This window comes from Papio anubis, chromosome 9 (assembly GCF_008728515.1).
Source record: "Papio anubis isolate 15944 chromosome 9, Panubis1.0, whole genome shotgun sequence".
Classification (NCBI taxonomy): Eukaryota; Metazoa; Chordata; class Mammalia; order Primates; family Cercopithecidae; genus Papio; species Papio anubis.
The window spans coordinates 54,098,920-54,387,277 of record NC_044984.1 but is presented as its reverse complement, the minus strand read 5'-3'; the positions used below and the strand labels follow the sequence as shown (position 1 = coordinate 54,387,277).

At 36.4% G+C, this 288,358-nt stretch overlaps 2 protein-coding genes and 1 non-coding gene across 8 annotated transcripts; 1 reads left to right on the top strand and 2 right to left on the bottom strand.

The window, feature by feature from the left end:
• Positions 1 to 11,426: 11,426 nt before the first annotated feature.
• On the bottom strand, positions 11,427 to 14,339 carry LOC101019202 (polyadenylate-binding protein 4). The gene is made up of 2 exons (XM_003906700.5): positions 14,238 to 14,339; positions 11,427 to 13,330 (listed from the first exon to the last, which is right to left on the bottom strand). Exons 1-2 carry the CDS (start codon positions 14,337 to 14,339, stop codon positions 12,854 to 12,856), a joined length of 579 nt encoding a protein of 192 aa, XP_003906749.2. The 3' UTR covers positions 11,427 to 12,853.
• Positions 14,340 to 47,556: 33,217 nt separating this feature from the next.
• SLC16A7 (solute carrier family 16 member 7) lies at positions 47,557 to 214,381 on the bottom strand. 6 transcript variants are annotated; one of them, XM_009181108.3, is made up of 7 exons: positions 214,084 to 214,381; positions 153,039 to 153,137; positions 118,313 to 118,444; positions 109,844 to 110,090; positions 55,867 to 56,010; positions 51,438 to 52,256; positions 47,557 to 47,831 (listed from the first exon to the last, which is right to left on the bottom strand). In XM_009181108.3, the coding sequence occupies exons 4-7, from the start codon at positions 110,058 to 110,060 to the stop codon at positions 47,575 to 47,577; spliced, it is 1,437 nt and encodes a 478-aa protein (XP_009179372.1). In that variant the 5' UTR covers positions 110,061 to 110,090; positions 118,313 to 118,444; positions 153,039 to 153,137; positions 214,084 to 214,381; the 3' UTR covers positions 47,557 to 47,574. The 6 variants fall into 6 exon arrangements, with proteins under 6 accessions (XP_009179372.1, XP_021778236.1, XP_017801470.1 ...); XM_021922544.2 differs by lacking the exons at positions 153,039 to 153,137; positions 214,084 to 214,381 and adding exons at positions 142,245 to 142,338; positions 143,337 to 143,367; XM_017945981.3 differs by lacking the exons at positions 153,039 to 153,137; positions 214,084 to 214,381 and adding an exon at positions 145,721 to 145,744.
• An 8,479-nt stretch (positions 214,382 to 222,860) lies between these two features.
• LOC116269108 lies at positions 222,861 to 223,002 on the top strand. The gene has a single exon (XR_004176414.1). It is a non-coding gene; the product is annotated as a U4 spliceosomal RNA (small nuclear RNA).
• Positions 223,003 to 288,358: the final 65,356 nt, after the last annotated feature.

The window sequence follows — 288,358 nt, the reverse complement described above, 5'->3', positions numbered from 1 at the left end:
AAAATAAAATTATGTAATTTCCTTAATCATGACCTTTTCTATCCACAACTGCAGTTATACAATCACATATGATACTTTAATTTCATAGTCTTATTCACATTTCTTATTCACATAATCTTATTCACATTTATGTGTTATATCTTGTTCTCAACTATTCTAAGTTTATATTTCAGCTCTTATTTAAAAATTATCCATGTGCCTGAGTTAGGTTTACATGAAAAAACTATTTTAGGCACCTTAGCAATGTCAACAAGAAAGTACATTATTTAATATTTATTGGAATGTTTTTTGGTAAGTGATTCATTGTACTTATTATTATGAGTCATTTAATATTCATCAGCATTACCTAGAAAATGTATACAGAATTGAAATTAATAAATATTAATTTTTCATCTGCTTTTTGCAAAGTTCTCTGCTAAATGAAGTAAGGAATGTAAACAGTGTCCAAGCCATGTTTCCTGCCTCTTGGTAATTTGTAATCTGCAGAGGTGATATGCAAATTTAACTACTGCAATAAAAGACAGTATGTAAATTTGTGTACATAAGTGGTACAGAAAACAATTTTTTCAAGAATTCATGAGAGGCATAAATAACTTTAGAAAAGAAGTCAAGGAAGGCTTCATAGGAAAGGCGGCCCTTGAGTCAGGCTTTGAATAATTAAAAAAAATAATAAAAATAGAAGTAGATAAACCAAGACCAGAAATAGAAACAAAAGGGTGAAATGACTAGAAATAACATAACTGGACTTTGAGTGGACTTGCCTTGGGAGATGTGCAGGGATTGTGCTGAAGAATATGAGCAAGGTAAGCAAGGAATGGATGGTTTGAAGATATTTGAATGACGGGCCAAGGAAGTTAGACCTCAAATAGTAATTAATTGGATGATATCTGAGGCTTTTGGAGGAATTTTATTCTGATCATCATATGAAGTGTGATTTAGAGAAGTGAGAGATTAAAAGCAGAAAAGCCAATTAATAATCTCTAGCAATAAACTGTCGTAAATTAATAAAGGCCTTGACTAGAGGCGTCAGTAATGTTCATGGAAAAGAACATTATATTTTTTCTTGCATTTTCATAACTTTTTCTGGATGAACTTCATCAAAATATTCCTGGAACTTGAAATCTATGTTTATTCTCCTGTATCCAATTCCGCAAGTCTGAATAAGTGAAATGAGTTTCATAAAGTTGATATGAACTCATTAACTTCATCAGCGAAGGTGTGAAAGGCTGCAGTCTTACTTTTCCTAGCCAAGTGGATTGTCTATAATAAAACACCTATCACTTCAGGGACTTTAAATTAGCAAGCCATCTGGCAGAAAAAAAAAATAATGAGGACAGCATTACTCATGAGGGAGGGCTTGCGTTTGACTCAGAGGGCTAAACAGCACTGAGGATGATCTGATTATATATTTTTTCAAGCTAAAAGTTTCAGTTCTTATTAAAATATCGTGCCTCTAAGGGTCACATTTGAAAATAGATCTCTGTGTTGTAAAACCAAAAATATGCATGCAAAAATGGACAATTGTTAATTAGATGTAGACCCCATTATTTTGTTCAAGTGTATACAGTACCCTGTGAAGTTCTCACTGTTGTTCATATTCACTCTCTACCACATGCAGTACCTGTTCAGGCCCGCAATGCACTATTCAAATTACTTATCTGCAGGGTCCTCTTGACGTGGCTCACCTGATGATCCAGGCCTATCACTGTTTCAGAAAAACAAAACCTAGTATGGGAGAGGGTGAGAGGGTTTATTCACTGCCAGATGGTGAAAGAGTGATGGGTTCAGCCTTTCAGAAAAGCGATTTGGCAATATTGTTGAAAAACAAAAGGTCTTTCCAACTTTTAATCTATTAGTCCCATCATACATTTGTTCAAATAATAATAATAAACAAAATTTTTTTAAAAACCTGAATGTCTAAGAGTAGGTCAGTAAACTAGTATTTTTGCAGACTGAAGTATTATCATGCTTATGACAGCTGAGGGGGGGTTGGGGCTATCCTTGGACAGTGAGTAAGTGAAGAGCCAGAGGACCAGTTTATTTGAGCCTCACATTCACAGAGACTGAAATTTAGACTTCTCACTTTATATCCATACAGCATAAATATAGTCATACATTGATATTAACAGAATCAAAATACATATATATTTCAATTATACATACACATGTTCATTTATTTTACAACTTTATTATTTATTTATTTAATTTATTTTTTTGATACAGAGTCTCGTTCTGTCGCCCAGGCTGGAGTGCAGTGGCAGCATCTCAGCTCACTGCAAGCTCCACCTCCCAGGTTCACACCATTCTCCTGCCTCAGTCTACCGAGTAGCTGGGACTACAGGCATCCGCCACCACACCCGGCTAATTTTTTGTTAATTTTAGTAGAGACGGGGTTTTGCCGTATTAGCCAGGATGGTCTTGATCTCCTGGCCTCCTGATCCGTCTGCCTCGGCCTCCCAAAGTGCTGGGATTACAGGCGTGAGCTACCGCGCCCGGCCTATTTTACAGCTTTAAACTTGTGTCACACTACCTGATGAAAACTCTTGGATGGCAGGTCTATAAGCAATAGTTCTATAGATTTTTGTAATATCTGAATGTTCTGTTATGAATATATACTACTCTATATATAGAAAAACAAGCAATAAATGCTGTATTAAAGAAAACACTGAGGAGATGAGCGACTTTTAGGGTTGTTTTGCCCAATTCATTTTAATTTGGTACACGGAGCACAGCAATGTAGGATGTCTAATAATAAGCATCTTAACACAAATGACAGATGGACTTTTCCCCAACACTAACATTATTCCTGGCTGTCCGACTTATATAATGTAAAACTATTTTTATTGCTTCTGAATAACTGTACTTAGTTATTCTTTGCCCTGTTTGGCTTCCCAGACACATGAGTTAGTTGTTATATGCAATTCTCATGTATGCATATCCTTGTTTTCCAAAATACCATCATAATTATTTAGCTTGAATTATCCCATAAACAGAACCTGAGACACAAATTTAGGTACAGGTATTTTACTTGGGAGTTCATTCCAGAAAGCTGAAGAGAAGAAACACAGAAAATGTGACAGAAAGCAGGAACGCTAATGAAAGGTGAATTATTGAGGTCACAGTTGTAGGCAACAGGGTTTCAACTTAGCCATGTCTTCTGACAACTATGTAGAATGCCTCCAAACAGCATCCACGTGAAAGATGGCTGAGGTGTTTATCAGATCACAACCTCTCAAGCATTAACAGCCCTGAACTGCCAGCCAATGCCTGCCCCTGTGAGCTGACTGGATTTCTGCCTCTGCAGGGAAAATTGTGAGACAGAAATGCAGCAAGATTCTTGACTCACACTCAAGAAGGGGTACCGTCAGCATGCAGAGAAGTATCTACCATCACTACAACTAAAATTAGGAGTGAAGTAAGACGATGTGCTGCAGGCCAGTAAAAGCATCTTATCCAGCCCACCCATACATCACCCAGATCTACTTGTAACCCACATCAATTATATTATGTCAATTAACTCTTCATGAGTTAGCCGTGTTTCCTTAATAAGACTCAATAATTAAGGTTAATGAGAAAAACACAGTGCCCACTCCTGCAGCTTTTCCTGAGGTGATAAATAATGTTCCTTGTCTCCAATCCCTACCACCCATTTACCTTTGTCCTAAATCAGCATGGTAGCTGATTTAGGTGTTTGTCCAGTCAGATGATGGAGTTATTCCCTGAGAAGTCTGAGACTTTGGTTGCCTTTTTCTTTTCAATGACCGATTAATGAGAGATAACGCTACTAAACTTCCATATTCTAGGTGGTATGATTCAAGACTTTATTCCTGAGGAGTCTGAGCATTTGGTTGTTTTGCTTTTGTCAAGCTATGGAAAGTGCAATTTTCCATTCAGTGTTATCAGGCATGGGAGCTCCAAGAAATGCTTCAGTCAATCTCCAAGTTCCAGATGCACTCCTCCCCATTTTGGTTTTGTAGCTGTGAACCTAGATCCTCATAATAATCAGAATTCATTTTTCCCCACCAGCATAGTAAGCATTTTCTTTGCTGGTCTTCTCACATTTGATGCTCCCTATTACCATGCAGCTATCATAGTTTTAGTTTCAGTGAAAGTGTCACTCTGTTCATTGGTGGAAGTGTTCCTCTTCTAGAAAACAAGGACTTTTAAGTCAACAGAGTCTAAAGTTGTAGGGATAAGAAAGATACAGTATGTAGGTAGATCTCTGGACATAATAGTAAGAGGGTCTGATTCTACATATATCCCTTGATTGCAAGGCCCACATATTACGAGTACTTGGGACACAATAGTATTGAGTCAGTGCTTTACAACATTTTAGAGAATAGCACCCCAGCTCCACCAGCTTTTATCCCTAAGCTGGAACCTCGTGTGAGCTGTGTAAGGATCATTACAACATTATGGCTACTACCAGGTGATGCAACGCATTGTACTACAAATGGAGCCCTTGGTGATGCACTGGTTGTATATCCTTTGCCACAAAATGGGAAGATTACTGATAGCACTGCCAGGAGCTGGACACCAAATCCTTCCTAGAAGGAAAATTGAAGCAGCACATGTCCACAATCCCATTAGTAAGTCGTTCCAATATCTCTGGACACCACATAAACAATTTTTATAATCAATTCCGACTTAACTTTCCAAACTGAATTCCTTCTACTCTGATTTACCCACTGATTTATTTTTTTTTCCAGCCAAACCATAAAACTTTCTTTTGGAGATACACATCCAATTCTTTAAAGATTCTGGGGTCCTTTGCTCATGCTGTTTCTTCTATTTGGAATGACTTTGCCTTCAACTCCACATGATAAAATACATCTTTCAAGGACTGGTGCAACGCAGTCTCAATTACCAAGCTTTTGCTATTCCCCCTTTTCCACACCATCTCTCTTTGTTCCACTACAAAACTTTCTGCACCACCACAAAGTTGCAATATTTTTCTCCTTCTCGGAAAAATCCATAATCTCTCATCTATATCTCTGCCATACCACCTCCTATCATGTTATTTATGTGTCCAAGTTGAAACTGTGGCCCTGGGGTTCAGTCTTTGAGCATTGTTGAGCTTAAAAAGCATTCCTCTTATGCCTCCCCTTTCCCCCTGGTTTTGTACAGCAAACACCCAAAGAACAGCGAATATCACCTAACAGGAGAATATAGTTTCTGGAGGGACAAACGCTAACTGCTTAAATGTTATCCCATCATAATGTCCTGTTTCTATCTTCCCTAACAGGAGGTTAACTCCTTGAGGGCAGGAACTATGTCTGATAACACTATTCCCCTCAGAATAGTGACTGACACATATTAGGCACTCAATAAATAACTGAGTATGCAATATTTATCTCACAGTGGTGTTGAGAGAATAAGAGAGTAAAGAATTTTTAAATATGTACTATAAAGTATTATCCTTATTACTATTATTATTATTTACCATGACCAACTGGCTTATTTTATTGAAGAAGAGGGCTATGTACAGTAAACAATGTAAGCAAGATTTTTGAGACCGGGAGTTAGAAAGAACATCCCCCTTTATGCACATCTGTCTTCTGAAAAATTAAGCAAATATTTTTTAAAACCCCCATGGTTACAGAGGGTAAGAGGAAGAAGACATCAACGTAAGACCACAGTGGTAAAGAGTCCATGTGTGTGCTGGGTGTCCATGAGGCAATGGCTACACAAAGCACGCAAGCAGGTGTCTCTCTTTCATAAAGATGTATATAAATATAGATATTTGTTATTTTTTTTTACTCTTTCTAGCCTTTCTGCCCTATTCTGCTTGCTTCTATCATCAAATAATGAAGGCAAATGGATGAGATCTCAATAAGACACCTCCAAAATGCAACAGACTCACATAAACTGACTTCTGGATCTTCTGAACTATTAAAGGATTCAGATATGTGCTATATATCTGGGGTCCTTCTACATTTATTCCAGGTTGAGTTGTGTTGTTGGATTATTCATTATCTGCTTAGCCTCAGGGTCATGGTTTATCACTTCACGTCTTCAGGGTTGCTAGGTCACATGTAATGGGGCAGAATATAATGTGTGTAACCATCTATTTCTTCCTTTTGGTTGAATTATATTCTAGAGGCTGCAGGGTGGTCCTTTAGAACATTAGCAGACCTTCTCTCATAGTGTAATTGTGCAAAATTAGCTTCAGCTAGAAAGATTTTTTTTTTTTTTAGTACATGCTAGATTTGGTACTGTATATCATTTATCAATATACTCGTGTCCCATGCTATTCAGAGAAAGTATAATATTTTTATTTATTGTAAGACAGTGCTAAATCCTAGACTTACTTTGTTTATGAATTAAACTAGCACATATTTCTAAAATAACTAATATGGTATGTTCTAGACACAGTACTTAGGGCTTAGATACAATAATAATATAGCTATGGTCTTTTCCAATATGAAGCTTACATAGGGGAGAGAAAAAAAAAACAACAAGAAGACAAGCACATGAAATAATTATACATTGTGCTTGATGCTATAAATACTAGCTGAAATAGAAAATGACAGGAAGTGGGGTGACACTGGGGAGGGGTTTCACTTTAGATAGGGTAGTTGAGGAAGGCTTGTCTGATAAAGTGACATTTAAACTGAAACCAAAATATAGGAAAGGGATGAGACATTTGAAGAGTTTAAGGAAAATATTTTATGTTGAGCGTCTGAAGAAAGTGGAAAAGCAAAGGAGGAGATAAGAGAGGAAAACAAAAGCAGTGATGCAGGGCCTTGTACAACATAGGGGAGAGTTTTGGTTTGTTATGAGTGAAAGAAAAATGATGATAAAGTTTTAAACACTAGCATGAATCTATTTACATCTAAAGGAGTTGGCCCTTATTTTAGAGAGTATATTGAAGGTAGAGGCTAGGCATGAAGAGAAGAAACTACCTAGGAATCTGTTATCATGGTTGAAAAAAGAAATAGAAGTGCCCTGGATAAGGATGGTGGCAGTGGAAGCAGAAGTGGGAGAACTCTAGAACTTTTTTGTAAGGAGAAACAATAGACTATACTGTGTAGGAATTAAGAACAAAGAAATTTTGACTTGCTATAGGAAATTATGTTGTGTTTATGCAACAGATTGTATTATTGTTCAAAATGATATCCTTTAGAGGATTTAAAGTCCTCACTCCGTTAGCATCAGTATTGATCATATAACTTGCTTTGAATATTGAAATGTAAAGGGAAGTGATGTATGCTACTTCTGAGCAGAACTTAAAGGACCACACTATAGCTCCAATCATTGCTCTGCCAGAGGAAAAATGTATCCTCAAAAGGGGCTGTCTTCTTTTCTGGATTCTGAAATAAAGGATCAGAACCATAGCTGACCTACAACTGATATGTCATGTGAATGGGAAATAAGTCACCAAGATTTGAGATTTGTTTGTTACTGCAACATAATTAGTGACTAAAATGATGTGCAACTATTCAAAACTCAATACATTTTAAGCATTTTGTCACTTTAAATTATGTCTACAACTTGTTTTTCTGTTTCTGTTAGTTATTACATGGGTCCAAGAAAAATTTGGAAGATTAATAGATCTACCCCCTTCCAAATTCTTTCAGTTTCCAATGTATCAATATCTGACTATATAACTCATTGTAATTCCCATGGTTGTTTCTTCACTTGGCAACATTGGCACTGAAGACAAAACATTTCAATATTTTCTGACTTAGGCTAGCAGGAAAATAAATTGAATTCTATAGAAACGTAAACCACTTAGAAGAATTCACTGATGGTATGCACTTTCAGTGTCACATAATTTAGATAACAGTTTATTACCTCTCCACATGCACTACTCTCAGAAGATATAATTAGTCAGGTATGGTAGCATGTGTCTGTGTTTCCAGCTCCTGCAGAGGCTGGGTGGGAGGATCACTGTCTTTTCACTGTATATTCATATGGCAGTATGTGCAAATGAGCTCCCCTGTGCCTTCTTTCTAAAGTCACTAATCCCCCATTCATAAGGGCCCTACCCTTATGACCTAATAGCCTCCACAACAGCCATGCTTGCTAATACTATTGTCTTGAGAGTTAGGATTTCAACTTATAACTTTTGGGGACACACAGACATTTAGATCGTGGCATCTCCCATTATTTTCTCTCATATATTTATCTTCCCACAATTTGCTGCCCCTAGAAGCCCAAACCCCTTTTCTTTTGTCTTGCCACTTCTCCAGAAATTTGTCACTCTTTGTTAAGATGGTATATAAGCTCCCAAATCAAACTACTTCTTTGAGTTATTCACCACTGAGTTCTCTCGTGCATATGCGTGTTGTGTGCATAAATAAACTCTGTCTTCTGCCTTGTGCTAATCTGTCTTTTGTCAGTCTAATTTGTAGGCCCTATCTGTTGAATATAAGAGGATAGAGGAAAAAAGTTCTTTTGTCCTTCCCATACATGTATAAATATAATAATAGAACATTATTATTAATGATTATGTCTCAGACAATTTTTTTTTGTTTGTTTTTTGAGACAGAGTCTCACTCTGTTGCCAGGCTGGAGTGCAGTGGTGTGATCTCGGTTCACTGCAAGCTCTGCCTCCCGGGTTCATGCCATTCTCCTGCCTCAGCCTCCCGAGTAACTGGGACAGGTGCCTGCCAACGCACCTGGCTAATTTTTTGGTATTTTTAGTAGAGTCGGGGTTTCACCATGTTAGTGAGAATGGTCTCGATCTCCTGACCTCGTGATCCACCCACCTCAGCCTCCCAAAGTGCTGGGATTACAGGTGTGAGCCACTGTGCCTGGTCTCATGCAATTCTTATGTACTCATTAGATATAGTTTTTTTTTTTTTTTTTTCCCACAACTATTATATTTAACCAGAGCTTTTCACATATATTTAATTTGTAGCATATGGGAAGAAATTTGGAGGATAAAACACAGTTTTAATTGCCAATTTTATACTACAGAGGGAGTTTTTAAAATTGTAAAAGAAAATCACTTTAATGATGTTTTATTGTTTAAAGAAGTAGATGATTATTCTGAAAATGATTACCTGGATACTATCACAAGAAATTAATATTCAATATTAACTTATTAATGCTTCAGTCCTTAAACATATGTTAAAAACTAAAACTTACAGGTAAATTTCTTCTGATCTGTCTGCACAAATACCTCTTGTTGGATTGAAACACTTAATTAATGTAAAAATTTTCCTGTTGTGGATTCTTTCTCACAGTTTCCCAATATTTTTCTTCTTGATCATCCTGATTTCTTTCTACTATTTTTCTTTGTCACTAAAGAACATAAATATTTTCTTTTAGGCAGCAAATCAAACAGTGAATTTCTACCAACTATGGATTATTAATTAGGCTTAGATATTATATTGTTTCTCTGTTATTCTTTTCTAATATGCAAAAAAGTGGAGAAATTGAGGATATTTTGTGTACCAGAAGGAAGCTAGGTATTCAAAGTCTCCCTCTTCCATGATTTGCAAATTTAGGCATGCCATGTAACTTCTCTCTGTTGCATTTATTTCATTCAAAAGAAAATATTTTTATATATCTCAGCTAAGAATAAGGAGATATATGCCATTATATCTTTTTAACACTTACCAAAGACACAGGAGTAAAAGTCACAATTTTATTAAACAGACTACTGACCATTTGTAACTGATCACAGTAGCTCATGGACGTGGACTTGCTACCTATTTTGTACATGTGTAATTATATATTTAGTTTTCCCCTCCCATATTCAGCGTTAATAAAGCACAAATTTAAAATATTAATTGTAGGCTGGGTGTGGTGGCTCACACCTATAATCCCAGCACTTTTGGAGCCCAAGGCAGGCGGATCACCTGAGGTTAGGAGTTCAAGACCAGTCTGGCCAATATGGTAAAACACTGTCTCTACTAAAAATACAAAAATTAGCTGGGTGTCATGGTGCACACCTGTAATCCCAGTTACTCAGGTCGCTGAGGCAGGAGAATGGCTTGAGCCCGGCAGGTGTAGGTTGCATTCCAGCCTGGGCAACAGAGCCAACACTTTGTCTCAAAAAACAACAACAACAACAACAACAACAACAACAAAACATTCATTCATATAAGAAAATATTAATATAAAATACAAACATCATATTATAGGGTTACCTCAGTGGTTAGTTGTTCTCTCATTTTAATTTTAAATAAGATGATCTACCTTCATCTTCAAACTAAAATAAGGCTTAAACTTATGCCTCTTCATTTATCAGTTCTAAAATACAGTTCTTCAGATAATCTTTAAAAGACAGGATATTAAGAAGATTAAAGAGATGTTTAATAAAATTTATCCCTAACTTTGGGAATTTTAAATCTCTCATTTTAAATACTGACAATACCTCACTATCTATGCCCTGAGATTGTGTCTCTCCAGCATCCTATCTTATCTTTTCAGGGTGCATTTCAAAAATCATAATAATTTTCCCTAGCCAAGCTTAAAACCAGGCACCTCGAAAGTTGATAAGCAACCTCCCCCTACCCTACTTTATTCCTTCTTGGCTCCTTCCCCTTGACAGCTGTCACATATTCATTGGTTAAAGTATAATTATCAAACTAATTCCATGGATTCTTTTTCTGCCTGTGTTTCTTGTGTCTTAGGCTGGGACAGCCCTTGGGTCTGTGAGAGATTCAGATTTTATCTCTATTTCTATCATGGCCTGCAGTAGACTTTGGTGATTTAAGTTAGAATATTTCCAGTCAGACTTTTATAAATTTTTACTTATAACAAGCCAGACTGATGATTTTCATAAGACATGCTTCAGTGCCCAACCGTATGACTGCAAGGCACAGGACAGATTTCAGAGAAACTCCTTTAGCTTTCTAAATGATGTGACTTCATTTCTTTCTCAGGACACACCAAAAGTAATCTTCCATTTTGTTTTAGTTGCTTTCCAGCAACCCTACAGTTTAATTAATTTCTCACATAGCTTTAAAATGTGACAAAGTCTAATCATTCCCAATTGTCTGTGCTGCCTCAGGGGGTGCAGCAGGGATTAAAGGAAAATAGTCATGGGTGATGTCCTTCTCTACTGCTCTCTCTCACCTCAGCCACCCCCCACTTATATTCTGTTGATTTAGAGTAATAAAGATTTTCGCCCACAGTGTGTGGTCGTCTTCTTCTTCTTCCTCTTCTTCTTCTTCTTCTTCTGTTTTTTGGAAGGGGAGGAGATCCTCAGCAGGGAGAAATGTTTTATGGCTAATTCTACTAGGTAAAAAGATTCAATCCCTCCCTCTCCTCTGAGGACAAATGAAAAGGTGTAATCTAAATAACCACTTATTAATTTTATCATTGAGATAAGAAGATGAAAGATAAGACAATGATAATAATTTCTCCCTTTTCAAGATACATTTATATTTCCTTTGGATTAATCTGTAAATTCAATCATTTTGTTTTACAAAAGGAAGGAATGCTAATATTAGGTAGCACTCAGTATCCTAAAGTTCTTAATTGGTTACAATTGGAATAAATTGAACTTAACATTTCATATGTCATAGAAATAAAAGTAAAATACTATAATTGTGTCCCAAAACCTGCAGCATCTCTATAAATGAAGAAGATGTGGTTTAATAGAATCCTACATGAAGATGAGTTAGGTTTCCTTGATTGTAATTAACAATGTGATATGTACATCTAAGAGGCTAATGTGACCTTATGCTGCCATTAGTGGCAGTAGAGTGCCCAGAAGAAATGATGTGATAGTTTAACAGCTTCGGACTTCTAAGGAATTCTGCCTCATTCTGAAGACACGTTCTTTCCAACTTATTATAATGTTGAGATGACTTTTTTTCCTACTTTTATTTTGGGTTCAGAAGGTACATGTGCTGGTTTGTTACATGGCTCAATTGAGTGTTGTTGAGGTTTGGTGCATTAATGATTCCGTCACCAAGGTAGGTGAGCATAGTACCCAATAGGTAGCATTCCAACCCACACACCCATCTCACCTTCCCCTACTCAAGCAGCCTCCAGTGTCTCTTGTTCCCATTAAGATGACTTTAAATAAAATGATAATCAAATATTTTTTTAAAATTTAAAATATGAAAAACATATTTATGAGACTGGATGGGATACAAAGAATATTATAGTTTATTTACTTGAAGAACAGTTTAATGAGAGGTGATATGTTTATTCTTATCTTGCTATCATGCTTTCCTCATGCCGACATGTTAATTAAGTTCAATTCATGTTTATTGAGTGTCTACCATATTCCTGGCAACATGATGGGATTGAGAACTAGAAATAGATTACGGTTTTGGTTGTTTTCATTTGCTGTTATATGACCCTGGGAAAGTATTTTACTTTTTTGTATTTCATGCTTCTGAGCTGCCGTATTCTCAACTGTAATATGGGCATGATATTACCTTTTTCAAAAGGTGGTCAAGCATTAAATTAGGTAATGTATGGAATGTAACAGAGTTCAGCTCATACAAGCTCCAGATATGTATTTCTGAGTATTGTTCATTTCATATTAGTATTCAATGTATTTAGCAAGTCCCCAGTGGAATGAACTAAGACCAAAGGGTAAAAATTGCTGACATATTTCTTTTTTTTTATGGAGATTTTTTTTCTTTATTGAGAAATGTAAGACTTGGGTACATGAAATAAACCAATTTATTGGAGGACAAATCAAAACCCACAATAGAAAAAAAAGTTAACACTGGGCCACAGCAGAACCCTGAGACCATATTTGTATAATTGAAAAATTCTAGGCACTTCATAATTGACGTTTTGATACAAAATGACCTATTAAATTTGCAATTTGTAGTTCTTGGTGTTGAGGTCCACAGGACAAGCTAGGAAGTCTTCAAACCTTGAGCTGAACTCCATGAGGGGTTAATTGGGTTTTGAATCGATTTTTCCTTGTCTAACAAGTAGCAGCAGCAACAGCGCCCACCTTCTGGGCAGCTTCTTTCTTGGCATGATGAGCCTGTAGAACGGCTACCGCTTCATCCACCTTGGAGTGGAGAGACTGGGGGAACGCTAACATGTGCAGCAGCTCAGAGTTGTCGATCTCCAGCAGTATTCCCGTGATCTTCCCTGTCAGGTTTGAATGCATTGTTTGGATGAGTGGGAACAAGCGTTCTCTCAGCATCTGCTTCTGTTCCTGGGGGTGTGCTGCGGCCAGCGTGGAGGCAGTCAGTGGCTCCTGTCCCCGCACTTGGACCTCAGGCTGGGGTGCCTGCAGAGGCTGTATGGCAGGATGAGGGCTGCGAACACTGGAGGCGTATTTGTAGAGGGAAACAGCCCCAGCCTGGGGAGCAGCAGAGGCAACAGCCGCGCGCAGAGCTAAGTTCTGCACAGCTGTGGGAAGGCCTACAGACTGGCAGCTGCTGACATATTTCTATTCAAATAAGCAATAACTCTGTGTTTCCCCCATTTTAAATGGTTTTAAAGCATATTTTAGTTTACAGATGCCTTGGAAATTCTGATAAAAGCTATGAGTCCCCTCTCCATATATGTTCATGCATAAATAAACACAATCACAGGCACACCATTTTGTTAAATGTTTCTGGAGATAGACTGGGTCACTAACATTCTTTCCTTAGTTCATGTCTTCAATAGGTAAAACTTAAATCAAATTGGCAAAATTAGAAATTTTACAGGGAAGTGTGAGGAATGCTCTTCTGTTGGGAAAAAAATAGTATTCAAGAATCATCTGTCAGGAATGCTGCTAATATTGTGCTTTCTATCTCTCTAGGTGACAATGTGATAAGCATAATAGAGAAGAGATTGAATATGTTATCTCAAGTTGTTCAATTAGAAATTAGAGTTCATCAAGAAATATCCTAAAGACTTACTAAATATTCCCTAGATATGACATGGCACATATGTAGAAAGTTAATTATTACTTATTTGCTGACATTTAGCGTTTCGTTTCCAAGCATTACTTTGGGATCAATTTTAGGGTTTGGGTTTTGTCAATAGAACAAAGTCAGTTCTGTTACATTAATTTTCTAAATCTTTATAAACCCATGGTCACTTTTGTTAAGCATACAAATATTAAGCTCTCATTTAATGTAATTTGAAATTTCAACTAAATATTTGAATAGATTGACAATTTTGAAAACATTTTCCAATTAATTTTCTCCTGAGGATTCCAATATGCCTCTCTGCATGCTCATTCCCCCCATATATTGCCCTTGTTAACTCCAGAGTTTGCACGAACCTACCTAATGTTTTTATATCTCTGACCCGGAGGCAAGCAAAAATAAATAAAGAATTAGAGTAATCATTCAAATTATTCTAACCAAACTTTCTCTTTGGTTATTGTGGTACTTAACATCTTCACCCAGTAGATCTCCTCCTCCTCTCTGATAACCTAACCTGGCCCTTGACCCCAGGGGTGCCATGTGACCCAAGTTGAAAGATTCATAATCTATAAACAGGCTTCAAGGTATTGGTCCAGGGGTAGGCATAATAATCCAAGAAGGGACAATAAGAATCACTCCTCTGGCTTTTTAACTGGAACATGTGTATGTGTTGGAGTTGGAGCTATTATGTACACATGCATGTTTAGAGGATGGTGAATATCTCTTTCTTCTATGGATATAGAGTTTCAGGAATATAGGCCCAGAATATATTTACCTGTCACAAAGACAGAAAGAATAAGCCTGCCATACAGAGAAAAGCAGAGATGATAGACAGCAGAGTATCCTGAGAGTGCCAATTTCAATATGCCAGAGATGCCCTGAGGCTTACAATTCTTCCTTCAATTCTGTGAAGTACTCTAATATCTTGTGTGTGTGTATATATATGTGTGTGTATGTGTGTGGGGGTGTGTGTGTGTTTGTGTGTGTATTTGCTTAAGATGGATTGAACTGAGTCCCAACCATTTGCAATTGTTATGGCCAATACAATTGCTAAGAATCCCAGGTTATTATAATACAGTTATGTGTGACTTAGCAATGGAAATATGTTCTGAGAAATGTGTTATTAGGCAACTTCCTCACCGTATGAACATCAGAGAGTGTTCTTACACATACCTTGAGAGTATAGCCTACTACACATCTAGGCTATATGTATAGCCTACAACACATCTAGGCTATACGTATAGCCTATTGTTCCTAGGCTACAAAATTGTACAGAATGTTACTGTATTGAACACCGCAGGCAATTATAACACAATGGTAAGTATTTGTGTATCTAAATATAGAAAAGGTACGTAAAAATATGGCATGAAAGATTTAAAAAAGTGGTACTCCTATATAGGCCAGTTCCATTATAATCTTATGGGACCACCATCGTATATGCAATCCGTCATTAACCAAAATGTCATCATGTGGTGCATGACTGTGTGTGTGAGTGTGCGGATGACTGCATCTATTATGCTTTGCTTTATTAGTGACATATTTGGACTTCTTTTTTCTCATACTAGTTTTTAAAAAAGTATTATTTAGCTAATATGTTATAAAAAAACCTGTGAGATAATACTTAGAACTTTAGAGAAATATGTGTGATTATACTATTTCCTAATGTAAACATACAACTTGACATATATTTTTCTTAAAATAGTATTCAAGTGATTAGTATCATATAATCATGTTTACAATTTAATTTTCATTTGCTAGAACTTCAAGGTAATATTATATAAAATTAACAACACTAAGCTTAAGATTGGCTTTTTAATTTTAAAACAAAAATTATGTAAACAAAATTTATAAAGAAAATTATGTGAAGAGGAAAATGGGAAAAACTGCTTTAAATAGATTTTCTTATAATTAACTTGAAAAGTAAAATATAGTATGAAAGTTTGACTTGGTGATAGTGAATATAATTATGCTTTATATTTAGTTATTCTTTAAAATAGGAAATGATTACATTCATCTCAACTTAGGGTAATGAGCAAACATAATTTTAATATAGTGCCTTTCACATAGAAGTCAAGAAGCTTGATATGATGATAATGACAATTATATTTTTAATTTGAATCTATGAGGCATAAGTTATCTCAATTAAAGCAAATTGGAAATGAAGAACTATAATCAATAGAAACATAGTAACTTAATGTCATCATTTTTTTTTTTTTTTTTTTCAGCATATAGTAGCCATTTTGCCTTTCAACTTGGCAGCTCTTCCTCTCTGGCATAAAATCTCAAATTTCCTTCAGGAAAATATCCTCCATTTAAACTCAGACCACAAGGTTCAGGAAGGTCTCTGTCACAGGCTAAATCTCTGCATCTGAGATTTAGGCTGGCCAAGCAAAACCCGGAACTGCCTTAGAGACAGGGATTGGTTGAATGATGAGCATTTGGCCAACTATATTGAAGCAGAATTCTGGGGCTTGTGAGGAGCCACTAGGACGAAATGCTCTCTGTTTTGCTAGACTTGAAGTTATGGTCATGTATGTGAGCCAGGAACAACTGACAAACATTTTGAAACTATAAGAAGTCTTAGAATGTAACCTATATAGAGGAAATTGATACTGAGCAATGGAAAAAGACTCAGTCCTAAAGACTGAAGTTGAGATCGTTGAATCAAGGGGCACGTCAAGTGATTTCTGAGGAAGAAATTTCTTTTGCTTATCTAACCTGGGTGCATTTTTTTTTGTCAAAAATAGAAGACTGTGTACTTATAAACTATGCCTGGAGTTGATTTTTTTTGTTTGTTTTATAGATGTTTATCTAATTCATAGTACTGGTTAAGTGAAGCATAATCCTATATAATTTTACTGTCAATATTCCACACTGTAAACTAAGTTGAGACTTCAGTAAATTCTCAAAGATAATCAGTATGGATGCACAGTCATCTCGTGCATTCTCAGCACTTTATTGATATTCTTTTTTAAGGATGAAAGCATAATGCTTGCTGTTAAGAAAGTTATAGTATATTTTGGAAGAAAATAAAGATATATTAAGCAAGAGCAAGTAAAATGCTCTCTGTGTCTTACAATGCTCCCTATGTCTTATAATTAAGTGCTCTGAGTAAACACATTCCCTCTGGGTCTGTGCACCTTACCATATAAATTACATGTTTCATCCACTAGGGGGCTGAATAGCAGGCAACTCTTTGGTTAGAGTAGCATTGTAAATTTAGAATTTAGTGATTAGACAAAGGGCAAAACCTAGGGAGATTATTAGCAAGGAGAGGAAGATTATTTGCTAGCAGAGGATGAAAATACTTGAACTTGATTTCTCTGTTAATGGATGATAAGATAGGAGCTTGCAGGAGGATCAGGGGACATTTGATGAGGAGCAAATAGCAAATAGTCCCAAAGCATTTTGCACATAGCTATTCTACATTTTATAAAGATGAAATTTTGGTTTCTGGTGTGTTTACATAATTTTCCCTATTTCAAATACAAGTGTAGATTATCTTTCTGAGCCTATTATAATTTTGTTCAAAAATTAGAATGTATGGAATTCGGTGTGTTAGAAGAATTAAATGTCAAGGTTCCATCTTAAATCTTATTGCAAAAATCAATAGCTGAAAATCATTGACCAAACCTTGGTAAGTAGGAGTTCATCAGGTCAAGAAATGGGAAAGAGCATTATAGGCTTATGAAATAGCATGAGGCAAAAAAAAAAAGGGGGGGGGGCGGGGCAGACTTATGAAAATAAAGAGACACATGGGTCTATATTTTAGAAATTATAAAAGGACTTATTAAGAAATAAGTCTGGAAAGCTAAGTAGTGATAGCTAATGAGGCATTTTTATACCATGCTCTTGATATTGATCTTTTTATTTTACAAAACAAAAACGTCATTGAATATTTGGAAGGATGGTGGTAATTTGATAAGAATCTAGGTAGAACACAAAAGTTAAATAATCATGGGGAAAATTTGAGTGAAAGACTAGATATGGAATATTTATGGGATATAAAGAACTAGGGGATTAGATAAAGACCTATGTGAATTAGAACAGGGACCACAGGTGGAGTGTGGTAATGTCCATGGAGATGGTAGAGCCCTGTTGATTGATTTGTGACATTTTTATTGTTTTTATTTTCTATCTTTATGAAAAATAATTGTAACCAATGCTACTTTCTCTTAGTGTACAAGTCAAAGTCCTTTATCTGATCACCAGGTTTCTAAAATTGGTCCCTAATTCCCTCTAAGATCTCATCTGCTGCTTTCTCCCTTTTTTCTCTGTTTGAACCCTGCTGAACACCTTGGCCTTTCTTGAACATGCCAGATGTACTCCTGACTTAGAGCTTTTGCACTTACTGTTTTCTTTGCTCAGGATATTCCTTCTTCAGAAATCTTCATGGCTTGTTTCTTCACCTCCTTTATCTTTATATGCAAACATCACCTAATTTACATTTTTTGTTCTATCTAAAATTGCAACCTCTTTATCCCCCTTCCTTGCACTGTTATTTTCTTAGCACTTATTATCTAACATATGTAATGATTTACCTTTTTTGTTTGTTTTCTCCACTAGAAAATTATGTGTTCTAAACGTTTTACTATTTTGTTTACTGCCATAAACTTAGCATTTAGAACATCTCTACAATTATAAGTACTCAAATATATTTGTCAAATGCATGAAGTAATATGTTTTATGGTTTATATAGCTGTTTATGTGCTTTTAATATTTTTATTCATTTGTCATATATACCACCCTACCACTACCACTTGTGAATTTGTCCAAATTGGTGTGCAGAAAACCTCTGAACACAAGACACAACTCCCCCATGCCCACCAGGCCCTGTTCCTAAAAAACACACGCACAAACACACAAATGCACTTTCCTTCTCCCTTCCTGTCTAGGAGAAAATATATGAGAAAAATATTTTCTATTTTGACTTAATAACCTTGTGGATGAAAGCTATATTACATAATGTTTTTTACCTAATTTTATCTATTAGGTGAAATTCATTCATATATATTAAGCTAATCTATGTAGCTTATTATGTCAAGTTCCACACCGTGACAGGCACCTAATATTTATCTGAGCTTCTCTCTCTCTCTCTCTCTTTTTTTTTTTCTTTTTTGAGACAGAGTTTCACTCTTGTCATCCAGGCTGGAGTGCAATGACACAATCTCGGCTCACTGCAACCTCTGCCTCCTGAGTTCAAGTGATTCTCCTGCCTCAGTCTCCCAAGTGACTGGGATTACAGGCACCCACAACCACACCCAGCTAATTTTTGTATTTTTAGTAGGGACAGGGTTTCTGTCCTACTAAACCATGTTGGCCATGCTGGTCTCGAACTCCGGACCTCAGGTGATCTGCCCACCTTGGCCTACCAAAGTGCTGGGATTACAGGCATGAGCCATCGCACCCAGCCTGTCTGACCTTCTGTTATTGTTACTAACCTGTTAGAAATAGATGACAGGCCCTTGAGCTCAGGGGAGACAGAGTCTACGGAAACTTCAGGGAAGAATCACCACTGGACTGTTTAGGAGTGGTCACATTGTCACCCAGTCAGTTCTGGCTGGTGAGATGGCAGTGGGATGCTCCCCAAAATGGACTTCAGAGAAAGTCCCTTATTTAATGATTGAAGGGTCACATTCAACTGGCACAGCCCTTTTCCCTCTGCACTGCATCACTTGCACTTTCCCAATCATCCTACCTGGAATGATTGGTGGGAGTGATGGTGAAAGGTGCAGCAGTCATGAGGTGATAAATACAGTGAAAACCATTTGTCAGTACTAAGACTTACAAAGCAGAAAGTCAGAAAGACTCTCAGTCTCTGATGACATCACTCAGACTTGGAACAGCTCTTAGGCAGCCATTTCTGGATTTCTTGTTACATGAGGGGGATAAAACTTATTTGCATAGGCCACTGCAATTTGGTTTTGTATTTCTAAATGCATTCCCAATTACTACAGTAGTAAGTTAGTGGTTCAAATATGTTGATTAGTTTGTGTTAATTAAGAGTACTATAATACATAACTTACTTATCTGCAATACTACATTCCTTGTGAAATCCTTTATTTGATAGCGATGAGTTATATTAAAGTAAAAATGGAACTATTAGGGAACTTCATATGTAATTTTAATTTATTGACATGGGTTAATGGCTTCATGAGGTAAAATTATATTTGAGAGGTAGGATCTTATAATAGATAATAAGGGCTAATATATATTGCTTATTACAAGTGAAATAGAGTTTTAAGTGTTTCACATTTAATTTTCCATCCAATTTTTAAGATGACTCTATTAATTTGTATCAAATCAAATGTAAATCCATTACTAAATATGTCTCAAGCTCCCTTTGTTGTATATATATCATTTTTCCACAAAAGTTTCTCTAATTTCCACATTGTAAAATGTTCTGTATCTATTAACGGAATGTTACAAAATTAATATCACTCAAAATAGAACTGCATCAAGATAGTTTGGTTAATAGGTGAGACTGGTACAGATTAATTATCAATGCCCCATTAATATGTACTTTCAATGCAAGCACATAAGTCTTCCCATTATGATGACCAACAATTTTCAGGTTGATAAATTTCAGAACCATTTCCTTTTCTTATTATTCAAAAAATGTAGTTTTAATCACTATCTTGAAATAAACTGTGTGATAAAAGTTCAGGACAAAAACAAAAATATTGAACACTATACTTGCATTAAAAATAATGATTAGAAGATGAGATATAATTTAGCAGCAATTTTTAAAAAAGGATGGGGTGAGATTAGTTTCTAGCCCAGCATCTAAAAACTTGGAAGTCACTTCTCTGTTCTAACCACAAGTAAAAAACTGAACAAACCAAAAATCAGCAACTCTTCTTAGCTCTATAAGAGTGAAGATCAGGGCGCAAGCTGCTACCCTCTTGCTCAAATGGAGACACCAACAGGTAAATACAGATAATCACAATTTATGGAAGCAGAAACCATGAGTAATAACTTCTGCAGGAATCACTGTCAAAGGCATGTAAACCAGAGCAACTCCATCTTAAATAGGAGCTGGGGAAAATAAGGTTGAAACCTACTGGACTGCATTCCCAGACAGTTAAGGCATTCTAATTTACAGAATAAGATAGAAGGTCAGCACAAAATACAGGTCATAATGACCTTGCTAATAAAACAGTTTTCAGTGGAGAAGCCAGCCAAAACCCACCCAAAGCAAAATAGCCATAAGAGTCACCTCCGGTCGTCCTCACTGCTGCACTCCCCCCAGCTCCGTGACAGTTTACAAATGCCTTGGCCATGTCATGAAGTTACCCTATATGGTCGAGAAATGGGAGGCACAAGTAATCCACCTCTTGTTTAGTATATCATCAAGAAATAACCATAAACATGGGCAAGCAGCAGCCCTCGGGGCTGCTGTGTCTACGAAATAGCCATTCATTTATTCCTTTACTTTCTTTAAACTTGCTTTCACTTTGCACTGTGAACTCAACCTAAATTCTCGTGTGAGATTCAAAAACCCTTTCTTAAGGTCTGGATCAGAACCCCTGTCCTGTAACACCACTGCCCAGGTAGCAAACCTGAATTGTACTTGAATTGCTAGAGGCTCAATGAGGACAAATCTGAGAGATAAGTACTCTGGGGGACCCAGCCATCAGAGGCTACCACACGCTTTTATAAGACTTACCTCACAGAGCTCTGCCAGGTCTTCACAGTGAATATCAGAGAAACACCTCATGCTTCTGGCAGGGTGAGGGGAAAATGAACCATTTAGAAATACCTCAGAGCATTCAGTTCTTAACAAGAAGAAACTAGTTAATCAAAGCCTAACCTTCTGGAGTTGTATCCAAGTCTAAGTGACCCTAGCTAAGAGAAATAACCAGCTCCATCCAGCTCTAGCCATCCTGTCCCACAGAAGGGGAGGAAAGGAAATTGAGAAGCAGGTGAAGTTCACCGTCCAGACACAAAGGCTCACTAAAGACTGAAACATAAGAAGAAGACTATAGAATGCTCCCCTCCCCCACACCTTACCACCACATTACTAAAGGCCTATTTATATCCATTTATTTTACCCAGTTATTCATGTCTGGATATCAGGAAAAGATTATAACACATAATAAAAGGTAAGAAACAAAACAAAAGGCACATTTTAAAGAAACAGCAAGCATCAGAGTCAGACTCAAATAAGGCAAGGATGTTGGAATTATAGGACTACAAATTTAAAGCAATTGTGATTAATAGTAATGGGATTTAACAGATAAAGTAACAATCTGCAAGAACTTAGGGGGCAATGTAAGCAGGGTGATGAAAATTCTAAGAAAGAATAAAAAAGAAATGTTAGAGATCAAGAACACTGTAACAGAAATGAAGAATGCCTTTGGCAGGCTTCTTAGTAGGTGAGAAATGACTGAGAATATCTTGAGGATATCTCAATAGAAACTTTAAAAACTAAAAAGCAAAGCTCCCTGAGAGAGAGAGAGAGAGACAGAGACAGAGACTGAGAATACCCCAGAATATCAATGAACTGTGGGACAACTATAAAAAGGTATAACATATGCATAATGGGAATACCAGGAGGAGAAGGGAGAAAGGAACAGAAGTAATATTTGAAACAATAATCACTAAAAATTTACCCTATTTGATGTCAGACATCAAACCACAGATGGAGGAATTTCAAAGGACACCAAGCAGGATAAATATCAGAAAAGCTATATCTAGGCATATAATTTTCAAGGTACAGAAAATTAAAGACTTTTAAAAAAATTCTGAAAGAAGCCAGAGGGGGAAAACACCATACTTATTAGAAAAGCAAAGCTAATAATTGAATCTAATGTCTCAGAAACCATGTAACCAAGAAGACAACACAGTGAAATATTTAATGTGTTGAGAGAAAAAAACTGACTGATTTATGATTCTATATCCTATGAAATTAACTTTCAAAAGTGAAGAAGAAACATAGAGTTTCTCAGAAAAACAAAAATTGTGGGTAGTTGTTACCAGTAGAACTCCCTTGTAAGAAATATTAAAAGAAGTTCTTTAAAGAGAAGAAAAATTATGTAGATCAGACATTTGGATCTACAGGAAGGAAAGGGAGAACATCTGAGAAGAAATAGGTGAAGGTAAATGTAAAAACTTTTAGTTTTCTTATTCTTAATTTGCCTAAAAGGTAACAGTTTGTTCAAAATAATAATAGCAACAATGTATTTGATTATGTATGCATGTATATATAGAGAGATATATCTTTTTCTTTTAATTTTATTTTAAGTTCTGGAATACATGTGCAGGATGTGCAGGTTTGTTACATAGGTAAACGTGTGCCATGTGGTTTGCTACACCCATCAGTCCATCACCTAGGTATTAAGCCCCACATGCATTAGCTGCTTATCCTTCTGCTCTCCCTCCCACTACCCACCCAACAGCCCCCAGTGTGTGTTGCTCCCCTACCTGTGTTCATGTGTTCTCACTGTTTAGATCCCACATATGAATGAGAACACGCAGTGTTTGGTTTTTCTGTTCCTGTGGTAGCTTATTGAAGACAATGGCTTCTAGTTACAGCCATGCCCCTATAAAGAACATAATCTTGTTCCTTTTTATGTCTACAAAGTATTCCATGGTGTACCAAGTTTTCTTTATCCAGTCTATCATTGATGGGCATTTGGGTTGATTCCATGTCTTTGCTATTGTGAATAGTGCTGAAATAAACATACGTGTGCATGTATCTTTATGATAGAATAATTTCTATTCATTGACTATATACCCAGTAATGGGAGTATATACCCAGTAATCATCAAGCTGTCTTCCACAATGTTGAACTAATTTACATTCCCACCACCAGTGTAAAAGTATTTCTATTTTTCCACAGCCTTGTCAGCATTTGTTTTTTCTTGACCCTTTAATAATCATTGTTTTGAATGGTATGAGATGGTATCTCATTGAGGCTTGGATTTGCATTTCTCTAATGATCAGTGATGCTGAGGTTTAATATATGTTTGTTGGCCACATAAATCTCTTCTTTTGAGAAGTGTCTGTTAATGTCCTTTGCCCACGTTTTAATGGTTTTTTTTTCTTGTAAATTTGTTTAAGTTCCTTGTGGATTCTGGATTTTAGACTTTTGTCAGATGGATAGATTGCAAAATTTTTCCTCCCATTCCATAGGTTGCCCGTTCACTCTGATGACAGTTTATTTTGCTATACAGAAGCTCTTTAGTTTAATTAGATATCATTTGTCAATTTTTCCTTTTGTTACCATTGCTTTTGACATTTTTGTCATTAAACTTTTTCTGTACCTATGTCCTGAATGGTATTGCCTACATTTTTCTTCAAGGGTTTTTATAGATTTGGGTTTTACATTTAAGTCTTTAATCCATCTTGAGTTAATTTTTTAAAAGGTATAAGGAAGGGGTCCAGTTTCAATTTTCTGTATATGGCTAGCCAGTTTTCCCAGCACCATTTATTAAATAGGGAATCATTTTTCTATTTCTTGTTTTTTGTCAAGTTTGTTGAAGATCAGATAGTTGTAGATGTATGATCTTCTTTCTGAGATCTCTATTCTGTTCCATTTGTCTATGTGTCTGTTTTGGTACCAGTACCATTCTGGTTCGGTTACTGTAGTCTTGTAGTATAGTTTAAGTCAGATAGTGTGAGGCCTCCAGATTTTTTTTTTTTTTTTTGCTTAGGATTGTCTTGGATATACAGGCTCTTTTTTGACTCCTTAGAAAATGTAAAGCAGTTTTTTCTAGTTCTGTGAAGAATGCCAAGGGTAGTTTAATAGGAATTGCATTGAATCTATAAATTACTCTGGGCAATATGGCCATTTTTATGATGTTGATTTTTCCTAACCAGGAACATGGAATGTTTTTCCATTTGTTTGTGATTTCTATTATTTCCTTGAGCAGTGGTTTGTAGTTCTCCTTCAAGAGGTTACATTGTTAGCTGTATTCCTAGGTATTTTATTATCTTTGCAGAAATTGTGAATGACAGTTCATTCATGACTTGGCTCTCTACTCGTCTATTGTTGGTGTATAGGAATGCTTGTGATTTTTGCACATTGATTTTGTATCCTGAGACTTTGCTGAAGTTGCCCATCAGCTTAAGGAGTTGTGGGGCTGAGACTATGGGATTTTTTGGTATAGGTTCATTTCGTCTGCATACAGAGGCAATTTGACTTTTTATCTTTCTATTTGAATGCCCTTTATTTATTTATCTTGCCTAATTGCCTTGGCCAGAATTTCAATACTACGTTGAATAGGAGTGGGGAGAGAGGGCATCCTTGTCTTATGCTGGGTTTCAAAGGGAATGATTCCAGGTTTTGCCCATTCAGTATGATATTGACTGTGGGTCTGTCATAAATAGCTCTTATTATTTTGAAATATGTTCCATCAATACCTAGTTTATTGAGAGTTTTAACATGAAGGGATGTTGAATTTAATCAAAGGCTTTTTCCACATCTATTGAGATAATAATGTGGTTTTTGACTTTAGCTCTATATGATGAAATATGTTTATTAATTTGTGTATGTTGAGCCAGCCTTGCATCCCAAGGATGAAGCCAACTTTATTGTGGTGGGTAAGCTTTTTGATATGCTGCTAGATTTGGTTTGCCAGTATTTTTTGTTTGTTTGTTTTTGAGATGGAGTCTTGCTCTGTTGCCCAGGCTGGAGTGCAGTGGCGTGATCTCGGCTCACTGTAAGCTCCACCTTCCGGGTTCAAGCCATTCTCCTGCCTCGGCCTCCCTAGTAGCTGGGACTACATGCACCCGCCACCACGCCTGGCTAATTTTTTGTATTTTTAGTAGAGATGGGGTTTCACTGTGTTAGCCAGGATGGTCTTGATTTCCTGACCTCGTGATCTGCCTGCCTCGGCCTCCCAAAGTGTGGGGATTACAGGCATGAGCCACTGTACCCAGTCAGTTTCCCAGTATTTTATTAAGGATTTTTGCATCGATGTTCATCAGGGATATTGACCTGAAGTTTTTTGTTGTTGTATCTCTGCTAGGTTTTGGTATCATGATGATGCCGACCTCATAAGATTTAGTTAGAGATAAGTCCCTCCTTTTCAATTGTTTGGAATGGTTTCAGAAGAAATGGTACCAGCTCTTCTTTGTACCTCTGGTAGAATCCATCTGGTCTTGGACTTTTTTTGGTTGGTAGGCTATTTATTACTGCTTCAATTTCAGAACTTGTTATTGATCTATTCATGGATTCAACTTCTTGGTTTTATCATGGGAGGGTGTATGTGTCTAGGAATTTATCCATATCTTCTAGATTTTCTAGTTTACCTGCATAGAGATGTTTAAAGTATTTTCTGATGGTTGTTTGTATTTCTGTGGGGTCAGTTGTGGTATTCCCTTTATCATTTTTTATTGCGTCTATTTGATTCTTCTTTATTTTCTTCTCTATTAACCTAGCTAGCAGTCTGTCTTATTAATATTTGAAAAAAAAAACAGCTCCTAGATTCATTGATTTTTTTATTTTTATTTTTTTATGTGTGTCTCTATCTCCTTTAGTTCAGCTCTGATCATAATTATTGTCTTCTGCTAGCTTTTGGATTTCTTTGCTCTTGTTTCTCTAGTTCTTTTAGGTGTAATGTTAAGGTGTTGATTTGAGATCTTCTAGCTTTCTGATGTAGGAATTTAGTGCTATAAATTTCTCTGTTAACACTGCTTTAGCTGGAACCCAGAGATTCTGATATGTTGTCTCTTTTTTCTCCTTGGTTTCAAAGAACTTGTTGATTTCTGTCTTAATTTCAATATTTACCCAGGAGTCATTCCAGAGCAGGTTGTGCAATTTCCATGTAGTTTTGAGTGGGTTTCTTAATCTTGAGTTCCAGTTTTATTGCACTATGATCTGAGAGACTGATTGTTATGATTTAAGTGCTTTTGCATTTGCTGAGGAGTGTTTTGCCTCCACTCATGTGATCAATTTTAGAGTAAGTGCCATGTTGCACTGAGAAGAATGTATATGCTGTTGTTTTGAGGTGCAGAATTCTCTAAATATCTATCAGGTCCACTTGATCCAAAGCTGAGTTCAAGTCCTGAATATTCTTGTTAATTTTCTGTCACAATGATCTGTCTAATATTCACAGTGGGGTGTTAAAGTATTTCACTATTATTATGTGGGCATCTAAGTCTCTTTGTAGGTCCCTAAGAACTTGCTTTATGAATCTGAGTGCTCCTGTATTGGGTGCATATATATTTAGAATTGTTAGCTGTTCTTATTGAATTGATCCCTTTACCATTATATACTGCCTTTCTTTGTCTTTTTTGATGTTTGTTGGCTTAAAGTCTGTTTTGTCAGAAACTAGGATTGCAACCCCTGCTTTTACCTGCTTTCCATTTGCTTGGTAAATTTTCCTCCATCCCTTTATTTTGAGCCTATGTGTATCTTTGAACAGGAGATGGGTCTCTTGAATACAGCACACCAATGGGTTTTGACACTTTATCCAATTTGCCAGTCTGTGTCTTTTAATTGGGGCATTTAGCCTATTCACATTTAAGGTTAATATTGTTATGGGTGAATTTGATTCTGTCATCATAATGCTAGTGAGTTATTTTGCAGATTAGTTGATGCAGTTTTTTCATAATGCCATTGGTCTCTCTGTGTTTTTGCAATGGCTGGAACCAGTTTTTTTGTTTTTGTTTTTTTCCCCTATATTTAATGCTTCCTTCAGGAGCTCTTTCAAGGCAGGCCTGGTGGTGACGAAATCCCTCAGCTTTTGCTTGTCTGAAAAAGATTTTATTTCTCCTTCACTTACAAAGATTAGTTTGACCAGATATGAAATTTTGAGTTAGAAATTCTTCTCTTTAAAAATGTTGAATATTGGCCCCCACTTTCTTTTGGTTTGTAGAGTTTCTGCTGAGAGATTCAATGTTAGTCTGATGGGCTTCCCTTTGTAGGCGGCCGGGCCTTTTTCTCTGGCTGCCCTTAACATTTTTTCCTTCACTTTGACCTTGAAGAATCTGATGATTATATGTCTTGGGATTTATCTTCTTGTGGAGTATCTTACTGGGGTACTCTGGGTTTTCTGAATTTGATGTTGCCCTATATTGACAGGTTGGAGAAGTTCTCCAGGATGATATCCTGAAGTTGTTTTCCATCTTGGTTCCATTCTCCCATCTTTTTCAGGTACTCCAATTAGTCATAGCTTTGGTCTTTTCACATAGTCCCATAGTTCTTGGAGGTTTTGTTCATCTCTTTTTATTTCTTTTTTTTCTAATCTTGTCTGCTTGCCTTATTTCAGCAAGATAGTCTTCAAGCTCTGATATTCTGTCTTCAGCTTGATTTTTTGGCTATTGATACTTGTGTTTGCATCACAAAGCTCTTGTGCTATGTTTTTCAGCTCAGTCAGGTCATTTATGTTCCTCACGAAACTGGTTGTTGTAGTTAGCAGCTTCTGTAACCTTTTATCATGGTTTTTAGCTTCTTTTCATTGGGTTAGAACATCTTTACCTCAGTGAAGTTTGTTATTATCCACCTTTTGAAGCCTATTTCTATTAATTCATCCCTCTCAGCCTCTGCCCAGTTCTTTGTCCTTGCTGGAGAGGTGCTGCAATCATTTAGAGAAGAGACATTCTGGTCTTTTGAGTTTCCACCATTTTTTTGTTGCTTCTTATCTTCGTGAGTTTGTCTAGTTTTGATCTTTGAGATTGCTGACATTTGGATGGGGTTTTTGTTGGGACTTTTTTTGTTGATGCTATATTGTTGCTTTCTGTTTTTTTTTTGTTGTTGTTGTTGTTGGTTTGTTTTTCCAGTTAGGCCCCTCTTCTGTAGGGCTGTTGTAGTTTGCTGGGGGTTCACTTCAGGCCCTCTTCACCTGGGTTCCCCCTGCACCTAGAGATATCACCCAAGGAGGCTGGAGAACAGCAAAGTCGGGTGCTTGCTCCTTCCTCTGTGATCTCTGTCCTTGAGGGGCACTGACCTGATGCCAGTAGGAACACTCCTGTATAAGTTGTCTGGTGACCCCTGTTTGGTGGGGGGGGTGGGGACTCAACAACTCAGGGAGCAGGGGGCTGGGACCTGCTTAACGAAGCACTCTGGCTGTCCCTTGGTGGAAGGGGTGTACTGTGCTGAGGAGAAAACTAGTGTCTGGGCTGCTCGAATTCCTCAGAGCTAGCAACAGGAAAGACTAAGTCTGGGAGATCAACCCACCTTTTCCCCTAGGGGCTCAGGCCCTGGGAGATCAGAGTTCTGTTCCTAAGTCCCTGGTTGGTGTTGCTGAAGTTCCTGCAGGGAGGCCCTGCCCACTGAGGAGGGATGGATCAGGGTCTGGCCTAAAGAGGCAGTCTGGACACCAGCTGCCACAGTTGGTGGTGAATACCTCTTGGGTGCAAGCCGTCCCCTTTTCCCAGCACCAGCGGGGTACAATGATGACCTGGAGCTGTAGTAATGGATGCTGCCATTCCCCACCAGGAGTTCAGCATTTTAGGCAGCTGGCAGTGACAGTGATGGCTGCCATCTCTCCCCTGGGGAGCTCAGTTTTCTTAGGCAGCAGGTGGCAGCAGGTAGCTGCAGTGATGGCTGCCACCCCTCTCTCAGGAAGCTCAGATGACTCAGGCAGCAGGCAACCACAGTGATGATGGCTGCCCCTCCCCCCGGGAACTTGGTAGTCTTAGGCAGACTCTCAGCTGAGTGGCTGCTGAGAATCTGCACAGCTCTATGGTTGGGACCCAAGGTACTGGTAGTGTAGGCTCACAAGTGGGATCTCCTAATCCATGGGTTGCACAGATTTGTGGAAAAAGCATGGTTTCCAAGTCTGGGTAGCACAATCACTCACCACCTCCCTTGGTTAAGAGTGGGGCCTCCCCTTGCCCTGTGTGGCTCTCAGGTGGACTGACATACCACCCTGCTTTTCTTTTCCTTCTGTGGGTCACATCAACCACTTCGTCAGTCCTGATGATAGAACGTGGATACCTTGGTTACCAGTGCAGGATTTGCATGCTGTTTTCATTCTTTTCAGTGAGAGCCTTTGACTACAGCTGCTTCTAGTCAGCTATCTTGGCCCTGCTCTCCTGCATGTATATATTCTTATGCATGCTTATGTATAAGTGAAATGAACAACAGCCATGATACAAGGGATGGAATAATTGGGATGATTTTGTCATTATAAGGTACTCACACTACCCATGAAGTGGTACAGTATTTTTGAAAGTGTACTTGAATTAGTTGTCAGTATTGTAAGTTCTAAGTTAACCACTCAAAAAAGTAAACAACTGTTATACTTAGAAAGAGGAGAAAATAGAATAAAACGCTAAATTAAAACCACAAAAAGCAGAAAAAGAGTGAAAGACAAACATAGGAACAAAGAACAAGGGTAATAAATAGAAAATAGTAAGAAATTGGGTAGATATTAATCCACTAATATCAGTAATAAGTCAATGGTTTAAATGGACCAGTTAAAAGAGATTGTTACACTAGATCAAAAAACAAGACCCAACTATATATTGTCTACAAAAAAACCCACTTTAAATATACAGATGCATATAGATTAAAAGTAAATAGATGGAGAAAGATATAACATACTAACACTAATCAAGAGAACAGAGGTAGCTATACTAATTTCAGACAGAGCAAAATTCACAGAAAGGAAAGTTGTCAAGTGAAAAGAAGGGCATTGCATAATGATTAAAGAATCAATTTTCTAATAAGACCTAACAATCTTTAATGTATGCACCTAACAACAGGTTGTCAAAATATGTAAGGCACAAACTGATAGAATGATAAGGAGAAACAGATGAATCCACCATTATAGTTGGAGACATCAACCCACTTCTATTAAAAATGAACAGATCCAGCAGGCAGAAAATCAGTAAGGACATAGTTGAACAACATTATCAATCAACTGGACATAATCTGCATCTATAGACTGCTTCAATCAACAATAACAGAACATACATTCTTCTCGAAGTCACATGGAACCTTTACCAAGACAGACCACATTCTGGGTTATAAAACATATCTTAACAAATGTCAAAGAATAGAAATCATTGTCTGCTCTCAGGCCACAATGGAATTGAACTAGAAAGATAGCTGGAAAATCCCTAAATATTTTGGTATTAAACCACACACTTCTAAATAAAACACAGATGGAAGAAGAAACCTTAAGAAAAATTTTGAAATATTTTGAACTATACTAAAATAAAAAAAAAAAATCAAAATTTGTGGGATATAGCTAAAGCAGTGCTTAGAGGGAAATTCATACCCAAATTTATACATTAGAAAAGAAAAAAGATGTGAAATAAACCATTTAATATTCCATCCTTAGAAAACAGGAAAAAAAAGAGAAAATTAAATCCAGGTAAGTGAAAGAAAAAATAATAAAAGAGCAGAAATCAATGAATATGCAAACAGGAAATTAATGAAGAAAATTAATAAAACCAGAAGCTGGCTCATTAAAAAGATCAATAAAATTGTTAGGTCTCTGGTCAGGCCATGTAAGAAAAATAGAGAGAGAGAAAACAAATATTGCCAATGTTAGAATGAAAGGGAAGACATCACTATAGTTCCTATGGACATTGAATGGATAATAAAGCAACACTATGAACATCTCTACGCTCACAAATTTAATAACCTAGATGAAATGGGCCAATTCTCTGAAAGACATAATCTGCCAAAACTCACATGAGAACAAATAGACAATATGAATAGGCCTGTACCGATTAAATGAATACAATCAGTAATTAATAATATCCCCAAACAGAAAGTATAAGACCCAGTACTGTCTTTGTTCACACATGGCATAGTCATTTATGTAGAAAATCTGAACTAACTGACAAAAAACTCCTGGAACTAATAATCAATTACAGCAAGGTTGTAGAAAATAAGGGCAAAATAAAAAGTTCATCACTTTCCTATATGCCAGCAATGAACAAGTGACATTTGATATTAAACACACAGTACCATTTATATTAGAATCTCCCAAATTAAATACTTAGGCATAAATCTAACAAATCACATACAAGATCTATGTAAGGAAAACTACAAACATCTGATAAAAGCAACCAAAGAATAACTAAATAAATGGAGATATATTCCATGCTCATTGATAGGAAGACAATATTATCAAGATATCAGTTCTTTCCAAGTTGATCTACAGATTCAGTGTAATCCCACTCAAAATCCCAGCCAGGGGGGTGGATCCATGATGGCTGATTAGACACAACGATGGTCTGTGGCATGCATGGAGAGAAATGTAAAGGAGCGAATGAATTCAGCACCTTCAAATGAGATATCCAGGTTCTTGCATTGGGACTGACTGGAAGAACGTCTCAATCCACAGAGAACTAAGAAAAGTGGGCAGGACCAACGGAACCCCCACCCCCAGCCAAGGGAAGCGGTGAGTGATTGTGTGAGCCTGCTGGGAAACCAAGCTTCTCCCACAGATCTTTGCAACCCACAAAACAGGAGATCCCCTAGTGAGTCCACACCACCAGGGTCTTGGGTCTGATACACAGAGCTGTGTGGAGTCTCAGCAGAGCAGCTGCTCACACACTCACAGAGACCCAATAGTTTTACATAGTCCAGCCCCGCGATCCTTGGCAAAGTGGGAAATCCATCTGTACATATCCCCAGGAAGAGGGCTGAATCCAGGGAGCCAGGTAACTTTTTTCTGTGGGCCCCACTTCTATGGTACCTCACAAGTTAAGACCCACTGGCTTGGATTCCAGCCAGCCAATGGCAGTGGGTTGGAGTCTGCCTGAGACAGGTCCAAGTTCCCTGGAGGAGGAGTGGCCACCATCTCTGTGGTTTGGTAGACTCAGCCACTCCATTCTGCCAATCATGGAGAATACAGATGGTTCAGATGAAAACAGATCCCCCACAATGCAGCACAGCTGCCTTGCCAGATTGTGACCAGACTGTCTCTTTAAGTGAGACCCTGATTCATCCCTCCTCACTGGGTGAGACCTCCCTGTGTGGCTTTGGCCACTCCAGCAAGGGTTCTACTGACAAAGCGATCTCTCCCTGAGACGGAGCTCCTGGGGAGAGGGGTGGCTGTCATCTCTGCGGTTCAGTTGACTCAGTCACTCCAGCCTGCCAGGTTTGGAGAATAGAGGTGGCCTAGATGAGGAAGGGACCCTCCCACCCCTAACACAACACACCTGCTCTACCAAAAAACAGCCAGACTGCTTCTTTGGTTGGGTCCCTGGTTCCATTACTCCTGACGGTGTGAGACCACCTGGTGTGAGACCACTTCCTACAGGTAGGGCAGGCTGGCAATGGGTCACTACTTACCTGGGACCAAGTTTCCAGAGGAAGAAGCTGACTGCCATCTTTGCTGTCTCACATCCTTTGCTGGAGATACCTCCAGGTATGGGAGAAACCAAGTCGACTGAAGTCTGGAGCGAACCCCCACCAAATTGAAGTAGCTCTAAGGTAGAGTGGCCTGCCTGTTTTAAAAACAAAAACAAAAACAAAAACAAAAAACCGAACAAACAGAAAACAACAACAACAACATCAACAAAAAGATCCCACAAAAACTCCAAAGGTCAGTAATCACAAAGATACAACGTAGATAAGCCCACAAAGATGAGAAAGAATCGATGTAAAAACATTGAAAACTCAAAAAGCTAGAATGCCTTCTCTCCCTCAAATGACTGTAACACCTCTCCAGCAAAGGCACAAAACTGGGCTGAGGCTGAGATGGTTGACTTGATAGAAGTAGGCTTCAGAAGGTGGGTAATAATGAACTCCGTGGAACTAAAGGAGAAAGTTGTAACTCAACGCAAAATCCTAGACAGTCATTTTGTGGATATAAATAAACTTTCTAAAGTTTAAATGAAGAGGCAAAGCCCAGAATAGCCAACACAGTATTGGAGAAGAATAAAGTTGAAGGACTAACACTACCTGACATTAAGACTCACTATAAAGCCACTGTAAACCGAACAGTGTGGTATTGGCAAAAGGATGGACAAACAGATCAAGGAAACAGAATAGAGAGTACAGAAATAGACCTACATAAATACAGTCAACTGATCTTTGACAATGGGAGCAAGGGAGGCAATGGAATACTACGGAGAAAATTCTTTTCAACAAATGGTGCTGAAACAACTGAACACCCACATTGCAAAAACAAAACAACAATAACAAAATGAAACTAGACACAGACCTTAAATCTTTCACAAAATGTAACTGAAATTGGATCATAGATCTAAAAGTAAAAAACAAAAACATTTAAAACCCCTGGAAGATAAGAGAAAATCTAGATGATTAAGGGTTTGGCAATGCCTTTTTAGATGCCAACCCAAAGGCACGATCCAAGAAAGAAAGAAGTGACAAACTGGACTTCATTAGAATTAAAATATTCTGCCTCACAAAAAACACTGTCAGGAGAATAAGAAGAAAAGCCACACACTGGAAGAAAATATTTGCAAAGGACATACCTGATAAAAGATTGTTATCCAAAATATACAAAGAACTTTCAAAACAATAAGAAAACTAACAACCCAGTTTATAAATTGACCAAAACTCTAGACTAACACTTCACCCAAGAATATACACAGATGGAAAATTCTCATATGAAAAGATGTTCTATATCATATATCAGCAGGGAAGTAAATAGCAATGAGATACTACACACATATTAGAATGGCCAAAATCCAGAGCACTGATGGTACCAAATACTGGAGAGGATGTAACACAAAGCCTCATTTAAAGCTGGTGGGAATGCAAAATGGTACAGCCACTTCAAAAGACAGCTTGATGGCTTTCTATAAAACCAAACATACTCTCACCATACAATCCAACAATCATTCTCCTTGGTATTTACTCAAAGGAGTTAAAAACTTATGTCCACACAAAACCTGCACAAGGATGTTTATAAGCAGCCTTATTAGTAATTGCCAAAAGTTGGAAACAACCAAGATGTCCTTCAGTAGGTTAATAAATTGGAACATTTAGACAATGGAATATTACTCAGCTTTAGAAAAATTGAGCTTTGAAGTCATGAAAACACATGGGGGAGACTTAAGTGCATATTCCTAAGTGAAAGAAGCCAGCTGAAAGCATTACACTCAGTAGGATTCTAACTACATGACATTGAAAAGAGTCAAAACTATGGAGCTAGTAATCAGTGGTTGCCAGGGTTTAAGGAATATGGATGAATATTTGGAGTACACAATTTCAGTGCACTGAAACTACTGCACCATGCCAAAAGTGAACCCTAATGTAAAAACTATGAACTTTGAGTAATAATGATGTGTCAATACAGTTTCATCAACTGTGACAAATTTACTACTCAAGAGGCCGGGATGGGGAGTGATGTTGATAACTAGGGAGACTATGCATGTGTTGGTGTGTCCAGAATTGGTGGGTTCTTGGTCTCGCTGACTTCAATAATGAAGCCGTGGACCCTCCCAGTGAGTGTTACAGTTCTTAAAGATAGTGTGTCCGGAGTTTTTTCCTTCAAATGTTCAGATACGTCTGGAGCTTCTTCCTTCTGGTGGGTTCATGGTCTCGCTGCCAGGAGTGAAGCTGCAGACCTTCAGGGTGAGTGTTAACAGCTCATAAAGGCAGCATGGGTCCAAAGTGAGCAGCAACAACATCTACTGTAAACAACAAAAGAATCAAGCTTTCACAGCCTCCTAAGGGAACCAGAGCTCACTTTGCCGGCTAGCCCCTGCAGTCTGCTCTTACTCCCTTATCTGGCCCCACCCACATCCTGCTGATTGGTCCATTTTACAGAGAGAAGACTGGTCTATTTTACAGAAAGCTGATTGGTCTATTTTACAGAGAGATTATTGGTCCATTTTACAGAGAGCTGATTGGACTGTTTTGACAGAGTGCTGATTGGTGCGTTTACAATCCCTGAGCTAGGCACAGAGTGCTGATTGGTGCATTTACAATCCTCTAGCTAGACATAAAAGTTCTCCAAGTCCCCACTAGATTAGCTAGACACAGAGCACTGATTGATGCGATTACAAACCTTGAGCCAGACACAGAGTGCTGATTGGTGTATTTACAATCCCTTAGCTAGACATAAAAGTTCTCCAAGTCTCCACTAGACTCAGGCGCTTAGTTGACTTCACCTAGTGGATCCCATGCCAGGGCCCTGCAGAGCTGCCTGCCAGTCACCTGCCGTGCACCGCACTCCTCATCCCCTGGGCGGTTGATGGAACTGGGCACCAGTGGAGCGGGGCGGTGCTGGGGAAGCTCCCATCATGCGGAAGCCCCTGTTGATGGGGGAGGTTCAGGCTTGGCGGGCTGCAGGTCCTGAGCCCTGCCCTGCAGGGAGGCAGCTAATGCAGTGGAAGAACTGCAGTGCAGCACCCACCAGCCGCACTGCTGGGGAACCGGGCGCACCCTTTGCAGCTGCTGGCCCCGGTGCTAAGCCCCTCACTTCCTGGGGCCCAGTGACGCCAGCTGGCACTCGCAGCGCGGGCCATAGAGCCCATGCCCACTGTGATCTTGCACTGGCCAGCAAGAGCCAGGCACAGATCGGGTTCTGCCCACGCCTCTCCCCTCACACTTCCCGGCAAACAGAGGGAGCCAGCTCCCTCCTCGGCTAGCCCAGAGAGGGGCTCCCACAGTGCAGTGGCAGGCTGAAGGGCTCCTCAAGTGCCACCAAAGTGGACGCAGAGGCTGAGGAGGCACCAGAGTGAGGGCTGCTGGCACATTGTCACCTCTCATTGGGGCAAGGGGTATATGGAAAATCTCTGGACTTTCAATTTTGCTGTAAACATAAACTTGCTCTAAAAAAATGGTCTATTTTTACAAAAAGTCCAGAGAACAAGAATAGGCTGGGAAGGGGTTTGAGGGGAACTTCTGTGATGCCAGTAATGTTCTCCTTTTGAATTGTGTTTATTCTGTATAAATCTATTAAAATGTATACTCATGAAAAACAACAGTAAAAATTCATTTCAACCCTTAGGAATTCATTGTATTTTGGGCCGTGTCTGACTTCTGTTGACATTATCAATTATGTACATTCAGGCAAAATAAATGCCCTTAATTTGGTCTGGTGTGGGAAATTATGTGTTGATTGGCATTGAGTAACAGCATTTAATGGAACTTAAGAATATATAGTATATATTTCATTTCAAAAATTTAACATGAACGTTTTTAGTTTTAATTTTAATTTAATAAGCAATACAGGTTTTTTCTTACATATTATAGAAATATATATGCATGTACTTTCTAAGAAACAGCACAGACTTGCAATAAAAATTAGTGATAAGAAACAACTAAAATACAGAAGGAATAGAGTACAGAGGAACACGGACAGGGTTAAACTGCATAATTCAGACAAAAGAGATATTCTGATTTTATTGCATCCTTCCCACCAAACTTTCTGTCCAAAAAGAATAAATGAAGCTTAGCAGATAGAAGCACTTATGATCAAGGTAAATGTTGAAAAATAAGTAGCACCTTTGGTCGTTAGAATGATTGTCGACATTTCCAGGAAGCTAAAATACAGCATTTCTGATTTTGAAAAGAAAATAAAACTAATTAATTTGTACCATAAAGTTTAGCTGTTGCATATTTCAATATTTGCATAGAATGTTTGACTGACAATGTAAAAAGGATTCAAAACAGAGTTTCAATTTTAAATAAAGAAAATGCTACAGGTGTTTTGTTTTCTATGTCTTACTTTTAAAATTAGCCAGAGAATTACTTTAATATACATTCAGCCTGCATCATAGAATACTGTAGTAGCATTTTAATAATCGGTATCTATCAATTCATTTCAATAAAAGAATACTCTACGCCTGGCACTTTGCTAGATATTAAAGTTGTCATTATAACTAAAATAACATCCTTGTCCACAAGGATCTCACAGTCTAGTAAGAAAGAGATGAATTTGAAAATATATTTGAGGCCGGGCGCAGTGGCTCACGCCTGTAATCCCAGCACTTTGGGAGGCCGCGGCGGGAGGATCATGAGGTCAGGAGATCGAGACCATCCTGGCTAACATGGTGAAACCTTGTCTCTATTAATAATACAAAATAATTAGCTGGGCATGGTGGCGGGCACCTGTAGTCCCAGCTACTCAGGAGGCCGAGGCAGGAGAATGGCGTGAACCCGGGAGGCGGAGCTTGCAGTGAGCGGAGATCACACCACTGCACGCCAGCCTGGGCGACAGAGCAAGACTCAGTCTCAAAAAAAAAAAAAAAAAGAAAAAAAAAAAAGAAAATACATTTGAAACTGTAGGCAAAATATGTACCCCCACAGAGAAATTCAACATTTAGTTTCAAATTTGTTATGCAGTGAAAATTACAAACTACAACAGAGATTTTTCTAAAACATTATGTTCATGTAACACTGTAGTATACCTGAAAGGCAAGAACTTAAATAAGTGTGCCAAAAAACAAAGTAGGAATAATTGAACAAAATATGCTTTAAAAATGATCAACAACATAATATATTCCTGATTTAAATAAATCTAAGTTATTTTATTTAAACAAAATATGTATCCATATGAAAATGCCAGTTCTTTCATTTTTGGTTAATTCCTTTACACATATTATTTGCTAAGTTCAGAACTGCTATATATACAAAAATTTCAAAAATAAATAAGTATCCCAAGATCGCATAACAATCCCTTTAAGTACATTCATGTGTAAGAAGGCAAAAAAAGAAGGTTCTATCTTATATTTTAAAACTTTGACAGGTATTTAAATGTATTATTTATATTTCATTAATTTTCTTTAAAAATGAAATAATACAGCCATGATTTAGGTCATGTAAAAACAACTGTTTGGATCATCTTAGGTATCAAGCAAAACTATCCTCTTTAATTCACTATCATAGTAACTATAGTTGATAGACCATGTGGCAATATGATCATTTGTTCAGTGGTCATCAAGATATCTATAGAACAAACAAGACAATTACATTTTATTTTTTTCACTTAAAAATCACAAAAATACAGCCTAAAATATAATTTATACTTTAAAAATAATTCTAAAGATTAACCCCTAAATCTAATCCCTTAAAAAATTCTTGCAAAAGTTAGCTGGATATGTCTGTTGCCAAGGAATGTCTTACTTATTAGCAAGTTACTATGTATAACTTTTATTCCAACAATCTTATTTTAAATATTTGTTTCAATACTGAGATGAGAAAAACATATTTGTTCAAAGAACATAAGTAGTAAGTAAAATGATTTCAAAAATCTATCAAAAAAGTAGAATTATTCATTCTAGGAAATAATTAACATACTGGTTTAAAATATCTGGGAGAGCTTTTACATAAAAAGCTTCAAATTTAGTCAGTTTTAGCAAACACTTGAAAAGATGCTGCTCTTTCTTCTGCAATATAGGGAATTACTATATCTGACTTATATTTGATTATTGTTGTCATTTTTGACAATCTCATTTTTGTTGTCACTATAAAGAAGGATCCTTATATTAGTAAATGCACTCACTGTAACTACTGAGGCCTGCCTCCTGTCAGAATGACAATGCTATTTTAGCATATGGGTGTCAGTTTGGCTGAATCTAACCAAACACATCATTTACTACAGATGTTTTTAGGGCCCACCCAATTCATAAAAGATTTTACTGTGATACATGAGTTTACCCAAATTTTTATTAAAGTGTGTTTTTAGGGTAAATATCTTGATGAACTAGGCAAACAAATACTGAATGCAGATTATTCTTTTTACAGTTTTACCAGGAAAACTAATAGCAACCCCTTCACCATGGATCTTTAATTTAGGTGCGATTTTTGTTTGTTCTCTGCAAGGGAATAAAGAAGAAAATCTAGAAAGACTATATCTATCTAGATAAGATGTAGAGGTAGATGGAATCTCTAACATAAAAGAAGCTCTAGTTACACTATTGCCAGACAGCTGTTGTGGATTTTAGTGTTATTAGGTGAAAAAAAAAATTCACCAAAATAAGAAATTTGAGATAGACCTTATTCTAATAATTTCATTAACACATCTTCAGGTTCTTAGATCAAGAAATACTGTAGAAGTGTTCTCCTCAAGACTATGCTACAGCAATAATTTCTTGCATACAATTAAAGAATTTAACAAACTTGTACTGTGTGTTCTGCACTCTGGCGTTCTACTTTAGAAAACAAATGAGCACTGCTTCTAAAATAAAAATGAACAAGCTAAAAAAGGAATTAATGAGATATTGACATGTTTTCTATTAATACAATATTGGTATGTTTAAATGATTTTGATATTGCTATAACAACATATATTGTGCAAAATAATTAATCTCACTAAATATTATTTCTGATTTGCCAAGAATTATCTGCCATGGCAATCAGGAAATAGTCTTCAAAGTAAGTTTGCAAACATGATTTTGTAAACCATGATTGGAAAAATATATTCATTTGGGATATAAACTATCAGTTAGGGTTTTTATATGTATTTCTAGGAAAATATTTTATTCACTCTATAAAGGTCATCATTATGACCTTATGGCTTCTGTAGTTCAATAGAGAAAAAAGTGTGTTAGAAGTTAAAAGACCTGAATTGTATCCCCAACCCTGCATTTACTCAGAGTATTGGTATAGGTTTAGGCAAAATCCTTAATCCAGTCTAGTTTTATACGGTAAAAATGTGGATACCTAACAAAACTGAGGGTTGAGAGGATGAAATGAATTCATTAAATATATACTCTGAGACATAAATATATCAAAACAAATAAAAATACAATTAGATCTAATGCTTAGAAATAAATATTTTAATTCATATGTGCTATTTCACTAAATCTAGAAATATTAATGCTTTAGTTAGATGTAGAAAGTTGATGGTAGAAAAATAAAATCTATTGTACCACTGAAAAGCTTGTCAGAAATACGTACTCTTGAGATTCAGAGGATGAGAAAAAAAATGTGTACTCTAACAAGCAAGCTATATAAACTGAATCTAACTCAAAAAACTTATTTTAGATGCATATAAAAACTGAAAAAACAGAATTAAAGTCTTAGTCAAAAGAATGTTTTAAAATTTCCATCCTAAATTTATGTGAGATAAAACGCCATTCTTTTGTTTTTCTGAATAGAGGAGGTTTTTATCAACTTATTCTATTTTAATAAAATGTTTAGTATCAGTGTTTTCACACAGAGATTCTCTAGCTTATTTTGCCACATTTAAATTAAAAACAAAGAAACAAAATTCCTGTTTGATCATGTGAAAAATATTTGCTAAAATGTGAATACATTTATGATCATTAAGTAATTGCCTACTGATATATCCCTGAATATTGCTCACCTTATTAACAAGTATATACAAAGACTGAAAAACACGTAGATCATGCAAACAAGTGTAAGTGTAAATAAATACACCAAAGAAAAAAAATCCATACTAAACATGTCCATAGTTAAATAAAAATGTTAAAGAAGTTTTACCTAGATATTATAAAAACATAGAAAGTAAAACACTTAAAAAATAATTATATAAAGAAAAGGAGGGGGGATGATGAGGAAGCAGGAGATTGGGATGGGAGATGTAATTGATCTAAATTCCCACATGCTCCTGTAATATCAAAAATTCATTTTGCAATATTAATTTTGCTCTTAAGGTAGAGACTTTTAAAATGACCATTCTCAATACTACAGCAATTCTTTCATGATTTGGACATAAATGAATTAAAGTGAAGAAAAAGCAGTAGAGAAGACTAAAATAAACCAGATTGTAGCACCCTGTAAAGAGCTAAAATCTCCAGTGTACAAACAACTGATAGGAAAGAAGAGAAAATCAGAACCATAATAAAATGACATAAGCTCAGAAAATCACTCATTTTTAATTGTATCAACAAAGATAATTTATAATTTTGATTATGCAAGCATTATAATTACTGATAATTGGGTCTCTCAGCTTTTAAGTGCCTTCTCAAACATGAGCTCTGCATATGGTTGTGCAGAAATCAAAATTTTAAAGAGAGATGAGTCAAGTTTGTAATATTAGTCTTATATTCTCAATACTTTAGATGCTGATTGGTGCTCTGAATGGTTGTGGTTAGAAATCTTGTTGGTATGATGTATCAGTGATGTCCCTGCATTGATGGAGACTACAGAATAATACGTAATGGTGCAATGTGGTGATGGTAAGCTTTGTTACTCAATGTTGTCAGGCACTTTAAGAAAATTAAAAACATTCATGATAGTTCCAGTTTTTCAAGACTCTAAAATTGTGTTCAATTATATGTGTATGTAATTATAAACGTGCATCACGGTTGACTTTGAAAAGAATGCAGCGCCTTGCAAGTGCACTATCTGAATAGAGGTAAGGAGAACTACAGTCTAAGGACTGCAAAACTCTAGATGGAGAAGATAAAAGCAATGACACTTGTTTTCTCTATAGAACAAACAAAGAGACAAATGACAACAAAGATGTTCAGAGAAACTTGCAAAATAATCTAGAGTGTAGGGTAAGTTGTATTAAATGATGAAAATTAATATGTAACTGTATAGGTAAACCAAATCATTTGTATCTTACAGTCTTTTTTTTTGGTAGCTAGGGATATTATAAATGGGATAATCACTAACATTCTAAATATAATGTTTTCTAGTAAGTACATTTTCTCTTTTTCTTTTCTTTTTTTTTTTTTAATAGAGACAAGAGTCTCACTCTATTGCCTAGGCTGGAGTGCAAGTAGGACCATTATAGCTCACTGAAGCCTCAACCTCCTGGGCTCAATGACCCTTTCACCTCAGCCTCCCGAGTAGCTGGGACTAAAGGTGCACACCACCACATCCAGCTTATTATAGTACTTTTGGAATCATGATACGTAGCAACCAATCTGGGAATTATTTATTCATAAAAGATAACATTTTCCTGATAACTCCAACCTCAGAAAAAAATTATGCCTGACTCAAATATGTTATTATTTTTATGAAAAAAGAGTCATATTAAAGCAATTATGTCTATACATAATAATTATCATTATTTGAGATAATTTGCATTGGGGAGAAAAGCAGGCAATTAGAAATTACATATTCAAGGCTGGGTGTGGTGGCTCACACCTGTAATCCCAGCACTTTGAGAGGCAGAGGCAAGCGAATCACGTGAGGTCGGAGTTCGAGACCAGCCTGACCAACATGGAGAAACCCTGTCTCTACTATAAAAAAAAAAAAAAAAAAAAAAAAAAACCCACAAAATTAGCCAGGCATGGTGGCACACGCCTGTAATTCCAGCTACTCGGGAGGCTGAGGCAGGAGAATTGCTTGAACCCAGGAGGCAGAGGTTGCGGTAAGCTGAGATCGTGCCATTGCACTCCAGCCTGGGTGACAAGAACAAGACTCCATGTCAGAAAAAAAGAAAAAAAAAAAGAAAAAAGAAATTGCATATTCAGGTTCTAGCAAATGCAGTTCTCTAATAAACACTAAATAAATCATAATACAAGTTACAGTTAAACCTAATTGTATTACTATATAGGATTTTACTATATAGGATGTACCATTTTTGTACCTATATTTTATCTTCTTTTGCTTCTCTGGCCTCTATTGGTAGGCAGCATGGTAGTGAACACTCTAGGGGATCTTTCTGGTTTTAGGTAAACCTGAGTTTTAAATTTGGTTCATATCACCTTTTAACTTCGGGCAGTTTGCTGAGCTTCTTTGTTTTTGGTTTTCATTCATCTGTCATGTCAAGCTGGTAATAATTCTGCCATGATTTTGGTTTGAATATTGAAAGGCATTACATAAGCAAAATTCATCTCATAAATATTAGTTCCCTTTCCACTATGTATCCAATCTCCCTATTAAGCCTAAAAATAATAGTTTTTTATTTTGTTTTATTAAGTCTTCAACATTCTACTTATAAAAGGGATTTTTTAAAGGTGTTTTAGATAAAAAATAAGTTTTAACTAACTGATCAAGAATATCTCTTCATATTTATATCATCTACATAAAAACTTACATTTATATCAGATATCTTTTAGTCTTTTCTATATTCTTGATTGTCATGTTGTACAGCCAGAAAAAAATGAGTAAAAATTATCTAGATTTTTTAAAGTGCACATTCCAACATAACAAATCTAATTATTTTGTCTATTTCTTAGTATTAGGCTGAGGCCAATAAGTCCATGAGCTAAGGTGTTGAAATTTGGTACCAAAAAAGTGATGTTTATGAGTCATGCAGATTTATACTGAGAAAACACCATGTCTTCCAATGTGAAATACACTAAAACCTGATCTGTTGTCTCCTAAGGTATGCTAGGTGAACGCAAAAAATGATTAGGAAAGGAGGTGAGGATAGGTCAGGAAAAGTGCAAACCCAATGTTCTATTCATATATTAGTGATGGCCTATTTAAGTAGTGAAAAATATGGGGGGGGCTCCATTAACATGAATGAAAAAATTCTTAAAGTAGCCATGAATTATTTTGATACCTTAATTAATGACACCCTTCCTTCTGTACAATTTCATAATGGGGGAATACAGATTAGTGGGGATTGTAGTGGTATACACTGACTTTGCTTCATGATATCTCAAATGTTTAAAACCTATTGTTCCCCAGAGGAAGAAATATGTTCAGCATTAATTGTTGCAGAGGCGGAAGCCAAATATATCTCCTCCTCCATTTATGTGACTAATAATGAAAATCCTAGGTTGATACTCTTTTCTCAATCTTGAAAAGATTCTGCTAAAGTAGCAAATCTTCAAACAAGTTCAAGAGGGTGGGGAGCGTGAACAAGTAGAATAATTTATATTACCCTGGAACAATTCTGAATCCTGTAGGTATGTATGTCACTGTTTCATGTGTGTTCTGGTTTAACTGTCAATATTTATGCATGGCAGTTAACATGTGTGCATATTTGTAACTCTGCAGTGCTACTGCCAGGTGTGACTGTACAAATCATGTGCGTTGCATGTGCAAGTTTTACTTTCTTTTCTAAAAATTTAATACAATCAGCATTAGAAATAACGAATGAAGGCTGGGCGCGGTGGCTCAAGCCTGTAATCCCAGCACTTTGGGAGGCCAAGACGGGCGGATCACGAGGTCAGGAGATCGAGACCATCCTGGCAAACATGGTGAAACCCCGTCTCTACTAAAAAAATACAAAAAATTAGCCGGGCGAGGTGGCGGGCGCCTGTAGTCCCAGCTACTCGGGAGGCTGAGGCAAGAGAATGGTGTGAACCCGGGAGGCGGAGCTTGCAGTGAGCTGAGATCCGGCCACTGCACTTCAGCCTGGGAGACAGCGAGACTCTGTCTCAAAAAAAAAGAAATAACGAATGAAGATAACCAAAGAGCAGCCAGACAAATGTGAATTGGTTTTGACGTGATGAGAAACTGATCAGTAAGTAAATAAACCTCCCTGGAGAAGGCCACTGAAATGCACCCAGCAGAACGTCTCTACTAGAAGGTAATAAAAAATGTATAATATAGCCTTTGACCTAAAACCTCATGATTATTACTTTGCCATTTATTTCCCCCTGGAACATGATATTCATATTAGTTTAATGTACCTTTTCAGAGAATTCAAGACACTTTTTGGGAAATAGAATTTTTTTTTTTTTTTTTGTTTGGAAATTTATGATTGGAGAGGTACTACACAATTTAGGGGTTACACTTCTTGACAAATCCAAGTTGAATAAAAAAGAACTAAAAATATAAACATAGCTAATTCAAGAATCAAGATTGGGTGAAACTAAATTCAAAACAGCCGTAAAGTCCCACAATTTTTCCTAATTTATTTACCTATGATATTGGCACATCTTGTTTTACTTAACATTTGAAAAATACAAGTATCTCTTCATATGCAAAAGAGCAAATGTTAAATGAAAAACTGAATTGTATATAGCTTCCTAAATATGAGCCACATGCTTAAGCAGTGAATTAACTTTATGAATCAAATGTTTAATGTTAACTATTACAAAAGCCTGGTATCCGGTGCAATCTTACCAGAAAAAAAATAGCACCTGCCTTTATTACAATAAAAAAAATGAATGCCTAATTTGCTTTGACATCTTAGGAGTGACATGACACTGCTTTAATAGTCAAGCACTAAATACTTTTTAAATTAATCATAATGTTAAACTTCAGATTTATAGATGCAAATATATTTATAGCTTTAGTCATACTGTACAATTTCTTTCTTGTTTAAAAGTACTTTCTCACTCAAAATGGTATTTATAGTTTAAAAAGAATATGCCTCTGTATTCAGGAGTGATTCAGGTTCCCAGATGTTTTCACATAGTTATGAAAATGGGAAAGTGCTGAATTAACCTGGGCTGCAATATTTCAAGCTTTTGCTATCAGGTTATAAACTATACATACAATTGCAAGTCATACAATGCCTCTCTTTCTAGAAGGCTTTTTACGTTTCCTGGCTTAGTTATGTCCAAAGGCAGCAAGAAGTACTGCCATTCTTATCCTAGGAGACATTTCCAGTGGTTGAGCACAAGGCCTGTTTGTGGTTTGCTTTTACTCTTGCATTTTGTGGAAGGGAGGGAGCTGAGACAGCTTATAGAGTTCATTAAAACCACCTCTCACTCTTAGTTGTAGTCAGAAGAAGTATTCATAACACTAACCTCCAATTACTACTATGTGTTGGGAAAAATTAGAATTCGGTCTACTCACAATCCTGCAACTAGGATTTTACTTTGATATTTCAGTATAACAGCGAATCTGGATTGAGGCCTGTTTAAAATAAAATCCCTGATTATTACTTGCTGGATTACGAACTAAAATCCTTGTAAAATCAATGGATGTGGCTCATTGTTAAGAGTCGTGCAGACTTTTACATGTTAGGTAAGAATTCTAAAAATTATTTGAGGGTTTATTGTCTAGCACCAGGTACAAATGCCCCCTACTCAAAAAAAAAAAAAATCATGCTCATGGATTAATCAAGTCTAACAGTGCTCAGATTTAATGGTTTAACATTGATTTTCTTTTCTTTGTCAAATTTACATATGCAAATATTTTTATAGCAGTCAGATATATTTTTGAATAAGGATCACCCTCATTTTTACCCATGTGCTTATCTTTTTTTTTTTTTTTTGAGACGGAGTCTCGCTCTATCGCCCAGGCTGGAGTGCAGTGGCCGGATCTCAGCTCACTGCAAGCTCCGCCTCCCGGGTTGCGCCATTCTCCTGCCTCAGCCTCCCGAGTAGCTGGGACCACAGGCGCCCGCCACCTCGCCCGGCTAGTTTTTTGTATTTTTTAGTAGAGACGGGGTTTCACTGTGTTAGCCAGGATGGTCTCGATCTCCTGACCTCGTGATCCGCCCGTCTCGGCCTCCCAAAGTGCTGGGATTACAGGCTTGAGCCACCGCGCCCGGCCCCATGTGCTTATCTTTAAAACTAACATTGTAAAGTAGCACACAGACATATGTTTCTTTTGTCTTCATGGATTTTTTTTTGCCTTAAAAATAAATTATCACTTCTTTTTAATTTGTTTTTTATTCTCCAGACACTCTGTGTACATGTGGGTAAGCATATGGGAGTATGTCTTTTGTGTAAGAGGAGATAATTAATTGTCTCTCATCTCTATCTCATACATTAATATCAAGCAAAAAAATGAAATGTATTAAGGATCACTTTGTAGGATTAGGCATCCTCCTTCTACCTACTTAAACTAGGGGTTTGAAATTCAGAACTTTCCACATAACCAAGACCGAAAGTCACTGGGAGACTTTAAAATTAGTATTTTCACCACCACATCCAGAGTCAGGTATGGAAATAAACCTGTAGCATGGATTCTTTCTATGCATAATCTCAAAATTTACCCAAATAAGTTTTAAAACAAATTTAAAATTTGCCATTGAGGAAAATATCATCTCCATCCTTAATTGTGACTCCTCATTTCAGCTAAAAACTTTTCCAATACTTTAAGAAAAGAAAATGAAAAACAAACTGCTAGGGAAAGCAATAAACACTGAAATCAGAGATGTGATTCTTGTTAAATATTAGTTTCTCTTTCTGAGGTTACACTCGGTGGATTTGAAACTTTGACATTAACATCTTCCGAATGTTTAGATTTGCTCAAGCGTTCCGATTCTCTGGTCGTCTTTCTTGCACTTTGCTCCTTCCTTTCCTTTGCAAGCAATCTATAGTTGATAGCATTGCCAATGAGCAGCCACACGCTTGCTGCTACCACAATAGCCCCACAGGCCATGTACATGTATTTATAATCTCCAGTTATATCCACCAATTTACCTAGAAGACAAAGAGCATCTTTTTAAGTTGGCATCATAAAACAGTCATATAATGATAAAAATTTCAAATAAATTATTCTTCAAAGTATATTCCTCTTATTTAAATTAATATCGAATAAGACTGTAAAAATAAAAAAATCTAGATTATGACTTCTATATATGCTTAGTAAAGGTATGCAGAGACACTCACAGTATTATATTACCAGTACATTAAATTTACTAAACATGATTTCTCCCACTAAGATATACAAACAAGACAAGTTAGGTATATATTTTTTGTTAGGTATATATTAATACATACAAGAGTGAGGTATATTTTTATATCTATACATGTAAATACAGATATCTCTATTTACAGTACACATGTTAGGATTGCTTCACCTTTTCCATGCTTCCTTTTCTCTTCAATAGAGAAAAATTACTTTCTTTAGGAGAAACCTAAAGACTTTTACATGGTTCCTAACAGTGTCTAATATTTACCAAGTGCTTTCTCTATGCCCCATACTAGCCTAAGAATTTTATCTGTAATATCTCACTCGATCCTTACAAGGAGTACTGTGAAGTAATCTGGGCATGGTTACGTAGCTCGTTAGTGGTAGAATCTAGATTCTTAATTGAAGTCTGTCTGGACATTCTTAACTACTCTGCAGAATGGCTTCACCTAACCTGTTGGTTAAGTGTAACACTATTTGAGCTAATCCCAGTTTCTTACTTTATCTGAGTCTAAATTATTAAGGGCAAACTAATCAGTAAAAAACTACTTGTTCCATTTGATTATTGAGACCATTTAAAATCTAATCTGGTGCCATTTAATCTAGACGTTTACTGACTTTTAAAATTTTGTCAGCTTATATTTAGTTTTGTCTCTTGCTTATGCAGGCATCTAATTCTTAGTAATTATTAACAGCAAAATTTAGTGTATACAAATCTATATAAATTAGCATATGCATTCCAAGTGACTCTGATATACAACTTTCAAACCAGTTTGTTTAGTCAGAATCCATAACATTCTCCCTAGAATCTAGTCAGTGGCTCAACATTAAATTTGGCTACTTGCAATATAGTACCTATTTGAACAAAAATTTTCTGTTTTAATCAGGTAGATGGTAGAATGGCTTTAAGTAAGCATGATCTATTCATAAACATAACAAAAATTGCATAATTTTAATTTTCCTTCCTAACTTGAGTCAAATATTTCTATTTCTACAATGATTGTTATACTTCTAAATATAAAAGCATTAGATCCATGGCCCATCAGAGTGAATACCACTTTGGGCTGCCACATCAGCATACTTTCTAAATGTTTTAAGAATTTTTTAGCGTCATCAAGAAACCAGATATGCTTTCCAGAACTAAAGCTTCAATTCTTTCTGAGAGGAGCAGTGAAAGTACAGTCTGAAAAAAAACAAATACGAAATAGAAACCACACACTCCCTACTTTTCATTGCTATGCTGCAACTATGTCAGAAATAACAGCAATAATATTCAATCATTCAAAAATATTAACTCAGTGCCTACTATGGGCCAGGCAGTTCTAGCAATAATCAAATACTATAGAGGGGAAGTCAATCTAAAAGTCAAGAAATATTAAGGGTAGCAGATGGCAGATATGGAATGAAAAAATGGATATACAATGGCTACAGTCTGAGAATTTCAACAATAGGTCTAAAATCAATTACTGCCATTTGCTACCAGTGGCACATGGTTTGGCAATGTTAATGCAATAAGCATTCAAAAATATTGAAACTGTTTTTTCAAAATATTAATGCACATTATCTGCTCAGGTGGGAGTGGCCACATAAGATTCCTTTATTTTAATTCTTAGAGTCTATCCCCACAATGTATTTGGACTTGATTCTTTTTTCATCCCCTCATGCATGGTGACTTCTCTGTTAACACTAAGAATTGTGTGGATAATGAATAGGCTCTAAAACTTATTTGATCAAACTAATACTGTATGAAAAGAAGGACCAGTCGTGCTTATCTTATGTAACAAAATGAACTGCCTCATAAATAAGAAGACCTACTGGCTTTCACTCTTTATTGACAATTGTTTTGATGTCATGGTACATTTATATTGAGAGATATACCAACTACCATAACAAAGTCAATGATGTCATTAAAATTAACAAATTAAACATGAATTTTTACACTTTCAGAATGGTTCCTTGATGTCATGTAGAAAACAGTTTAAAAACTGACTAAATAATGGAAAAATTTACATTTAGCCTGGCAGTGACTCTGACCATGAGAGAGCAGGCCAAGAGTCTAAGTCAAGTATTAACCAAAACAATATACAGTGGTTGCTGGCAAAGGCTGGTGCACAAACAGAACGTAATATTTATAACATTTAAAGTCTAAGACGGAACGAAGTTTTAACTTCAAAATGCTCTTATACATGTCTTTAAACCAGAAGTTCAGAGGGCATAATTTACTCCTTAAAGCATTCACCACTGTAATTCAGAAGGAAACTGTAAAATAACCACAAGCAATTCTAACAAAACTCTAATGCTTCTGTGATGACTATTTTATCTATTTCTCTCTCTCTCTCTCTTAAATATCAGACCAGCTTCTCAATTTGTGAGGGTACTCTTTGGTCATGCCCTAAACATGTACTGCATCTTTTTACTGAATAATTTAGCATAGACACTTTTATTGGCATTTTGAAAATATTTCAGATTTTAAAATCTGAAGGTAATCTTTCCAATTTATAAACATGGAACATAAGTGGCACCCAAAAAACCTCTGAATAAATTTTCAGTCATCCCTGTCTTTCTCTATATGTAATATATACATGAATATATTCCTATCAGTGATATTATAAATGTACTTTCTCAGCATGTAACAAATTTCAAATTAATATATCTAATGTACTCTATTAAAAAATAGATTCTGACCTTTAGAGAGAATATTTTACATTTTTGGCTCATTTCAATATAAACAGTTGAGAAATCTGTTCACCAATGATAAAGATAAAATAGCATTCTTTTCTGATATATTTTTAAGAGACCAAAATAACTGAAGTAGATAAAAATCCTGAAGATTATGATACTAATTATCAGTCTAACATAAGTTCTTAAGTTCATAGATCCAGGTTCTGAAACAAATTTAGGTCTAAAATTAACTAATTATGAAATTTTTAAGTTTATAGTAAAACCTAAAATTAACCTGCCTATATTCCTTCAGGCTATTAGTATTATAAAACACATTTAAAAATCTGTATATAGCCAGGCCCGGTGGCTCAAGCCTGTAATCCCAGCACTTTGGGAGGCTGAGGTGGGCAGATCACAAGGTCAGGAGATCGAGACCATCCTGGCTAACATGGTGAAACCCCCTCTCTACTAAAAATACAAAAAAAAAAAAAAAAATTAACTGGGCGTGGTGGCGGGCGCCTGTAGTCCCAGCTACTTGGGAGGGTGAGGCAGGAGAATGGCGGGAACCTGGAAGGCGGAGCTTGCAGTGAGCCCAGATCGCGCCACTGCACTCCAGCCCGGGCAACAGAGCGAGACTCCGTCTCGAGAAAAAAAAAAAAAATCTGTATATAAAGTCTCAGTTAATGGTTATTAATTTTATGCTTTATATTTTTCTTGATGAAAAATGTTCTTACCAGCAAGAGGAGGGCCAAGAAGAACTGGGCCACACTCCACAACTGTGACAAGTCCGACGGCACTGGAAAATCTTGGTGCACCCACGAGGTCCATGAGAGTTTCAAAGAGAACACTGCTAACACTCCCAAATCCAAGGCCAAAAAATATAGCATATAATACCAGGCTTGTGTAGTCCTGTGCCAGCGGGCATAAGAGATGACACACTCCATTGAACATGATTGCAAAACTGAAGAAGTACTGAATTCGAGGTCGAATATGTTTGGAGTTTGCAATTAATCCTACAGAAGGCCTAGCAAACATATCAACGAAAGCCATAATAGATAGCAGAAAAGCTGCCGAGTACTCATCAATTCCCTGGTCTTTAGCATATGGAGCCAAGAATATAATGGGGGCAAAAAAACCTAGGAACATAATGACATTTCCAGACAGATATATCAGAAATCCTCTATGCTTAAAAAGGGAGAAATCTAAATACTTATTAACTTTTCCCCAAGTTGATTTCTTCGGTTTGATTTTCTTCTGGCCTGAATCGTCTTCTGTTGTGACAGTCTTATTTTTAGACTTAGAAGTGGTTTGACTGGGTCCAAGGGGTCTCATGAGGGACCCAGCCACACAGGCATTCAAAAGTAGACTTCCCAAAATCAGGAAACTTCCTTTCCAGCCAAAAGTATTAAAAAGGTACTGATTGAAAGGAGCCAATGAACTTAAGAAAACAGGACTTCCTGCCATGGCCAATCCATTTGCCATGGGTCGCTTCCTATAGAAGTATTTGCCAATTATTGTTAAGGCGGGTTGCAGGTTGAAGGCTAAACCTAAACCTAAAAAGAACAAAACAAAAGTGGGGGAAAACACAAACACATTATGGCACTCACAAAAGAAATTACTCCTCAAAATGTACATTCAAGTGGGAAAGGCAGAATTAAAAATGCAATATGAGATAGTACATTTTGATTATTATAAATGTAATTGCACAAAAATAAAAAGGTTTTCATAACCGAACACTTGAAATGACAGTTTCATATTCCTTTAATTTTAAAGCACAAAAATAAAACTAAGAATTTCTACTGATGTATCAACAGTCATACAATAGGTTGAAACTAGGACAAAATTATTAGTTCTCAATTAAAATCATTTAATTATACAGATCCTTTCCTCTTGACATATACTTATATACACATATATGGAATAGATTTCTTCCTTGTGAGCAAGAGGGCAATATAAAGGTGTGAATACTTTCCTTTTGGCATTGAAGAATTATAAACAAACTAAAAAGGTCATAATTTGTAACAATCTTATGTCTCCCCACAAACATTTGTTTCAACACCATGCAAATAACAAAAAGAGTAATGAATGTATGCCATTAATTTCATGCTCTACATCCCTCACATTCCACATTTAATGTATATAGATGCACATGTGTGCTAAGTAAAAAGGAAGTTTTTGCTTGAAACATAGTTTTAAATTCAGGGATTAATGCTGATTGTTTATATGAGAAAGTCCCCACTGTCTAGGGAGCTCCTTGGCAGTGTTGAGTGTCACCTTTGGAAAATTAATTACCTCTTGTAGTTCACTAAAGTACTACTGAGCGATTGTAATAAATAAGGTCCTTTAAAAAGTACCGGGCGCGGTGGCTCACGCCTGTAATCCCAGCACTTTGGAAGGCCAAGGCGGGTGGATCACAAGGTCAGGAGATCGAGACCATGGTGAAACCCCGTCTCTACTAAAAATAGAAAAAATTAGCCGGGCGCAGTGGCGGGCGCCTGTAGTCCCAGCTACTCGGGAGGCTGAGGCCGGAGAATGGCGTGAACCCGGGAGGCGGAGCTTGCAGTGAGCCGAGATTGCGCCACTGCACTCCAGCCTGGGCGACAGAGCAAGACTCCGTCTCAAAAAAAAAAAAAAAAAAAGTACATTGATTGAGGCCGGGCGCGGTGGCTCACACCTGTAATCCCAGCACTTTGGGAGGCTGGGGCAGATGGATCACGATGTCAGGAGATTGAGACCATCCTGGCCAACATGGTGAAACCTCGTCTCTACTAAAAATACAAAAATTAGCCAGACTTGGTGGCAGGTGCCTGTAATCCCAGCTACTCGGGAGGCTGAGGCAAGAGAATTGCTTGAACTGAGGAGGCAGAGATTGCAGTTAGCCAAGATCACACCACTGTACTTCAGTCTGGCAATAGAGCAAGACTGTCTCAAAAGAAAAAAAAAAAAGTATATTGATTTACATAAAATTGACTTATATAACTATCTGTTGTTTTTCCTTAAACTAGGCATTACTCTATATTTATTTTAGGGGTTAGAGAGGTAAGAGTTCTTCTATATTTACAAATTTACCTAAATTGAAACAGTTCTGTAAAGTGGTTAACTATTCCAGTTGTGAAATACACAGGTCTGTGTACAATACTCCAACCCTTTAATACAGACATTTTCTATAAGTAAGAGGACCCCTAAAAGCTGACAAGAAGGAACAAGAACATGCTTTGGCAAGTAACAGAATAGCATGTTCTCTAACACTATACCTCAGCCATACCTGTGAGAAATGCAGAATGAGTGTAATTAAATCCGATTTATAAATAACAAAACTGACCAGCCTGTGGTCAAGTAGCTTGTAAGTGGAAGAACCCAAACTAAAATCCAGGTATTATGGTTCAGAGCTTAAGTTTTTTTTATCTTATATCATTTTCCCCATTCTGTCGCCTGGAACTTTTGCCTTCAAATGTTAATCCATATTTTCATTTGGAAATAGTTGCCATCTCTTTCTCATTCTGGCATGGTAAAACGAACATAGACCTGAAATAAGTAGAACTGATCTGCTCCAAAAAAGTACCTATTTTATATTACTGGGCAAAACACTTAGACTTCCTGACCTCGACTTCACCTAACAACACAAAAAGATTTTGCCAAAATAAAGTAAGTTCTAGAACTGTAAGATGTTAAATAAATGGCATTGTGATTATTTGCAAACATTTATTTATGAACAGCAAAATTCTGGGTACGCTGTAAAGTACTATGTATTCATTTTTTGCATTAATCATTCTAATAACTCCTTTAAAAAGACCTATTATTTATCTAATTTTATAGATAAAGAAACTTAGGTATAAGGAGGTTAACGTACCCATGATCACACAGATAATATGTGTCAAGTCAAGTTTAAATGCTAGATCTGTCTACTTTTGGAAACTGAAGTCAAAGTATTTGCTGATAATGATTTAAAGTAAATCCCCCATAGATGGACTTAATAATTAACTTTGGGGGCATCAAAGTATTTGAGACGCAAAGAATACAATTGTAAGTTGGAACACCAATAATGCCATTTATATCTGCAGTGCAGGAAATAACAAAATCATCTTTTCCCTACTTGTAGGCCCATGCCGACTTCTACAGTCAAATGCAGTGGTCAATTTCTCTACACAAAAGAAAAAGCACTCTCTTCGCTATGACAATGCTTAGATATAAGATGATTTTCATTTATAATATTAAATGCATTTTGTTATACCAAAAAAAGAGAGAGATGTGGATAGATTGTAAAGAGAAAGATTTTAACATCACTATTACTGTAAGCCTCAATACATTTTTTTCATCAAATGATACATGAGTATAAGATTACACAAGTGTAAATATGTTTGCCTTTTTATCTCTGGGCAGAAAGGAAAGATTCCGTCTCTTTATATATTGAAGTCCAATTTTTCCTAATATGTTGAATATAAATTTGTAATGCAATTTTTTACTTAGACTAATAAAAAATAGTGATTTTTGAAGTGTACATATTGTTGTCAGTTTGAGTCAATAGATATGTGCATGAGAAACAACTATAATCAAGTGACAGTAGGTCATTTTTAATATTTGTGTTAGAAGAAAATGTGGCTCACCAAGCTTTTAAACAGGATCATTTCAGTAAGAAAAAGAAGGAACAGAGTCAATGAGCTCCACCACTAATCGGAACAAGCAACAATAATTTTATTGTTGAAGCTAAATCAGTGCATCCAGAAAATATCTCTCTGGCATCATTTTAACATATTACGAGTGGAAAGTCGGATAGATACTGCAAATGGAAATAACTCATGAAAATAAGTTTTATAATAATTAAGGTATTTATTTACATCAGAAAGTCTATGTCCAACAACACCATCTCCATTGGCTGAAAAGTAAAAAGCAAAAAAGAAAAACAAAAAAACTACAGCTGTTTTATTTTAAATTTATGTGATAATATGTAACTTGTCTGATAACTTTTTTTTTATTTTTTAAAAAACGAAATGTTTGGCCATTATATAGCTTGAATTTCAATGTACTAGATGGAAATACTTTAAAACTGCATTGTTTAAAAAAAGTAAATTCAAAGAAAATAAGAATTTTCTATTGTTCATTCTTCTCATAGAGTTTTGAAAACAACAGAAGAGTTAAGAATAAACTGAAGACTAAACGACTTACCTGTAATGAATCCCACAGTGAGGTACAGCTCGATCACGCTGCTACTGAAGGAGGCCAACACCATTCCAAGACAGCATAATAAGCCTCCTGCTATCACCACTGGCCGGCTGCCGTATTTATTCACCAAAACACTACTTATAGGACCTAGAGCAGAGAGGAGATAAAGAAATACTCAGTTGCTATTGTCATTTATTTGTTTATCTTTAACATCCAATCATTTGGAAAGGCAAGAAAGCACATTTTAATGGTCAGAGGAGAAATATTAGTTCACAAGAAATATAATGAGAACTTTCCAATACTTCACAAATGATCAGTTTGAGAGGTTATTTTCAGTCTTATGTATAAAAGCACATGAAATAATAAATTAGAAGTGTTGAACATATATTTTGTCATAATCATAATCATTCAAATCTTGATGGAAAAGTTTTTCAATAGAACATAGCTAAAATATCCAAAATATCTTAACAGATACAGGTAAATTTATGTAATAAAAAATCGAGGAATTACATAAATGACTTGTCTGTTAAAATGTTATTTTTGAGAATAATATGTGTATACACATACATATGCCATTAATTAGAGCTGAAATTGTTTTTTAAAATTATCTTCAACAATGATTTTTCTTTAATACCATAATTTGTTGATTCTAGGACACCTATTGTTTTCACATCCTATCATATTAGTAATAAGGATGTCTTACACCTAATGACTTCTTCCAATCTAGGTTCATCAAGAGGCAGTCATGGTAGTAATGTTGTTATCATGGACGATGTATGTTTGAATTTGCTTATTATTTCCTGTGGCTCGATTGGACAGTGCTTAATCACATTTCAATAGAACCTTTTAAGGAGCATTTGAAAAACGAATATAAACATGAATCCTGATTTTTGCCTGAAAGATCTTCTGTTGACACATTCTAGTAAGGTAGAATAAATAGCAACATCAAAACTTAAAGATTGGGTGCAGCTCTTTGGATGAAATTACTAGAAAAAATGGTGGATCTCGCTGTTAAAATATATTGCACACTGACAAAGAGAATAAGCTTAGGTGTGAGATGTGAATGTTGAAAACTCAGACTCCAAAGTAATTTAGAAGAGTCAGATAGTGAAAGGGAAGAAGGTTTAGGAATGTCCTACCAATTTTTTAATGTATATTTTCCATTGTATGTCTGTGTGTGCATATACATAAAATATTCACAAGTGATTAAAATTATTAAAATAATCTGCATTTAAGTCTAAAAAAGTTCTTTTGGTAGTTATAAAAATTCTAAATGTTGAGAAACTGTGTTTTACTTCAGTGACAGCATTATTTTCTTTCTTGGTATACTATAAAATAACAGTGCAACTTAACAATTGAGACCATCTTAGACTCAATGAAATTCCATAGTATTTTATGGGACTTGTTAATGTATAAATGGCTTGCTTTGACATTTCATTCTTAAAGTAAAATTGTGTTTCATCTGAAACTAGGGTCACTATTTGGAGGAAATAAATACTATGTTAGGACAGAATTTTCAATCAAATATTTGGCCTAAAAATTTTTTAGCTAATACTATGGTGTTAAGAATTTCCAAGTGTATTGTTTTTGAGAATTTTTACATGGATCATATATAAAACACATTGAGATTCATTTATCAATCCACCCATATCCTTTTATACAAATATAACTATGATTTTTATTCTGCAAAAAAAAAATGTAAAATTAAACTTCAATGCCTAATACTAATTTTTACTCCACAATATCTTTTGAAAGAATATTAGTAATAACACACAATTTCAGAAAGAGATAACTTAAACACAGAATACAAAAGTTTGCATTTATAATAGCAATCAACATAAAACTCTAAAAAGGCCACATGAAAGCTCTATAAAAACAACAGGGTTTGGAGGGAAGAAATCAATGTAAATTGTACCAGTTGTATAAAAAGAATATAATTATGTCCCTAACATGGTAAAGTTCACCTGAAGAGCTGAAGAAAATTAAAATTAATAATTATACATGTAGAGAATATATATAACACATATTATATAAGATATACCCCAGAGACATTGCAGGTGGCCCAGGTACATTGTCAGTAAGCAGTAATATTTTGAAAGGAACTTTTCTTCTTAGCAGCAGGTCTCAACAGTGGGCTTAAAATATTTAGCCAACTATGCTGTAAACAAATGTGCTGTTATACAGACTTTGCTATTCCATTTATAAAACACAGGCAGAACAGATTTGGCATAATTATTAAGGGCCCCCGAATTATCAGAATAGTAAATGAGCTTTGCTTCAACTTAAAGTCGCCAGTTTCATTGGTCCCTAACAAGAGAGTCAGCTTGTCCTTTGAAGCTTTGAAGACAAGCATTGACTTCTGCTCTCTACCTATAAAAGTCCTAGATAGCATCTCCTCCCAATAGAAGGCTATTTCATCAACACTGACAATCTGTTGTTCAGTGTAGTTACCTTCATCAATGATCTTAGCTAGATCTTCAGGATAATGCTGCAGTTTCTAATCAGCATTTGTTGCATCACCTTTCACTTTTATGTTAGCAAGATGGCTTCTTTCCTTAAACCTCATGAATCAACATTTACTAGCTTCAAACTATTCTTCTGCAGGTTCCTTACCTTCAATAGAATTGAAGACAGTTAGGGCCCTGCTCTGGGTTAGGCTCTGGCTTAGGGAATGTTGTGGGTGGTTTGATCTTGTATCCAAACTTCTAAAACTTTCTTCACTTTTCCTTTGGATTCACAACTTGGCTAACTTTAGTGCTAGAGACCTAGCTTTCAGCCTGTGCTTTCAGCACCTTTCTCGTAAAGGTGAATCATTTCTAGCTTTTGATTTAAAATGAGAGACTTGCGACTATTCCTTTCACTTGAACACTTAGAGGCCACTGTAGGTTTATTAAGTGGCCTAATTTCAATACTGTTATATCTCAGACAATAGAGAGGCCCTAGAAGAGGGGGAGAGATAGCAGAACAGCTGGTCTATGGAGCAGTGAGAACACACACAACATTAAACTTACCCTCTTATATGGGCACAGTTCATGGCACCCAAAAACAATTACAATAGCAACATCAAAGATAACCATAACAGATATAATAATAATAAGACTTTGAAATACTGTGAGAATTACCAAAATGTGACACAAGACACAAAGTCAGCACATGCTGTCAGGAAAAATAGTGCCAACAGAGTTTCTGAAGGCAAGGTTGCCACAAACCTTTAATTTGTAATTAATGCCATATTTGCTAAGTGCAATGAAGTGAAATGCAATAAGTAGAAGTATACCTGTATTCCAATTTTTCGATTTTTTGCCTCTAAATGATAAAAGGGCAGTATAGTTATTTTCATTTCTTAAGTTTTGGTAAATGTTTTTGATAGACTTCTCAGAAATGCTAAGTTTATTGACTAGAAATAATCTTTTTGTTAATCAGATGGTTTCCAATTTTCTGCTTTTCACAATATTGAGGACAATTCAAATGAATTGTCAGCCCACAGATCATTACAAATAACATTTGATAATAAATCATTATGTGATTTTTGGCAAGTTCAAATAATTGACTAACACTGAAAATAAAATACTTTCCACTGTCATCTACTTTATTATGTGAACAAGTTACTCAGCCTGTACCTCAATTAAAAACCAAGAAAGAAATACAATGGAGACAAAAACCTGTATCTGCTTAGCTAGCAATAAAAAATATTCATCTATAGATACACAGTATGGCTATTGATTTCATTAAAAGACACATTTCGAGTCAAATGTTTACATGTTATTTAGTAATTATCTTATTTTGGTTGGAATCTGCTATAACAGTATTATAATAGAATATTTTAACCATGTAGTGTCTTATGATCCCAGAAAAATTTTTAAAAATTAGATATATGTGCAATGGTTTTGCAAATAAAAATAAAATGAATTGAAATACTTAAACCCATGAAAATAATTTGCAGAGATGTAACAAAAATATAAGTTCAAATATAGACTAAATACAGAATTTATCATTTTTCTATCCCATGATCATTCATTTATTTTTAAATGATTGATATTGAGCATCAGATTTTTTTTTTTTTTTTTTGAGAAAGATGAAGTCTCATTATGATGCCCAGCTTGAAGTACAGTGGCTATTCCTAGGCACTATTATAGTGCACTGCAGTCTCAAACTCTGGACCTCAAGTGATCCTCCCAGCTCAGCCTCCCAAGCAGCTAGGCTGTACTTAGCCTGACTAATTTTGATATTGAGATTCCATTGTTGTTTTAGAAAGAAGTTACTGTTTCTGTTCTTATGTAAAAATTTGTAGTAGAAAGAAAATTCAAAAGAAATTTTTAGACCTTTTTTAGTTCTGGGAATGATTGTTTTACACTGAATATGTTCCTTATGGACAATTTGCAGTCAGTGGATAATTTTAGAGATATAAATTTTAGAGATAATTTTAGAGATATAAATAAAGCAACAGCACAGCTTTTCAGAATTTTATAAGACCTTTCATTCAATTCACAATGTGTCATAACTATATAAATAGTATAATAAAAGAAATGTAATTATGAATTTATCTTAACACATTCCATTTGGATATTCAAGCTAAAATGAAACAATTTAATAAGAAAACTTTTCATGAAGAGTTTCAAGAGAGTGTATAAAAAGAAAGGCTCCTTCCTCATCCCATTTTATTCTGGCTTATGATCTGAAAATTGTAAAAAATTTCTCAAATAGCAGGTGAAAAACAGAACAATTTTGACTCCAGAAACAGAGAAAATTCATATGACACAGGAGGATGACAAAGACCCACTCCATTTGTTCTCCTTGAGTCAGATTATATTAGAGAACAATTCAGCCAGAGCTTAAGTATGCCATTCATTCTATAGGGTGGTAGCCTGATACGGGCCCAAAGAAAGATGGAATCCCCTTAATACAATGGGCATAATGAGTAAAATCATATATAACATTGCATAAACACCATGTGCTACTTATTTCTCCCATAAAATGACCATGTTTAGGACTGCTCTTTTAGTAAATATGGGATGACGCCCAGATAACATGAAAATGCTCTGAATTTCTGTTTGGAAGCTTGAAACCAAGGGATCAAATAGATAAATATGTGAAAACAAATGAGTAGCCCTGCCAAGTGTTTCCTTGGGCATTTTGGCATTGTCATTTCCAAGGAATTATGCCTGGGCCTCAGGCATTCTTCTGTTTCTTGCCAAGATTGTGTGTGGTTCACATGAAATAGCTACTGTTTAAGTTGATGTTCATTGATTTACACATGTACTCATGGTACATATTTTCAGAGAGCAATCTATGCTACAAATAAGACTATATACTACAATTTGGTATCATTGTGATTAGTTAGAAAGAAAAATTAAATAAAATTTATATGAGCCATACAACACAACAGTAATAAAAGAGTTGAACAAATAGATTCAGGTGTAAAAGGGAGTCTATGGTAAATCACTATTTTCTATAGTCTTTGTATAACCAATTACTAGAGAGTTATATAAATGCATTGAGATTTTATATGTGCCATTACCAATAATAAAGCATTTATGTACCTTAAGTAGTACATTTACCAATCCAAATATTGGAAAAGTTAGAAACCTAACCATCAGACTTTGAGAGAACATAAATGCCTCTAAAACGGAAGACGAAAAAAGAAAGCTAAATCTTATCGACCAAGTATTTAACAACAAATAGTTCCATGTTCCTAGGAATGATTCTGATTGAGTAAAGCTTCACTGAATCCTAAAGGATGTGGAGATCAAAAAGTTCTCAAATATTCTACCTGTAAACACAAGTACATTTTGCAGTAACTTCTTCAATTAAATATCATATTGTCAAGACATATGTGAATTTTTTTAATATTTAAAGTATTTGAAGACTAGTTGTTTAAAAAATACACTTGGTTTAATATTTAACAGAAGAATCCATGCACAATGTTACAACATATTTCACTAACAACAATGAAACCATTCACCAATCTGCTCCTGGCTTCAGGTCTTTTTATTACAGTAGTCCCTCTTACCCAAGGTTTCACTTTCAGTGTTTCAGTTACCTGTGGTCAACAAAGGTCCGAAAATGTTAAATGGAAATTGCAGAAATAAATAATTCATAAGTTTTAAATTGTGCAGTAGCATGATAAAATCTCGTGTTGTCCTGCTTCAACCTGTTTGGAATATGATGTGAATCTTTCCTTTGCCCTGTGTATTCATGCTGTATAGATTACCTACCCATTAGTTACTTAGCAGCCCTCTTGGTTATCAGGTTAACAGATTGCAAGAAGAAAAAAGGCAAGTATACTACAGTTAGATATTTTGAGAATAGGAGACCACATTCACATATCTTTTATTTAAGTATATGATTGTTCTTTTATATGAATTGTTGTTAATCTCTTCTTGTGCCTATTTTAAGGGCATATAATGTTGAGTACTATCTGTGATTTCAGACCACCACTGAAGGTCTTGGAACATATCTCCCACAGATAAGAAGAGATTACTGTATATGCAATTGTGGGTTTACTATGAAATGCAGCTTAAGGGCCGGGCGCGGTGGCTCAAGCCTGTAATCCCAGCACTTTGGGAGGCCGAGACGGGCGGATCACGAGGTCAGGAGATCGAGACCATCCTGGCTAACACGGTGAAACCCCGTCTCTACTAAAAATACAAAAAACTAGCCGGGCGCGGTGGCGGGCGCCTGTAGTCCCAACTACTCGGGAGGCTGAGACAGGAGAATGGCGTGAACCCGGGAGGCGGAGCTTGCAGTGAGCTGAGATCCGGCCACTGCACTCCAGCCTGGGCAGCAGAGCGAGACTCCGTCTCAAAAAAAAAAAAAAAAAAAAAAAGAAATGCAGCTTAATCTCCAGAGCGCTGCACTTTCATAGGTCACTTCCAAGGACCTGGGAAGACCTAGAGATGTGTTCACATGGTCATAGGCTTAATAAAATTTGAAAGGTAAGACATATTCATATTTTCTTTTTCTCAAACAGTTTCTCCCAAATGGTATAATCTTTAGAGGCAACAAAATCTAGATTTACTCCTGGAAATGCCAATGCTTTTTGTCTGCACTCTACATAAAAGTCTCAAGTTTAGATTTACTTTAGTTTCACAGGGCCAAGTTTGAATTGTTTTGTTCTTGTAATAATGGGGTATAGTTTCTGTGTATTTCTCAGACACTAAGATCTATGACAGATTTTTAAATTAATGTGATCCACAAAACTGGGAAAATTCCAGGGTGTTCACAAGAAACACATTTATTTTCTCTATGGCCATGAAGATCAGAGGCCATCTATTTTTGATCCACACATAAATCTCATTAGAAAAACGTAATTGCTAGGTTTAAAATGTCATGCTAATATTAGTTACTAGTGCAATTTAAGGAAGAAAAAAGATTGTTTATATGAACTTACCAAAAATAATTTTACAGAAAAGATAGCCTTTAATATTGTATAAGTTATCCTAAACACACCATTGCATTGTTCTGTCTCTCAGAGGCACAGCATCAGAGCATTCTGAAATAAAATATTTTCCCCTGAATTTATCTCAAATATAGCCTACAAATATTTTATAAAATATTTACTATTGTGCCTTAATAACATAAATCACAAGAAAGATGTCTATTTACATTCATTAATAAAACTGTTACTTTTCTTGAAGTATAAATATTGTTTTTCATGGTTCACCAATCTGTAAAGAAACATTGGGACATAAATAAAAAACTGTATTCTAAAGGCAAATGATAAAATTAAAAGTATCTGGCAAATAACCGATAAAATAAGAATTTCAAGGATATAACTTATCATGTTTATTTGTATCCGTAACTATTGTCAAGAGGTTTTAAGAAAAATGCCCATAAAGATGAAGTAAATCTTATTCAGTGAACAAGAAAATGGGGTCCTATTTTAATGACCCTCAAATGTTTCCAATGATATATAAAGAACAGACTTCAACAGAGAGATAAATGTGCAGCTATGTAGATAGGCAGATAGAAAGATGGATTGATTTTAGCTTAACTACTATGCTAGATACCTCTTTACACTCTACCCTAAATTGTTTACTTTCATAATTCTGAAGGATAAAAGTTCCAAGTTACATGTTTATTATTAAAATATTCAGTAGCCATCAGATTAGATTAGTATATGTAGTAGTAGATTAATATATGTCCAGTTTCAGAATGTACATGTTTTTCCTTAAGTAGAAAAAAAAGTCCATACAGAAGATTCATGAAAAAAACTAATGATTGACCCAAAATATTTTCCATATCAAATTATATAATACAGCTCACAGCTCTTAAAAATGGCAATGAGACTTGGAGATGAAACAATACATACGTGCGTTAAAATAATGTTATCCTAAAGCTATCTGACAAATGAAAATAAATTTGTCATAAATTGATGCCCAAGAACCAGTTCACTGTGAATTACAGACTTATCTTAAAACAAAGTGGCACAGAGATGTACATGTGGTACTGTAGCAACAATGAATAATTATCATAGTTAAGAAATTTGTTAAATTTATAGAAATGCCAATCATATGAGACAGTGGTTTACATATTCTTCTCAAATACATATTAGGTACTTATATATAAACTGGTAATCATTAGTGACTCCATTCACATTCTACTGGGTCTATTTTCTTGTTTCTCCTTGCTTTATTTTTTATCAATATTATCATTTTATTCTATTTACATTATGAATTATTATGATTGAATTAATACCCTATAATAATTATGCTATCCGTAGTAGAGATTCTACTCCCCTTTTTTAGGATACCTCGTGCTAGTTTCATTCAAAATAAAGTTTTAACATTTAAATTTAAATTATTCCCATCTTCCCTTGTAGAGGAAGTAGCATATAAGACAGTACAGTATCTGCTGGAAAATATAGAATATCCTTTAATAAGTGAAAATCTAATAATTATTCATAAGTTTTCTAAAATATTTTTGAAAAATTTATTTTATTATGGTAAGAACACTTAACATGACATCTACTCTCAACAAATTTTTAAGTGTACGATAAAAGCATGGTATAGTTTTTCCTAATTTTTTTGTTAATTGACAAATAAAAATTACATACGTTTGACCCTTGAACAGCACACTCTGTGTATGCAGTTTGGAATGCATGGAGGATTGGTCCCCCTAACCCCTGTGTTGGACCCTGTGTTGTTCAGGAGTCAATTATATGTAATATTTATTTATCAATTAACAAAAAATAACTAATAGCTAAAATAGCTAAAAAACTAATAGCCTTCTTTTGACTCTGAAAGCCTTACTGATAACATAAATGATAGATAAACATACATTTTGTAAATGTATTATATACTGTATTCTTATAATAACTGAAGCTAGCCAAAAGAAAATGCTATTAAGAAAATCATAAGGAAGAGAAAGTATATTTACTATTAATTGAGTGGAAGTGGGTTATCATAAAGGTCTTAATCCTCATTGTCTTCATATTAAGTAGGCTGAGGAGGAGGAGGAAGAGAAGTTGGCCTGGCTGACTCAGGGGTGCCAGAGATGGAAGAGGTAGAGGGGGTGGAAGGGGAGGCAGGAAAGGCAGGCACACAGTGTAACTTTGTGAAACTACACAGAAATTTCTGTCTGACATTTTTGCACTTTCGTTTCTCTAAAAATGTTTCTATATAGTACTAATCTTCTTCCACTATTTGCTTTAGTTTCAGTGCTTGTATCACAGAAGAGCACAAGTCATTAAAAAAACATCAAAAGCAGTCTTGAATAATCAGAACCCTCTGTCAGATTATCTAATGTCAATTTGCTTTCTGGCATTGCTTTATCTTCTTTTTATTATTATTATTATTATTATTATACTTTAAGTTATGGGATACATGTGCAGAACGTACAGGTTTGTTACATAGGTAAACACGTGCCATGGTGGTTTGCTGCATCTATCAACCCGTCACCTACATTAGGTATTTCTCCTAATGCTGTCCCTCCCCTAGCCCCCCAACTCCCGACAGGCCCCAGTGTGTGATGTTTCCCTCCCTGTGTCCATGTGTTCTCATTGTTCAACTCCCACTTATGAGTGAGAACATGTGGTGTTTGGTTTTCTGTTCCTGTGTTAGTTTGCTGAGAATGATGGTTTCCAGCTTCATCCATGTTCCTGCAAAGGACATGAACTCATCCTTTTTTTACAGTTGCATAGTATTCCATGGTGTATATGTGCCACATTTTCTTTATCCAGTCTATCACTGATGGGCATTTGGGCTGGGTGCAAGTCTTTGCTATTGTGAATAGTGCTGCAGTAAACATACAAGTGCATGTGTCTTTAGAGTAGAATGATTTACAATCCTTTGGGTATATATCCAGTAATGGGATCGCTGGGTCAAATTGTATTTCCAGTTCTAGATCCTTGAGGAATCGCCACACCATCTTCCACAATAGTTGAACTAATTTACACTCCCATCAACAGTGTAAAAGCAGCCTATTTCTCCACATCCTCGCCAGCATCTGTTGTTTCCTGACTTTTTAATGATCGCCATTCTAACTGGTGTGAGATGGTATCTCATTGCGGTTTTGATTTGCATTTCTCAGATGACCAGTGATAATGAGCTTTTTTTAATGTTCGTTGGCTGCATAAACATCTTCTTTTGAGAAGTGTCTGTTCATATCCTTTGCCTACTTTTTGATGGAGTTTTCTTGTAAATTTGTTTACATTCTTTGTAGATTCTGGATATTAGTCCTTTGTCAGATGGATAGATTACAAAAATTTTCTCCATTCTGTAGGTGGCCTGGTCACTGATGATAGTTTCTTTTGCTGTGTGGAAGCTCCTTAGTTTAATTAGATCCCATTTGTCAATTTTAGCTTTTGTTTCCATTGCTCTTAGTATTTTAGTCATAAAGTCTTTGCCCATGCCTATGTCCTGAATGGTATTGTCCAGGTTTTCTTTTTTGTTTTTGTTTTTTTTTTTTTTTTTTTGAGACGGAGTCTCGCTCTGTCGCCCAGGCTGGATTGCAGTGGCCTGATCTCGGCTCACTGCAAGCTCCGCCTCCCGGGTTCACGCCATTCTCCTGCCTCAGCCTCCGGAGTAGCTGGGACTACAGGCGCCCGCCACCACGCCCGGCTAGTTTTTTGTATCTTTTAGTAGAGACGGGGTTTCATCGTGTTAGCCAGGATGGTCTCGATCGCCTGACCTCGTGATCCGCCCGTCTCGGCCTCCCAAAGTGCTGGGATTACAAGCTTGAGCCACCGCGCCCGGCCTGTCCAGGTTTTCTTCTAGAGTTTTTATGGTTTTAAGTCTTATATTTATAAGTCTTTAATACACCTTGAGTTAATTTTTGTATAAGGTGTAAAGAAGAGGTACAGTTTCAGTTTTCTGCATATGGCTAGTCAGTTTTCCCAACACCATTTGTTAAATAGGGAATCTTTTCCCAATTGTCCTGGTTCTTCTATGCCTTCTACCTCATTGTCTGGTGCTAGTTGGGAAACACTCATCTCCATCAAGTCATCTTCTACTAATTACTCTGGTGTGGTTTTTATTAGCTCTTGAATTTCTCCAAGATCTGTATCTTGAAGCCCTTTACCTTCCCACCTTTTCTGCCATATCCACAACCTCTTTCATGATTTCTCTGATTGGCTGTATCATAAATCTTGTGAAGTCTTGCAAAACATTTTTTCTCTAGCAGAAATGTATTGCTTCAAGCTTGGTGACTTTCATGGCTTTTCCTATAACAATAACGGCATCTTCAAGGGTGTAATTCTTCCAGACATCCATGATACTCTCTATACAAAGGTTCTCTTCCACAGCGTTGACAATTTTTTTCCATAGATTACCATGTGTAATGAGCCTTAAAAGTGCTATGACCTCCTTATCTAGAGGCTGAATGAGATACTCTGTGTTTGGGGGCAAGTAGACCACCTTGACACCTTTGGCATTGAGCTCATGGTGTTTGGGGTGGTCAAGGTCATTATCCAATATATAAAAAAAATGCCAGTATGGCAGCCCTTACTGGCAAGGTACTTCCTGAATTCAGGGACAAAGCATCAATGAAACCAATACAGAAAAAGGGTTCTCACTGTCCAGGACTTCTTGTTGTACAGCCAAAAGACTAGCAGCTGGTGTTGATCTTGCCCCTTCAAAACTCAGGGGTTATCAGCTTTATAGATAAGGACAGTCCTGATCATAAATTGCATTTTCTTAAAACAGTACAGTTAGCCTGTCCCTTACTACCTTAAATTCTCAATGCTAATTTCTCTTCCTCACTAATAAATGTCCTTTGTGGCATTTTTTTCCCCAGACTAGTACACTTTTGTCTGCATTAAAAACCTGTTAAGGCAGATATCCTTTCTTCTCAATGATTTTTTCAGTGGTCTCTTGGAAGTCATCTGCTGCTTCTTGGTCAGCAGAAGCTGTTTCTCCTGTTAGCTTGACATTTTTTAAAGACAAATCTCTTGTTAAAATTATTAAACTATAGTTTGCTGGTATTGAATACTCTGGATTTAGATATTTCATTTAGCTCGTACCTTAAGTTGTCATTTGCTTGTTTTCAAATCATATTAAAGTGCCGATTTACAGGTATGTCTTATAGCAATCCCAAACCTACATAAAAGCTGCATTTTCAATACAAGATAAAAAGTTTGCAAAAACTATGAAGTTTTCACACCTGTTGGCAGAGCCTGCCACAAAAGTTTCATAAATTTCCTTTTATTTTCTTACAGTAGTAGTTTTGCTGTATTCAATTATCTTGAAATGAGAGACAACTACAGTAGCCAACTTCAGTCTATGGTCCATATCAAGCAATTCAATTTCCTATGGGTCCCATGGTGTTATTCAAGGTTTATGGTATTACACTAAACTTGATACAAAATATGTAAGAACTCTGAGAGTCCATTTTTTTATTGTGATAATTTACTGGAGGAAAGAACTGCCCACATAGAGATAAGTGTCACACTTATAAGTGTTTTAAGCATCACACAACACTTTAGCCCAGCACAGTAGCAACAGGAGATGGCTACAAAATTATTACAGTAGCACAGTATGTATTACAGTTAATTTCAGACAGTTTGATTTTACACTGTGTCCTTATGTTTGTTTACATTTTTCTGCACTGTGAATGGTGCCCTGTAATGTGTTTCTGTGCATAAGTTTTGATAAAATTTAACTTCTAATAATAGATTTGTAGCTAAAATCCTATCCTTTCTAGCTAAAATTTGGTATCCTTTGACTGATGCCTCTCCACTTCTACCAATCCCTGGATTAACCCTTGTGATTCTCCTGTCTCAGCCTCCCGAGTAGCTGGGATTACAGGCGCCCACCACTATGCCCAGCTAATTTTTGTATTTTTAGTAGAGATGGGGTTTCACCATATTGGCCAGGCTGGTCTCAAACTCCTAACTTCAGGTGATCTGCCCGCCTTGGCCTCCTAAAGTGTTGGAATTACAGGTGTAAGCCACAGCGCCTGGCCTATGATTCTGTTTTTACAATTAATGGTATCTAGACTACTTCACAAATTGTTGTAGGATCCATGTTGGAGGATCAAGTGAAATAATATATGGGAAAGAGTTTTGCAATTATTAAACAGATAAGATCCACTTTTTCTTCCTACACCAAGGTTGCCTCTGTTTACACAGCTTCCGGTTATACAACCCTACCCTACCCATTACCTAGTCTAGGCCTAGAGAGAAAGAACTGCTCATATAATTGGTTAGGGTCTACAAATTGATTCAACCTGTTTGACAGTATTGACTGCTTTAAACAGTGTGAGCTAGACACTTTGCACCCTTTTACTTATGGTGTCTCCTATGTGCTCCTCTTCCTGGATTATTTCCCTCCATTTGGCCTGAAAGAAGAAGTTAAGATCACAATTTCTAGATATATGGTGGGGATCAGGAAGCAGAATGATACAATCAAATGTTCATTTATTAGAAAAGAGTTAAAAACAATTGATTAGAAAAATCGTTTATAATTTTTTAATTTGAAACAATACATTATACTATTTTCTGTACAACATATTTTGAATTTCATATTAAATAACAATTTCACTGTTGTTTAGAGTTATTTAATGATTTATTTATTGAAATGTACAACACAATAACTTTATTATAATAGTCTAATAATTGTAAAAATTTCTGCTTAAATAGTAACTTAATTTTAATGCCTTTCTTTCATATTACTATATCATTAGATGTATACACACATATGTATGCATGTGCAGTTCTTGGTAGTAAAATGTCATTTGTTCTAGAACACACTAGGCCAGGTGCACTGGCTTACACTTGTAATTCCAGCTCTTTGGGAGCCTGAGGCAGGAGGCTCTCTTGACCCCAGGATTTAGAGACTAGCCTAGGCAATACGGTGAGACACTATCATTACTAAAATTAAATAATTAGCCAGGCATAGGGGTACACATCTGTAGTTCCAGCTACCTGTTAGGCTGAGGCAAGAGGATTCCCTGAGCCCAAGAGTTTGAGCTATGCAGCAAGCTATGATCATCACTGCACTACAGCCTGAGTGACAGAGTGAGATCCTGTCACAAAAGCAAAAACAAACACATACACACAGACAACAACAACAAAACACACTAAATATTGCCTTTCTGATTTTGAGGGGGTAGGGATCATATTGCAAGGACATCCTCATCCATAAATTTCTCAATTATTTTGCTGTTACTCTGTCAATATTCTTTGAAGGAAAAGATAAAATAATTTTCTGCTAGGTTCAGATGCATGAGAAGACAACCTATTTGGAACGTTAACATGGCTTGAACCAAACTGGGGTACTATTAAAGATGTTCATGAGGGAGTTAACATTAACACAGAGTCTACTTTTGCTCAGCTTAACATTAAATGTGAAGCCATCTTCTCAACTCACTTTCTAAGTTTTCTTTAGACTTTAACTACCAGGCGGGTACCAAATAAAAAAATTGTACATTAAAACTCTTTTCTGATTGTATAACAAGACAAACAAGACCTTTCTAGCATTTTCAGGTGCTCATGTCACTGATGCCTCAAAATAAACTGAGTCATATACATTGTTTAATTCATGTCCCAAAATAAAATTTGCTTTGGCTCTTGTATTGCTGATTTCATTGATAGACATCACTATCAGAGGGTCAGTGTGATAGTCTTTAGCATCTGCACCCGAGCTCTTGTTTGGCATCCAGGAAAAATCAGGTCGCACAAATGAATTGAGGGTTGGTGAATATGGAGGATTTTATTGCCGACGAAAGTGGCTTTCAGCAGGAAGGGGAGCTGCAAAGGGAATGGAGCTGGAAGATAAGCTTCCCCCAGAATCCAGCCTTCCCCTCTGGACTCTTCTCTGAAGCAACACTGTCAAGTCGTCACTCTGAAGTCAAGCTGCTTCTCTCTGATGTCCAACCATAGTCTCCGATGTCCAGTTGCTTCTCCTCTTCTCCTCTTCTCTGCCAGTGGAGCCTATGGTTTTTATGCATACAGGATGGGGGTGCCGGTGGTGGGCGGGGGTTATGGGTGATTTTGGAAAAGGCAACATTCAGTGGGAAAAAAGGAATGTAGGTTTTCACTTGGGGTTGCTGTTCCAGGCTTGAGGGTGGGGCACTCGCCAGGGGACCTGCACTCTTCTGCTCAGAATTTCCCTGCCTCCAGTTCCTATCAATAATCTTACACAAGATAATATATGTGCATTTTGTTTAAACTGAATTTTTTTTCTGTTTCTCATATGGAAAACATTCTAACAAGAACTTTTAACAGTGATTGTTATTGAATTACAAGTACTCCACTAAGTGACTTTCATTCATTATTTCATTTTCTCTCAGTAAGACTCTAAGTTAAATAGTTGAACTCATATTCTACAGATTTGGAAATGGAAGCTTGGAAAAGTTAAGTTCTTGTGACTGAACAAATTACAGAGCCAGGCTTTGAATCTAAGTCTTTTTAATTGCAAATCCTATGTCCTTAAGATTATTGTAAGTTCAGCATAAAAATTCCTCATTTTCAAAATTAGAAATTGATATGTAATGAGAAAATTTCTGTAACAATTGTACACATTTAAATGTAATATTTCGATGTAGTAGCTTCTAAATATATTTAATTTGTTTAGTAAAAATTTGTTAAAGTCTTAATTTACTTGAAAATTGATTTAGGTAATTTTTACAACAATGCAAGTGAAAATATTTGTTCATTCCTTTACTCACCACATATTTACTGAACATCTTTCAGGTTATGTGTAGGGATTATGATAAACAAGAGAGTTATGATGCCTGCCTTTAAAGAGTTTATATTTTAAAGGATTTATATAAATGCTAAAAATGCAAAGCATGTCATGTAAGATTATGATGTTGTATCCTTTTCTCTAATTTAGAGATGGCAAATTATCAGAATGAATTTTAAATGCAAAGGCATTTAAATGATCTTTTGTAAATACAACTTTTACAAGTATTTTCTTAAGTCCAAAGATATTAATGTAGAAAAATGATGTTTTGATTTATAGGTAAATAATTTACAAAGTTTGCCTTTTGTTCTGACTCCTCAGTAATTATTTTAGCCTCTTTCTTTAATGCCAGCATCCTCAATTTCTCTTTTTACAGTATGGCTAATTATCAGTGAAACAGCATGATGAGTCCCTTGAGTAACTGGTATTCATATGCATTTTCCCTCTGGTACCTCAAGCATTGCTTCTTCTGCAGCCTAGCATTATACATATTAAGTTCTGAAAGAGTGGTTTCTTCTTTGTCAGAATAATTTCTGTGCACTGAATCATCTACTTTTTTTGACAATTTACAGACACATGCAGTTTCTTGTGGGTGGGAAGATCCTTTCTTAAACTTCCAATAATATAGCTCTAGTAACAAAACAAAACTAAACTATTATGAAGAAAAGTAACTGTGCATGGATTTATACAGAGAGGAAAAACATGCTGAAGGGAAGAGAATCTTCAAAAGATATTGACTGATAAAGATGTAGCCCAAGAGTATCATTAATTCCCCATCTTTACTTTCAGCTGAGCCCAAGAGATCTCTAGAGATATTCATTTTGCTAAAAGTGTTTCCCTTCTTTGGGTTTATCTTTTAGATCAGGACCATTATCTACAGATGCTTGATTGTTTCAAACCTCTCTATACATTTTCATCAACTTTCATTAGGATATTTTTCCTTGCCTTTAATTTCTCTTTAAACTGCAGAACACTCGAGTTTCCCACCTCCATTGTGATTTCTCACTTTCCTCCTAGGTTGACATTTAGGGACACTGTGAAGTGTTACAGGTTGTTAGGCATGAGGAGGGCAAGAGCAGGCTTTTCTCCCACATCCACTAGGAATATTAGGTGGTGGTTTGACAATTATCACACTGCCTCTTTAAAAATGATACTTCAGCAACCCCACCTAGGCCACCAGGGAGAGACAATCTCCTGATGATCCAGAACTGTTAACATTAAAGTGTTAATGGAATGCAACCAGGGAGAAGCAACTTCCTGGGCATGAGCTTTAAGAGACAAAATGTTGGAGTATGACTTTCCAGGGGCATTCCACCAGAAAAAGGAAGAAAGCCTCAGATGGGCACGTGTACAATTTCCTAAACACACTGCTCATGCTCACTTCCCAAGGGTAAGGAGGGCACTGTGCATGTGAGCAGCCCACCCGAAGGGAAGAATCATGGGAAAGGGCTGCAAGATGCCAGCCTATAAAGACGTAGAATCACAGTTAAACACCCCAAGTTACCCGCTAGGATCTCTTTTAAGTGTTCTTTCCTTTCTTTCCTACTCTAAAACTTTTTAATAAACATCCGCTCCTGCTCTGAAACTTGCCTCAGTCTCTTTTTCTGCTTTATGTCCCTCAGTCAAATTATTTCTTCTGGGGAGGCAAGAATTGAGGTTGCTGCAGACCCAGATGGATTCACCACCAGTAACTAAGATGACTTCTACCACAACAGGAGGACTGGCAGGCAACAAAGTGAGCACTGAAGACACACTCCTTTCCTCTCTGTCCTAAAATAAGCTGTAAATCAACTAACCGATAGCATAAAGTTATTGCTTTTAGCTACTGGCTGGCTTCAGAGACTCCCGTGAATTTTCTTCAGATTCAAATCGATGTTTTCTTGCTTCTTAAAAGAACTCTAAAACTGAATGAAAAGGATGGTGGTAACTGAAAATGGTGACTGTATTAGCATGCTATCCCTACGATAACTTTCTTTTCATTTCCTTCTGAACGAAAGAAGCAGAACGCTTCACTGTATCTCGGGATTTTTTGCCGTATTTTTAATAAGCATCTACAAGAAACCCTAGGAAGCCCATTATTCCTAAGACTAACCAGAACTAAGAGCAAAGAAGGTGAAAGTTCTGGCATCTGTCCAGTACAGCTGTGAAAAGTTTGTTCCTCCTGGTACCACATTTACAAACACACTGGGTAAGGTTTCTCAAAGTGCTCCAAGGTGTGAAGGGGACTTTGGTACCTCCTGCATTAAGAATCTTTGAGGATAGGAAACAAAAATCTACTCTTAATAACAGTCAATATCCTTAAGAGATTCCTTTGTACCTAAGTGTTAAATTTCCTGAGAGCTAAGCTCTGTGCTCATAGTCTTTCACCTATGAGCAGTCATTAGCATTTTCTTTCTCTGAGGCAAAGCTCATCTGCGGGTCAATACTATTCCTGGCCAACAACGCTCTAGTTAAGATCAAGAGTCAAAATTAGTGACAAGCAAAATGTTGAAATGCCAGCAAAGGGTAGGATGAATGCAAAAACACGGTTTATATTTTGGAAACAAGGACAGAGGCTTGGTCTATGTCAGGATTTGGAGCTGGTAAGTAAGATTTTTAAAAAATCCAACAGGGTAATTGTGAGAAATGTGTAGGTCACTCTACTTTTAATAAGCCACAGGGGCAAATAATAAATGCACGCTTACACATAGACATATAGCTTGGAAGGTATATAAGCTCTGGAAAACTCTGTAATTTTGACTTGGTCTGGGGATAATTTCCAGGCCTTGTCCTGTAACTGGTTGCAGAAAATAAAAACTTTTTTCCTCCCCAGTTCATCTGCATCTTGTTATTGTCCATGAGAAATAGCAGCCCAGCCCTCAGTTTGATATGGAAACAAGTTCAGATTTGTACTTGCATTTCACAATCATTCACACATAAGCTTCGAAAAATTACGTTTTTGTTAGGAGGTATTCTATCTTGGAAATCTTATAGTATAGTTGCATATTTTATGGATAAAATTATTCCTTGGCAGAAAGACTTCATTCTTGTTATGGTGTGACATAGACTGCTAAAGCAATTCTCCAAATCAAAACCAAAACCACCCAAATCCAATGTGGCAGACGTGCTGGGCGAAATAGTTTAGACCAGACATCTGCCGTGGAGTTGACGTGGACACATTTTTTATAAGTACAACATCTCTGTGATAAAGCACCATGAGAATTCATAGTCTAGAGATCTTTAAGGATATAATTTAATATAAATCTTATAAACAACCAAATAATGAAATAAAATAGGAGAATGGATCATTATCTCATACTGTAGAGGCAAAGCATTTATCAGTATCTGCAATCCAAAAGCTCTTTGTGTGGTGTACTCTAGTTTAGACCGGTGACCTACAGGCACAAGCTGACATGCTAAACCATTGGAGAAGTAAGGAACTATTCTATTTGTTGGGTTGGTATAACAGTTGACAGGATAAAAACAGGACCATACCCCAAGTATCAGTTAATGTAACTGTGCTTCTAGGGCCAGGAACACTGGTTCAGAGCTAGGGAAAATTTTGTAACAGGGATAAGCTAGAGTCAGTACAATCTAAAGATAGGGAGTCCCAGTCATCCCCCCCAAAAGTCCAGTCTTTTCAAATAAAAGCAATGGTATTAAACATTAGAAAATCTACAAAAAGTCCTATCAATTTACCTAGTTACTCACGAAGTCAGCTCCCTTTTTATCCCAGCCAAAGGAGTTAAGGAGTATAAACATTGTGTTAGCAATCAAATGCCTAAGAGGACACAGTTTAAAGTAAAATTATTTAATGATGTTTCAAGAGGAAAGAGGTTTTAGAGATTCGATTATTTTAAAAGGTCCATTACTAAGCAAAAATCACTTCTTAGAATTCTAATAAACTGCTCTGAAATTCCTCTTTCTCAACAATGCAATCAACCCAAACACGGGCATTTTTAACTTATTATAAATCTTCAATTTTAATTCATCAATGATTTCATAGGACAATGAGTAGCCTCTTTATTATTATTATCTAGGCTTTTAAGTGTGTGCCAAAATTCTCTCAAAGAAGATAACCTCATGGAGAGGATTAGTTGAGTGGTACATCCCGTTTGATGCTGACCCTAAATGTCCTTTGTGCCTCATATGCAGATCCCTTCCCCATCTGCAATTGTGCCTCACAGCAGAAGCACAGATGCTATCTGAGTCTTGAGAGCCGGTGTCTGTGACTCGCTGTTGAAAAGCTGTGGAACAATATGCAATCTCCAATATGCATATTGGAAGTAGAGTCAGAGAAGACCTCAGGACTTGCTTAGGACAAGCAGATAGAGGAATTGTTCAGTGAAAGGGGCTGAGTGTGTAGAGAACAGATGACCGGAAATGTCTTGGAAAAGCAGTTCCAGAGGGCTCAGTGGAAGGGTTTAGAAGGCATGCTAATGCAAGTCTAGAAATCATGAGAGAATCATTGGTCAGCATGTGGAGGAAGTTACATATGAGGAGGACAGATGATCAGGACTTGCTTGGTAACAAAGGCTAGAAAGAGATGAAGAACTAAATAATTAAGAAGAGGTCTTAATTTCCAGGCAGAATTAGGCAGTTGAGCTCTAATGAGGCTGGTCATCTGTGGTCAAGTTATTTTGATAGGGTTCTAAACTGACATCTGCCCAGTCTGTTGTTTAGAAGGAATGATTTAACTGCAGTGGTGGGAAATACAGCATCTGCAGCAGCTGATAGTGGAGAAAGTCACCAAGTGTAGCATCCTGAACCAAGCCAACCTTGGAGTGATGCCTGACCAAAGTGAAAATGAGTTCACAACAAGAACTCACCCTACAATGGACCTTAGTGGCTGCTGGAGTTAGTAATTTGGATATGGTATTTAAAATTAGTTTTAGAAAAACCTTGTTTTTGTTAGTTTTTGGTGTGCATTCCACTCAAGCCCCCCCTATTTTCTATTATTTCATATTTATGAAATCTCTTCTCCCAGATAAATCATTTGGTTTAACACCCACTCTCCAGCAATTCTTATTTTGCCTCCACTGTGCTTTGTGTGCATGCTGCTTCTGCTAATATTTTGCTCTTCCTTTAAGATCCAGCTCAAACTCAGCCATGTCCATGATTCTGTCCCTGGAGGCTTGCTCTCATATTTCCAACCACTGATACCTCTACTCTCAGATATGAGAATAAATCTCTCACAGTTTTATGGTGTCTCACCAGCTATAACCCTGAGTTCTTATTAAAACCATGCATTAAAATAATGTTTCTACCAAAATCTTGTTACCTCAAGTAGATGGTGATCTCTTTAAAGGGTGAATGATGCATTCTGCTTCTCCTTTTTTCTTATCATACCAAAGTCATAGAGAATTTATATCTGATAGGGGCCATTTGAAAGGTTAATTTTATTCTAATGTTGGTGTGTCTTTAAATACATGGCGATATTCATAACATAAAATTTATAATATATTACTTACTCCGCAAAATTTCATGATAAATATATATTAATAAAGTGTTCAAAAAACCCCAGTGGAAACTGCATATTAAATTTATGTTTTAATATAATGCAAAAGCAGTAAGGCTACAGTTTTTCATTTAAAAATACCCCCACAGTTACCTATGATAAGGCACAGTGAAGTGCATGATATATTGCTAGATAGAACTGGTAAACTTCTGACCTGATTCCACTTTAGGACGGGCTTTGTTTTCCTTTTGAAATAGTCATATTTTCTCATCTGACATCAAGAAATAAAACCTACCACAAACAGAACTCTTATTCGCCATGAACTGATGTAAAGCAGCTTACTACTAATGGCCGCAATGCATCATAAATTCAAAATAAATTAGTGGCCATTAAGCCACAGGCTCCCCATCATTTGTATTACAAATCATGCTGAGACATCAGGCATTACTGGAACCACCTTTCATCTGGAGAGTGATATTGATATTCTTCAGCCAGAGCACATTAAAATGATTCAATGAAATACACCAACTTTGGGAAAGATACAGCATGTTAAGCTTGTGATGAGAATAATACTGAAGTTTCCTAGAAGCAAAAAACATTTTCTTCCAATATAAAAACTGTGTCTTCGAGGTAGAAGTTAAATATATCTCAAATCAAAGTGACTTTTTAGAAACCCAGTAGTGGTGTACTATTTATACCTTAGCCGTTCACCACCTAAATCACAAAGCACAAAGGGAGTGTTCAAAATTTATTCATAAGCTATAAAAGACAATTTCAATTTCATTTTTGTATCATGTTTTAAACTCTTTTCAAGATGATTTAGTTATACAGAAAATGCATTGGGCTTTATTGGTGTCATAGAAAAGGAAATGTCAAGCTGAATGTTAAGAAACTAGAGAGTAATGCATAAATGCATGAATTTATAGCAATGGGTGAGATTTTAAAAAATATAGCTATAGACCCAATGAAACTACTCTTTTAATGTGTTATTTTTATATATATTTTGAATTTAACATCTGAATAATATCTAGTTACAAATAAAATAGAGAATGCCAATGATGTAAATCATCAAAGTCCTCAAATCCATTCAACTATAATCTCAAAGGAATTTTACTATTTTGGGTCCTAATGGCAGCAGAGACTGCCTGGAGTGGCCTCTACGAAGACAGGGGCTGCAGTGGGGGAGGTGTGGCCAGGGCCCCACGCTGTGTAAAGCTGGCAGGGACCAGGAACAGGTGGCAGCCCTGCCCCCCACCAAGTTAAAGGGATTGGAGCCCCACACTCCCCAGTGCAGGTGTAGCTGCTGCTGCCACTGCCCAATAACGCCTCCGGACCTGGACATCCCTGCACTCTCTGGGGCCCAGGAAGCTCCCCTGCCCCATAGGCTCAGAAGTGCCTGCTCCTGCTCCCTGGCCTATCCCTGCTCCTGGTGGCTGCCTAGATTTCAGGTCAAAGTTGAAGCCAAGCCTGGGTGCTGTTGCGACCTGGCCATGTGCACCTCTTGGGGTAGTGTTGACATGCCAATCCTTCCTGGACTCCCTCTGAAACTTTGGGCATCGATGAGCTCTGGGAGGGAGGCTGGGGCAGGGGAGCTGAGGGCAGCTTGGTGTGAGCCTGCAGGTGACCCTTGGCACAAATAACCTGAGTGCCATGGAGGGCATGTTGATGGTGGCAGGCAGACAGATTCCTGGGCAGAAAGGGGCTGGATCCTCAGTGAAACCCCACCTTTAATTCAGAGACAGCCTAAGGCCTGGGGCCAGACAGTCAGTTCTGGGTAGAATCTGCAGCCCAAAGTGAGAACTTATGGAGATTTTTCCTGGCCCACCCATGGCTGCCTACATGCCAATCAGCATGCACTTCCTTCTGAACCCTTAAAAACCCCAGACTCTGCCAGACTCACACAGACGTCAGGATTACTAGCTGCAGGAAGGAGCTACCCACTTTGGGTCTCCTCAACTAGTCAGGACAACCTGCCTGTGGAAAGAAGCTGTCATCCACTGTGGGTCTCCTAAGAGCTATTATGTTGCTCAATGAAGCTCCTCTCTGCCTTGCTTACTCTCCAGTTGTCCATGTACCTCACTCTTCCTGGAGGTGTGATGGGAACTTGGGACCTGCTGAATGGTGGGACTGAAACAGTTGTAACACAACCAGGGCTGAAACACCCCCGTCTCGCCATGTCGCAGGTGATGAGAAGGAGAGAGGAGCTGTGGCCCTTTGGGAAGCCCCTAGGTCTGGGCTCCCTGAGCCAGGGCTGTGACACCCTCTTTGGGGCTCTGTGGCTCTTGGCATTGACAAGCTTCCAGGTACCACTGCATTCCCCAGTGCCCACAGCAGAAGCTGCTTGTGGTATGCCCGGTCCAGCCAACAGCCTCACATAAAGCCAATACCTGTGCCAGCACCATGAACTGCCCACCTGCTGCAGCTGGCACGCCTGGCTGTGTGCTGTGGCTGGACCCCCATGCTCACTGTTCACTCACACACCCCTTGCCGCTTTGCACCTTGCTCACCCTTGGCAGGTATGGGATCTGGGCAGATCCCACAAGCTGAGCACAACCTGATGGGCCAAGTAGGCTGAACAAGCCCAGCAGGTTTGAACAAAACTTGGGCACAGAGGTTTTGGGCTAGTGAAGCGACACCCCTAAGGACCCCATGACCCTAACCCAAATCTTCCTGTTGATTCCCTCTACAGTCAGCAGATCCAGTGTGTACTAAGACAACTCACATTTGTTGAGTTGCACATTGAGAGTGTAAAGTTACCACTTGAATGTGTTTGCTCACCTCCCAAGAGCCCTTTTGGGTGTGTTGGCAACCTCAGGGATTTTTTTTACCCCCACATATCAATGAGAATGAATTACACACTCTTTCTACAAAGATATTTAAAAGTGATCTTGTCTGTCAACTCATAGCAATCAGCCCTTCATATAACACCTTCTCTTTTGCAAAATTAGTGTTGGCAGGGAGAGGATAAGGAGGCCTCTAGCTATATCTAGCTCAGAAAAGCTGTCAATTTAATAAATGAGTGGGGTGAAGAACTACGCATGAAAGGAGGAGTCCATATGGAATGTCAGTTCAACTCTTATGAAGTCCCTCAGAAAGTGGTAAAAAAAATTAAGAACACTGGGTGTTTGAGATATTTAAGTAATACAGGAAGAAAGGAGTTTGAAATTCCCTGAGAAAGACAAAAGTGTGAAAATGAGTGAGTTACAAGTCACAAATTAGGCTTCAATCACATATGATCTTCCTGGGCACAGCACCCTCTCATATACCTACTTTGGCATATTTCCTTTAGAAGCCAAAAAGATTCAGGAGCCATTATGTTTTCTGACATAGTACTAAAACTATAGCATTTTTTTTTTCCCTTGAGACGGAGTTTTGCTCTTGTCACCCAGGCTGGAGTGCAATGGCATGATCTCGGCTCACTGCAACCTCCACCTCCCAGGTTAAAGTGATTCTTCTGCCTCAGCTTTCCAAGTAGCTGGGATTTCACAGGCATGTGCCACCATGCTGGACTAATTTTGTGGGGTTTTTTTTAGTAGAGATGGGGTTTCCCCATGTTGGTCAGGTTGGTCTCGAACTCTGACTTCAGGTGATCCGCCCACTTCGGCCTCCCAAAGTGCTGGGATTACAGGCGTGAGCTACTGCGCCCAGCCAAAACTATAGCATTTTTAAGTATACTACATGCAAATAATGCTTTTCTCCATATATATGGAAATATATATATATTTGGATATATATATATATATATATGGATATATATATATATTTGCATAGATCCTTTTCATTGAACAAAGACCTTCACACTTTTGTTTATCCCATTCAACCACTCACAACAATTTGTCATTGATAAATATCACTATTTAAATGATTTAAATATCACTCAAAAATCCTTATTTTACAGTGAACAAAACAAATTCTCACATAGGTTCAAGGACTTGTCTGGAGTCACACAGCTTCTAGTGGTAGAGTTAAGGTTTGACCCTGTATCTTTTACCTCTGGGTTAAATCCTCATTACAAAATACCATGATGGCATGACACAATATTTATGTTTTCAAAAAGCATTCAGTCATTTTCAGAGCATTTTTCCTTGGTGTGGGCCACCTGAGCTCTATGTGGAAGAGCCAGAAGCTGCACTACAACCATGTTGCAGAGACAGAAGTCAGGCTCAGAGAGTTTACACCACTTGAATAAGAATCACATGGCTAGAAAATAACGAAGACTGGAATTTGTTTTTTTTTATTTTAAATTCAAAGTTCTTAGCCAGTGAACTCGATTAATTGAAGACATACAGGGAAAAGTTAATGGGAGGGCTATCTGGGATTCTTATTCTACTATCAAACACTTCAAAGCACTGAGCTTGGGGTTACCAAGCTTGCTTTCCTAGGAACTAGTCCTGTGATCTTTCACCATTTAACCTTTTTGTACTTCAGTTCTATAATTTGGAAAATGATGATCATATCCTTCACAAACTCATAAATGGATTAAAATTCAAATGAGGTAATACATGTTAAAGGATGCTATAAACTTTACACTGCCATACAAATGTAAATGTCACTACTTTCTACCACTTAACTCATGATTTTCTGAAAAGGTCTTATGGGCAGTTTCTTATTTGATTCACAAATTTGGAACATACATTTGAATAAAGTTAAAATATATATACATATTTAAGCTTGAATATCTTACATTCAATTTTATTAGCAGTATACAATATTAACTATATTTATTAGGTAAAAGGAATTATACCAGGCCAAAAAAAGATACTTGGCATAAACACCTTGAGGACCTGTCTTGGCAGAAATTTAATAAACATGTATGCTTTAGATTTTCATGATCATTTATTTTGTAGAGTGACAACCTCCCCCATTTTGTTTCCCATCGACTCAGTAGTGCAAAGATCTTGATGGGTCTTGGGATAAACACTGCTATATATAATCACAAGTGATGAAGAGACTTGAGAGTAAGTCTCTCAAAAAGCATGAAACTTTCTTAAATCTAATAACAAAGTAATATTTCAGTGGAGGAGAATAGTACTGAATCATTCCATTCTGAAAAGCAAGTATTTCAAGAAAGAGTTTCTGAGCATACAAATGCCATTTGGAATCTGAATGACTCTCAAAATAAACTAGGAAAATAAAAATAAAAATACATGAACTCTGCGTAGACACTCAGATAAAATGTCCTCTGTCATATGGTCATCTACCTTGTCCTCCTTAGCTAAGTCAATCCCAATGTCTTTTGGTGACTTCCTTTGTTCATTACATAGCATTATTATTATTATTATTATTAATTATTGCTTTACCAATATTTGTACTCAGCTGCAACTATACTATATAACAATAACCTTAATAATCATATGCTAACATATATCCCACAGTTATATTAATATAATAACATAAGAAATAGGTAGCATTTTGGAAATTCCAGTAGGTCATCATTTTAGGAGGTGTGTTGTCTATTTTTTGTTTGTTTGTTTGTTTTGTTTTTTAATTTTAGGAAGCCTACTCTTTTAGAGTGGACATAAGACTATCCATATGGATGGGAGTAGAAAATTAAGTTATTTTTAGTAGACAGTGCTAACAGAGAGGTGCCTAAATATGAGTCAGAGGTATTTTGTTTCTTTTTCCTTTTGTACTGGGGATCCTAAAGAACCCTGCAAACAGTGAGGAAATATGTTAGCAATAACTGATGTGGACACCAGCAAGCTAAGGCTCCAATAATTCCTGGTAGATCCTGAACTAATTTTTGGGAAGAACCTCAGTCCTGAAATTTCAAATCTAGATTTCCACAAGTGATATGGCCATAACTGACCTCTTTGTAGACACAGAACAATCTTTTTGAAAATGTGAAAGTTTGCAGACCACTCAATAGAAGAATAAGAGATGCTCATTAAGTTTTAATTATTTGAAAGAATGAATCCTTTCCTAAACTTTCTTATAACTTTTCCACAAAGGCACATGACTGGATAGCATTTTTTAGGTATAGGGTCAGCTAAATTGTCAGCAAGTCACACTGTGCTATTGAATACTGTGTTTAGATTTTCCTGAACTCGTCATTCCACATTCAGATGCCTACTTTTGATAGGTCAATTTTAAGTGACAAACAAAGACCTATTTTAAGCCAAAAATTAATGAAACTATCCTGTTTACATGATGAGGATCCATCCCGTTGCTATATAATCTTTTTAAGAACCACAAAAGCATCTATCTATGCAACTTATACCAGAATTAAGGGGTGGCGGCGGGGGGAAGTGTTGGGCTTCTTGTAGAGAAAGATGAACCATAAAAGGCTATATTGCACACAGGTGCAATGAAAGGATTAAAAGCTATAAAATTATAACCAAATGATAGGAATGAAAATGTCAAAAAATAATGATTTTGGAATTAGAAGAAGGCATTTAATAAAGAGAGAATAGAGAGAGGGGGGCAGGGAAACAGAAAGAGAGAGACATGCTACTTTTCACTTTTGTCCCAGAAGATTTACATGAAGTATGAAGTCAAAAAGAGATGATGGGAAAGGCAAAGACAATGCCCACCTGGGCAGCATGGTAATCCGCATAATGAGTTACAATACCAATAGATTCCTTTGACATTTATGGATTCTGTGAAATTGTGTAAATTGTGTAGGCTTTAACAGTAACCTTAATATGAAGAATAAATGACTAAAAGGAAAAATGCATAATTATTAATTCAATTATACAAACCATACATAAATATGGTTAATAAGAACACTGGCCATCAGAGAAATGCAAATCAAAACCACAATGAGATACCATCTCACACCAGTTAGAATGGTGATCATTAAAAAGTCAGGAAACAACAGGTGCTGGAGAGGATGTGGAGAAATAGGAACACTTTTACACTGTTGGTGGGATTCTAAACTAGTTCAACCATTATGGAAAATAGTATGGTGATTCCTCAAGGATCTAGAAGTAGATGTACCATATAACCCAGCCATCCCATTACTGGGTATATACCCAAAGGATTATAAATCATGCTGCTATAAAGACACATGCACACGTATGTTTATTGCGGCACTATTCACAATAGCAAAGACTTGGAATCAACCCAAATGTCCATCAGTGACAGACTGGATTAAGAAAATGTGGCACATATACACCATGGAATACTATGCAGCCATAAAAAAGGATGAGTCTGTGTCCTTTGTAGGGACATGGATGCAGCTGGAAACCATCATTCTTAGCAAACTATCACAAGAACAGAAAACCAAACACCGCATGTTCTCACTCATAGGTGGGAACTGAACAATGAGATCACTTGGACTCGGGAAGGGGAACATCACACACCGGGACCTATTATGGGGAGGGGGAAGCAGGGAGGGATTGCATTGGGAGTTATACCTGATGTAAATGACGAGTTGATGGGTGCTGACGAGTTGATGGGTGCAGCACAGCAACATGGCACAAGTATACATATGTAACAAACCTGCACGTTATGCACATGTACCCTAGAACTTAAAATATAATAATAATAAATTAAAAAAAAAAAAAGAATGTGTTGAGTATCCAGTGACAGCATATAGAGGGCATAACTTTCACCCAACTTAATGGCACCACTAATAATGCGAAGTGAAAAAGTATTTTGCAATTTTTCATTGACAAAAATGAATTATAACATGAAAGTTGAGACAAATTGGAAAAATAATCTCAGACAAGTATCTAGGTAAGACACCTATTTGATGTTTCCCCACTTAAGAAGTTAATAAACTTTCAGAATTTCTAGGTTCCTGTTTTCCTCTCCTAGGAAAAAAAGTACACCACAAAGTATAAAAGTATATGTCTTTTCATGGGGAAATACAGCTGATTGTCATCCCATAGGTGTCACATAATGGCACTCATTATCTAAGCATTGCTTGATGATAGTTTCTTATTTATGTTTTAAGAGAAAACATCTTGTTCTATCATCCAGGCTGGAGTGCAGTGGCACAATCATAGCTTACTGCACCCTCAAACTCCTGGGCTCAAGTGATCCTCCCACTTCAGCCTCCTGAGTAGCTAGGACTATAGCTGTGCTCCACCATGCTCAGATAATTGGCTTCCAAAGTGCTGGGATTACAAGCATAAGCCACCACACCTGGATGACGATAAGTTCTTGTGCTTGAAAGCTCCAATACCTTTTTTGTCAGTAATCTGAAAGCATATCCATCTCTCAGGGGCAAACTCATATTGATCATTTACCATCTTAGTTCAAGACACTATGACGTATCTGCAAACTGTTACATTGCTTAAAGAGCTGCTCACAGCCAATACGGCCTCACTCCAGTGTGTAGCTAAGAGAAGAATATGCAGTGGATGCCAGGATGTCACTAAAGGAAGTATTTGGACCCAGAGAATTAGCAGTGAGTGAATGCCCACGCTCTTCCACCTGGCCCAGACCCATTATGTCCCAAATCCTTGATCATCCTAATCACCCCTCGAAGAGATTTTTTTTTTTTTTTTAACATCCAGGTTGCTCTATTAAACCCACCATGCAATACCCTGCTTTATAATTTCTACATTTTTACTGTATGCTTTGAAGCTATTTCCATCAAGTCATAACACCTTCTCCAACCTCCTTGTTATTATCTATTGGAACCTGGGTCTCTACTCATCTTTTTCATGCTGGCTTATGGCTAAGACTCTATCTCTGTTCCATTTCCAATCATCTTTCATAGTGACATCAGTATACATGTGGCTTCTTAAGTTTCTCAACATTTTAAAATTTCCCTTGATCTTTTGTGTTTCTCTTTTTTTGGATATTCTACCTTATCATATACTGCATGGTCATAAACTAAAATTTGTCATTAACTAATATGACACTACCTCCCCCCCAACACAATTAAAATGTAAACATCGCCCTCACCAACTTAAACCACTGTCAGTTCATTTCACTTGCTCAAATACTCTTACTATTAACAGCTTTTTAGCCTCACCAAGATTTCCAATACACAAATGCTATTACTTCACTCAAATCCCCGATATTTACCAAATTCTCCTACTTTTTGTTCCATTGTTATAGAACTTAAATTAGATGGCTAATTCTTACAGCAACTCCTTTGAAAGCATTTCTGAATTATTTCCTCCTGTCTACATGATGTTTATCTGGAAAATACCTAACCCAGGATGAACTCAACTGCATCTCTACTAAAGACCCGAAAACTGCTGGATTCGATCACAAAACCATACTAACTGGTGCCTTTAAATTTCATGACATACAACTTCAAATGTAATCTCAACAGTGTCCCAATGCTGCAATACAATTTTCCAGTAATTTGGCTTTCACCACATCTGAGACTATGTACACCTCTTCCTCTATCCTCTGTTCAAAGTAGCCACTGCTCCATTGTCAGCCTACGATGAAACTGTTAATGTCATCACCAGAGACTAACTCATCTTTTCATGACTAAATACCCACTCTATCTGAATAAGTATTTTCACTCCTTCTAAATTTTATATATATAAATCCAATCTTATATATATATATATAAAGTATTTTTAATGATCTTGCTGACAAATTGTAACACTCAATATCAATTGGCTAAAGTTCCTCCACCACTGGTCAGTGTTTGGATAGATACTGACAAGTTTTGTCTCGCGACACCCCTTTTGATTGTCATCCTTCTTTAGATAAGTAAAGGAATTTAGTATAATTACTATTGCAATCTAGATGTTTTTTAAAATTTTCTGAGGTGACATTGCATATCTTTATTCTGATCTATTATGTATTGATCATAAAGTATAAATTTCTAGACAATCTGATTTTCAAGTATTGTTTCCCATACAATTCTTAATTTTTTTCAGATATGTATATAATGATTACTGGGTGGTGAGTTTCTGGAGGGGCTTAGTTGAGGTTGCAATGTCTCAGACAGGAAGGTAAGGAAAAGCGTGACCTGAAACACCACAACCAGCATCCCTGACAGCCCAAGATGGAGGATCCACGACTAGAAATCAGATCTCCTGGTCCTTAGTTCTGTACCCTCTTAATTTTTAATGTTATTTACTAACTTGCTCACAAGTAACACAATCATTATAATCTAGTGGATTAGAAATTGGTTAATAAGATTTTAGACCATATAATTCAATATCCAAGAGCAGTAAGCATAAGAAGATTGTATGAAACAAACAAAGCTGTCTGTCATACTACCTGAAATGAATCCAATCTTCCCCTTCTTTCCCTTTTCCCCTACCCTTCATTTTTTTCTATTTTTAGAGTGGAAAATCTCCTTGAAAGCCATACACTTAATATTTCTACTAATCTACAACTAAAAACTTTATTCTGTGCTTTCAGCAAATTTAAACATACTGATTCTTTAAAAACACACACTTTGGCTACCTAAAAATAGCCATTCTTTATATTCACAAGACCCTTCTCAAAACAGCCTCCTGTCACTTTTAATTTCAGCATGAACACCACTGGAATTCAAAGGAGCATTCTGATAATTTACAGGTCTAAGACAAATCAAATTAGATGTGCACTCATTGATCACTTTAGCTAAAATAGCTTTAAACATGGTCAGAGGAGAAATGAGATTGAGACTAAAAAATGCTTCTGAAGTCTAACCACTGACTGTGAATTTTGATTGTTTCTTCATATTCTGTACAAGATTAGAATGGCTTAGTCCAGTTAAAGTTCAGTCTGTGACTTCCGAGAACACATTAAACACAATGTGGCAATTTTAGTCATGTCTGAAAAAAAGATGTTGTGCTGTGAACAGTGCCAAGTAAACTGTCAACACTCAAAAACTAAATTACAGTAATAAGAACATGTAGGAGGCCGTTCAAGAAAAGACAAGTGAAATGTCTGAAAGCTTAAGGAACTAATTTATGAGGGATGATTAAGAGAAAAAAAATGAATACCATGGCCAAAGAATACTAAGGACAGTGATGGAATAACTTCATATTTTTTGAAAGGCTTAAACATATTGAAAAGTAAAAGCATTTATTATTCGCCAGGTAGGATAAAAATGATACAACTATATAACATTTTCTTTAGTATAGTTTTCAAAATACATCTCATATATCTTAGAATGTAATTAAGCTGTAAAGAAGTCATTTAAAATCTATAAAATATTATTTTTGTGATGAAATAATTTGGCAGAGGAAAGTTATTTCTAATGAAAGAACCCGATGAGCCATTTTAAATAGGGAAATGGAGACTGACCTAACAGGGATAAATAATTCTAAAACAATGATTGAAGGTACCACAAAATCGTGGAAGTTGCAAGCAGACACCCTCATCCTACCTCGCACTGACACTCTCTGTATGACGTTCAGAAAACTCCTAACTTTCTCAATCTGTAAAGTAAAGCAGTGGAGAAAAGTTTCTCTCGCTTTGTAAAGATCTATGAATTCATATAATAATGATTCAATGTGGTAGATATTTCTTTAGATAATATTAACTTACATGGAGTTGAAAGTGGAATCTAGCTAATGACAAACCATACCTATAGCATGGCATTAAGAACTCATCAATAGTATTCTATACTTTTAGTGATGAACATAGCAATGAATTATGCCCAGTATCTCTGTGATTAAATTTGGATGTGTTCCTGAGGAAAAGCATTCATGCAACAATATTTTTGGAATTATACTATTATTCCTTGGCACAAGAATATCAATAGGTATCATTCTTAAGCATGTATTACATGGCAGGAAATACACTACACTTTGAATAATTCATCTAATTTATTGGTATTATCACAAACCAAAAATTTTCCATTATTACCTTCATTCTACGGATAAAGAATTTATATTAGACTTGCTTTTAATGTTATCCTCTTAAATGCAGAAATTCCATATACATCTTAATTTTTAAAAAGTTGTTCTTAAAATACATAAAAACCCTCCACTTCTTTAAGTATAATTTTAATGATAATATTCTGACATCATAAACTAGTTAATCATGCTCTGTAAAATTAAATACAAAGTCACATTTATATTTTAAACTCTAGCTCTTTTCTTTTGTGCAGCTTGGCAAGCATCTCAGATATAAGCACCCAACTGGTTCTAGCAAGTCCTGTAGCAATAGTTACTTAGAATTCCAATTGAATTTGCTAATCTGAGGTATTACTTCCAAGTAAATACATGTTGCAAAGTGCAACATGTATTTACTTAGAAATATATGTTGCAACATGTTTTTACTTGGAAGTAATACAGCAGATTATCAACTTCAATTATAACTCTTTTTTGTTATCTATAATTGACACAAAAACCTACAGACTAATTTATTTTCTCCTTTCCTTAATATACACCTGAAAAGCTGTATTAAACTATGACAACAAGCTTAGCTTCCAGGGGAGATACCCAATATGTCCTTTGGCTGGTGCGAAAGGTGAAAAGTTGTCCTCCTTTATCACATTACCAGTACTTTTTATTCCACTGACACTTAATCCTCAGCAGTAGAATGAGAGACACACACAAAAGCTGTATTCTGCTGAGGATCTAACAGAAACTGTTCTGCTTTAAGGTTTCTTGGAAAGTGTATCTGACTACTTATGGAGCTGGTGAGGTATCTAAAATATTAAAATCATATATATATATATATATATAAAATCGGTAGGTCGACATTACATATATATATATATATATTTTAATCACCACAATTACATTTTTCATTTTGAGTTTTTATAACCTGCACGCCTGTTTAAGAATGAAAGAATTTTGGGGGGTGTTTTTTTTTTTTCCTTTTTTATTTTTTATTTATTTTTTATTTTTATTTTTTTATTTTTATTATTATCATTATTATTATTATTATTATACTTTAAGTTCTAGGGTACATGTGCATAACGTGCAGGTTTGTTACATATGTATACTTGTGCCATGTTGCTGTGCTGCACCCATCAACTCGTCAGCACCCATCAACTTGTCATTTACATCAGGTATAACTCCCAATGCAATCCCTCCCCCTCCCCCCTCCCCATGATAGGCCCCAGTGTGTGATGTTCCCCTCCAGTCTAAAAGTACCTAGGCAGTTATCCCAGAAAAGTTAATGTATATGTCCATACAAAAAATTGTACGTGAATTTTCATAGTAGCTTTATTTTTAGTGGTCCCAAACTGGAAATAATCCAGTTGTTCTTCAACAGGTAAATGGATAAGTAAATTGAGGTGTATTCATTTGATGGAATACTATTCAGTGGTAAAATGGAATAAATTGTCAATACATGCTACAATATTGATGAATTTCAAAATATGTATGGTGAGGGAATGAAGCAAGAGAAAAAGAGTATACACATTATTCTTCCATTTATATAATATTCTTGAAAATTAAAACAAATCTATAGTGAGAAAAAGATCAATGTTTGCCTGTGGATGATGGGAATGGAGAGGCATTACAAAAGGGACAGGAGGAAACTTTTGGGTGTGATAGATATGTCCGTTTGTGGTGATTTCAGGGTTTAATGGGATATATGTCAAAACCTACCAGATTTTGCACTTTATGTGCAGTTTCTTATTTGTTCTGTACCTTATTACAATTGTAAATCACACAAAAATTGAGGAAATATTATTTTAGTATTTGAATTCAGATTAATCAATGAATTCATTCATGTCACTGATGGATGAGTAAAATTTCAACATACATCATTGTTTTTTCACCTTAGTTTCACTCATTAACTTAAATAAAAATATCAACCAATGTTCATATCAAAAAAAATAAACAAATAAATAAATAAATAAATAAAAAGAATGAAAGAAAAAGAGAATTTGTAAAATATTCACTAACTGCAAGTGGGAATATACTTTTCACATGGAAGAAAAAAAGGCAATGGAAACAAAACAGCAATATAAACAGGGGAACAACAGTAGAAAACAAATACGTATTGTTTTAGAATTTTGTAGGAGAAAATAGCTGAAGGAGTTTCAGATCTTATAAGAGTATTTGTGCATATTTACACTGCGACCTCATAAGAGCACACAGAGTCATTGTGCAATGCCTTATGCCTAAATATCCCACATTTCCACATTTCATACTACAGGAGGGAGTTAATTTTGAATAAGTTATATGTTGCCTTTATACTAAAACGCTGATTTTTTCTAAACATTTCAAACCTTTTTTATCCTCAAAAAAGTCTTGCATTTTCCCTTTCATCAATTATTCCTTTGACCATTAAGGCTTTTATTTCTTCTGTCTTCTCTCATAGCAATTCACATCTTCGCCTTTAAGAGTATTATGAAGCTTTAATAAATTTTACTTCTCTTTATTCCTGACTAAATGGAACTCCTTGTCAGGCACCACATCTTTGTAATCTTTGTACATCAGTATCTACCATAATTCCTGGCACAGAGGAGGATCTTAATACACATTTATTAAATGAAAGAGAAAAATATGAATGAAGGAACTCGGGTTCCAAAAAAGCAAGTAACTTCTGAAAAATCACCACATTATTGAGTGGCAGGGCAAGGACTAGGATTGTGTTTCAATGTCTTATTTGATCATTATTATAATAATTTTTATAATGTTCAGGTTGTTCATTCCTTCAAAAATATTTTCTACTATATGCCAGGGTATGTTTAGGAATACAGCAATGAACTAAATAGAAGGAAAACAAAATCCCTGCTCTCATGACATTTATATTCCAGTGGGGCACTGAAAGTTTACATTCTAAACATGCATTGTCCATTATGGTAACCATTTGCCAAGGGAGTTTTTTAAAATTTAAACTAATTAAAGTAAAATACAATAAAAATTCAGTTCCTTTCTCAGACTAGCTTCAAGTGTTCAATAGCCACATGTGACTACTGGGTAATATATATTAGACAATCAGATTTATAGAACATTTCTATCACCACAGAAAGTTCTACAGGACAGTATCATTCAAATACAAAGTAAATAATAGATAGTGATAAGTGATATGGAGAAAAAAACATAACACAATGAAGATGGATAGAACCATGTGATGTGGTGTTGAAATTTTAGACAGAGTACACCTAGAAGACCTCTATGAGAGGTGAATTTTGAGTAAAGACCCAAAAGAAATGAAGGCATTTTTAAATCCAAGGGAAAATCATTCCAGGTAAAGGGAAGAATGGGTGCAATTCCCTAAGATGAGAACATGGCAGGTATATTATAGGAATAGCAGGTGGATAGCATAGCTAAAGCAGAGTTAGCAAAAGGGAGGATAACAGAAGACAAGTTCATGGAGATAACAGGGAGAGTAGATAATTAGAGTGAGTTGGGAAGTCTTAGGTAGGCTTGGACATGACTGAACTTAGGTTATGACAGGATTTCATTGGTAGGTATATTCAGAAACAGGAACACCAAATCATAGACTACAAAGATAATCTAGACTATAAATAATAGTACCTTGGGCCAGGTAACAGCAGCAAAGGTGATGAGAAGTGATTAAGTGTTGGATTTATTTAGAGGGCAGCACCAATAAATTTGCTAATAGAAAGTTAAGTGGGTGAAAGAAGAGAGAGGAAAAGTCAAAGCATAGCACCAATGTTTTTTACCTGATCAACAGATTTGGAGGAGAATTTCAGAAGATGAATTTTAGATATGTGAATTCAGAGATGCCTGTTAAGCATTTGAGTGGAAATACTGAAAAGAGGCTTTATATATAGGTCTAGAGTTCAGGAGAAGTTGAAACTGAAGATATAAATTTAGAAGGCATCAGCCTATAAATACGAGCTACAGTCATGAGAAGGTGCAAAGTCATCTATGGAGCAAGTATATATGGAAAAGAGATCCAAGAGCCAAACTTTTGAACATTGAGAGTTTAAGGGGAAAGGAAGAATCAAAAATAGATACTGAAAAGATGTGGCTAATGGCATCAAAAGAAAAAAACTTAAGTGTAATATTTTATAAGTAAAATCAAGAATGTGTTTTATGGAAGACCGAGAGTGATTAAATACTGTATCAAATGCTCCAGAAAGGTCAATTACAATGGGGACTAAGAAAAGACCACTACATTGGTAGCACTGAAGTCCTGAGAGACTTGAAAAGAACAATTTCAGATGAGGGGGTAAAAGAAAAATTCTGACTGGAGTTGGGGCAAAAAGAAGGGGGAAGAGAGAAACTGGAGCAACACTTTCAAGAAGTTTTGCTTAAAGGAAAGGACATAAGTATGGTTGTAGCTGACAGGTAACGTTGGTCTAAATAACATTTTCCATTAGTTTTGTTTTTTTCCCAAGTTGAAGGATGGAATACCATGGTTATAAGCTACAGGAATGACCCAGTTGTGAGAGGGAATATTGCTAATGGAGAGAGAAGAAAGAATTTTGTCCACAGTAATGCCCATTAATAGTTGAGGGGGTGAGAAAGGAAGTGTATAGTTGACCTTAGTTAGGACAGATACTGATACAGGAAAGAAAGTAAAGTATATCAGATCTGGATGTAAACAGGTGGGAGACTGTAGTAGTAGAAGTATGTGGAAGTTTTACTGATTATGTAAACTTTCAAATGAAGTAGGAATTGAAGTTACCTTCTGGATAACTTCAAGGAGGGAAGACAGTGGCTTGGGGGAATAACGATTAAATGACAATCATCTCACTGAGTGAGAGAGAGACTGGGCTAGAGTTACAGAATATAAAATATGGTTACCAGGCAGCACTTTGGGCCCACCTAAGATTATCGATCATCAATTAAAGAGATTAGTAAATCCTACAGTGTGGTTTACATTCTGCCATGGAGATAAAGGAACTAAGCTGATGGCTTTAGCCAGAGTTCTGGTTTCATCAAGAGATACAAAAAAAAAAAAAAAAAAAAAAAAATTAATGGTAGGTAGATAAGTTAAGAATGTATGCAAAGAACTTAAATTAATTGAATCTGAAGTTTAGCTAGGTAAGGGAGGTGAAGATGGTATGGAAAGCGGTTATAGATGAGGTAGTATATCAACACCTTAACAGTACTGATGGAGTTAAAGGATTATTACAGTTGCAGTACTAGAAAACAATGGGGTGGAAGATAGGACATGGTGACTGAGGAGTAAGTTATTTAAAAATTGAGATTATTTGAAAGTTATTGATAATGACAAGTTTAAGGGTATGAACATGGGAGTTGGGGATCTTCTGGAAGACAAGGAGTGGGGAGGAGATTGGATGATGATAATAGCTATTGAATAGCTATTCTCTTTTTTCAATTACATTCATTCCCTTTTTTCAATTACAACAAAGTGTTTGGACTGGATATATAATTTCCCCCTATATTGTAGAAAAATCACTAAAATTTAGAAGCGATGGATAACACGTTTAAGGGAGATACTGGAAACAGGACATTCCTTGGTCTGACATCAAATATATACTTTTGTTCACTATTTTATTTTAGTGATACAAGAAGGTTACACTACTATGACTGGTCCTTTTCAATAACAAAAATATATACATTTCTGTTGTAATGGGTACTAATTACGGTCTCACAAGATGAAAAATCGATTTCAAGAAAACATAGACCAAATTTATGAAAGGGTGCTTAAAAAAATAAAAAGATCTAATAAATTTTAGTCAACTATAAATATATAAGTAACAATTAACAATAACTTAAGAAAATTCCAAACTGGAACAAATGTATTATCTTTCCAATTCTGTGTTCTTTAGACAGTGATCCTATAATAACATGTCAATCAACTGATGGACTATATAGCTACTGCATATGACACCAACCTGAAGAATTAGAAAAGAAAGGTATAGTCATGAGGCATTCCTATTCCAGAAAAGTTAACAAAAACATGAGATTCAAAGTCAGATAGACCCAGGTATGCATCCTGTTTCCAATATTTACTTAGAAGATTAACATGTTTATTCTTAGTAAATTCAAAATACAGCAATCCTCAATGAGTGCAGATTGATATAAAATATACATTTAATACTTTTGTTTCCCTTTAAACCTACAGCTATCGCTAATGAATTTATCTAAAGTTTATTTGTTACAAACTGTTACAAAATTTGGTTTAACTCATTTTTTATTGGGATCATACATTTTGTATATTTTTCCCTTATGTTATAAAGTAGATCTTTTTCAGGCTTCTCTTGGGCCCCATTTTTCTGTCTTCTTTCCCACTGCAATTCCAATATTGTGGAATTTAATTAACACATCTCTTCATATAATCCATACTCTTCAGGATTTCATATTGTTTTATTATATCTCTTCTTAGACTTGATATTTTCACCTTGTAAAGATAAAATCTGATTTGTCTTTCTTACTAGAACAGGTATTCTTTATATCAAAAACAAACATGAATTCACAAATAAGTGCTTTCGATGATTTTAGCTTCTCTGTTTTTAATTTTCTCTGGATGCCATGTTATGAAGAATGGTGCTCATTTTGTGCACCTATTTTGTTAAAGTCTGTCTGAACACAATACACAGCTATTCACAGCAAAGGTAATGCACAATGACCTCTGTAATCACAATGGATTTTGCAATTTATGTATTCTCACATGTGACAAGTTTTCTTACTCTACTGCATTGAAAAAGATAAAAACAAAAAGTGAGGGAATGGGGTCCTAGATGATGGAACATAAAGCCTGGACTAAATGTTAAAACATCTAATTTAGATAGTGTCTAGAAGTACCATAGGCTAAAGATGGGCAGAGTAACAGAAAGATGGATCACTTTTTTTCTTCTTATGTCTACAACTATTTTAAGTTGAAATATAAGGCAAAGCAGGCTTTATCATATGATACTTATTTCCTTCTATATCCATTTTTCCTAGTTTCCATGCTGCAGAAGCTGTACATATCTTTGGACAATTTTGAATTTTCAAAACAGCTTAAATAAATTCAATGTTAGAACATAAACTTAACATAAACAGGTTGAGATGGTAGGACATCTTCTCCCAGATAGCCACAGTATTCTTTGTTACTGTATTTAATTATGAGATATGAACTAATCATAGAGTTCAGAAATATTAGTTCATACAAATAAACCACAGGCATTTTATATATAAGGAATTGAAGCAGAGAGGTGTTGAGTATCTTCCCAAAATTCCAATTAATAGGAAGCAGCACTGGAATCTGAACACAGGCAAATCCTCCATGCCCTACCACTATTCCACTATGTCAATGCCTCTTTAAAAAGGCAAAACATTTTTTGGGTATTTAGTAAAAAAGATGAGTTACTCATCTCTAAAAGCTTTTGGTATGCTTTGAAACAAGATTGTATGTAGGCTTTTTACTTAAAAATCAATGATTAAGCACTCTAAAGAAATAAACGAGACTGCCAGTGGAAAAAAGAATACCTCTTAGACAAAACCACCATAACAAATAAAGAGTTATATTTGGAATATTACATAAGTATCACTGAAGCTATAACTAGTACTTGTATATATAGCTAATTTAATTTGGACCTTATTAAATTTATTCTATAGCTAATAAATATGTATGACTTAGCTAAAGCAATAAAAAGAGAACTGTCTGAAACCAAACAGAAATTTAGATACTTTGTGAGATGCGTTTTTCTGACACTATTACTGATCCTCCTAAGGGAGCATGAATGTCTGCAGAAAATTTATCTTTTAAAAGGCATTTCTGTTTCCAATTTTGTTTCTTCACAAATAGGTAGAAAAAAAATCTAAATATAATTGTTCAACATTCACTGCTGTTTCATTTAATAAGCCAAAGAGAATAAAATCACTCAAATAAACAAGAGATTACAAATATAAAATTAAAATATGAGGTGAATAAAAACCTTTCTTTTTCTCCTACATTTGTATTTTGGAGTGTTTATAGGGCACAGAGGTGAGGCTATTTTGTTAGGGAAACAGTTTCAGAAGCATGCATGAATTGCCTCAGGTTTCTAGTTCAATTGTGTCTGATCTAATATGGGAGCCAACTCTAAGGGGCAGAGGTTATGTTGGCTTTGAAAAGTTTTATCTAGCTTCTAAAACATATCATGTTTGACTTAAGAAATACTATTAAGTAATATTTTTGCCACAACATAGAGGTACTTAATATTTCTCATGAGAAGGACTTATAGTTCATTTTATCGGAGTCATCTGACTAAACTTGTTTTTCTTTATCTGCAAGAGCCAAACTAACTCTGTGTAGATATTTCACCTACATTTTAAACGAATCATGAAATACTCCTGGTGCCCAAGAGGCATTTGGAAAGTTAATGACAGCCTCTGTATTCAAGGACACTGTAACTAAGGTTATTAAAATTCAACCCTTTGCATATTTCTGATGAAAGTGGGGAAAAGTTTGTCCCACACAAGAGACTAAGAATACAAAGGGAGGCTTTAAAAATTTTCTGTCTCTAGATCCATGTTCACTCTTTGGAAGATGATAGAAATCTGAAACATTGAGAAAGACCTATTTCAACAGCAGTTTCTATATTCCAGTTTTACCCAAAAGTCAAATAAGCAACCATCTGTTGTTTGCTATGTAGATTTTACAGCTGCCACTGCCAAAACACCCATCATTTCATCTTCGTACCAATATCACGGCCGTTTACACCAGCTGAGATAAAATCCTAAATATTCTGAACTTACTATATGATTTTTTCCTAATAGAACCAAAAAGATATTTTAAATGCCTTTGATTTACAGATGATTCTTTTATTTATTTATTTTTATTTATTGTGAGACAGTCTTGCTCTGTTGTCCAGGCTGGCAGCTCACTGCAACCTCCCCTTCTTGGGCTCAAGTTATCCTCCCACTTCAGCCTCCTGAGTAGCTGGTACACAGCACACACCACCATACTCCAGTAAATTTTTGTATTTTGGGTAGAGGCGGGGTTTCACCATATTGCCCAGGCTGGTCTTGAACTCCTGTACTCAAGTGATCCTGTCAAAGTTCTGGGATTACAGGCATGAGCCACTGCACCCAGCTGATTCTTGTATTTCTATATCAATGTAAGTCATATACATGAACTTAGGATTATCTGGTAGAAGATTGGAAAATTTAAAAGAAATTCCAAATTGCCTGCACACACATCATATTTCTCCTTTTGCTCCCCTTTGTTCACCATCCATATTTCTCTCATAGTCCTATTTACAAATGCTCTTTACTCATCACATAAGGGGAAGAGATGAATCTGAAGTAGATCAGAGTTCTATTTAACGGTTTTATTCCGTTTCAGCCTTCCAAGAATGCACACTCATTTCCTGGGGTGCTGAGAAAATATACAGTTGCTTCCACTGGCTGCTGCTAATCCAATCATCGATTGCATGAGACACAAGGCCAAAGTAGGAAACCACCAGCCAACAGAATGCTACAGTCATGCACAGCACATTCTAATCAGAATAATGCAAGGCTGTGGATCATCAGTTGTTCATCAGTTTTCAAAAATCCATCAAAGCTTCCACAGAAGCTTTCCAAATCTTTATACTTAACGCCCTTCTAGTGATTAGGACTATTCTAAGTGTAATTATTATTGCTTTTATAGCTTAAGAAAGTTGTGTTCCTTTAAAAAGAACTTCAGTAAACTCCAGGATGATAACCAATACCTATCTACAAAAACGCTAATGTAAATTAGCTTTGTGGTTGTGCAGGCTTATGCAATTCTTATAAACAACAGATAAACTATAATAAAAACATTAGGTAATTACAAACACCTTTATAAAGTACAAGAAATGCAGTAATTTCACCAGAGAAAGGGCATAGGTATATTATTTGCAGATTCTATATTTACAAATGTCTTCATTATTTGCAGATTCTATATTTACAAATTTGTCTACTTACTAAAATTGATTTGTAACCTTAAAATCAATACTCTCAGTTCTTTTGCAGTCACTGGTGGATATGTGCAGAGTGGCGAAAAATTTGGATCACCTGACATGCATTGTGTGACCTCATCTTCCCAGCTGAGGTCAAACAAGGTGATGATCTGCTTTCTTGTTCCAGCTCCCAGAGTATAAACAACTGTCCTTTTCAGGGCCTATATAATACCACATTTTCTGCATTTTCGTGCTTTTTGTTGGTAATTCTTCTGTTTAAAATGGCCTCAAAGCATAATGCTGAAGTGCTGGCTGGTGTTCCTAGGCACAAGAAGGCTGTGATATGCCTTATGGAGGAAAGGTATGTGTTTAATAAGCTTAATTCAGGAATAAATTATAGCACCTTCGGCCAAAATTCAATGTCAGTCAATGACATATATTGAATACAATGTCTTTAAATGGAAACCCATAGAAAACAAAGCCATGGATTGCTTGGTGAATGAAAATTTTATGATCAGAGGTTCAGGGAACTATAACCCTAAATCTCCCCTAGCAGCAGCAATTTGGTATTTTTTCATTCAGTGTTTGTGGCACTTTATAGAGCATAACTACCACAAAGAATGGCAACCACCTGTATTTTAACACATTCTGGATTATGCATCTGCTCTTAAAATTGATTAAAAAGGGGAGTACTCAGAGTTCTGATCCTAGTACCTGTTACGAACTAAATTGTGTCCCTCCAAAATTCATGTTGAAGCCCTAACACTTCGTGTATCTGTCTGTGAAGATAAGACCATTAAGGAGGTAATTAAGGTTAAATAACCTCATAAGAAATATTAAGTTGGGCCATAATCCACTATGACTAGTTTCCTTATGAGAAAAGAGAGAGGCCGGGCATGGTGGCTCATGCCTGTAATCCCAGCACTTTGGGAGGTCAAGGCAGGTGGATCACCTGAGGTCAGGAGTTCTAGACCAGCCTTGCCAATGTGGTGAAACCCCATCTCTATTAAAAATACAACAGAGCAAGACTCTACATCAAAAGGAAAAAATGAGAGAGAGAGAGAGAGAGAGAGAGAGAGAGAGAGATTGACACCAGGGATATATGCACACAAAGAAAAGACCACGTGAGGACACAACTAGGAGGTAGTCATCTAACAAGACGAAGAGAGAGGCCCCACCAGAAACCAGTCCTACTGGCACCTTGATTTTCAACTTCCTGCCACTAGAGCTGTGAGAAATAAATTTCCATTGTTTAATCTACTCAGTCTGTGATATTCTTTTATGGCAGCTAGAGCGGACTAACATGGTAGCATAGATATCTATCCTCTGATCCTCTTCTCTTTTGTTTATGTGGATATAATATGTGGCCCAGGATCATTTCTGGTAGGTTTTAGGCCATCAAATACAACTTTCTCCATCTTTTCACCGTAGATCAATCACATTTACTTCCTCTGGACTACGAGAACTCTCTGTGACTCTTCCTTCCACGGCTTTCACAAATACTGTTTCCTCTGCCTCAAACACTTCCTTTTGCTTGACTAGTGCTGCCTCCTTATCCTTCAAATTCAGCTCCAAGAAATATTGCCTGATCACTCAATTATGAGATCAATTTCCGTTTTCTGCTGTTGCATGGCACCCACTGTGCCTCTTTACTAACCTTTATCATAACTATAATGAAATAAGGAAAAGTGTAAATGGCTATTTCATATTCTGAAAGCATAGCCTGTGTCTGTTGGCTTGCTGTGGTTTTTCCAATGCCACACCAGTGTTTTCCACATTTAAGATGCTCAGTGTGTATCTGTGGAATAGATGAATGAGTGAAATTATATATAGTTTTCTTAATTGTGATGCTGGATTTCCTGGACATCCCTACCTCTGGTGATTGCAAATGAATCCTCAGACAACAATTGTGCAGGGATAGTTTATGCCATCACCAGGGCCTTCCCTTAGGGTCAAATATATGAACCACACTCCTGTAGCATATACTTCCATCCAGCTGAGCAAATTCTCACTCAAGGAGAGCCATCTAGATTAACCATTTAAAATTCCCTTTGGAACAATGCAATTATTCCGCCAAAGTCACTACTATTATAACAAAAAAGTATTCAACGTGTATTTACTTTGCATTCTGTGACATAAGCCATCAAACTTAAGTCACCCACAGCATATGAAAATATAAAATTTAATTTCATTTTTTACAGAGCTCTTTAAAATAGTTAATTAAAAAGAACTGCGGTAAATTCTTCAATCCTAATATGTTGTTGAGGAAGAGCTGGGAAACAGCAGGAATGTTCCTTCTTTTAAAGGAAACATTCAGCTGGGTGCAGTGGCTCACGCCTGTAATCTCAGCACTTTGGGAGGCCTAGATGGCTGGATCACCTGAGGTTGGGAGCTTGAGACCAGCCTGGCCAACATGGTGAAACCCTGTCTCTATTAAAAATACAAAAATTAGCTGGGCGTGGTCTTGGGTGCCTGTAATCCCAGCTACTCGGGAGGCTGAGGCGGGAGAATTACTTGAACTCCGGAGGCAGAGGTTGCAGTGAGCCGATATTGTGCCAGTGCACTCCAACCTGGGCAACAGAGTGAGACTATATCTGTTATGTATCCACATGAAGGGGAGGGGACGGGAGGGGAGGGGAGGGGAGGGGAGGGGAGGGGAAGGGAGAAAAGAAAAGATCCATAGAAAGTTTTCAAAATAACCAGTTAGTTCATGACACCATTTCATTCTAGAATTCACTAGGACCTTTGGGGAACTTAACTCCATATATATCTATCAAATATCCTAGTTAAGGAAGAAAGCATTCATTAAGGATATAAAAGTAAGTCAGAGAACATGAGGGGGGATTTAAAAACCCAAGCTAGGATGCTGACCAAATCACATGACAAAACTGATTGCTCCAATGGGGACATCGCAGCTGCCACCAATGACTACATAGTTTACAGTGAAAGTCCCATTGACCCTAAACACTGACACTAGTTTTGCGTGAATGGGTTATTAATTATCTACAACCACCTCATCTGAATGTTTTTCTTGAGGAATCTGCGTCTTCACATCAGTAGTTTCTGAATGAAAACTGGCCTTTCTACACTGGGTTGACGGAGCCTGGGTCACATGCCTGTGCCCTAAGTGTAATAAACTCTGAGAAAGTATATATCTGTCTTTTCCCTTGGGGAGGCAGAAAATGATGATGTTGGGAATCCCCTAAACATAGGAAGGATTTTTCAATATAGGATGGCCCAAAAAGAATGACCAATGTCTTGTCCACTATCCAAATCATAGGAGGCACAAGGGAAATGCCACAGAAAATATGAGTAAAGGGCATAGATTTCTTCTAGAAATGATTATTGACCTATTTATTTCTTGCATTCCCAGTTGTTTTCAAATGTTATTGGCACAGATTGCTCGAGTCAGACTTACTATCTTCTTTGTTCCTTATCTGCAGTTTCACTGAATAATGGAGAATAAAAAAAAAAAAAAAAAAAAAAAAAAAAGTAGCAACAAACTGCAATGAATCAAAAACTACAATTTCCTAAGTATCATATTTGGTGTTTATTATTAATAATGACTCTGAGCAGGAGAGTGTACACAATACATACACACACACATATGCACACACAAATGTATATATTCTAGTGTGATTTTTATAGATAAGGAAACTGAGTGTTGGAGGTAAAATGGCAAATAGGCTGAATGACCCAGTAGCAAAGTCTCAATTTCATACCTGTTATTAATACTTTGGAGCTCACTCTCCAATTACAATGCTCTTCTGTTTCTCATTGCACAATTACATCACTAATAATCCATTTTGAGATCCTGGGACTTTCCATATCTATGTTCCACTCTAGGCACCAACTCATATAAGATGCAATTAGGGCTGGGTGGGTGTGGTGGCTCACGCCTGTAAGTCCAGCCCTTTTGGAAGCCAAGGTGGGAGCATGGCTTGAGTCCAGGTGTTTGAGACTAGCTTGGGCAACACAGTGAAACCTCGTCTTTACAAAAAATCAGAAATTAGCTGGGCATGGTGGTGACCTCTCTAGTCCCAGAATATTCAGAAGGCTGAGGCAGGAGAATTGCTTGAGCCCAGGAAGTCAAGGCTGCAATGAGCCATGATCACACCACTACACTCAGCTTGGGCAACAGAGTGACCCTGTTTCAAATTTTTAAAAATTACAGTTGAGTCCTCTGGGTGGCTACTAACCATTATATCTCATTAGGCAATAGTTTCCAAATACAATATACGCATTTCGACATGTAACCTATCTATGCAGCTTGCTAGCTAGTTATAAAGTATCTACATGCAAAGTTCCCCGTGAGTGACTAGTAAAACCCAACACATTTTTACTCTTGAAACATAACATATTAATCTCTTTAAAAAGACTAAAGTAGTAAGTGCTTATTGTTAATACTTTGTCTCTTCAGAATCCTTCCTTCCTCTAGGAACAGTAGTGCCCTTCCGTTACGGAACTGCTCCTTTCCTATCTCAGATGCATAGTTCTGCTCAGGCTGCCAATGTTAGTCCCTCATACACCCACTGCCTGCAGGGCAAATGCAAAGTAGGCCATGTCCTAGCAATCTTCCTTAGAATTTGTCAAAGTATAACTTAGGGAATAGTGGCAGTCTTCCTAGTGTCAAATTTGAGCTGAAATACGAGGCTGAAATGTTGGTAAACATCTTCCTGGTGCCAGGGGAAGAATATCAATATAAATAAACAAAGCTGCCCTCTGGAAGAAGCAGAAGAGAAAAGAGAGAGTGCAACACGCTGGACAAATAGAATTACTGGTGCTAGTTGAGCTGGACGACATTGGTGTCTGTGCTTCTCCTCTGTATACATGATTTGCATACATGAACATTTCTCTTTAGGCTTTATGGTATCTGTATCAGGTTTCTGTCATTTGCAACAAAAACACGTCTGCATAAAGTAAGTAATGATATAATAACATATTTTTGAATTTTTTGAAGCCAAAAATCAGGAAAGGTAGTCTTATTCTCATCAGGTCATAAATTAATAAACAGGTTCTTTTTATATATCAGTAAGTGAAGGGTTCACTGTCTAAGGCACGTGTATCAGTCAGAAAAGATTTCAACAAAGGTTCTTAAAATTTCTGTTGAAAATAACATTTAGTAACTCTCTGATATTATTTGTACTAGATTATCCGCTCTCTGTAGGGAAAGTATGTCCTGGAATAATTTCAAAGGCTCTAAGCACACTTCCAATCTGTCGTTGACCTCTGTCCCCTTTCATCCCTGTTTTGGAAAAGACACACAGATTTCATCACAGAAAGCTCCAGGGCCATGACTCCATTCCTACTTTGTGTTTTGAAGTCCTTGCCTCTCACTTTTATCCCATGGAAACTGGCAATGATAATATCCACTCACAACTTTTTCATTTGAGATACCAAAGGATATGTCTTCTCTAACGGAGATATGACCAAGTAGCACTTGTACATTTCATGATATAATATAAGCTAAATTGACTAAGGATATCTCATAGTGCATTCTCATCCCACGTAATAATGTATATAACTTATATTGTGGTTACACAATAAATCAAGCCCTCATGTTTGTAATGATCAGTATAGTCTATATAACTGTAGAGAAAGGGAAGATGCATGCCAGATCAAATCACCTTGCCAGGAGGTGTCCAGAGGGACATACGTCCTTCCACTTATATTTAATTGGTCAGAAATAGCCACTTGGCCTCAGCCTAAGGGGAGGAAAGCTGGGAAATATAGAGGAGTGCATGGATACATGGTGAGCATAATAGTTTCTGCCACACTGTGCCATATTTCCTAGAAAGGTTTAGTGATATTTATACCTACGGATGAAAAAAAGAGCCTAACATGGCATAGATATAAAAAGTCCACAGCCTACTTGCACAGGGCTGTCAAAGTGTACCTCGTACTTTGTGCTTTTTATAAATCTAAGATGAAAGCCCTAGCTATCTCAAACACAGGAATGGAATGACTTTCTTTTTTTATTGTTGCTAAGACATTGCACAGTATGAATTATTTTAATAGCCTCCCTCATTCTGCAAAATATTAGGGCACAATGCAGAATAATATATTGAGCTTATTTAAAATTTTAAGAGAATAGAAAAATACATATTTGATGTTATGACCACCAACCTGCTATGTTAAAGCCTTTTGCTTCTTGGCCTCCAGTAAAATAAGCTCAGTGTTCTAATGTTCAATCCCTGTGTAAAGTAGTACATCACAAAACTATTACCCTTACTCTCACACAATTGGCCTTCAGTATTCACATAAAACAGAAAAATAAGTTACCATGGAGACAAAGCCAATTCTTCTCTCCAGAATGGCTGATTCTTCCAAGTCAGAACGGATTTTTATCAGAAAAGTCACATAAAGTACTCATAGAAACTGGCAGTCCAAAATCTGTAGTCAGTAACTGTATAGGTAACCATGTATAGATTATCATTCAATAGAATACAAAAACAAATATTGTACTAAAGACAATCCTATGTAATCGCTATTCACAAAATAAAACCCTATGTCCTTCTAAACAGTGTAGAAAGTTTAAATTCTGTTTTCTACCTCTACTTAGTGCTTTATTAATGGGGTGACCATACTGTTTGACCTATTAGCTAAAATTTGCTAGACCTCCAGGAGAACATATGGACATCCAGATGGGTTGCTGTAATTTAATGCCATTATTCTAAGGATGAAGTAAGGTATAAACATAATTTGCATTCTTTTCCATCCTTCCTGCAAACCTTTCATTAGTTTCATTTTTAATTCAGACATCAGAAGGGAAGATAATACCTTGCTACCAAAGCCCAGATGCCAACTAATTACTACAAGAGACTCCAGTCCTGACATCACAGGCCAGGCCTCTGAACACGCTCTGTCTTACTCAGTGACCCCACAGTAGTGATTAATAGGTTGAGTGCTAAGCCCTAATGAATGTGTCAGATCTTAGGTGTTCTCTAGGCTAACGCAATTAGCATTGCATTGAACAGAATATTTCAGCTACTTGCTAGAGAGACTCATTATACTTCATATTAAACTATGTCTTTTCACCTTATGCTCTTTAAATTTATTTTATAATCATCAACCTAAAAGACTCCTGTAAATATATTTCATATATTATATGAAAATTTAAGTATTTTAAAATCAAATATTGATTTTCTTCTACAACAGTGAACCCCTGTGTTGTGTATAAAGTGAAGTTGTTTTCAGAGATGCTTGTTAAAATGCAAGTTTCTGAACTCTATCAACAGAAATCCTGATAAAAGGGGATTTGGGATAAGGCCCAGGACTTCATTTTTAACAAGACTCATGACTCAGAAGCAAAGCATTTTGTAGACCACACTTGAAGAAAGACTGTAATGTGAGTAACAGGACTAATACCTGTGTCTTAGATTCACTGACTATATCAGACTTTTTGTTCTAAATAGTTACGTTTCTGAACAAAAAAATTATCGCATCCACATTAAGAAAATTGTTTCCACATTAGATTATAATTTTAAGTATGCCAATTATTTTTGGTTAAAAGATTAGAAACTAATTATCAGGATAAGATGTAGATGTTATTTCCAACAAATTATGTAAATGTATAAGATCTATATTCAACAGTGGACATGGCAGGTAAAAGCATTTTCATCCACTAGACAATGGGCATAGAATTGTGTTTACAGTTTTAAAAGAAGGACCAAAGGTGAGCAGAATTTCTTCAATTCCTGACTTTTCTCTATGGCCAGAGATGAAACATTTACATGTTTTAGCCCTGATAATGGAGGACGTTACGCAATATTCCAGGTATTTACTTGGATCTAACCTAGATAGTGCCATCATCAATTACTAAATACTAAGAATTTGTATGTATCCAGCATTGCTTTCACAAAACAAGCATATATAAAATCCCTATCACCCTAAAAATTTTAAGGCAGCTTTTTCCAAATTTATAACTATTTTAACAAACTACCATTTTCTTCCTGAATTTCAAAAGAATTCTTTTGTGCTTTTAAAAATTTATACCATACATAGTAAAATAGAAAAGTAAGTATGAATAAAATGAAAACATTTATTTGTAGTAAATATAGGATATTTACTTTTCATAATTTCATATTGAGATTTAGTAGTTGGAGAAAGTTAATTATGCCACTGTACATTCTAATGTTCCTTTTAGATCCAGCCAGAGGGTGGAGGGCTGTCATAGGCAAGTCTATAAACACATGTATATTTTGTTCAATGGAGAATGTTGAGAAACCAAGCTCTATCTAGGACTGGCTGGATGTTTTGTAGTTCTGTTTCTTCCTTTAGGAAGGCTGCATTTCCCAGCATCCATGGTCCCTGACTCTGGGTAGGGCAGTATAAGTGTTCTAATCAATGGAATATGTACAGAAATAATGTATATTCCTTCCAGGCCTACCCCCTAAAATAGTCCACATGATCTTCTGTGCTGTCTGCCTTTACTATTTGTCCAGCAGATGGAGCAGATTTAGGGAACAACATACAAAGCCTTGGGTGATGGAATAGCCACCTGTTGAAACATTGCTTCAGCAAGAAATAAACCATATTGTTTTAAGCCATTGAGACTCTGAGGTCTGAAAACTAATAGACAATGTAAATTAAGATTTGGTTAACTAAAACGGTGTATAAAATTGTGTCCTACTGATGAGTTAGTCAACTATCTGCTCAATAAAGAATTATGACTATATAAGACCTGAAGTTCAAATTCAATGGACTTACATTCATTCAGTAGAAGAGACTGTTTCAACTGTATTTAAGAGGCAAAAAAATAAAAAAAAAACACTCCTACATATCTTAATATTAGCACGTTTTGGAGTTTAAGTCAAGATGATTATGTGCTGCTCTATACAGGAATATCTATTCTACAATACCTACTGTTTCTATGGTCATAAGAAATAACATTCTTACAATCTATAAAGCAACTGCCCAAAGGAGATTCACAGAATGTGTGTTAGAAGTAGAATTTTGCATTGACATGCCCAAATAGTATTTAAAGGATACCTTTTGATACTGGAAGAAAAATGCATGTTTAACCTAACCAAATGGATAAGGGAAACATATGCTGTATTAATATAAAATCACTATACATAAAAAGTAGAAAACACATTCCAGCACCAACACACATAAACACACACACACACACACACACACACACACACACACACAGAATTATTTCAGGATCAACTGTTTACCTTCATAGTACAAGAAAAAGATAATGTCCTAAAGAATAATTATTATGTCACTGAACAAATGATGTTGGTGGAGGTGGTACATAAGCCACTGAGCTGAGAGGGAAAGAAATGAATCAGGTTTACAGAAGGCCTGGGCTAAATCTGGCTTTGTCACTCTCTAGATGTAAAGAGAAAGATGTCATTTTTTTTTTTTTTTTTTTTTTTTGAGGCGGAGTCTCGCTCTGTCGCCCAGGCTGGAGTGGCAGTGGCCGGATCTCGGCTCACTGCAAGCTCCGCCTCCCGGATTTACGCCATTCTCCTGCCTCAGCCTCCCGAGTAGCTGGGACTACAGGCGCCCGCCACCTCGCCCGGCTAGTTTTTTGTATTTTTTAGTAGAGACGGGGTTTCACTGTGTTAGCCAGGATGGTCTCGATCTCCTGACCTCGTGATCCGCCCGTCTCGGCCTCCCAAAGTGCTGGGATTACAGGCTTGAGCCACCGCGCCCGGCCGAAAGATGTCACTTTCTAGATGTAAAAGTCAGAGACCATAGGTGTCAAATGCTTGGAGTTGCAGTGTCTATTTGCCACTAACAAGCTGTTTGACTTGGGAGAGCTATCTTATCTATTTCCACAGCTATGGAATAAAGAGAAGATAATACTTATTTCACGGATCATTAAGAGGATTAAGTCATATCACACATATTGAGTACTTAGGCCTTGGGTGAAAGTAAATATTACTAAATACTGGATATTATACTAATGTCCTATCTCCATGACTAAGAGCCATATTATCCTTACTTGAAAAATAAGAAATCACAGAAGATAATTGATATAATTTCTTTAAATGACTATAGTCTGAGTCTATATCTATCCCTTAAAGTCAAATATCCACTTGAAAAATAAAAACTCTAAAAGACATATTTTAAGTAATGACTTTCAAAAAATTCTACAAGAGAGTCTGGTCTGCTACTGAGATTGATTTAAAGAAAATAGGTGACATAATAAGGCACCAATAATTCCAAATTTTTAACATTTAGAAGTGGGATGGTACTTTGATCTATTCATTATCCTTCATGACTCATACCCTCATTTGAACATAGAAGGTAATAAGATAATTTTCAGGCAACCATTTAAGTTAAAAAGATGTCATATTTAATGAGTCTTACAGAGATAAATAATCATTTCAGTCACACAAATTTGAATGGGTCTAGAATGTACATGTTAACACTTCATTTTTGCAGCTTAAAGTGATGTACTTTCTGGGCTTATAAACTGTCAGCAACTTAAATTTTCTTCTCATTCAGAAGAAAGCATTTCTACCAGAGGTTGCAATAGTGAAAAATGACATCAGCAATATGATGTGGACTTTATTTCAAACTAAATGAAGTAGCTTCACTTGGAAATTCCATAATTTAGTAAATCTTGCTTTGTGCTTACCAATTCTTATTCAAACAAATCCCCTATTAAGACTCGATTCAAAGCAAATAGCTTAAGATGCTGAATCACTAAAATCATTGAAAGTTCAGTTCTAATTATACTTTGGATTGGTTTTAAGTGACCATAACATAAAAACAGGTTTTAATATACCAAGACACTATATGTAAAACATTGTGACACGGAGGAATTATTTTCTTAATTCAGGATTCTATTTACTGCAAGAAGCTTACCTCCTGCGTACATAACAGCCAGCATAATGGATGATATCCATGCTATTTCACTGTAGGTAGTGTGGAATATTTGCTGAATTTCTTTGAAGAATACGGTGACGGCTTTAGGGAATGCATATGAAAATCCAATGGAGATAAAAGCTGCTCCAACCACAACCCAGCCCCATCCTCCATCTGGAGGTGGATGCGGAGGTGGGGTACTTGGCATTGGTGGCATTTCTGCTCCTCTAATGAAAATTCAAGTAATCTATATTTAAAAAAATGAAATAACAGTTTAAATTTTATTTCCCCTTTTGTTTACCACTCTTGATAGTCACTAAAATAGTACTTTATAGTTAAAACTACAATATGATTTTTCATGAATATTTTTCACACTCTTCTATTCAGAAAATTACCAGAAAATGTACAAAAAAAATCAATGCAAGTTATATACCTTTGATTATTGTGGGCTAAATATTTAAATAATTTAATGTGATTATTGAAACAAAAATTACTCAAAGTGAAGAATTTAGATCTGAACTGAAGTACAATTTTACATTATACATCAGACGTAGCTCTAAGATAGATCTCATACATATTCTACTTCAATCATCAGTTGTTTTAACCTCAATAATTGATAATTTTGGTCTCATTTTTCCTTCCTGCTTAAGGCTAAGCCAAGGAATGAAGTGATGGTTGCACAGCCTTTTGACATGATCTGTTGGTTTTATTTATTTATTTATTTTAGTGCTTTCTGTTGTCTAGCTTTTTGATGATTGTCGAGACAACTCTAATTCACTTTTTTTTTGAGGGGGGGGGGGCGGGATGGAGTCTCACTCTGTGGCCCAGGTTGGAGTGCAGTGTCATGATACTGGCTCACTGCAACCTCTACCTCCCAGGTTCAAGCGATCCTCGTGCCCCAGCCCCCTAGTAGCTGGAATTACAGGCAGGTGCCACCATGCCTGGCTAATTTTTGTATTTTTAGTAGAGATGGGGTTTCGTCACATTGGCCAAGTTGGTCTCAAACTCCTGACCTCAGATGATCCACCCACCTCAGCCTCCCAAAGTGCTGGGATTACAGGCATGAGCCACCACCTCCGGCCCCCACTATTTTTAAAAAATAAAAATTATATATTTAAGCTGTAAAATGTTTTGTTATACACATTCATAGCAAAAATGATTACTACAGTCAACCTAATTAACATACCCCTCGCCTCATAGAGTTACTGCTTTTCTTTTTTGTGCTCAGAACACCTGAAATCTACTCTGTTGGCAAATTACCAGTATACTATACAGTATTACTAACTATACTCACCCAGTAGTTCAAGGCTGCAGTGAGCTCTGATGGAGCCACTGCACTCCATCCTGTGTGACAGAGAGAGGCCCTATCCCTAAAATGTTTTTTAATTAAAATAAAATAGCTAAATAAGCTTTAATTGCCACAATGATTTGTACAGAAAATATCTCATTTTTAAAAATGTTTTTTATAAATATATTTTACATGTCTTATTTATATACTCATACATCAAAAAATTTAGTTTTTTATATATTTACTTGTATCTATTATATATTTATGGGGTACAATGTGATGTTTTGATATATGGTTATTTTTTAAAAAGCAGTCTCAAATTACTCTTTTATAGGAAGTAGAGGTATAATTGATAAATGTGCCTACCATTCTATTAGACACTACAGGTGAAAAAAATTTTTAAAATTGTTAAATGGTATGAAAAAGGTAAATCCTTCTGATTTTCCCAAGAAAATACAATAAAGTAAAATTTAAAGTTATTCCTGACTAAATATACAGATATAAAATATGGCTTTAGATACAGTGGCATTAATTTGATGGAATAGTCTCAAGAGTTCAAATTACTTATCTTATTGAATTAATGCATGATACTCAAAGTAATCTATAATGTAATCTATAAGTATACAAAAATGGATAAGGGGATCTCACTCAATAAATATTGTGTACTTATTATGCTAAATACATGCTTTTTATTTTCAGTAAGTGTTCAATTTAGTTTCAATAAAAGCCTTTTCCGGTATTTTTTTGTATTTTTAAAATGTGACAAATTTCAGAAATATTAAGAAGCCTTACCCAAGTAAAATAGTAATGGAAGGGACTCAATTTTACTAATCACTGCTGACTTTACAGATAATATAAATAGAATTAGAAATAAGACTACCGAGTAATGTAATTTAGGGGGACAAAAAGCAAGCAAAAAAATTGTTTGCATTTTTATTACAGCTTCTCTGCATATCTATAGTATTCTTATTGATAAAAATGGTCACAGGCATCTAATTTTCCAAAAATGAATAAAATAACTTGAAATATTTTATTTTATAGGTATACATTTGTATGTTAGAAGCCTACCAAAAAATGTCATGGAAACTATAGTGACAAGGTCAAATGAAAGGCTTTAACCACAAAGAAATAATGCACATAATGTAGAGCTTAGTCAATCACGGTAATCGGGGCAAAGCCACTTCTATAAGTTAATGTCGTGCAAATGCTAAAATTGCTAAAATCAACCCAAAATACCACACCTCTCAATAATTATTTTGAGATGGTTTGTAGTCTTCAGCATGTGTACAGCTTGCTTTTGCAATCATTTTTGCTTTCTTAGAAACATAAAAATTACCTGTCTTCTATCTATCAATTCATCTATTAATTGGGAGATAAGTTTATTTCTCCTTGGTCTTCAGTTAACCTAACATGATGACTTTACATCACATGTGAATTGGAAATAGTATCTTTGAAGATGTATAATAAAGGAAAAAAGAAAAGGAAATAAATATTGTAAGTGTTAGTGAAACCAGTTGAAAATAGCAAATGATCTCTGAAAGTTGTCTAAAGTATCTGAATCTATATATTACTAAATTTTATTACTATATTTTAAAGTACCTATTTTATTGCTTGAAAATTTAAAAAAGAAACCATAGAAGAATACTGAGGAAATACCAAAGGACATTTATGTGGTAAACTACTCTTTGTTGTATAATCAGCATGTAAAAACAGTTACGGGGCTTAAAATCCTCACTCTGCAGTTTTCCTGCTTGCATAAAGAAAACTAAACCATCTTTTATTACTAATTCATGAGTTTAAACTATTGTAGTTTTTATCACATCTGCTATAGTAAACATTCAGAAATACAACTGGATGATTTATTTTTTACTCACTTCAAAGATCATAAATAACATTTCTAAGTAATCTTAAACCCATATTTTAAAATAATAATATCAATACAAATATTATAATTCATTAATATTCAAATCACGTTATAAATATGGGATTTCCATTTTACAGACAGGAAACTATGCCCATAGGAAAGTAAAGAGGTGTGTGTAGACTCACACAATAAATAGGTGTCAACACTAGTATAAATTCTATGAATTAGAATTTTCTCAGCATTTAAATACGCTCCACCTTAAGAAATGGAACACTCTTATATTAAAATAATTTGAACTTATAGACCCTTTAAAACCATTCTACTTGGTTTGCTCCTATACAAAGAATAAAATAGAAAAGAGAATGTATATACACATGCACACACACATATATACAATTCTATTTTCTAAAATTCTAGTTTATTTTGAAATTGTACATTTAAGCTTATTTTCCTTTACATGGTTTCCTCTTGTGGCATGAAAATTAAGCATAAGAGCTTCAAATGCTACAAATACCGGCTCCATCATTTACTCTGTAACGCTTAGTAAAGTAATAAAACTGAGTCTGTGGTGTCATCTGGAAAAACAGGATAATACCTATATTTAGTTTATAAGGTAATTAAGAGCATTGACAGAAGACTACATGTAAATGGCATCACTAATATGTACTAGACAAATTTACCTATCATTATCCTAATTTTTATTAAAATTATATATAAAATGACAATGAGTGAAGATCTTAAAATTACATTTTTAGAGAGAAAAAATATATATGTGGCTTTCAAAATTCCATGTCTTTTATTACATTTAATGTAGAAGCTATAACTTTTAAAAGCCAAATCTTAAAGTGAAATTTGCATGACAATCTCATCTTGAGTGTCAAAAAAAATTGCATGAAGAGTACCTACCTCACAACAGTAGTGTGAGAATTAAATGAAATAGTGTGTGCTTGCCTCAGATTTGTGATCTGCACATAGTTCAGTGTTCAATAAATCATAGTTTAGGTTGAATGTGAAATCCTCCAGAATTTCTCTAAAAATATTAAATAATTTTAGGATCTTCAGAAAATAGCAATAGCCATTTTTAATTAAATCACCTCTGTGTGTCTCTCTCTGAACACATCGCTCTTTCTCTACCAAACGGCAACAACTATCCCAAATTGTATGATGGCTTTTAAGTTAATGTTGTTTATACTTTTACCATATATGTATGTGTGTGTATGTATATGTTATATGTTCCTAAATTTATATATAATACATAAACTAAATATATATTATACATAAAATTTATATTACCTAAAACATATATAGATCAGAGTCAACATTTAATTCTTAACAATTAATAACAATAATTTAATAAATTATTAATATTTCAAGTATATATTACATTTTATACATTATATGCATGTAATAATATGCATATGACATATATAATCTTGGAAACAGTTTTTTAATTTAATATTATAATTTTAGATTTAGACATGATGTACATAGACTTATAAATCTCATGTCACAGAGTACAGTTGATTCTCATTATTCATGGAAGCTGTGCTCTATAAAGTCACCATGAACACTGAATTACCAAATGCTGAACCGCTGCACATAGTAGAAAAACAAGGTTAGGTTTCTGTGAGACTCTGATCACATTTTTATCAACCAATCAATACAAAACCTTGTTTTACGTGTGTTTCTGTTTAAAGATACCTTACTTAATACATATTGCTGATTCATTGACACTAAACTTACAGGGAATAGTGCCGTAACTCACGTCTGGATGAAGCTTATCTAACACAAATATTTTTTCTAAAAGACACTTCATAGTTTCTCGTGCAGAGGAATGCTAGACAGCACTTCAGCATTACTCTCAGGGAATATTTTAAACAGCAAGATCACCAACAAAAAGCACAAAATGTGAAAAACATGGTATTAGACTATAAAAAGAATACTGGTTTACAGTATGAGAACTTAAACCAGAAGGCAGGGTCTTGCCTTGTTTGACCTCAGCTGGGAATGTAAGTGTTGCATAACAACTTTTTTTGCTGTTCTGTGCATGTCAGCAAATAATTGCAGAAGTGCTGTGAATCACAAATTTCTGTGGATATGCAAATTTACAAATATGGAATCACTCATAATAAGGATTGACCATATGTCATTTTTGAATATACATGTGTATGTATCTATATCTATATGTAACCCATACCTAAGTATATATAAAGATTTGAACTGTCTCCAGTTAGATGTCATTATGCTCCTATGAACATTCCTGTACTTTTCTCTCTTGGGGCATTTGTGTAAACAATTCTGCAGAGATACTGGATAGGAATTATAGAAGATTTATTGTAGAAATTTACATTGAAACAAGCAGTGCATAAGAGTTCTCCTTGCCACATATCCTGACCAATGCATAATTTTTAAATTTTTTCTAATGCAGTAGACATGAAAAAATTCATTGTGCTTTTAATTTGCATTCTGTGATCACTAATACTTTTGAGTATCTTTTCATGTAGTTAGAGCCATTCTGTTCTTTAAACACCAGTTCTTGTATTTTACTAGTTATGCTTACACCAATGGAAGAAAGCTTCCAACTTGTCCTTCTAAAATTTGGACACTTATGCATCATATTTCTACTTCAGTAATTATCCTACAAATTTAGAATACATTTTCACTTAAAGATTAAAATAAGTAACTATTTATCATTTGCCAATGATATAAATACTAATTAGTAATTTAAAAATTTAAAAAATAAAAAATACATAAAAAAATATAAATCACCCACAATCCTAACACTAGAGTAAACTATTATAGACATACTGGTGAATATATTCTGCTATATATACTCTGCTATAGCTTCAGTTATATATGTTTACATAATACATTTTATCCAATTGAAAATGACAGCAATTTTTTATATCAAAATTATATGTATAAATATGTACTAAAAGAAAACAACTTCCAACTCATTAATTATTGCTAAATATTTTCACAATCGGATTATGATTCTTCTGAATCGCTTTTTGAATCACAGTTTGCAATAGCTGTGTTTTTTTACACAATATCCTCCTCTGGCCTATAAAGAGCATCCACGGTTTGGCATTTCTACAGAGTATTCCATTACTGTCTCCAGGAATTTCTTTCAAGCTGCTTACACCACTTTAAATTTTGACACTGATGTTCTTCGTCTTACCAGAAAATATCAACAGAAGATACTCAGTGAACAACAGAACTTATATTCCTTCCTCTAATGGTCCACAAATGGTTTATTGACTGAAATATCAAAAGACTGAAACTGTCCAACCATGATCAGAAACAATCACTAAAATGTGCATAGGCATAGGCAACATTAGCAACAATGATCATAAAATGCCATCCAGTGTAAGACATCCTGACTTCAAAGATGTTAAAATGTGAAATACGTGCTTCTTAGAATTGAAGAAACAACAAATGCGTAAATATTTACCTGTATATATGTATATTCAATGTGTGTATATATTTATGTATATAAATTTAATTAAAATGTGCTGTATAGAAGTAGAGTTCTAAGATTTGAATTTCTCATTTATTTAGATTTCTTTAAAAATCACAAATAGCTGCATAATCAGTTTTAACAATATTTCACTGGTTAATATTCTCTAAATTATTTCATAAAAAATTCAGGACTGTTTAGATTCTTACCTTATCTCAATATTATAAGCTATTGTAATAAGTACTTTTCTTATAGTTCTGATTTCAATTTGAATCATAGGAAAACATAGATTTCTCCAAATTCCTCATTCTCCCAATGAATAATTTGGAAACAGCTACAATATTTTTGCCTTCAAATAACATTTCCACTGATTTATTCACTATCCATCTTTCCCATCAGATTCTAAGATAACAAGGCAGTTATTGTATTCCAAGTTCTCAGCATAGTTATTAGCATATAATAGGGTAAATAAAAGACAAATTGATCAATAAATAGCTATAAATATTTGAACTTGAAAAAAAAATTTCACCCATTATGCCATCCGCTGTCATTTTATCTCTGTAAGTATGAAGTTTCAGGTTTTGTTTTGTAATGAAGTTAAAGAGAAATAAATCAGAATAAAATGTTAGGCCCCTATATGTTTGTTTGAGGCAGACTTTTTTTTTTTTAACAGTCCTTTCTAGACAGGGGCAGCAATCTCAAGGCAAATGCTGGTAGCAATTATGGTATAAGTGCCTGAGAAGAGGTTGGCTTTAGATGATATCCTAAATGAAAAGGAAAGGAAAGGAATATTTGCTAAATGTATCTTGACTATGGTATATACAAGTAAATGATGAGGCCATCATCCAAATTCAGAAAAGGACTAAAAAAATGGAAGCATCGGAAAAACTGAAAGGAGTAAAAATGGATAGTAATAGCATACACTACCAGCCCTTCCTTTGACTCCTCCCATTTTTCTATCTCAAACACACATACACATGTGCATCCACATGCGTGTGCACATGCACACAACTACATATTCACCTCCTCTAAGTATCAATCATATCCCCAGACATATTTTAATGCACAAATGTTCTTTCTTTAACAATTCTGAATGACAATAGGTGACCTGCACATCAGCCTTCCATAGATAATCAGCTGTTTCACATTTCTCTAGATTCCGGTCTGAAGGAATATCACCGAGGAATTCTGATTTATATTCCCTATTAAATTCATGTTTTTCTAATGTACTGCATGTTCATTCTCTGAATTGTCAACTACTCAAATTGTTTCTGCTTTGTTATAAAAGTGAAGCTATTTTCTTAGATGCTACACAAATCGTTCCTTTCAAAAGTATACTTGCCTTTAAATAAAACACATATTAAGCATTTTTTCTCCTCAATCTTTTCTGTTTTTGCATTACATTTTTCCCACAGTTCATCAATTTATTTCTCATTTATATGATATTTTACTCTCTGTTTTCAGCACATTTCCTTGATTTGAATGATAACTGTGGGCTCCAGGGTGCAAGGCACCACTCATATACTTCTTCATTTTCTTATCTACTACTTCTTTTGTTTTTCTTCATATAAAATGACATCTTATGATCTCTTAACTGATCCATTAGAAAACAGACCCAGAACCAATCAGTTTCAAAAATTATAATTCCAACATTGTTACGTCTGCCTTATTAGTGACTCTTGAGTTGACCAGTTGTCAAGATCCAAGTCATACACACTCATTGGCTTCATGCCTTTTTTTCCTATGCTCAATTCTATAATATTTTAATACAATTTATATCAGTTGTGTCTTATTTCTTTTAACAAGCACAACTTGTAAGCATAGACAAGAAAAACAGAGTTAAAAGCATAGTTTTACCTGTTGATAGATGTCCACTTGAACAGATTTCTTTGGATTATATGTGAAATCTTTAGGCCTAGTCACTAAACCTTGAAGTGTGATATTTGAAGGTATTACAAATGAAGAGAGGTAGAGTAGATTTTGGATTATCTAAAGAAATAGAAAAACAAATCATTACATGCATATTTGAATTCAGTAAGCCAAATTAGAGCCACTGCCTTTAAATCACCTCAATAAAATTTGAACATCTTTTAATAATTAGTGAAATTGAATAGATCTTTGTCAATACAATAATAGAACTAAGATATGACTAAAATGACCAAACATGGCATGAGAAAAAAAAAAAAAGTATAAGATTAAAAAAATCAGGTTTTGTTAAAAAGAAAACAACAGTAAACTACAAGCCTATGATTATAAGAAAGAAAATTCTTATTGGCATTCACTATCTGTCACTTAAATAATTCCCTATACTCATTTAAATAATTTTCTCTAAAATTCAATTAAGTAAATTAAATATCCATTGACAATGAAAATAAAAAATTGAAATATAATTATTAGAAATACTGTCAGTAATATACATGGCTTATAATAAGACAGACTGGGTTTCAGGAAAGAAACAAATTATTTTAGAGATCTTGTGATTTAGAATTCAAACTTCCTAATCAAATCGGGGTGACAGAAAAATATGCTAAATCTCTAATCCATCAGATATATTTGTTTCAATTTAAATATGCTGCTGAATATATAGAATTTAGTACCTAAGAGTTTGTTTTGTTTGGACCAAGGCTTTCTTTCCCTAGATCAAAACTAAGAAAAATGTCAATACCTTCATTAAATACCCAGTGTCTGCCTTATATCCAGGGCCACCTATTCTAAACTGCTGAACAAAGGCAACACAGCCACCAGGTCAAATGAGGTTTGTATGAGAGTATGAGGAAAGTGTGATCTGCATGCCAAGTCCATGAGAAATGGCGGGTGGGTGGGGACTAGGAAGAAGATGAGTAAAGAGGCTTAAAAGTCATGAATAAACACTGAGAAATTCATAAGGATGGAACTAAAGGTCTAACTTGTGCTAGGAATGAAGAGTTCACACTAAATGGGTCTCCTGGGCCTGGGATTAGAGCAGTGAGAAGAGGCACATACATCAGCTCTGGTCCTACAGGGAGCCTTCGGACCCATCTGCTGCTTTTTAAAGCTGGGTAATTTGAGAATAGCAGCTCCATCCCACCCCAAGTAATCAGCTCATCCAAAGGTAGAAAACCTTTATATTTTGAAGAAATTATTTTATATCTATTTCCTCTGGCAGGGAGAACTTCCCTGGCTTCCAGGCAAAGCCTCAGAAGAGAACCTGAGGCATATCTAAAAATTAGGTTCTGATCTTCCAGTCTATGTGCTTAATTATACTCATAATTTATACAGGCTTCATGTGGCAACCCTCCAAGAAAATAAAAAAATATATATAATTTATGCAGGCCAGCTTAGGGACCAGATAAAAGAGACCTTGACAAGTCCAAATTCTACATGCTCACCAACATTTCTGTGAAATTTCACAGCACCTTAACTTAATTGGCCTATTTTCTTCCAGAAAGACTAGCTCACATCCAGAGTTCCTTTCAACAAATGAGTAAATAATCCAGGAAGACTCTGCTTGATAGTTATATCTATATCGATCTATGTTGCATCCTTTTCTTTACATATATTAAACTATCATCATATATTTCATATACATTTATGCAGATATATTTATACAATGCATTTACTAATCTTTAGTTTTAAAAATGAAAGGTAGTGTTTTAGTGGAAACATTAAAGATGAGGAAGCATAGAAGCAGAGAATAGTATAGTTGTTTCCAGGTACTAAAAGAGGAAAATGGGGAGGAATTAGTCAAAGAAACAAAGATAAAATTATGCAAGATGAATAGATCTTAGAGATCTACTGTACAGCATAGTACCTATAGTTAACAATACTCTACTGAACACTTAAACCATGTGGTATGAGGGTAGATCTTATGTTGTTTTCTGTTCAGAATGTAACAATAATAAATAAAGAAAGCAGGAGCAACCTTTTGGGGGTGGACATATTTAAGGCATAGATTGTAGTGATGGTTTCATGGGTGTACACTTATCTCCAAACTAACCAGGTTGTACACATTATAGACAGCTTTTTTTGTATGTAAATCATACCCCATTAAGGTGGTTTAAAAGTATTTTTAAAAGGTAGTGTTTTAGAGTTTGTGTGTCTGACTACAAAGCCTGTAGAAAACCAACAATCCTTAAGCCAATGAGAAAGCTTTCCTTCGATTTGGAAAAACCATTATTTAGAGGACTGCTTCTTGAAGTCCAAGTAGGCATAAGCTTATTCCCCCTACAAAAGTAGCTTTAATTATTATAGCCAGAAGTTGGGCTTCGCCATCTGCTAATTTTGTTCCTTAGTAATAACTCATACGCCGTATGTTTTATGATGGGCTTTACTTATAACAGGGTGCATAAAAAATAAAAAATGTTTTAGAGCTTTTTATTTTTCTAAAAATGCAAATAATTTACTTTCTTAATCCCATGAACTCCAGGGAACTGGTATTTTGAATCACGTTTTATAGACGAGGGCATAAATGATCAGAATTGCAAAGTGACTTTTCTAAGTAAAATGTCTAGTAGGTGACCAAACTGCTACCACAACTAGTATTTTTTTATTAGGGCCTTTGTTGCTGATTCTACTATAACACAACATGAAAGCTAACTCTTTCTGCATACAATTATACTCCTTCGGTTTTATTCCTCTGGAAATTTCCAAATTTCAGTTCTTGTACATGTCCATTCTGATGGTATTGTTCATCAGAATTCATATTCTTATCTTTGGAATTCAAAAACTACAACTATCCTTCAAAGTCTTTTGAAATTCATCATCTTTCCAGCTCATTTACACCTGTGCTTTCCACAATGTTTTTGAATATATAGGCTCCAATAGAATATCACCGTTTACAAGAGTGACCTGCAAGTGTTTTTCAACAATTTATGTGGTGGGATGAACTGAAGCCCAATAACTTCGCCTTTTCTTTTAGAATCAATACCAGTTGATTAAACTATGGAGAAAAATATGTAAGACATAGGAGTAATTAAACTATCAGTGATGATCCATGGCTAGACTATAATGTTATATTCAAGGCTCTTTCAGTCACATAAAGTATTAGAATGTTTCTTTATTTATTTTGTGAAAAATCTTTCTTCGACTTTCAAAGCCTAAACCAGCATGCCTCCATTCTATGAAGTCTTATCAATATCCCATGCTATCCAGAAGTTTATATTTCAAAATACAGTCTAGAAATAATGGACTCACCAAACTAGTCCCAAAATAATCAATAGTTCTTAGACTATTGTTTTCACTATAAATTTCTCTAGAAGCCCTATAGTTAAAGCATGAGTTTTTCTCTACATCCTACTTATAAAGTGTTTATAAGTAGTAATTTATATTATGTTTTCGCCTAAATGAATTAATTTGTTCTCAAAGAATGATTGTCTGTTTTCTTAGCTATTTCCTTTTTTTATACAAAAGGATATAGCAACATCAAATTAATGTACAATGTTTAACTTTAGGTGACAACTCACCCAATTTTACAACAGAAATTAAACTGAACCAAATCTTTTCTTTCCCAACATGTAATTAAATTAAAATTGGACTCTAATCCCAAGAGGCTATTTTATTCTTCAAAGTGGACCATCTCGTAAATCCTATTGACTAATTTACTTTGACATCTAGAGAAGAGAGATATCAATAGTGCATAGCTCACAAAATGTCAGTAACACAAAACCTGTTTTTAGACTAAACTATTGCAGTGGTTAAATGACTCTGAGAATGCTAATTGGCAATAAGGATCAAACTAACTAAAAATGTTTTATAATGGGGAAGTTAGAAAAAAATAATATAAACCAGTATGTAATTATCTATGAAGAACTGGAAGTGGACCTCCCATACCAAACAATTCCCCTGATTCCTAATACAGGTTGAACATCCCCAAATCCAAAAATCAAAAAAATTATGCTTCAAAATCCAAAACTTTTTGAGTGCCTATGTGACATCACAAGTGAAAAATTCCACAGCTGACCTGCTTACAAGCATTTCTGACGAGATATACTCAGACTGTAGAATTATGTGTAAAACAGTTATAATAGCTTTAATGCCAGCTATGTCCATGTTTGGATCCCCAGAACTTGTAATGTTACCTTATATGGCAAAAGATGTGTATAAATTAAGGCTGTCGAGAGAGAATCTTATCCTGGATTACCCAGGTGGGCTCTAAATGAAATCACATGTATCCTTATAACAAAAAGAGACAGAGGGAGTTCAGAGACAGACACACAGAAAAGAAGATGCAGAGAGGAGATGTGCTGTGAAGATGGAGGCCCAGCAGAAAGTGATGTGACCACAAGCCAAGGAATGCCAGCTGCCACGAGAAACTAGAAGAGGCATGGAACAGAGTCTCCCATAGAACCTTTTTAAGGAATGTGGTTCTTCATCTTGACGTCCAGAAATATTAAGAATACAGTTCTATTGTTTTAAGCCACCAAGTTTGTAGTAGTTTGTTACGACTGCACTAGGAAACTAGGATAGTAGTAGTGGTGACTCATTTATAAAAGCCATTAACCAAGCAACTGCACTACTAAGATGTTTTTCTTGTAGGCACAATTGCACAGGTATGCAAAGACACATGATGTCCAGGGCAACATCATTTATCACTGTGGCAAACTGAAAGTCATTAGAAAATGTATAAATTGTACACTCATAAAAAAGTATTAATATCATATAACTATAAAATGAATAGGCAGATTTACACACATTGATATGGCTGAAATGTTGCTAAAAGTGTAATAAATGAAAAAGTAAGACGTAGAACAGAATATAATTATTTTAAATTGTATACACAGAAAGACTACTTAGGTTGAGAAAAGAAAACTAGCTCAGAGCAATATAAGCTATATGAAGTATCGAAATTTATCAGGCCCAGAAAGACGAGTATGAGACTTCAGTCAGTCCAGACCCTGTTCCCCACCCATGCCTGGAGGCAATTGTTCAAAGTAATTTTGTTCTTGACTAGCTGCTTCATCCATTATCTTCACGTTCTGGAGTTTGTAATACAAAACAAACAAACAAAAACAATATATAGCCAATCAATAGCTGATGTTATTTTAATGTAATCTTTTTACAAACAACTCAAGAACCCCCTCTTCTTTTCCTTTAAAAATTCACTTGTAGACTGCCACTAATTGGAGTGTATATTCAAGGCAACTGAATCTATGTTCCAGAGCTGCAATCCACAAGCTTGGTCCAAATAAACTTTCTATGCATATTAATTTTGCCTCAGCTTCTTCCTTTAGTGAGATAATACACATACATTTACATATCTATACAAATTATGCCTTTGGAAAGTGACCATGTGGGATTTATATATTTTTGAAATGTTTAAATGTTATATAATGAGTAAATCTTATATTTCTATTAAAAACTTGAAAATACAAAAATGTTGAAATACAAAACTTTAGTATGCAAATATAAATGTATTTCCTTACGCGTTTACTTGGTTGTGAGTTGTACTTCTGTTCATATTAAATATAAAATTTTCTTATTTTTTTCTAATGTTTTTCTCCTTGTAGCTAAATTTCTGTCATATTTAAGAGAAATCGATCCTTGCTTATAGATATTATCTAGTTGTTACAGAAAACCAGAATATGCGACCCCAGAATACGACTCTTTAGCTTAAGGGTTACTTTGAGCTGATTATTTTGAGAACCATCAGACACAGGAGAAGCTCTGAAAGTCAAGCCACCCTTTTGTAAGGGAAATTTATATCTATAAAGGAAATTTCTATTTTTAATGGTGTCTCCCTCTCTGCACCAGTAAGAGAGGAACAACTAAATTGCTAGAGACTTATGAAAAGAGAAGGCATGGACTTAATCTGTGTAACAAACCTTATCATTGTTTATCTGGTTTTCCTAGGCATCTCCACATAACTGGCCCTTCCCACACCTTTCTTTCTTTTAATTAGTGGACAATGGTATTTAAGCCTGAATTCAAATCCGTCTCCTTGAGATTCACTCATTTTTCTGGGTATCTCACAAGTATAATGAGGTATATACTTTAATAAACTTCCTTTTGTTTTTCTCTTGTTAATCTGCATTTAGTTACTGGGGTCGCAGCTAAGAACTTAGAAAGTATAGAAAGAAATTATTTTTTTCTTCCCTTCCATGGGAAGCCGGAACAGTGCTGAATATCATGCCCCTTCCTCAAAAGGGAGTCAGCCCAAACTTTTAAATATGATTTTCATGTCCTTTAGGGAAAAATTTATCTGCGAGTTTTACATGTTAGCATGTGTGCAGTCTTTAATTCTCTCCCAGAGAGAAATTGTGTATATGGCTCTACAGTGAAAGAGGATGCCAACAATCATTGTGTGTATATTCTGTTTTGTTCGTGTTTTTCTCTTTCTAAAGTTTTTAAAGCCACAGAGTCCTTTCTAGGAACGAAATCTTACTCAGAATCCTACTACGCAAACCAGCTACTCTGCTTTATGGGGTTGGGAGTGTCATAGAGAGCCTGGAACTCCACTTATCGGCATCCCCTGACTCCTGAAATGGTCCCTGGTTCTTCCTAAAAAGCTTAGAATTCCTTAGAGCATAGCTAGGAAGCCACTTATAATACTTTTCTTACCTCTCAACTTAGGAAAAAAACAGAATTATATGTAAGAGATTTTTGATCCTCCATTTTGCATTAGTCTCCAAAGATTCTCTGGTGTTTTGGTTATTTTCTCAATTTGAAAGCATTGGATCATTAACTGGCACTACAAAAGAGGAGGTCAAGAAAAACCCCTGGATACTTCTGGGAAGATTACATGGCCAAAGACTCTTTCTGACTTTTATATTAAAATGTCCATTTAAAAAAAAATCAAATAAAAAAACCCACAGGATCTCCTGATATCAATGATGAGATTCAGAAAGATGTTAGAATCCCTAAAGTTTCTAAATAATACAGTATTACTGAGGCAGGATTAAGAAAAGTACCACAGCAAGGTGAACCAACCTGGCCACAGGCATTGAGAAACAGGGTCTTCCATTTCACCAAGACATAAGTTTCCCTGATGTATGGACTCCTCTGCCCACCTGAGGGCAGAAGCTTCCTTGTGAACCACTGCTCTTCAGAATCCTGAACATATTTAGTTCCATCTATGACATATCTCTTTGTCACTCAACACTTTGTCAGCTATAGTCTCATAATTCTATGACCCCTTCCCCTAGTTCCCGTGAGTAATCATACTTATAATATGGGAAAACTAACCTAAATGCCAACTCGGAGAAGTAGTTGCATATGTTACTGTCATTCATTTGATAAACTATTATATATACATTAAATAATTATGAAAGCTATATAATAAAAAGGGAAGTATTTGTTATATAATTTTTAGTTTAAAAATACTGATAGTAACCTGTATGATAGCATAATTCCAAAATGTTATAAAAGATACATGTAAAAAAACATAAACATAGGCTATAGAATTAGGGTAAGGATTGCAGAAAAAATTATAATTCCTTAATTATATTAAGTTGGTATAATACCACTATAACACGATAATATATAAAGTACTTAAATTAATATTACACATTTACTTATTTGCCCTAATTTTTATTTTTATGTCTGCTTTGAAAAATAGGTTTAACTAGTCCACAACTGATTCAAATACAGTTTTTGTAAGGCAATACAATGAAACTGGAAGCTGTATTTTATTTAGAGATCTTACCTTAGAGATCCTGTGGGTTTTTTTATTTGATTTTTTTTTTAAATGGACATTTTAATATAAAAGTCAGAAAGATATTCTTTGGCCATGTAATCTTCCCAGAAGTATCCAGGGATTTTTCTTGACCTCCTCTTTTGTAGTGCCAGTTAATGATCCAATGCTTTCAAATTGAGAAAATAACCAAAACACCAGAGAATCTTTGGAGACTAATGCAAAATGGAAGACCAAAAATATCTTACATATAATTCTGTTTTTTTCCTAAGTTGAGAGGTAAGAAAAGTATTATTTTTTAACTTTCACCTTTTTTTGTTTTATATTGATGTTTTTAGTCATACCTAAATGAAATTACAAGACTCCTGCATAATTGTAAAGAGGAAACCCACAGTCACCACACAAAAATTTAGATATAATTAACATTTGCTGATTACCAATTGCCTATATACATATATCATTGCTGCCACCTATTATGGTACAGGTAAGTATCAATAAGCAAGACACTTAACAGTTTAATACACATTTTCTCATAATACTATCTTTTGGCTACTGTCTTCATTTGGCAGGCAATGAAAATAAAGTTCAAACATGTCAAATATCTTGTTTAAAGTCTGAAAGTCTACCATAGTGTTTGTCTCACTCTAGAACTATGCTCTTAATGAATTAAAAGCCATATACTTCCTACCAACTTATTATCTTTCATTCATGAACTCCTTAAAGTGGTCATATTGCCACCCTCCTGTATTTTGCTTGTTCTAATACTTGCTTTCCTCGTGGTCACTTGCCAGGTCTTCTGCCTCCACCATTCCAGCTATGTGCTTCCCCAATGACTTCAGGAGACACTCAATTAGTTGGTAATTGCCAAAACAAGAGGAAATGAAAGCTGAAACTCATAGAATATTAACTATCCACTAGATTCAGAAAATAATACCAATAATCAGGATTATGAAAGAGCCATGTTGAAGGGAAGGACTGTAGAATTCATAGGAACATAATAAAGTTACCAGATCTTTCTTCTACCATACACTTACAAGTGAATTGAATTGGTAGATTTTATTTTTGTTAATACTTATTTGTCCCCTACTCATACTTGTCATATTTCTCTGTAGGCAAAGTATAGTTCCTATTCATTGACTTTAGGTTTGGACATGTGACTTCCTTTTGTCAATGGAATGTAAGTCAATGCAGTGTGGGTCATGTCCAAGAGTATGTTTAAAACATGTTTGCATATTTTGCCTTTATAGTAGTCCTTGCTTTCCAAAATAAGAACATGTCCCTTTAGCCTGGATCCCTCAAAATAAGAAAATGTTTGATGGTTAGCTGAGCCCTTCAGAACCAACGAGAGCCACAGCTGACCCATAGTGCCTAAGCAGCATAGCATGGGTAAGAAATAAATATCTGTTATTGTAAGCCCTAAGAGATTGCAGTTGTTTGACAGAATAACAAAATCTGAGCTAGGGTGCATAAAACAAAATCCCAAGAAACACGTTGGCTCCAAGGATGCGCAGCCAGTAGTGAGGAATCTGTTAGAAGAAGTTAGAAAAATGGCAAGATATGTTAAACAGTAACAAAATATTTGGTAAAACTTTTCCCTGATATCTTCAAATGCAGAAAATGTACACAATGTATTTGGGGCTCTGGGAAAAGAGGTTTGGAGATGATGCCGGTTGCATGAGTTGGTGGTAATTAGCTACATTTAGAAGGTTACTATGGAAGCTATAAAGCCATAATAGCAGGATAGCAGGGACAAAAATAGGAAAAGGGATAGGTATTGTAGGACTTGCAGGATGGAAAGATATGTTCCGCCCCCATCCCCCACTTAGCTTTAGCCTGGTAAAAGATTCTCAAGTTAAGACACTCAGGACAAGTAAAAACAAGGTCACTAAGCCAAAGAAAAGACCAAACCAAGAGTATGACTTTAGCTTTTTTTTTTTAGTTTATAGCATTTTATTAATATATTCCTTAAATTAATAACTAAAAATTGTATATATTTATGATGTAAAATGTTTTGCTATATGTATACATTCTGAAATGACTAAATCAAGGTATTTAACATACATAGAACCTCACATACTTATTTTCTGTGGTAAGAACACTTAAAATCTACTCTCAGCGATTTTCAAATATACAATATATTGTTATTAACTGCAGTCACCATGATGTATAAAAAATTTCTTGAACTGATTCCTCCTAACTGAAATTTTGCTTAGCATCTCTTAAAATCTTTTGCAGGAGTAAGTCAGACACCAGTAAGTCTTTTCAGTTTAAAAAACAGTCGGGAATGTAGCAGGGAGAAGAGATCAATGGTGTGGTCTCATGCAGGTCTGATAAATTTGAATTTTCTGCAATGAAGCACATAGAGAGAGGCATGTCTTTTATAAAGAATCGATGGTACTATTATTTGTATTAACTAGAACCAAATAATCTTTTCAATGTCTTTAAGAGTGTTATACTGTAAAATATGCTACTAAGCTGGATATGGAAAAGAACAGTGACTGTTGGAAATGTAAAATGACCAAGCGATTAAGATGACTCAATATCCAGTAACTTGCTTTATGTGATGTGCAAAAATATAATCCCATGTGGTATTTAAAAACATATATCACAGTAAATGTCACTAAAGTGTTGTAACATTTTGGCCAAGTGACAATAATACTGGATCTTAGTTTCTTTATTTGTAAAAAACACAGTGCAGAACTTAGTATTCTGAGTCCCTCTGAGCTCCCATACTTTGATTCAACGACACTAAAATAGTTCTCTTATTGGCTGTCTTAGCATGTAAAACACAAATTTCTTCCCTGCTCTAAGAAAATGCTACTGCCATTCAAAATAAGTAATAAACATATGGACAGTGTTTTAACAACTTTTCCAAGCTCCTAAAAACTACGGCAACAGAACAGGGACCCTCCCCCACAAAAAAAAAAAAAAAAAAAGAAAGAAAAGTTATTTTGAAAGAATCATTTGAAGAAATTACATTATATAAGCAGACAGGGCCTGTGCTTAACAATTAAATACTACAGGCTCCCAAAGGCCAAGTCTTAGTTCCTTAAGACTGCTTAGAATTTTATTCTATTCTCAAATCACAATTTAGTTTCCATAAAAGCTATAATATGAGATCCTCAGAGAATCTAGTAAATGTTTAGTTTTCCTTTTATGAAGATTAAATTAATAAATTTTTTTATACTACTTAACAAAATACGTTCCTACAAAACTGGTACAATTTAGCTCAATATTGCAAATAAATCACGTGAAGGCTTTTTTCAAAGACAGAATGAAAACAGAAGCTTGTATACTGTATATTCAAATATAAAAGAACTAATATTTCAATTCATAAACTATATATGTTATTTAGTTCCCCGTATTTGCCCAATTCATATACTCTTAAAACAAACATTTATACTATACGACTATCAAGTGGGAATCATGTCAACCATATGTTGTTGGATAAAAATATCATAATCAATAGCATTTAAAAAGCCATGAAATACATCATAAATAATGCATAATAGTTGACTATTTACAGACACTCCAAAAAGTATTTCCTTTTTTGAGCTTCTATATACATTTTATGACACTGACATCAGTGAGGTCGGTTCACCACCAGCATGTCTCTAAAGGATCAAAAAAACCCATTAAAGTAAGAGGCAAAGCTGAAATAGATCATTTCCATCACATTCTATAAACATCAAGATTCACTATGAAAATCCTCTCCAAGGAAATGTCATATTAAATCACAGAATTCACAACTTTAAGTCCTTATATTTAGAATTTGTTATTGTTACATAATAAACACTAAACATTGATAATGAAGTTGGTGCTGAATGGAATAAAAATGAACCCATAGTTAAATATAACCTAGATGAAAGCTATAGGAGCTGCTAAAATCAGTTTGTTGGATCCTGCTTGTCAATTCTGGAAGATGACCAGAAAGAACCATCATCTTAAATACAGAGAAAAGAAAAACTTAGCTTTTTCTTTTCCCCATACCTTCCTGTACTAGTCAAGATTCTGAGTCTCCCCTAAAACACATCAACAAGCACACACAGTCCTCTGGGAATTGATGGCATACTTGTACCACACTAAATTAGAAGTAACAAAATTATTAGGAACATTTTGTCTTTACTCATTGTGTCCATTTTTCTTCCCCCTTTGCCTCCCCCTAAAGACCTGTAGACGGACCTCTTCCAGGTTTGGTGACAACAGGGAATAAAATATATCAATAATGCCAGGCATCAACTTGATACTAATTTAATTTCTCAATTTTCAAATTATGTTATTGTTTAATTTTGTTTCCACCTTGACCTTTCCTCCTATATCTGGGTATCTGCTCATCATCCTAGACCAGAGATTTCCCTGCCTGACTGGGTTCCACTCTGCCCCAGTCTACACATTCATGTTTGCTCTGACTTTGCTGCAGTGTGGAGAAGCAGCTGTGTGTTCCTTGTCCTAACACTTCTTTGATACACCTTCACTCTCCACCAGAGACACCATGCTTTTCTGACCTTTGGTTTAGCAACCCCATTCACTCCAGCCTGAGAGACAGCCCACCAACAGCTGAGTGGGGAGCACCAGGTTGCTGTCCTTCCTACCCTGCTCACTAGAAGGACAACATTTCAAACCTGGGAGCAGCAGGAAGGAGGTTTCTATCTTCTATCAGACAACCTTTCCTTTCTTTTCTGTCCTACAGGAAAAGGAGTCCGTCTCAGGCTAACCCATTTACTTATGATTTTTAATGAAGTCTTTTGTCTTTCTAAAGGATTTGGTGTCAGTAACTTTCACACTTTATTTTTAATTTATCAGTCATTTCTAGTTCTTTCCTTAGCCTACAAAATGTGTATATTTCTCTGAGCCTAGAAAAAGTAGGAAAAATGTCCTCTTTTAGAGTTGCCTTTATCTTGAGCCACCACTAAATTTCTTTCATCTTCTTTACTTCAAAATTTCATGCAAGAGTCACGTTTCCTTGTAGACTCTACTATCTCACCACATTGGCATTGTGAATTTCTTGCACTGGACCTTTCTCTTATAAAGTCTGACTGAATAAATTTTCTCCTAAAGATGAGCTATAGCTTTCTAATCTCCAAAGCCACTGAACTTCATCTCATTAACATTTTTAATGGTATGTAATAATATTCAATTGTACTTTGTACTTGAGACTTTGTAGTCCTTGGCCTCTCTCTTATTATATCACTACTCTTTATTCAATGGCTACTTTTCCTCATTAGGTCCTACATATGTGGGTTCTCATAAGGGTTAAATTGTTGGCTCTTTTCTCTTTACATATCCCCCATAATATTATCTATCTCTATAGATTCAGTTACCACTTTTATTCATGGTGTGCTCCAATTCTCTACCTCTTGCAGTAATCCTTTTCCTAAATTTAAATTCTTCATTTATTGCTACTTCCTAGATATTTGCAAACGGGCACCCCACTGAAATGTTAAATTTTTGAGTTTGTACATTGCAGGAACCGTTCCTAAGCTGAAAAACCCCAAGTCCTTTCTTTAATAAGTAATTCCTCTTTAATAGCTCTTGAATGCATCTTTCTTTTCATTTCTCTCTTGATCATCATGGTTCATGTGCTTTTCACCTCACACATGGACAACTGTAATAGTCCCCTAAAGGACTGTCTTACTTTCAGTTTCCCAACCTTGCCTCCTATATCTCTCCACGCTTCTGGCCTCTCTCCAACGCATCCTAGCAGGATTTATCTCCCAATAGTAATTCTCAGATTGGGTCACTCCTCCATCTTCAACAGAAGGCATACCAAAGTTTGACTACCTTAAATTTTTCTTGCCTATTTTCCATAATTTCATACATTTTATTCAAATTGCATAACATTCTATCAGAAGACACCTGTCTCACAGGATGTTGACAGGTATTACACGGGTTGGTAGATTTGAGAAATTTTCTGTTAAATGTTATATTTCACAATTTCTCAACATCTTCATTATGTCAATATGCATTTTTTTTTTTTTTTTTTTTAGATGATGTTTCGCTCTGGTTGCCCAGAATAGAATGCAATAGCATGATCTCGGCTCACCGCAACCTCTGCCTCCCAGGTTCAAGCGATTCTCCTGCCTCAGCCTCCTGAGTAGCAGGGATTACAGGTGCCCACCACAATGTCTGACTAATTTTGTATTTTTAGTACAGACGGGGTTTCTCCATGTTTGTCATGCTGGTCTCGAACTCCCGACCTCAGGTGATCCACCCACCTTGGCCTCCCAAAGTGTGGGATTACAGGTGTGAGCTACTGTGTGAGGCCGCAATTTGTTTTAGTTAGACAATACAGAACTCCTAGACTGGCTTTCATGTACAAAGTTTTTTTCTTTTTTTTCTCAAGAAAATCTAAACTGTAAGCATCCTGAGACCATAAACAGTGAATAAATCATTTATATTCACTATAGTGTCTAATAAAGTGACCTTAGGCCAAGGAAATAACTTCATGTCAGGATATGCTGAACTTTATTTTTTTATAACTATTCATAAAATTATTTTTATAGTAGTCTTTTGTCCCCCAAGATGTTAAAATTTATGTACGTTTAATTATATAAACTAGCAGTTAAAAATAAAATAACCCTAACATGTAGTTTGTTATACATGTAATCCTAAAATACATATTGCTGCCAGAATCATTATCTGCAGATAATGATAAAGTTTAGATCTACTCAATGGATTTACCTTAAAAGCCGAATGTATTTCCATAAATGAGGTACAGGATTCACAAAGTACTAAGTACAGCTAGGTAAAGAAATTTTAGTCTCAGCAAAAGTTTTTTTAATGACCAGTAGAATTCTACTTGGAATTTCTAGGGTCAGTTTAACCCGGTTCCTTTGGGATCAGCATGTAACATGCATTTTCAAAGACCTTGGGGAATGAAGCTGTATTATGAGATTCTTGGGGTCGCAGGACTCTAATTGGCTCCAAGCTGGTCCCTATAGGTGATAGAAATAGACCTATTCTGAGAGGAGTTCAACTGAATTCAGCCATGCTCCTCAGGGGCCTAAGAAAAAATGACCCGAATGCTATTGGTTCCCTATATGCCCACAGCAGACCCTCTCAAAGAAACCAGTGACAGAGAGATCCCTATCCAAATATAAGAAATTAATAAACAGTATAAATTGAATCACTGTTCGAAATACTACATTCAGTAACATTTAAACTTGAAAGGTGCTGCAAGGTGAGAATTACTCTTCATTCCTTTTCATTCCATCCTCCTCCCCATGCTTAAATCTCTCTAACTTGTAGGAATTACCTGATGAAAAGGAAGATTATTACAGGAGATAATTTAGTTAGGAAAAATATTAACAATTTTTCTACAATTTTTGAAGCAGTTCTATAAAAACATATTTGCAATGAGCCACAGAAGTACCTAGATTAAAAAAACAAAACAAAACAAAACAAAAACAGCATTTGCTGGCACAGGTAAAGCTGGGACTCCCAACTGTATGCTTACAGAGCTACAGAACTGATGAACATTCTAGGAGTTTATTTGCATGAACTGACAATTTTGTTTGTTTTGCAATGTGGCTACAGACAGACAGGACAGTGCATCGATGCCCAGGAGGGAGTAAAACAATAAACAAGATGGATGACATGGTACATACACTTTTCTTGTCTGCAGGAAAATTTGAGGTTCCAGGGGATAGGTGATTTAAGAACTGATGCTACAGAAGCTGTTTTCACAAAATACTTTAAGACTCTAAACACAATGATGTTTTAAAATTCATATATGGTCAGGTATGGCATGGATTTGAACAGGGGTCATTTTTTCCATTGCTGCCTGCACCTCAGTTTTGGGTATTTGGGAATCAGTTACTTTGGAAGCACAAGAGGACAAGAACTTTCCATAGGCAGTGTTTTTGTTGCGCTGTTGCTTTTTCCACTGAGGGCATTAGCAATGATGAGAAAGCAGTAGGGCAAAAACTCATTTGACCTCTCTTTCAGCTCATGTGCTTCCCACAAATATTTGGTGCAGGAATTTACAGAGAATTCAGGGTCATAGAAAAGGCAAATGAAGGTGAACAGTCCAAAGAACTACAATTATTACTATCAATCTAACTTCATTTTTAGTCATCAGTTCATCTATTCATTTGTTCAACAAATATCAATTGAAAGCCTATTATTTGTCAAGCACTTTGGCTACAGGGCTAAACAAAATATGAATACATATTTTAGTAGAGGAGAGAGGCAATGAGAAAGTTAAAAATATAAATAAGATAATTATAGATTGCATTCTATATAAAGAAAATAAATACAGTATTATAATAGAGATTAATCATTCAGGGATAGAGGTAAAAAAAAAAAAAAAAGTTTGCAAGTAGAGAGTGGCCAAGAATATAAGAGGTGGAGAAATTTTCATTTTACTTATTCTGAAGAGTAGAGGCTAAAGAACCTCTTTCTCTCCTACCTGCCTCCTTCTCAATCCAAAACACAATAGCAATCAAGATAACTCATTTTCAGTCTAAAAGAAATAAGACTAGACATAATGCCTATAAATTCCAAGGCTATTTTTCAAATCTGGTTAAATAATATCTTGAAAACACTACATTGGAAAAAGTCCTCTATCTTCTGTGATGTTCGGCCCCAGACTCTTGGAAGCTCTCAGGACCACTTCAGTGATGCACTGTTTCATTCTTTCTTGGCTACAAATCCCACAGACTTGGACTGGTTTCTACTTTTCCTGTCTTTTGCCTCTCTATCCTTTGTAAAAGTTCTGTTCTTGGACGTTTTGACTGCGAAGTGGGATAGCCTTTCTAACTTGCTTTTCCTTGATGCCAGTAAAGTCAGGCAGAAAATGCCTTTATTTTTCAGGTTATTACTAATTACTGTGGAAAAACACATGAGCATTGTAAAATGATTAACATGAATAAGTTCCACAGCTTGGAGTTATGGAATAACTAACTGTGCTGGTCTTCAGTTACAGATCCTGCCTGTCTCTGAAATGATCATTTTAGTGGCAATAACTTTCTACCTTGGGTTTTTATACTTAGAGGTAACCCTTACCATGCTTCTTTCTTAATTCTAATTCTGCCCTTATGATGAAATCAAGGTAGAACATTGTATTTAATGTCTTGGTGTCTCCAGCATTCATTCATCCATTCATTCATTCATTCACTCACCAAATATTTATTTGGTATTTCATTTTATGCCAAAGACTGTGTCACACGTTGGAAATACAAAGATGACTAAGACGTAAGAGATAGTTTCCGATGTATAAAAGGACAAAATGTAGGAGGTAATTATAAAGTAGATAATTACATCATATGATAAACTTCCTGAGACAGGTAAGTTCAGATTTCTGTGGGGCAAAGAGAAGAATAACCTAACCTAGATAATGATAGTCAAGAAATTAGAACAAGAAGAGTTAAGGTTGCACTGAACTGTTTGAACTGTCTTGAAGAATGGGATTAACTCCTGGGATGAGTTCAGGTAGGGTGAAATTGGGAGTAGGGTGAAATAGGTAACAAAAAAAATACCAGTTGATGATGGCAGTGGTGGCCCTTCTATAGTGGCCACTGGCATGATGCCAGCTGCAGTGGGAGGGGTACATCTGGGGCTCCAAATAGCCGGGAATAGGTGGAAGCCCCACTCCCTTCCGACTTGGCAAGGCAGAAGTCTTGCACTCTCTGGGAGCAGCTGTGGCCACCGAGCCATGGCTGGGGACCCAGGCATCCCTGTGCTCTTGGGAGCTGGAGGCAGGCAGGAGCCCACCTTCCTAGGTGCAGCTGCAGCCACCCAAGTCACACTGCAGACACTGGCATCTGTGCACTCTTGGGGTGAAAGATGTGAAAGTCCCCTCTGTCCCTGCAGGCTCAGAAATGCCTGCTCCCACAGCTTGGCTTCCCTCTGTTCCTGGTGCCTGTTCTGATCTTGGAGCAAAGATGAGGCCAAGCCTGCGCACTGTTGGAACCTAGTTGGGTGTGTCTTTGCTCAGGGCAGCACTGACATGCCAGCCCCCTGCCACCTCAGCCTCCCTGGACTTTGGGCATCAACAAGCACAGGAGGGAGGCAAAGTGGGGGCTGAGGGTAGTTCAGCACTAGCTTGAAGCCACCCGTTAGCACAAGCAGCCTGGGCATCATGAACAGCTTCAGGAAACAGACAGACTCCTGGATAGAAAGGGATGGGTTCCAGGTGAAACTCCACCTTCAAGCTAGGGAAGGCCTAAAGCTTGGGTGCCAGGCTGTCAGACCCAAGGACCAGAAAGGGAAATTATGGTGCTTTTTCCGTGCCCACCTGTGGCTGCCCATGAACCAATCAGGAGGCACTTCCTCCCATCCAAAGCCCATAAAAATCCTGGACTCAGCTAGACTCAAAGAGATGATGGGACAACCTGCTTGTGTAGAAGAGTCTCCTCTCTGAAGAGGGCTGAGCAGACATCGGAACTACTAGCTGCAGAGAGCAGTTACCCACTTCAGAGTATCCTCTCTGCTAAGAGATGAACACTCATCAGGATACTCTGGCTGCAGAGAGGAGCTACCTACTGCGGGTCTCCTCTGAGCTGTTCTATTACTCAATAAAACTCCTCTTCCCCTTGCTCACCCTCCATTTGTCCACATACCTCATTCTTCCTGGACACAGGACAAAAACTCAGACCTGCTGAATGGTGGGGCTAAAAGAGCTGTAACACAAACAGGGCTAAAACACACCCCTTCCCCGCCATGTTGCAGGCAACAAGAAGGAGAGAAGGGAGAGGGAGGGAGGAGCTATGGCCTTTCAGGGATCCCAGACCTGGAAGTTCCCTGAGCCAGGGCTGTGACCTCAGCCAGCATGCCTGGCTGTGTGCAGTGGCTAAGCCCCATGCTTGCTCACTCATATGCCCCTCGCTGCTCCACACCTGGCTCACCCTTGGCAGGTATGAGATTCAGGCCAGCAGAGCAAGCCAAGTGCAGCCTGCCAGGCCAAGTGGATGGAATGAGCCCACCAGGCTCCAGTAAAAACTTGGGCAAAGGCACCACCAGCCACAGAGGTTTCTGGCTGGTGAAGTGACACCCAAGGATCCTATAATATTTGTATGTCCTGGAAGTAAGGGACACCATGGCACCATGACCTATGTAGTTGGAAACAAGTGAGGGTAGAAAAGCACAAAGCACATTTTTCTTAAAACTTTCAAAATTACTTACTGGTTTTTGAGTAAGGGAATGATTTGGCTAGTTTGCATTTAAGAGATAGGGTAAAGAATACAGTTGAAGACAGAGGTTATAGCAACAAACTATTAGATTCTACTGCAAGTAATCTAGAAAAGCCATGACAAAACAGTAGCCTTGTGGAAAGACAAGAGGGAAGATTTGAGAGCAATTAAGGAACTAGAACCTTACTGTACTTGGAAGATGGATGCTAAAACTAGTGGAAGAAAAGAGAGGGATTGAGAATGAGACAGATATTTGACCTGAAAGTCTCGCTGAAGCCATTTATTTATTGAGACAAGTTTTAGGTAAAAGAAGATAACATGTGTAGTTTGGAATAAGTTCCAATTTGGAGTAAGCTATAAATACCACTAGCTTTGTTAATAAACATTTGCATGCAAGGTTTAAGAGCTCCTTAAAAAAATCTCTTTAATATTTCAATGTTCGATTTTCAAATTTTTCCAGCTTAAGTGTCACCCCTTCCAATATGCCTCTGGCCTACCCAATAATGATGCATTGGACCAACCTCTTCACACACAAACCCTGATTTTGTCTTTTTACTAGAAAGGAAAATGCAGTTCACAAAAAGACTGCACTCAAAAGATCTCATCCTAGATTCCATTATAAATTCAAAGTATCAAAAATTCACAACTATTCATTAAATCTTTCTATTATAAGAAAAAACACTAAGCACTACATTAAAACACACACACACACACACACACAAGCAATGAGCTAAAACATAATAAAGTTTAAAATAAGCTGTCTCTGTATGAAACAGGGTGCAGATGAAACAGGAGAGGAATAAACTCATTTCAAGTGATATTCTAGTAAATTCTTCAGTTGAATGGTAGTCCTCTGGATATTAATTATGTTAATATGCTTTCTACCTTATGCAAATGTTACTTAAACTCTTTTGCATTTAGCGAAAGATTTTAAGTAACATTTGCATAAGGTAGAAAGTATAAATTATATAGGAAACATAAAATAAAAATATGTCCCTTTACCTACTTAGTAGATAAAAATACTCTAGGAAGGAATTATGTATTATCTACACACTCTATTTTTTGCATTTTGTTTCCTTCTTTAATGTGGCATACTTTAATTCTTAAAAAAAATTATAATAATTTAGAGTAATTGAGGAGTAAGAAAAAAGCGATTTATTAGTTCTCTATTTTCCAGAAATTATAAAGTTTGTTAGTGGGGGTTGTACCTAATTGTTTATAATTGTTCTTCACATCCATTTGACATGCTTGAATGAAAAAAATGGTAAAAAAAATCCAATTATTACTAAACAGATTTTATATGAGTAATAGTTTGCTGTTAGCTAGAATTAAAAAAAATCAGGAACTACTTCACATCAAAAAAGAAAAGGGCAGAAATCATGCCAGCATACTTAAAAAAATAAAAATTGTACTTTAAAAAATAAAAGTTCAATTTAAAATATTAGTTTACTCAAAATGCAAATATATTCAATATAAAAATTTATTTTTTATCCAATTAGTGAAAGAACACAGTAAAAATACTAAAAAATGAAGTAAATTGTTTTTACCTAGAAGCATGATAAATCAGAAGCAAATTCTGTCAAATGTTAGTCATTGAGAACATCAATCTGTACAATGACTCTGCTGTCAACTTCAGGTTTTGAGACTTAATCATTTCAGGAGCAAGAAAGCCATAAGTCATATTTTACCCAAGAGACACTTGGGTACACATATTCAAGCTGTTACCCTCATAAATTTCTTGACAGTTTGCCTGAAGGTCAATTGGTAATGAAATAATAAAAAATTTAATTTTTGAACAGATTATGTGAAGAAAGATTTAAAGAAATATTTAGTCATTTGGCTTTATATACAACTGGGGAATGTGCAATAGCTGCAAAACTAGTAAACACATAATAGTCCTGCAGTATACTTAATATGTAAGTGCATGATTTGGAAAGTGGAAGTGCTAAATAACATCAGAACATCTGACCCAGTTCATTTTTTTTCTAAAAGTGTTCATTTAAATTATTTTATATAAAAAGAAGCATAGCTCATTAATGTGTAATCCCTACACAGATTTTATTACATCATGCATTGTATTTTTTCAGACTGTGGTAAAATTATGGTTGATTACAAAACAGGCCACAAATGCTTCCCCTCTCTATCTTCCTCTTTTAACATTTTCCTTTTACCTTTACTTTGAGGCTTAAACATGTGATCTGCTGTGTATGCCAGTCTGCCCTGGCTGCCGTAACAAAATACAGTGGTGGCTTCAACAAGGGAAATTTGTTTTATCACACTTCCGGAGGCTGCAAGTCTGATATCTGAGTGCCACATGGTCAGGTGAGGTTGAGGGCTCTTTTGCTGTGTGCTCACTTAGCCTTCCTCTGTCCAAGAAAACAGTGGGAGAGATCAAGTTCTCTGTTGCCTCATAAGGACACTGATTTCATCAGAACAAGATGCTACCATCACAACTTAATTACTTCCCAAAGGCACCATCTCCAAATTCAATCACACTGGGTATTCTGGGGGTATACAAAGACTCAGCCTGGAACACTATGACCAGTGAATAAGACAATAAGAAATATGAAAATATGAAATAAGTAGATATTTGAAACCATTTGTGCATTTGAGCCTGTCCTCTCTTGCTAGTTCTTAAGGATGTCTTGGGACCCTTGTCATCACCATGCTATGAAGAAACAAACTAGTCTGCTGAATAATGACTGGCATACAGCCTTGTTCCATCATTGCCCTCATTGACCCAGACTTGCTTAGCTATGGGTAAGATGATCTGAGAGCTGAGGATCAGACCTACCACTTTATGAGACAACTGTAACTGAGTCTTAGCATTTTAGAAGTCCTAAACCCTCTAGCATGTTTGAATCTGATCTATCTTCTGTCCCATTGTATCCATTGTGATCTGGGATACCAGAATATCACATGAGTAACAGCATTCCCAAATGTACTCCTATCTCTATAGCATGACTTCTATCTTGACTGTTGGTTTTCACTCCAGTTCCCAAAGGACGGAAATTGTGGCCTAAATTTTAGCCCTTTTTATTGGAACATAGATCTCCTGCCTTATTTCTGCCAAGCTGCTCCTCTTTTCTGCACCTTCTTCCCAGCACCTCTTACTTTAGAGAGCTGGTAAGACTGTAGAGAATTTTGACTTAACGTAAACAGGCCTGCTATCTATACATATAACATTGGTGGGCTGACAAAAAAATATCAGCACAGTTCAGATTTCCTCTGCTTTCCCCACCTGACTGGCCCTTTCAAATATCAGCACTAGTTCATGTGTAATCTAAGCTCTTTGGACCCAGTGATATGGATTACCTGTCACCTTAAACAGTTCTATCAACAAAGTTTTGCGAGAAGAAGAAAGCCTCTTTCTATCATTTAATTCACAAATATTTATCAAACGACTCCTATGTGGCAGAAGTCCAGTGTGCTAGCACTACGGGTATAAAGAGGAAACAAGATATAGTCTATGCCTTCATGGAGTATATAATCTTTTTAGAGATAATAACAAGGAAAAAAGAATATAACACTCTATGGCAGCTTTTCAGCTAGAATTATCTGAATCCCTAAAAATGGAAAATTGTTTTAGTGGCTATTTTCTTAGTTCTTCTAATATTACATAAATATTATGCAACATAATGCAAAAGAGAAAAGTTAACACATAAAATGGATAAATCAGGTGTAAGGCTTAGGTCATTAGGGAATAATTTTCTCATCAAAATCTAGTTGGGAAAAACTGCTCTAAAGTAATAACTATTGTATAAGGCAGCATAACTAAACCAGACTGAGATCATAAAAATATTTTGGTTACTTGAGCCTTGAATGATGAGCATGATTTCATCAAGTGACAAGCAAAGAGTAAAAAAATCCAAAAGAATATTTGCAAAAATTCTTCTCAAGAGAGATGAGGATATCCTTGGAGAACTAACAGATAAATAAATGCCCTCTTCCAGTTAGATAACCAATGATGTTCCAACAAGTAGCACAGCAAAGATCAATAGAGACTTAAGACATTTGAAGAACTGATACACAGAATTAAACATGCAGTGTCATCTTTATAAACCTGCTTCAATATTAAGTTCAGTGTTATGGGTAAGAAATGAATATTGCAATATTTTATTCATCTTTGTTAATGTCCTTTGGGTTATATGAGACAGTTTTTCACTCCTTCTATGATGTTAGGCTGCACAAAAGAGAAGAAAGTGTATTAATTAAATGCTCAGGTAAATATTTTATTGCTAACAAAAATTACTAGAGATTACTTGTGGACAAAAAAAAACCCAGAAAAACAAAAAAACATATTCTCTGACAACTTGTCTAAACTATAAGTAACACAGTGTCCTACCTTACTGAGCTAGGGCTTAATTTTGTTCAACATCATGGGAGTCTCAATTTCAGCACTTATTCTTTGTTATGACATATTCTTACTAGTATATTTTAGAATCAACTTCAACAAATAACTGAATCTATTTGCCAATTATTGTCAAAAACAACAGCTCAATATTTATTATGCCAAAACCAATTCATCAATTTCAGCAAATGTTCTTCTACACTCAGATATAAAATGCTCAACGTTTTGTTCAAGAGGTTAGCTTTATTATACGTGGAAATATTAAGTGGCAAAATCATTCTGACATGTTTAGTATACTGCTCAAAATTATAAATTTCATAAGAACCTTGTAAGTTATTTTATCATAGAAGTGATGGAAATGAGACTTGAGCCTACAAAATATCCTGAGTCAAAGTCAACTCTTTTATGCTTTAGAGTGGAGAATTCTATGGCTTTGTTAAAGCTCGGGTCAAATAGCTGACTAGATCCAAAACTGCATTTGAATTAAAGTCCTTGGACTACTATAAAGTACACTTACAGAACTATCTTGATAGAGAGATGGCACAGCCTTCCATCCAGGTACGAACACAAATAAGCTCTTTGATTATTATATAAGAATGTCATGTTTGCAACCCACACAATTAGAATTCAATGCATATCTAATTGCAATAGGCAATACAGAACTGCGATGCACTTTATATTTGATAATTTGCTATCCACCTTTAGTCCAAAGTCAGCCAAAGAATCAACATGTTGCTGTAAATTCACATGTGAATGTAACCTCTCTGCTGCAAGCACATGATGATAAAAAAATCTGAAAAGCAAAAAACAAATTAAATATCTAACCTAAATGGTGATCATAATAACAATATCAACAAAAAGAAGCATCTCCACTGCCCAGAAACAGAGGGAAAACACAGCATGGTTTTCCAACACAACATTGGAAAACACAGCATTGAGCCTGCTGGAATGTGGGACTGGAAGTAGTCAATGAAGCAGAAGTTCATGCTCTGCGTGGTAGAGGGGGCTCTAAGTACTCCACACAAGATGGGAGATAAGAAAGTCTGTCTCCCTGATACAGGCCTGGTGCTGGTCCGGCCTGCTGTCCATACCTTTAAACCTCCTGAATGGAGGAATACAAAAATAAAATCATTGCTCATCAACACCTGAGAATATGTGAAATTATGAACCTGTCAGCATGGCTTTGGTGTGTATCTAAATGAGAAGTAGTAATACTATCCCAAATGTTTTGGAATGAAATTACCTAAGTCCTATAATAAAAATCAATTTATTTTTACTATTTTTTTTTCAACAAAGTACACACACACAGTTATAAAATACAATGATTCAGAATAGGAAAAATAGGTTACTTTTGGCATTATAATATGAAATACAAATAATTTTAGTGACTAAAGATTTAGTCTTATTTTCAGAATGTCAATGTTAAAAATTTTTTAAATTTTCCTTACTAGCCAAGACTTGGCACACTATATAATGTACCTTATTTTAAATAATTATGATTAATACATCTTTCAGCCAGTAGGATTAAGAACCACAATTGATAGTTTCATAAAAACATGTAAAAATTATCTTCCCATCTAATACAATACAGAATCTCTGCTTAGCCTTAACTTGGAATACTTCAAAAATAAAATATTTTTATTACATTAGCCAGCATATATAAAGTTTCTCACTGTTATTCCAATATACTTAGAGCATGAAATCACATGACACTAAAGGAAAAAAAAAAATCACCTCTATAATCTAAACTACAATGAACATGAATACGATTTGTATCATTTTTAAAGTTACCTGAATAGAGAGAGAACCCGCGTTTGACACTTTTCTCCCGGCTCAGGGCTAAGAACAGAGGCAACTGATCATTAACTTTTAGCCACAAGCAAACTTACACACATATCTCCAGAGACTCTGCTTTGCCCTTCCCTCTCTCTTCTCTCAAATAGGGGAAAGTTAGTTCTTTCTCTTTTTCAAGAACCTGCTTTGACATGCACAATTAGTTGATACTTTTCAAAGTCTAAAGTAAGCTTGGCTTAAATTATATCATGGGTCAAAGAAGGTGGCCAAGTCTGGCAATGTGAACTGCTAAATTTAACCTTCTCATGTGTTATGTTGATGTAGCCACATTTTCAAGCACATTTTCCATCATGTGATTTAATATGCATAAAGCATATTGCAAAAATGCTGTACTATATAAATTAATAGTTGAGTGACTTTTCACTGAGTCTGAGACTAGGTAACTTTGTAAGTTACGAACAATAATAAAGAGGCCAGGGTCAAAGTGTTGAATCTCTTGTAGGCCAGCCAGTTTAATCTGTTTCCTGATCACACATAACACTCCCTACATGGTCAGCCATTCTGTAAATGCCTGTTCTCTGCCCCAAAAAGTCCCCAGCCCTGTGTGAGGGTGAATCTGGTGATAGATCATTAGTACCATCTTTGTGTTTGAAGAAATTACAATAACCTTTGGAAAAATGCAGTGCTGTAATTTATTAAATGCTTCTCATATTCTAGGTAACCATTGTGCCAAATAATTTATACCTATTATCCTATTCTCTAAATGATACATGATAGACATTATGATAAATATTTTCCTATGGGGACACTGAAGCTCAGAGTTTTGATTACTTATTTCACATAGCTGTGAAATATTGGGTCCCGGATTCCGACTCTAGATTGTCCAGATTTGAGGCCTATGTTCCTCTCTATCAAACAGCATGCCAGACTCCCTCTATCAGTGGAAGAGAAATATCTGATTTTCTTTGTGAAAGATGCTGTTATTTACATCTAAGCACTAAGCAGTTGCCACTTGTAAAATACGCTTCCCAAAGATTTGGGAAGGCTGCATTTCTAAATGTGCATAATTATTAAATAATAATAAACAGGTAATAACACAAATAACTTCTAGAAATTTTATCTAATTTATTTAACCAAATAAATTAAATGCTTTTACAAAATATGTGGTATGTTTCTATCATTTCTACTGAAAACTTAAGCTTAAAAACTAAAATGAAATAAAAGCATAAAGAAATTTTACCCTAGTACAAAATTAGACATAAACTGAGATTTTAACACAGTGAACAAATTGTACCATGAATTTCACAATTATATAATATATCTGACAATCAAAAGCAGTCTATATATTTACTGAGAAATCTTCAAATGCTGCTTTGTCCCAATGAAACAAGGTGCTTAGTGGCTAGTGAGTGTTCAATACATTTATTTGGGGTAAAATTACTAAAATGTAATATAAGTGATTAACCAACGAATAACTTCATTTTGTACCCTGTACATATACCTCAAAGTAGTTTCTTTTTTAAAAAGGGTAAAAGAAAAAAATTTCAATAATATTGTTTGCTTTATCAACTACTTTTTTATATTGATAATATGACAAGACTCAATTTTATGTACAGAAATTATCATCAACATTATTCAGTTAATATGTTATTTATTACATCAAGAATAATAATTTTAAAAGGCTCCCATATGTATAAGTTAACTGTTTTAGCTAGTATTATTACAAAATATTCTAAAGTTAAATAAGAAGAGAAATACAAAGACATACATTTGATATGTAAACATTGTTATCAAGAAAATAGTTTGATAAGATCTATAAAGAACAAAATTGACAGGAGTTTGAAAAATGTATTTTGTACTTATTTTGTATTATTTTGCTTACTGTCGTTACAATATAAAATCCTCAAAAAATACTATCCACTGATAAAACCAGGGTCTGTTAAGTCTAGTGTGCATGTTCGAAAAGTTTAAAGAGTTCAAATTATAAATTACATATTTTCTTTCTAAATGTAGAATTCATCTTTCTTCACATAAGATATTTCTTCTATCATATTACTTTAACATGTTAAATAAACATTTTAAGCAAATATATCAAAAATTAAAATTCACCTAAAGCAGCAAATTATGGGTTAATGTTTGCTGGTGTAAAACAAATAGCAAATAGAATGAACTGAGTTTAACATTAACTTTAGTCACCTTTGTAATCACACTAACACCTTCAACAATTTGACTCACCTTTTTTTATAAGAATATAACTTAGAGTACAGAGAAATCACATTACTAAAGTTGGGCAACTAAATTCTGTGAGATGTGAGATAAACACAGACAGTGTGGTTTCTACATGCACCTTTGAGAAAAGAAAAGCCAAATGCAAAACAGACCTGTTCACCAGGAGCCCTGGGGAGAGAATGGCTGAAGGTGACTAACTTTTGCCAAGGTTATAAATTCTCAAAAGTAACTCCAAAAATAGGATCATGCGAGATTTTTTTTTAATTTCCGGTTTCCAAAATTCTTCAATAATATGAGGACAGGAGAGAAAGGAAATGCAGATAGTCTTAGGAGAAAACCTTGATAAATAGCCTGTGTGCCCTTGGAACAGGTTATTAATTCCGTGTTTAAAACATGACAATAAGTTCTTGGCAATAGATTTATTTATAATATTATTCCCAAGTTTCACGAAGCATTTTACACATTTCCCTTGTGAGATTATGATGTTTTTCGCACTGTAACTAAGGAGTAAAACTGAATTAATGTGCAAAATCCAAGTTTTTCATCTGAATAAAAAGTACAAGAAATTCTAAAGAACAGAAAGCTCACATATATCTTGTGAATGGAAAACAGCAGTAAATTAATCAGAAAACACAAAAACCAAAGGTCTCACAAACCTAATGGAAATAATATAACACATTTCTTTTCTCATCTGGATACAATATTTTTTTCTATTCTTTTCCTGGAAACAGTACCATAATCCTAACTTTCACTGAGTAGTACTAACAGTGATTCTATTTTCTAAATTCTAGAATTACAATGGAGCTAAAAGTTAGCTTACAGCAGAAGAAAACAATCCACATTAATTATCTCTCAGAGTTATAATGTAAAAAGAAGTCATTTTTAACCTTGACAAGCATAAGAGAAAGATGCCATCAGTCAAATTTGCTTTCACAGAATAATTCTTTTAAAGTTTTAATACATCCTAGAAAAATCTAATTGGGGGAGGGTGATCCTAAATATGCAAGTATTCTACCACCTTAATGGATTCCCCCTTCTTGCTGACAACAATGGAAAAGAATTATTGGAAAGGTGATTTGAGTACATGGTACATTTAAGACCCTTACTTTCTTAGCTATTATCCATTCAATAGAAGATACTACTGTATTTAGCCAATAGAGGAAACAAGTTCAGAGAGAGAGTGCTTTAAAAATATTCTTCTAGCTCAGGACCTTGGGTTCCACTTAGCTCCCCACCATCACTCTCAGCTTGCACTGTGGTCCCACAGCTTTCTATTAAATGCACTAACATTCTGCCACTCAGCTCAAAGTCTCAGAGTCAGCAAAAATGTCTCCTCTTCTCTAAAATGAAACCAAAGTTGCCAATCCTTGTAAATTTTACTTGGAGAAGAAGTTAAATCTATCTTCTTTCCCTAATTCCCACAGGCACCAACAAGTTTAGTAGCCTTCCAAGTGTTATCCCAGCCTTCAATCTCTCTACTCAAAACCCCAAATCTTTGCCTAAGTTGTACATCTAACATGAATGCAGACAACGACATGCTCCTACTCAAAACTGGTCAATATCCCCTCCCCTTCCCAACATCCACCCACCCAACCACCTAATCACTTCTCCTCCACATAGGAATGCCAGAGAATATGTTATAAAACATAATATGATAGGATGTGCAGTTTCCATCTGTTGCTATTGCCAATTATACTAGAATAGGTATCTTAATGTGCTTTGACTTTTTACTGCCATTTGTAAAATAAGAAGTCATTATTTCTCCTGATTTAAAAACACTACAAAGGCATTAGTCATTAACTAGATATAAATAAATTAAGTTTAAGGCAACATTAAATCTACTGTCTCAGTCACATCTCACAGGGCATGAGATCTTTCCACACCTCAAAACAAATTTACATCTTAAATAAGACTTAAGGTAACCTTTTGTTATTTTAGGATTTTTATCATAGTTTATTTTATTGTGTTTTTCAACTTTGTGACAGGGTCTCACTCTTTCACCCAGGATGGAGTGCAGTGGCAATCAAAGCTCACTGCAGCCTTGAACTCCTGGGCTCAAACTAGCCTGCTTCAGCCTCCTCAGTAGGTGGGACTACAGATACATGCCACTACCTCTGGATAATTTTAAAAATTTTTTTGTAGAGACAAGGTCTGGCTATGTTGTCCAGACTGGGATTTTAAGCTATTTTAAATAAAAGTAGAAAACCTGCATATGATGATGTCAGAATATAACAATTTAAAAAGCAATGTAAAATTACATGGCAAAGAGAGTTTATAGAAGCCATAACCATGCCCTAGAAGTTAAAGTCCCATGGCTTCAATGCTTTTATTACCCTCTGGGTTCCCCACGGGGACTAGGCTCTCTTGGTGTTCTCCTCAGCAGCAGATGGAAGACATGGACCTCTTTTGCCCTGGACTGGCACTGTGACAGACCTCAGCCTGTTCACTAAACGTCATTCCCCCGGGACCACCAGTTATTACTATTATGATGCAGCATAAAATTCTTTTAAAAAAAGATGTTTTTAAAAAAATCTAAAGGATTCTTTTTTAAAAAGGATTATTTAAAGGGCTCTTAAAAAAAAAAAAAAAAAAGCAGCAGCAGCAAAAGCAAAAACAAAAACCACAAAATAAAACGACAAGAAAACACCTTGATTTAGTATTAGAAGAGTTGGGTAAAACCTATACTCTACTTCTCATCTTGAACAAATTATCTAACCTCTCTAACCCCCAGGCTTCTCACCTACATACTGGCCTCATATTTCCTAATGCAGATACTACTGTTAAAATAACACTTCAATCCACTCCACATCTGATAGCTGAATTTTCAAATAAAAATTAAGCAAGCTTGATGCAGCAATATTCTGGGCTCTCCCTTTTCCAGATATGCCTTCCTACGGAGGAGATAGATTCTGATCTGGTCTACATTGTATGATAATTTTACTAGAGCAGGTTCTTCCCATACAAGGGAAAGCCTAAGTTTTGATAAGTTCAAATGAGAAACCCCATTTGACCATCTATCCAAGCAATATTCTCCAGTTCAGCATCAATTTTAAGAATTAAAGAGATGAATCAAAGGGACTAGCTGAATATATTTTTTCCTTGTGTTTAATTAAATAACTAATTTAACCAACATATAATGAGTAGCTAGCCACAAAACCAATTGTATTATGTACAGGAGGGATGCTGGGATAAATAAGGCAGCTTTACTTTTCTCAAACAGGCACTCGCTGTAATAATAGACATTGGAGGCTACAAAAGGTGGGAAGCTAGGAGGAGGATGAGGCTTGAGAAATTACCTATTGGATACAATATTCACCACTTGAGTTATGGGCACATTAAAAGCCCAGATTTTACCACTGCACAATATATGCATGTAAGAAATATGCACTCATACCTGCTAAATAAATTAAGAACATTTTTTAAATATTCACTTTCCTATGGTGGGAGGCTATATATGTGTGTGTGAGTGTGTGTGTGTGTGTGTGTGTGTGTGCGCGCGCATATTTTAAAACCAGAATTGTCAAAGCTAAAATAGAGTTATAAAGTAGTATTAGCAGAGTCATATATTACAAAATCTTGCATAATTTAATTGATCACCACATACATTCACATAAGCTAAAGGTACGAGCCAAAATAATAAAACTACCTACTCTAGGCATCTGCTGTCACATCATAAAGCTGTTAAGTAATGTTAGGATTTTAATTATCAAGACAGTATCACAGAAATGTTTCCCTGTATCTAAAACCATTTATACTCATTTTAACCATATTTTTATAGACACATTACCACATTTGACTGATTATTTCATATCAGAAACTCTCAATTCATTATTTCTGAACCATGTTATGAATGGAGAAGACTGAACATTTAAAAACTTTCCTAAGTTTAAGATACTGCCAAATATGTAAATCTAGCCAACTCAACATGAAAGAAAAAGCCTAATTATTTGATTGTTAGCATTTATACCAACCCACACAATCCATAGTCTATGTGAAAGAAATGAGGACACAGTGAGAGGCTTACTGGAATATTAGGGAGGATATATTAACAGCCGGGCATGCTCAGCTTACCTCTGTACTGATTTATTGATGCAGCTTCAAGGTAGAAAGGCACAGAAAGGCATAGAAGGCATGGGAAGGCATTTGGCACATAATTCACTTGAAACCTTCCACTAACTCATTGCAGTGATTTTTTTGGTCAAATAGTTCCTATTTTCCTCTGCTACCCTTCTGTTAACTGCTGGATTCAAGTGAAAACATAGGGAAGAAACAGTGATATCCTTTGTAGCTTCCGTGTTCAAACAGTTCTCCAAGGCAACCCAAAGAACCAACCATTTCCACATCGTTGAGTGCCTTGGGGAAAGCTCCTCCTAATTTTCTGTGATTTCTAGCTTTATCCAGGTAAATGAGATGCCAATTAGTTAAGTGTGGGAGAAGTAAGACTGTAAAATGAAAATCGAAGGAATTGATTGAAAAACACCACAAAGATACCACATGTATTTGAGGAAAAAGAGAAACCTCATTTTACTAAAACATACTATGTGATTATTGATATCTGTTTCTTAACCACAGACTCAATAGGCCTGTGATTATAGTTTTTAAGTATACAATTTAAAGGGATTCCTTGTATTTCAGGTGTCTATGTAAGGAATGTATTTTGTTTTGTTTTTCCTCATACTAGAGAAAACCTAGGGTGTCAAAAGACAGGCACAGACAAACTGTTTTGTAAGAGCAATGCACGTTTTAAAACTGCATAAGAAATCATGGCATGCTGCAACTGGCCTTTGTGTGTGGGTAGCTAGAAAGAGTAAACAGGTCTTACCACCCTGCCTAACTAGACTGCTAGAATCTATGCTACTTCAGGGATCATTGGTTCTTCCCCACTAAGCTGGAAACATCTTGAACAGACATTATTTGTTTATTGGCATTAGGAGGTATGTAACACATGTTGGTTGAATTAATTAATATATTGTCCCTTGGGATATAGCCACTGTGGTGAAGGCCTAAAAGACTGATCAAATATATGCTCCCACCAGGCCTAAAGCAGACCCACCACCGTCAAACACAGAGAATGGGGCACTGACCGAAGTAGTCATTTCTATGTATCCACTTAAGAGACTCCCCTCTCAACAATGTCTTTGAAAACTCTATTCAGATTAGGTTTTTCTCACTTGTGAAGTATTTTTAATCTAGGATCTCTTATTACAGGGTGCTGCATACTTTCCCTACTACCAAGATATTCGCATGCTGAAGTAGTAACATCAAAACTAACCTAAAGACTCACAATATAAAACAGTTAAGACAGTACAATAAGTCAATGAAATGAATTATTATAGAATATACAAATTTGCTTCATCTACATATTTATGATGATGAAAACAGACAAAGAAGAGGCATTTCAAAGCACGAAAGGTTTTAAAAAATTAAGTAAAATATCAAATTACAAAATTCACATAATTATACTAAAATGCCTCCACCACAAAGGCGCTCATCCCTTTGAGATAGTTTTGGATACTTTCCTATCTAGATCTGAATAAAGAAAATGAATCTAGAAAATACAGTATCTGAGGAATAATTTAGTAATAATTATAGCTACCACTTAATTAGTCCCTACAATATGCCAAGTATTAATAGTATTTTAAGCACTTAACACAAATTAATAGCTAATTCTCACAACAGCCCTATAAAGAACTTGTATTGTCCTCATTTTACAGATGAAAAAACTGATGCTCAAAAAGATTATAATTAGTAAGCATCAGAGGCAGCATTGGAACCCAAATGTTCCAAGATCTATATTCTGTACTCTTCATAAGAACAGGCAGGGGTAAGCTGGTTTCCTTAGCAAACTATGTATCCAAAAGGAACCATATGACATATTATAACCTAGCCCTATGATCATACTTAACATGGAACAAAAAATTCAATCAAAGCAGCAAATACCCCTATGACTAACCTAGTAACCTCTTGGCACAAACCACTGTTTCTACTCTGAGGCTCTCTCCATAATTTCACAGTGTTGAGCTGTATTCTTTTTCTGTTGCTGCTGTAACAAACAACCACAAATACAATGGCTTAAAGCAGCACAAATTTATTATCTTACAATTTCAGAGGTCAGAAGTCTGAAATGGGTCTCACTGGACTAAAATCAAGGTGTGAGTGGAAGGTTTAGGACAGAATCTGTTTCCTTGCTTTTCCATACTCTGAAAGCCACCACTGGCATTCCTTGGCTTCTGGCTGCATTCCTACATCAACAAACCGTCAAGGTTGGACTGAGTATCTTTCATGCTGCCTTCTCTCTTTCAATTATAAGGATCCTGGTATTTACACTGGGCCCATGCACATAATCAGGGATAATTTCAAAGTCACCTAATTAGCAACCTTAATTCCATCTGCAACCTTAATTCTCCTCTTACCATGTAACATAATATTCTGAAGTGGCAGAGTTTAAGACGTGGGGGTCCATTATTCTGTTTACTACATAGATATACCAAGATTTGTTCATGAACTTGAGATAGAAGACAGAGTACATGATACAACAGAGGTAGAAGATAGAGTACATGATACAACAGAGGTAGAAGACAGAATACAGCCATACAGTTGGTCTAGGAATTGTTCGCAACAAACAGGTAATATAACTTTGTAAATTTATCACACTACTCTTATAAACTAGTTAAAATATGTAGCAATCCAATGCAAAAATTGAAATTTGACCAGTTGAATACAGTTGCTTACATTTATTTGAAAGAGTATAGACTAGTTATAAGAACAGTCTAGAGAAGATAGTATAGACTGGTTATAAGAACATTGAATTTTAAGTCCCTTATAAGTTATGCAGCCTTCAGCACGACACAATGCTGAGCATCAGTTATCAGTTTTCTCATCTGCACAGTGAGGATTAAAATCCCTGACCTGCTTTAAACCAAGATTGTATGAAGGATTAAATCAGATTGAATCATGAGTGTGAAAACTTCGTGAGTGATAAGCCCTTTGCAAACAAAATATGAATGTAAAAAACCCCAATATGGTCATTTTTGTTCAAAATGTAGATTTTTAAAAAGTGTCAATGATAAAGGTAAATAACTAAAAGTATATATCTCTAGCTTTCTCGTTAATTTTAAAATCAGAATTCATGTTAGTAATAAAAATAGAATATAATTCTATTAATATTATTGAAACTTTATCATTTACTACTTTTTAATCATTTTAATGAAGGAAGTTTATATTTAGCTTCTTTTTATATACAGAGAAAGTGAGACTTAGTCTCTTGACCAAGATCACACAGTATATTGGATTATGAAAACACTAGAAGCTAAAAGTACCAAGTTCAAGGTATGTCCTATTTTAGAAAATGAACTAAAACAGTAGTCATGCCAATATTACCATTCACAGTAAGATTTACTAATTGCATAAACAGCATGACTTACAACAGCTAGATGGAAGAAAGCATCATTACACACCAAGGATACTCACAGAGTAGCTCTGTTGGCACCAAGAGTCCTAGAGTCTTTGGTTCCCCAGATCACCTTGTTTCAGGTTTCACATGAAAGCATCACATCTTAAGATTGACTCCTAGAAGAATCAAAGAATACGGTAACCATCTAAATATTTTTATGCATGTTTAGAAAAATGGAAAATATATCCAACTTCATATCTGAAAGACTTAATAACATATAGCTTTCTATTGCACTGGCTGAAAATGCTATTTACCTTCTTTTAAAGCTCCAAGGTTTTATTTAAAGGCCCCTTTAGATATAAACAGATTATTTAGTTAAATTTGTTCACATCACTACTAGCCCTATGTTATAATTATGGCACCTGCCTTTATTTGTGCCTGCCCTTATGTTTTCTGTCCGAAGTAAAATTTCTCAAGGTGTAGAGGATTTCCTGCCAAAACATCAGAGAGACTCATTTCAGTCCAGCATCTTTGGGATTTCAAACCAATAGCTTGTTTTTAACTTTTGAGTGATGTTTCCCTCCGTTTTTGGTACAAAAATATATGTGAGTGTGAGTGTGTGCGTGTGTGTGTGCATGCATATGTGTGTGTGTTTATAAAGTAATATCTTGAAATTTTTTACATAAATACACTAAAATTCTGTTTATATTAAATGTCTTAATTAAAAATTGAGCAAAATTTCAGTGAAGCATCTAAGGTTTAACAATACATCAGAAATATTATAAAAATATAACCAATGTTTAATAATCAGTTCTTGTATGTTCTTTGATATGAACCTTGAAACAAGTTTTTCACTTCTCTGTCCAACTTCTTTACTTGAAAACAAAGGATATACTAGTATTTACCCCAAAAACTTGACTATTGAATTAAGCTAGTTAACATTTGTAAAATACCAATACATACAGTGTTTGGCAATGAAATGATAACAACATGAATAATAATTGCTATTATTGTTATTAATAACAATTGTTGAATGAATAATTGTTATTGATTGTAATAATTGTTAATAGTTTATTAATTAATATTAATTAACTATTAACAATTAACTATTAACTCTTCTCTTAAAGCTACAAAGTTCTATTTAAAGACTCCTTTACATACAGATTATTTAGTTAAATTCATTTGCATCACCACTAACCCTATGTTATAATTATGTTACCCCATAATAGTTGATTAAAATATAATTATTAATAATGACACTAATTAATAATATTAATATTGCTACTTAATACAGTAAAAATTAGAATATATAGATGAATAAACATTAGATCCCTGCTGATTCTTTATTTTAAAAATACAATATTTAAGTTTACAAATTCTTATATTTATCTTATTATTAAATCAGTATAATCAACTTTGAGATGTAATCAAGAAAAATCAGATTGTTCTACAGTAGCATAGTGCAGTGCAAAGGTTTTTAAAGTATAAAAAATATCACATGAGTAAGGCCAAAGAAAACAGAACAGAAATAGTCTGAGGTCATTCTGATAGCACTTGTAATGTTACGTGATTTAACCAGAGAACCTTGACATTGTAGTTTAAAATGGAAGGAATTTTAGGTTGATAATCAATTGTTTACATTGTAAATTCCAAAACTATAATAAGTAGACCATCTATATACATTGTAATTTAATAAAAATTACACAAAAACTTGTGAATTTTACATGCAAAATATCTCCTTATAACAATAAATTCATTTGAATTTAGAATCAATATTAAGATATACTTCACAAAACTCCCAGTATCATTATGCCACAATAATTAAACTTTATATAGTAAATATTTTGAAAACATAACATGTTACTCTTTCTGATTCAGTAATTACCACTAAAATTATATAATTTTGAATTTATTTCATGTATAGATATGGTGACAAACTGGTATTATTTGCTATAATCCATTTTTGTCTGTGTAATTATATTTCTTACCTTGTACCTAACAAGTGAGATCTCCCACATTTTGATTCTCATGTGAAATAAAATCATATTACTAATATTTGAGAATCATTAGTTAAGGAAGTTTTCTTTCTCTTTTTTATTTCTCAACTAAAAATTTGTTTTAACAACGTGACTTTAGAAATTCCCTGGTTCTTCTCTACAACATTAGAATATTACAGTTAATTTTAGTTTACAGTATTTTGTTCTGCAAATACAGGGCAGTAAAAGTTTCATTTGTCTTAAAGAGTGACTTTATTCTTTTAAAACAGGAGCAAACTTTAAAAGTTATGTTTGAGGGCTGATATGTAAATCATGTCTACTAAATAAAGATTTTTTAAAAAGAAAGGTAGTTGAAATGAAATAAAATGTTTTCTATTTGTTTTAGCATGCCTTTCCATATTCCAAGTAACTTTTACCTTGTACAAAAGTTAGAATACCTGACCTTCTGAAGCATGCATGTGTAAATCACAGATAAGTTCTACAAAGACTTTTACTTCTATTAAAAGGCAACTTTTGCATAATTTCTTTAATATAAGACCAATAGCAAAAGTATAAGCTATATTTACTTTTCTAGAAAGTTTCATAAACTAAGAGAAATTCCTTGATCTGTTTTACTGAAAATAAAATTAACACAAATAAGAAGGAACAGGAAAGAAAAAAAAAATGGAATCTCTAGGCCTTTGGAAGGCTAGGTTAATGTCTAATTTCTCATCCAATTATCAGGTAGGAAATAACGTGATATTTTTAATTCTGTAATTTCAAAGATCATTATTTAGGTGATTTAAATGGCCATACTTTTTAGAAAGGGCCAGCAGCTATTTCAATACTGCTATTTTAATAGAATACCCTGGGTGTCATAAAGTTCCATGTCTGGCGTAACTCATAATTAATTGACTTAAGAATTTTAGTTACAACCAAAATGCATTACCCAGGGTTCATGATCTCTTCCAACTCATGAAACAAATTTTAATCAAGACAGAAATGAAATATATTTTTGCAAAGGTGCTTATTCAAAGGGCTAGGAATGTATGATGTAATAGAGGAAATATATTACTCATGTTTACACCTGGTTGATTATTATCTACAGAATAATAAAAGTGAAAAATTATGTCAGCTGACATATGTAATTTTATTAATTTATTTCACAAAATAAATAAATGTCCTCCTAAAACAAGAGACTGTTTTAGAAACCACAGTAAATCTAAAAGGAATATTTAAAACTATGTAAACCCACACTCAAATTTTCAGAAAATCACCAAACAATCTATTATCTTAGGAGAGAGAGTCTCTCCCTTTAACTTAACAGCACCATCCCATCCAATCACGTTTATAAATTCTCATAAGGGCTGAAAAAAAGTTCCTTGAATAAAATATTTATTAATACCTCAAGCTTAGTTCTTGCCTTATGATAGGAGTTGGCATTAGTAATAAAGCCAAAATAACTGTGAAACCATCTACTATCTTCTTTTAAATCTTTTTGCTTTTCCCTTCCTTAAGCCCAGAAAGCATGTTTGTTTTGGAAGCAACTGGCAAACACTACAAAAGGAGAACTTAAAGTGAATGATTAATGATCAAGGCAAAAATGTAAAATCACATCAGCTGATAAGTGGCTGACTAACTCAAGGTTGAAGAATGTGAGGGCATTGTGGCAAAGCTGAAGAGTAACATTTCTTTTGCTGGCAAATGACAGGCATGAGACACTGCATCATACTCTTAAATGTCCAAAAGCAAATCCATTGTTTTAAGTTTACATAACCAGCAAAGGTGATCTTTGAAAGTCACTGAAGACAGATTCTAAAAAGCCATGTTGCAAACAACTACATGTATATAACTGTAAACACTATTTACAGCTACGGTATATAGCTGTTTTCATGGTTGACATAAGAAATTCTATGGTACTCCTTAATAAGTAGTGTAACTTAAAATCTCTAAGCAAGGGTAATACAGTTCCATGAATCGAATCTAAGGAAATGGCCTACATCATCATATACTGAAAATGAGTAACAGAAACACTAGGACAATAAGCTTTGATCTCAGAACTTTAACAAAATTATTCAGTTCACTAATCTTGTTCTCACTTCTTTGTTATAGAGACATTAACAGCCTACCCTTTTCCTAATCGAGGAAGTCAAAGATGAAAGAAAAATCAATAAACATTGAAAAAACATAATTTGTTTAGTGGTGTACTGAAAATTAACCATGAGGAGGGGCAAAGCCAAGATACACTGCAAAGGCAAATCATACCAAGCTTGTCTTGGAATGTTGCCATGCTCAGTTTATCATCTTACTTTGAGGGAAGCATGGGTGGTTGTGAGGGGGGCTCTGCATGGGAGTAAGAGAGAAGCATAAATAGTAGCTTCTTTTAGCTACCATCTCCCCATAGCAAAATTTACATTTATCTTTCACTCTATAAAGCAAATACTACACTAGAGCTTTTAGCAATTTTATTTTTATATACAATTAAGGTGGACAAATATGATGTGGTGTTCTTAAGCATGTGCCTCAAAGGCCTACAACTAGAGGAAGTATAACTGGCCAAGGGCTCAAGCTGCTGACCTCTGAAATCCATTGTTGAATTTGCGTGAAGTCCACATTTCCCACAGGCACCTCCCAACCCACACCTGAGCACAGCAGGGATACCAAAGCAGACCCATTCCCGGGACATATGGGACTCCTCTGATGATCAAATTTGTCCAGGAGACTCCCAGATGCCCTTGCCTGGCAAATGTAGTTATTCAATCATTATCTTTGGGGAAAATAAGACATGGTTAATATCGAGTTGTTAAAGGCCAGGTTGCTGCATAAACACCAAAAATTATACAGTGGGAAACTCAGTTTTAAGATAATTTTCAACTTCCTAATGTGGTCCCAGGATGCTGAACTACAGCGAATTGATTAGAATTACAGAGAGATAGATTTTTGTTCAATATAAGTATGACCTCATAGTCAAAGATATCTAAAGGTAAAATGGGCACTCTAATCCTCTTAATCACTCTTTAATAATGGTAACATCCCCATTTTACAGAAGAGGAAATACTCGGCTTGGAGAAGCCAAGTTCTCAGGGGTATACAGATTTAAGGATAGAGACAATATTCCAACTTTGATCTTGCTCACCGTTTCCACGATATCAGTTAGAAGAAATATCTTTCATGAAAAGATACCAAATGCACATGCATCAGCCATAAACAGGTGGTTGGACTATGTGGTGTATAAAAACACTTCTAGTGCTAAACTTTGATGAATTGTATGCTTAGAATTCACTTCATAATACAGTATCTCCTTTATTTTGTATAAAACACACATTCTTTTTCATGTCTTGTGAAACAAGTAAATCTACAGACCCAATTTAAATTTTTGTTACAGTTATTCAAGTGCTCAGGTAAGACTATGCCCTTTTAAGATTTAACAATGGAAATTAATATCATCAAGTGGGTATCTGTCCTAATAAGCAAAGCATAAATGATGATACGCAAATCCTAAACAATAAATATTAAATTAATATAATATAATGCCTTGAAAAAGTGAAATATTAGACAAATATCTATAAAATTTGTACTAATATTTTTAGAATTTTTTTTCTGGTGGAGATGGGGGATGGAGTTCCACTCTTGTAGCCCAGGCTAGAGTGCAATGGCACAATCTTGGCTCACTGCAACCTCCGCCTCCCAGGTTCAAGTGATTCTCCAGTCCCAGCTTCCTGAGTTGCTGGGATTACAGGCACCTGCCATCACACCTGATTAATTTTTGTATTTGTAGTAGAGATGGGGTTTCACCATGTTGGACAGCCTGGTCTTGACCTCCTGACCTCAGGTGATCCGCCTGCCTCAGCATCCCCAAGTGCCGGTATTACAGGTGTGAGCCACCGTGCCTGGCTTAGAATTTTTAAAGTGAAATACTATTAAGCAAGGCCACAAAACCAGAGGTATAGATCCAGTTAATATCATCCAAATTTTCCATTGATCTGACCAACAAGACTCCTGTATCAGCCCCAACCACCACTGAACTTTGAACACTGTCATCCTCACTTAGCTCAAATAATAATGTGGTTGAAAGTCAGGTCATGGTAGTATTTGGAAATGAAATAGCAAAACACCTTTAAACCAAAGCTCTGTTTACAAATTTAAAGCCACTAAATTCCACTGATGCCTCTTGTCTCTCACTGTCAAGCCCCAAATAAACTGCTTCCTCTAATCACTAACCTTCTTTCGCAATCTCTCACTCACACAGCTATGCACTTTTTCCCATTTGGTTCATGCTCTCCACCCTACCACACTCCTTTTGATGTCCTTCTCAACCTTGTCCATTGTACACTCTATGACTACCATTTTTTAATAAACAAACTTCCTTATTCCTAACCGAGACATTATGTTGTCTCCAAATTGTTTTCTCCTTGAAAGCCTGATTTATATAAGTCATTGTCTTCATACACTCAGACCAAGATAGAGGCTCAGAATAATCTTACTTCCATTTTGTGGCTTTTGTATCATTACTTTTCCACCTTCATGCAAAAAATTATTTTTCACTTACATTCATCAATCTGTATCACTCTGAATACTAGGACTCATCAGCTTTTAGATCAGTCCTTCAAAATCCATTTCTCCTGATTCCAAAATCTCACCAAATCAATATTGATAATCAATACCTATGCACTACAATAAATAATCTATCCATAGAATTCATGATCTCTACTTCAACTCTCATTTCAGAAAACCATTTCCCACTTGGATCTCATGGCCACTCTGAATGCCTCTATCACTAGAGGCTTAAACATTGATGTTCTACTTACCAATTAGTTCCCTATATTTCATGCAATCTAAAATATTTTATTTCTATCAATCCTGTTCTGGAATCCTCTTGAGACTGGTTAGTCTCTTGACATATTTTCTCCCAAACTATGAACCCTTTTTTAGCCTCACTTTTTTTTCTCTATTCAGCTGCAATGTTAATCTTCACTCAAATCCCAGTTACATTACATCATGGTAAATCTATCTTGAGAAAATTACATACCTGGATCCTCAGCTGGTTTTTAGAAAGTGGGAACAATATTTTTTCCTCATAGAAAAAAAAGGTTTAAATGTGGCAACATATGTAATGTACTAAGCACAATTACTAACACATCATATGTACTCAATAAATATTAATATCATCTATAATCACTCACTAACAATCTCAAGTCCCCCATGCCTATGTCTTCTTTCAACAAGAATTCTCAAAATTCCAAACTTGGAATGGACTATACAATTATTGTACTAAATAGAGCAAAGGAAAACGGATTAATTGTATAGATTGATACCACTACATATTCATATATTTCAATTTCAGCAGGACCCCAAGGCCTGTTCTGTAAGCTCTTCACACATATCTTTGTATCTTCCTCTCCTCCATTAAAGTTCTAACATTATCCGTTATCCTTAAGTTCCCTAAATATCCTCAATCACCTCCTGCAGTTGACCTGGCTTCTTATTGTTGTTGTTCGCATTGTTGTTGAGACAAGGTCTCACTCTATCACCCAGGTTGGAGTGCAGTGGCACAATAATGGCTCACTGCAGCTTTTACCTCACCAAGTTCAGGTGATCCTCCCACCTCAAACTCCAAAATAGCGGGGACTACAAGCACATTCCACCACATCTGGCTAATTTTCTTTTTTTTTTTTTTTTTTTTTTTGTAGTGACCATGTTTTGCAGTCACCATGTTGCCCAAGCTGATCTCAAACTCCCGGCGTCAAGCAATCCTCCCGACTAGACCTCCCAAAGTGCTAGACTTACAGGAATAAGCCACACACCCAAGTGACCTGGCTTCTTATTTAAATAAAAAATTAATGCCATCAGATCAGGCATGAACTCCCACAACATCTTCGTTACCTGTGCACACTTCTGTATCTCTATTAGTCCTTCATTCATTCTCTTCTGCTTCTGGAGTGTAAGTGAACCGCTTTCTGGTCACCAAACATTTTACCCGATGTGATCATTTCTTCATGAACTTTACAGTGTATTATTAGTACATTCTCAAGTTGCTATAAGGACATACCCGAGACAGATAATTTATAAAGGAAAGAGGTTTAATTGACTCACAGTTCCACAGGGCTGGGATGGCCTCAGGAAACTTACAATCATGGTGGAAGGGGAAGCAAACACATCCTTCATGTGGCAGCAGAAAGGAGAAGAACGAGAGCTGAACGAACAGGGAAGTCCTTTATAAAATCATCAGATCTCATAAGAACTCACTCACTATCACAGGAACAGCACAGGGGTAAGAGCCCCCATGATTACATTACCTCCCATCAGGTCCCCTCCCATGATACATAGGGATTATGGGAACTACAGTTCAAGGTGAGATTTGGGTGGGACACAGCCAACCATATCATTCCACCCCCGGCCCCTCCCAAATCTTATGTCCTCACATTTCAAAGCACAATCATGCCCTTCCCAATAGTTCTCCAAAGTCTTAACTCATTTCAGCACTAACCCAAAAGTCCAAGTCCATAGTCTTATCTGAGACAAGTCAAGTCTCTTCTGCCTATGAGCCTATAAAATCAAAAGCACATTTGTTACTTTCTAGATACAATGGGAATACAGGCATTGGGTAAATACACCCATTCGAAATGGAAGAAATTGGCCAAAACAAAGGGGCTACAGGCCCATGCAAGTCTGAAATCCACTAGGACAGTCAATAAACTTTAAAGTTCCAAAATGATCTCCTTTGACTTACTCCATGTCTCACATCTAGGTCACAATGATGCAAAAGGTGAGCTCCCATGGCCTTAAGCAGCTCTGCCCCTGTGGCTTTGCATGGTACAGCCCTCCTCCTGGCTGCTTTCATGGGTTGGAGTCGAGTGCCCGTGGCTTTTCCAGGTGTACGATGCAAGCTGTTGGTGGATCTACCATTCTGGGGCCTGGGGGATGGTGGCCCTCTTCTTACAGCTTCACTAGGCAATGCCCCAATGGGGTCTCTGTGTGGGGCCTCCAACCCCACATTCATCTTCTGCACTCCCCAGCCCTAACAGAGATTCTCCGTGAGAGCTCCACCCCTGCAGTAGACTTGTGCCGGGACACCAAGGCATTTCCATACATCCTCTGAAATCTAGGTGGAGGTCTCCAAACCTGAAATCTTATCTTCTATGCACCTGCAGGACCAACACCATGTGGACACTTTCAAGCCTTGGGGCTTGCACCCTCTGAAGCAATGGCTTGAGCTGTACCTTGGCCCCTTTTAGCCATGGCTAGAGTGGCTGAGACACAGAGCATCAAGTCTTGAGGCTGCACACAGCAGGGCGGGTCCTGGGCCCAGCCCAAGAAATGATTTTTCCCTCCTAGGCCTCCAGACCTGTGATGGAAAGGACTGCTGTGAAGGTCTCTGACATGCCCTGGAGGCATTTTCCCCACAGTCTTGGTGATTAACATTTGGTTCCTCATTACCTATGCAAGTTTCTGTAGCAAGCTTGAGTTTCTTCTCAGAAAATGCATTTTTCTTTTCTATCACATTGTTAGGATGCAAATTTCCAAACTTTTATGCTCTACTTCCTTTTGAACATTTTGCCACTTAGAAATTACTACCACCAGACACCCTAAATCCTCTCCCTCAAGGTTAAATTCCACAGATCTCTACAGCAGGGGCAAAATGCTGCCGGTCTCTTTGTATAGCAAGAGTGACTTTTACTCCAGTTCCCAACAAGTTCCTCATTTCCATCTGAGACCACCTAAGCCCGGACTTCATTGTCCATATTACTATCAGCATTTTGGTCAAAGCCATTCAACAAGTCTCTATAAAGTTCCAAACTTTCCCACATTTTCCTGTCTTCTTCTGAGCCCTCCAAACTGTTCCAACCCCTGCCTGTTAGCCAGTTCCAAAGTTGCTTCCACATTTTTGGGTATCTTTATAGCAGCACCCCACTCTATGTGGTTCTAATTTACTATATTAATCTGTTCTCATGCTGGTATAAGGACATACCCAAGATACGGTAATATATAAAGGAAAAAGACTTAATTGACTCACCATTGCACAGGGCTGGGAAGGCCTCAGGAAGCTTACAATCATGACAGAAGGGGAAGCAAACATGTCCGTCTTCACTTGGCAGCAGGAAGAAGAAGAATGTGAGCCAAGCAAAGGGGGAAGTCCCTTATAAAACCATCAAATGTTGTGACAACTCATTTGCTATCATAAGAACAGCATGGAGGTAAAAGCCTCCATGATTAAATTACCCTCCCACTGGGTCTCCCCACAACATGTGGTAATTATGAGAACTACAATTCAAGATGAGATTTGGGTGGGGACATAGCCAAACCATATCAAATGGTTTTGCTATCTGATCTGACCCTATCCACTGCTTTATTCTCTTTTAACATCATGCCTTCCCTTGCACTACATCTAATAATAACATTGAACTAATTTAACTTTCTAGCCTGAATAGATGTCAGTGCCTATTAAGAAATCCTCTAACTCATCTTTCTGTTGAGCAAGCTCCTGCTTATTCTTCAAGACCTAATTTAAGGGTTTCTCCCCTGTGAGAGCGGTACACAAGAAAGACATAAGAGATAATGAAGAGTACTAACAGGATAAGGAAATTCCAGGAAAAACAATAATAGGGAAGACAATGTCTAGAGTTGATAAATGATAACAGGTTTCAATTATGATGTTGGATTTCATGCTTAACTTCTATCTTTCACATACATTTTTCCTTACTTCATGAAAATCATTTCAACCACTTTCTAATAGCATTAACAAATAGAATCTTAAGCCTCTCAGGTTTGCAGATAATTACAAAAATGCCTCCAACTGTCAGGAAGTTCTGTTTTCTATCTGTTATAAAGACATTTTGAAAGGGGAGGGAGGAACGAGAAGTAAAGTTACAACACACATTTGTTGGTGAGAAAATAAAAATCAAATAAACAGAACATTGACTCAGAAATTTTTTTGCAATCGGAAATTAGTTAAGTACCAGTTATTTATGTTATTACATTACAGGTCCAAGGTAACTTCTAAAACTAAAACGTAAGACTTTATAACTGTTTTCAGTTTTGTTTTTTGTTTCTGAGAAAGAGTGTCACTCTGTTGCCCAGTCTGGAGTGCATTTTCTTGGCTTACTATAGTTTCCACCTCCCAGGCTCAAGCGAGTCTCGTGCCTCAGCCTCCCATGTAGCTGAGATTACAGGCATGCACCAACATGTTTGGCTAATTTTTGTATGTTTAGTAGAAATGGGATTTCACTATGTTGACCAGGCTTGTCTCGAACTCCAGACATCAAGTAATCCACCCGCCTCAGTCTCTCAAAGTGCTGGGACTACAGTCATGAGCTACTGTGCCTGGCCAAGACTTTATAACTTTTGATGTGCACTAAAGTCAGGGTCTAGGTTGTTGTTAACATCGGCAAAGTTTCACACAGTTTTGCTTTACTTTGTTTGTGTTTTTTTTGTTTTTTATTTACTTTGACCACCCAGCTTTATTAAGTTCTGAATGAAATAAATTCTCCTGTTATATTACTATTTTGATTTTATGCCAAATGTTATCAATATCTTAAGCCTAATATTCAAACTTATCAAAAGCCGTATCCATATTTCCAATTGAAAATCTGCCATATGCTCAGAGTTGCAGCAGGACAGATACTGCTATTTAAAGGGCAACCTAAGAGTTATCTCCATGGATAATTATGCTCTTTTGTGAACTGATGTAGGTCATTGTTGAAATAGTTTCAAAGTCACCCCCCAAAACTGAAATACAGATGTGACATTTGGTAAATTTTCAGAACCTATTGAAGTGTAATACCATGATTTTCTTCAAGAATATCACACAGTTTGCCAAAATTCTCTCTGTGCTGTGAAAAGGCTGCTAGAAGACCAATGTTTTCAAACTGTTCAGCTTGATTACACTGGGGTGGTACCATTTATCTAAAGCTATTTTAAGCATCTTCTTGAATTACAGTAAGCTATATTGTAAATCTAATTACATTTGCCCACAGGGAAGTAAGTACATAAGAAGCCTGCTCTGTAATCTACTTAATAAAAGGCACTCCAGTTTTCTTCACAGCATTTATCAAAAATTGTCACTATACAGTTGTTTATATTTCTAATGCCAGTCTCTTCCACTGTAACTTCCATGAGGATATATGGATGTGTTGCATATGTAGTACCTAGCAGTGCCTAGAGGGCCAATAAATGTTAGATGACTGAATAAACAAATGAATAACCATGTAAGAGACAACTAGATTTATAGACATGTATACTTACCACTTTCAACTTGTGCAGAAAACTTTTATGTATATTAGAGACTCTTGGGGTCATATTGCAGAGTAGTGTAAGTACAGTTTTTCAATTCAAATGGAATGTATTTAATGTCAGAACTGTTATTTAATAGTTCTATGATCAAAGACAATTGGATTGAGCTTTCTTACCCTCTGTTTCCTCAACTGTAGAATGTGAATAATTACATTGGAGTAAGTATTAAAGTTAATGCAAATGAAAGTATGTATGCAACATAGTCCGTGGCAGAAAGTAAAGTCTAAATCAAGGAAGTAATATCATTTACTAATGTTTTATACAGAATCTAAGTGAATTATATTAATCTAAATTAATTATCCAACTGCTTTTAAAAATTGACAACATAAATGTCTTCTGAGGATATGCTGGCAGTGATAACTCATCAATAATTTATGGCTGTAAAATAAACTTTCCAACATCCTTTGTGCCTGTATTCCCAATTACTATAAGGTTTTTCAACAAGTTACTTTCAACTAAGTTTCAGAATTCTTTAATCTGTGCACAATTTCCAAATTCTTCACAACAATTATGGAATCTATCTCTACTGAACTCCATAAAGACAATCTTAATTGATGGTTACTCAATTCTCTAGTCTACATTGCATGTTCTTCCTCAAGCAATTTTTATTTCATTATTGCCCATTCATTCTATAACTCTGACTACTATCACAGTGGGAAAAGCCATCATCACTGAATCGTGCTCTCCCTTCTGGACTATACCTTCCTTGAGGCTCTATCCTCTGCATGAAGAATCAGATCCATCTTCATTCTTAACTTTTATTCATCCACTAATCCAATGTAAATTTACTGTGCACTGTCTATAAGACAGGTACTGTGTTATACTTCAGAGTTACAAAGAGTAACACATAAAATCCTGGGTATCAAAAAGGTCACATTCTAATAGGAAATGCAAATGAAGAAACATAATTATGAAAAATATGGTAAGCGAAATAAATATGTGCATGATTTTATGGGAACACTAAGAAAGGATATCTAATCACTCTGGAGTGAATGAAGGGCAGAAATAGGTTCCAGAAGAAAAGAATGGTTAGAATAATTCTTAAAGGATAAGGAGGAATCAATGGGCTCAAAGGACTATAGGTAAGGAATTCCAAGCCTGAAGGTCAAAACGAAGCACGGAAACAAAGGATAATGAATCTGTATAGGAAATGCTAACAGAGCAATTTATTTTGAAACACTTGCTAGATCATCTGTGCAGTTCACAAACTTTGTCTCCAGAATGTAAACGTATAAGAAAGGACTTTATTTAGATTGTGTTTAAATTAAAATGAATTAGCATTATAATGTTTTTAATTGATACTTTTTTGTAACACTATATAAAACAGTATTAGGAAACATATGGTTTGCTAGATGCTACTCAGTGTTTCAGGGCACATGGATACAGTTTTGATATTCCGAAATGGTGAAGTGTTACCACTATTATACATCTTCCCACCAAGGACAAACTCTACACTGCCTTATTAATGACATCTAGGAAAGGGCCACAAAGACATTCTATGAAAGGAAGTGACACACATTGAAAAGTACAATGAAGAATGGTTCTTTAAGCCCTAGACTGTAGAACAGCATCAGAATTGGCTCCCTTCGTTCACCGATGGAAAAAGTAAAAAACAGTGACATCCAATAATGTTAAGCAACTCTCCCCAAATTAGAAATATCCATGTAAAATGGCTCCCTTAAATGTAAATATTAGAAAAGTTACAACGCAATATTTTGTACAACATACTAATTTTGTTCCTATGCTGATATATGCTAAAAAAAATAGGCCTAGAAACTATTGCACAATTATCATATATATTTGGACCCATCAAAACAGTGTGGCTTATAAATTAACTATTTTTATATCCTATCAAAGTAGAAACTTCACTTTTCGTTCAGCACGGTAACCCCACCAAAAGTAGAGTAAGTTCTAAGAATTATTTTTGAATGAATGAGTAAATGAACACATACCATGTATAAGAATAACTCTGGAGAATTTGGCAGTAAATGAACACAAAATGTCTCTGCCCTAGTAGGGAATACAAACACATTAAAAAGATTGCTTTGTATCAATTAAATTTAAAAAGGATTATAAGAATAAGACATAGTGGAAACTGGTTCTTTAGCTTGTGTGACAAAGGAGGCCTCTGGGATGGAAGAGTTGGTGATAGGATAGAGATTTACCTAGGTAACTACTTTGTATGTGCTATTTCATCATTTCTCACTACACCATTTCCTGGCAGCTATTACATCTCCAATTTATAAAGCTTAAAGAGTTAAATAAGATTTTTAAACAATATGTATGTGTAGACATATAAATATATATATATTTTTTAATTTTCTATACAAATGTTGCCTTCAAGGTTTTGTTCAACTAGAAACTTTTTTAAGCGTTCAATTTGACCACATAAGTCATTTTTTATACATGCAGTTCCTCTGAAAAAAATCTACACAACGTAAGTTTTAAAATTCTTAAGGGAACTTTGGCAAAACACCAAAATATTTTCTTTTTTTAATGTTTTGGAAAATACATTTACAATATCAGACTCTTTATGAGGTTTCCAAGATGAAGGATGGGTATTTTCAGTTAATACATGGCAGCACTTGTTTTTGATAGGAGCTGTGAACAAGTTTCATTGCATCTGTCAATCAAATGGTAAAAAAGGAAAAAATCATTGAAAAAAAGTCCTACACAATTGCAAACACAGGGGATGATAAATGGTTTTAGTAGTAAACGGTGGCATGGATCCGCTTGTTATCTGGATAGATAGAATTCAAGACTATTTTAGGAAAAGCACTACTTTTTTTCAGAATGTCATGTATTTAATTTCTCGTAGCAAGCAAAAATAACAATCCTAATGTTTGGAAAAGTGGAATTCTAAATTATTTTTTCTCTGAGTAGGGCATAAAGTTCAAGTTAACCCAAGATTTAATTTTAAATGATAAAACAGGGACATTCGCCAAAATTTAAATAGGACACATAAGTTCTAATCACGAGATGTCCCCCAAAAGTCAAATATTAAAAACATAAGAGTAAATTGCAAATTCTCTTTTGTTCTGCTTACTAATTGTGTTGAGTCTAATGTCTTCTTTGTTTCTAGCAACATTCCTGAGTTTCCTTACAACCATTTAAATTTGTCATGTGGCTGAGAAAGTTACAACTGTTAATGCTGCTCCAGGTACTAGGAAGATGACATGCCTAGAGGGAACATGGAGGCTCTGTACCCCCACCCACACCATGTTCTGTGCATCTCTTCCATGTGACTATGTCTGAGTTATATCCTTTATAATAAACTAGTAACTATAAGGAAATGTTCCCTTGAGTTCTGTGAGCTGTTCTAACAAATTATTGAACCTGAGGAAGGACTTGGAATCCCCAATTTGTGGCCATGTTGGACAGAAGTTGTGGGAGATTTGGGGACATACTACATGTGATTGGTATCTGAAGTATAGAAATGTATTGTAAGACTGAGTCTTTAACCTGTGGAGTCTGCACTAACTCTGGGTCATTAGCATAAGAATTGAGTTAAATTGTAAGACACCCAGTCTTACTAAACAAAATTGGAGAATGGTAGGCAAAGGAAAAAGTATCACATATTTGGTGTCAGAAGAGTTGTGTGTGTGTGTGTAGACAAACAGTAGTTGGCCAGGTATGCTGGCTCATGCCTGTAATCCTGGTACTTTGGGAGGCCAAGATGGGAGAATTACTTGAGCCCAGGAGTTGAGACTAGCTTGGGCAATATTGGGACACCCCCGTCCCTACAAAAGATACAAAAAAAGTAGCCAGGTACGGTAGCTTGCATCTCTCCTCCCAGCTACTTGGGAGGCTGAGGTGGGAGGATAGCTTGAGCCCAGGAGTCAGAGGCTGCAGTGAGCTTTGATTGTACTGCTCTACTCTAACCTGGGCAACAGAGTGAGATCCAGTCTCAAAAACCAGAATGACAAAAAAGAAGCAGTAGTTTTCGTTTTCCTTTTAATCACTTTGATTATACAGCATGACTTCAACCCCCTCATTGTTACAAAGAGTTTTATATTGCAGTTTTAGGTTGCTTTTGTGTTTGTTTTATTGCTTATAAACAGTATTATCTGTAAAAACATTATAAGGGGAGAAATAAGAAAGGAGCAAAACAACGTACTGTTTTGTATCAAACAAAACTGATGGAGTAAACTACAAAATGATTTTCAAAATAGAGAAGGATAAAGCCAAAGAACGATGGTAACAATTACTAGACGGTTATGAAAAATTAGCTCTCAACTCCTAAAACAGGTGTTGAAATTGCTAAAAAAAAAAAAAAAAAAAAAAACTTTGAAAAAAAAAAAAAAATGAGAAAAAAAAAGAAAAAAAAACTCAAAAAACCAAAAAAAAAAATTAAAAAAAAAAAAAAAAAAAAAAAAAAAAAAAACTTTGAAAAAATATAATCAATGAGGTTTTAAAGGGTTATTCAAGTCAAAAGCCCATCACCCAAAAAGATTATATGGTTTGCTCATGCATGTATTACTCAGTTTATATTTCCCAATGAAAGATAAAAACTGAATAGGATTGCAGCTATTAAATTAAAACGTAATGTTTACGAACTAACTATTCTAGCTCAAATCAGATTCAACTATCAAGATACAATGCAGCTCACATGTTAATAGTAAAGGTGTAATAACCCATCAGGATACATAAAAATACATAAACTATTCTCATAATTTGATATCCATATAAGTACTTAGTATCATGTTTCCTGTGTTAATTGTAGGTCAAAATAGCTAACAGAGATTCTAGTCTCCTCTGATAGAAACCTATAAAAACCTTTTCCTAGAAAATTGTCATGAAAAACATTTTATTTTTATTTATTTATTTATTTATTTATTTATTTATTTATTATTAGACTTTAAGTTCTAGGGTACATGTGCATAACATGCAGGTTTGTTACATATGTATACTTGTGCCATGTTGGTGTGCTGCACCCATCAACTCGTCAGCACTCAACAACTCGTCATTTATATCAGGTATAACTCCCAATGCAATCCCCCCCTGCTTCCCCCTCCCCATAATAGGTCCCGGTGTGTGATGTTCCCCTTCCCGAGTCCAAGTGATCTCATTGTTCAGTTCCCACCTATGAGTGAGAATATGCGGTGTTTGGTTTTCTGTTCTTGCAATAGTTTGCTGAGAATGATGGTTTTCAGCTGCATCCATGTCCCTACAAAGGACACAAACTCATCCTTTTTTATGGCTGCATAGTATTCCGTGGTGTATATGTGCCACATTTTCTTAATCCAGTCTGTCACTGATGGACATTTGGGTTGATTCCAAGTCTTTGCTATTGTGAATAGTGCCACAATGAACATACGTGTGCATGTGTCTTTATAGTAGCATGATTTATAATCTTTTGGGTATATACCAGTAATGGGATGGCTGGGTCATATGGTACTTCTAGTTCTAGATCCTTGAGGAATCGCCATACTGTTTTCCATAATGGTTGAACTAGTTTACAATTCCACCAACAGTGTAAAAGTGTTCCTATTTCTCCACATCCTCTCCAGCACTTGTTGTTTCCTGACTTTTTAATGATTGCCATTCTAACTGGTGTGAGATGGTATCTCATTGTGATTTTGATTTGCATTTCTCTGATGGCCAGTGATGACGAGCATTTTTTCATGTGTCTGTTGGCTATATGCATGTCTTCTTTTGAGAAATGTCTGTTCATATCCTTTGCCCACTTTTTGACGGGGTTGTTTTTTTCTTGTAAATTTGTTTGAGTTCTTTGTAGGTTCTGGATATTAGCCCTTTGTCAGATGAGTAGACTGCAAAAATTTTCTCATGAAAGACATTTTAAAGATTACAGTAAATTACAGTAAAGATTAAAGTATTTTAAAGATTAAAGTATTTTGAAAATGTTTAAATTTTCAGAGATAAAAGAATTACTTGTAGAATATTTAAGATGTTAAAAGCCAGTTCTATCTTCTTCGGTCAACCAGTAATGAACTGAGTGAATTTGGAAAATTTAGTTAACTTCTAAAAATCAAATTTTCTTCATTTCTAAAATGGGAGTATCTCATAGATCAGTGAAAGAATGAAAATGATATACTACTTTCCCAAAGTGAATCATAGAAACTAGAACACCTCTCCTCCAACGCAAGCAATACAATCTAGAAAGTCACTCCCTCCTTTCTCCCTTATTTCTTGAAGATTCTCATTCCAGAAAGATCTTGCCCTTTCCTGGGAGAAAATAATGCTATACAAAGAGTCCAAGAAGAATCTGAACAGACAGGTTTTGCTGGGTTTTCCTCCTTCAGCCTATCACCATTACATTTTACCCATAATTTTATCCAGTTACATTTCAACACAGCTGTCTATTCTTTATCAAACAGGTCTTAGCTCATTTTGTACTGCTGTAACAGAAAACCACAGAGTAGGTAATTTCTAAGCAATAGAAGTTTATCTGGCTCACTGTTCTGGAAATGGGAAGCCCAAGAGCATGGGGCTGGCATCTGGACAAGGCCTTCCTGCTGCATCCTTTCATGGCAGAAGGCAGAAAAGCAAAAGAGCATGAAAGAGCAAGAGTGAACCAAATTTGCTTTTATAGCAAGCCAACTTTTGTAATAATTTATCAACTCGCATGATAAGGGCATTAATTCACTCATGAAGGCAGAGCCTTTATGACCTAATCACCTCATTAGGCCCCACCTCTTAACACTGTTGCATTGAGAACTAACTTTCCAACATATGAACTTTGGAGAACACAGTCAAATCACAGGAGAAACTAAACATAAACTAGACAGTTTCCCCTGGGTCTTTGGGTCTTCATTTCTGAAGGCTTCCATGTCACATAAAACTTTAATTAAATAAATTTGTCATGCTTTTCTCATTAACCTGTCTTTTGCTATAGGAGTGTCAACCTATTATGTAAGTCTAATGCCTCTGATTGATGTATGAGAAAAGGTCTCACACCTTTCTAACCCTACAAAGGTGAATGCTAAAACAGAAAGAAGAGAAAAAAAAAAAAAAACAGAAAGAAAATGATAAATGAGCAGGGAAGCCTCAAGGAGACAGAGGTGAAAATGACTAGTCACTATAAAATATCAGATTATTAGATTTAAAATATTTGGCAGAAAAAAATCCGTTTGTCCCAAAATGCATTTTCCTAGTTTCTTTTGAGCTCTGGGCATGTAGGCAGCACACGACAGATTTGAGAATAACACTTTGTGGTATCCTAAATTTATGTACTTTTTAAAAATTTAAATATGTGTGACATGTTTCTTTCTTTCTCTTTCAATGTGCACATGAAAGGAGCAGTGAAGGGACTGCTTCTTTTACTAAAAGCAGTCAGAGCTAAAGCAAAGATAATCTTTCTACTAAGCCAGAGCAGGAAGCTAGATTTACATTTGAATCATGTGACATGGTGACAGTTTCTTTTTTAATACTCAAAGGGTAGAAACTCATTATTCTTAACAATTTTCTGTTTAAAGAAATGAGCTAAAAGGTCAGAGGTACTTGACTTTTACAGATCCATAATGGAAATAAAAACAAAACTTTCTAAGTTATGGGAAATCAGGAATTATTTTCTCATAATCTACATACTACATGAAAAGGAACATATCAAGTTGATGTGCTTAAGGATTAGCATCTGGATTATCACAGTGTGCCCAGCACTGCATAAAACTGGTATAACACTGGAATTTCTAATCTTAAATTCATGTAATCAAATTCATCATATATCTCCAAAGTATGTGCTACTTATTGTCTCTCCAGCTGAATTTGTCCACCACCCTTATAATTCTGCAAATTGCAATATCTGATAATAAATTCCTATTTTAAAACATATTAGCTCGGTGTGGTGGTGCACACCTGTAGTCACAACTACTTGGGAGACTGAGGCAGAGGACTGCTTGAGCCTGAATAGTCAAGACTGCAGTGAGCTGTGATTGTGCCATTGCACTCCAACCTGGGCAACACAGTGAGAACCTGTCTCAAATAAATAAATAACTTCCTATTTTGTACATATGTTTTTGTCACCAAATGTAAAAAAAAGTATGTTGCCTGAACATTCTATAGAATAACTTAATCAGAAAAGGCCTAAAATACTTTTGTTCTATACATTAGAAAAAAAGAGGATAATAATTTAACTTCAATTTTCAATGATGAAAATTTTCTACATTAATGTTTTCCTCTTTTATTGTTTCTTGACATTAATGCTGGGAAAAATAAATTCATCTGAGGGAAACAGAAAGTGTTCTTATTTAACTTCTTCAAAATATCGTAAGTGTAAACAGGTAGTAATTTAGAATCTACATAGTTTTGATCATTTTATCTCACAAGTTCATGAAGCCTAAGTTTCCTTTATTTGAAGATTGGTTACTTAGTTTCTAATAGAAAAAAAATAAATAAAAATGTAAGGAAAACAAAATTCACATTCAGCATACCCTACACAGTTTTTTTTTTTTTACATAAGTACATTTAATAGAAATTGGTGAAATGGCTGTTTAAATATTTAAATATGTACTAAAACATTAATACTTCTAAGTGTGCACTTAAGATGAGTCTTTCTGAATACTACTGATTTCTAGCATGTCATTATTAACATACATAAAGAACCAAGAGCAGGGATTTTTGAGTGTTTCAGAGTTTTAAGTGCAGTGTATAGTCTACCTTCCTCTGAAGAAGAGGGAATATTTTTTTCTGATAGGCAGATAAATCAAGTCAGAAATATCCCCTCTGCCACCTTCGCGCTACATAGGAGTCTTGTCAAAATAGAATCTATCTGAAGTATAGATAGGTTTTAGGAAATTATAACATAATTCCTTATAAAAATCTTCATGGAAAATACTATTGTATAACTGATATTTGGATTTTCAAACAGATAAAAATGAGTTTCAAACTGCTGAAAAATTCATGAATTTGTTTCTAGATTATTAAGTGGAAAAAAATGGTGTTCAAGTAATTAATTAGTAAAGGATATTTTAATATTCTCTAATGGCAAAAGCATTAGATTGTGTTCTCATTTATTACATTGCATGATTTGTAATGTGTTCTATCATAAGCTCACTTTGTATACAAAACTGAGGAATTTGTTTCAGCCACCTTTCCAATGGAAAGAGAATTGAGGAAATAAGTCAACAAGGCAATCAATGTTAATAAGGGGCAGAAATTCAAGTTCTGATAGTACATTTTGTACCTGTACATAGCAGAGAACTTTCCAATTAGGGCCAACAAGTAGAAAGCTGATAACTCCAAGCTGAGATTTATAGGGAGAGGTCAGCAGCATGTAATGAGAATTTGGAGCACATACATCCAGCTGTAACACCTTTAGTATAAGTATAGTTTCTAATGGCAAAAGCTAATGGTTGCGTGACAATAATAAATAATGGGGAGAGAATATTCTAGCCGTAGGCCTCAAAAAAGGAACTGTGGTGGCATTACACAATTTTCACTAACACTAGATGAAAGAATAGTTCTAAAGGGGTAGTTGCATTCTCAAGTGCATCAGCTCAACTAGAATGTGGAAACCATAATAGGCAAGAAACAACATTTCCTTGAATTCTCCCCTTCTATCCTTTTTTTCAATATAATTTATATCTAAAAATATCCTTGCAGGGAAAACAAAAGAAATAAATCATTTCCCACTTTCCTATCACCCACTCTAGAGCATTCAAGATAAACTTGTTTTAATTTACAAAAATTCTCTACTTGGCCAAACTTTAGTCAGACTCTTAAGCCTTCTCCAAGGCCCATCTGTGCACTTTCTTGTAAAATCCAGTTTTAGCAAAGCACCCTGCTAAGTCGCTTTAGCAAGAACCTTACATCTTTGATATAGGATTGCCCTGGATATCTACTCAGGCTCTTCATCCTCCACCATCCCTCAGGTGATATCTGACCACCCTGGCCTATCCTCAGTAAGAATCTCATTAAGGTTCGTTTGGCCAGAATCCCCCTTATCCCAAAAGTCTCTTCTTAGTAATTTTCCACCTACTAACCCCTACCCTGCTCTTTGGCTATGAATTCTCACTTGCCCAATCTCTCTCACCAACTCTAACATACAGTTGCAATGGTTTCCCATACCTATGGTAATAATATTAAATAAAGTCTTTCTTACCAAGCTTTAACAAGTAATATTGAATATTTTTTTTCTTTAACACAATAAACAATACTTAAAAGCACTGGAATTTATCTGGCACTTATCGTGTACCTACCAGTATAATCTCAGTGTGCTGATAATGCACACAGTGTGCATAGTGCTACCACCTGGAGGTACTCTGCACCATCTACAAGGCCATCTACAGGTAGACTTGAAGTAGTATGTAAGAAAGGATTCCAGAGTTGGCAGATTTGGAATCAAGTGATCCTAACCATGTGACTATGGACAAGATAATGAACCAGGCTGTTTTAGTTTCCATATCCATAAAATAGGGATAATGTTAGTAATCATCACTAAGGATTACTAAGCATTAAATGCAAATAAAATATACAGTACAATGCCTGGAAGAAGTTAGTGAGTGATATGGTTTGGCTCTGTGTCCCCACCCAAATCTCATCTCCAATTGTAATCCTCATGTGTTGAAGGAGGGAGCTGGTGGGAGGTGATTGGATGGATCATGGGGCGGTTTGCCCCATACCGTTCTCGTGATAGTGAGTGAGTTTTCAGGAGATCTTATGGTTTTTAAAGTGTGGCACCTCCCCTGACTCTCTCTCTTGTTGACACGGAATATGTGCCTTGCTTCCCCTTCGCCTTCCACCATGGCTGTAAGTTTCCTGGGACCTCCACATCCATGAGAAACTGTGAGTCAATTAAATCTCTTTATTTTTTTCATAAATTACTCAGTCTCTGGTAGTATAGCAGTGTAAAAACGGACTAATACAGTGAGCTATTAAGCTGAATGGTTTAATTTGTTGTATTATTTATTAACTTTTGTAATAAGTGCGGCAAAAAAATGAAGCACCATACTTGGTGTCACATCTCTGAATGTGAAACACGTGGAACTGTAGGGATTGAACTCTATTGCTAAAAGTTAAGTAACAATATCTCTCTTATTTAAACTGTAGACTACATACAATATAATGTGGCTTTGTTATCTCATATGAACTGACATGATTAGTAGTCCATTAGTGTCTGATGTATCTCTGACTTTGGCAGCCATACTGCACAAATTGCAGTTTCCAAAGTATCATAGCTTCCCTCAAAACCCAAGAAAATAGAATAGAGTAGGCTGGGGTAGAATTGATATTAGCAAATACAAATAGTACAAAGGAACTTTAACCAAAAAGACTGCCTAACTTTGTATAATGTAAATAAAGTACAAGCACATGGCAGATTTTTGTAGAAGTTTTACAAGGATCAGAAAAATGTAATTCAAATGTAATTCAAACTCTTGTCAGATCCACCCCCAGATGAACATCAGAATTATTATTCTTCAGTGCAGCCAAGGCCTATTATTAAGAGCAGAATAGATACCTCACCATTTGGTAACTTTCACACAATCCCCAATTCTCTCTAACTCAACACTCATCAGCCCAATAATTCACAACAGTATCTTTCCACAGCTCTCTTCAATACCTTCTTCCCCAAGTGTGACTCAGCCACTCATGCACTGCCCAAAGTACACCTGTAATTAAAATTGCTACTTTGAATACAAAAAAAAGGCCACACTGCTGGCTGCTCCTTTTGGCATTTTACAAATAAAAAAATATGCTAAGTTATTCCAGTTGGATTGCCTTTCATCTTAACCGGGGGTGATACTGTCCCTCAGAGGATATTTGGCAATGCTTGGAAACATGTGGCTTTCACAATTGGGAGCATGCTACTGGCTTATAGAGGACAGAGGTAGTGCCAGGACTAGGGCAAGGCACAGAAGGTGCCTAGGGCTCAAGATTAAAGGAGGCATTCAGGGTTGTGCAAGTACAGGATTAAAATTTGCGAGCCCCAGAGAATGAATGCCTCCTTAAATATTGTGCCCTAGCTGCCTCCCTTACCCAACCCTAGTCCTAGAACTGGGTAGATGCCAGGGATGGGGCTAAACCTCACCCATAAAAGGAATTATCCCATCCAAAATATTAATAGTGCTGAGGTTGAGAAACACAGATAGATTTTAAAAATCTAAAGAAAATCAGGGTTAGAAACTTTCAATTCCCTTTATTTTCCACCACTTTAAGTAACAAATCTAAAATCGTACATTGTTGCAAGTGCATAAAAGTCAAAGCAGATGAAATTCTAGCATTTAAGTTTAATCTTCTTTATTCCTATTTACATTGTATACAATGAAGTTACGATGAGTTCTACCCTTTCCTTTCTGTTCCATCTTCCCTCTGCTAGCATGTCTTTTACTCATCCCATCTACTTTTAAGGTATAGATGTAAAGATGTCTTCTAATTGACATCTTCCCATAAAAATGTGACCTCTCACTTCTCAGGACAAACAAATTCTCATATTTGATTCTACTGTCTTAGGGTTTTATAGTCTTACAGTAATTTATGTGCTTATTTATTTCTCCCCACCCCACTTCCCACATACAAACAAACATGCACACAAATACACACACACTAATTTAAGCTACTTATGCGCATGAACCGTGCTTTTATATTTACTCTCCCAACCATCTCTACATGGAACGGTACTTTAAACAAGTAGGACACTCAAACCAACGCAGGAACAGAAAACCAAACACTGCATGTTCTCACTTACAAGTGGGAGCTGAACAAGGAGAACACACGGACACAAGGAGGGGAACAATACACACTGGGGCCAGGGTGGGAAAGAACATCAGGAAAAGTATCCAATATATGCTGGGCCTAATACCTAGGTAATGGGTTCATCTGTGCAGCAAATCACCATGGTACATGTTTACCTATGTAACAAATCTGCACATCCTGCACATGTACCCTGGAACTGAAAATAAAATAAAAATTTACAAAACCAAGTAGTATACTCAATTTGTTATAAATGGACTGATAAGGCAAGTATATATAATAATAGCTAATGGACAACAAGAACCATAATATTCCCTGTAGGCTATATAAACATAATAGTGCATTACTAGGCCTTGTTGAGTCCAGTACCAATGCTCTCTTCCTAGCAGATATCTTCATCTATTCCAAGTCTGATGTCCCAGAATGTTTGAGGTTTGTCTTCTGTAGATAACCAACTTGAATTCTGCTACAAGCAAAAGTACAGAAGGGAAACTATTTTCTTCCAAAAGGCCTATTCTAGCAGCAGAAGACCCAATGTCTTTGCCTGAGCTATGAGCTCCAATTCAAAAAGAAAATAAATCCAATTATTAGTAACAGTTGGAGAAAGAACCTTGTAGTATATGTAAAACTCTTCAGGATACCAAACTGATGCAGCTTGAAAGCACATTTCCATCAATCTCTACCTCACCCTTGACACTGTAACTATTCTAAAACACTTCTAATTTTGAATTTTAGCCAAAAATAAGCTGAGACTACCTAAGAGGTTAATATGTAGCTATAAATATCCCCTTTGAAAAAGAATACAATAGATATGCAGCAAATTTTTCAGTTATTTGTCCTTGAAACAAATCTAATATATTTTATGTTTCTAAATATGCAATTTGACATAAATCAAATCGAAAGTCTTCTCCTTGTGAATACCATGAAACCACTGATTTTAATCATTTAATCTTATCAAGGAATTAGCTTAGCTTTTAACTAGCACCTGGAAAGATTAAACTCTAACTTTACAAACTTATTATGAAATAGTTATTGTGAAAAAAAATAACTATTAGAAATTTGATGCATGTATATTCCATTGACATAATAATTTTCAAAACTTGGTCTCAGAGATAGGTTTTCTCATAGTGCAATTTGACTCTGTGCTAAATACGAATCATCTTGCTTAGTTCATAGCCATTAGGTGAAAGAAGAAAGCTGACTTGTTTTGAGCACTCAGTGAGGGTGAGCCAAGTAATTTCCGTATGTGTTTCATTCAATACTTGTAACAACCCTGATGAAAGAGATTTCACCAGACACATTTTACTGATGAGGAAACAGCCTCAAAGAGGTTTATTAAGTTGTCAATTTTCATACCACTGGTAAATAGCCAGTGCTTCTAAAGCATGATCTTCCAACTGTGTCTAACTACTACCATTTGCAAAATATACTGGATTACATTTTGTCCCATGAAAGACAGAAAATCTGTTCATATCTTCAGAATATTCCACAAGTGAACCAATATATGCAACTTAATGCTAAGCTGTAATAATGCTCAAGATCAGGACCATAAACTTCCCAAAGAGAAAATGTACCACACCAAGGAAAGTGACCACAACAGAGAGCCATCATCCTGCTGAATTTTCAGTGATGTATTCAAAGAGAAAGAAGGAGAGTCAGGGTATGTCACAATTACTACAATGCTAATCCAGTTCTCACTCCTTTGTTCTTCGTTTCAATAATTGTTGATTTGTGACTACTATGTATAGGACAATTTGTGCCTACTGCATAGAATAAAAAGATTTAAAAATGCTGTCTTTCTTCAAAAAGTTTACGTGCAATGAATACAAAATTTAAAGGGCAAGATAATACACAATGAGTTCCAGAAGCATGTTTCTATCAGTGAGAAAAATTTCAAAAGAGAAAACAGTTCTTCCAGCTGGAATAATCATGATAGCATCATTAAAATGGGTGGACTCTGAGTCGGACAGCTAAATATCAATAGGTACCCACAGTGAAAAAAATAAAAGTATACTAAATTGAGAAATCAAATGTTTAGACACAGAAAGTCATACAGCAAATTGTGGCAATGACAATAAAATCTGAAGGATAAGAATTCCTATTAGGCACATCCTCTTAAGTGCTTTATAGTGGAAGGCTTTTATAGCAATGGGTTATAATACAGTCTACCACTTCCATTTAAATGTTGCTTGTAAAAAGATTTTATTTTCTTTCATTTTATTACTTAGTAGTTTAATAGTTTATCATTGTAATAGTTTAATGTATAACATGTATATATGGATACTGGTTATAACATAATAGCTAAACAAATATGAGAAGATAATATTTTAATAGGCACATAGCTTCTGAATAGAAGATGTTATTATAATTATTTGAGAAAACATTGACTGATTCCTGGATTCTCCAAGTACTGTTCTACCACTGTATATGGCAGAAATTGAGACAGATAGAGTTGGATGAAAAATTTTATGGACTAAATGTGTATGTTCCCCCAAAATTCATATTTTTAAGGCCTAATTTCCAATGTGATTGTATTAGAAGGTGGAGCCTTTGAAAGGGGATTAGGTTTATATGAGGTTGTGATGAGAGGAGTCTTCATAATGAGATTAATATCCTTATAAGAAGAGACCAGAGAACTTGCTGGCTTCTCCCAAGCCTATCATTGAGGACAGCATGAAGATGGCCATCTCTAAGTCAGAACAAAAGGGCCCTCACCAGGAACTGAATTGGCCAGCACCTTGATCTTGAACTCTCCAATCTCCAGAATTGTGAGAAGTAACTGTCTCTTGTGTAAGCTCCCCAGCTTACAATATTTCATTATAGCAGCCCATGCCAACCAGATAAATGGACAAATTGACCTCAAAGCAACTGTAAATGTAGATTTTAAAAAGTCTTTTGAGAATCTAACGTAGTCTTACGTGATTATTTCTAGCTATATCCCAAAGATTGGAAAAATTCAATTCAGAGGTTAGGTGGGCCATTAATTAATTGATTCACTTATTTAGGCAGTAATTGAGAACCTTTCATATACCAGGCCCTGAACTAGGTACTGGACTAAAATACGTGTGCACGCACACACACACACGTGCACATGCACACATACACACGTGCAAAGAATATGATGGGTTTTTTCCCTCACCATATAACAGGGGAGACAGACATATAAGCACATAATTGTATTCAAATGTGCTAAAAGCTACTAGAGGGGTTGTTTATGGCTCTATGAAAGCAATGACTTATTCCTGTGGGAGTCTGGCATAATTCCCTACAGAAAGGGACAACTGAATTGAGTCATGAAGACAAGCACTTAGAGAAGAAGATTGGATAGGTCATTTCAGATATAAAGAGCAGAGTATTCAAAGACATAATTCTTGAGGGAGGCTAGTATATGATGGCCCTGAGGAAATGAATGAGTGTTCAGAAGGGGCAAAAATTTACACTAAAAATATGTGATGGCATAAGATGTAAGATAATTTAAGATTAAAAAAGAGAGCTAAGGATTAAAACAACAAACAGAGCTCAACATGGGCTTTTAAGCATGGCAGGAATAAGATTAAATTTGTTTTTTAGTAAAACTTCTTTGAGGGCAATGTGAAGAATTATAAAAAAGAAAAGAGGAGCTATGGAAGAGTTCAGGTGGACGATATTAAAGATCTCACCTAAAGTAGTGGCAACAACAATGGAAAGATGTTGGATTCAAGGAGATACCCAGAGTCTCAAGAGTTTAGTAAAAATTTACATGTGATAGTAAGAAATGTCAAGAATGACCCTAGTGTTTCCAACATGGAAGACTGGGTGGATATTAATTAATAGGTTTGTAAAACTGGCACACTGAATATAATATATATATATACATATAGTCTATATATAGTATAGTATAGATAATGGTCACACAAGACTGCTGGTGAAGAGATGAGTTAGGGCAACAAGTTTTAGGCCTAGAAATCATCAGCTTAGAAGGCCTGAGCTGAAACTGAAGAAATCTGTCACTGAAAAAAATCAGTAAGAAAGGGAGAAAGAAGGGGTTTCAATAATAGTGTCAGGTAATAGAAAAACACGAATCTGTGAAGGAGACAAAGGTAAGGAGAAAGGTAGTTAAATGTATAAAAAAGAATGAGAACTGAGTAAATATGATGGATTTATCCAGAGAAAATTTCCACATTTCATTTGACTTCCTCTGAAGCTTTGTGGGCAAAAGCATGTCATTATTTAAAGGTAAAAAAATCTTTCCTCAGCAGGCTAAACCTGTTTTCAGCAAAATTAATAACAAATAACAGACACAAAAAGACTAATAAATAAAAATCAAAAGACAAGTACATACACACACACACACACACATATATATATAGATAACTGTACTATAACCTCATTTTCATAAGAAATTGATATGTACTTTATACAGAACAAGAAATGTAAATACTGGTGTATCAAATTTTATGTACTTATGAAATAATTCATTTAATTTTTCTAAATAAGTGCAAACAAATTAATGGATTTTTTTCATCGTTGAGGATGTGACATAATGCCACAGGAAATTATTTCTGGACTAATTCACCAATTGTGCATAAACTCTCTTGGGTTCCAGGTCAATGTATAAAGCACAGCACATTGTAAGCGATATGAGTCCTGTGGGGAACTGCAAGATTGGCTTCATTTCTAATAAGGGAAAAGTTTTATTTACAAGACAACTCAACTGTGAAACTGAAGTAATAACATGAATTAATTTAAACACACTGCATTTAAAGGTTGAGTACTTTTAACAACCTCTCTCCATGTTCTGGAAACTAAGAAAAAATATATATCAAATAATATTTATAAATATTTACAAACGTTTCTTGTTGCTAAATATTGAACCCCCACATGCAATATATTCTGTTGAAAAGTTTACATCTATTTTACTCAGTGGCAAAGGAATTAAAACTGTCCTGGTCACAATCTATATTTCTTTTGTTTTTACCAGACTTGCTTTCCCTCTTTCACAATCTGATCAATTTGTCATCCACTGTGAGCCTGACAGTCCAAAGGCTAAATAATCGAAGGAAAAATGAGTAGAAATCTGCATCTTAGAGTTACTATGAGCTCAGCCTGTGTTTTAATATGATGACAGTCATATGTTCATTTCTGTGCCAGGATGGGTGGCTGGCAAATGTGGGAAGAATTTTGGGCTTAGATCAGCACTCCTGTGTTTGAGTCAGGATCTACTCTATTTGCTATGTGACTACAAGTGAGTCACTTAAAGTGCCTGAGACTCAGTTGTACTCATCTATAAAATGGAGATAATTATAGCATTAGTCCACCTCACTGGATTAATGAGATGAATCAATGAAAGCACTGGGTTCATTGTAAAGGACCATACAAATTTGTAAATAATTAGTAGTTTTATTTATACATTTTTGAGTTATCAAGGGCCTAGAAATAACCCAGAACATAATTAGATATACTCATTTGCTGAGAATTAAGGTGGGTCGAGATGATCGCTTTCAAGTCATATGTTCTTCTCTTTAAAAATCAAAAGCAAACAAAAAAACCTTAGGCACTTAAAAGGAGGACTAAAAAATTATTCCTTAAAATGCTTAACATTTTCTTAGAATTATTTACACAAATAATTAAGATTATTTTCTATAATATAGTGATGATTTTACTTTTATAATCTGTAATTGTAACTACTGATATGTTCTTTTTTCCTTTATGCTCTGCCCATATAATATGGCGTTTCATAGACAATGAATTTGCAATAACTATAGAATATATTGGAATAGCAAAAATTTTAGATGTTACACATAATATAACTCAGTCAATGTAATTTTTTCAAAGAAATCTGCTCCTTCAAGTAACAATTCTATCATTTAAGCATTTTTATATAAAGGGAATTACATGATAATTTTTTTCCAAAACTGACAAGTTGTTCTGTTTTTATTTCCTCAATGTGTATTAGGCATATTTGCTATTGTCTTCCTTTCCCTCAATTTGCTTCTCAATGGTGCTGAACGCACATACCTAGGTAGACGTGCTTATATCACACGATCCTTACCCAAGGTCACAGCTAAGTAGACCACAGGTCACATCAAGTGAAAGGGAAAAATAAGTAATATTTCTTGAGTTGCTACCATAACCAAATCGTTACTCTTATTTTGAACTTTTCACATGTAGTAACTCATTTATTCCTTACTACAACTATGAGGTAGGCAGTATTACCCCAGCATCCCCATTCATAGATGAAGAAATTGAGTCACTCAATCATTAAGGAAGCTTCCCAAGATTACAGATCTAGGAAGATTTGGATCTGAGATTCAAACCCAGCCAGTCTGGCTATAGACTTTGCGCTATAACCATTGTAATATATAGTATTCTTAAATAGTATCCCTTGTTACCATCTGTAAGTGAGGCTAAGTCAATTTTACTTTCTATCTTAAGAATGTGAAGTAATACACAGGGAGACTGCATCAGTTGAACTGTGCTGGGCACTAGAAGTGTGATGTCATTTTGCATTGCAACAGAATGGAAAATCGGTAGTCCATGAAGAAGACCAGCACGGCATTGTCATTCCGGTAAGGTCTCATAAAATCAGGCTTCAGAAAAATCCTCCATATTTCACATTTCTGAGTTCATTATTGGAGTTAACTTGTACAAGTCTCTATCCTTTGAAATATAAAAATTCTTCCATTGAAAGCAACTAAAAAGTATACATACAGTAGGAAAAACAAATAGCAAGAAAGTACAATATATCCAGAGAATAAAACTAACTGAAAGGGGAAACCAGATGGCTAAGACTAGTACTTGCTCCAGGTATCCTCTTGGGACAGTTGATGCACTGGTGGACTTGAACTTGGGGTTTTATAACACAAAAGGGTACGTGCAACAAGCCATAAAGCCCAAGGCCAGACAGAAGTAGAAAGTATAAGAGGTGATATGCCCTGCTGTCACTGAATAAAACTGCGTTGTCACTATACCAGAAATATGCTTGCAATAGTACACACACATATAGACACAAACACACACACACACACAACTAACAATGCAAAGAAACAAGTCTGCCTCTAAATTTGGTGCTAATAGTGGGGAACAAAAAATATCACCTGCAGATTAATGACCGATAGCTATTCCAATTTCATATTACCAATTTTATATTAAAAAGGTGATTTAAAACATGTTGACAATGTTTGAGAGTTTACAATATTGGATGATGTCCCAGACCCCAGCAGAGAGAAATGCAAACTTTCTCAACTAGGAATTCAGCTTAATCCAAGTTTCAAATAATTCCCACATGATAAAGATCAAAGTAATGCTCACTTATACAGCATTATGAACAAAATCAGGAGAAAATACAGATAGCAGAATCAGGCTCAAAACACCATTGAGTAGCAAGATTATCAAAAAGAAGACATAAATTAGAGAACATGAATAATTGTATGAGAACTATTTTAAAAACTGTTTGCTCATATCTAAGTTATTATTAAAAGAAAAAAACAAGGGAAAGCAAATGATGATAAATACAAAATTGACAATGGTGATTATCTCTAAAAAAGAGATATGAGTAGAAAAAATGAGACTATGGAGATGCATGTAGGTAACTTTAGAGTTTTGTTAATATTTTAATTATTGACTTGGCTGGTAGGTTCAATGACTTTCATTATATTAATAATTAATTAAGACAGAGATATCTATGATGGGAATATATCACAACCTAAAGATTATGATTAGTCTAATCCAGTTCTGAATACTTGAGGGTCAAAAAAATACATAAATATTTTTAAATCTATTATTGTAATTTACCACACTGATATAATACAGAAAAAAAAAACCTATACAATAATCTCAAACCCTACCAACCTAAAAATAGAAGAAAAATTCCTTAATCTGATGAATGAAATATATAATAAATCACAAATAAAACAAAAAAACAACCAAAATCTGTACCATCACACTTAGTGCTATCCCTTTAAGAGATCAAGACTATTACTTTCTTAAACATCCTATGCAAAATAGTAAGACAAAAAAATATAAATGGAATGTAAGAGGTTAGAAACAAAATTCTCTTTGCACACGTTACAGATAAACTATCAGAATAGGGTAGAAAATCTACAAATAAAACATAGAATTAATTAGATAGTCTAGCAAGTTTGATAGATAAAATATTATCACATGAAAATAAATTGCATTTAGTCACAAAATATAGAACATGTAATTTTTAAAAAACAACATATATGATATCTCAATATATAGTTTTTCCTTAAAAATATAACAAAATATATTAAATTTATATAGATAAAATAACTTTTAAAAACACAAGACATAAAAGACCAGAATAGGGAGACAGGCCATTCTCATTAATTGAAAGCTTCAATATCATAAAAATGCCAATTCTCCCCAAATTTGAAATTGATGTATTGATTTAAATGCAGAGAAAACTCCTATTATTATGATTTTCTATTTGAAAGCCCTAATCTAAAATTTCTATGAAAGATCAAATGGCCAAGAATGACAGAGTCATTTCTAAAGTAGAATAAAGGTAGGGATATGGGGGATTTGCACAATTATGAAGACTTATTAAAAAGCTTTGGTGATTTCGACCATGAGAGGTGCTAATGCCACAACAGATGAATTTAACAAGGTACAGAATAAAAGCCCCAAAATGTACACATACGCACATATAGACACACACACACACACACACACACACACACACACACAGAGCATTCTGTAGGGAAATGCCATTGCTCTAGGCTAACTGGTCACGCATAGGGGAAAATATGACACTACCCTTTCCCCTCCGACGATGCAGAAAAAACAAAAACAAAAAAAGAACACCAGATGGATCACCATAGGTGACAAAACAAAGCTGGAACTGAATTATCCAATGAAGTAGTCCATAGCCACACGATGCAAATTAAAACCTACATTAATTAAAATTAAATTTAAAAATTCAGCTACTCAGTCACACTATCCATAATTCCAGTGTTCAATGGCTACATGTAGCTAGTAGTTACTGTTCTGGATATTGTCAAATATAAAATATTTCCACCAGTGCAAAAAAATGTTTTGAACAGTGCTGAGAGATATTTAGGATAGAATCTTTATGACCTTGAAGTTGGGAAGCATGTACTAAACAAAAAAACCACAAAGTAAACAAACAAAAAAATCACAATCGGAATATAACTAATAAGTTTAGCTAATTCATAATCACATATCAAAAAAGACTGTGTAGAAAATGAAAATGAAGGCTTTAATCTGAAAGGTGTCTGAAATACATGAAGAATATACAGAATATATAACATATATAAAACAATTAGAAGATAAAACAATCATAGAAAAATAGACAAAAGATTCATAAGGTGCTTCATTCTCATTGATGAAATAAAAAGATAACTGAAGTCTAACATTTTATCAATATATGTAGGACTAAAATGTTTGATCAAGTTCTGTGTTCTATTTTAAATTATCAAGAGTACTGGGGGAACAACCACCTATGTTTTTTCAGCCTGGAAAAAAGACTACAGTGGCTTACACAGAAGCCCAGCAACATATAAGTAGGTTGAGAATAATGTTTGAACATGTTATTAAATCGATACTTCTAATGTTAGCTTATCCTTCATTAAAATATAGTTTTCTAGCTCACTTAATAATTTATCTTCATCTCATTTTGAGCACACAGCAAAATACTTGGGAGGCCCATAGTGCATTCATATCACGTTTCACTCTGAGTGTAGAAGTTGACAGTAACTAAGGCATTAATTTTATGTTTACTTCAGTTAGAAGAATCAGAGACCACAAAAGTGTGTATGATCGGAGGGTGGAATGGAAAAAGTAGACAGAGTTATAAACATATGAGGAAATACTGTAAATATAACTAAAATGCATAGTTTCCTCAAAACAAAGATAGATTTCAATCACTGAAATTCATGAATAAGTATTACTCAGCACCACCCCACATCCCCACCCCAACCTCCCCACCTAAATAAAACCATAGACATGACTTTTTAAAATCATACTTTCTTAGCATATAAAATTTGAAATCCTTGAAGTCTTTACACATATAAAGACTTCATGTTTTAATAATTGTTAAATGTTAAAAAATAATGTTTGTATACCTTAAAATTCAAAACAAAACTATGTTCATACTACATAATCTAAGTGTTTTGCCTCTGAAGGTCCTTGTAATCTAAGAATGAGCGGAAAACAATTACTAGCCTGGCAATTCTGGTACAAAGTGAAGAGCATTAAATGGTACACAGAGAAGGAAGACATTCAAGTCAGATTAAATATTAGGAAACATAGGACAATGACTACTAATAATTAGGAAGAATCCACACCATAAACAAGGATCCCCGCCCAATGGATGGAGAGTGAATGATGGGTGGTAGCCTATAGTCCAGGGAAACCAGAAATCATCACAGACATGATCATTTTACAGTAGTCAGACTTCAGCTTTCGGATGGGGTTCAAGGACTGCTCGATCCAGGAAACAAGACTATCAACAACATGGCAGTGCTACAACTCACAAGGATTGGGAGACAGATTTCTACAATCAATCAGTGTGAAGAGCAGCCATGAGTTAACCCTAATAACAGAGGAACATGAAATTCAAGGTCATGAATGCAGGCCTATAACTTACCAAAAAAAATAGTGGTCTAGACTTTAGAGAACAATAGTGGAGACCCATGGATAAACCATAGTGCACCAAGTCTTGCCTCAGACTTGTTATTTAAAAACACTGCTAAAAATGAAAACCTCCAGTGGTCACTAATAGGGCACTCCATTCCAGGTTAGCTTCACTAGTTCCTCAGATCTTAGGTTGAGGCTGTTTAATTATATATTCTGCATCAAAAAAGATTGTATTTGGGCTTGAAAATACAACAGACGTGCCAACTTTGCATAGTTAAGGAAAAAAGAAGACCATAATCTTGGACACTGGTGTGAAGGATAAGTTTTTAAAGTAATGCTGTGATTTAAAAAAAACTATAAATATTTCTCCCAGTTTGGAGGGGGTGAACTTTTGTGCCTAATTTTATTGGTTTCTGATTAATACTCCCATATGCTTCCCTTTTGAGCCATGTTCTTATCATACATTCCATTTCTCTTCCTCACAAATGCTTGCCTTCTACTTCCTCCTCTGCTACACAGGCTCTCAATCATTTCTGCTGCCAATTTCCTATTTTCTGTTCCTTCCAGTGTAGACACACAATGTCTATGCTATCCTGCTGTCACGAGGGTGAAAGCACAGACACTATTCTTTTCACAAAACCAAGAATAGGAGTGATTAGAAAGGCCTTAGTCATCAACTTGCCAGGCTGACAGAAATGCAAAAATAAATACTATGACTTCCACATACCACAGGGCAAAAGCATACCCTGAACACACAGGCAAGGTCAATTAGTTGATATCTACTTCCTTAAAATTAATTCTAATGTGGACCATTTTGTGCTGTCTTCCTCTTTTGTAAACATACCTCACTGTAATTTTTTTTTCCAGAGGAAAGTGTTTTTATATGAAGCAGTAGATAATTGCCAAGTCAATCAGTTTTGCTTTGTATCTAGAATCTCAACAATGAATCTATAATACTCAGAGTTCTTTATTATGGCAAAACAGAATAACATGAATATCCCAACCTTTTTCGTAGGCAGGGACCAATGGTTGCAAAAAGCAAAATCCATACAATGTAGTTTTTAAGAAAAAGAGGAGAAAACAAAAACAGTATCAACATAGAACTCAGCTGCAGAGTGTTGTCAGGCAGCTGCCCTCTCTGTCTCTGTAAGGAACAATTCAGTTGCTATTAGCATCACCTAAGTGCTAAAGTGTGGAATCTGGGGTTAGAGTGTCTAGTCTCAAACATCATCTCTATTATTTACTAATTTTGTGAATTTTAGTGAGTCACTTAAAGCCTTAGTGCTTGGATTGTTTTCTGTAAAAACTGAAGTAATAATGGTCCCTATCTCATGTGTATGGATTAAACAAGGTGACACATGTAAAGTGTTTAAGATAGTGCCTGGAACAGTAATCAATGTAAATCATTACAATAATTGCTTATTTGGAACATACGCTCCATTCTTCTCCTTGCTCAGCAATTTATTCCATTTGCACAGGTCAAAAGAGCTACCAGCTCAGAGTTAACAGTATCTCACAACTGTAGTGCCCATAACCTCTGGCATACTCAGTCCATGTCATGTGAGGTACACATGGCTATCTTCACCTGATCTGTGGGTAGGAACAGATTCTCTTAAAATCTGACAGCAGGAAGTCAAAGACCTGCCTTTCTGGTGTGAATGTTTCTAATTTGTAGATTTAAAAACATGTAAATAACACAAAGCACTCAAATTATATGTATTCTACCTCTCAAGATAATATTAAAATAACATTATGAACAAATGAAGCCGGCTGAGGAAAAATGTTCAGCTTGTAAGGTGGTGAGGTCACTGTATGCCTGCAAACCTTTTAATTGAAACTGGATAATCACATTTCATGGATTCAGTAAGATTAATTCACTGGGTAAAATAATGGGCTAAATAATCTCTAAGATTCTTTGATTGCACGATTCAATTTTACACAGAGATTGTGTAATACAATGCATGATATTAAATTGAAATGAAATCTTGAATGCAAATCAGGAATGTAAATTTCCCTTTGTCTGAATCCTACAAATCCAAAAAGGAATAGGGTATGTCTTGTAAATCAGATTAGGTAAAGGCTAAATGTTCATTCGAGTAAAAACTATTTGGTAAAATGTCCATGTTAAAGTGTGAAGTCACTCTAAAAGGTTAAATGTTCACATTAGATACATTTAACATTTAGGGCTATTAAAGTAGCTGAGAAATAAAACAGAGCCATGGAAATTTTCTTTATAATCAAGCGTTGCAAATGGGAAAATAGAGGAGCAGAAAAATCACAAAATTATATCGGTATTAAACTTTACATAGAAAACGCAGTCAATTGCCAAGTAAAACATAATTTCTAATATCAAATATATCATTTATTATGCCAAAATTTTACGGAAAATAGGTGATTTCCACAAAATTCAGGAAAAAAAAATGATTTGCAGTCAGGGAGGAGGAGATGATAGTGCTAGTGATACCACTTCTCTTTGAAAGTTCTTGATCATAGTATCTATGTACTTTATTACCAGAATAACTATTGGAAAGGGAAGATCACACACCTTAAGAGTATGATTAATGAACAATTAAGACTACAAATTATGATGTATTTTGGACTTGGAAGGGAGCATTCTATAAGAATTAGTTTACCATAATATGTATTTTAATTACAGTGGGGAGTGCAAAAACTGTGGAAGGAAAATTCCAGCTATTTCAGTAGATTGGCAAACATTAGCCAAAATTTAGGAAACTTACTCTTGTGCTTCTTGAATATAGGTGACTTTTACTCATCTTTTTTGCCCCATTATTGAATAAAACGTTATTTGTAATTTCACAGGTCTCTTATGGTAGAAAGAATGAAATGAGATTATATGGAAACATAGAAAAAGTATTACATTTATAATAGTATAGCAATTTATGCTAGTCATGTGGTTTAACAAATGTTTGAGTACATGGTATGTGGGATAACACTTTAGAATGAGGTGAGAAAAATGATTTAGGGATGCTGAGTTGTGTACCTGATAAGCACATAAATGGTACTGATAAGCAATGTAGCAATATAAGCTATAATACTATGGCTATAAAAAGAAAGATAATTTGGGATAAAGATATCAGGAAATGATTTCAATATTCACTATTCCTGCAATATAATCTAAATGTCTTTGCTCCAATGAGGGGAAAAAAACTCAAAGATACAAAAGACTGAGTCACAGTTAATTAACAATAGTAAAATATAGCTATATTTCAGTAATTAAAAGCTTGTACCAGTTAACGAGTCCAAAATTTTAAATTGCCTCTATGATATGGCAATGCACAGAAATAAGGAAAATCAAGATGTCAGTAAAATGCTTTTTTCTAATTATTAAAACTCCAAAGTTTGGGAAGATAGAGTGATTCTATCAATAATAAAGCAACAATAGTGATTTCACATTTACTGCCTAAGGATGTTCAATTTAAATTATTTGAGTCGATTAGGCCAGACTTTAGGTCTCAACAATTAATTCGGACCTCAATAATTTCAAGTTATTATTTTGCTATTATTACATACATATTAAAATTTGAATAAACCATATGATTCTGATATTTGTGATTTTTATTATGAAAACAAGCACAGAGCCTACTTTGATACGCACTGTAAATCACCTAAGATCAGGTCACATGTTTAGAACTGTGAAAATGAAATCCAAATTTACGTACTCTTCAGGTATGTACAAGGCATTATAAATAATATTTTCAAAATTCTAGTTTTTCTATAAAGACAAAGGTCTTTCCTTAAGGCAATGTTTCCTAAATAGCCTTCCATAAAATACCAATGTCCTAAAATCTTCTATAAAAACGGCATCAATAATCAAATAAGCTTGAAAATTTCTAAACCTATCAATTGTCTGAATATAGACTATAGATTACAGCCTAGTGCCTGTCCAATATCAAGTAGGATTTTATGAGTACATTAATCAAATGGATGAGAAGGGTGCATGTATTTAATAAGAAGAAATCATTTTGCCTTTATAATTTTTACAAATGTACTCTAATTTAGGTGATATATTCACATAACTAAAGGCTCACAGAATAGAGTAGGAATACAGGCAGATTAAATTTTTTATTCCCTATTTTGCAGAGAAATGAGGCTAACAATAATACTAAAATACAGAAGTGATTTTGTTCATACACCACAATATTAACTCAAAATAGTATTCACTGGAAAAATCTAGATTAATTATGTAATACTGTTAGCCAGCCACCTATCCAAATAATGCATTTACGCTATAACATATAACAAAACCTATAAAACTTCACTTAAGTAAATTGTCAGGCAGAATATGATTTTTAACTGGGTAATGATGCTAAAAAATATGCTATTAACTGCCATAGTAGAAATAAGTTCTAGTAACCTTTTAAATAATGAATGTTGGGAAAACATGAAAATAAATTACATGTATTATAGTTCTCCTCATACACTAGTCTCACTCTGGAAATAAAATTTGTTTAATTTCCATGCCCTATACTTTTTTCCAGAATAAAAGTTACCCAGTCTTCTTGTGTCATTCTGTTGAACATTCGTTATTTTTACCCTCACAAACACCTGACTTGAGACACTTGAATAACTAAGAAATTGAGTCAAGCAAAGTCCTAAGGTGATGGGCCTATTTTTGCACACGTGAAGGTAAATAACATAACTTACCTTAACTTAAAAACTTAAGTTAATAACATAACTTACCTTAACTTAAAAATCAACTGCACATATTTTTTTGTATTTAAAAAAATCTAATTTTTTTATTAAAAAAGCTAAAATATTTATCAAATTTAAAATAAATGCAGAAAAATGTAAGAACTTACAGAGAATAAATGCAAATTTAGGCATGTTTAATGGTCTACCCAAAATATTGCATGACAAATGATTTTTTAATTGTTATCATTGTTTAATTCTCTTTACTTTTGCTCAAAGTAAATGACAAAATGCTTGGGTAAGAAGTAAAAGAAAAAATTTCAACAAAATGATGTTATTTAAGTACTATCGGGGTGCTTTCCACCTTCAGTAAATACTTTAATAAATGCCTTCAATTTTTCTGTTATATGCCAAGCAAAATGCTGTACAATAATATCCCTACTCTATGTATTTATACCTAAAGGTTACAGGCCCAGGGTGGTAAAGCAAGCCAGTTACCTCAGGCATCATGCTGTTTGTGTGTCCTTTATGTTTTTCTTTGTCAGGCTGGCTTCTGGGAACTGTTAGGTTCCCATGACTATTATCTGTAGTTTCCCCTTCCAGTGAAATTGAAGGGCATTACAGGGAACAGTCACCTGGTCCTGGCCAGAGTTAATGCCAAGATCCCACAGAGTCAAGTCATGGAGCAGGAACTAGGCCAGGGTACAAGATAGGTAGCAAACAGGTTCCAGCAGACTCTCTTTTGGATTTCCTGGCACTTTGGAGTTTGCAAGGATAAATTTGCATCTCTCATGAGTAAAGTGATGTCCAGAAAACACTGTCAGCTACACAAGCATCTTTATGCTGTTTAGGACACTGTTCTCAGCAACAGTCCCAGAGCAGATTTCTGAGGCAACGGCAACAATATCCATAATACTCCAAGAGCATGAACAATCAGCAAAGGGAAGAACGCCTGGTAACTTTGCTGGTATTATTACTGATGCACGTGTGTTGCTATATAGTGTAATAGTTTCCCAGATGCAGGAAACACTCAGCATCTGAGTGTCTGCCAGTCTTGACACATAGGCCTCTCCATATGCCTCTTTTAAATCTTATCAGAAAATTCCTCTTACAAGAGAATGTAAAAAATCAAAAGGTAAAAGTCAACGTCAAATGAAGTAAGAGCAAGTTTTTAATAGTAATCACTGCCATAACTGAAACAAAATTATGCTGAAAAATTGGTGAATGATATGTGGTTTTATTTTATTTTATTTTATTTTCACTTTCAGATTTCTAGGAATTTGAGAGACTTCTCATGGATGTGAAAAGGAGACACCTGTTCTCTTAGTCTGTTTGTGCTGCTATAAAAACAATAACACAGAATGAGTAATTTATAAAGAATGCAAGTTTATTTCTTATATTTATGGAGGCTAGGAAGTCCAAGATCAAGGCACAGGCAAGTTTAGAATCTGGTGAGAGGCCCTGTCTCTCCTTCCAAGATGGTGCTTTGTTGCTGTGTCCTACAGAAAGGAAACACTGCATCCTCAAATGGCTGAAGACAGAAGCGCAAGAGGCCCAAACGCTGCATGAAACCTCTTTTATTGATTGATTGATTGATTGATTGATTTAATATGAAGTCTCACTATGTGGCCCAGGCTGGAGTGCAGTGGTGAGATCTCGGCTCACTGCAAGCTCCGCCTCATGGGCTCAAGTGATTCTCCTGCCTCAGCCTCCCAAGTAGCTGGGACTGCAGATGCCCACCACCACGCCTGGCTAATTTTTTTTTTTTTTTTAATTTTTAGTAGAGACGGGGTCTAATCATGTTACCCAGGATGGTCTCGATCTCCTCACCTCGTGATCCACCCTCCTAGGCCTCCCAAAGTGCTGGGATTACAGGCTTGAGCCACCGTGCCCTGCTGGGTCCTCTTTTATATAAGGGCCTGACTCCTATTCATAAGGCAGGAACCCTCACAAACTAATCACCTCTTACTGGCTCTGCCTCATAATGCTATCACAATGGCCATTAAGCGTCAACATGTAGATTTTGAAAAAGACACATTCGAATTACAGCAGCTGTACAGGCAAAGAATATATAATTTCTCAAAATAAAGTTGGATTATGTAATGAAATAAAGAATCATAGCACTTCAACCGTATTATATTATTCTGATGACTTTAATAGCATAAAGAACACATACAAAACACTTCATTTGAAATCATTAATGATTTGATTACAAGAGATGGTCGTTTTCCGGAGCCAATATCGTGCATGTAAAAATGTTTCTTGGCCAGGCACAGTGGCTCATGCCTGTAATCCCAGCAGTTTCGGTGGCTGAGGCAGGTGGATCATCTGAGGTCAAGAGTTAGAGACCAGCCTGGCCAACATGGCGAAACCCCATCTCTACTAAAAATACAAAAATTTGTAGCACGTATAGTTGCAGTTACTCAGGAGGCTGAGGCACATGAATAGCTTGAACCCAGGAGGCAGAGGCTGCAGTGAGTCAAGATCGCACCACTGCACTCCAGCTTGAATGATAGAGTGAGACTGTCAAAAAAAAAAAAAGGCTCTCACTCCAACAGACCATCTGGGAGCACATGCTGCATCAGGACCAGAATGGACCTGCCATTTGTAGATCATATTTGTTTCATTCCGTAAGGGTTTTAACAGTATTACTGTTCATAATCTTAGCATGTTCTTCATCATCTTGTATCTCTAGTTCTGCTTTTATGAAAGAAACCATATTCATACAGAAATACTTCATTTACAAAACTTCTTGTTTGAATTGTTGGTCATAGACTCTTAGCTTTGGTAAATTACAACTTAAATATTGATTGTCTAAAACACAGATGTTCCATGCTCTTGACCAAACCATAAAAGTTCTCAATTAACAATGAAGTATTTCCTTTTCTTCCCCATCATCTCTCTCCTATAAAATACCACTGAGTGGGTAGTATGTATCTTCTACCTGATAGTGTTCTCACACCTCCTTGATTGTGTAGCTTTTCAGAGTCAAGGAAGAGATATTTTAGTTCCCAATGCATGGATCAGATTCTCTTGTCAACTACAAAGTTCCACTCATACTGTAATACTATTAGACACTACAAAACTTTGCTGTACACTGAATATATAAGTCCCCAAAACTAATACGTTGTAACCTAACTCCTAACGTGATGGTATTTGGAGATGGAGCCCTTGGGAGGTGATATAATTTGGTTGTGTCCCCATTCAAATCTCATCTTGAATTGTAGTTACCATAATCCCCACATGTCATAGAAGGGACTTGGAGGGTGGAATTTAATCATGGGGGTGGTTTCCCTCATGCTGTTCTCATGATAGTGAGTTCTCATAAGACCTGATGGTTTTATAAGGGGCATTTCCCCCTTTTACTCAGCACTTCTTCCTGTCATCACGTGAAGAAGGATGTGTACGCTTCCCCTTCCACCATAATTGTAAGTTTCCTGCGGCCTCGAAGCTGTGAGGAACTGTTAGTCAATTAAACCTCTTTCCTTTATAAATTACCCAGTCTGGAAAATGTCCTTATAGCAGCACAAATTAATACAGTAAATTGGTACCAGGAGTGGGGTGCTGCTGTAAAGATATCTGAAAATGTGGAAGCGACTTTCAAACTGGGTAATGGGCAGAGGTTGGAACAGTTTGGAGGGCTCAAAAGAAGACAGGGAGATGTGGGAAAGTTTGGAACCTCCTAAGACTGTTGAATGGCTTGACCAAAATGCTGATAGTAATATGTACAATGAAGTCTGGGCTGAGGTGGTCTCAGACGGAGATGAGGAACTTGTTGTGAACTGGAGTAAAGGTCACTCTTGTTATGCCAAGAGACTGGTAGCATTTTGCCCCTGCCCTAAAGATCTGTGGAAGTTTGAACTTGAGAGATGATTTAGGGTTGTCTGGTGGAAGAAATGTCTAAGCAGCAAAGCATTCAAGAGGAAGCAGAGCATAAAACTTTGGAAAATTTGCAGCCTGATGATGTGATAGAAAAGAAAATCCCATTTTCTGGAGAGAAATTCAGGCAGGCTGTAGAAATTTGCCTAAGTAACAAGAAGCCAAACGTTAATCACCAAGACAACGGGGAAAATGTCTCCAGGGCATGTCACAGACTTTCATGGCAGCCCCTCCTATTACAGGCGTGGAGGTCCAGGAAGGAAAAATGGTCCTGTGGTCTGGGCCCAGGGGCTTCTGCTCTATGCAGCCTTGGAACATGTTACCCTGCGTGTCAGTTGCTTCAGCTCCAGCCATGGCTTAAAGGGGTCAAGTTAGAGACAAAGCCATTGCTTTAGATAGGGCAAGCCCCAGTCCTTGGCGTCTTACACGTGGTGTTGCACCTGTGACTGCACAGAAGTCAAGAATTGAAGTTTGAGAACCTCTGCCTAGATTTCAGAGGATGTATGGAAATGCCTAGATGTCGAGGCAGAAGTTTGCTTCAGAGGCAAGGCCCTCATGGAGAAACTCTGCTTAGGACAGTGAGGAAGGGAAATGTGGGGATGGAACCTCCACACAGAGTCCCCACTTGGCACTGTCTTCTGGAGCTGTGAGGAGAGGGCCACCGTCCTCCAGACCCTAGAATTGTAGATTCACTGACAACTTGCACCACGTGCCTGGAAAAACTGCAGTCACTTAATGCCAGCCGGTGAAAGCAGTTGTGACAGGAGCGGTATCCTGCAAAGCCACAGGTGTGGAGCTGCCCGAGGCTGTGTGTGCTCATGCTTTGCATCAGCATGACCTCTATGCAAGACATGGAATCAAAGGAGATCATTTTGGAACTTAAGGTTAAATGACTTCCCTATTGGATTTCAGACTTGCATGGGGCCCATAACCCTTCTGTTTTAGTCCATTTCTCCCATTTGGAATGGGTGTGTTTACCCCTATGGTATCTATTAATAGAAAGTAACCAACTTGCTTTTGATTTTACAGGTTCATAGGCAGAAAGGATTGCCTTGTCTCAGATGAAACTTTGGACTTGGACTTTTGAGTTAATGCGGGAATGACTTAACACTTTGGGGGACTGTTATAAGGGCATGATTGTGTTACAAAATGTGAGGACATAAGTTTTGAGATGGGCCAGAGGCAGAATGATATGGTTTGTCTGTGTCCCCACCCAAATCTTCTCTTGAACTGTAGTTCCCAGAATTCCCACATGTCATGTTAAGGACCTAGTGACAAATAATTAAATCATGAGGCAGTTACCCTCATGCTGTTCTCATGATAGTGAGCAAGTTCTCACAAGGTCTGATGGTTGTATAACAGGCTTCTCCCTTTGCTCAGCACTCATTTCTCTCTCCTGCTGCCATGTGAAGAAGGACATGTTTGCTTCCCCTTCCACCATGACTGTTAAGTTTCCTGAGTCCTCTCCAGTCATGCAGAACTGTGAGCCAATTAAACATCTTTCCTTTATAAATTATCCAGTCTCATATATGTCCTTATAGCAGCATGAGAACAGACTAATAGAGGAGATGATTGGGTCCTAAGGGTAGATCCCTCATGAATGGAATTAGTGACCTTATAAATGAGACCTAAGAGAGCTCTCTCACCACTTCTGCTATGTAGTACACAGGTATAACACTGCTATCTGTGAATCAGAAAGCAGGCCCTCACTAGACACGGCATCTGCCACCAGCTTGATCTTCGACTTGTCAGCCTCCACAGCTGTGAAAAAAAAATTCTGTTGTTTATAAGACACTCAGTCTCCGGTGTTTTATTATAGCAGCCCAACCTAAGACAAAACATAAACAAGACATACTGTCATTCAACTCAACTGCCTCACAGTTAGAAACATATATTATCTCAATTATGTATTTCAGGACGGTGTATTACTATTAAAGAAACACGTTTTTAAACATGTAAGCTGGAACAGCATTACAGCACTATCTTTATGTTTCCTATCAGAGGGCTACAGTTAAGAGCTAAACTGTTTATAATGAGGGACTTCCAAAATCTTCTGGAATAGGTTTAAGATGAACTCTTACATTGAATTTCAAATTATAATGAAGTTCTGGTATTCTAATGAACAAATTATTAAGGTATTTTTAGTAGTCATTCTCATTAAAGAATAATTGGAACTGAATACACCTGTTTAATAAAGCATAATAAAGTACTCAAAAAAGAAGAAAACAATATTCAAATCCAAATCAATAACATTATCTGTGTCTACTTGCTTTCTTGATACTAGCATCAATCCCAACATAAAATTTATAAGGTTAACACTTTTGAAAGAGGAATTGTATATGTGGAAGAGTCACAAAGTAAAGTATTGCCAACATTTCTCTCCTTTTTTTTTTTTTTTTTTTTTTTGACACGGAGTCTTGCTCTGTCGCCCAGGCTGGAGTGCAGTGGCCGGATCTCAGCTCACTGCAAGCTCCGCCCCCCGGGTTCACGCCATTCTCCTGCCTCAGCCTCCCGAGTAGCTGGGACTACAGGCACCCGCCACCTTGCCCAGCTAATTTTTTGTATTTTTAGTAGAGACGGGGTTTCACCGTGTTAGCCAGGATGGTCTCGATCTCCTGACCTCGTGATCCGCCCGTCTCGGCCTCCCAAAGCGCTGGGATTACAGTTACAGGCATGAGCCACCATGCCCAGCCTCTTGTTCTTTTAAGTTTGCCTTTTGTTTCTTGAAAAAGACTTCTAGGTGTAATTCTGACATTTAAAAATATGATGATTTTTATTTTTAGCTACCACATTTTAAAAGAACAGAATCCTAAATATTTCTCTTGCTGCCCTGTAATTTCCCTCTTCTATAAACTGTGTTTGCAAAGAGGGTGGATTCCACTCTACCTGGGAAGAAAACATGTAATATAAGGGAAAATACAGATTTTGGAAATAAACCTTTGTTTCCTAACCAGCCAGAGCCATCCTAAATTGGAGACAGCAATGCCCAGGTAATAGAGATGCTGAGGTTGTCAGGGAATGATTCAGGATTGCATGAGGTGATGCTGTAAAAACTGCATAACTATATGTTTGGCACACACTTAGCACCCAGTTTGTTACCTGCCTTCACTTTCTCCTTTCTCATTCCAAAAATCTGAGTGTATAAACCCTTTTGCAAATCCTCCAGACACCCAGAGAGTACAAAAAAATCATATATTTAAATTTAGGTTTTATAGACCACAAGTGGTTATCTGAATGCATAACTGAGCAAGCATTAAGTATTGCTGCTTCAAGACAAGAGCTAATAGAATAAAAGGACTAATAAAATGTAAAACAATTTAAAATAGCTCATAGATTTTTAAAAGTTGGATAGAAATGTTACAAAATTGGCTCAGAAACCAACACCCTAAATATGGCACTTTGACATTCAGAAGGAGCCACAAGGTCTCTCTCACCTTCTCCACCCTCCACCATCCTCAACCCTCCAACCCCCTATCTATCCATGCCCCCTCACCCACATCTCTCAATCTTCTATGTCTCCCAAAGCACAGAATGAAGTTGTTCTCTAAGTCGCTTACCTGCCTAAAGTCCAAATATGCCAAAGAATAAAACAATTACCACTGGTCCCTTCCCTGAGTTTTCATTAACTGAACTCATATCGCAGAAAGGAAGACTGAAGTCTGTCAATAAAGCAGGACAGATTTTTGTCAATGACAAAAATCTTGTTGGTTCTTTGGTACAAATGGCCTTTGTCCCAGGACACTGTATGTTCTTCAAGTCTATTGAATTCCCCTAAAAATCATTTAGTATCTCCCTAAAATCATCCATCCTTTGCCATCTTCCGTTCCCCTAGGAAGTAGGTTATATAAGCATCTGTACTACATTGGGATACTAGGCACTCACTCGGTGATTCTTCCCTGGGCATGATAATAAATTGCATGCCTTTTCTCCACTAATCTGTCTTTTGTGAATTGATATTTCAGCAAACCTTTGGAGGGTAAAGGGGAAATTTCCCTTGGCCCCTATATAATATTCACACTTAAAGTAACTGAGCAAATATACATAATAATTTTGATCATAAATGCTGAAGTATCCCAATGAACAGTCATAATTAGGTTTCTAGGCATTTAAATTATTTGTTGGTGAAACTGTTTTGGAAATGTTTCTTCCTCACCTTTATTTGGAACATTTGAAAATAAATGTAGAAAACGGATTCAGGTATCTTAATGAGGTAGAGTAACAAATTTGTGTTATTAACGAAAATAAAATGAAAACAAATAAAAATATACATTTCCTCATAGAAGTATTTTTTTCTTAAATTAACAGCATATATTACTTAGGAATTTAATGGTAAAAAGGAAATAATTGTATATGAGCCTTAGATCTGATGTCTATAAATCCTCCTGTACCAGGATATTACTGTGTTCAATTAATGCTCTCCCCATGGCACAAGAGGCCAGGTTACTTTCACACAAATGCTAGCTAACGTGGCCTACAGGGAACACAGACTTACATTTTCTTCGATTATCTGTGGCTTCCTCTGAATCATTCACCTTTTCCTATCTACTTATTAGTTTGTCATATCCATTAGTGATATTCAACAATTCTGCAGTTTCTGCCCCTTTTTCAGTTCAGAACAAGAAGCTGGTAGGAAGTTGCATTGATTCTTTCTTTTTCTTCTGGAAGCTGTCACTACTTTATGAAAATGCTTTCAAGCACTTTACTGCTACATCAAAGACACTGTGCAACAGGTAATGGATAATGAGGACCTATATGAATATTATGAACTGATACTACAGGAAAAGGAGAAAATTACAAATGACTGAATGTTAAGAGGCAAGGTAAAGAGAAAAAGAGTTGTGGACAGAAAGTGACAAAGAAACAGAGAGGATGCAGAACGTTATAGTTCCATAAAAAATCAGTATATTCAATAAAAATTTGCAGAGCCATTTGTACTAAGAGCTAACTCAACTTTTTAAAAAATGGCACAATGCTTTGAATAGAAAAGAATTAAGCCACATGATAGAACAAATTGGGATATTCATTTATATAAACTTCTAAAAGTACATTCCTATGTTCTAGCTCAAAAAGGTTTTCATTTTAAGAGTCCATTTCTGGATGCTGTTGGATAAAGAGGATCTACTTACTAGTTTTGTAGACTTATGTCAATTACTTGATACATCTGTTTCCTAGTATTCTCTGTTACAAAAATGGAAATAATAACATCTACCTCATTTGGCTACTGCAAGTTTTTAATGAGATAAGGCATGAAAAGCTCTGGGGACACTGTTGGTACTTAGTTGTATGCTCAGTATCTAGTATTTATTATAAATAGTGATTAGAAAAAAATATTAGTGTTATATCCAGCATTCCTTCATGTTACGAAAATAGAGACATAGATCAGTGACTTTCCACATGGATTATATTTTAGCCTTACAGATTATTGAGTAAAATATAACTTTTAAGTAGTTAATTAGTTGATTCAAATGTTTCATCAAGTTTAAGAATCAGTGTTCCAGATACTTACAAAAAAAATTCATAGACAAATGGTTATAGCATTATATAAATTATATACAATAATATGATCCTTATTCTTCAGCAGACTTATCTATCAGTGTACTTTTGATTTTGAGTTCTGTGGCACTTACTATGACAAGCTCCTCTCTTAACTAAAGACTACCCATCTCTCAGCTCCAAAATAAATTTCACTTGTTTCATTAACGCCTTCTTTGATTCCTCCATCAGAAAGCAAAGTATCTTCTGAAATTCTAGAGCAGGATTCAATAAATATTTTTTTTTTCTCTAAAGTGCCAGATAGTAAAAATGTTAGGTTTTGCAGGCTAAGTCACAACTAATCAACTTTTCCCGGCAGCAGGAAGGCAGCCACAAAAAACAGGAAAACAAACAGGTGTGTATATATTCCAAAAACACTTTGTTTACAAAATCAGGCAGTGGTCTGGATTTGGCCCAAGGGGCTATACTTTGTCAACCTCTGTCCTAGAAAATCATGTTCTCTATCATTAATTTTGACACTTATCCTACTCTGGGTTGTGGCTTTAATTAGTGTGTGTGTGTGTGTATGTGTGTGTGTATACATTTTTTAAATGGCACAATGCTTTGAATACAAAAGAATTAAGTCACATGATAGAACAAATTGGGATATTCATTTATATAAACTTCTGAAAGTACATTCCTAACTATGTTCTAGTTCAAAAAGTTTTTCATTGTAAGAGTCCATTTCTGGATGCTATTGGATAAAGAGGATATATACACACACACACACATATATATACATATATATATTTAGTATCGCCTTAAAATCATATATATACACACATACACACACACACACACACACACACACACAGATATAGTCACACACACACACACACAATCTCTCTAAAATTCCAGTCTCCTTTGGAGGATGACAGTCAGAAAAGATGTCTTATACTTATTTGTCCAGGTATTTTTGCAGAGTACTTCATATAGCAATGCTTAATTATTTACTGACTTGAATTTATGTAAGGTATGAGAGCCAAGATCTAGCTGTCATTAGCATCTTACCTGCACTGAAACACTGGCTGAGGCATTGACTCTTGGGGTGCTAGAATGGCCAGCCTCATCTTGCTGAGTCCTTATTCTCCCTACATGTAAATGAATATAATCTATCCTACATGACAATATGAGGATTCAAAATACTATATATAAAACAGAAAACACACCGAAGACACTTAAATGACATCAATAATTATGTTGGCGTATGTTTTAATTGGAACAAATATCTCTAAGTCATTATAACAGAATGATTATTGTCTTGCTCTTTGCGGTAGTTTTCAAATGTGCTTATGTGTGCTAACACGTCTAAATGGAATTTCCATCTTAAAATTCCCTTAGGTTGTATTCCCAACTGGTATTACTAACTTTATAGCTAAGTGAAAATTTCACCACTTAAACATTTTTGCAGCATCAATATCAGCACTTGAATCTCCTCATATATGTACCAGAAACTAGAATTTTATCCATCTTGAAAAGATCCACATTATTTTAATATTTGTTTATTTTCTGACCTTCCTACTTGGGTCATGCTGGGAGTACCAATATTATAACTCATAAATACTTCTGCACAGAACAGATGCCTCAGGAGTAAAGAAGTTCTGCCTCAATATATGCCAAAAATAAAGGTAGAGATAAAAATTACATTATTATGATTATCATTTATTGGCTACCTACATTATTTCTCCAACAACTCATAAAATAAATTTTATTATTTCCAAAATGAGAAAACTGGGCTCTAAAAGTTACATATCTTGATTTTGGTCAAACAGCTTAGAAATAGCTTAGCTGAAATTTCATTGAGGTATATCTATCTGTCTTCAAAGTCTCTGATCTGACATGTGACATTGAGATTGAAAAAAAAGGAGAAGAGAAAAAAGAGATAACTACAAAATAAGACTGACTACATAGAGAAGATGACATGAAAGGTCTACAAAAAAAATTGGCTCAAGGACATGAATTGCTTAACCTTGCTTTGAGATATGTTTGATATCTGGGTAACTCAAGACTAAAAATGACTTACCTGTTCTATTTACAGCCATTTCTCTAACATCCAAAATAGTGTCTAGAACACAGCAGGGGAATAAATAGTTGTTAAAGTATTGCATTCTATGGCTTAAAATATGTCAGAGGCTTTATTCAAAATCCCACTTCACTGTGAATTTGATATATACCCATCTATGAGAATTCTCCAGACCCTACTCTATTCATGCACTCACTGATACCCACAGCACAGGGCTTCCATGGGAGTCTTGCCACCTCTCACACATTCTATCCCTACAACCTTGCAAACTGAGTTACAGGAATGACATCCTGGATTTACTGTTCCTTTGGTCCCTACTGGTTCTCCAGCCTCCTTGAATCCATAAGAGGTTGTTACTTTCTCTAAGCTTCCTAGCTTGGTTCCAGGTAACTCCTTCAAATAGTAAGGAAGCCTTATCATTCCTGTTGACTTTGTGTTGTAACAGACCCAAACTCATTATACCTGACTAGCCTCCATTTTAAAAAATATTTATCAGACTTTGCCTGTAATCCCAGCACTTTGGGAGGCCAAGGCGGGAGGATCAAAAGGCAGGAGATCAATACCATCCTGGCTAACACAGTGAAACCCCGTTCTCTACTAAAAATACAGAAACAAAAATTAGCCAGTCGTGGTGGTGGGCGCCTGTAGTCCCAGCTACTCGGGAGGCTGAGGCAGGAGGATGGCATGAACCCAGGAGGCGGAGCTTGCAGTGAGCTGAGATCGGGCCACTGCATTCCAGCCTGCACGACAGAGCAAGACTCCATCTCAAAAAAGAAAAAAAAAAATTATCAGACTTTTCCCCCCAAGAATATCTTAAAATTTACTGCAGCATGAAATACTTTAAATTAATACTATTGAAAAGGTACATTGTGTTCAACAGATTAAAATCCAGACCCTTCCAATGACAAGATGTGTAACCTTGGGCAAAATACATCACCTTTGTTCTCTACTCTGCCCATCTGTAAAATAAGGATAACCATAATGCTTCCTCATAAGGTTTTGAGGATTAAATTAATTAAAACATGTAAGGTATTAAAATGATACCTGACATATAGAAATGTTCAACAAATGTAAGTTATTCTTACTTAAAGCTTATCTTCATAACTTTACTTAATAGCCACTTATTTGGTCCAATGTCTTTAAATTCACTTATTATACACAAAAGACATATTTGTTGTTTTACTACTTAGGGCATTAATCTATAAAACAGTATAATTTTACTGAGTGGCTAATTTCTAATTATAATCAAAAGTTAAAGTGAGCTTTCCTATCATCCTCCAGTGGTTTATTCATTTATTTATTTATTAAACTGTGGGCACAGACAGGAAAGTTCAGCCCTGAGATAACTATGGGATTCTCCCAGAGGTAGATCTCTGTGTATACCTTGATTTCCCACTCTGACTTCACCTGAAGAGATATTGACAAGTTACATCATGAACAATAGTTCCAATATTTACATTGAAAACCATTGTTATCCTTGAAGTATTCTATGCATTTGTGGACTTTCCTAAACTTGAAATAATCCATGATAGAGCAGCCTTAAATAAAGAACTTAACCAGGTCACATACAAAAAACAGGAAGAAAAACTGAATATGTTAAATTGATAGAGAAAACAAAAGACATGTGAACTGTCACCACATAGGTATAGTATGTCATTCAAACAGGAAAGGGATTCATTGCACATGGCCCCAGGAAGCTGAACAAAGACTCTAGGTAGAAGCAAGAAAATTTCAGTCACAAGTAGGACTGCCTTTAAAAGAACAGTCTTCCTCAGTGTGTACACTTAATAGATGGTGGTTTATTGAACATAATGAAAACAATACATAAAAGTGGAAACAGATGTCTTCCAAGTTTCTTGCAACTCTATAATCCATCAAAATGCTAAAGATGACGTAAATATGAATACATTATTATTCCCGACATCTACCACTTTATAGAATATTCAGAAACTGAATACTTATATAAAATCAACTATAATAGAATGTTAAGAACAAATAAGACATTGTAAACACAATGTTCCTGAAATTTTAGGAAAATTATTCTGCCTATCCAGAGGCATCAGAGGAAAATTTGAATGTGGTGTTTCAGTTCAGTTTAGAAGGTGAGGTTAGAGCTAGAAACGGAAATACTAGGAAGTTAGATTCATTTCAAGATAAAAGAACAGTATGACCAAAGATTTGGCAGTAGGAAGTAGAATGAGAATGGACAAGGCATGGGGACAGTTCAATTTGAGTTGAGTATGATGGTAGTGGGAGATGAACATGAAACAGCTGTTTGGAATTACATCATGCAGGGACTGAAATGTCAGTCCTTGGACCTAGGTGGTGGGAGTGTTAGTTAACTGAGGTGTGCTTCAGTGAGAGTATCTGATACCATGTACAGAATTAACTGGTAGGGTGAGAGACCAGAGGTGGGAATACCCACTAAGAGACTATTACATGACTGCAGGTAGTATGTCAAAAGCACCTGAAACCTCTGGCAACAACAGAATAAAAGGAAATAATTTAAAAAAATTATTTCAGATGTACACAAGTCCAGAGAAAGGGCGGTCTCAAAAGCTTCTAGGTTAGAATACTGCTGAGAGCAATATGAAGAATGAGGGCGACAGAAAGAAAGAAGACAAAAAGGAAGGAAGAGATCACAGGATACTGGAAGTATCAAAGGCACAGTAAAGAGAAGCTGTCCTGCAAACATCTAGAAATGTCTGGAAATGCCTAAAAGTTGAGGGCAGGTCAGGACTGCAGCAAATGGCTTGGGAGTTATTCCTACTGAGGTGAAAGCAGAGGTCAAGAGCAGATGAGCTTTGTCAATCAACAGAATGCAGGCTAAAGAAAAGCCCGGCCAGGCTCAGTGGCTCATGCCTATAATCCCAGCACTGTGGGGGGCCAAGGCAGGCAGATCAGTTGATGTTAGGAGTTTGAGACCAGCCTGGCCAAATGGTGAAACCCCATCTCTACTAAAAATACAAAAAATTAGCCAGGCGTGGTGGCGGGCGCCTGTAGTCCCAGCTACTCAGGAGGCTGGGGCAGGAGAATCACTTGAACTCAGGAAGTGGCAGCTGCAGTGAGCTGAGTTCACCTCATTGCATTCAATCTGGGTGTCGCTGCAAAACTCTGTCTCAGCAACAACAACAAAAAGTCCAAAACAGAAACTGGGGAACACATACTTATATTGAATAGGAGGTGAAAGGCGAGCTGGAGAAGCAGCAGTAAATGAGCAGTGAGAGAAGTAACAAAATAAACAACACAAGAAAGCCAAAACAGAAGTTCAAGAAGCATTAGGCATAACACTGCCAAAGTTTATTGACAGTCCAAAGCAAATAATTTGGAGTCTAGGAGGTCAATGATGCTCTGATTATTAAAGTTAACAGTTGTTATGCCTTACTAATAAAGAACTCATTGTTTCAAAACAAAATATTTTAATACAAGGGTATTATTTTCATCCTTTAATGAAAGGCAAAATAATTTTGAGAGTACTTTGAAAGTACTCTGATCCCACATAATTTTTTAAACAATCTCAATTTGATCTTATTGGCCAATAGTTTTCAACCATATCGATCACCATTCCACCACAGGTATCTTAAAATGTAGACAGGCATTTTTGACTGTTACAATGACTAAGGGAAAGCCACTGACCTACAGAAAACAGAGATAGATAATTGTTATGGACCTAATGTGTGCCTCCAAAATTCATGTTGAAATCCTAATCCCCAAAGGAGTGGTATTAAGATGTGGGGATTTGGGGAATTAAGTAGGTCATGAGGATGGAACTCTCATGAATGCGATTAGCACCCTTATAAAAGAGAGTTCTCACTCTCATCCCACCATGTGAAGATATAAGAAATCAGCAGTCTATAACCCACAAGAAGCCTTCACCAACACCTGCACCACGCCAGCACCCTGATCTCAGATTTCCAGCCTCTAGAACTGTGAGAAATAAATTTCCATTGTTCATAAGCTACCTAGTCTATAGTTTGTTATTGCAGCCCAAATTTACTACGAAAGGTCACAGACACCCAATGCTCTGCAATGAAAGAGACAGTCCTACACAATGAAGAAGTGTCCCACTCCAAATGCCAATAATCCCACCTGTTGAAAAATACTGTCAGCGACTGCTATTTATCACTGAATTTGCCTTTCATATATTTGAGAATTGATGGAACTTCAAATCCTAGAATTTTTGAAAATCATTTTTAAAATGAGATAAATAGTAACATCCCTTTGAAACTTATCAAATGCATGCTTTGTAGTTTTATCATGTATTCTTATCTAATCTAGTTACAAAAGACACAGCTCTTCAAGTTAATTACATACTAGGGCAGCTGCTTTGTATAAAGTACCATTCTTTTACATATTAGCTTCAATAAAATCTGATTAGAGATATTGACTAATTAATAATGATACATATTGTGCTAGGTGGAGAAACAGCAAATGCTTGTAATAAAATTCTTTCTACAAAATACCAACATTTTATATAGATCTTTATTTATCCAAACAAACATTTCATTTGTGTTCACCACTTACACAAAATATTTTCTATTGAAAGTTGCTATTTTAGTGCCAAATATTATATAAAACTAATCACCAGACTCTATAATTGAACCACATAGACATTTTTGTAGAACTATCATAACTGCACAAAACCTTTAATGGAAGTACCTTTAAGCCGGTATCTTGTAGCTGTCGTTCAATTGTCCCATAGGATTTTCATGAGGTCCTTTGAGACTTCAATGAATATTAATGTAAACATTTGCAGGAGTTTTAGTATTAGGTCCGAAAAATTATTTCTAAAAATATTTGCTTGATTTATCAACACTGATATTTGTGAATATGTTGAAATTGTCCATGATGCACCTAAGTCCCAGTTAGTCCAGCTCCAGCTGGACTAGTTTTATTATAGTCAACTCCAATTTGTTTAATTTTCTCCTACATTTTTAATGATTATAGTTGATATCTAAATGTGCAGACCCTCCACTTATTTACTAATTACCAAATACATGTGGTAAGTATTATTTATTCCTCTCAACAATGGTTCATTTTAAGTTAGTCTCTCAAATTATGATTTTAAACAGCTGGATCTCTCATAGAGGTAGACTTGGTCCCTGGATTCACCATTTAAAGGAGCAACTGAGAAAATGAAGCTTTTTCACAAGTTAAAAAAAAAAAAAATCCATTATTCACTGAGAACTAGTGTGCAGTTGTTTCCCAAAGTATTTCTTAATCACTTTCATCCAAACAGTTTTGAGAAAGCCTGGGACAAACCAGGATGACCCTCTCAAAGGGAGTCCACTTAATAGTTTATTATGCAATTCAACTTTGTTGTGCCATCTAATGGCAAGTTCGGCATTTCAGAGTTTCCAAAAATCTACTAAAAATAAGCCAGTGATGCTCGTGACAAACTAAAACGTGTAAAGTCAAATATTTAATATCTAACACTAGTTACTGAGTTATTTCTATGCATGTGCTCAGCACAGTGCTATTTCACAGATATTATCTCATTCAATGTTTACAACCAACATATAAAATTGGTTATTATTCTATTTTTACACATGAAGAAACTGAGACTTAAAGAGGTTTAGCAACTTGTCTTTGTTGGCAAGTGGCAAAGCTAAGATCAAAACCCAGACAGGTTGGACTTCAGAGCACCTCCTCTGCCCTATCCTGTCCCAAGTACCAGCTAAACAGGGGTTCCCAGATGAATCAGATATATCATCTACTCTCAAGGACCATGTAGCCCAGGAAGAGAGATAGGATGCCTTCCCAAATAATTGTAATTCAAGGTAATAATGTAAGAATCAGACTAAGAGAAGCCTAGATCAAGTTACGACGTAGTTCAGATGAACACAGATTGCTTCAAGATGTGGAAACCAGGAGGATACTTTTTATTTGAGATGGGCTGGAGGGAGGAGAGGAACAAAGAGCAATAAAAGAATGTAATTACTCTTTGCTGCATGCCACTCCATTTATCAGATACAGTAGGAAACAGCTTTGTTATGTTCTTTGGTGTTCAGAACAACCATACAAGTACGACCACAACATTGCATAAGACAAAGCCAGTCAGTGGCTTAACTAAAATTTAAATCCAGTGCCCCTGCATTACGGTCTGCCCTTTTAATTTCTTTCTTTCTTTAATCTTCTTTTTCTCTTTTTTCCTGACCACCTTGAGTAGGTGACTCTTTGATGTTTGCACTTCATGAGCACCTTTTGCTAATCTGTCAGACCAAAGAGAGTATTTTCCTATTTTGCACAAATGAGCATCATAAACTAGATGATTAGATGCAAGACAAGGAAAAGGAATCCTCAAAAGAGCCTCAAAAATTCTGTTCTCAGGGCAGAGTTCATGCTGGATTTCCTGCCAGATTCAGAGTTGAAGGCAGGAGACACTTGGTTTGCTAATTTTTATTTCCTCCTCTCCCCACTTTCCTCCAGTTCGGCCTCCCTCCCTCTTTCCTTCTTTCTATAATCAGTTGTTCTGAACCATGATATGCCAGACACTGTACTGGGCTATGGAGAAAACAACAGGTAAGATCTTTGCTCTTATTTAGCTTCACACAAGGCAGAAGCTATATTACATAGTGGTTAAAGCCAAATAGATCGCATGGATTGCTTGTCCCAGCCCAGCCACTTACTAGGTGTACCAGCTGAATAAACTATGAAACTTTCTGGGCCTAAATTCTTTGTTCTGTAAATATGGATATGGACAGATCTACCTCACAGGGTTGTTACGTGCTATCAGACAGTAGTAGCACAGTGCCTGGAATATGGTGAGCATTACAGAGTTGTCATTATAGTCGTTATGCACTACAGTTACTTTAAACTCTTAGGAGTGAGCGGATTGGTTTGTCCAAGGTGTAGTACAAACTGCAGCTCAAACTCTTCTCTCAAATGATGGAAACCAATTCATTGACAAAGATAGTCTTCAGAGAAGGATCATCCTCCCCTCCTAACATGAAGAAAAATCCTTCATTACCTGTTTTTATTCATTAAGGATCACTATTAATGAACAAAAAACGGGCTGAATACAGGTTCCTGAGAAAAGACACTCTTCTCAAATTTGCCTTTTAGCAGATCTTACCAACATTTCTTACAACTGCGGAGTTCCTTTCAAGTTATTTGGGATATATGTTTCTTCCATCAAGAGGAGAAAAAAAAAGGGGGGGACTAAAAGGCAAATGGGATACAAGAAAAGATTAACCTGGATGACTGCCTATATGAGAACTTCTTGAGAACAGAATTCCAGCCTCATTCATCTTGGTAACCCTGGTAGGGTGTCTAGACTGATTATAGGAGCTCAAATATAGCCTGTCTAAATTCTAGGTGTTTACCACACACTTTATTCTTCCCAATAGCATTTCAGAGTGGGTACCACCAATCTCATTTTATAGATAAGAAAAAGGTAAAGCCCTGATTGTTAAACAACTACTCAACCTCACAAAAGTGCAGAACCAATCTGTTCTAAAGTTAATTCCCTTTTTCCATGTGAATGTCTCAAAAATGTTTGGTGAATGAATACAGAATTAAAATCAAATTCTGGAGATGCCTTTTATTTCAGATCCATGATCCAGGAATATGACTCTAGACAAGGGAGGTTTCTTTAGGTAATGTTTCTCTCCTTTCCTTTAAAAGAGCTCAAAGCCAAAAATATAAGCCAGACATTATCAAAGAGCAAATGAATGTCTAGAAATAAACTGAGCATTTATAGAAGGATACACTAATTTGAACTTTGGGAAACAGGTGTTAAAATTTCAGATCACTTAATATTAAAACATGCCTTGAGGGAAAAAATGTAATATGTAACTGCAAACTGTTGATGTATTTACAAAAAATAGTTTCTGACTTTGTAAGTTGTTACACAATACACTGAGTTTCTTATGGTTATAATCTTTCCTTTCCACTGAGATCATTCAGTCCCTCACTTGGATTGCTTTAAATGTAATGTGCTCAGTTAGAAGTAGAAGCTGGAGTTAGGATTGCTTCACTGGGGCTAAATATTAGTCACTTTGCTCAACCCTCATTTGCCCTCTCCAGTCCCCACCCAACTCTCATTTTTCAGCCACACTCCACCAAACGCATACTTAGTGCTTGTGGTTCCAGTGACACAACACATTCAAGCTAACCTGTCTGTGGAAAGTTGGCAACCCTCTGAGTTCAGACTGGGGTTAGCCATGAAGCATGGGGTGACAGGAAATGGCATCCAGTAGTCACTCCTTCCTCTGGTCCAGTCTTTTTCACATCACCATCATCACTGCCCGCTATTTTATTCTTCTGCTGTGTCTCCTTTGGGACCCAAGAGGGAAGAAGGACATGAAATAACAGCTGTCCTAATGCCACTAACCAGCCCTAACGCAACGCAGCCTAGTCCTACTTATTTCTCCGGGAAAGGCAATCAAAAAACAATTATAGAGAAACCACTCCTCATTTCCTCTTCTATGTCTCTCTGTCTCTCTCTCTCTCTCTCTCTCTCTCTCTCTCTCTCGTGTGTGTGTGTGTGTGTGTGTGTGTGTGTGTGTGTAAAATTTTAATTTCCCTGGAATGGGAACTACAAAAGTCCCTCCTCAGCCCTACCGGGAAAGTGGTATTGGGCACGACCGCCCTTTCCAAGGCAGTCTGCAATCGTTTTCGCGGAAGTAGAGGAGAAAAGCGGGTAGAGAAGGGAGCTGCCATGCAGCATCCGTTGGGAAAACAGTTCGCACGTGAGCGGGCTCGCACGTGAGCGGGCTCGCAGCCTGTGGCGCCACCTGACCGGGCCTAGTGCCCCCAGTGTGGTGCAGTAGCCCAGGAAGCCCAGCAGGCACAGGCCCTCCTGAACCCTTGCCAAGTCAGCGCTCCCTTTCTGCCTGGGCTCAGGCCTCGCCCCCATACACTTTTCCATCTGCTTCCACCCCTGCCATCCTTCCTGGGGACCAAAAATGAAGAAAGACAACCCCCACGCCCCAATCCCCCGGTATTTCGTCTTCCCCTCGCAGCCTCTTCCTGTCCTGATCATCTGCTCAAAGAGAAGACGTTCCCTACACACACTCTCATCACCCCCACCTCCACCTTCTGCAGCAATGAAGCCACGCTACCCTAGGGGGTTCGGGGGCCGGATGCTGGCAGGGCGCGCACTAGAGACACGCAGCACGCAAGCAGCCCTCCGAGTCCCGTGAGCTAGGGAGACTGGGGTGCACCACGCCACGCTGAGTCTAGGTGTAAAAGCGGAGAGCGTGGGTACCTCCTGGCCGAAAGCACGCGGGGCGTTCCTTGCCCGGGACCCCGCACACCCCCAGCAGCTCCCGGGCCGCTGTCGGCGCTCACTGGCTGACGCGAGCTCTCCTCCCGCGGCCGCTTCGGGGTTTTTTGTCTATATAAGGGCTCGCTGGCCAACTCTGCGTTGGCACGTTTGTCACAGGCTGGCCATTATTTGCACACACGCGTGCGGCTCCGCGGGCAGCTCGGGTGGCAGACGCGGGCTTTCGCTCCTCTTCGCCTGCGCCTCCTCCTCGTCCTCCTCCTCCGCCCCCCTCCCTCCCCAGCTGTACTTACTTTATCTGGTCTCTGGCGCAGGGTGGGCGCTGCAGCTCTCTGTTCCCCGCAAGCCGCAGCCGGTTCGCCTTGCTGTCAACGGGTGAATGGAATTATTTATTTATTTATGGCCCCTGACGTGTCCTCGCCCGCCACAGCCAGCGGAAAAGGAGGCGGCGGCGGGAAGGGGAGGCGCGGCTGCTGAACGCCCTTGTGGGTGCGGAGGAGCGCGCGCCGGGGGTGGGGGCCGGACAGACTGCGGTGGAGGCCGGCCCGGGGGGTGGTGGGGGGGAGCCGCCTCCCGGTGCCTGGAGACCGACTGAGCATGCTCCAAGCGGCTGTCAAAGCTATAGGCAATTTCTCTATCGCTCGGGGCACTCCACTTCGGATTTTAGTTTTGACCAAGGAAGAAAGCCAAAAGGCAGGTAGATCTGTCGTTTCAGATGGGTCGTGACTTGCTGTATCCGAAGTACTCTGTAGCCTGACCTAGGAGTCAGGTGTGGGGTAGCTCTGTCTAGATATGCCAGAGAGTTTTGTAACCCATGCATGGGAGAGGAAAGCATGCAAAAAGAGAAGAGTCTGGCCGAATGCAGGGAGAATAGGAGATCCTCACTGTGAATTTGCAGTGAAAGTGTTGAGCCATTTTTCAACTGAGGCCTTTTTGGGAGAAGGAGGTAGTGCACTGTTGGAGATTAGACTCACTAACCAAATCACTTTACAGAAAAAAATAAAATTGACACCATAGGAGGAAGGGCATAGAAAACAGCACCAAAAGACATTAAAAATAAGGATTTTTTTTTCCAAATCATTTATAAGTAATTCCTTTCATTTTTGGTTTCTCCAATTACTTAGTTCTTCAAACCAGCATTTAGTTATTTGACAACGAATAGTGCTAGAGATAATGGTAATTGTGCAGTCATTGGTTTGGTCTCTTCCTCTGTCTAAAATATGCTTCTTGGGAAAGTTGGAAAGAGGAAGGGCTGGAAGAGAACGTTTAACCTACCCCAAAGATTGGGTTTCTTTAATAACTTTAAGTTAAATTGCCACTTTAGAGAAAAAGAAACTATCCAAAAGAATAATTGTAGGTTTTGACTTGACAAGTCCTATTGCAGTTTGTCTACCAGTTTAACTAGCTTTCTCCTCCTTGATTTCACAATAATCCTTTTAAGATGTGTTCTATGATTTTTCACATTTTACAAATTTATAAAAAGATAGTTAAGTCATTTGGGTAAATTCACACTGTCTTTTGCCGCAGCTAGTCTGTTGTAATGGACAAAATTTGAATTTCAATTTCTGTAGCTATGAAATAAAAGTAATATCAATCTTGGGTTGATTTCATAAGATTTAAGTGAAATAATATACATGAAGTGGCTGGTAGGCATAATATAAGATGAACAAATAACGGTGATTAATAACTTCAAAATTATTGGAAGATAATTTTATTGAAAGAATGATATTTGAAACTGAAAAAAAGGCAGAAAATTACAGAAAGGATTTTATATTTTTAAGCTAAAAATGCTTAAATAGACGTTTGTGTAAGACATAATAGGCATTTTGATAATGATGGAATGTCTAGCAGTGACTCTAAATACTTCGTTTAATTACAAAAAAAGTTAAACATTTCAAAGAAACAACATAAAGGCACATTTCAAGGTCATATTCTTGAGTGTTTGCTATTGACATTTTTCCTGCTCATTCATCACTTTTATTGCCTGTCAAAGAAGAGGAAGAAGACCATATGCTTTCTGAATTTCGATCCTATTCTCCCTTTTCCTTCTCTTTGATTTTTATTTTTTGTTGTTTTTTTCTTATAGTCCCATGTTCTTGGCTTGTTTAACCCATTGCTGAATGCCAAACATCACTACTTATAGCATGATATCATAACCTTCTTTTTAAGTCTTGTTTTTTCAACAGTTAAAATTCTGGATCTAATTTACCTACTGTCACAGAGTTAGTATTTGGGAACTCATTTCTAAATTGCTTTGTTGTGATAACTAGGTATGTTACGTAAAATTTGATTTGACTAGAAAGGAATCTGAAAGGAGGGAGAATCAGCTAAGAATAAATTCAGCCAATTTATCCTATTACTTATAGTTTAATATTGTTAAGAAATGGAGAAAAAAATACAATTTAGAGAAAAAACAAGCCATATGATTAGAACTTGGAATGCTCTGGTAAAATGTTTGCCTTGATTTCTTTTCATAAGCTGAAATCACAGTGAGAGAAACAAATAGCAATACACTTAACATTCTAGCAACTCATATTCCACAGATGAGCAAACTGTGAATACGTACATAACATATATACTCATGAAGTCCACATGTCTTTTACTATATACCCACATCCTTGTGGTTTAGGTTGTTTGTCCCTTCTTCATTCCTCAGTCATGCACAATCTTCTCACATTTTTCCGTCTTTTCTCATTCACCGCCCTCTTTCCCATATCAAACTTGCCTAAGCCTTTTTTCTTCCTTTAATGCCCAGCAAATATATCATCACTTCTACAGCATTTTAAGGATTCCTTGTTAACAAATAAGGGTTAAGTTCATCTTTCTCTGTGATCCTGCCCATAGAAAATGATTTAGGCCTCTATCTGGGGCATTATCTTTCTGCTTCACATATGACTATATTATAATATGATTTTTGTTTCTGTAGCCCCAATATATTAGGTTATTTGAAAGTAGAGATGACATTTTATTCATCTCTGGCATTGTCACAGGCCTTTGAACCACAGCAACTCCATCTTGAATGAGACCTGAGTAAAATGAGGCTGAGACTTATTGAGCTGCATTCCCAGGAGATTAAGGCATTCTTAGTCACAGAATAAGATAGGAGGTTAGCACAAGATACAGGTCATAAAGACCTTGCTGATAAAACAGGCGGCAGTAAAGAAGCCAGCTAAAACCCACCAAAACCAAAATGGAGACAAAAGTGACCGCTGGTCCTCCTCACTCCTCATTATGTGCTAATTACAATGCATTAGGATGCTAAAAGATATTCCCTCCAGTGCCATGACAGTTTACAAATGCCATGGTAAGGTCAGGAAGTTACCCTGTAAGGTCTAAAATGGGGAGAAACCCTCTGTTCTGGGAACCCTCCGTTCCCACCCCTTTCCCAGAAAACTCGTGAATAATCCATCTCTTGCTAACATATAATCAAGAGGTAATAATAAGTGTTAGCAACTGAGCAGCCCATGCTGCTACTCTGCCTTGGGTGTAGCCATTTTTTGTTCCTTTACTTTCCTAGTACACCTGCTTTCACTTTATAGATTCATCCCAAATTATTTCTTGCATACAATCCAAGAACCCTCTCTTGGGGTCTGGATCAGGGCCCCTTTCTGGTAACAGAATCATCTATCATGTAGCACAAATCCTTGCAGAGAGAAAGGTAATTAGTAGTGTTTGCTGAATAAAGAAAAGAGATGACAGTGTGGCTGTAGACAACACATATGTGGTAGAAGCTATTGGTGCTCTCAGTATCTATGATCTGCATGGCTACACACTTCCTGGCTTTCCTTACAGTTATATTGGGACAATGCAACTATGTAGTTCTAAAAGAGTATGAGTGGAAGTGACATGTGTAATTTCTGTTAAAGGGAGTTAAGACCCAGTGTGCCTCCTTCATCACTCTCTTTCCCTACCATGTACCATGTTTCTGATGAACTAGCTACAAAATGGAATCGCTGAAAAAGACGGCTTGAATTGCACTGTACTTTGTGTGAGCAAGAAACCATTATTTTAAGCCTCGGAAATTTCAGGCTCTATTTGTCATGGGAATGAAACCTAGCCTATTCTGACCAATATAAGATATTACTTAAAAAGACTGTGAATCGGCCAGGCGCAGTGGCTCATGGTTGTAATCCCAGCACTTAGGGAGGCCAAGGCGGGTGGATCACCCGAACTATTGGTGCTCACAATATTTATGATCTGCATGGCTCCACACTTCCTGGCTTTCCTTGCAATTATATTGGGACCATGCAACTATGTAGTTCTAAAGCGTATGAGTGGAAGTGACATGTATAAAAAGTTTAAGACTAGCCTAGCCAACATGGTGAAACTCCATCTCAACTAAAAATACAAAAAAATTAGCCGGGCGTGGTGGTGGGCACCTATAATCCCAGCTACTTTGGGAGGCTGAGGCAGAAGAATCACTTGAATCCAGGAGGCGCAGGTTGCAGTGAGCCGAGATCGCACCACTCACTCCAGCCTGAGCAACAAGAGCAAAATTCCATCTCAAAAAAAAAAAAAAAAAATTGTAAATCATAATGGCATAAAATCCCCAATGAAACATTGAACTTTTGAAAATGCACTAATGTGTTCTTAAGTCAAAACTAAAAATATCGTCTCATGACCCCGAAATTCATATAATAGCATTTTCAGAGTAAGACTGTGAGATTGTGTGTGTTTATAAACTACACACAATAGAGTAATTATAGCTAAATACAAAAGACCAAATGTCCCAATGCTTCCCTCAACTTGGGTGAAAACAAATGTACACCTGTTCCAGTGGCAACATACTGTGGCTGAGATTGCAACTGGCTAGCAGCTGTGAATATGATTGCTGTAACCTGCTTTCACAGACTATACAAACTATAAAAATGTATCTCCACTGCTTCTAGATTTAAATCTTGAGTATATCTATATAGGCTACTTTGGAAATACCTTCTATGAAAAACTCCCATAGAATTTTGGGGAAAGACAATCTAGTCCAATTCTATAAAGCATATAAAAGGGGAATCAATTGCATTGGCATTGCTGTATGGTATGCCTTTAAATAATAGCACACAAGGGTCTTTGGTTTAAAACAAAATGGCTTTTTTGGCTCCAAAAATCTCTCAATGGATTATATATTAAAACACTTATTTGTTGGGGTATTTTTCTAAATTTACATTTTATCAATTATTATCTATAAACTAAACTTAATGGATTCGGGGTGTTTTACAGATGCTTCGCCACGTAAATATTCTGATTATTTTGAATGCATATAAGACTAGAAACTTAAATTAAAAGTTATCATCAGACTGTAAACTTTTCAGGCAGAAATCTTGTAAATGGTGGCTAATGAGTATTAATACTTAATACATTTTATGAAATGAATCAATGATGACTGAATGTGTTATCAAGAAGCTAAGGCTTTAGTGCCTTTTTCTGTGCAGTTGATCTTTGCTGGGTTCCTTAAGCTCTCTGAGTCATAGGTTTTTACTTTAAGACCTTAATAATTATTAATAGCTTCACTTTCTAAAATTCAGTGATACTTGTGAGCACTTCAAGGGTGCAAAGATCCACAGAATTTATGCATAATCATAACTAATGAAGAAAACATTTGTGTAGTTTTTTTTCTATTAAACTAAAAATAAATGTTTACTTCTCAGATTTTGGAGAACAGTGTTAATTAGGATGCTTTGTAAAATGTGACCATAAATTTACCCGCTTAATTTTTGATATTTGTATTACTTGCCATGTACCTGGAATGTCCTTGAAGGGTTAGTCATTGTTTGCCTCAACATAATACCTCATAGGTCACAAGAGAGTTTCACGCAAAACACTCTCAACTGCAGGAGGGTTTCTTAGTAAACTGGGCTTTCAGCTGCTGTTGCTTCGTTTCATTGCTCAAAGTTAAGGCCATGTTGCCATTCTGTTTTCCATTCAGAAACTTTTCTTCTGCTTTCCATCTAGCAGGAATTTTTGTGCCATTTTGCTATACAGGCATACCTCAGAGATAATGCATTTTCATTTCCAAACTACCTGAATAAAGTAAATATAGACATAAAGTGAATTACGTGAATTTTTTGGTTTTCCAGTGTATATAAAAGTTATGTTTACACTATATCATAGTCTGTTAAGTGTGGAACAGCCTATGTCTGAGAAAACACTATATGTACCTTAATTAAAATTATCTTATTTCTAAAATATGCTAACCATCATATAAGTCTTCAGAGAGTCATCATCTTTTTGCTGGTGGAAGGTCTTGCCTTGAGGTTGATAGCTGCTGACTGATCAGGGTGGTGGTTGCTGAAGTTTACCGTGGCTGTGGCAATTTCTGAAAATGAAGTTTGCCTCATCAATTGAGTCTTCCTTTCAAGAAAGATTTCTCTATAGCATGTGATGCTGTTAGATAGCATTTGATCCCTAGACCTTCTTTCAAAATTGGAGTCAACCCTCGCAAACCCTGATGCAGCTTTGTCAACCAAGATTATGTCATATTCCAAATCCTTTATTGTCATTTCACCAATAATGACAGCATCTGCACCAGGAGTAGATTCTACTTCAAGAAACCACTTTCTTTGCTCATCCATAAGAAGCAACTCTTCATCTGTTGGCAAGTTTTATCATGAGATTCTTATGATAAAATGAGCAAATGTAGTCAGCTTCAGTCTACACTTTTAATTCCAGTTATCTTGCTGTTTCCACTACATCTGCAGTTACTTCCTCCACTGAAGTCTTGAACCCCTCAAAAGTCATCCATGAGAGTCGGTATCAACTTCTTCAAAACTACTGTTAATGTTGCTATTTTGACCTCTTCCTATGAATCATAAATGTTCTTAATGGCATCTAGAATGGTGAATTATTTCCAGGTTTTCAATTTAGTTAGCCCATATTCATCAGAGAAGCCACTATCTGTGACAGCTATAGCCTTATAAAATATATTTCTTAATTGATAGAACTTGAAAGTTGAAATGACTCCTTGATCCATGGTCTGCAGAATGGACAATATGTTAGCAATTATGAAAACAACATTCATCTTTACATCTCTATCAGAGCTCTCAGGTGACCAGATGCATTGTAAATAAGCAGTAATATTTTGAAAGGCATCTTTTTTTCTGAGAAGTAGGTCCCAACAGTGGACACATTTCCATTTAAATTTTCCATGTAAATGGAGTTGTAAATGGTAAAGCTTAATAGAAATAAAAGATGATATTATATATAACATATATGCACATTTCTAAAATAAATAGTCCTTCAGAAATAAGATAGTAAAGGTTCATCTCAATGGTTTTTTAAAAGAAAAATTGGACAATTGCAAAATCTAGAAATAGTTTTCTACAGAAAATTAATCACTTCACTGGTATATTGCTCTAAATAAATTCCTTATTCCATTAATATTAGATGTTTATCTTTGGTTAACTGTAAGAAGCAGCATTTATCACGTAGCAGTTACAGACCCAGTTATTAAGTAGTGCACTAAAAAATATATTTATTTTCCTCTGCAATTCAATCCCATTTTACTCTGAGACTGAAATTCCTCCTCATAACTATTCTAGAGAGAATTTTATCTTTTTTCACTCTAGATATGGGATCTTTGAAAATTTTCCCAGTTTTGGTTGGGTGTGGTGTCTCACAGCTATAATCCCATACTTTGGGAGGTTAAAGCAGGTGGATCCCTTGCACCCAGGAGTTTTGAATAAGCCTGGGCAACCTAGCAAGACCTCATATCTACAAAAAATAAAAAAACATTAGTTTCATGTGGTGGTGTGCACCTGTAGTCCCAGCTACTTGGAAGACTGAGGGAGGATGATCACTGGAACCCAGGAGTTAGAAGCTGCAGTGAGCTATGGTCGTGCCACTGTGCCCCAGCATGGATGACAGAGTGAAACACTGTCCCTAAAAAAAAAAAATAGATTATTCCTATTTTTATTTGAAAGAGATTTTTTCCTTCCTTTCTGCTCTGCTTACTATTTGTGTGTTTTAAAAAGGAGTATAAATCGACAATAATGTTATGCTCATAGATTTTGTTTCCTGAACGGGTGTTGCTTGTCTCTGCTCTACAATGTCTGAAGCCCCAGCTGACAATACTGGAACACAAAAACACAAGCCTCTGATATCACCTAGAGGCTTTTTCAATCACATGTCTGATACTTGGGCAGGAACGACTGAAAGGCCAGGTTCACTTGGGCCTTCTGATTGGGGCACCTAAACATGGCTTCTCTATGTGGCTTGGGATTCTTAGAGCATGATAGCTGTGTTCCAAAATGTAGCATACTAAAATATAGCCTTTCAAGAACAAGGTAGAAGTTAACCTAGACTCAGAAGTTACTTGAGGCTTAAAATGACACAAATGTGTGAATTCACTGTTTTGTAAGTCAAAATTCTGAATGACTTGTGGTTCCTTTGCTTTGGGTCTCACAATCTGGGGGAAAATCTTCCAAGTTCTTTCAGGTTGCCAGCAGCACTCAGGCCCTTGCAATTGTAGGGCTGAGGTCCCCATGTCCTTGGTAGATGTCAGCTGGGAAACTATCAGCTCCTTAGGGCCACCTGAGTTGCTTGTCACATTGCCCCTTCATCTTCAAAAAGCAACAGAGCCTGGAGTCTTCTCATGTTTCAAACTTCTCTGACTTTTTCTTCTGCTGTATCTCTTCTTCTGCCATAACACAATGTGATAACGCTGGGTGGCTTAAACAACATTTATTTTTCACAGTTCTGGAAACTAGAAGTCAAAGATCAAAGTGCCAGCATGAGCAGGTTCTTGGCGACAGCCTCTGCCTGGTTTACAGGTGGCCATCTTGCTGTGTCCTCACATGTCAGGGGGGTAACTCTCATTTACTTTTATGAAAGGAATTCCATCAGGAGGATTCCACCCTCATGACCTCATCGAAACCTCATTACCATCCAAAGGCCCCATCTCCAAATACCATCACATCGTAAGTTAGAGTTTCAACATGTGAATTTTGAGGGGACACAAACATGCAGTTATTGGCAACTGTAAAGTTGGAGCAACCCCCATATTGAACTCTTGGTCTCTGTGGTAAAAGATATTATAGTAGAAAAGCCAAGCCTCTGAACCTAAGTCACCCTGCACAGTACCCTGCATAGTATCACAGCCAATGAGGTTTATCTGAGGCACAATTATTGCTAATTGAAATCTTTTCACAATATGTTGCCATGATGACTTGAAATATAGTCATATAGTCAGTATTGGCAATTATTGACAGTCTCTATGGAGACTGAACAAAAACAAAACAAAATAAACAAAAAAAGAAATACTACATAGTGGGGAAAAAGAGGACTCTCAGGAGATTAGTGCCACCCTTAAAGGAAGAAGGAGTGGTAGTCCGATGATATTCTAATTCACAAACTGGCTACTATAGAATAATTTCTGAAAGATAATTGTAAACTACCACGAACTCAACCAAGTAGTAGCTCTGATTGTCACTGCCATGCCAGAAATGGTATCTTTATTTAAGCAGATAAATACAAATACAGCCTCAAGTACATATCATGGAGTCATTAATTGGGTGAATGCACACTTTTCTATGCCAATGAGAAAGGAAAGATGAGAACCAGTTTGCATTCATATGGAATAGACCAAAAATAGTAACAATACATTTAGAGATTTTCTTCAAGGATTTCCTGATTTTCCTTTTCTCTCACATGATATAGGATGAAGAGATCTGACTATCTGGACCTCTCACAGAACATCACACTGACCCATTACACTGGTAGCATGATATTTATCAGACCCATTAAGACAGAGGTGCCTAACACACTGGAGTTCTTAGAAACACACATCACTCCTGTGAGTGGGAGGTAAACGTAGTGAAGCTTAGAAATCTTCCACTTCTGTACAATTTTTAGGGATTCAATAGTGCAGGGTGTGTCAGAATAGCCCCTCCAAAGTAAAGACACATTATTACACTTTGCACCTCCTACCTTGGAAAAGGAAGTATAATGTCCATTAACCTCTTTGCATTTTTGGCAGCCTATTTCAAACCTACAAATACTGCTGTAGCTCATGCCCTAAGGTATGTGAAAAGCTGCCACCTTTCAGTGGTGTTCAGAGGAAGAAAAGTCCTTATAATGTAAGCACCCTTCCCTGCTGAGAAACACAATCCAATAGGCCCTATGTTGTTGGTGGTAATCAGCCTGTTGGATTGTGTGTGTGTGTGTATGTGTGTGTGTGTGTGTATGATATCATGTGGGCTTTGTGGAAATCCTCAGTGATATATACAAATTTATAGGCAGTAGCAAATGACCTGGCTGCTGGTCAGAGGCCCATTTAACAGTAAACACCTTTACTACTAGAACTTGCACTAAAAATACTATGAAGAATTTAAAAAGTTTATTTTTAGATAATGGAAATTATTTAAATGGCATGGTCTTGAACCTGAGGGAGCATTAATGTGATTACTAGTAAGAAAATCACATTAAAACCTCCCTGGGCCTCAAGACCATGCCTTTTGCAACACAGTATCTCATACCTTTTGAAAAACTACTGGCTACTGGGCCCTGGGAAAGAATGAGTGTCTGATATCAAATGAGCATGACCAGGGAATTGCCAATTATCAGCTGAATCCTGTCAACCCCACCAAATCACAGGCAGATCCAGCAACGATGCATTATAAAATGGTAATGGTGCATGTGGGATCAAGCTTGAGCAGCACCAGCGGGTACAAGAAAGTAACATGAGCAGTTAGCTCAGACTCCCATGGCACCCACAACTACTGCACCAGCACACCTCCCCTAGCCACATATACAGCTATATGAGGGATCCCATACAGCCAGCAAGGAGGAGACAAAAAGACAAAATTTATTTTATGTATGCATCAGTTCAGCATAGACAGCTGCGCTGCAGCCTTATTCACGGTAGACTTAAAAAAACAGAGGTGAAGAAAGATCTGGCTAATGGGAAGAACTTCAGATGGTGTACCTTGTCATGCACATTGCTTGAAAAAAGATGTGGTCTAAGATTAGGATATATACAAACTCATAGGCAGTAACAAATGATCTGGCTGCTGGTCAGAGGCCTGGAACGTAAAGAATAGGGAGAATGGGGACAAAGATGTCTGGAATACAGGTATATGGATGAACACAAGGGAGTGGTCATAAAGTGTGAAGATGTTTATATCACATGTTGGTTCCCACCAGAGAGCGCTCATCACAGAAGAGTCGCTAAACAAGCAAGCACTCCAAGTGACCACTAGGTTGATGTCAGCCAGCTTCTGTCATTGACCATGCCAGTGCAGTTATGATGGACACATATAAAGCAGGAATGAGGGGAAAAAAAAGTGGAGGCTATGCATAGACCCAAAAGCGTGGAGCCTGACTTTTACCAAGGCTTATCTAGGAACTCCTTCTGCTAAGTATTCAATCTGCTGCAGTAGACACCAATGCCAAGGCCAGATATGGGACCATTCCTCCAGGAGGCCAATAGACCACTTTGTAGTAAGTTGTCCACACTGGGGCCCTTCAATCATGAAAGAGCCAGCATTTCATGCTCTTAGGAATAGACACATTTCACATACGAGTTTGCATTTTCTGCATACAGGATCTCAGCCAGCACTATTATCTGAGCTTATTTGATCCACTGTCTTGTTATCTCACATAACATCATATCAGATCAGGGGATGTACTTTTCAGTGAACGAGATGCTGGAGAGGATCCTAATTCATGTTATCTACTGGTCATTGCACCGACTGGATTCAGAGGTATCTGGCCTGATAGAGCATTACAATGGACTCTGAGGACACAGCTGGAGTGTCAGCCCAGAGCCACCTGTCTGCAAAAATAGGGTACCATTCTTCAGAGTGTGTATGCATTAAATTGATGGCACAACCTTAGTTACTCCCCCTTCTCTTCTCTTTTTTTTTTTTAAAAAATTAATTAATTAATTTATTTTTTTGAGACGGAGTCTCCCTCTGTCGCCCAGGCTGGAGTGCAGTGGCCAGATCTCAGCTCACTGCAAGCTCCACCTCCCGGGTTTACGCCATTCTCCTGCCTCAGCCTCCTGAGTAGCTGGGACTACAGGCGCCCGCCACCTCTCCCGGCTAGTTTTTTGTACTTTTTAGTAGAGACAGGGTTTCACCGTGTTAGCCAGGATGGTCTCGATCTCCTGACCTCGTGATCCGCCCGTCTCGGCCTCCCAAAGTGCTGGGATTACAGACTTGAGCCACCACGCCCGGCCCCCCTTCTCTTCTCTAATAAACACTTTGGCCCCTAAATTCAGTGTCATTGTATGCTTCTTGAGAAACCAATCTGTGACATTATAAATATTTCCTCAGTTTAGAAGTGAGTGAGGAACTGCAGATCAGGCACAATTTCTCTCATCTTTGCATTTGAAATTCACTTTCAAGACACAGAACTTGTGAAATTCCTACACATATAGAATACATATCATCATTAAGCCAGTAGTTTAAAAAAGAGTTAAATATCAATTTTAAGCCCCTTCTTTCTAAACTCTGGTTATCTCTTGATTCACATGCAGTAATTTAATTTTGAGTATGTAGATTAAATCATACACATACATGTATTTTTTAGCTTTTATTAGCAAGCTCACTTTTCTAAGTGAATCGTGTTTACTTTTAATACATTTTTACCCAGGCTTTATGAAGTATGATTTACTTCCAGGAAAATTCACTTTTTGTAGGTATATAGTCTTATGAATTTTGACAAAAGTATACATCCGTGTAACCACTACTATAATTAAGTGGTCAGTTCACTAACTCTACCACCAGCCCTTGGAAACCACTGATTGAGGTTTTTGGTTTTGGTTTGTAAATACTTTGCAAATGCTTTTCTTTCTTTTTAAAAAATATTTTGCAACATTGTTTCTTTTTGACACTCTATCGCCCTTCACAATCATGCCTGGTATTTTAGGATAACTCCAATTTAGTGATATCAGGACAGTCCTCAGGAATTTCCTTTTTTTTTCCTTTATGTTCTGGACCATCTTGTACCCACCTGGGGAGAGTTACCACTGCTGCATGACATGATGTGTTAATCCAGTTTCCACACTGCCTAGCTCTGGGACTTTACCTTCTGCCTTTTCTAATCAGTCAAGCTAGCTCCTTGTTTCTCAGAGTTCATTGCTTTAAGGTTCTCAAAGATTCTCTGCTTGAACTGAGTCATCACACACAGCCTCAAAGACTCGTGAAATGAAACGAATTTATGTTTCAACTCCAGTAATTCTATCACCTACTTTGTCCCTATAAGTCTTAGATTTAAAAGACTTACTGCTTCATTAAATTGCAAGCCCATTTAATGGGAAACACCTTTACTACTAGAACTTGAAGGAAAAATATTATGAAGAATAAAAAAGTTTATTTGAGATAATGGAAATGAATCTTAATTTAAGCCCTCATTAAGGTTCAAATAGATTATCAAAATGTTCTTCTAAATGATTTCCCTACTTCTAATTTTATTCCACCTTCAGCATTTTATCCTTTGTAAGGACATCTGTATTATCCTTCTCCCTACTAACTCTTCTGTTGAAAGTGAAAGACTAAAAAGTGAAGACTAAAAAGAAATCACGTGAGAAGCTGATGTAACATTCAAGGTGATGTGCATGTTTATTTAAAATAATGCCCCTGTTCCCTATCCAATGTACTACAATGGCTGTTCTTCTGGGAAGCACTTTCAAGAAAGAAATATAGACATATAATATTTGATTTTCCACTATAGCAACACTTTGTCATTCATGTAACATGTTTTGACCAAGCCTGAATTTCATGTTGTAATAGGAGAAAGCAATTTGGAAATTAGGGAAGTCCTATGTTCTTGTACCTTTTTGTAGTCTGAGAAGAGATTCAAGTTTGCAATACTATTTGCCTTATTGAGTCATAACGTCCTTTACTAAACATTTCCTTATGAGAATCTGGGAAGGATAAATCTATATAAAATCTATAACTCAGAATTTGATGAATGAATCTGCTACCTGTTTCTTAGGAAAAAAATCTGGGCATTTTTATTGTTATTTAGAACAAAAAAAACGGCTCACAAACCCATTAGTTTTCATTCCAAATTGTTGTAATTAAAATGATTATTCTTAATATTTCTTATTTCAATTTTCTTATAAATATAATTAGCTTTAATCAGGGCTTCTGATTTATTATTCATTTTACAGATGAAAACATTGCAATATTCTGGATGAATTTTCCACTTAAGTTATCCCCATGTTTTCCATATCTGATATTATTTGAACATTATCTAACGAATATTATTTTTATATGCACAATAATAAAATACTAGTTAATAATTGACAGCTGTTTCTTACAAGTTAAAACATGAAATGGATGATTAGTTAGTCAATACACATGAAAATAGAAATACCTGATTGCAATTACATTAGAAGACATTTCTCCTGTAACTTTATATATGGCCTCTTTCATGCTTGATGCCAGCCACATCTATATGTAGTCTCAAAAATGGAATCAATGATTTAACGAATATTTATTGAGGACTTATTGTTATGTGCAGCAAAAATGGAAACAATAGGTATTTCATGAGTATTCGTGATGTATTAGGATCTATGTCCAAATTTTGATGTGTATTATGTCTTTTAATCTCCACCACAAGCACCAGAAAGATTAGTACATTGTGCAGGTGAGGAGTCTGAGGCACATAAATCTTAAGATCAGTTAGAAACATCCAGTCTACTCAAGCCTGTCTGGTTCCAGGGTTTTTGTTATTATCAACTACACTTTAAGGCTGTCCTTTTTTAGTTGTAGGCACAAAGATGAATGAGAAATGGTCCATGCCTGAAAGAACTTTACCAGCTAGTAGATAATCTAGTTAAAACATATATAAAAATAATGATAACTCAAGATAGAAAGAAGGCCAACATATGAATTCAGATCAAGGTAGGGTGAATGGAGCAATTTCTTGTAGTTGAAGGGGTTATGAATGGCTTCTTAAAGGACAGAAAGCTAGCAGAGTGCAGTGATTCAAAGCTTGGGCTACTTGAATTTAAACCCCGGTTCTGTTACTTAATAGGTACATAACCTTGGGCCTCTTTTAGAGTCTCAATTTCTTTATCTGCGAAATGTGGATGATGATGATAATAATAATAGTAATTGCTTAATAGGGCCATTGTGAGAATTCAAAGATCTAATATTTTAAAAGTAGGTAGACTCATGCCTGGCACATACTACAGACTATCCAAAAAAAAAAACTAGGCTGTTACAAGACAAGAGTAAAAATCACTTTTTACATGGAGAAAAAAGAAATTAGAAGAGGGAGGGATTAGCATTTCTTGTGGATATATTAGATCCTCCAAGTCAGTATGGAATTGTTACTATGATAGAAATTGTAAAGATTCTAGGACTCTGAGAAGTAATAATTGCATGAAAATATATAGCACATATGTAACAAAATTAGTTGTAAAATACAACGTATAGGATTAACATAACTAACTCTGAAGTTTCCCATATCTAGCAGTATCTTTGATTGAGCCTATTTATTTCTTCATATCTGACCACTCACTATAGTCTGCCATTTGTACATCCATAATCTTTCTTGAATCTATCTTCTCCTCCCAGTTCCAGTTGCTTCTTCCTTTTTAAGGACTGCTACTCTTTACTTCCTTTAAATTATTCCCATAACCTTCTAACATACTTTCTCACTGCCTTCCCCTCTTGTTTTTCCTTTAAAGGACAGATTTGAGTCTGTCACTTGACAGATAATATATTTGAAAGCCTCACAATACCGGAATATCTTTTACATAAAAAACAAAACGAAGCAAAAAAAACAACACACACGTGTTTCTAATTTCTCACGGAATGACACTGGCTCTCTGAAGCAGATGATTCCACTTTGCACATTCTTGGCTTCCTGAATTTATTTGTCGTGCTTTCTCTTTGTTGTCTGGTCAACCTCTTCTCTTGACTATTTTTACAACATGATGTAATGGATCTTTCCAATAGTCTCAGAATTCTGGCATTAAGCACCTACTACAAAATTGCCAAAGGAACAGAGTGACCACAACCTAGATAAAAGAAGACTAGAAAGTTAATGTAGGAAGGTTCTTAATGGGAATTTGTAAAAATAAAGGACACCTTTGTTTGCCCCTTTCTAACTTTTCAATCAAACACTGTAAGAAGTTTTGAAAGTACCCTTGGGAGGACTTGACATGAGTTCTCAAATATTTGGGAATACATATTACCATGGAAACATAGAAATACATGCATCCTTCTTGTCTTCAAGAGTCTGATGGAGGGAGCTGGCTAACGATGTTTGGAAGGGAAGAGAGAAAGTGTTAATTTCAGAAACCACACATCTACCGTTTGGCAAAGCAAAGTTGCATAATTTCCACAAAAGGCAATCACATCCCAGGGAATGCACGTAGGCTTGAGTTGTCTCGCAGAGACCCACCCAAGATAATCTATGATGTCCCTCCAGGAGACAAGAGCTGACGAAAGGTAGCAAGAAGTCAGTCTGTACATTTGCTCACATCAAGAATCCAAGAAAGTTAACTCAGGACTGGATTAAATAGCACTAAAAATAAGACCCTTGCTACTTTTCCCCAGTCCCTACTCTGTTTCTGGCAGTGCAAACAGCAGAGAGAGGAGCAAGTGAAGGAAGACCAAACCATTTACTTATTTGACAGAGCAGATCTCTAGGAACAAAAGGAGGTCTAAATTGGAAAAGGAGAAGAAACTTTAACTTGTACCAGATGGATGTTTAATAGAAGAAAGAGCCAGACTTCTTAGTTCATAAGATTGATACCGAGGTTGTGGGATCTTCCTGAGATGTGCTTAATTTTAAAAGTAGATCTGAAATGATGTATTTGAAGGCAGAAATTAAAAAAAAAAAAAAACATATTTAACAATTTCTTATTTGTCTCATCAAAGTTTCTCATTTAAGAAACGATTTGTATATAGAATCCTTCTTGGCAGTGTCTAAACTTCATTAAATCTCCATGATTTAAAAAGAGCATAAGTAAAAGGACCAATTAAAAAGAAAACTTTCCTTAGAGCCTGCACTTTTCTCTACATACCTCACTATCTTCATTATCTCTTTGCAATATACCTTTGTTTTTATTGTTGAGACAAGGTCTTCCTCTGTCACCCAGGCTAGAGTGCAGTACCACAATCATTGATTACTGCAGCCTCAACCTCCGAGACTCAAGCATCCTCCAGCTTCAGTCCCCTGAGTACCTGGGACTACAGGCACAAGCCACTATGCCTGAATATTTTGTTAAATTTTTGTCCAAGTAGGGTCTGCCTATATAGCCCAGGCTGGTCTCAAACTCCTGAGCTCAAGCAATCCTCCTGCCTTGGGCTCCTGAAGTGTTGGAATTACAGGTGTGAGCCACCATGCCAGCTTATAGCATAAGTTTTTGAAGTGGTAGTATTTATACAATCCATCTCCACTATCTCCATCACCTTACTGCCTATTATTTCTCAGTTTAGTGCATTCTGACTTATCCCATGTTCCCTTTACTGAAGCAACTCTTCATTTTCTAAATCCAATGGATACTGCTCAGTTATGTTTTACTTGATATCTCACAAGTATGTGACACTTAAAAACTCCGTCTTCCTGAAACTCTCTCTTTGTTTGGCTCCCATAGTGCTGCATTCTTCTGTTTTCCCTCCTACTTTCTTACTCAGGCATTTTCAATCTTCTTGCAACCACATCCTCTTCTACAGGAAACTAAATGTTGACGTTTTTATGGCTTGGTTCTAGACTATCTTTTCATCTTATTTTATGTGCTTTTCTTCAGTAATCTTACTTATGTCTGCAACTTTAGTTATCTTCTATATGCTTACGATTATGATTCCCAATTTATTTTATGACCACCTATTTAACAACCTACTTGATGTGTCCATTAACTCTATTAAATGCATTTGCAACTCAATATGTCTTCAACCAATCATAAGCTTCTGAGCCTCTAATCTAGATTTCTTCCAATATTCCATAGTTCTTCAAATAACAATGCTATTTATTCATCTAGTCCTAAAAGCCACAATATTTAAGCCTTCCCTGCCATTTGCCTCTCCTTCAACCTCCATATTTATTAAATCATCATATCCAGTGGATGTTTGCTCTTATCGCTTTTGTCTACACAATTTCTTTATCTCCAGTAGAACTGGCCCTGCTTCATGTTTCTCCTGCACTATTGCAACTTGAGCCCCCTGACTGATCTCTCTACTTTTACACTTGCCCTCTGTAATCTATTGTTTATATGGCAGTCAAAAAATTAAAAAACACACTTACCCAAACTGTAATCAGATTAGGCACTACCCTGCATAAATCTCTTCATGGCTTCCATTTCACTTAGAATAAAGAACCTATTAATGCCTTTTGCACAGTTTGCTAATTCCCTACTTAATACCTATTCTCTGTTTTTCTTGTTAATAGAATCCCTATCTTATTTGGTGCAATATCAATACACTTGTCTAACAACTATATAATATCTAACTTTTTTTTTGCAACTAAGTGATGCCATATAACTAAATTTCTGCCAGTGAAATGTAAATGGAAGGCTTTTAGACTGAGTCTTAGGTGAAGGATACTTAATAGGTATAGGCCTTTTTTGTTCTTTCCTCACTCTTCCTTTATCTTGCCTGTAATGTGGACATGATGACTGGGGCCTCAGAAATCTTCTGGAGCCATGAGATAACCACGAGGATAAGCTATACCTAGTGCTGGGCCTCAGAAAATTATACACCAAAGTATGCCCTTGACAGGCTGAGTACTTTGAACTGAAGTCGACTGGGAGGGCCTCAGAAACAAGGTCTCTCTGATATTCTCCCACCCTCCCTTTTCTCATACCTCTTTCTCCTCCAAGGTGAGCCATAGAAATCAGAATTCCTCTCCCCCAAAACAAGCTATAAAGCCTAGAAAGTTTATTCTCTGACCTACATTCTCTGGAAGTAAATATTAAGACCCCCTTCCAGAGTGTCCTACTATGTGTGGGGGAAGGAATGCTACACACAGAGGCCTAGAGTAGTCTGAACAAACAGACTTTGCCGAGTTCCCGTCCCAGTTTATTACCATCAGATGACACCCTTTTTGTCTAATCTTGTATCTCCACAACTATCCATATGTCTTATCAGACTTAATGTGAAAACACACAGTTTTCCCTGGGTCTTTAGGTCATTTCTCCTGAAGGCTTCCATGCCAAGTAAAACTTTGGTTAAATACATATTTAATGCTTTCTCCCTAACCTGTCTTGTTTTATAGGCGCATCAGCCATTATCCTTGTGATGGGTGAGGAAAGTGTACTACAGTGTACTACCTTTTCACCCCCACACTGGGAATGTTGAGAAACCAAGATAGACTATGATCAGGCCAGGACTTCCTACCTCTGTAACTTTTTTTTTTTTCCCCTGAGAGAAAATTAAACCTCTATCTTTTTAAAGCTCTTCTTACTTCTGACATATGATACTAAGAGACAAGTGCAATTCCTAATTGATACTATGATCTTCCCTTATCTATTTATAGAATTAGAATAATAATATATCACCAACCTGGGAAGCTTCTGAGAGTGGAAATGGCAGTATTAATTATTATTGATTATTTCTTATCTTAAACCTGGACTGCCCTAAGGAATTGGGATATGTGGTCACCCTCCCTATAAAGCCCCATGTAATCTACCTGCTTTACCTCTTGCCTCCTCCCTCATGCTCAGTACACATAATTGATTACTTTTCATTTCCTAGACCATATCAACTTCTCTCCCTTCTGGAGCCTGTGCTTCCCCTTCCTCTAGTTTTCTTCCCTTATCCACTACACAAGTCATCATTCAGATCTCAGCTTAAATATCATTTCCTTAGGAATCCAGACTAAGTTAGTTATCTCTGTTACATGTTAACCATCTTTGCTTTTTAGTGTTTGACTCTTGCTATATTTAATTGTAATTTTGTGTTGATTTGATTAAAATTTGCCTTCCACCTAGATGGTACCTTCATGAAGGCGGTGATGGTGTCTGCCTTTTTTTTTTTTTTTTTTTTTACTTATTTACTGTCTCTTGGGCTGGGAGTGCAGTGGCCAGATCTCAGCTCACTGCACTCCGCCTCCTGGTTGTTGCCCTCCTGCCTCTGCCTCCCAGCTGGGATCAGGCCTACCACTCCTCAGCCTCTCTGGTTATTTTTGTATTTTAGAGACGGGTTTCACCGTAGGCCAGGATGTCTCATCTCCTGACCCTTCATGATCCACCCGTCTTGGCCTCCCAAAGTGCTGAGATTACAGGCTTGAGCCACCGCGCCTGGCCGTGGTGTCTGCCTTTTAAAAAATTAATCAGAAACTAACACAGGGCCTGACGCAGTAATACTTATATCTTGCATGCATGAATAAATGATATTTAAAGAATTGGATGTGGCATCATTCTATTTGCATAATAACTTTGCACAGTTTCTTAAATTTTTTCCAATGTTTTTGAAAATAGCCTGTGTTTCATTACGTAAGTTCATGTTTCCCTTTCTTTTTCCTTTTTTTTTTTTTTTTTTTTTTTTTTGAGATTGAGTCTCTGTCTGTTGCCCAGGCTGGAGTGCAATGCAGAGGTACAATCTCTGCTCTATGCAACCTCTGCCTCCTGGGTTCAAGCGATTCTCCTGCCTCAGCCTCCTGAGTAACTGGAATTACAGGTGCGGGCCACCACACCAGTCTACTTTTTGTATTTTTAATAGAGACGAGGTTTCACCATGTTGGTCAGGCTTGTCTCGAACTCCTGACCTTGTGATCTGCCCACCTCGGCCTCCCAAAGTGCTGGGATTACAGACGTGAGCCACTGCACCCAGCCTCATATTTCCCTTTCTTCTCCATTCTCCATTCTTTGTTCTACTTTGTAGTAACAGGTGCAGGTAAAAAGATTCAAGAAACACCTCAGCATTGGACACTGATTAACAAGGTAGATACCAAATACTTAATGAAATTGATCTAACTTTGAAATGTAAGTAGAACCTGATAAAGATTAAAACAGAAAATTTGTAAATAACTCTATAGCATGTATACAATAACATTGATGTTAAATTTACTAAGCAGACTGATTAAATGTATAAAACTAGTAACAGTTTTGTGGTCCATTGTTTTAAACTGAGCTCCTACACTAGGCTTCAACACACCAAACCAAAATGGAGTCACTCATGCCAAATAGCATATAATCACACTGAAACTGTAAGGAAGCAGAGCAAATAGCTAGGTTTTTCCTAAAAAGAGGAGATTCACAGCAACGGATCAGAAAGGGTTCAGTCAACCTGAGCTGGCCAAATAAGGAAGTCCCCTCCATTTCAACTTTTACAAGAAAAATAAACTGAAGTAACCTAATGTTAACCAATCTGCTTTTTGTGTTATTCTATTTCCTTGTTCCTGCCCAAAAACCAACTGTTTTGTGATGCCCAATGGAGCTCCTTCTATTTTTAGACAGAATGATTTCAGATTTCATGAATTGTTAATAAAAGACAAGGAGATCTTCAAAATGTGGGCTTTTAAAAACAGTTTTATTTCAGGAAGCTATGTATAATTACGACTTGTTTTTGGCAACTAATTTATCTTCCATGAGGAATTTATAATAGTTTACTAAATTATAAGTTATATGTGTGTTTATTTTTTTTTAAATCTTGTTTGTTTTCTGGTCTTTGCTTGTACTCTTAAGTGCCTCAAATTTTCTTTATCTATCTGAGCAAGTCATTATCTTTGGTGATACTTCTGTCTTTTGCTGTGTATTTTCAAGGAGACTAAGAGATTCTTATCAAATGGCTCAATGTTATCTTATTTCTACTACACAAGGGTTTTCAGCCATTGCTATGCATTGTTATATTTTAACTTGAATTCTATATTTCACCTTTATTTCTACTCATGCCTCTGTTTATCTCCTTGTTCAATCACTAATATTAAATACCTTTCTACTTGTACTGACAGCTTTCACATTCTCTTAGCTGGTTCATCTTCACTGATTTCTTGCAAAGCGGGAAGATCTGCTTATCTAACACAAAAATCACAGCAATTCTCTTAATGGTGTGTTGTGTTCATTTCACTAAGAAAGGAGTTTCTGAAATTTTTTAGCATGGATCATTTAGCCACCTGTTGAATCTTCCTTCTCAGATTTAAATGAATACTGTGAAATGCGTAGGATTATCAAGGAAACAAATAATATAAATAACATAATATTATATATATAATATAATATATTTTATATATATATATATATATAATTTTTTTTTTAACAGATTCTTGCTCTGTCTCCCAGGCTGGAGTGCAGTGGCATGATCTCGGCTCATTGCAACCTCCGCCTTCCTGGTTCAAGCGATTCTCCTGCCTCAGCCTCCCAAGTAGCTGGGATTACAGGCATGTGCCACCACACCCGACAAATTTTTGTATTTTTAGTAGAGATGAGGCTTCACTATGTTGGCCAAGCTGGTCTCAAACTCCTGACCTCAAGTGATCCACCTACCTTGGCCTCCCAAAGTGCTGGGATTACAGGCGTGAGCCACTGTGCCCAGCCATAAACATGTATTTAATTACATGTTACATAGAATGGTCTAGCAGTGTATCTAATAATTACCATATTCCAAAGCAGTTATGGGCTTAAAATATTTCCTATATCTACAATAACTCAAACCTGATATGAGCAAATTTGTGATTTTATTAGTGACAAAGTTATAGGTACTATTGTGGTTTGTTGGCTTAAAAACAATGCTAAATTTAGTCAGAGGTTAGTAAAAAGTAAGATAATGTCTTTTTATTACTGACCTATGAATTCTATCCACGGATCCCAGGTTAATAGTTCCTACTTTTGAACATGATCAATCTATAGAAAACAGCCATGCAAAGAATGCTTTCATCCCATAAAAATTTAGTGTACTTATACTGTTCTAAGGATTGAAGCCTACAATTTGTCCTTGAGGAATTTGTATTCTGGTGGAGATAGACATGTGTGAAGGTTAATACAGAATGTCAACTTGATTGTATTGAAGGATACAAAGTGTTGATCCTGGGTGTATCTGTGAGGGTGTTGCCAAAGGAGATTAACATTTGAATCAGTGGACTGGGAAAGGCAGATCCAGCCTAATTTGGGTGGGCACAATCTAAAGAGTTGACAGTGTAGCTAGAATATAAGCAAGCAGAAAAACATGAAAAGAGAGACTGGCCTAGCCTCCCAGCCTATGTCTTTCTCTCCTGCTGGATGCTTCCTGCCCTCAAACTTCAGCTTCGGACTCCAAGTTCTTCAGATTTGGAATTTGAACTGACTGTCCTTTCTCCCCAGTCTACAGACAGCCTATTGTGGGACCTTGTGATCATGTAAAGTTAATACTTAATAAACTCCAGTACTCATTTGTATATATATATATGTAGACTCTCCTATATGGTAGCCCTCCCCCTACCAGTCAGGGAGGCAATGTGGGGGTTATGCCAGCTGCTAGGTATGTCTATGCCAATTATGCATTCTGGCACTGGGGAAATGACCATAGGATGAGTCCGGGCCCATTTATGAAGTGACCTGAAAGTCTACCAGTTTTGAGTAGGATCCAGAACAGGAGAAGGCTCTGCAACAGGTCCAGGCTGCCTTGCAAGCTGCTCTGCCACTTGGGCCATATGACCCAGTAGATCCAAGGGTGCTTGAGGAGTCAGTGACAGATAGGAATGCTGTTTGGAGCCTTTTGCAGGCTCCTATGGGTGAATCACAGCGGAGGCCTCTAGGATTTTGAGCAAGGCCCTGCCATCTTCTGCAGATAACTACCCTCCTTTTGAGAGACAGCTCTTGACCTGTTACTGGGCTTTGGTGGAAACTGAATGTTTGACTATGGGTTATCAAGTCACCATGTGACCTGAACTACCTATCATGAACTGGGTGCTTTCTGACTCATCTAGCCATAAAGTGGGTCATGCACGGAAGCATTCCATCATCAAATGGAAGTGGTGTATACGTGATCCGGCTCAAGCAGGTCCTGAAGGCACATATAAGTTACAAGAGGAAGTGACACAAATGCCCATGCTCCCCATTCCTGCCACCCTTCCTACACTTCCCCAGCCTGCACTGATGGCCTCATGGGGAGTCCCCTATGACCAGTTGACAGAGGAATGGAAGACAAGGGTCTGGTTTATAGATGGCTCTGCACGACATGTAGGCACCACCTGAAAGTGGACAGCTGCAGCACTACAGCCCCTTACTAGGACATCCCTGGAGGACAGTGGTGAAGGGAATCCTTCCCAGTGGGCAGAATTTCGAGCAGTGCACCTGGTTGTGCACTTTGCATGGAAGGAGAAATGGCCAGATGTGTGATTATATGCTGATTAATAGGCTGTAGTCAATGGCTTGGCTGGATGATCAGGGACTTGGAAGAAGTATGATTGGAAAATTGGTGACAAAGAAACTTGAGGAAGAGGTATGTGGAAGAACCTAAATGGTCAAACACTGTGAAGAAATTTGTATCCCACGTGAGTGCTCACCAATGGGTGACCTCAGCAGAGGAGGATTTTAATAATCAAGTGGACAGGATGACCCGTTCTGTGGACATCACTCAGCCTCTTTCCCCAGTCACCCCTGACATTGCCCAGTGGGCCCATGAACAAAGTGGCCATGGTGGCAGGGGTGGAAGTTACGCAAGGGGTCAGCAACATGGACTTCCACTCACCAAGACCGACCTGGCTACAGCTGCTGCTGAGTGCCTGATTTCCCAATAGCAGAGACCAATACTGAGCCCTTGATATGGCACCACTGCTCGGGGTGATCAGCCAGCTACCTGGTGGCAGGTTGATTATATTGGACCTCTTCCATCATGGTGAGGGCAGAAGTTTGTCTTTGCTGGAATAAACACTTATTCCAGATATAGGTTTGCCTATCCTGCATGCAATGCCTCTGCCAACACTACCATCTGTGGGCTCATGGAATGCCTTATCCACTGTCATGGTATTCCACACAGCCTTGCCTCTGACCAAGACACTCACTTTATGGCTAAAGAAGTGCAGCAGTGGGCTCATGCTCATGAGATTCACTGGTCTTACCATGTTCCCATCATCCTGAAGCAGCTGAATTGATAGAATGATGGCATGGCCTTTTGAAGTCACAATTACAACGCCAACTAGGTGGCAATGCTTTTCAGGGCTGGGGCAAAGTTATCCAGATGGCTGTGTATGCTCTGAATAAGCGTCCAATCTATGGTACTATTTCTTCCATAGCCAGGATTCACGGGTCCAGGAATCAAGGGGTGGAAGTGGAAGTGGCACCACTCACCATCACCCCTAATGATCCACTAGCAAAATGTTTACTTCCTGTTCCCATGACATTATGTTCTGCTGGCCTAGAGGTCTTAGTTCCAGAGGGAGGAACGCTACCACCAGGAGACAACAATAGTTCCATTAAACTTGGAGTTAAGACTGCCACCTGGATACTTTGGAATTCTCCTACCTTTAAGTCAACAGGCTAAGAAGGGAATTACAGTGTTGGCTGGTGTGATTGACCTGGCCTCTTAAGATGAAATCAGTCTACTGCTCCACAATGGAGGTAAGGAAAGTACAACAGCCCAATCTAGGCAGTACTACAAATGACTCAGACCCTTCAGGAATAAAGGTTTGGGTCACTTCACCAGGAAAAAAACACAACCTGCTGAGGTGCTTGCTGAAGGCAAAGGGAATACAGTATGAGTAGTAGAAGAAGGTAGTCATCAATACCAGCTATGATCATGTGACCAGCTGCAGAAATGAGGACTATAATTGCTATGAGTATTTCCTCCTTCTTTTGTTAAAAACATATTTGTGTAGGTATACACTTGTACTAAGAAAATATCTTCATTTTATTTCCTTTCTCCTTTATCATGTGACATAAGATTTATTGACTTCACATCAGTATTTAAGTATTGTTAGCTTTATGTAATAGAATTTGGGTTGGGGATTGGTGCATTTCCGGTTGTATGAAGGATAATTGTATTTTGTTAGGCATAATTATTTCTTTATTCTTTTCTTTATTTGAAGATTGTATATGATCTCCCCAGATGTGTATGGGTTCAAGCTGACAAGGCATGGACTTGTGATTTTTAATACTGAGTGTCAACTTGATTAGATTGAAGGATACAAAGTATTGATCCTGGATATGTCTGGGAGGGTGTTGCCATAGGAGATTAACATTTGAGTCAGTGGGCTGGGAAAGGCAGATCCACTCTTAGTTTGGTTGGGCATAATCTAATCAGCTTCCAGCTCTGCTAGAATTTAAGCAGGTGGAAGAATGTGAAAAGAGAGACTGATCTAGCCTCCCAGCCTACATCTTTTTCCCATGCTGGATACTTCCTGCCCTCGAACACGGAACTTCAAGTTTTTCCATTTTGGAACTTGGACTGTCTCTCCTTGCTCCTCAGCCTTCAGACAGCCTGTTGTGGGACCTTGTGATCATGTGAGTTAATACTTAATAAACTCTCTGTATATATATATGTATGAATGTATTTCATTAGTTCTGCTCCTCTAGAGAACCCTGACTAATACAACACGTAAACAAAGTATAAACTAGATATTCAAACTAGGTTGTTATATGCTATAATTATAAAACAATTCTGTAGATGAGAAGTGGAAAAATTATGGAGTAGTAGAGAATGTTAAATACCCATCTGTATTATACATCAAGGATTGCTTTTAAAACAGGACTTTGGGAAGCATTGTATAAAGAACAAAGTTATTTGAAAACCTATCATGATAATCATAATGGTAATGATGATGATGATAATGTATGCATATATAGGAGGGGGAGGTTGAAGATGTGGCTAAAAAAATAAGGAAGTAAAGATATTTTCAAGATTTCTACTTGGATTACTTCATGGATAATGATGCTGTTTGTCAAAACCAGGCTTGTAAGAAATTTTGGTTTAACAAAAATGTTGCACTTTTCCTTTCTTTTGTTTTTTGTAAGTGTAAAGTTGAGACGTTGGATGGAAATGTCCAGCAGGCAATTGAAACAACAGAAAAAAAGTAAAAACTGCTTATGGGAACCTGTGATATGTAGGTGGTTTTAATCACTAGAAAAGGATGAAGTTACCAAGGGAAACAGAGAAAATAGAAGAGTCGAGGATGGAACCATGGAATAGATTAACATTTAAGGGTAGCAGAGGAGCAGAGACCCCTTAAATAAGTAACTCTCAAGAAAGTAGGAGGAAATAGAGATTGATGTCTTGGAAGATAAGAAAAATGTTAACTTAGTCTTTTACTGTTCATTCCACTATGTCATCTCTTTCATTCTCACGCGGTGTTCACATTTTTCATTGTAAAATAAGATTTAATATTGTGTACATTTACAGTTAATTTCTTATTTTTGAAGAAACTGACAAAGATTCCACACACTATATTAATTCCATATTTCTACCTCTTGAAGATATGACGTATAGATATTCATTGTTCTTTTATTGCATCATTTTTTTTGCCAATGTGTTTTACCTTCTCTGGTCAGTGTGGATGGCTAGCTTTTCCACAGTTATGATCGAAGGATTTCCCTTCCAGATGCTATTTAATCACAAAATTGTGATTCTTTCTTACTCCTCAATTGCATTCATCTTTAAAAATAATATTAATGCCATAAACATTTTTTCTAGTTATTGTTTGTATTTTTCCCTCTCTTTCTGCTTCTCAGTAATTCTTTTTCATAATGGAAGACAAATTAATTTTCTTGGGTACATTCAGAAATAGGCATTGCAGGGTCTTCTCACATGCTTCTTATTACAGGGAGATTAATATTGGCATAAATCAGATTGAGATTTGAAAAACAAAACAACGAATCCATTTTCCTGCCTTGTTGAGACTTTTAAAATTTTCTTATGTTACATTAAGAATATTTTAAATGTTATATTTAGATAAAATATTAATTTATCTTTCCAAATCTATCAATCTAATGTTTGAAATATTTTGCATACAATATCTTGATTTATTGTTTTCTGAATTGTTATGCCAGCCTTCAACTGCTTGTTTAACCATATGACTTCCAGAATTTAGCCATTTACATTAAATTTTTTACCTCTTTAAATGTGATATGGTTGCATATACAGAAAAGTACATATAACATAAATGTATACAGCATCATATTATTAAAAAGTGAACAGCAATTAAACTACCCAGGTCAAGAGAACATTGTGACTCCATAGGAGTTTCCTGTTTGCTGCTCTCCATTCTTCACCCACCTTTTTCAACTTTTATGTAATTTCTCCCTTGTTTTGCTTTATATTTCTACACCCCAAAAATATATACCTAAGCAATATAACTATTGCTATTTAAAAAATTGTACATCAATTAAATCATGCAGTGTGTATTTCTTCTCTGTTCTATTTCTCTTGCTCAATATTGCTTTAACCATTTCTCCAATAGTGGTGCAGGTCCATTTAGTTTTCTCACTTTATTTTATACCATTCTAGAATGAATCAGAATGTGTTAATTTATCTTATTCTTGATGGACTTTTAATTTACTCTCACAATGTTGCTATTAGCTTTTGTGAGCTTATTTCCTAGTGCACATATACACTATATGCCCACAATTTCCATGGCTAAATACATAGGAATAAATTTCTGTATGAAGTTTTGCACATTGATGGCTTTATTAGATAATTTCTGTTTTTTTCCAATGTAGTTGTAAAGCTTGCATTCCTAGGAGCGTTGGAGTAATTCCTGTGGCTCCATATTTTTTCTAATATCTGATATTATCAGACATTAAAAAAATCTCTTTTGTTACTTTCATAGTACTATTTCATTATAGATTTAATTTAAATTTTTCTGATATAAATGAGTGTTCCTTTTCATGTGCACATTGGCCAATTATGTATTCCCTTTTGTGAAGTTATAGCTTCTCATTTTTTTTATTTTTCCATTGTGTTGACTTTTCCTATTGATTTCTGGCACTCTTTATATGTCCTGGATATTTTTATATGTCCTGGATATAAGCCCTTTGTCAATTTCATATACTGTAAAAATAGTCTTCTATTATGTTATTTGCATTTTTATACCCCAAATGCTGCTTTTGATAAAAGGATGATCTTAATTTTAATGTAACTCAATTAATACATATTTCTTTTATAAATATTTATTTTTATGTCTTGTTTACTAAATATTTCCTTGCTCTAAGATCATGAAAGTATTTTTTATTATCTTCTAAAAGCTCTACTGTCTACTATTTTCCCTTTCACATTTAGTTCTATAAATATTAGTAGTGTGAAGTAGCGTCCAATTTTAGTTTTCCACGTGAATGAGTACTCATTTGCCCCAGGACCATTTATTGTTGCACTGCTATGCAAAGCCATCTCTGCCTTACGCCAAGTGTCTCTACATCACTGAGTGTGTTACTGGGTTTTCTATCTGTATTTATTTCTGTATTCCTAGGCCAATACCATAATATATACTCTTAAATGACATAAAACAGTATGATTATTATATTTATTTTTAGTTTATAGATGTTCATCTGGATTTTTTACAGATTTGCTAATTTCTAGTCTTTTTGGTTGTGTTTTTTTCCCCCCATATTATTAACTTATCATCTAGTAGAAATTCCTTTACCGCCAGTCTGCTTGTGGTGAATTCTTTCATATTTGGTTTCCTTGAAAATGCCTTTGTTGCAGTTATATTTTTGAAGGAGATTCTTTTAGATAGCAAATGGTTGGTTCTAGCACATTGATAAATCATTCCACAGTTGTTTGACTTCCTTTTTGCTACTGAGACAGCTGTCAGTCTGTTGATATGTGTTACAAAATTCTTGGCTCTTTCTTGCTCTTAAAAAACATACTTGGTGTATTTTGTCCAGTTTTAAAAATTGTTTCATGTGGAGGTTGTGGTCCAAAATACACAGTATGTCATCAAATGGAACGGGAATCTATCTATTCTTTTCCAACAAAACACACACACTTGCAAAAATACACACAGCCATCATTTTTATCTCCTTGGATATAAACAGGTAAAATTTGAAAACTATATCTCCAAGAATGTGTGTGGTTTTTTTTAAATCATTGAAACAAGCAACAAATTCTTCATGAAATACGCCTATGCTTCTTTGAGTCGACAGTACATACAGTAATTTTATCATTAAAAGTGTCTATGAGTTAGGAAGGACTGATATGGCTATCACTATTTATAGGTAACAAGAGGAAAACAACTAAAGTTTCCTTTTTTTTTTTTTTGAGACAGGGTCTGGCTCTGTTACCCAGGTTGGAGTGCAGTGGTGCCATTTCAGCTCACTGCAACCTCTGCCTCCTGGGTTCTAGTGATTTTCCTGCTTCAGCTTCCATAGTGGCTGGGACTACAGGTGCATGCCACCACGCCTGACTAGTTTTTGTATTTCTGGTAGAGACAAGGTTTTGCCATGTTGCCCAGGCTGGTCTTAAATTCCTGAGCTCAAGCGATCTGGCTGCCTCAGCCTCCCAAAGAGCTGGGATTAAAGGCATGAGTCACCATGCCCAGCTACAGTTACTTTTTCAGAGTATTCTCTTAAAAGATAATTCTGGATCTAGAGTTCAAACCTTCTAAACTTCCAGTATGTAAATTTTATTACACTTTGAAGAGAATGAACTATAGAAAGCAAACATTTTGTTAGTTGTTTACTCAGTATGTAATTTTGAGATTTTCTCCTAATGACAATTAAGAAGAACCACTATTTTCCAGTACGTAAACAAATCAGGGCATCCCCGAATACATTGTCTGTCTATAGTCATCAGTATTTTATTGTTTGAAAAGGAGTCAAAAGAAACACCCCTTACAAACATAAATTTTGTAAAACAACTTTAGTTGCTTTTATCAAAATTTAATTAAGTTAATCATTATTTAATATGTATAGCTATAATTTTTATTAAACCATATCTCATCAGAATTGGATTTTAAGAAACATGAATATGAGAAATAACATTAAATGACATTAAAAATATAGTATGAAAAAGGTTCTATAAATAGCCTTCTCTGAAAATTTACATCATCTTCTCATGAAACTGACACAAACTGACAACTTTATGAATATTTCTACTAAAAAGTGTAATTCAATTTGAACTTTTTGAATCAGGGAAACTGAATTTTCAAGGCAATTTCTTCCATTCCAAATTTTCATGGAAAGTTATATTTTTATTACATAAAATAAATAACTCTGAACTCCTGAGTGTCGACATGAATCACTTTATAAATGCCTAATAATATCTAGCATAATATTAAAAGTGGTCTAAATTGATCTTTCATAGGCTAGGCTCTGTTAATGTCTACTTATTTCCCAGAGAGTATTCCTCAATAAAAGTTCATTTGAAGACAATAATATAGCTGTACATTGAATACCTATTAAAATGAATTCCTTGTGAAACAATATTTCCATTTCTGTAAGTCTGGGACAATTTTAAGTTAGTAATACATATAACAATTCATGTTTTCTATGATTATATGGGTATAGCCACTTATTAAAATGCAATATATGGTATTGATTGCCCTTCTTTTGAGAAAACTTAATATAATATATAAAAACAATCTTACGTAAATATTTGTGAAACATACGGCCATAGTTTCTGAAGAGAAATTATTGCTTCTTCCACTTAACAAAATTATTAAAGTTAAAATAGAATTATGCATTTAAATATTTTTATGTAATTAACTTCTTAACATATTGTGGAGAAAATCCATATCTGTTAGTTATCAGAAATCCTGTCAAATTTATAACATATATAAATCTTAAAATCTTAACTTATAGCATATATAAATGATAAACTAAGCTAATTCACAAACATTTGGCTGAAATAATTTGCACAAAATAGCTTACTTTTATATAGGGTGAAATGTTATACTCAAAAGTTGCTCAAGTAATGGATACCACATCACACAGTAAATTACTATTAGGCGTTACCCATTGCCTTTACCAATGATTGTATCTGCTACTACAGTATTACAATTATTGCTTTACTCTCTTTTTAAAGGTTTAATTTTTCAGAGGGTTTAGGTTCATAGAAAAAGAAGAAGAAGGTATAGAGATTTCCAAGATACCTCTGCCCCTGCACATGGTTAGCCTCCCCCATTATCAACAGCTTCCACCATAGTGATAGATTTGTAGAGCCTACACTGACACATCATAATCACACAATGTCTATAGGTCACACTAGGGCTCACTCTTAGTGTTGTACATTCTATGGGTTTAGACAAAAGTATAATGACATGTATCCAGCATGATAGTATCGTATAGAATATTTTAACTGCCCTAAAAGTCCTTAGTGTTCCACCTATTCATTCCACCTCCCAACACTTTCCTTCCCCTGGAAACTGCTGATCTTTTTACTATATCTGTAGTTTTGACTTTTCCAGAATGTCATCTAGGTGGAATCCTATAGTATGTAGCCTTTTCCAATGGGCTTCTTTCACTTAGTAATATGCCTTACTTCTCCTTTTAAAATAAATGTTAACATTGCAGTAAGTCTTTCTTAATGTTCAAAATTAGATTTAGTCAATTTGTATTTTTTAAACCTACCTTTGCCTTTTCTAGCCTTTCTGCACATGTTTACTGACCACCTACTACTGATTGTCTAGATTTTGGGGGTCTAGTGTAAAACAAGATTTAGAAGATCTCCTTGCCCCTAGGGCTTGCATTCTAGAAGTGGAATTCAAAAGCTCACTAGTTAACACAGAAATAAACAATTGTTAAGATGAGCAAAAGGCAATATAACAGAAATTGAGGGGGTGAGTATTAAACGTAAGAGAGGAGATAGCTCAGATTAGATTATTAGAGAGCATTTTCTCAGAAAGAAGTGACATTTGATGTAGAATTAAATAACAAGGCAAAGAAAACTATTCAAAGAGTGGAAGGAAAAGTAATTCCAGCAGTTAGAACAGACTGTGGAAATGTTACAAGTTAAGGATGTGCTTGCAGTAATAAAAAGGCTGAAAAAAGCCCAGCTCCAGTGTGAGAAAGATATATACTGTGACTGGAATGTAGCTGGCAAAGCAGGTGGGGATTGGAAATGGTTTGAGAGGACATTAAAAAAGAAGGCAGAGGCTAGGCACAGTAGTTCATGCCTGTAGTACCAGTACTTTGGGAGGCTAAAGCGAGATCAAGGTGCCAGCATTTGGAGAGAGCCTTCTTGCTTGTTATCTCATGGCAAAAGGCGAGATGGGGAGGGGGAACAAGAGTGAACCTGAATGAATCCTTGTGTAAGGAACACACCCCCACAATAAACAGAAAAAATTACCAAGTTAATGGCAATCCCTTCATGAGGGCAAAGTCCATTGCCTCTGTTTAATACTGTTAAAACGGCAATCAAATTTCAATGTGAGTTGGGGAAGGAACAAGCATTCAAACCATAGCATCATGAGTTTGGATTTTTCACATGCCCAGATGATAGAATTCTGATGATGACATTTGAAGTCCCATGTTACCCTTTAATTGACAAGCAGATCTGAATATTTGGTATCTCAAGCACTGCTGGTGTCAGACGTAAGCCCTTGAAATACTGCCCTCATTATTGTTCTCACTTTCCACTCTTAGATTTCAGTGTTGCAAGCCACTGAGCCATACCCTTGCAGGTGCTCTCTCCATTGACTGGAGCCCTATTACTCTTGAATTCTGCCCATCACTTTACATACACTGACACTGCCTCTTCCGATGAAATCTCACGCATCAGCCATTTATAGCTTCCAGAAATGTACTATGTATATAAGTATTTCAGACACTCTGTATCTTTTCCTGAAAGCTCAGGATGGTCTATGTGGACTGAACTTGTCATTTTGCAGGGACAATGCCTGATTATGAGACATTTCTCCTAGTTTCAGCACTACTATGGTGGGAATATATAAACTTGTTTTTCATTTCCAGTGTTGTGGCAAGAGACTCTTACTATAAAACGTATGATATAATATTTTCTGATGAAATAGACAAAGTAGACAAAATGCATAGACAATATTAGATTTGGGGTTTATACGGTAGATCAAGAAATCCTATGAAAACAAAAATTTGAGTTTTACTTTCTCTATTAAATATTATACTTAAACATCATTAGAGGTTCAATATTCTGGAGTTTTATTGTGTTTTGCATTTTATTTTCTCTATTAAAGATTATATTTCAATATCATTAGAGATTCAATATTCTGGATCTGATAGAAAATCCATATTAATAGCACCATTTGAGCATTGCTCTGTTGGGCAAGGCACAGCACTCAATCTACTAATATATTTACTCAAATAAAAACTTATTTAATATCTGAATTAAGTGTCTGCGAGATACATGAAGGTTAGAAGGATGAATTGGCTTCATTCCTGTCCTTGAAGTGTTTTCCTTTGCTGTTTTGTAATTCCTACCCACACTACCCTCTATTTCAATCTTCAGACTTTCGGTAAAGGTTGTGAAACATTACAGCATGGTGGAACTGTACTTTGGGACAATAAGAAATGACCAAAAAGTCTTTCAAAATATAAAAATGTGGAGACATTAGTAGTAGAAGAAACATAATAGTGGGTTAGGAAGAGATGACCAGAAAGAAATCTGGGTATATTATGTCACTGAGAGTGACCAAAACATATCTGTTAGAAATATACAACTCACTGGCCGGGCACGGTGGCTCACACCTGTAATCCCAGCACTTTGGGAGGCCCAGAAGGGCGGATCACGAGGTCAAGAGATCGAGACCACCCTGGCTAACACGGAGAAAACCCGTCTCTACTAAAAATACAAAAAATTAGCTGGGCATGGTGGCGGGCACCTGTAGTCCCAGCTACTCGGGAGGCTGAGGCAGGAGAATGGCATGAATCTGGGAGGCGGAACTTGCAGTGAGCTGAGATCACACCACTGCACTCCAGCTTGGGCGACAGAGCGAGACTCTGTCTCAAAAAAAAAAAAAAAAAAGAAAAGAAAAAAAAGAAAAAAGAAAGAAATATACGACTTATCTGACATTTCTCAGACACAGTTGGAAAAGATAAGCAATAAACATTGGACTTGCTATGTCGCTGATAAAGTGACTCAGGCTTTGCCTTATAAAGGAATGAATGATCTTTTGCAAACTGCAGGGTGTGGAGACATTGGGGTTATACCATATTTTAGGTTGTTTGAAAAAAAAATAATACAGTACGAGTTTCACAGCCAGACTAGTCCTAAATGAAATCTCAAAACAAATGAACAAACAAACAAAACAAAACAAAAAGCAAGGAAAATCCCAGGCAAAAGAGAAATCAAATCCTCTCAATTTGACCATTCAATCTAATTCCTTCTGTTTGTCACTATTCTGAAACTATAAATAATTATATGTAGGTGTGCCTTACTTTACATTATTGATAAATTCTGACTTATCTAGAAAATCTAATCAAGTATTTCTCCTCTCATTTAGTTGTTTAAAAAAATCTGATCTCGGCTTGCCTGCCGTAGAAGTTATAACCAGATTTCTATCATGTTCCTTGTTAGGTATCTTTCTCAAAGTCATAGACTGAATTTTCAAAATAAAAAGTAAATAGTGCTTTTTTTGATTTTTAAATCTTAGCGTTGTAAATAAAATAACACTTACTTTTCATATTTTTAGCCTCTAAGTGAAATAAAGCATGTTTACTCCATTCTTTGCTTCTGATTTCTCATCACTAAATAGAACACATACCCAACTAGGGAAAGCTTTAGGCAATCCATCTCAAAAGGATCACACTACACTACAGTATTTGTCTGTTTTCAATAAATCACATAGGTGTTCTTTCATTGTCTTGTGTTTAAGAAATTCCAATTTCACTGTGAAATATTCCCAAACTCATTTTATCAGCTCCAGCTTTTATCTGATGGAGAGAATTTGACATGATACTGGGAGTTGAGAGGAGAAATTCTAATGCCTAGATGAATATGTCACTCAGTTTCTTTCCTTGGTCTTTAAGGTTTTCTAGAAAGCTGAGTAGGAAATTATGTATTGTATACTAAAATTGATGTGAGATCATCCTAGCATATATATAATATATAATGTATATAATACATATATTTTATATACATATAAAGTTATGCCAAGGATCTCCCATCTGGTAATCTAGAAATGTCCTTTGAACATACTGAGAAATTGTTGTTAGCCTCTATTGAATGTGACTATTTATTTATTTATTTATCTATTTATTTTGAGACAGAATCTTGCTCTGTTGCCCAAATTGAAGTGCAGTGACACAATTTCAGCTTACCGCAACCTCCACCTCCTGGGTTCAAGTGATTCTCGTGCCTCAGTCTCCTGAGTAGCTGGGACTACAGGCACGTGCCACCACACCCAGATAATCTTTTAAAATATTTTTAGTAGAGATAGGGTTTCTCCATATTGGCCAGGCTGGTCTCAAACTCCTGACCTCAGGTAATCCTCGGCCTTCCAAAGTGCTGGGATTACAGGTGTGATCCTATCACCACACCCAGCCTATTTCTTTCTTTATGTAGCTTCAATTGTTAAGTAAGTCTCACAATAAATTAAATAACCCATGAAAATTCTGTCCAGTGTTACACATATATTTTTCTATAGGAAAACATTTGGATTATTAATAGATTGTGTCCATATATCCTTCACCAAATCACCTCTTTAAGCTGGCAAATATCTGTTTGATTTTACATTTCTTCTGATCTAACTTTCAAGGTTTCTTCTGGAAATACTCATTTATAAAGATTTCTTTAAAATGTGGGATCTAGAGCTGAAGACTTTACACCAGGTGTCAATGGACCAATGCAGAGTTCTAGAATCAGTGGTATCATTTTTTTTCATGTACTGAACTCTATCCTATCAATGCTACTCATCTCTCCAAGTGCGTATGAGTGATTTGGGCAGGAACATAGTATCGTTGACTTACATTAAGCCGGAATCAACTATGCCTATTTGATTTTCCTTTGCATTAACTGCTATAAAGCCTTATTTCCCCTATTTGATATATCAGTTGATTTTTTAAACCTAAAATCCCCATGTAAGGGTACTTAGATGTAAAAAACAAAACCAACTCATTTCTTTTTATTAAGCAAAAAAAGAAATGTACTAAAAAGCTATTGGGAGGTTCAAAGGGTCTCATGGGGCCAAAGAACCAAGCTTGGAGGCCATATGGGCAGGAATGTAATTTCCTATTTTTGTGTCCCTAGATTTGAGTGAAGCCTTGTTGCAACTGTAGATATGCTTTAAAAAGAGAGTATCTCGCTCCTGTATTAAAAGATAGTTCCTACCTCTAAAGAAAACTCATAAAATGGGGAATTTTCCCAACATGGAAATGAGGTTCAGAAGATGTGCCAGCACAAAAACTAACAATGCTCACTACTCCACTTTAAAAGTTTGAAATTTATGTTGTAACTGGTATAAAGCTTGTGAAGGTTAATTTTACATGTCTACTTGACTGGACTATGGGGTGCCCAGATGGCTGGTAAAACATTGTTTCTTGGTCTTCTGTGAGGGTGTTACTGTAAGACATTAGCATGTGAATCAGTAGGCTAAGTATAATAGATCCATTCACCTGTGTGGGTGGGTGGATGTTATCTAATCCACTGAGGACCTGAATAGAACCAAAAGGCAGAGGAACAGTGAATTATCTCTGTCCCTCTTCTTGAGCTGGGATATGCATCTTCTCTTGCCTTCAGGCATGGGTGCTCCTGGTTCTCTGACCTCATGACTTACATCAGTGGCACCCTCCCATTCCTCACTCACCTCCTTGGTTCTCAGGCCTTTAGACTCAGACTAAATAACACTAGCCAATTCTGGGTTCTCTAGCTTGCAGAAGGCATACTATGGGACTTCTTGGACTCCAAAATCAAGTGAACCAATTCCCATAATGCATCTCTTATGTCCTATTGGTTCTGTCTCTCTGGGGAATGCTCAGTAATACAGAGCTTTCCCTTTTTACTGAAACGTTAAACCTGCAATGTTCTTTACTCCCTTCTTATGGTTTATTATATAACATTACCTATTAGTGTTAGATACAAAGACTTGGTTTTGCAAACATTAACTTTCTAAATTAGTTAATCAATGCAATGAAATGTCAAATTTGAAAACGAGGAAAATTATTCCTGTTAGAAATGATGTTTTCAGGCATTAAAGGAATGATTTGTTTGCTATCTTTGAGAATCTGTTAATATTGTAACAGCACAAAAAATTTAATATATTTGGTTCCCTCAAATTAAGTCAAGACTACTGAAAGTAGAGTCAATAAATTTCTGCAGGAAAGTTAAAAATTACGAAGGGTTCTTGTTAAAATGCATATTTTTAACCCCACTTCAAACCTATTAATCCATAATTAGGGTTAGACCCTAAGAATATAGATTTTCAGCAAATCACCTGGGTGATTTTGTGCACCATAAAATTTGAGAATCACTGCATTAAATACCAATTATCTTGTTACCTAACATTTTGAGCAAACTTCTTTCCTAAATTGCTGCTATGATTAAAATCAGGCCTCTCTCTAACAGCTGTACTCTTATATTGAAAACAATAAAATGGCAAATTGGTGCTTATTTGTATCTCTTTAACATTTAATTTAATTTAATTTAATTTTGGAATAGGTAGTACATTCATATGATTTGAACATTAAAACACTATAAAATAGTATACAGTTATTCTTGCTCCAACTCCTGTCTTCCTTCTTTAAAATCACTTTTATTAGTTCATGGTGTATCCTGTTAGTGTTTCTCTTGAGATATTTTCATTTTCCCTTCGTTCTTTTGCAAAATATATCAAACCATACACTGTTCTGTGCCTTGCTTTTTTAACTTAAAAATATATCCTGGACATTCTTTCATACTATGATGTATATATACATTACCACCCATTAAATATTTTTAACATTATTTTTATTCTAAAAGCTTTTCTAAAAGATTAAATAAAACCACCTTATTGCTATTTGATAATACTTCACATTATATTCCAGTATTAAAGACATATAACTAAAGAGTGGATGATCCAGGTAGGAAAGTTGATGTTCCCATGATATTAGTCAATTTTCTTTTTTAAGGAAAATGATATCTTTATTTTGTGAAGAAAGGAGTAGTAACCTATAAGACAAACAAATAAAACAGGACTTAGATATTTAAAGCATGTCTGAATGTTTTCTATTTTAATTATAAAATGTTTAAACAGAAAACCATTTAAATCATCTATGTTATATGACAATAAAACTTTGAACTGTTTTGTTTCAATATACTATTTGTCTTGATCCCTTCAGACTCCTATAACTGTGCCATACTATGGACAGTGAATAACAAATGCACATTTATTTATCATAGCTCTGGAGGGTGGGAAGATTATCCTGGATTATCCAACTGGACCCAGTGTAATCACAAGGGCGCTTAGAAGTGAAAGAAAGAGGCAGGAGGTAGATGACTGGAGAGATGGCAGCATGGAAAGGACTTGGCCTGATGTTGGTGACTTTGAAGATGGAGGAAGGAGGACTATGAGCTAAGGGATATAAGCAGCCTCTAAGAAGATTAAAGGGGTAAGGAAATGAATCCTCTCACCAAGGCCCCCAGGAAGGAGCATAGTGCTGTCTACCCTTGAGTTTAGCCTGGTGAGGTACATGTCAGACTTCTGTCCTAAAGAACTGTATGATAATACATTTGTGTTGTTTATATTCCTAAATTTGTGCTAATTTAACAACTTAAACAACACAAATATATTGCTTGGGATAATATGTAGCAGCAAAAAAACAATGACCCAAAGCTACTTATATCAACATGGATGATTATTATATGATGCAAAAAATGTTTATAGTATAATGCCGTATGCATAAACATTTAATATGATCTGAAAGTATAAAGAAATTGAAATTACCTTCACCAAATTGAGAATAATAGTTACCAGCGTTTCAGAATAATGGAATAGAAAAACGATAATAATTAAAAAAATATACAGGACACATCAACTATATTGCTGATTTATTCCTTAAACAATATAAGACAAATATTGTATAATTCTTTGTACATAATTTTTATGTCTGAAATATCACCCAACTTCGATATTGGGAGTAATATCACCCTCTCTCCCTCTAAATCTTAGGGACACTGTCACAAGGGGGGTGCACATCCCCTGCGATATAGGGAGTAATATCATCTTCTCCCCCTTTGGATATTAGAAACAATATCACAATGGAGATGTACACCTGCTACGACATTTGGAGTAATATCATCCTTTCCCCCCCTCCCGGATACTAGGAACAATATCACAGGAGGGCTGTACACCCCCTGCGATATTGGTAGTAATATCATTGTCTTTCCCAGTGGATATTAGGAACAATATCGCATTGGGGTGTACACCCCTTCTGACATTAGGAGTAATATCATCCTATCCCACAGTGGATATTAGGAACAAAATCTCAGAAGGAGTGTAGAACCCCTGCGATATTGGTACTAATATCATCCTCTCCCTCCTTGGATATTAGGAACAATATTATAGGAAGAGTATACAGCTCCAGCGATATTGAGAGTAATATAATCCTCTCCCCTCCTGAATATTAGGAACAATATCACGGGGGTGGGGTACACCATTTGTGATAGTGGGAGTAATATCATCCTCTCCCCACCTGGATATTAGGAGCAATATCACAAGTGGAGTATACATCCCCTGCAATATTGGGAGTAATATCTTCTTCCTCTCTGAATATTAGGAACAATATCACAGGAAAGGTGTACACCCCCTGCAACATTGGAAGTAATGTCATAATCTCCCCCCTGGATATTAGCAACAATATAGAAGAGGGAATGTAGACACTCTGCGATACTGGGGGTAATATCATCCTCTCCTTCCCTGGATATTAGGAACAATATCACAGGAGAGCTGTACACCTCCTGCGATATTAAGAGTAATATTAGTCTCTCCCTTTCTGGATATTAGGACCAATATCACAGAAGAAGTGTACACATGCTGCAACATTGGGAGTAAAATCATTCTCTCTCCCACGGATATTAGGAACAATATCACGGGGGGGGGGGGCCGTGTATAGTTACCAGCGGGGTAACTGGTATACCCCCCCCGTGATATTGGGAGTAATATCATCTTCTCCCCACACTGAGGAACAATATCAACGAAGAGATGTACACCCCCTGCGATAATGAGAGTAATATCCTGTCCCTCCCTGAATATTGGCAACAATATCACAGGAAGGTGTACACTCCCTGCGATTTTGGAAGTAGTATTATCTTCTCGTTTCCTGAATATAACCAACAATATCACTGATGAAGTGTACCCCCCTGCAATATTAGGAGTAAAATCATCCTCTCTTCCCCTGGATATTATGAACAAGATCACATGGGGGGTGTACACACCCTGCGATATCGAATGTAATATCCTTTTTCCCTTTGGATATTATGAACAATATCACAGTGGAAATGTGCTTCCTCTGCGATATTGGGAGTAATATCAACCTCTTCCCGCTTGGATATTTCGAATAATATTACAAATGGGGTGTATACCCCATGTGATATTGGAAGTAACATTGTCCTCTCCCCCCTGGATATTACGAACAATATTACAGGGAGAGTGTATACCCCTTGCGATATTGGGAGTAATATGATCCTCTTTCCCACTAGATATTACAAACATTATCACAAAGGGAGTGTACACCCCCTGCGATATTGGGAGTCATAGTATACCTTCCTCCCCCTCTGGATATTATGAACAATATCACAGGTTAGGTGTACACCCTCTGCGATATTGGGAGTAATATCATCCTCTCCCCCACTTAGTATCACAGACATTATCACGGGGGGTGTACAGCCCCCCGTGATATTGGGAGTAATGTTATCCTCTTTCCTCCTGGATATTACGAACAATATTACAGGGGGAGTTTACACCTTTTGCGATACCGGGAGTAATATCATCTTTTTCCCTGTTGCATATTATGAACAATATCACAGAGTCCTGTACACCTCCTGTGATATTGGGAGTAATACCATCCTCTTTCCCCCTAGATATTACCAACAATATCACAGGGGGGGTATACAACCTCTACAATATTAGGAGTAATATTATCCTCTCCCCTTCTGGATATTAGGAACAATATCTCAGAAGAGGTGTATACTTGCTGCTATATTGGGAGCAGTGTGATTCTCTCCCCAACGGTATATTAGGGATATCACAGGTGGGAGTATACATCCCCTTTGATACTGGGAGTAATATCATCCTCTCCCCCCTCCCACCAGATATTATAAATAATATCACAGATGGGTGTACACCCCCCAGTGATATTTGGAGTGTACACCCCCCACGATATTGTGAGTAATATTACCCTCTCTCCTTCTGGATATTACGAAAAATGCCACAGAAGGATGTACACCTCCTTTGATATTTGGAGAAATTTCATCCTCTTCTCCCCGGATATTATGAACAATATCACAGGGGAATGTACACCCCCTGTGATATTGTTCATATTATCCTCTTTCTCCCTGTATATTACAAAAAATATCAAAGGAGAGTGTACATCCTCTTCAGTGTTGGGAGTAATATCATCCTTTCGGTCTCTGGATATTACCAAAAATACCATAGGGTAATATTGGGAATAATACAATACTCTCTTTCTTTGGATATTACTAACAATATCAAAGGGGCGTGTACACCCCTGTGATGTTTGGAATAATATCATCCTTTACGTCTCTGGATATTATGAACAATATCACAGAAGGATGTACACCTCCCGTGATATTGGGATTAATATCATACTCGCGCCCCCCACCTCCCGCCAAATATAATGAACAATATCACATGGGGGTTTACACTTCCTGTGAAAATGAAAGTGATATCATCCTCTCCCAACCTGGATATTAAGAACACTATCATGGGGGGTGGGGGGTATAAAACCCCTGCCATATTGGGAGTAACATTATCCTCTCTTCTCCTGAATTTTAGGAACAATATCACACGGGAATGTACACCCGCTGAAATAGTAAGAGTTTCATCATCTCCCCACTAGGATATTATGAACAATATCACGGGGGGGGGGGGTGATATTGATACAGCCCCTGTGAGATTGGGAGTAATGTCATTTCCTCCACTTTGGGATATTATTAACTAGATCACAGTGGGGTGAACATCCCTTGTGGTATGGGAAGTAATATCACTGTCTCCCACTCTGGATATTACAAACCATATCACGGAGGGTGTTCAGCCCCTGCGATACGGGGAGTGATATATTAGGGCAGGTGTACAACCCCTGCAAAATTGTTATTATCTTCTCCTCGCCATGATATTAGGAACAATATTACAAGAGGGTGTACACTCCCTGTGATATTGATTGTAAGATCATCCTCTCTCCCCTGGATATTAGAAAACATATCACAAAGGGGCTATACAACTTCCGTGATTTTGAATGTAATGTCTTCCTCTCTTCCGCTACATATTACGAACGATATCACAGGGCGGGTGTCCACCCCTACGATATTGGCAGTAATATCATCCTGTTCCTCCGGGGATATTACGAACAATAACACAGAAAGTGTGTACACTCCATGAGATATTTGGAGTAATATCATTCTGTTCCCCATTGGATATTAGAAAATGTATCACAGGGTGGTGTCCACCCCTGCGATGTTGGAAGTAATATGGTTCTCTTTACCCCTGGATATATGGAACAATATAACAGAAGGGTGTACATCCCCTGTGATATTGGGAGTAAAATCATTTTCTTGCCCCGTGGACATTAGGAAAAATATCACTTGTGGGGTGTACACTCACTGTAGTATTAGGAGTACTTTCTCCGTAGGATATTACAAATAAAATCACAGGGTGTACACCCACTGTGATATTGGGAGTTATATCTTTCTAGGATATTACAAATGATATCAGAGTTCACCCACTGTGCTATTAGGAGTCCTATCTTCCTATGATATTACGAATAATACCACAGGATGTACCACCACTGTGACATTAGGAGTAACATCTACCTAGGATATCAGGGTGTACACTCACTATGACATTAGGAGTAACATCTCCCTAAAATATTACTAATAATAGCGCAGAGTGTACACCCACTGTAACATTAGTAGTAACATCCTTCTAGGATATTACAAATAATTTCACAGGGTGCACACACACGGTGACATTAAAAGTACATCTCCCTAGGATATTACTAATAATATCACAAAGTATACAACATAGTGACATTAGCAGTAATATCTCCCTAGGACATTACAAATAATATCACAGGATGTACATACATTCACTGTGACACCTTCACTGTGACGTTAGAAGTAACATCCCCATAGGATATTATGAATAATATCACAGAATGTACACCTTCTAGGACATTAGGAGTAACATCATTCTAAAATATTACAAATAATATCACAAGGTGTACACTCTGTGTGATCTCAGGAATAACATCCTCCTAGGGTATTAGAAATAATATCACAGTGGCTAGCAAGATGGCCGAATAGGAACATCTTGGGTCTGCAGCTCCCAGTGAGATCGATGCAGAAGGCAGGTGATCTCTGCATTTCCAACTGAAGTACCTGGTTCATCTCACTGAGACTAGTTGGACAGTGGGTGCAAGCCCATGGAGGGCCACTGAAGCAGTGTGGGGCGTCACCTCACCTGGGAAGCACAAGAGGCTGGGGAATTTTCTCCCCTACCCAAGGGAAACCATGAGGGACTGAGCCTGAGGAGTCATGCGCTCCAGCCCAGATACTGCACTTTTCCCATGGTCTTTACAATCCACAGACCAGGAGATTTCCTCCAGTATCCATGCCACCAGGACTCTGGGTTCCAAGCACAAAACTAGGTGGCTGTTCAGGCAGACATTGAACTAGCTGCAGGAGTTTTTTGTTGTTGTTGTTTGTTTGTTTGTTTTTTCCATACCCCAGTGGCGCCAGAAACGCCAGTGAGACAGAACCATTCACTCCCCTGGAAAGGGGGCTGAAGCCAGGGAGCCAAGTCGTCTGGCTGGGCGGGTCCCAACCCCATGGAGCCCAGCAAACTAAGATCCACTGGCTTGAGATTCTTGCTGCCAGCACAGCAGCAGTCTGAGATCGACCTGGGATGCTTGAGCTTGGTGAGGGGAGGGGCGTCTGCCATTGTTGAGGCTTGAGTAGGTGGTTTTGCCCTCACAGTGTAAACAAAGCTGACCCAGGAAGCTTGAACTGGGCAGAGCCCACTGCAGGGCAGGGCATCTCTGAAAAAGAGGCAGCAGCCACAGTCAGGAATGTATAGATTTAAAAAACCCTCAACTCCCTGGGACACAGTACCTGGGGAAGGGACGGCTGTGGGCACAGTTTCAGCAGATTTAAAGGTCCCTGCCTGATGGCTCTGAAGAGGGCAGCTGAACTCCCAGCATAGCGTTCGAGCGCTGCTAAGGGTCAGACTGCCTCCTCAAGTGGGTCTCTGACCCCCATGTATCCTGACTGGGCGACATCTCCCAGAAGAGGTTGACAGACACCTCATGCAGGAGAGTTCTGGCTGGCACCTGACAGGTTCCTCTCTGGGATGAAGCTTCCAGAGGAAAGACCAGGCAGCAATCTTTGATGTTTGGCAGCCTACATTGGTAATACCCAGTGAAACAGGGTCTATAGTGGACCTACAGCAAACTCCAGCAGACTTGCAGCACACGGGCTTGACTGTTAGAAGAAAAACTAACAAACAGAAAGGAATAGCACATCCACTCAGAGACCCCATCCGAAGGTCACCAACATCAAAGACCAAAGGTAGATAAAGCCACAAAGATGGGAATAAGCCGGTTCAAAAAGGCTGAAAATTCCAAAAACCAGAACTCCTCTTCTCCTCCAAAGGATCACAACTCCATGCCGGCAACGGAACAAAACTGGACAGAGAATGAGTTTGACAAATTGACAGAAGTAGGCGTCAGAAGGCAGGTAATAACAAACTCCTCCAACCTCAAGGAGCATGTTCTAACACAATGCAAGGAAGCTAAGAACCTTGAAAAAAGGTTAGGTGGATTGCTAATTAGAATAACCAGTTTAGAGAAGAATATAAATGATCTGACAGAGCTGAAAAACACAGCATGAGAATTTTGTGAGGCATACACAAGTATCAATAGCCAAAGCAATCAAGCAGAAGAAAGGATAGCAGAGATTGAAGATCAACTTCATGAAATAAAATGAGAAGACAACATTAGAGAAAAAAGAATTAAAAGGAATGAACAAAGCCTCCAAGAAATATGGGACTATGTGAGAAGACCAAATCTACTTTTTATTGGTGTACCTGAAAGTGACAGGGAGAATGGAACCAAGTTGGAAAACTCTCTTCAGGATATTATCCAGGAAAACTTCCCCAACCTAGAAAGGCAGGCTGACATTCAAATTCAGAAAATACAGAGAACACCACAAAGATGCTCCTAGAGAAGAGCAACCCCAAGACACATAACTATCAGATTTGCCAAAGTTGAAATGAAGAAAAAAAATGTTAAGGGCAGCCAGAGAGAAAGGTCCAGTTACCCACAAAGAAAAGCACATCAGACTAACAGCAGATCTCTCTGCAGAAATCCAACAAGCCAGAAGAGAATGGGGGCCAATATTCAACATTCTTGAAGAAAAGAATTTTCAACGCAGAATTTCATATCCAGTCAAACTAAGCTTCGTAAACAAAGGAGAAATAAAATCCTTTACAGACAAGCAAATGCTGAGAGATTTTATCACCACCAGGCCTGCCTTACAAGAGCTCCTGAAGGAAGCACTAAACATGGAAAGGAACAACCCATATCAGTCACTGCAAAAACATACCAAATTGTAAAGGCCATTAATACTATGAAGAAACTGCATCAACTAATGGGCAAAATAACCAGCTAGCATCATAACAATATGATCAAATTCACAGATAACAATATTAACCTTAAATGTAAATGGACTAAATGCCCCAATTAAAAGATACAGACTGCCGGGCGTGGTGGCTCAAGCCTGTAATCCCAACACTTTGGGAGGCCGAGACGGGTGGATCACGAGGTCAGGAGATCTAGACCATCCTGGCTAACATGGCAAAACCCCGTCTCTACTAAAAAATACAAAAAACTAGCCGGGTGAGGTGGCGGGCGCCTGTAGTCCCAGCTACTTGGGAGGCTGAGGCAGGAGAATGGCATAAACCCGGGAGGCAGAGCTTGCAGTGAGCTGAGATCCAGCCACTGCACTCCAGCCTGGGTGACAGAGCCAGACTCCATCTCAAAAACAACAAACAAACAAACAAAAAGATACAGACTGACAAATTAGAAAAAGAGTGAAGACCCATCAGTGTGCTGTATTCAGGAGACCTATCTCACATGCAAAGACACACATAGGCTCAAAATAAAGGGATGGAGGAATATTTACCAAGCCAATGGAAAGAGAAAAAAAAAATTAGGAGTTGCAATCCTAACTTCTGATACAACAAACTTTAAACCAACAAAGATCAAAAGAGACAAAGGAGGGCATTACCTAATGGTAAAGGGATCAATGCAACAGGAAGAGTTAACTATCCTAAATATATGTGGACCCAATACAGGAGCACTCAGATTCATAAAACAAGTTCTTAGAGACACACAAAAAGACTTAAACTCCCACACAATAATAGTGGGAGACTTTAACACCCCACTGTTAATATTAGATCAACGAGAGAGAAAATTAACAAGGATATTCAGTACTTGAATTCAGCTCTGGATCAAGTGGACCTAATAGACATCTACAGAACTCTCCACTGCAAACCAACAGAATATACATTCTTCTCACCATCTCATTGCACTTATTCTAAAATTGACCACATAATTGGAAGTAAAACACTCCTCAGGAAAAAAAAAAAAAAAAAAAAGAAATCATAACAAACAGAATCTCAGATCACAGTGCAATCAAATTAGAAACTCACTCAAAACCACACACAACTACGTGGAAACTGAAAAACCTGCTCCTGAATGACTACTGGATAAATTGTGAAATGAAAAGTAAATTATCACTGTGTAAATTATGAAGATCATCTTTATTTCTGAAATAAAGATGTTCTCTGAAACCAATGAGAACAAAGACACAATGTACCAGAATCGCTGGGACACATTTGAAGCAGTGTGTAGAAGGAAATTTATAGCACTAAATGTCCACAAGAGAAAGCAAGAAAGATTTAAAATTGATATCCTAACATCAAAAGAAAAAGAACTAGGGAAGCAATAGAAACAAATTCACAAGCTAGCAGAAGACAAGAAATAACTAATTTCAGAGCAGAACTGAAGAAGATAGAGACGCAAAAAACCCTTCAAAAAATCATTGAATCTAGGAGCTGGTTTTTTGAAAATATCAACAAAATACACCTCTAGCCAGGCTAATAAAGAAGAAAAGGGAGAAGAATCAAATAGTTTCAATAAAAAATAATATAGAGGTTATCACTGCTGATCCCACAGAAATACAAACTATCATCAAAGAATACTATAAATACCTCTATGCAAATAAACTAGAACGTGTAGAAGAAATGGGTAAATTCCTGGACACATACACCCTCCGAAGTTTAAACCAGGAAGAAGTTAAATCCCTGAAGAGAGCAATCACAAGTTCTGAAATTAAGGCAGTAATTAATAGCCTAGCAACCAAAAAAAAAAAAAAAAAAAAAAATTCCAGGACCAGACAGATTCACAGCCAAATTCTACCAGAGGTACAAAGAGGAGTCGGTATGATTCCTTCTGAAACTATGCCAAACAATAGAAAAAGAGAGAATCCGTCCTAACTCATGTTATGAGGCAAGGATCATTCTGATACCAAAACCTGGTGGAGAACAACAGCAACAAAAAATTTGAGGCCAATATCCCTGATGAACATTGATGTGAAAATTCTCAATAAAATACTGGCAAAGTGAATCCAGCAGCACATCAAGTCAGCTTCACACCTGGGATGCAAGGCTGGTTCAACATACACAAATCAATAAATGTAATCCATTACATAAACTTTACAGTGACAAAAAACACATGATTATCTCAATAGATGCAGAAAAGTCCTTCGACAAAATCCAAAACCTTTCATGTTAAAAACTCTCAATAAACTAGGTATAGATGAAATGTATCTCAATATAATAAGAGCTATTTATGACAAACCCACAGCCAATTTCATACCTAATGGGCAAAAGCTGGAAACATTCCCTTTGAAAACCGGCACAAGACAAGGATGCCCTCTCTCACCATTCCTATCCTACACAGTATTGGATGTTCTAGACAGGGAAATCAGGCGAGAGAAAGAAATAAAGGGTATTCAAATAGGAAGAGAGGAAGTCGAATTGTCTCCGTTTGCAGATGACATGATTGTATGTTTAGAAAACCCCATTGTCTCAGCACAAAATCTCCATAAGCTGATAAGCAACTTCAGCAAAGTCTCAGGATACAAAATCAATGTGCAAAAATCACAAGCATTCCTATACACCAATAACAGACAAACAGATCCAAATCATGAGTGAACTTACATTCACAGTCGCTGCTAAGAGAATAAAATACTTAGAAATACAACTTACAAGACATATGAAGGACCTCTTCAAGGAGAACTACAAACCTCTGCTCAAGGAAATAAGAAAGGACACAAACAAATGCAAAAACATTCCATGCTCATAAATAGGAAGAGTCAATATTGTGAAAATGGCCATACTGCCCGAAGTAATTTATAGATTGAATGCTATCCCCATCAAGCTACCATTGACTTTCTTAACATAATTGGAAAAAATCTACTTTAAACTTCCTATGGAATGAAAAAAGGGCCCTCATAGCCAAGACAATTCTAAGCAAATAGAACAAAGCCGGAGGCATCATGCTACCTGACTTCAAACTGTACTACAAGGCTTGGTGCCAAAACCGATATATAGACCAATGGAACAGAACAAAGGCCAGAGAAATAACACCACACATATACAACCATCTGACCTTTGACAAACCTAACAAAAACAAGCAATGGGGAAAGGATTCCCTATTTAATAAATGGTGTTGGGGAAACTGGCTAGTCATATGTAGGAAACTGAAACTGGACCCCTTCTTTACATCTTGTACAAAAATTAACTCATGATGGATTAAATACTTCAATGTAAGATCTAAAATCATAAAAATCTTGCCTAGAAGAAAACCTAGGCAATACCATTCAGGACATAGGCATGGGCAAAGACTTCATGTCTAAAACACCAAAAGCAATGGAACAAAAGCCAAAATTGACAAATAGAATCTAATTAAACTAAAGAGCTTCTGCACAGCAAAAGAAACTATCATCAGAGTAAACAGGCATCATATAGAATAGGAGGAAATTTTTGCAATCAATCCATCTGACAAAGAGCTAATATCCAGAAAGTACAAATAACTTAAACAAATTTACAAGAAAAAAACAACTCCATTAAAAAGTGGGCAAAGGATATGAACAGACACTTCTCAAAAGAAGACAGTTATGCAGCCAACAAACATATGAAAAAAAGCTCATCATCACTGCTCATTAGGGAAACGCAAATCAAAACCACAACAAGATACCATCTCACCCCAGTTAGAATGGCAAGCATTAAAAATTCAGGAAACAACAGATGCCGGAGAGGATGTGGAGAAGTAGAAATGCTTTTACACTGTTGATAGGAATGTAAATTAGTTCAACCATTGTGGAAGACAGTGTGACAATTACTCAAGGATCTAGAGCTAGAAATACCATTTGACCCAGCAATCCCATTACTGGGTATATACCCAAGATATTATAAATTATTCTACTATAAAGACACATGCACACGTATGTTCATTGCAGTCCTATTCACAATACCAAAGACTTGGAACCAACCCAAATGTCCATCAGTTATAGACTAGATAAAGAAAATGTTATGCATATACACTATGGAATACTATGCAGCCATAAAAAGGATGGGTTCGTGTCTTTTGCAGGGATGTAAATGAAGCTGGAAGTCATCATTCTTAGCAAACTAACACAAGAACAGTAAACTAGAGACCGCATGTTCTCACTCATAAGTGGGAGTTGAACAATGAGAACACATGGACACAGGGAGGGGAACATCACACTGGGGTGTGTTGGGGAGTGGGAGGCTAGGGGAGGAATAGTTTAAGAAGAAATACCTAATGTAGGTGACAAGTTGATGGCTGCAGAAAATTACGATGGCACGTGTATACCCATGTAACAAAACCTCACGCTCTGCACATGTACCCCAGAACTTAGAGTACATAAAAAAAAAGAAATAATATCACAGAGTGTACACCTCCTGTGACATTATGAGTAAAATCCCTTTAATATATTACAAATAATATCACAGGGTGTACACCCCCTGTGACATGAGAAATAACATCTTCCTAGCATATTAGGAATAATATCTCAGGGTGTACACTCCCTGTGGCATTAATAGTAACATCTACCTATGATATTATGAATAATATCACAGGGTGTCCAGCCCCTATGACATTATGAGTAACATTTTCCTAGAATATTATGAATAATATCACAGGGTGTACAGCCCCTGTGGAATTAGGAGTAACATCACCCTAGAATATTATGAATAATATCACAGAGTGTACAACCCCTGTGACATTAGGAGTAACATCACCCTAGAATTTTATGAATAAAATCACAGGGTGTACACCGCCTGTGACTTTAGGAGTAACATCTCCTTAGGATATTACCAAAAATATCACAGGATGTACATCCATTGTGACCTTAGGAGTAACCTCCCTCTAGGATATTACAAATAATATCACAGGGTGTACAACCATTGAAATATTAGGAGTAATATCTTCCTAAAATATTATGAAAAATATCACAGGTGTACACCCTCTGTGATATTGGAAGTAATATCTACCTAGGATATAACTCCTAATATCACAGTGGATGTACATACATAGTGTACACCCACTGTGATATTAGGAGTTATATTTTCTTAAAATATTACAAATAATATCACAGGGTATACACCATGTGTGTACACCCTCTGTGATAATTGAAGTAATGTCTCCTTTGGATATTATGAATAATATCATACAGGGTGTACACTCCCTGTGACATTAAATGTAATAAAATTTCCAGAAAATTCCGAAAAATATCACAAGGTGTACACCCACTGTGACATTATAAATAACATCACCATGGGGATGTATAAATAATATCTACTGCAGAAGGTAACACCTGTGACATTTAGAATGGCTGTGCACCCTCGATATTATGAATAGTATCACTGGGTTTACACCTTTTGTGGCGTTAAGATGGCTCCCCTAAGATATTTTGCTGTAGTAATATCAGGGGTGTGCACACACCATCGACATTAGGAGTAACATCCACTTGGGATGTTAGGAATAATATCACAGAATGTATGCTACCAGAGTAACATCCTTCTGTGTTACAAATAATGTTACAAGGGGTGTACATCTCCTGTGACATTAGGAGTAACATTCCTCTAAAATATTGCCACAATAGTATGCAATTGGCATTCCATGTAGAGTAGGGTAACATTCCCCCTAGGATGTACAAATAATATCGAGATGTACCTGTGAAATTAAAAGTAACATACCAAAAAAGTAACATAACATAAATAGGAAATTATGATTAATATCACAGGTTGTGCACCCTCTATGACATTAGGAGTAACATCACCGTAGAATATAACAAATAATATCACGGATTATACACCACCAGTGACATTAGGAATAACATTCCCCTAATGTCACAGTGTGTGTATACCCTGTGATATTATTTGTAATATTTCCGTAGAATATTACTGCTAATATCACAGGTCGTATACCCACTGTGATACTAGTAGTATCTCCCAAGAAAATTACAAATAATATCACAGGATGTACACCCACTGTGATATTAGAAGTAATATCTCCCTAGGATATTATGAATAATATCACAGGTTCTACACATAGGCTGTACATCCACTGTTATACTACTAGCAAAATCCTCCTATATTATGAATATTATCACAGGGTGTACACTCACTGTGAAATTAGGAGTAACAATCCTCTAGATTTCAAGAATAATATCACAGGGTGAACACACATGATGTACACCAAATGTGAGATTAGGAATAAAGTCCCCCTAGGATATTATGAATAATATCATAGAATGTATACATATAGTGTACACCCATTGTGACATTAGGAGTAACATCCCCATAGGAAATTACAAATAATATCACATGGTGCACACTGTGTGTGTACATTCACTGTGACATTAGGAGAAACATTCCCCTAGAATATTATGAGTAATATCACATAGTGTACACTCATGTTGTATACCCACTGTGATACTGGGTATAACATCCCCAGGATATTACGAATAATATCACTGGGTGTATACCCACTGTGACATTAAATGTAACACCTCGTCAGAATATTACAAATACTATCACAGGGACTGTACACACGTGGTGTACAACCTTTGTGACATTAGAAGTACCATCCCCCTAAAATATTAAAAATACTATGACAGGTGCTTTACACACAGGGTGTACACCCACTGTGACATTAGGAATGTTATCTCTCTACAATATTACTCCTTATATCACAGGGTGTACACCCACTGGGGTATTAGGAGTAATATCTACTTAAAGATATTATGAATAATATTACAAGGTGTACACACAAGGTGTGCATCCACTGTGATATTAGGAGAAATATCTTCCTACGATACTATGAATAATATCACAGTTATACACTCACTGTAATAATAGGAGTAATAACTCCTTAAATACTATGAATAATATCACAGGGTGTACACACATAGTGTGCACCCACAGTGATTTTAAACGTAATATCTCCCTGAGATATTCTGAATAATATCACATCCTCTGTGATATTAGAAGTAATATCATTCTAAAATTTTACAGAAAATATCACAGTGAATGTCCACACATGGTGTGCACACACTGTGATATTAAAAGTAATATATTCCTATAATATTAAGAATTATATCACGGTAGGTGTCCACAGATGGTGTGCATGCACTGTGATATTAGAAGTAATATTTCCCTAGGATTTTACAAATAATATCACAGTGGGTGTCAACACATGGTGTGCACCAACTGTGATATTAGGAGTAATATCTGCCTAGAATATGACAAGTTATATCATAGTGGGTGTCCACATATGGTGTGTACCCTCTGTGTTATTTAAAGTGATATCTCATTAAGACAATACGAATAACATCACAGTCAGTACATACACAGGGTGTGCATTCACTTTGATTTTAGGAGTAATATCTCCCTAAAATACTACAAATAATATTTCAGGGTGTGCACACCTTGCGATATAAAGAGTAATACCTCCCTAGGATATTACGAGTAATATCACAGGATGTGCTCTCACTGTGATATTAAGAGTATTATCTCCAAAGGATTCTACAAATAATATCCCAGGGCATGCACCCACTGTGATATTAGGTATAATATCTCCCTAAGATATTATAAATAATATTCCAGTGTGTACACGCATGGTATACACCCACTGTGATATTAGGAGTAATATCTCCCTATGATATTATGAATGATATCCCCGGGTTTATATTATGTGTGTATATTCTGCAATATCAAATATAATATCTACCCAGAATATTACTAATAGTATTCCAGGGTGTACACTTATGATATACACAAACTGTGATATTAAGACAGTAATATCTCCCCAGGATATTACAAATAATATTCCAGGGTGTACACACACAGTGTACATCCACTGTGGTACCAACAGGGAAATATCTCCCCAGGGTAGTACAAATAATATTCCAGGGTGTACAGATATTATGTACATCCACTGTGATATTTGGAGAGTAATATCTCTCGAGGATATTATGAATGATATTCCAGGATGTACACACATGGTGTACACACACTGTGATATTAGGAGACTCATAACTCTTAAGGATATTTTGAACAATATCCTAAGTTGTACACACATAGTGTATACTCACTGTTACATTGGGAGAGTAATATTTCCCAATGATATTATGAATAATATCCCAAAGTGTACACACATGGTGTAAACCCACTGTGATATTAGGAGACCACTATCTCCCCAGGATATTAAGAATAATATTCCAGGGTGTATATACATGATGAACACCTACTGTGATATTAGGAAAGTAATATCTCCCCAAGATATTATGAACAATATCCCAGGATGTACAAACAGGGTGTTCATGCACTGTGATATTAGAATAATATCTCCCCAAAATATTACTAAGAATATCCCAAGAGGTACACACATGGTGTATACCCTATGTGATATTAGGAGAGTAATATCTCTGAAGCACATTACGAATAATATCTCAGGTTGTACACAAATGTTGTACATCCACTGTGGTAGTAGGAAAGCAATATCTCCCCAGGATATTGTGAATAATATCGAGGGTGTATGCATATGGTGTACACCCAATGTAATATTAGGAGAATATCTCCCTCAGATATTTTGAATAATATCCCACGGTGTACACACCGTGCACATTTACTGTGATATTAGGAGACTAATATCTCCCTAGGTTATTATGAATAATATCCCAGTATGTACCCATATGGTGTACACCCAATGTAATATCAGAAGTAATATCACTCCAGGATATTATGAATAATATCCAGGGTGTACACACATGGTGTATACTTACTGTGATGTAAAGAGTAATATCTCCACAAGATATTACAAATAATATCCAAAGTGTATGCACATGGTGTATGCCCAGTGTCATATAAGGAGAATAATATCTCCCCCGGATATGACTAATGATATCCCTGGGTGTAAATTCATGGTGTACACCCTCTGTGATATTAGGAGAGTAATATCTCTACAGCATGTTATGAACAATATCCCAGGTTGTACAGAAATGTTGTACACCCACTGTGGTATTAGGAAAGTAATATCTCCCGGGGTATTATGAATAATACCCAGGGTGTATGCACATGGCTTACACACAATGTAATATTAGGAGAAAAATATCTCCCCCGAATATTACGAAAAATATCCCAGGGTGTACACACATGGTGCAAACTTGCTGTGATATTAGGAGACTAATATCTCTCCAGGATATTATGAATAATATCCCAGGGTGTAACCACATGACCTACACCCACTGTGATTTTAGGAGTAATATCTTCCCAGAATATTACAAATAATATACCAGGGTGTACACCCACTGTGGTAATAAGAGTAATATCTCCACAGAATATTACAAATAATTCATTTGGGGGTACACCCACAGTGATATTAGGAGAATAATATCACTGCAGCATATTACAAATAATATCCCAGGATGTATACATGTGGTACACCCTCTGTGATATAAAAAGTAATATCTCTTCATAATGTTATGAACAATATCCCAGGGTGTACATCCACTTTGATATTATGAGTAATATCTCCACAGGATATTATGAATAATGTATTTGGGGGTACATCCACTTTGATATTGGGAATAATATCTCTCCAGGATATTACAAATAATATCCCAGAGTGTACACCCACTGTGATGTTATTCCCAATATCTCCCAAGATATTATGAATAATTTCACAGGGTCTACATTCACCATGATATCAGTGGTAATATCTCTGCACGATATTACAAATAATATACAAAAGTGTACACTCACTGTAATATTAAGAGTAATTTCTCCCCAGGGTATTATGAATAATATTCCAGCATTGACACTCACTGTGATATTATTAGTAAATTCTGTTCAAGAGATTATGAATAATGTTTCAGGGTATATACACAACGTGTACACCCAATGTGATATTAGGAGTAACATCTCCCCAGGATATTACAAATAATATCACAAAGTGTAAACCCATTGTGATATTAGGATAAATATCTCCCTAACGTAGTACGAATAATATCACAGAGAGTAATATAGTTACATACGGGAAGTAACTACTAATGTCACAGGGAATATACACACTCTGTGATATTAGGAGTAATATTTTCATATGGTATTATGAATAATATCACCAAATGTACAACCACTGTGATATTAGGAGTAATTTCTCCCAAGGTATTATGAATAATATCTCAGGGTGTACACTCACTGTGCTATTAAAAGTAATATCTTCATAGGATATTAGGAATAATATCACAGGGTCTACATTCACTGTGATATTAGGTGTTATCTCTCACTGGGATATTATGAATAATACCACAGTGTACACACATGGTGTACAGCACCTGTGATATTAGGAGTAATATCGCCCTAGGATATTATGAATAATAATACAGAATGTACACACGTGATGTATATCCACTGTGACATTAGGAGTAGAATTCTCCTAGGATGTATGAATAATATCACAGGGTGTACACACAATGTGTACACACACTGTGACATTATAAGTAACATCCCCCTATAGTAATGCGAATAATATCAGAGGGTGGACACACATGGTGTACACCCACTGTGACATTAGGTGTAACATCCGCCTAAAATATTACAAATAATATTACAGATTGTACACATATCATTTGACTCACTGTGGCATTAACAGTAACATTTCCTTAGGATGTTATGAATAATGTCACTGGTGGTTTACACACACGAGGTACAACTCCTGTGACATTAGAAGTAACATCACTTTTGGATATTATGAATAATATTACTTGGGGTGTGCACAGATGGTGGACATCTCCTGTGAAATTAGGAATAGCATCCCCCTAAGATTTTACGAATAATATATGTGTACACCCCCTGTGACATTAGAAGTAACATTTTCCTAGAATATTACAAATAATATCATGGTGTGTGCCCCACCTGTGACTTCAGGAGTAACATCCCTCTAGGATAATAGGAATGATATCACAGGGTGTAAACCCTCTGTGACTTTAGAAGTAAAATTTCTTTAAAATATTATGAATAATATTATAATGTGTACACATTCTGTGACATTAGGAGTAACACCCCTCTAAGATATTAGAAGTAATATCACAGGGTGTACACTTCCTGTGACATTAGTAGTTACATCACCCTACGATATTAGGAATAGTATCACAGACGTACAGCACCTGTGACATTACAAGTAACATACCCCTAGGATATTATGAACAATATCACAGTGTGTACACACTCTGTGACATTACAGGGTCCACATTACAGTGTACACCCCCCGCAATGTGAGGAGTAATACTACCCTCTCCCCCCAGATATTACGAATTATATCACGGGGGGCATGTACACCCCCACGAAATGGTGATTAATATCACCCTCCCCCCAGATATTACAAACCATATCAAAGGAGAGTGTACATCTTGTGCGATATGGGGAGTAACATCAACCTCCCCTTCCCGGATATTATGAACCATATCACAGGGGGGTGTCCCCCTCCCATGGTATAGGGAGTAATATCACCCTCTCCCTCCCTGGATATTATGAAACATATCACAGGGGGGTGTAAATCCCCTGCGATATGGGGAGTAATATTGTGCTCTCCATCCCTGGATATTACGAACCATATCACAGGAAAATGTACACCTTCTGCAATATGGGAAATAATATCACTCTCTCACCCCATGAATATTACAAACCCTGTCACAGGGGAGTGTACACTCAACCCCCACCATAGGGGGAGTAATATCACCGTCTCCCCCCGCCCCGGATATTACTACCTGTATCACAAGGGTGTGTACACACATGGTATTTCCTCTATTTGGAGTATTAATATCTTTCTTTCTGGATATTATATTCAATATCTCAAGAGTGTATACACCCCCTGCGATATTGGGAATAATATCCTCCTCTCCCTCCCTGCAAAATAGGAACAATATTACATCGTGGGTGATTATTCACAGCGGTACTGAGGTTAACAATAATCTCTCCCTCCGGATATTAGGAACAATATCACAATCTTGGTGTACATCCTCTGTAACAATGGAAGGAATATTGTCCTCTCCCTGCCTAAACATTAGGAACAATATCACAGGGTTGGTTTACACCCCTTTTGATATTGTTAGTAATATCATCCTCACACCTGGATATAAGGAACAATATCACAGAAGATGTGTACACTTCCTGTGATACTTGGAATAGTATCCTCTTCCTCATGGATATTAAAAACTGTATCCCAGAGGAGGTGTGCACCTTCTGGAATATTAAAAGTAATATAAAAATCTCTTTGCTGAATATTTGAAACAATATCACAGACGGTGATAGATTTCAGGTAAAACCCCTGCAATATTGAGACTAATATCATCCTCTCCCCTCCTTTTATTTCAGGAATAATGTCACCAGGGGATGTACACTCCCCCGTGATATTAGGAGTAATATAATTTTATCCTCTTCTGCATCTTAGAAAAAAAAAATAACTGTTGGGCTGTACACCCCCTGTGATATTGGGAATAATATTATCCTCTGCACGCCTGTGTATTAGGAACAATATCACCGGAAGTGTGTATACCCCCTGCGATACTGCGGGTATTATCATTTTCTAAGCCCCTGAATATTAGGAACAATATCACATTGAGAGTGAACACCTTCTGCGATATTAAGAGTAATATCATCCTCACTTCCGAAACATTACAAACAATATCACAGAGATGGTGTACACCCCGTGTGATATTAGAAGTGATATCATTCTCTCCCTTTCTGGACAACAGAAAAAATATCATGGGGGTATATACCCCCTGCGATATTGGGAGTAATATCATCTTCTTCCCCCCGGATATTAGAAACAATATCACAAGGGAAGTGTACATTCCCGTGATATTGTTCCTAACGTCATCCTCTCCCCCCTGGTTATTAGGAATATATTATCACATGGTGAGTATACAACCACTGTGATATTGGGAATAATATCAACCTCTCCTCTTCTGGACATTAAAAACGATATCACGGCGGGGGGAGGTGTACACGCCCTGGGATATTGGGAGTATTATGATTGTCTCTCTACCTTGACGTTAGGAACAATATCACGGGGCAGGGGTTGTACACACTCTGCAATATTGGGAGTAATATTATCTTTCCCTCCCTGAATAGTAAAAACAATACCAGAGTTAGGGTGTACACCTACTGTAGTATTGAAACTAATGTCATCCTCTCTTTCCCTGGATATTAGGAACAACGTCACAGGTGGGGTGTGCATCTATTGTGATATTACGGATAATACCATCCTCTCTTCACCTGGGTATTAAAAACAATATCACAGGATGGGTGTACACGTCCTGCGATATTGAGAGGATATCATCCATTTCCCTCCTAGATGTTAATAACAATATCACAAGGAGAGTGTACACCCTCTGTAATATTGGGAGTAATACCATTTTATCTCCTTCTGAATACTTTAACAGTAACACTGTTAAAGAGAAAGTGTACACTCCATGAGATATTGGAAGTAATATATTCTTCTCCCCATCTGGATATTAAGAACAATATCACAGGAAGTATGTATACCACCTGCAATATTATCCTCTTTTTCCCTGTGTATTATGAACAATATCACATAGGATGTGTACACACCCCTCGATATTGGGAGTAATATCAGCTTCTCCCTTTTCAGATATTAGAAACAACATCACTGTGTGTGGGGGTGGTGTACAACCCTTGAGATACTGGGAGTAATATTTTCTTCTCCCCTCTGGATATTAGGAACAATATCACACGGCGGGTGTACACCCCCTGCCATATTGGGAGGAATATCAGCCTTTCCCTTTTTGGATATAAGGAAAAATATCACAGGGAAGTGTGCAGCCCCTGTGATATTGGGAGTAATATCATGCTCTTTCCCCCTGGATATTAGGAACAATATCACAGGGCGGGTGTACATCCCATGCAGTATAGAAAGTAATATCATCCTTCCCCCTTTTGGATATTACAATCAATATGACGGGGTGGGGGGATATACATCCCATGCGATATTGAAAGAAATATCATTCTTTCCCCTTTTGGATATTAGAATCAATATCATGGGGGGTGTTCACCGCCCCGTGATATTGGAAGTAATATCATCGTCTCCCCTCACTGGATATTAGAAACAATACCACAGTGGATGTGTATGCTTCGTGTGTATTAGGAATGATATAACATGGGTGGTGTACACCCTGTGAGATATTGGGAGTAATTTCATCTTCTCACGCCCTGGGTTTAGAAACAATATTACACAGACGATGTACACCTGCTGCGATATTGGGAGTAATATCATCCTGTCCCACTTTGATATTAGGAACAATATCACAGTGGGGGTGTAAACACCCTGTGATATTGGAAGTAATATCACCCTTTCCTCCTGGATATTAGAAACAATATCACAGAAGGGGTGTACATCCCCTGCAATATTGAGAGTAATATCTATCTCTCTCTGCCTGGCTATTAGGAACAATATCATAGTGGGTGTGTACATCTCCTGTGATATTGGTAGTAATATTAACCTCTATCACCCAGAATAACACAAAAAATATCACAGAAAGGCTGTACATCCCTTGCAATATTGGGAGAAATATCATCTTCGCCCCCACTGGATATTAGAAAAAATATCACAGGAGGGGTATACAGCCCCTAGGATATTGGGAGTAATATGTTTTTCACCTCAAAATATTAGAAACAATATCACAGGGATGGTGCACACCCACAGCGATAATGAGAGTAATATCATCCCTTCCCCTGTGGATATTAGGAACAATATCATAGGGAAAGTGAACACCTCCTGCGATATTAGGAGTAATATCACCCCCTTCAGTAATCACACCCCCTTCAATATTGAAAGAAATAGCATCCTTTTTGTCCCTGAACATTAAAAAAATCACATGGGGATGTAAACCCTTTGTGATATTGGGAGTAATACCATCCTCTCCCCCACTGGACATTAGGGAAAATATCACAGAGGGTGTGTACACCCACAGAGATTCTAGGAATAATATTATTCTCTCCCACACTGGATATTTGGAACAATATCACAAGGGGTGGTGTACACCCTTTGTGACATTGAGAGTAATATCATCTTCCCCCCACACCTGATACTAGAAACAATAACACAGAGGGGGTATACACTCCCTGTGAAGTTGGGAGTAATATCATCCTCTCCTTTTTGGATATTAGGAACAATATCCCAGGGGAGATGTACAACCCCTGGAATATTGGGAGTAATTTTATTCTCTCCCCACCCCCAGATATTAGGAGCAATATCATCCTCTCCCCACCAGGATATAAGAAACAATATCACAGGCCGGGTTTACACCCCCTGCGATATTGGCATTAATATAGTCCTCTTTTCCCCTCTATATTAGGAACAACATCACAGGGGGTGTATACACACTCTGAGATATTTGGAGTAATATCATTTTCCACCTACCCGGATATTAGAAACAATATCACGGGGGGGGGGGTGTACACACCCTGTTAATGTGGGAGTAATATCAGCCTTTACACCACCTGGATATTATTAACAATATTACAAGGGAAGGTGTATATCCTCACGATATTGAGAGTAATATGACTCTATATCCCCCTTCGGTTATTAGGAACAATATCACAGCGAAAGTGTATACCCCTTGCGATATGGGGATCAATGTAATCCTTTCCCTATCTTTTGGATATTAGGAACAATATCATGGTGGTGGGGGGGCTGTTCACTCCTTGCGATATGGGGAGTAATATCATGCTTTCCACTCCTGCATATTAAAAACAATATTACAGAGTGGGTGTACACTCCCTTCAATGTTGCATACTATACCTCCTTCTGGATGTTAGAAACAATATCATGCAGGCCTTGTACATCCCTGAGATATTTGGAGTAATATTATCTTCTCCCCCCTGAATATTAGAAACAAATTAGAAACAATATCATGGTGGGAAGGTTGGACACCCTCTGTGATATTGAGAGTAATATTATTCTCTCCTGCCCTTGGATATTAGGAACAATATCACAGGTGAAGGTGTGGGAATAATATTATCCTCTCTCCCTCTTCATATTAGCAACAGTATCACAGGGGGCTGTACTGCCCCTGCAATATTGGGAGTAATGTCATCCTCTCGCCCCCTGGATATTAAGAACAACATCACGGGGAGGGGTGTACACACCTTGCGATATTGAGAGTAAAATCATCCTCTCCCCCAACCCGGGAGATTAGAAACTATATCACAAGAGTGAAGTGCACCTCCTGTGATATTTGGACTAATATTATCCTCTCCTTTTATGGATATTAGAAATAATATCACATGGGGTGCATACACCCCCACGCAATATTGGGAGTAATATCACTCTCTTCCTTCAAGGATATTAGGAACAATGTCACAGGGTTGGTGTACGCTCCCTGTGACGTAGCAAGTAATATCATTCTCTTCCCCCCTGGATATTAGTAACAATACCACAAGGTCAGTGTACATCCTCTGTAACATTGGGAGTAATATCATCCTCTTTCCCTATATAAGGAAAAATAAAGCAGAAGAGTTGTACACCCCCTGCGATATTGGGAGTAATGTCATTTTTCCCCCATGGACTTTAGGAACAATATCACATGTGGGGTGTACACTCACTGTGGTTTTAGGAGTAATTTCTCCCTAGGATATTAGGAATAAAACCACAGGGTGTACACCTATTGTGATATTAGAAGTTATACCTTTCTAGAATATTATGAATAATATTACACAGAGCACACCCACTGTGCTATTGGGAGTCATATCTTCCTATGATATTATGAATAATATCATAGGGTGTACACCCACTGTGACATTAGTAGTAACATCCTTCTAGGATATTATGAATAATTTCACAGGGTGCACACATACAGTGACATTAAGAGTAACATCTCCCTAGGATATTACAAATAATACCACAGTGTGTACACATTAAGAGCAACATCGTTCTAGGATGTTATGAAAAATAGCACAAGGCCTACATACCCTGTGACGTCAAAGATAACATCCTTCTAGAATATCATGAATAATATCACAGGGTGTACAACCCCTGTGACATTAGAAGTCACATCCTCCTTAGGATATTATCAAAAATATTACAGAATGTACATCCATTGTGGCATTAAGAGTACCATCCCCCTAGAATATTATGAATAATATCACAGTGTGTACACCAACTATCATATTAACATCCCTCTAGTATATTATGAATAATATCACAGGGTGTGCACCCACTGTGATATTAAGAATAATATCTTTCCTAGAATATTACAAATGATAATATCACAGGGTATACACTTACTGTGATATCAGGAGTAATATCTCCCTTGGATATTATGAACAATATATCCTTAAAATATTATGAAAGTAATAGTAGAAGTAATACCTACCTAGGATATTATGAATAATATCACGGTGGGTGTATACGCATGGTGTGTACATGGTGTACTCATCCATTGTGATGTTAGGAGTAACATCCCCCGAGGGTATTGCCAGTAATATCACAGGGTGTACGTCCTCTTTAACATTAGAAGTAACATCCACCCAGGATGTTAAAAATAATATCACAGAATCTACACCACCTATGACACTAGGAGTAACATCCTTCTAGGACATTACGAGTAATATCACAGGGTGTACACTCCCTGTAACATTAAGAGTAACATTTCCCTAAAATACAAATAATACCAGCAGGTATGCACCCTCTGTGAAATCAAAAGTAACATCCCCCTAGGAAATTATGATTAATATCACAGCGTATACTTCCCCACCATGACATTAGGAGTAACATTCCTTTAGGATATTATGAGTACACACCCTGTGATATTAGGCATACTATTTCCTTAGGATATTGCTGCTAATATCATAGGTTGTACACCCACTGTGATATTAGGAGTAATATCTCCCTAGGATTTTATGAATAATATCACAGACTGTACACCCATTGTGATATTAGAAGTAATATCTTTCTAGTACATTATGAATAATATCCCAGGTTGTACACACAGGCTGTACAACCACTGTGATATTATGAGCAAAATCCCCCTAAAATAATATGAATATTATCACAGGGTGTACATATATGGTGTACATCCGCTGTGACATTAGAAGTAACATCCTCCTATAATTATATAAATAACGTCACAGGGTGTACACTCAAGGTGTACACTTACTGTGAATTTAGGAGTAATATCCCCTTAGGATTTTACATGTAATACCACGGGGTGAACACACACGGTGTACACCAACTGTGACATTAGGAATAACATTCCCCTAGGATATTATGAATAATATCACAGAATGTATACACATAGTGTAACACCCCCTGTGACATTAGGAGTACCATCCCCCTAGGAAATTACAAATAATATCACAGAGTGTACACCCACTGTGACATTAAATGTAACATCTCGCCAGGGTTTTATAAATAATATCACAGGAAGTCTACATACATGGTGTACACCCAACTGTACCCTTTGGAATGATACACAGCAGCAAAAACCAATGACCCAAAGCTACTCATATCAACATGGATGATTGTTATATGATAAAATGCAAAGTATTATGTACAGTATAATGCCATATACATAAACATTTAATATGCTCTGAAAGTAAAAAGTAATGGAAATTACCTCCACCAAATTTAGAATAATAGTTACCAGTGTTTGAGGATAATGGAATAGAAAGATGATGATCATAATGATCAAGAAAAGTACAGGACGCATCAACTATATTGCTATATTGCTCTTTTATTCCTTGAACAATATAAGACAAATATTGTATAATTCTTTGTACATAACTTTTATGTCTGAAACATTTCAAAATAAAAATCTCAAGTACTTATCTTAAAAACAACACACGAGATAACATTATGCCTCAGCTCAAAACACTCAATTGAATTTCAATCCCCTTCCCTGTAGCTCCTGGGTTAAGTAAATCTAGTTCATGCATTTTTCTCCACAACTGTCTTCTAACTTCCCTCTTGTTTACTTTGCCCCAGCTATACTAATCTTATTGTCACAAAATTTGATAACTTTATTCCAGTTTCAAGGCCCTTAACCTGCGTTACCACTATCTATAATACTTTCATCAGAGTATGATAGTATTAAGTATTATGTATTAATTATTTTCTGGTATTTGAGGACAGTGGCAGCATATGAAGAAACAAAAGGACCACTTCTTGCTCACTTCCAAGGTAAATAGAACTTTCCCTGCTTTTAAGTTGTGGATCTTCCTTACTATCAAGAAAGGTTAGCTTTCTCTATGGATAGTGTATTGCCAAAGGAAAGGAGACAGAAAGAACTCTGTGTTTCAGAGGTTGAAAAAAAAGCAGATTCCTTGGTGATATCTCTGGGAAGGAGGAATGGTGGTTGAAGATGTTATTAGGCCTAAATTTATACGGGCAGAGAATCTCCCAGGCAGTAAGACTTTAGAGGAAAGAGATTGCCAGTTGTGAAGCCTGTAAAGCATGGAGCGTTTCAGGTTAGGGTAGATGTCAGCCTGGGGTGAATGAAGCGCAAAAGGGGAGGGCTTCCCTTTTTGAAGTAACCTTCTTCTAAGAGAAGAATCCCTTAGCATAAGCTAAGAAAAGTAAGACTTGAGTGCAGTGCAAACAGCATCATTGGAGAGAGAGGCGAGAACCAGTTTTTTTATAGCAGGGCTATATGACAGCAAGAAGCAAAGACGACCATAGCAGCAGGCACGGCTGCCAAACTTGAGCACTCCTCGCTGCTTAGAATTGGTGGCCTGTGGCTGGGCGCGGTGGCTCAGGCTTTTAATCCCAGCATTTTGGGAGGCCGAGGCGGGTGGATCACGAGGTCAGGAGATCGAGACCATCCTGGCTAACACCGTGAAACCCCATCCCTGCTAAAACTACACAAGAAAACAAAACACAAATTAGCCGGGCTTGGTGGCTGGCGCCCGTAGTCCCAGCAACTCAGGAGGCGGAGGCAGGAGAATGCGAGGCGGCGCTTGTAGTGAGCCAAGATCGCGCCACTGCGCTCCAGCATGGGCAACAGAGGGATACTCCGTCTCAGGAAAAAAAAAAAAAAAAAAAAGGTGGCCCGCTGGACATCCATTTCCCATGATATCAACTTCTTAATTACTTGTGTGATCAAGGGGACCCAGCATTTGACACTGGCTTTTCTACCAGAAAGGAGTGTGGTGCTCAACCTGGTTCTAACGGAATTGAGTACAGGTAAGTTATGAGTCTTACACCCTAAGTGAGAAGCAAATATAAATAATCAATAACTTGAAACACCTACAGTCCAGCTATGCCAGAAATCTCATTCTCATTAGGATATACTAGGATATACTTTACACAACTTTCCTCTTTGCCTAGGATATTATTTATGTCATACTATTAAATTTCAATTCAGCAAAGAGAGCATTTCCTAAATAAAGGAATGGTCTTTAACCCTTTTGATGAATTTCTGCTGAAATTAGCTTGGAGGTCACATAGAACCAGGGTTTCCTGTAATGAACACGAACACCTACTATGTTCATATTTTCCGTTTTCAGGAAATGATTAGCTTCTCCTGCTGAGAAACAGCAATGTCTTTCTATAGGGCTGTTATTATCCTATCAAAGGTCAAAAATTTACGAGTGAGCCAATAAAATATTAAATGTATTTGTTGCACAATTTAGTAATATTGATAATCCTTGCTGAAAGATAAGTATTTAGTAGTCCATTTCTCTATTACCAAACTTTGTCAAATTTAGATTAAGAAGCATGTATAAGACTTTTCATACAATTTGCATTTGAATTGAAAGACGGGCACTCTAATAGCTGGAACAATGAACAAAAGTCAGTTTCCTCTAGGGGAAAAAAATAGAAAATTGCTTACCAATAAGATATCAGCATGAATAGATGATAGTTAACAATTTAGCTCACTGATTCTAAGCACTATTTCAGAAGTCTCATTTCTCCACATTCCCGACAGCATTATCGGAATTCATGTTTTTTTCATAAACTACACATGTGTGGCTACAGAAATGTCAAAGTAATTTGATGTCCTGCTGTTTCACATTCACTTTTGATATAAACGGGCATATGAAAATTTTATAGCAGTAAAGACAATTTACTGATTCTGTCATACCTGTCTTGGTCAGTATGAGTTTTGGTATTAACATTTTCAGCTTACTTTAAGATATAAGAAGGTCATTGGAAGATACGACAAAAAAGGTAAAAAATCTTATAAGTGATGAGAATCTGACTCCACAGTTCACTCTTTTTGAAGAATCAAATGGCTGGTCACGGTGGTTCATACATACCTGTAATCCCAGTACTTTGGAAGGCTGAGGTGGGAGGATCACTTGCATTCAGGAGTTCAAGCCTGGGCAACGTAGCGAGACCTCATCTCTACTGAAAAAAAGAAAATAGCCAGGAGTGGTGGTGCACACCTGTAGTTCTGGCTACTGGGGAGGCTAAGGTGGGAGGATCACTTGAGCCCAGGAGAATAAGGCTTCAGTGAGTCATAATTGTGCCACTGAACTCTAGCCAGGGTGATGAGCAAGACTCTGTCTCAAAAAAAAAAAAAAAAAAATTATATGGCTTCATCTTAGTTTCTCCGCACCTACCACCTACTTATTTCCACCGCCTGCATCTACCCTCACCTACTTGACCAATAGACTTGAACACTTATGTAGCCTCCCAACCCTGAAGACAAGAGAAAAACTTGATGTCTTTGGATTTCGTTTCTTATTTATTTAAAAGTAAAAAAATATGTATTATGTTACAATATTTATTAGATGCATAATAATGTTACCAGAGCAACAACAAATATATAAGTTAGAAGTCAATATTCAACATATAGTCACCATTATGATGTAGGGGTTGTGGTGATAATAAGGTAATTTATTACTCACAATGCAGGAACAATAGTGAACATAGCAACATTCTGACTTGAAACCTCTCTTCCGACCCAGGAACAAGTATTCTGAGCTGCCGTTCATGATTCAGGTTGGCACCAATCAAATTGGAAGCACATTAATTATACATTACTGTTTCTGAGCCACAGGTGGGTATTCTGTTTCTAGCTGCTCTAATGAGTTGTCTCATTCCTTATTGCTTACCACTAATATTCTCATCTTCTAGTTTTTTTGTTTTTATCTGCTAAAGACGTGAAGAATGGGAACACTACCGTTGCATCTCCCAGCCCCAGAGAAGAATGTTCACTCCCATGTTCTCACCTTTTTTTCGTCTTTATTTGATGGCTATAACTTTGTCATTCATATTTTTTAAAAATTGTGGGTGGATGTTTTGAATTTTTTAAAGATACACAGTAAATATCAACTTCTTAAATTTTGTCTCGCTGCTTCCAGAGGAGGCTGGTATATTTTTTCTCTGGTCAACAAGAGAGAAGTATCAAGTTTTAGGTGAATGTCCAAAGAGTCCACTAATACTTACTGAGTACCTGCTCAATAAGTTGCTTCACTCGATAATGAACACCATGCCTGAACAACTGAAACTGACACTTGGCTTGGTGCAGCTTGGAGCATGCTTTTTTATATTGTTTAGAGATGTTCAGATTAATGTTTTACTCCCTACTTAACTGGTTACACAACTGGCTTTACTTAGGTGAGTAGTGGGATATAAAAGACCCTGCTGTAAAGTTTTGCCCAGGGTCCCTTCAGATCAAGACAGTTTATGTGAATCTTTGTGGTTCATAACCTGAAAACAAAGCACATTCTATGTGCCTGAGATGGGATTCTAGGGGCTGGGAACCGTCACTGATTACCTGTACTGTCCTTCTCCTGTTGTACCATACCATTTTCTTTTAATAAAGACTTATGTGAGTACACCTTGGGGAGTTTTGTTTGTCATATAATTATCCAATCCTGTGTAATCAAAGCAAAGTCACCCCCTGTAGGGTTCCTTTAAGGGAGGAAGGAAAAAAAAAAGAGCGTACAAAACAATTTTTCCAATGACTGAGGTTCGAGATAGTCACTTGCCAATAAACACTGGGATACAAAGATTTTATTCACTAAAGAAAGGGTGATAATTATTTGAAGACTACATTTACCTCTCACTTTACATTTTTGCTATTGTAATGTGACAGCAGTACCACAATATTTCAAATTACAAATACGCTTACACACACAAAGATATGGATGATTAAAATAGCACACGTATTAAAATAGCATATACACTATATACATATATGACCAAATATATAAGACTTATGTTACTTAGCAGTTTCTGGGGTCAATGTCCTTCCTAATTCTGACATTTAAAAGTTGCAGGATCTTAGTCACTTTGTGTTGTCTGTCTGTGCTTCAGTTTCATCATCCATAAAATGTGAATAGCAGTAATAGATTATATCAGACCATGCATGGCTCATAAGTGCTCAGTTACTATTAGCTATTATTATTATCATTATCTTTATGAAAGTCATCAAACGGACAGTATATTGAAAAAGAATTAGAACTGTTTCCCATGTATTGCAAACCTTGCCAATTAGAAGTAAGATTTAGAACCAAATAACTCTCACTTTTTATTACTTTATTCAACAATTTAAAGTTTATTATTGGAATATTAGTAGCACAAAAGTAAGCACATAAATATATTCTTTCAACTGTGAACGTCCTTGTTCCTAGATCTTGTGGAATGCTATTTGAAAAAGCATGTTGTGAACTCTACAGTATTGTACAAAAGTTGGTATTCTTATTAATTTAAACCTAGTTATTGGTTTCAATGTGAAATACTGCTCTTGCTAACCATTATCTTCTACAGCACATCTTTTGAGTAAAGACATGCAAGTAGTACTGAAACTACTGCAATGTGATAATCACAGAGACTGGACTGGTTCAACATCCAGATGTTTCGATTTTTTGATAAATCAATCTCCAAGGTTCAGCTCATTCACAGTGTGAGGCTACTTACCTGTTCAAAGTACATCGCTTTTGTCCTCCAGTTTTTATATTGGCTTCCTGTCAAGGTTCGCACTGATTTTAAAGTTTTATTGTTGACGTTTAAAGCACTTAATGGCCTGATACCTTCTTATATTAATGATTTGCTTATCCCCATGGGACAAGAATAAATTTTGAGATGTACCTTTGCTAGCTGGATGTCAGTCTTAAATGTCACCTTGAGATTCAGAGTGCAGAGGCTTATTGTCTTTTGTTCACGTTCTTTTTGAGATCAGATAAGACATCATAAAGGAAATAACACAACTTTTCTAAAGGTCAGTGGGGCGTCATAGAAAAATGATGTATCAAGACCTTTGGTTAATCAAATTAATGTATGTTTTCAAGCTCTCAAATAAGATTTGTAATGGGCTGAGCAAAATGACTAAAGCCTCTAGAAAAGTAACAATACAAATGTTAAATCTGTGAAATGCAGAAATTATTAACATAATACTCTTATTTTAAAAACTTGGAAAATATGCTATGTTCCTGAGCGAAAAAATATTTTGCTTTTTCTTCTCTCAAGTCAATCTCTTAAGGAATTTTAAAAAATTCTTAGATATGTATGATCAATTGCATGGATGGAAAAATGCCGTAGCATATTCTAGAATCAATCACAAATAGTCTTTTTGAATTTGGTGTTTAATTTTGAACACTAGGTTATGCTATGTATTTGTGTCAGATCGCTTTGTTTAATGACACATGATTAATGTCAAGCGTAGTCTAGTTTATTTTTTAAGAAAATCACTTTTTTTTTTTTTTTTGGTGAGTGTAAAGTATTAAAAGATAATGTAGAAAATCAGCTGTTTATGACCTGGTACACTTTATAAAAGGAATTGTAACTCATGATACAGAAAAAACAATTTTGTATACCCTAGTACCATTATCAATCTATCTTATTTCTAAAATAAGTCTTTATTTCTAAAAACTATCTATCTATCTATCTATCTATCTATCTATCTATCTATCTATCTAATCTCTCTAATGTACCTACCTACCTATCCAACTACTAGTTTTGTATCTCAGTCTATTGCCTTGTCTGTCACTTGCCATATCGATATTTGATACCTGATGACTTAGTATAAATCAAACGTTGTGCACATAAAACAAAGTACAAGGAAGTGTTTTTAAAATGTTAAGTGCCGAATAAATTACATATTACCACACTTTGTCATTATTTTCTGTTAAACAGTGTGTTGCATATGAAAACCTGAGTGACTTCAAAAGGTCTCCTTCCCATTCTACCATCTATCTTCCATCCTGTCTATTCCCGTAGCTATGTAACACAGTTTCTTCTTGTACATATGGCCAAAATAAACTCTTTAAACTTCTATGATGTGATGAAATGGTGAAAATCAAACAAAATATTTTTCCAGAACATTTAGATTTAGAAATATCGTGGGTAAGATTATTTGTTGATAGCTCAAATCAGAACATGAAATGTGAAAGATGAACTGTTAAATTTATTTTTGAAAGGTAAATTTATTTTCTATCATTATTTTTCTATTAGAGAATTTAGTATTTGGCACCATGAAAGTTAAAGAAGAAAAAGTTGAAAAGTTTATTAGAATAAAATATCCAAAGTACATTAGCAATCTAAGGGAAAAAAAGTCATGTTTAATTACTTATAAGCAATGCAAAATATGTATTGATCTCCCAAACAAATAATTTGGTGGAGGAAGTTATGAAAATAAACATAAGCACTATTAATCTGTATGTAAGCAATGCAAATCTGAAGCTATACTGGACTGATATGCTTTTGTGATTTGGGGACAGTTAAATTTTTAAAAAATAAAATATTATTTTTTTGCCAATCAATTTTCTTCTCCTGGCATAGGACTTGCTTAGAAACATTGGCCAATGTATTCATTCCTTTTGGTAACTGAGGAAACATTTAATGCATTACTTCTGCTCTGCACTAAATGTAACTAGAAGTTTAAACCATGAAAGCATGTTCCTATAGGACTGAATTACTCCCAGGGAATATTTTTTAGATATTATGATAAAATCCTGCTAGTAGGTTTGTTTCTTCTGGATTAATGAAAGAACTTTAGAAACATAAGGGAGCCTGGTTCTTGTTGCCCATTTCTTATAACCACTGTACTCTTTAGGTTTCTATGTGTGTATTTCAAATAGCTCAGTGATGATTTCCTGAAAGTAATATGTATGACTGTGATGGTTAATACTGAGTATCAATTTGATTGGATTGAAGGATACAAAGTATTGATCCCAAGTGTGTCTGTGAGGGTGTTGCCAAAGGAGATTGACATTTGAGACAGTGGGCTGGGAAGGGCAGATCCACTATTAATCTGGGTGGGCACAATCTAATAAGCTGCCAGCACTGCTAGAATATAAGCAGGCAGAAAAATGTGAAAAGAGAGACTGGCCTAGCATCCTGTGCTGCATGCTTCCTGCCCTGGAACGTTGGGCTCCAAGTTCTTCAGTTTTGGAACTTGGACTGGCTCTCCTTGCTCCTCAGCCTGCAGACTGCCTATTGAGGGACTTTGTGATCATGTGAGTTAATACTTAATAAACTCCCCATTTTATATACATATATATTTTATATACATATACACACACATTATATACACATGCATATACACATGCATATATATACATATATACACACACACATATATACACACATGCATTTGTATATATATATGCATGTGTATATATTTCATTAGTTCTATCCCTCTAGAGAACCCTGACTCATACAGATTTTGGTACCACGAGTGGTTCTAGAGGAATAGAATATTAAGGATGGAATTCTTTCATTGGTTTTGGGGTTTCTGGAGTTGGCTGCTTAATATGATTAGAACGAAAAATTCTAGAACTCTACTTCTAATACTATGGAGAACACTGATAGCCCTTGGCTTGAGCTGTTTAGAGAGTTATGCAAAATAAATGCATTTGACACTCCTGATTTATCATTCATGAGAGGTAGGGAGTTTAGTGATTCTACAAAATACCTTTGACTATATATGGAGAACCAAGAAACATAATGAAGCTGGTTGTTTGCTCCTAAGTTTAGTGGACAAAGTGATGAAAGAAAATGATGAACTCAGGGATTCTATCTCCTGGCTTCAGAAGCAGACACTGAGCCTCAAATCTGCTAAGATTGCCCTGAGTGACAGTCTTATCTCCTGTAGAGAAAGAGCTGAAATTATGGAAAAACAGAAACCAGCTCTTATCCTGCAAGTGGCTGACCTGCAATGAAAGGTGCATGCACAGCCTCACCAGATGTCTACTGTTAAAGTGAGGGCATTGATTAGAAAAGAATAGGACCCTGCAATTTGAAATGGTGATATGTGGGAGGACCCTGATGAAGCTGGAAATATTGAGTTTGGAAAGTCTAATGAAACTTTTTTTGCCAGAAGAAACAGTTTCCCCATCCCCAGAAATGGCAGCATCCCCTCTCCAACCCATGCTGCCATCAGCCTTTCCACCTTTGTCTGAGGAGAAAGCCCTGTGCTGCCCGAGGCAACTGTGATGGCCTACCCTGAGACATATGCCAAGCAAGATACTGTTGATTCTCCTCAGGAGCCACCCCCAACACCCCTGTTTGCTTCTAGACCTATAACTAGACTAAAGTCTCAGAGGTCCCCTAGAGGTGAGGTTGAGAGTGTGACCCATGAGGAGGTACACTACACTAGAAAAGAACTACTTGAGTTTTCTAATTTCTATACACCAAAAACTGAAGAACAGGCATGGGAATGGATATTACGGGTGTGGGATAATGGTGGAAGGAACATAGAGTTAGATCAGGCTGAATTTATTGATTTGGGCCCACTAAGTAGGGATCCCGCATTTAATGTTGCAATTTGGGGAGTTAAAAGAAAGGTTATAATAGTTTATTTGCTTGGTTAGCTGAAATATGGGTTAAAAGATGGCCCACTGTGAACAAGCTGGAAATGCCTGATCTCCCTTGGTTTAATGTAGAGGAAGGGATCCAAAGGCTTAGGGAGATTGGAATGGTGGAGTGGATTAGTCACTTTAGACCTACTTATCCTAACTGGGATGATTCAAAAAATATACCCTTAACTAATGCCTTGTGAAATTGATTTGTGAAGTCGGCACCTGCATCTT

Coding starts and splice junctions, on each gene's coding strand:
- LOC101019202 (XM_003906700.5), bottom strand. CDS start 14,339: ATGGCACCCCTGGGGTCAAGGGCCAGGTTAGGTTATCAGAGAGGAGGA. Junction 13,331..14,237: donor ATAACCAAAGAGAAAGTTTG/GTTAGAATAATT, acceptor TTATTTGAATAG/AAATATGTCAGCAGCTGCCA.
- SLC16A7 (XM_009181108.3), bottom strand. CDS start 110,060: ATGCCACCAATGCCAAGTACCCCACCTCCGCATCCACCTCCAGATGGA. Junction 56,011..109,843: donor GGCTGTTATGTACGCAGGAG/GTAAGCTTCTTG, acceptor TCTCTGCTCTAG/GTCCTATAAGTAGTGTTTTG. Junction 52,257..55,866: donor CACTGTGGGATTCATTACAG/GTAAGTCGTTTA, acceptor TGTTCTTTTTAG/GTTTAGGTTTAGCCTTCAAC.